Genomic DNA, 203263 nt, shown 5'->3' on the forward strand with positions numbered 1-203263 from the left:
GAAGCTCCAATACTTTGGCCACCTGATGCAAAGAACTGACTCATTTGAAAAGACCATGATGCTGGGAATGATTGAAGGCAGGAAGAGAAGGGGACGACAGAGGATGAGATGGTTGGATGGCATCACTGACTCAATGGACATGAGTTTGTGTAAGCTCCGGGAGTTGGTGATGGACAGGGAGGCCTGGCGGGCTGCAGTCCATGGGATCGCAAAGAGTCAGACACAACTGAGTGACTGAACTGAACCTTAGGTCAAAAAATGCCTTCAAAACATTTTCCAAAATATGATCTCTTGCCACAATAAAGAACGAGTGCAGTTACTCTACAGGGGAAAAAAAATTTCCTTTAAACATACATGCTAGAAGCCAGAATCTTTCACTTGATATTGTCAGTCTTTCTAATTTTAGCAATTCTGGTCTCCACAGAATGGTACGTCTCATTGCAGTTTTGGTGCTTACTTTAAAATCTTTTTTCCCAGCTTTATATTTCAAGCAATAAAATTAATTCAAAGACAATTTTATTTTTAGAGATTGCATACAGAATACAGAACACTCAAGGCACAGAACATAGCCATTCCCCCAAGAAGTTTCCTCATGTCTTCAGATTCCATCTCCTGACCACAGCTTCAAGGCAATCACTGATCTTCCTTCCCTCACTGCAGTTTTCTACTTATGGCTTTAATTTATTATTATTATTTATTTTTTGGTTTCACTGGGTCTTTTTTGCTGCATGTGGGCTTTCTCTAGTTGCAGAGAGTGGGGGCTACTCTCTAGTTGCAGTGCGTGTGAAGACTAAAATCTTCTATCTTTCTTAGATAACAGTGTTATTTTTTTGGCCTCTAAATGTTATCTCCCCTTCCCTTCTAACTTTCTGCTTCTAATCATCTGTGTCCTAAAAAAATCAGAAAGCCAACTCTATTCTATTATTTAAAAATAAAAGACATTCTAATTAAGAACCTGAGATCTTTTCTAAAATATGTGCACATTTTAGCAACCAGATGACCTATACACACTTACTTCCTGTACAAACAGATATGTAAAATCACCTGTATTTCCTAACAGATGCAATAAAAGCAAGTCCTGCAACAGTTAAATATAAGTAAACCAAAGATCTAACTTACAACATCTATCTACATAAACACAAACAAAAACCATAGCATCTTTCCTTGGCTCCTCACTGGGCCCATGCCTAGGATAAAAGAAGCTATTATTAAAAAGAAGCTACTATGAAAAGCAGCTATTATTTAAAAGCCTTAGAAAAGTAGGCAAGTAAACTTATTGTTGACATGTTTTCTTTATTGAATTAAAATTATACCAGTACAAAATAACAATGTATACACAAAGGGATTTGATGCAACACAGTATATACAATTATCTTTAAAATGTCACAATACAAGTTACAATGATTATGAATATAAAATTTATACTAAAATATTCTCCATAAGTGATTTATTTGACTGTTTTGGTTCGAAGTCGTCGTTTGAGAATCTGATGATCGCTTTCTTTCTCTTTATGGTCCATCAAAATCTGAAATGAACAATTTCATACATTTTTATAAGTGAAAATAAAAGCAAAAATGAAACCTTACTTACAATTAATAAGATATGTTCATATTTAAGTGTTTAATAAACTGAAATAATAAGTACATGACAGTAATTTTTGTCCTCCTGGACTGCAGTTACACTATCTTCTATAAAAAAGCATGCCTAAGGCAGTAGATTTTATAAAAAATTCTTACACCACCACCTCATTCTAAAATTAAAGAAACCCATACTTTTACTGAGTTCCGGACATACATAGTTTGAAATAATAACTAAAATATTTCGAGACAAGTATCTCAAGTAATTTTAAAGAAATTATTTTTTTGCAATAACAAGTACAGCATTATTTTGCAACTAAGAAAAGAAACAATTTCAGCTAAGGGAGAAAATCATGTACTCATCAGACAGATGGAAAAAAGTAACCAAGAGAACAGCACTTCGAAAAGCAAGTCCTAATGACCCTAATTCTTTACCCTAATTCTTTACTATTTGCTGCAAGTGTCTATCTTTTATCTGACAGCTACTGTTACAAAAAGGTCTCTCCTGATTTTCCTTGGCCACTTCCTGTTGAAGGCTTTTCCTTTAATTACTTTCCTATCTTCACTTTTATCCACTAGGTAAATGCAAGCACGATGGAAAATTAGAACCTTCCCTGTAATAGAACAGCATGTTCTGAGTAAGGAGAATGAGTCACAGAGTCAGGCTGACAAACTAGTCTTTTCTTAAGAGAACATGGAAGCCTTAGAGGGAAAGTGGGAGGAAATGACTGAATGTCAAGTCTATATTTTAACCAGGCAGACTTAGGCCCAGATTTGTACAACTTTTACGATAAAGATAACATGAAAAACAGATGTTAGAAGCCAATAGATTATTAAACAGTGATGATTCTATTGATGGAATTAAAATTCTAAAATTCTAATGAGTTTACAAATGCAGGTGCATGTGACACTTGTATACATTAATGCAGCATTTACATTCAATTACTATAACTTAACACATCCAGTACCAATAGTATAAATTTTAAAGCAAGTTTTACGAAACTTGGTGTACAGAATAAAAAGATTCAAACCACTATATAATTCAAATTGTAAGAGTACTTCAGAATTAAAAAGAACATAAAGAGTTTTACTTTTAAGAGAACTGAAATAGTAGCTTACCACTTGGCCAGATATATCAATAGGAGATGAAATTTCATTTGTGTATAATTTTCGTTTGGCCCGTTTTGGTCGAGACACATTTTCTTTACTTACTTCTACATTTGAGAACTTTGAAGAACTCATCGTTTCAATTATCTTCTTTGCTATGAAAAAAATTTATCAGTTAAATCCTGAAATAATTTCCTAATTGCAAATATTGTAAATGCTTAATAAAGAGCCATATTAAAAAGCACTACAATTTATAAATGGTGAAAGGACACAAATAGAAAACAAAGAAATGCCTAATAAATATATGACTTAATGATCAACAGCAAAAATAGAAAGGCAAATAAAATATCAGTTCACTAAAGTTCAACATATTGTAAAGGTTGAAATTTTGTAAATTTGGTAAATTTACATATGGGCAAAGTATACTACCACCAGTAAAACTCAGGCATCTTTAATGACTTGGAAGAGGTTTATACTACATTTACGGAAAAGATCAGTACACATACACAGTGGACTATGTAGCAGTAAGAATAATAAGGTGGCAGAGCTAGTTCAGTATTCACATGTAAAGATGTCCACATGAATATTAAGTAAAAGTAACTTGTAATCGTGAGCCATTTACTTCCAGTTAAAAAACACATGCACACAGATACATAGATTAAAAGATAGAAACCAAATTTGTAACAGTTGATCGTTTCTCGGAAGTTTAAAAAGAATTTTTCAATTTCTTACTTTGTACATCTGCCTTATTTATTTATTTAAACAGATACATACTGATTTCAGCAGAAAACATTTCCATTTGGGAAAACTTATGGATATAAAATCCATATATATATATATGATATAAAAAAAAATTTTTTTTTTAAAGAAAACATTTAAGGAAATACACAGAATTAAGTGTCTACCTGTCAAGGGCTAAGCTGAGCCTAAGAGCTGAGCTGCCAGATGTCAGAGTAGCTAATTAAGACAAGTCAACATGAAAATTAAAGCCTTTAACCTTCTACTGCAACTGAATAAGCAAGAGGCTAAACTGAGAACATACCAACTCCCACCCTGTTCCACACTCCCCCATGAATGCATGGTCTGGGTCAGGTGGATCAGCACAGAAGTGGTGGTTCTATCATTGTCAAAAGGCTCCTGCACTTGCAGTTTTACGGACCTTGGTGCTGGAGACCAGAGGGGAGGGCGAAGAGTAGACAAGTAGTCCTTCTCCTTCCCCATCATAAGGTCTTCAGCAGAGACGCCCGAGGACACTCTCTACTGAAGGCACTCAATTAGGAGCATCCAAATGAAGGCCCCTAGGCTAGGAATTTTGTGGTGGCTCAGTGGTAAAAGAATCTGCCTGCAAAGCAGGAGACCTAGGTTCAATCCCTGGGTCGGGAAGATCCCCTGGAGAAGGAAATGGCAACCCACTCACTATTCTTGCCTGGAGAATTCCATGGATGAGGAGCCTAGCAGGCTACAGTCCATGGGGGTCACAAAGAATTGGGCACGACTGAGTGACTAGTACACACACACACAGGCTAGAAATGCAGACGTGTGTAAGAGTACGGCCAAGAGGAGACCTGAGTCCTTGACTGACTAACTCCCTTCAAAGACTGGAATGCACTGGCTGTGTATCATGTTTGATGTGGGAAGGGCAGTTTTCCCTTATGAGGCCTAACAGGTTAAACCTTTGTAATCGCCCATGGTCAGCCTGAAACAAATCACACAGAGGATTTTGGGTTGGAGCCTCAAAACCCCTCACTACTATGTGCAAACCACTGTCCTGAGAGCCCAAGATGTAAACGAGACAGACGTGTTGCACCTGTAGAGCTTATATCCTACTGGAAAAGGTAGCCAGAAAACAAAAAATTACATGGCTTAAACAATTTGTACTTTGAAAAGATCACTCTGGCTGCTATGTACTGAATGGATAGGAGATAGGCGTAAGGGATAAATGGGGAGACCAGTGATACTGAGTAATGGATTAAGAGTAGTTATCAGAGCAACAGAATTTTAAGAATTAGCCTCTATTTTCTTCTTTTTTCCCTTTATTTCCAAGTGATCAACAACAGACTTGTACTGCAGTTACAATCCAAAACATGGAATCTTTATATTCCTAGAAAGGAGTTTTTTAAAAAAAAACACCCACACCAGGTATATAGTAGGGAAGCTGTTAAGCTAAATCAACCAACTCAGGAAGTCATTACCATCTGGGTACTTCCCTCTACTTGAAAACATGTTTCCTTTTAATACATAAACCATATATGCACTGCTTTTTATGGCAATATATTGTTTATATATCAAAAGGAAGTATGTTTTCAAGGAGAGGGGCTTCCCTCGTAGCTCAGTCAGGAAAGAATCTACCTGAAATGCAGGAGACTCAGGTTCAATTCTTGGGTCAGGAAGATACCCTGGAGAAGGAAATGGCAACCCACTCCAGTATTCTTGCCTGGGAAATCCCATGGACAGAGGAGCCTGGGTCACGAAGAGTGACCATTATATTTATAGTCCATGGGGTCGCAAAGGGTTGGACACAACTTAGCAACTAAATAAATATAAACAATGGTCAATATAATTAAATAGAATACCTAAGAATCTAAAATAACAAGTCTCATCTCTCCAAATTTAGACATTTAACAATTTGCTGTTTACCTCTCCAGATACTTTCTATGCTTATACAAACGATACCTTTCAAAGAATGTATACTTTTAAATATATATATATACACACTAATGGATCTAAGTCTGAAGTTCCCAAACTGTGCGCCAAGACATGCTGCAGCAAATTCACAAGAGCAACTTGGGATATTTCAAATTTCTAAGGAAAACAGTGACACTCAACTCAGGGTAGTTCAGAGCTTCAAAAAGGTATCAAATATCCTTCCTTTTGATGGTGACATATTTTAGCAATCTGAATTTTCAGAAGCTAAGTTTTCAGGGATTGTTTGGCCTTAAGTATTAATGGATGGGACTATTTAGGTGTTTCTTTGGGTGCATGGATGCACTGAAAAAAATTACTGACATATTAAGGGCACTGTGAACCAAGAGAGTTGGGGAAGCTCTGTGGTAAGTTTTTACACAAAGTATTTTTACACAACCAACGTGACTCAATTCAACTGTCCCCGTGCTTTTAGTCACTTTCCCTCCTCATTCTCCCCAACTCTAGTCTCCAATTTATCCCACCACCACCACTCAGGTAATTCCATGAAAACATGAAAACTCACTCCTTCCTGCCCTCTTCCTCCTAATAATCTCTCCACATTCTAGACGCCAGATGCATACTGCTACCTAGAACTGCCTGCACAAGTCCTACACTTTCCTGGTACTCTACTTATGTTAAAACTGTTCTTTCTGGTAGATGTGTATATAGAGAGAATATATATCTTAGCACATATTAATACCAGGGTATTAATACGTCTACATTATAAAGAAAAAAGCATTAAGCAACTAAACTTAATAGATACTTAAAGAAATATGTTTTTGATATAGTACATAAGATTAGGTAATATTTATCCATGCAGAGGAAAAAAGCACTAGAATATATAGCATAATACTAACAGTGGTTACGTCTAGGAGGTATAATCTTCCAGTATTTCAATACCTAAGTTAAATCCCATCTCGTCTATTAATATCAAATCTTCCCATAGTCCCCAACAGTTCTTTTCCTCCAATACTACCATAGCTCTTTCCTTCTATCTCTACAACGCATTAAGCAGTCTACATGCATGGGTGCTAAGTCGCTTCAGTTGTGTCTAACTCTGTGCGACCCCACAGACTGTAGTCCTCCAAGCTCCTCTGTCCATTGGTGTCTCCAGGCAAGAATAGTGGAGTGGGTTGCCATTCCCTTCTCCACAGAATCTTTCCATCTCAGGGATCGAACCCATGTCTCTTACATCTCTTGCACTGGCAGGCAGGTTCTTTACCACTAGCACCACCTGGGAAGCTACTCCGGATCAATTATTTAAATACAGATTGTTCTCTTCCACCACACAGTAAACACCAAGGCACATCACACTCTCATGTTTCCTCCCTCAATACTTAACAAAGAATAAAGTCTACTGGAGATGTAAGAGTCACTGTGGTTGAGTTTATACCAATCAGATATTAGCAAACACCATACATCTAACATAAAGGGTCATTTAATTAATAGTCTGCAAACCTTTTGATTGAAGAATAGTTGGAGAATGTTGTAAGAAGTCTCCAAATTTCTGCAGCGTTCCTTCTTTTTTCTTAGCAGACCCATTTACACCAATTGTGGATGCGTGACTCCGTAAAGAGTACGTTTTCTTAGATGATGGGCGTATAGAAACCTAATAAACAAACATTTTTTTTTGTTATTGGTAATGAGGCATGCTAGAAGAAACCATTATAGTCACAGTTGAATTACACAAGTTATAAATTCTCAGGCAGGGAACTTGAGGTTAATAATATAAGGAGAGGGATGAAAGGGCCAGAGAATGAGTGTGGTAAGAATGCTAAGACAGAGATGAATACATCAAGAAGTACCTGCTACTTGTCAGATGTTAAAGGTTGTGTATTCTAAGCTGAATTAGATGAATAGAAAATGGAATATAAATGAGTTATAATTGGACAAAACTCAACTTCTGAATAATTACTAATCAAATTTGACATTTTTATTTTCATCATCTACTTCACAAATTTAACTTATGAAAATGGTCAATTTTGGACAAATTAAAAGACAAACCTTTTGTTCCTTTTTGACAGAAGAATTTCTATGCTCAGAAACAGGGGACTTCAAATTAGTTCTTGGTGTAGCATTCTTCTTATTTTCAAGTTTCACAAAGTCCTAAAAATAATGAAGTTCAGCACTGATTAATTTCTTGACAACATATTCTTTCTCTCTCTAGACTCCAGAGGAAGAAAAAAAAGAAAACAAACAAACAAAAAACCAAGCAAACAGTTCTTAACCAGAAGCAATTCTGTCCCCAGGGGACACTGGCAATGTCTGAAGATATTTATGGTTGTCATTGCTGGGGATAAGAGGCAGGTTTAATGGCAACTAGTGGGTAGAGGCCAGGAATACTGTTAAAAAACCCTACAATGTACAGGACATTGAACTCTTCAAAACAAAGAAATATCTGGCCAAAAATGTCAATCATGCTGAAGCTGAGAAACCCTGACTGAAGGTACAACTTTTTTCTCACAATTTTTTCACCTTCAGTGAATATTACTGATATATAACATATGTAGGTTTAAGTGCACAGTGTGATGACATAATACATGTTATTATTACAAAATTATTGAAGGTATATTTTTTCACATGCATCATAATGAAATTACATGAGTTAAATGAAGGGATAACATCTTTTATTTGAGTCCCATCTTTAAAATACAACATAGTAATATATCTACCCTTTTCCCAACTCCCAAATCATGTTGAGCATGACCTCTATTTGGTACTTAGCAACACTGAAAACAAAACAAAAATCTTCAGTGTAAGCACAGGTAAAAAATGATAGTGAAGAAATAAAATCTGCCTTCAGTACTAAATAGGCATGACATCTTACTCTTTTCCCCCACATAACCTTACTTAAGACAAAATCTTTCGTAGTGTATTAACTGAATTGAACTTGTGAAAATCCTAACTGTGCTAAAGATGATAAGCATAAAAGGGGGGAAAAAGGCAAGAACAGAAAGAGAGAGAAGATCATGACTGAACCTCAGAATTCAAGTTACAAAGTAAAGTCATAAGGATGACAAGAAGCAGATTTTCTAAAGAGAGGAAAGACAGATAGACAGGGAAAGCAAAGGAAGAAAAGATTATAACCCCATCACACTTGCTGTTTTCAATAGAGCACTTCAAATTTGGAGTCTTCATGAGAGTAGAATATAGCATTGTATAAATTATTTTCCTGAAGACTTCACAACACTGTTTACTAGAGCAGTAAAGAGCCTAGCAAAATCAGTTAAAATTTTTAAGTTTCTACATGGTTTACTTACAACAATCTGTTGTTGTAATTCTGAAATGGGGAGTATATACCAGCAGTAAAGTGAATAAAATAACTGTCTCTTAACCCTCGGAGTACACAGTCAATTTTTCCTTTTCCCTTGAAAAAAATGAATCAAGTCAACATAGGTGTCAGCCACTATGTTAACAGATGATGATGAAATCAAACTACTTAGTAGAGTTGACCCTTGAACAACACAGGTTTGAAATGCATGAGTCCACTTATACACTGATATTTTTCCATAGTAAATACTATTCAAAGTATACTCTGTACTTTGTTTGAATCCACAGATGAGGAACCTCACACTCAAGAGAGCCAACTGTACGTTACACAAGATTTTTCTGCACAATGACTGGCACTGAGCCCTCATGTTGTCCAAGAGTCATCTGTATCTTAATGGTATCTAAGTGTATTAAATATAGAATAAAAGTTAACTAAGGCTCTCCAAAACAATCTTTTAAGGTGTTCTACATGTAGCAAGAAATATGCTAAATAATATTCATTCATCAAATGTATTACCTGACAGAGAGCCTCAGGAGTATGTTTAATATTATTTCTGTTCTTCCACCAGCTTGAAAATACACTACTCTTTAAAGAAGTGAAAAAGACAAGTTGGAGAAAAAGTTATTGTGCTAAAGAGTTTTAAACATACATATTGCTTTTAACATAAATACTGTCATTTATTATGTACCTATCACAGTTGGAACAAAAGCAAAACATTTTAAACATATTATATCTAATTCTTTATTTCAAAAGGAGGAAAGTGAGAATCAGAAAGTTTATGTGACTTGCTGAACCTAAATGACTAGAATATGATAGAAGGTTGGTAACCCCACAATCAGAAAGCAAGAAGTAAAGAAGTAAATCATTTTTGGGCTACCACTAAATAAGATCCAAATTTTCATACTGACTCACAGAAAAAGAATTTCTCTTCTGAAACCTACTATGATCATAGAGACCTAAGATTTTAACTAAATCACAAGGATTATATTCAAGCAAGTTAGTAATTTCAGTTTCTCTAATTCCTTTATCCTTAATCCCTTTTCTATTCCAAAGGAGGGAAAGTGACTAAGTATGAACGGAATTGGAATACTGAAATAGCTTTCTACTAAAATTCACCACCATTTGACCTATCACAGCCTCACTGAAACAAGGAAATCTACACATTTTAAAATCCTCAAGCTTTTTGTTTGAGGACTATTTACCACAACAACATTCTTAAGAGTATTAAATATTCTGTAAACTATGACTTTGGGTTCTAATACTAGTGCTTATGAACAGGAGGGCAATGTAACAGAGTTTAACTATATAGCTGAACTTAACAATAATAAAACTTACTTGTTTAGTTCACTTAATAGTTAAGTATTTACCTCTTCCATTTCATGACTCTTCCTCTTTCGGGTCTTCGGAATCTTAACCGTCACTGGTGAGGTACAACCTGGGTGTTTTACTGCCATTCTGTTTGGCTGTAAAGGTGTAAATTGAATCTCTAACTCAGGTTTTGGAAATCGAGTGCTTTGATTATTTTCTGTTGACACTTCACAAGAGTCAAGGACTATAGATCCACCCTACAACAGAATTTATAAGGAAAACAAATCTTATTTGCAGAACATGAATTTCTAAATTGCCAAAAATTACCTCTCTCAAATACCTATTAAAAACAATGAATTGGGAAAGATAAAACGTTTGGGTCAAACTCACAACAGGGATAAAAAGAGTTGTCATCTACTTTCTCCAGGTTAACACATGGTACTCAGTATTTCCCAAACCTGTATCATCATAAGAATCCTCTGGAGAAAGTTTAAAAAAATTCTTGAACTCTACCACAAATTTACTAAATCAGGAATCTCAAAGGAAAGAGTCTAGGATTTTTAATAAGCACCCTATCTATTCCATTATCTATAGTCTATTGAAAGTTGCTCAGTCATGTCCAACTCTTTGGGACCCCATGGACTATAGTCTGCCAGGCTCCTCTGTCCATTTGGTTTTCCAGGCAAGAATACCGGAATGGGTAGCCATTCCCTTCTCCAGGGGATCGTCCCAACCCAGGGATTGAGCCCAGGTCTCGCACAATGCAGGCGGATTTTTTTATCGTCTGAGCTACCAGGTAATAAGTACCCTCACTGTGGTAAACTACAGTTTGCTGCGAATACTAGTCTTCCTATTCAGAGAGTCTCATTCCCCCTCCCCTGAGTGGAGGCTGGCCTTAATGGCTTCTGTGACTAACAGCATGTGGTAGAAGTAACACGATTCTTCTGAAGTCTTGTAAGGAATGGCTTATGCTATTTTCCTGAATTAAAATGCCTTTCTCTTCCCATTTTCTGCTTGGTAAACTTCCATCAGCCTTCAAGACCCAGCATAATGTTACTTTTTCTACACAGCCACTCAAGCAAAATTCATCCTATCTTCCTCAGTGTCCCTTCCCAGCACTCTCTTCATAACACTCAGTCTGAATGGTCAAACAAGACAGTCATTAAATACCTGTCTTATTAAAATTCTTACTCCTCGAGGATGGTGATTTATGTGTTTATCCTCAGGGCTCAGCAAGGTTCCTAACAATGAATGCTCCCATTAAATGTTTTTGAAATAAATATTTTAAAAAGTAATTTTATTTTCAAAAAGTGACATATGATTTTTACCTATTTCATAGGCACTCTGATAAAGTCTATGCTATACAACATGAGTCACAGAACCCCAAGGCCGCTTCAAACCAAAGAAACTTCACTGTGAGGTTACTGGGATAGGTGATAAAGTTGTAAAGTGGGTAAAATTTCCAAAAAATACTGTTTACTAGAATGCTTATTAAATGGACTACTTTTGAGAGAAAACAGTCATCCAAATTTTATCTTTTGTGGGATTTCCTATTTCTGACCATCAAATTTATTTATAGTAAAAGATCTGTTGTTTGAGATCAGCATCACGTTGAGGAGATCAGTATCATTTCAGGATCAAATTTCCTCAGGAGAATTGCATCTCCCTTCAAAAGCCTTTAGTTCTCCTCCCCAAGAGCACTCATAGCTAACTGTACAGCAAGATATCTTCAACAGTTGATTAAATTATACTTTCAAGTGTTATTTAGCAATTAATGGTCACTGGCAAAGAGGGTTAAAGAACAGACTGTGTTATCAAATACCCACCTCGACTTCACCCCTGGAAATTTCAAAACTTGTTGACTGAGGTTCAGTTTCAACCCTGCCAGGATTTGTTGAACTCATTTGTGTGGGCTGGCTATCCATGGTCTGTTTTTCCTAAAGTAGGGAAATATTAAAGCAACAAGCCGCTGTAACCAAATATACATTAAAATAATTCACCTAAAGAATATAAAATCAAGGTTTGGATGAATTAAACACTGGAAGTAACTAAAGACTTCAATGACCAACTAACTCTCCTTCTTCCTCTTTTGCACGCTCAGAGACTCAGCAACTTTCCAGCCTCTTCTGAGTCTGACCTGAACAGAAATTTGAAAGATTACTTTCAAGTTCCAAGGTGTTTTACATATATTCTCTCATTTTACTTTCACTGCAACTCGGAGTTAGACTTGGCAAGAATAATTATTTCTACTTTCCATATAGGAAATAGAGACCTAGAGACATTAAATAACAAAACCACAGCCTGTACTGAGTTGGAGCTTAAACCTCCCAAATCCCTTTGATAATGTAATTCTGAAAAACTAGAGGTGTCTTAGGAATGCAATTACAGAATTAGAGTAGAAAAGACTATACTGATAACTAAACTTTTCCTTGCTGCACACTCTTCATCCCACTTTGTCACAGGACATGCTCTATTCCTAAACCCTATTTAAGGGTTATATAAAAAAATATCAGATTTACATTGCTCAACTTGATAAATTCCAACGTGGACCCTCTAATCACTACCACCAAAATCAAAAGTGAAATACATCTCTTATGTCACCAAAATAGCAAGTAAAAAAGATCCTATTTGCACTCATAATATGGAAAGCAACTAGCATGTACTGACTTCCACTATCGTAATGACTGTGTTAACTGTTTTACAAACACTCTCAATAAATTTTCACAATTCCATTAGAAAGACATCATCACCTCTGATTTAAAGTTCAGAAGTGTTAAGTAATTTTCCTAAAGGTCCCAAAACCACAGTGACAGCAGTTGATATCTCATTTTTCTAACTTTCTCTTCTGTACAATTTATACCACATGCTGATACCTGTTTTGAGCAGACAGTATTTCTCTGAGAATCACAAGGTCTTTTGATGTAAGAGAGAGATACACACATACACATTTATTTTACTATTTATCTGAAGGCTTTAGAATGGCATATTTTCAAATGCCAATCATTTACTCTGGAAAGACTAGCTTTAGATGTACCCTGATTCAATTTTCCTGGGAAACAGTTAACTGAGAAATGTAATGCTTTCTTCATCTAGGGTTCCTAACTCCAGTGCATATTACAAAAGTAACTCCTGGGAATTTGCTGGTAGTCCAGTGGTTAGAACTCAGAGCTCTCACTGCTGGGGCCTGGATTCAATCCCTGGTCGGGGAACTAAGATCTTGCAAGCTGAGTGGTGTGGCCAAGAAAAAAAAAAGTACCCGCTGAATGACTCACATCTCACCATTGTGCTTATTTTCAAAAACAGTGTGTATCTTTATCATAAATTTAGGATGGGCTCAAATATTTAAATATCAGCAAGAGTTCAGGCTGAGTCACACTGCCATATTTTAAAGACAGATGAGGGACTAAATCACCAGTTGTTTATTTTCTACATACTCTACCTGAAGATATGGCCAAAATATTAGACAAAGTACTATTCCTCAACCAGTCACTGATGAGTCAACTATAATGATAAACTCTGAAAACTCAAAATTCATGGCAAATATGCAAATAATTTTTTCAACCTATGATTCCCCACTGATCTACTAACGTTTTTATTCTTTAAAAGTTAATCAATTAAATAATTTTGAAAAACTCCTATGTTTAATCAAAAAAGGCATAGAATAACATTCTACTGACTGTCTTAGAAGCCTCTGATGTGATCTTTTTTAATTGTTCGATTTCATTATCTTTTTGTACATTACTGGAGATCAGTGCTTTCAGCTCTATTTCTAAAGCTGCAACCAGTTGATCGCGTTCTTCCCGCCACTGCTGGAGGTTACCATCTTTCTCAGCCAACTGTCCTTTAAGTATTTCCTAAACAGAATACAGACAAAATGTTAAAGTAAATGTTGTAACATTATGAATCTAAGAATTTTTGAAGTTATTATGAATAACACAATAAATACCACTGTGAACAGGATATACAACAAATTACATAGTCAACTCTAGATAAAATTTGTACTTAAAAAAACAAATACGTAATGCCTTTATATACCTTAACTATCCACATACTATATCCTATCCCACCTCATTCCAAAACAAAAAAAAGCTTACTGGGCACTTCCTTTAATAAACAATTACAGCTTTTAAATGAATTTTAGCATTCCCCCAATATTTGTAAAATGAGATGGTAAAATTACAAAAAAATTAATGACAAAACCAACAGCAACAAACAACAGAAAAAGGAAAATTAAAAATACCTTTTCACTGGGTTCAAAAATCATGAAATAGTGGCAAATTAGAGAAAATATGTGCAAGATCTAAACATAACTACAAGACACTGCTGAAAGAAATAAAGGAACACTTAAATAAACAAGGGGCTTCCCTGGTAGCTCAGACAGTAAAGAATCTGCCTACAATGCAGGAAACACAGGTTCGATCCCTGGGTTGGGAAGATTCCCTGGAGAAGAGAATGGCAACCCACTCCAGTATTCTTGCCTGGAGAATTCCATGGACAAAGGAGCCTGGCCAGCTACAGTCCATGGGGTTGCAAAGAGTCAAACAAGACTGAGCAACTAACACTTTCACTTTCTTTTTTAAATAAACAAAGAGAACCTGTGTTCAAAGATCAAAAGATTCAGTATTTTTAAAATGTCAGTGCTCCCTTAGAAGATCTAGAGTCAAGCAACTTCAATAAAAATCCAAGCAAGTATGTATCTGTGTGTCTGTGTGTGAGTCAAAGTGGAAAAGCTGACTCTAAAAATAATATGAAAATGCAAATAACATAGACTAGTTTTACTTTGAAAATGAAGTACAAAGTAGGAGCAATCATACCATGTCATTTTAAGCCTACTCTATATAATAATAATAATAGACAGTGTGATATTGTCTTAAGGATATACAGACATCAGAGGACAGAGGATACAGTCCACAAATATTATGGTCAATTGATAGTCCATAAAAATGTCAAAGAAACTCAATGGAGAAAAGAAGTCTTTTCTGTAAAGGGTGATGGAACAACTGAACAGCCAAATGGAAAAAAAGAAAGACTTATAATCTCACACCATATACAAAAGTTAACCACTGGACAACTGACCAACAACAAAAGTTGCATAGCAGTAGAAAAGTAACAGCTTTTTTAAAAAGTACTACCAGGTCAATTGGTAATTCAAATTTACAAGAACGATGACGACCTTTATCCCTATCTCACCCCAACACAAAAATTAATACTGGAATCAAAATATGAAAGGTAAAACCCCAAACTTTTCAGGAAATAATGTAAGAGAACATCTTCATGTCCTTGAAGTTCATAAAGGAAAAGACTGAGAAAATTAATTAGAATAATTCTTCATTTCTGTTCTAAAAAGGCAATGAGAGTACAAAGGTAACCCAGAGGTTGAAAGAAGGGAACTGCAACACACTCCTGTCCAGAAAGTATACGGAACTCCTGTATAAAAAAGATAGTCAAATAGAAAACAAACAAGGGGACTTGAGTAGGCAGAGTCGATAAACAAAACATCCGATCCAACAATACGAGTCGCAGTATAAATGGGTAAAAACTGCTTTGAAAATTAGTCTGGCATTCTACTAGAGTTCCACATATAATTACCATGCCTGCCTGCCTGCTAACTGCTTCATTCATGTCAGACTCTGTGTGACCCTATGGACTGCAGTCTGCCAGGCTCCTCTGTCCATGGGATTCTCCAAGGAAAAATACTGGAGTGGGTTGCCATCCCTTCCTCCAGGGATGCCCTATCCACTAGCAATTCTATTCTTGGCGATATACGCAATAGAAATGAATGCACACGTGCACTAAGAGAAATACATAAAAATGTTTACAGGATATCTTACTCATAACAGCCCCAAATACAGCTGATACAACCCCTGTATCTTCAACTTTAAATTGAACAGACTGTGGTATACTTATACAGTGAAATACTCAGCAATGAAAGGAAACTAACTCCAGCTACTTGCAACAAGTATAGATGATCCTCACAAACATAATACTGAGTTAAAGAAGCCAGGCCCAAGAAAATGCATTCTACATATTTTTATTTATATAAAGTTTTAAAAAATGAACAAAACTGAAGTTTAACATTAAAAGACAGAACAGTTATTATCACCGAGGAGACAGGGTCTCTCGGATGCTAATATTGTTTTATTTCTTAAACTCAATGGTAGTTAACTGGGGACTGGTTTTACAATAATTCATTGAACAACGTTTCTTTTACTTACTGTGTTGTGTGTATTCCAATTTAAAAGGCTTAAAAAAAAATCAACAATTTATTTCTTAAATATTGCAGACACACATCCTAGGTACGAGTGTAAAGAAAGAGATAGGAGAAAGGAGAAAGTTAGTTTGCTCTAGGACTAAAAATTCAAAGGAGGTTTACATGCTGGCATTGCTGCAGAGGGACCACTGATTAAGAAGTAGGTCCATTCCTGCTTTGGGGCTGGAGTGACTAACTATGAAAGTCAACTGTTCTGATTTCACTTCTTGCCTCTTGTTACTGTCCGGAAGGTTGAATGGGCTATGGACAGAAACAGAACCAGCAGCAGCATTTTCTGTTAAGATAGATGTAGCATTTCAATCTTGCTCAACACAACACTTCCTGAAGGTAACTCCAGTCAGGTGGCGTTGGTACATGAAGTGAAATATATTGCCACCTGAGTGCCATAGTAATAACAAGTATTAGTCTCACATACTTTGTCATGTGACAAAGAAAACAGAGTCAAGACTCTAAGGAAACCTGACAACGAAATGGAACACAGTATCCTAGATTTGATCTATATCCAGGAAAAAAAAAAAAACAGTAGGAAAGTTGGTGAAATTCTAGTAAGATCCATAATTTAGCAATCAGTATTGTAATAATAATCTTAATTTGTTGGTTTTGATCACTGCACTGTTGTTACATAAGCTCTAACATCAGAAGTTGGGTAATAGGTATACAGAAATTCTCTGTACTAGCTTTGCAACGTTTCTGGAAATAAAGTGATTTCAAAATAAAAAATATTTTTTAAAATCTGTGGGAAAATCTTCTTTAAGTTAGTGAAAATTAATGTTCCTGTTTGTACAGAAAAGTTCAGCTGATATAAGTAAAATTCTGTCATAAACAAAGGAAATGCCAACAGATGGCAATGTGATACTGCCATGTTACTATTACTGTAAATAGGGAACTAGGGTTAGGGTTAGGTTATCTTTTCATTTAAAGATAATATTACTCAATATTTAAAGATAATATTTAAATATTTAAAGATAATATTACTCAATAGTTTTGCCAGGTCAACGATGACTTTGAACTTTTTTCTGATTGAGTATCAAAGAGACTAAGTTGTAGATTAAAATAGGAGGAAAAAACACAAACTATTAATAAGATAGAATTACTTGAGAACTATAGCTAGTCAATGTAAAACAGAAAGTTATTTCTACCTAAAGTCTTCTAGAAACTATATAGTTGACATTTTTTAAAAAAATAAAAAAGATCTGACAAAATCAGCTTATGAGGTAAAATGCATACACCATGTTAGCAGAATCTACAGTTCAAAATGCAAATATTTTATATTATAGAACCCCACGGCAGTCAAAAGGAAAAGATTTTTAAGTTCTGAATCTAGATATTGAGAAATAATTATTTTCCCAAAAATAAGAACTTCAAGATAAACTGGGATAGAAAACTCATCTTACAAATAGACAAACTGCCTTGAAAACAAACAAAAAAACCAAACCCACACAACCATGTAGACACTGATAAGAATCTAAGAATCCCAGGCAAAAATTTAAGAAGCCAAAGAAAGCAGGCAAAATACACAGCAGATAAAGTATAACTATTACCAACCATTTCATTTTGTTGCTTCAAACAATGTTCTCTGTCTTCAGCATATTTTTTCATCTCTTTGTTTCGTAGATTCTCAGCTTCTTTTGCTTGAGTGATAAGCATCATTTTTTCTTCTAACCATTTTTTTCTTTCAGCTTCATGTTTTTGTTCAGATTCCTACATGTAGAAATAGCACAAGTAACTACCACATGTTTCAAAAGCAGTTAATAAATCTGCATTTATAAACATTTCCATATAATACATGGCTCTTCATTTCACCTTTTAGAAAACTTAAAAACAAGCATTTTTCTTTAAATAATGAAAAAGTTTGAGTATATTTCAGATTATAAAATGAACATTGTCAGTTGCTTTCCTAAATATTTCATTTATAAACTTAATTTTGCTATAAAGTCCATTTAAGAACTTTCCTTCATCAGTGAGCTTAAGAAATAACTGAAATTTCTGAAAGAATTACAGAGAATCAAGTCTTCCTAAATGCCAGATTAAAAAAAATTTTTGATTTATAGTGGTCATTTCTAGCTGTGATTCCTAAAATAAAATTTTCCCAGGTATACAGAATGTCAAAGAGTAACTTGTGTAACAGGACAAATATTTATTAGTTTAAAGAATACAGGGAATAGCTGGACAGAAAATACAGTTGATCAATAAATTTTAAAGAGGCTTCCATAGATCCTTCAAGTTCAAAAACATCTCATTTATACGTTCAAAACTCATGTAAAACTTCTTTTGGAGCAAAAATAATAATACTACACTAAAAGCTATGTATTTAAAAATCTACTGTTCTTAAAACTTGCAAAACCACTGTGCCAGATAAATTACCACAAGCCCATTACAGAATTACAAAGTTTATTATATAAGATACATGATCATATTATTTTAGAACGCAAAACACACCAGTATTCCTTAATATGAACATTCGCAAAGTAATCAGTGTATTTTTTCATAACTAATGGATTATCCACTCTGTTCTAGCTGCTTTTGGTTCTGACAATGAAAAGGATAAATTCTACAGTATGTAATTAATAGTTAAAAAAAAGAAAGGAACTGATTTATTTAATATCTGATTATATACAGCCTGAATTTAAGAAAATAATTTAGATGCAATCTTTTCAAAACTCATTACTATGCTTTCTTCAATGCCAAAACTGCAGTTGGATTGTAACTTCTAATAAATAAAATGTATAAAATTGTACATAATATTTGTTAAGTCCCATTAAAAAATCTTTGCCCTGTATGTTCTATTCTACACATGGCATGTGAAAGCTAAATAAGGAAAAATACATAAACAGGAAACGGTATCTTCTATGTAGTAATATAGTTTCAAATGTAGTAATATAGTTTCAAATGTATTCCAATGTTCAGACATACAATTCTATTCTTTTCCAGCTTAATAATTAAATTTACAATAATCAAAATAATTTTCCTAATAGTTTCTTCTCTATAGTGGTGTTTGAAGAGTTAGAAGTTTAAACAGTACAAAAATAGGTACAAAGACTTAAGACATGATGATACAGAAATTAAATATGTAAAACTGAAGACCCAACCACTGCATTTTCATTGGCACTTAGTAGCTTGTATTCTAGGGAATCTCTTCCCCATGTCATTTCAACATGTACTGAGAAATTATATACTAACATTTCCCAGCCATGAGTATATCCATATCTAAATTAATTATAAAATATTTACTAAACCATCTTCTTATGAGAAATATTAATAAATATATAGATACAATTACACATGTAGATAAAAATCATACCTGTAACTCATCTTGAAGCTTACTGAGTTTTGTATTAAGTACATCTGTGTTATCCTCAAATTCCTTATTTGAACTTTGACTGTGTTTGGCTTCCAAATCTTTGCATTTTTCCTTCCATTCTTCCAATTCTGATATGGAAATATAAATTTTTTTTAAAGTACATGCAAAAGTTATACTGCACAGAGATGTATGTGTCATGGGATACAGACAGGAATCAGCAGAGCCCAGAAGCAGAAGATCATAGGCCAAAATATTAAATAGAACTGAGACCATTCTGGGCTTCCCTTGTGGCTCAGCTGGTAAAGAATCCGCCTGAAGTGCGGGAGACCTAGGTTTGATCCCTAAGTTGGGAAGATCCCCTGGAGAAGGGAAAGGCTACCCACTACAGTATTCTGGCCTGGAGAATATACAGTCCATGGGGGTCACAAAGAGTCGGACACGACTGAGAGATTTTCACACACACACACACACGCAGAGAGACCATTCTACAAGCTTACCAAATTCTTAGACAAGAACTACAAAAACCTCTCAATAACTCATTGAATAGTGTTCTGAGTATACAGTTTAAATGAGTGCCAATATACAGGAAACTTCATGCTCTCAAAAATTTAAAAAAAAAAAAAATGGTATTCTGAACGACAGAATCAGAGTATTTATTGAGCTAAACATACAAGATGATACCAATTGCTGTAGCAAGGTGAAAAAGTTGAAAGTTTATTCTTAACATCTGGGGAACACTGCAAGCTATCATCCAGTTATTATGAAAGTGTACTGATTCCTTTTTTCAATGAGATACAACGATCTTCATCACAGTAAAACATAACAAGTGACAGGATATTCCAAAAAGACAATAAATACTTTTCTATCATCAATTTTTATAAATATTAAACCACATTAAAAAGGAAAGCAAACCAGTAAAAGAAAGAAAATGAAAAAGTATGCTTTGAAATATTTAAGCATCTTGTTTTACCTGTGGCCAGTCTTTTGGTTTCTTCTAATTTAGCCTCAAGCACTTGATCTTGTTCTACCTGAGTTTGCTCTTGTTCTTCCAGGGTCATTTGCATGTCTTTGATTATTTTTTCTTTAACACTCAGATCTAAAAATTTAGAAAGAACACTGTAGAAATTATTAACATCTACATCTAGATATCCATATTGAAAATTAAGTTAACTTAAATAGAATATGCGTTCCACATAGACAAAACTTTGTCTCGTTCACTGCTATATTTTCAATGCCTAGACCAGTACTGGCATATATGAAGGATCAAATAAGTAACTGATGTACAGATGAAAGCAAGAATAAACAGACAGAAAAGGAAGCCTTTCAAATAAAATTAATCATTTTCAATACAATTAAGCTATTAATAAAAATCATAAAACTATTATTTTACTGTTCTTCACTTAATTGTGCTTCAGATACACTATGTTTTTTAAAAATTCAAAGTCTGTGGCAATCCTGCATCAAGCAAGTCTATAAGCACCATTTTTCTAACAGCATTTGTTCACTTCTTGCCTCTGTATCACATTTTAATAATTCTATCATTATTGTTGTATTTGTTATGATGACCTATGATCACTGATCTCTGATGTTACTACTGTATTTCTAGGGGGGACGCTATGAACTACTACAATGTAAGACAGTAAGATTAACCCATTATGACTGTGCATGCTCTGATTGCTCCCATGACCAGCTATTTCCCTGTTTCTCCCTCTCCGTGGACCTCCCGATTCCCTAGGACATAACAATATTGAAATTAATCCAATTAATAACATTACAGAGGCCTTCAAGTGTTCAAGTGAAAGGAAGTGTTCAAGGAGAGTCACACAACTCTCACTTTAAATCAAAAGCTAGAAATGAAATGATTATGTAAGGAAGGCATATCAAAAGCTGAGACTAGCCAAAAGCTAGGCCTCTCGTTCCAAACACTCAAGTTGTGACTACAAACTAAAGTTCTTCAAAGTCCTACCCCGGTGAATATTCAAATGATAACAAAGCGAAACAGACTTACTGATGATATAGAGAAACTTTCAGTGGCCTGGATAGAGAAATCAAAAAAAACCACAACATTCGCTTAAGCCACAGCTTAATTTAGAGCAAAGCTCTAATTCTTTCCATTCAACGAATGCTGAGAAGTGAGGAAGTTGCAGAAGGAAAGTTTCAAGCTAGCAGAGGTTAGTTCTTGAGGTTCAAGGAAAGAAGCTGTCTCCAAAACATAAAAGTGCAAGGTGAAGCAGCCAAGTGCTGACGTAGAAGGTGCTGCCAGTTATCCGGAAAAATGACTAAACTGCTGAAATCTCATGATAAAACTTGAACAGACGACGAGTTGCTTCTTAAGGATGAGCAAAGAAAGTGGTTTCTTGAGATGGAATCTATTCTGAGTGAAAAATGTTGAAGTGACAACAAAGGATTCAGAATATTACATAACCTGAGTTTATGTAATGTAAAGCAGTGGCAGAGTCTAAGAGGCTTGACTCTAATTCTGAAAAAATTCTACTGTGGGTAAATAGGCATCAAACAGCAGAGCACGCTACAGAGAAATTGTTTATGAAAGGAAGAGTCAACTGATGCGGCAAATTTCCTCACTGTCTTACTTTAAGAAATTGCCACAGCCACCCCAATCTTCAGCAACCACTACTTTGTTCAGTCAGCAGTCTTCAGCATCAACATAAGGCCCTACTCTATCAGCAAAAAGATTACAGCTCCCTGAAAGCTCTGATGATGGTTAGCATTTCTTAGCAATAAAGTATTTTTTAATTAGGTGTGAGGACTGTTTTTTTAAACATAATACTATTATGTCTTAATCTGGAAAAGGTAAAGAAACAAGATTCTCCCCTAAAGCAACCAGAAGGAACACAGTTTTGCAGATATCTTGATTTTAGCCTTATTAGACCTTTTTCAGACCTCTGACCTCCAGAGTTGTAAGGTAATATATTTGCATTGTTTTAAGCCATTTAACTATGTGCATGGGTGCTAAGGGCTTCCCTGGTGGCTCAGACTGTAAAGAATCTGCCTGCAATGTGGGAGACCTGGTTCGATCCTTGGGTTGCGAAGATCCCCTGGAGGAGGGCATGGCAACCCACTCCAGTATTCTTGCCTGCAGAATGTCATGGAGAGGAGCCTGGTAGGCTCTACAGTCCACAAGGTCACGAAGAGTTAGACATGACTGAAGTGATTTAGCACACATGCACAGGACCAAATCTGAAACATCTCTGAGGTACACCAGTACTAATAAACACATATACTGGGGTTTAGAAAAAACCTTATTTGACAAATTTCACTGTTAATATTCTTAAACCAAAACTAAAACTGAAATTTTTACCTCCTTAAGACAATAAATTCTCAATCCCAAATTTACTATTTTGAAAATCTCAAGTAATTATTTTTTCTAGAAAAAATTTCAAAGCTAAATATTTATTTCTAGTGTTTTTTAAACCAGCTCCTCAGGAACAACTGTGCTATGATAACCTTACTAAAACTGTTTCTGGCCCTTGAAAAAATGACTAAAATAATGGATTATAAATAATTCGAATCCTACCTGAAAGAGATAAGGAGGAAAGACTGGCTTATTGTCTTTGGTGACACAGTACCAGGGCTCACTTCCCACACCTCTTACCAAGACTACTATTCATGTCAGAGGTGAGGAATCTATAAATGCATAGCTCAAACTCAGAGCACTAAAAGTAACACAAATATCTAAAGATGGCCCCCTTAAAATACTTACTATAAAGCAAGCTTAAAACAAAACAATGAGAAAATATCTTGAGTAATTTTCAGTATTTCTGTTCATTGATATAAGCCACCAGGAGAATTAATGAAACAGAATTCTTTCTTAGGATCAAAGAAGTACTGGTATTCTACCCCAAACTCTTCCTTTGAAAAAGCATGATATGCAAATATATTGACTATATAGTTAATCACAATTTTATTCAAATAATCTGTTCATGCATCCTATCATCTGCTCTAAATTAGAGGGTTCAAAAGAAGGAATTTAAGTATCTAGATAGCAATCAGTAAAGTCCCAAGACACCAATGATAACTTCACTAATGGCTATCCATCTATTGTGAAATGTAGAAACAGTAAAAGAAAAAAGATAATTATATTGATCATAGCCTCCAATAACTGAACTTTATTTCAAGAAAAGAATCCAGAAATACGCAACAAATAAAACACAAAATAAAACAAAAGGACAGGAACTAGATACTTCATCAAAGCTATCTAAAGACAGCTATCAACTAACATAACTAAATAAATGACTGGCAGACAATCAATCAATCAAGTGTTTAACATTCAGGGGAGAGGATCACTGAAAGCTATATAATGTCCTAGCAAGGCTTCAAGGAGGAAAAGCTTAAGTATAATGTTCGAGAACAGCTTGGTTGTGGAAAGAAGGGACATAGCACCAACTTGTGAAAGAAACGACATACAAATGTCATGTAAAACTCTGGATTAGAAATACTCAGTGATTGGTAATTTCACAGCAGTTCAGTGGTTAAGATATGGCGCTCTCACTGCCAGGGCCCCGGGTTCGATCCCTAGTCAGGGAACTAGATACCACATTCCACAACTAAGAGTAGGCATGTCACAACTAAAGATCCCAAGTGCCACAACTAAGACCCAGGGCAGCCAAATAAATTATTATTTTTTTACTAAAGTGAGAGAATTCACACTTCTCAATATCAAAACTCACTAAAAGGTAAGTAACAATACTGTATGGTACTAGCATTAAGGACTGACACATAGAACAATGAAAGAGTTAAGAGTTAGGAGATAAATCCTTACATTTATGGTCAACTGATTTTCAACAACGATGCAAAACAATGCAACAGGAGAAAGAATAGTCTTTTCAACAAATGGTGCTGTGACAACTGGATCTCCAAATGAAAGAGAATTAAGTTCGACATCTACCTTACATAATATACAAAATTATACTCAGATTAACTCAAAAGTGAATCAAAGACCTAAATACAATAGCCAAAAACTATAAAACCCTTAGAAGAAAACCTAGGTAACTTCAGGTTAGGCTACAGGTTTTTTAGACATGATACCTAAAGCATAAGCAATCAAACCAAGACAGGTAACATCAAAATGAAAAACTTTCACTTTGTAAACACTGTAAAGCAACTATACTCCAATAAAAATTAACTTAAAAAATTAAAAACTTTTATCTATCAAAGGACACTATCCAGGAAGTGAAAAACCACCCACAGAATAGGGGAAAACATTTACCTGATAAGGGTCTAGAATCCAGAAAATATAAAAATCACAACTCCACACCCACACACAAAAAACAAGTGGGGTTAGGGGGCAAACAACCCAACTGAATTGTCTGAGGGAACAAGAGGGGGCAACCTTTGCCCAAAATAGGCAAAGCACATTAAGGACATTAACAGACATTTCTGCAAAGAAGATATATTAATGTCCAATAGCAGAAGACAAGATGCTCAATATTACTAGGAAATGCAAATCAAAACAACAAATAGGACTTACCGGGTCGTCCAATGGTTAAGAATCTGCCTTGCAATTCCGGGGATATGGTTTCAATCCCTGGTCAGGAAACTAAGATCCTACATGCTGTGGACCAACTAAGTCCACGTGTCTAAACTACGAAGCCTGTTCTGTGGAGCCTGTGCCCACAACTAGAGAAGCTGTGCGTCAGAACAAAAGATCTCAAAGACACAATGAAGATCCCACGGACCACAACTAAGACTTGCTGCAGCTGAATAAATAAGTGAACCAAAATGACATACTCCTTTATACCCACCACGATGTCAGGGGAAAAAATTATGTCTACTCCGTGTGAATATGACCTTACTAGGAAAAAGAGGCTTTGCAGAGGTAATCAAGTTCAGAATAAGGTCATACTGGATTAGCGTGCCTGAATGCAAAAGTTGCTTCAGTCGTGTCCAACTCTTTGCGACCCTGTGAACTGCAGTCCACCAGGCTCCTCTGTCCATGAGATTCTCCAGGCAAGAATACTGGAGCAGGTTGCTCCAGTGGGAAGTCTCAGGGGATCTTCCCAACCCACAGGTGGAGCCCACGTCTCCTGCATTGCAGGTGGATTCTTAATAGCTGAGCCACTGGGGAACTCCTGCTACTGGATTACAGTGGGCCCTAAATTCAACATAATTGGTGTCCTTGTAAGAAAAGGGAAGCTTGTATGGCAACAGATAGGGAGAAGAAACACACTCAGAGGGAAGATGTCTATGTTAAGACAGAAGCAGAAGCTGGAGTTCTGGTGGAAGCATGAATGGAGAGTGATTGCTAATCAGTACAGCATTTCTTTCTAGGGTGATGAAAACGCTCTGGAGTTACACAGTGGTAGTGGCTGTACAAGTTTGTGAATATACTAAAAGCTACCAATACTATACACTTTTAAAGGGTAAATTTTATGCTTTGTGTATCTCAATTGAAAAACTCAGTAAGATACCTAGGTAAATGGCATTCAGTATTTAAATAGAACTTTAGAAGCCAGGGAAACCCTCAAGAGCTAAAAATGTACTTTTCTGCTTGTCAGAGAATGTCTAACACAAAGTTAAAATCACAAAGGTGAAGGAACTCAACAGTGAAAACTAAAAGAAAAAGATAATGATGCCTTATTCAAGAAATCTGTCACAGTGGCTAAGGTCCATTCTGAGAGAAAGGCAGTAACCAGAAGAATAGATCACAAAAGCCAAGGTAAAAGAGTTTCAAAAAGGGGGAAGCTACACATAACCTTTATACTAGAAAAAATACTCTTACACAATTAATACTACTTAAAAAAAGAAAATGAGAGAAAGTGAATTGACAAACAATTAAAAAATAAAGGAAAGGACAGATTGCAAAAACCAAAAAGATCTGAAACTATGCAGGTTACAAGTGGCCTGGATTAAAGTTTAGAGAGACTGGAGAAGATGGAAGATTAAGAGTACTCAAAATGGGCCTACACCACACATCTCAATATGTGGCCAAGAAATAAAATAGTAAAATATGAAAGAAACTATATTCTGGTTCAAAGAATGTTTTATAGAATAGCCAAGATCTATTCACACCTGCCAACAATGACAAAGGAGCCAAAGTAAAGGAAAATTCCAAAACTATTACAGAAATATGAGATGGTTATGGGACAATGGCCTAAAAGGGTGGGAGAAAATAAGATTCTGTAGGGACATGTATTTTCACATCCAAGTTACTGATCCAAGTTAATTCCTCTTCACTGATAAACTTCAGGGTGGTTAATTACTCTTGAGAATCAATGCTTTTCTCTTGTGATAAAGTTACATTTTATGTTGCCCTTATTTCACTTCAGAATTTTCAAAGGAAAATGATGAACCAATTGTTATTCTAGCTACTTATTTTGCAGTCTTTTTAGTACTGGAAGAAGAGGTTTGTTTCTGACCTTTGCACACTCTCTCATACTGTTGTATAGCTTCTTCCACTTTTTGATTATTTAACTGCTCCTGCAAATGAAAGAATATGAAATGCAAATGAAACTTAATCATACGCCAATATTTAACAGTGGGACTTGAACAGGGTTTATTATTAACTTTGAAATCTATCTCCTAGAAGGCTAAGAGTCTTAAGCTCCTAAGTTTGTTTCACCTCAGAGTAAAGGGTAGGGTGAGAGTGATAATAGGAAAAAACAAAACAAAAACACCCCCCCCCAACTTTATACCTTTAATCTACCTCAAAAATGCCAAATCATTTTCTTCACTCAACATTTTAAGCTAGCATGTATGTCCTCTTACACAACACAAAAAGCATAAAGGGTAAGAAATATATTTAATATGGGAACAACAAAGTAAACCATAAATAAATTCCTTATCAAGTAAACTCAAGATGCAGAAAAAATTGAGCCCCCACATCCCCTACATGTAGAAAGTAGCTGGAAGGTTTGAAAAAGACGCAACATTAGTTTATGGACACTGGAAATCCTTCAATTTTAGTTTTAACCCGTCTGGTAATCTAACCTTCTATCTAGAGCTGGAAGGATGGTGAAGAGACAATGAAAGAAAACGAGGGAGGAACTATGGAGGTGGATGGACAGAGATGGATGGAAACACAGAACTGCAAAGGTTGACGGACAGGGACAAAACAGATGGGAAACAGCACTACAGACATGGACCCACAGAAGGGAAACAGAGAACCAAGGAGGTGGACGGGTAGGACGGAACCAGGCGGAGAATGACAGAGGTAGACAGAGAATGACAGAAGCAGACAGATGGAAAGCGACTAAGGTGGATGCAGAATGATGCAGGTAGCACTGACACGACTGAAACAGAGAACAAGGACAGTGGACAGAAACAGACAGAGAATGGCGGAAGTGGGTGACCAGAGACCGAAACGCTGAGGACAACACAGGCTAACAGAGAACGATGGAGGTGGTCAGGCAGGACAGAAGCAGATGGAGACGGAAATAGATGGAAAATGACAGCGGCGGTCCAAGGTGGTCCGACAGTGAGGGAAAGAACCTAGTCAGTGTCTGGCTACATAAGGGCACACTATAAACAAAATTTCCATCTGTCTTGACACCTCACCATTCCTTTGGATTGATGCTCAAATCATTTATCACCAAATACTCATAGCTGTTCCTCAAAGTCCCCTAAAGATCCCTAGGGTGTTGGAATCATGAAATAATTGTCTTCTTCAAAGTAGGATTTTAACAGCTTTTTTCTTCCTAAAGGCCTCCAAACATCTCCTAAAAACATGACTCTTGTTCTGCAGGTGTCAGGGAACATGAAGGCGGACTAAGAGATCCCCCTGAAATGGGGCTCCCAACGCCTGGGAATCTCCCCTAAACCTGGGGCTGCGATGCCCTTCCCTGACAGCAAATGCAAACAAATCTCTGGAGCAATCCCAGCTGTTACAGGCACCTTGACCAGACACTGGGCTGGGTTTACCACCTAAGACTCCTGAGTTGTGATAAACATTTTAAGGCAGGATAAGGAAAAAAAAAAAAATTTTTTTTTACAAGCATAAAATTCTCTGTGCCCGCCTCCTACCCTATTTTAACTGTGCATTATGCACTGGCATTAACCCCTCCTTAGAAGACACAGGAATGCCTGCTGGATGGTAAAAAGCTATTTTCTCCTGGTGCCAGCAAGGTAACTCCTTAGGAGATACCTTCCTTCTTATCGTGAAAGGGGCCATGATTACCCCCTACTCATATCTGAGTACTGTAAATTGTCAACAATATATCATTGGATGTATAACCCTTTGCCTCAAAATGTATGCAACTTTGCTTTGACCTCTAATGGGAACAGTCCTAAGAGCTTTCTGAAAGACTGTCTCCCAGGTTATAATCCTCAGATTATCCATTTTTTACTCTAAAAAAACATATATACATTTAACTAAACACTAAAATATACCAGCAGAGTCTATTTAAATCATCTTTAAAAATAAAACTGTTACCTGAAGTTGCTGAATGGTTCGCTGTTTCATATCTATTTCCTGAGAACACTGGTTTTTCTTTTTCTCCAGTTCATTAATTTTAATCCTCAACAATTTCTCCTCATCACGCATTACAGAGACCTACAAAGTAATAAATCAAATTAAGTATTTCTAAAAATACTAATTGCTTTTGTTGTTTAAAATTCAAGGCCACTGTTTCAAAGATTAATGTCCTTTTTAAGAGCATTAGAAAAATTACAGATTCTAACATACATGATGTAGCTCAAATTATCAGAATCTCAAACTCTGCAAATGCTCCCAAAAAAGACTCAGAATAGTCCCATGCATGCAAGAGGGAAATCATTATCATGGAAAAATCAATAGAGATACTCTAGGGGAAAAATACTGACTCTGATTTCCAAGATTTATTAAGTAATATGATCCAGTAACACAAGAAATAACTTAACAGCTAATAATGGCATGTAGAGGATGAAAACAGAACAATTACAAGATCAAAAGGTACCCATGCAAGGGAAGGTCAATTGATTTTTGGTGTTACGGGTAACTTAATCCTACAAATCTATTAAAGAAATCAAAAAGCACTTTGAGTTAGTATGCAAATCTTAAAAGAAAAGAGGGGAGAAGGAGGGAGGGGAGAGAAGGGAAAGGGATAAGTAGAGAAAACATGTAATCAAAGTATACCTTTAGGCCAATTTTCAAGATACCTAGGGATCTCATAAACCGAAGGAAATTAACTGAACAAAATTCCCCTTCATAAAAATTATGGAGATACCATAATAATAGTAGTTCTTTGGTTTCAGGTGATTTTTACATTTCTTTTTAGGCTTCCTGTATGTTCCAAAATTACTACAATAAACATATATTCCTTTTATAATCATACATTAATAAGATTAATTTTATGTTATCTTATTTTGTTCAAAAACAAGGGACTTCCACTAATAAACACCATCTTCATCAGTTTTACAGACATAAACCGTCTGCCAATAATACAGAGACTATGTATTGCACCAAGGTGCACATAGGACTGCTTCAGCTTCCATCCTGGCTCTCACACTGGACAAGTTCTCTCTCTCAGTGCCTGTCTCCCTAGTCAGGAAATGGAAGCTAAAACTAGCCCCTATGCCTAACGTTTGTATGAAAACTAAATGAGATGATACATGTAAACTCAGAACAACCAATCCAGAGTAAGCTTCTATTATTATTAGCATTAACATTATACATTGTTTATTTTGAAAGAGAGAAAACACTCTTAATTCTCGCCCTTAGAGTAATGTTAGTCATCTGCACAATAAAACATTACTCAAAAAGAGATACCACCTAAAGCTATGAAAAAAAATATCTTAAAATTAGAACAAATTTTAAAAGCAGTATTTATATATTGCTGATCCCATTTATAAAAATAAAAACACACAAGCACATAGAGTAACTATTTTACATATATGGATACGGAGGGTATCTACCAAGTCATAGCGGGAGCTTCTCTTTACCAGTACAGGCCTAATAGTCATGAAAATTATAATTTATTTGATCAAAAAGTTTATACCCATTCTTTTCATTCATTTTTAATTTACATTAATGCTATATTATTGTGAGCTTTATTATGCTACATTAAAAATTATTCAAGGACTTCAAATGCTGGATAAAAAAGTTTTAAATCTTTTTAAAAGTACTGAGAAACTAACAAAAACATAAATAAATATCAAGATAACAAAAAAATTAAGTGAAAAAATAATCACAAAAATAAGTGTAACATTGACTGGCTTTTGAGGACATTCACAGAAAAAGAAGGCCTGACTTTCAACAAGTAAGCTAGAAAGTATTTGCAATATATTTTATAAGAATTAGAACCAAGGACTTCCCTGGTGGGAAGTGGTAAACAATTACTGGTGGAAATTAGAGAAAGCTCGTGCAGCAATGAAGACTCTGCACAGCCAAAAATAAATAAATAAACAAAAATTTAAAAACAAAGAATCAGACATAAGAATAAAGAAATCCAACACAATAATTTTTAAAAGGATAGCAAAATTAAAAGAAAATATGAATGAATGTATTTCAGAGTGAAAACTAGAATAGACATTTAGTGAATAAAAACAGACACTGAGAGGAATACAACTGAAAACCATAAGATATCCCTTTACCTCCTGACCCAACAATTCTACCCCATGCTCTACAAATTCTTGTACATGCATACCTAGGGCGTGTTTAAAATAGGATCACTCTTTCTTCTAAGAGCAAAGAACAAAAACAATGTAAATGGTCAAAAGAATAGATAACTAAATTGTACAGTTACACACACTTTGGAATATTACACAGCAGTGAAAGTGATTAACTATAACCATACATAAATGACTCTCAGAAATATGATGTGGATAATGTCTCAGAACACAATTAATGTGTAGAAATAAAAAAATATATATATATAGCTTAACTTACATTTTTAACAGATCTAAAAAAAGACAAATATAAAACATTCATTATAGTAACTTCATTGGAGATAGGAAACAAAAAATGGATGAGACCCACAAACATCTGCTGTGTGAATATTCTTCAGACATTAGAATTTAAGTATTCTTTTGTAACTAACTCTAAGGAATGAAAAATATTTCAAATTATTTCAACTTTTTTAAAAAGTCTAATTATGATACAAAATACAGCAGTCATAAAAGAAAAATACATTGCTCCAAGGGAAAAAAGCACCATAATCAAAATCAAGAAAAATGGCAACATAGGGGTCAGGTGCAGGGGTTATCCACAATTAATATCCTTAAAAAGTTACTTTCCTAAATATATAGTAAGCTCCCATAAAGCAATAACAATAAAAAAAAAATAACATAAACTAAAACAAAGAATATGAATACTCAGACCACAGGAGAAAAAAAAAAAATAAATTGTAAACCAAAAAATGTTCATTCTAATTAAAGATATGCAAGTTAGAATTATAGTTGAGATATACTATTTACATGTCAAGTTAGCAGATATCAAAGAAATAATGATAAAATACTACTTTGTGGATAAGAGTATAGAGAAAAATACTTTCTTATACATTAGTTCTGGTGAGTAAATTGGCATAATCTCTAAAAAGCATAATAAATATCAAAATGTACAAACCAATGACTCATAAATTCCACTTTTAGGAATTTATTTCACAGGAAGACCTATAAAAGTTCAAAATGACATCACTGCATCAGTAACTGGAAATTACTTTAATTGTTCAATGATAGGAGACTCATTAACCATAAATACATGTTCCTAGTCATTAAAAAAGTCATCTGGAAACTCTTTGTATCTTGGAATGGAGAGACAGTCAAGATACACTATGTGAAGAAAAACAAGGTTCACATAGTATTTATTGGAGGTTTCCATTTTTTCACAGGAAGAGAAGAAAGGAACAACAGAGGAAGAGGGAGAAGTGAAGAAAAAAAATTACTGGTAACATTTGATTCCTTGGTGGGAAGCTTGATGGCAGTTTTTCCCCTCACTATATATACTTTCATCTGTTTTAAATTTGGAACCATGTGAACATATTTCCTATTTTTAAAATCAAATTATAACAAAAACTTGTGACAACTGCACTACATACTCTCCTACATACAATCTGTAAACAAAAGTTTACTTTTTACTTTTTGGGGGGACTTGAGCTTAGTCCTTAAAAGAAAAAAAAGGTTCTAGTCTTATATAAGGCATATATTTTTCTTACTATTAGACATTCTTCGGTTTGTTTAAGCTGACTAAATTTTCTGTGAAATAACAGTTCTCATCATTTAAAAAAAAATTACAGAGTTGACAAATGTTCCGGTCAATACCAGAATTAGTGTCTAAACATGATATATAAGGAAAACAATCATTATCGTTTAAATTGGCCACACTTTTCAAATAACTAACCTCTTTCTGTACTTGCTCAATCTGCTTTTTGGCATCAGCCAGTTTCTCTTTCAGCTCAGCATAATCCTCTTCCTTCCTCTGAAGATCAGCTTTCAGATTCTGAGTAAGAGTAGTGCTTGCAGAGAGCTCCTCTTTCAACCTAAAAATCACAAATCACTTTCCTATAGTGATATATCACTAATCACTTAGGATCATATGTGTGACTAGTAATCTACAAAATTAGATCTCTTCACAAATTTGGAATGTCCACAGCATGAATGAGTACTTCAAGGAGGATTTCAGGAGATTTTATAAACAGAATTCTGCATGTAAATAACATTCAGTCCCAAAGGTTTATACAAAGTTCAAGTTCTTCTCTCAACATACATGCTATATTTAACCAGATTAAGTTATGCCCACCTAAATGCTTTAAAAGCTATGTAGAAAAATCAATAAAAGAAATGCAAATTTTTAAAACCTTTTAATAACTTTTAGCTTACTTTTCTGTTTCTTGCCAGCTTGTTTCCTTTTCTTCTTCCTTTAATTGAAGTGAATGCTTAGCATCTTGCAAATTTTTTGTTAATTGCGTGATTTCTTCTTTCAATTTGACTTCCCTTTCACTTAAATCTCTGGCATTTTGGATAGAATCTCTAAGATTTGCTTGACATTCATTCAGATCTCTTTCTTGCTTTAAAATGATAGATTCCTTTTCCATAATTTCTTGTTCTAACTTGGCTAAATGGCTACATTCATCTTTCTGAGTTTCTAACACTGCTTCAAGTTCCTTTATTTTCACCTTATAGCAAGTAACATCTTGCATAAGTTCTGAAAGTGCTCTCTTTCCTTCCACTACATGCTGTACTTCAATATCAAGACTAACGGTTTTTTCTTGCAATTCTTCCTTCAGCTGCTGTATAAGACTATCTTTTTCTTTTAGTAAATCATCTTGATTTTTTTTCTCCCTCTCCTCTATTTTTAGTCTATTGTTTTCATTTGTATAGTCTTTTACTTCTGCCTGTAATTTTTCAATTTGTTGTTCTAGTTCCTCAATCTGATGGGTTTTTTTGGAGGAAGTCTTTACAATCTCCTTACATTCTTCCCAAATGGCTTCAACAGTAGAGTGGAAAGACCTTTCCCTACTAAGTTCCTGAATACCATGCTCTTTAACCTGCTTACTTATCAAACAATCATTATCCAAATGATGTAAGTGTGTATTCGGCAGATTATCTTCTTGAGAACAATTGGACAGATCCCTGAGATTGAGTAAATCTATGCTTGCGATCTGAGAAATTGAATCAAGTCTACGCAGTTCATCTATTTTTGCTTGCATTAATTTTATTTGGGAAACATTATTTGTGATGTTTCTTCTAGCAGTTTCTATCTCTTCTGACAATTTCATGATCCTTTCCTTCTGTTCTTGATTTATACTTTTCTGCACATGTAATTCAGAAATCACATTGTCATAACTCAACTGAATTTGTTGGACCTCTATACTAAAACCTAAACTTTTTTTTTCAGAAGAAGAAAGTTCCTGCTGCAAACTAACAATCTGTTTATTTAATTCTGTTTTTTCTTCCTTTTCATTTTTAAGTTCATTCTCAATGGTGAGCAAACGTGTTTTTAACTCTTCATTATTTTCTTGTAGAACTCTAATGTTTTCCTCATCTGAAATGCTCTCTTGCATTTCTTCACTTTTCTTTTGGTCTTCAGTGATAGTTGGACTAGCATGTGTAAGTCCTTTAAAAATTAAAAAAAAATATATTATTAATCTGGCAAACCTCAATACAATCAAAAAGTTACCATATAAGCCAGTATTTCAAACATATGAAACATATGAAAACAAACAATGAAAAACAGAGATAAGCTATTGAGTTAAAAAAGAAAAATCAGGTTGCAAAACATACACAGTATAAACCCAATTATGTAAAAATCATAGTTCCATTAAGTCACAGCAGAGTTATTAGCAAAGGATGTACAAGAAAATACTGGCAGCTACTTCTGAGTGTGATTACCAGTTACTTCTACTTTCTTTTTACAGTTTTTAATGCTATCTGAATTGTTTACCACAAATCTTTATTATTACTATGAGATAGAGGGTAGGGAATCACACCCTAAGGCCAACTAAAGAACAGTTTTAAAGTACAATTATACTATAGGCCTAGTAAATCAGTGATTTACAAACTGAGTGCCTTACACTTTCAGAGCGGAAATTAGGAGAAAAATGGTTAAACTTCTGCTAAGTCTAATGGAGTCTTACCTTTACTAGTTGCATAACTGTCAATAAACTGATCCCATGGCTGTTTCCTCAAATGTAAAATGGAAATAATGGATCACCTATCTCAGAATTATTGTGAAGATCAAGAAAATAAATGAACTTGGAACACTGTGTTTGGGGTATAGTTAGATTATTGTTAGAAACTGAAAATCTGTACAGAAGAGCTCAGCTAGTTAAAAATTAATAAATGTTTCTTTTTCAGGCTTAATCTCTACATTTCAAAAAATAGGATATTTCTCTCTGCCCTACTTTCTACAGGATAGTGTTAAGAGGGCCAAATAAATTAATATATAATGTATGTTAAAGCATTTCCTAAATGTTATGTAAGTACAAGAACTTACACAAATACAGTTGATATACATTAAATTAAACTGTGTCCAGAGGATGCACTATTAGCTAAAAGTTAATTCTTAATATTTATGTTGACAAAATAAATCATCTCACACAACTGTCCAATATAAATTATGTTCAAATTTTTCTCACAGATTGCATGATTAATTCTTGAAACATAATTCTCAATTCTCCAGATATACAAATTTATCTTTTTATATTTTCATACAATTTCCATTACGATAATAACTGATCTGATGAGTGTCTCATATCCTAGGAAAATTAATTCAAAACCTAAGAATCTGAACCTTTGGTTTTTAAATTTTTTTCCTATTCTATTTCACTTCATGGTTTGATGTTTGTATGTGTGAGTTTTATATACAACATGACTATAATACAATTTATATGTATTTTTTACACAATACTGTACTGATCAACTCAACATGTCCTTTTGACCTTCATGCATTCCCCCCAACTGGCCATTTATCTGTCAATTTCACCTATATTTTTATTTGGCAGTCTCACTAAGCACATTAAGAATCAAATTCCTGCTTAGAGGTGCCAGGTACAATATGAAATCCATAAATGCAGAAGGTAGTCATAAGGAAGAAGTGGACTGAAATTCTCCAAAAAATCTATTACTTTCAGTTGGTAACTGTCCAAAGAATCTTTAAAAGGTATATTTTATAGTTGTCTTTTTAGTAAGTGCCACCATATTATCCTATGAATCTGAGTACATCATATTATATTGAAATACTATATATACTTGTTGCTCTCATCTATTATATTCCAAATTTCCTGACAGAAGACTCTCTGTGTCTAATGCATCTTTACATACTTGAACAATAATCCTAAATGAATTATTTTTGACATTTAGCTATGTTGCTTATGTTCTCCTTTTCTATCTCTAAGACATATCACTGGATCAAAAAACACAATTTTTGTAATCAATCACCTACTCCGGTTCTAGATACATGCAAATTTATAATCTAACATGCCCCAGTTATATTAACTCAGTTACTGTGGTGTAATTTTATGTTTTAAATTTTAAGGTTTTATCTTTACGGTATCTTTTTTACAATAGTGATTCTCTAGTTTTAGAGAGTGAGCAAGAGAGCTCAGAATGTAGATTCCAAGCAAATATCAAACATACTGATTTGGTAAATCTGGAATGTAGTGTACATGCAAACACTTTGAGCGTACATACACAATGATCCAGGCACTTATCTGTCACCCCTGTAATACATTTGGGATCTAAACATAGTTTGCTTCATTACAAAGCCCCTATCTGGCAGCCCGGCTACATGTAATTGTTCCGTAAGAGATAAATATCAAATCTCACACAGCAATGAGATTCAAGCCCTTAAATTTTTCCCCCTGCTGTGGCAGGCTCTTGGGCATCTAGATGAGAGACATTAGTACCCAATCTAACGAATCTGTTCAATTAAGAAGGCATCTTTAATATCATAAAAAGTCCTTTAAAATTAATACAATCCTACATACAAACAGTATGCACAGCACAAGAATCAGTCAACAAAATGAAAAGGCAACCTGTGGAATAGAAGAAAATATCTGCAAACCATTTGTCCGGTAGGACAAGGAATTAATGTCCAAAATATATAGGAAACTCACCCAACTCAACAGCCAAAAACTCAAGCAATTCAATTAAAAAATTGGCAGAGAAGCCAAACAGATATTTTTCCAAAAAGACATACAAATAATCAATAGGTACGGGAAAAGGTGTTCAATATCACTAATTATCAGGGAAAAGGAAATCCAAAGTACAGTAAGATTATCACCTAACACTTGTTAGGATGTCTATCATCAAAAAGATAAGAGATAACAAATGTTGAGAAGAATGAGAACAAAGAGGAAATCTGCTCACTGTTGATGGGGATATTAAGTAGTATAGGCAGTAGAAAACCAGTACGGAGGTTTCCCAAAAAATTAAAAATCGAACTATCATATGATCTAACAACCCCATTTCTGAGTATACATCGAAAGGAAATGAAATCACTATTCAAAGTTCATGCAAGTTCATGCCCTATGTTCACTGCAACATTTTTTACAATAGCCAGGACATTGGAAAAAAACCCAAGTGTCAACGGATGGGTGAATGGATTTTTTAAAAAGGGGTATAAGTATGTATACAATGGAATATAATTACTCAACCTAAAGAAGAATGAAATCTTGCCATCTCCAACATAGGTGAACCTGGAGGGTTCATTTTGTGAAATAAACTACACATAGGAAGACAAATACTGTACGGTATCAATACAAGGGAAAAAAAAAGATCTAACTCATAGAAACAAAGAGTAGAATGGTGGTTGATGTAAACAGGGAGAGGCTTGTAAAACGGTATAATTTTTCAGTTGAAGATGAATAGGTCATAGGATCTAACTATAACATGGTGACTATACTTGATAAGAATGTACTGTATAACTGAAATTTGCTTGGGGTGTATAACTTGAGTGTTCTCACCAAAAAAGAAAAAGAGGGGGAAAGTAGGTGAATACACGAGATGATGGATGTATTAATTCATTAACATGGTGGGAAACTTTTCACAATGTATATCAAATCATGTTAAACATTTTAAATATATTACAATATTATTTCTCAATTATACCTCAATAGGACTGGGGGGGGGGAAATCCCAGTCCTCTCAATATACTTATGTCCCCAGTTAGAGTATCCCCTCACCCCAAAACTCACTATATAATGTGGGAACATCATCTTGCCACTCCAAGAATTTATCCATTTTTACATTCAGTAGTATACTTGTGAAAACAAGTTTTATTTGTTAAGTTTTCATTTTTTAAATACAATCCATATTCTTTTCCTTCATGCAATAGTTTAAATGCTCTTGGGCAGCAGTAATTATGTAATCCCATAAAAGGATTCCAAGATTTCTTTAATATACTAACTAAAAGCACACTGGATAACGTTTTAATACCTATAATTACATTGTCTCTTCTGCCTCAAAAAGGAGAGGAAAATCATGGCATTATTCCTGCTCTATAGCCTGGTTTCTGAAAAGCTAATGAGTTGATTTTTGAAGATTTTCCTATGTTTGTAGTTACATTTTCATAATTTAGCTCCTTCAAATTCTCAGTTTATTCTAAGGATTCTAGCTACTTTGGAAACTTAGAGATTCAGTCTTATTTACTTTTATAACAAACTTGCCCATTTATTCTAACGAATTTCTAAAAATAATCTTCAACCAATGCATTATTTTTTATCAGACTGTCTCCTAACATTTTACAAAACTGTAGCCAAGTCATCCCAAAGTGGAATAACTTTCTTTCCCACTGATTCACACTTCTGTTCTACTTCCCCTTTAAGTAATTTTGTACTTATGACACAGTTTTCACACCTATGACTTCATCGGTGGAACTTCACCAGCGGAAATGACTAATCCTTCTTCCCTTTAAGAAGACAAGTTATAAAAATGTCTGAACCCTTTATCAGGAGAGATGGGATGTAAGCAAGTTGAAAATGATAATAAGAAATTGAGAGCTCACAAATAAATCCTGAATATCCTGAGAGAAGAGACTTGAGTCACGCATACTATATAGACATATCCCTAAACCTTGAGGTAAATTAAAGCAAGTGCAATATAGCTTTTGTGATCAAAAACAGCATTTTGTCATGTTGTTCTCTGACTATACTTTAATAAACTAGATAATTACATAAGATACTTCAAGAAATTAGATTTGTATCTGATATTCAGATATACACATTACCCTTTTAGAAAATTTTATGTTTCATAACAAAAGATTCATAGAACATATTCAGAACTGCCTTGTCAGGGAGAAATTAAATTAGTAGTCTAGCAATAAAGATGAAGTAGGTTTTACACTATGTGAGCCTAATATAGGTTAACTTACAAAAAGTAAACATAGCAATAAGAAAGATAGTTACTTTAATTCAATGTTTCCACCACATCCAACCTGTACATATACTGCTTTACCTATATTTTGCTACAAAAATTAGTTTTGGTTGAAAAGTCACAGGTGAGCAGACTGTAGCATATTTTTGGTTTGTCTCCTTTATCACTATTCTGAAGGCTGATTTCTTGAAAAGTTTACATGGTTAATCAGCTTACCCAAAGTACAGATACAGTGAAGCAAAGAAGTAAATTCACTTTCATAGGGAAATAGCTTTACATTTCCTTTTAAGAGTAGAAAACATCAATCCTGTGTAACTATCAATCCCCTAGTCCTATCCTAGTAAGTACAGAAATCACATATTTTGTTCTGGAGATTTTTTAGTAGTAGGTAGAGGGGGGAAAATGGTTATATTATAGCTACAATTTTCATATGATCTCTTATGTAGTCCTTATAGTCTCTTAACAACAAATAATTAAGAAATAGCCACAGTGGTTATGAATTTTGTTACCTAAACTTATAAACCTACTCACATCTGAATTATTTATTGCTAACAACTCACATTATTATATAACCATCTCTTTCATGAATGGGTCACCCTTAGGATGAGCCGCACCATGTGGGTCACTCGCTCCTCACACTCCCACTTCCTAGTGATCTTACAGATCCTACATTCTCAACTGCCCTGAACTCTCAACTACTCCACGGCCCCAAACAAGGTGAAAAAACAGAGGAACAGTGCTATGGGAATCATAAAGAGGTTATACTCCCTGCAGCTAGGCACCACTCATTCAGTGGGTAAGAGAAAGTGACCATGCATATTAGTTTGCCATTTCATACTGTTCATGGGGTTCTCAAGGCAAGAATGCTGAAGGGGTTTGCCATTCCCTTCTCCAGTGCCTAAAGAACTAAGGACAGAGGTTAATACACTGTACAGGAGGCAGTGATCAAAACCATCCCCAAGAAAAAGAAATGCAAAAGGCAAAATGTCTGAGGAGGCCTTACAAATAGCTAAGAAGAGAAGCGAAAGGCAGAGGAGAAAAGGAAAGATACACCTATCTTGAATGCACAGTTCCAAAGAATAGCAAGGAGAAATAAGAAAACCTTCCAAAGTGAACAATGCAAAGAAATAGAGGAAAACAAGAGAGTGGGAAAGACTAGAAATCTCTTCAAGAAAGTTAGATACCAAGGGAACATTTCATGCAAAGATGGGCACAACAAAGGACGGAAATGGTATGGACCTAACAGAGACAGAAGATATTAAGAAGAGGTGGCAAGAATATATAGAAGAACTACACAAAAAAGATCTTCATGACCCAGATAACCACGATGGTGTGATTACTCACCTAGAGCCAGACACCCTGGAGTGCGAAGTCAAGTGGGCCTTAGGAAGCATCACTACAAACAAAGCTAGTGGAAGTAATGGAAGTCCAGCAGAGCTATTTCAAATCCTAAAAGATGATGCTATTAAAGTGCTGAACTCAATATGCCAGCAAATTTGGAAAACTCAGCAATAGCCACAGGGCTAGAAAAGGTCAGTTTTCATTCCAATCCCAAAGAAGGGCAGTGCCAAAGAATGTTCAAACTACCGCACAATTGCACTCATTTCACACACTAGCAAAGTAATGCTCAAAATTCTCCAAGCTAGGCTTCAACAATAAGTGAACTGAGAATTTCCAGATGTTCATGCCGCGTTTAGAAAACACAGAAAATTACAGAAAAAGCAAGGGAATTCCAGAAAAACATCTACTTCTGCTTCGTTGCCTATGCTAAAGCCTTTGACAGTGTGGATCACAACAAATTGTGGAAAATTCTTAAAGAGATGGGAATACCAGACCATCTGACTTGCCTCCTGAGAAACTTGTAAGAAGGTGAAGAAGCAACAGTTAGAACTAGACATGGAACAACAGACTGGTTCCAAATTGAAAAAGGAGTAAGTCAAGGCTGTATATTGTCACTCTGCTTATTTAACTTATATGCAGAGTAAATCACGCAAAATGCCAGACTGGATGAATCACAAGATGAAATTAAGATTGCTGGGAGAAATATCAACAACTTCAGATATGCAGATGATACCACTCTAATGGCAGAAATGAAAAGGAACTTTAGAGCCTCCTGATGAAGGTGAAAGAGGATAGTGAAAAGGCTGGCTTAAAACTCAACTTTCAAAAAATTAGGATCATGGCATCCAGTTCCATCACTTCATGGCAAATAAATAGGGAAAAAGTGGAAACAGTGACAGATTTTATTTTCTTGGGCTCCAGAATCACTGTGGACAGTAACTAAAGCCACTGAATTAAGAGACGCTTGTTCCTTAGAAAAAAAGCTATGACTAACCTAGACAGCATATTAAAAAGCAGACATCATTTTGCAGACAAAGGTCCATCTAGTCAAAGCTATGATTTTTTCCAGTAGTCATGTATAGATGTGAGTATTGGACCATAGGGAAGGCTAACTGCCGAATAATTGATGCTTTTGAACTGTGGTGCTGGAGAAAACTCTCACTGAGTCCCTTGGACAGCGAGATCAAGCCAGTCAATCATAAAGGAAATCAACCCTGAATATTCATGGAAAGAACTAATGTTGAAGCTCCAATACTTTAGCCACCTGATGCGAAGAACCAACTCACTGGAAAAGACCCTGATGCTGGGAAAGATCGAAGGCAGGAAGAGAAGTGGGCAATAGAGGATAAAATGGTTGGACGGCATCACCAATTCAGTGGACATGAGCTTGAGCAAACTGCAGTAGAGAGTTAAGGACAGGGAAGCCTGGCATGCTGCAGTGCATGGGGTTGCAAAGAGTCAGACACAAATGAGTGACTGAACGATGACAAATGCATATTACTTTCAACCTATTAGCTCATAAATTATTACATTAATATAGCTAATGCTATATTATCCTTTAAGTCAACTACTTTTGAACACATTACTTTTACTGAGGTTCTATGAAGTTTTTATTATATTGGTGTATTATCCAATTGTTTTTATTCTTAACAACCTTGGGAGGCAGGTATATTTATTTTACTAATAAACAAAGCAAGACTTAATTTATCCATTTTTCTCAAGGTGAAGCAGCTAATTAGGTTTCTGAAGTAATGTATGTTCTCTTAGAAAGCCTTCCTTCTCTGTATTATATTATAAAAGTTTTCCTAAAGACAGAATAGTTTAGAGGCAAAGTGAAAGCTGCTATGTTCTTCTACATAGCCAGGAAGGTACAGCATAAAGTGAGTAAGCTTAGCACACACTTTTTTTCTAGTAGTTTCATAGAAAACACAACTTGACCACATTTGCCTTTTGTAATGTTTAGCTCAAAGTCTTCCTGTCAAATGGCCTTTTCTTCAAATGAAAAAAGAATAAAGAGGAAAAAAAGTGTGGAGAAATTTTGGCAGAAAAGGTGACTTTCAATTATGACAGGCACAGGAATAAAGAGAATTATCGTGATGATCAATTGATAAAAGCATAACATCTAAAAACATTAAAATAAAGGCAGCTTTAAATACCTGCATCCTCTAGATAGTTTATAACATGTTAGTGTAAAAATCAGTGACATTTAGATTTTTTCAGGTTTTTTCCTTAGATAAGTAAATTTCCTTCTATTTGCAACTTTTGCGTTTACTGGTTTAGGAGTTAGCTTTCTCAATGGCCTCCTGTTAGCAGCTGAAGAAGTACCTTTCTTTGCTGGTGGTTCATCTTGTTGAAGTTCAATTTCATTTAATCTTTTTCTTCCTGAATACGTTTTAGTTTTGCTGTTCTTAGACATTTCAGTTGTTTCATTACAAACCAATTTATTGTTTATTATTAAAGAAGAATTACCAACATTGTCCTAAAGTAAAATAAATTAAAATTAGTTCACATATAGAAAGCTATAAGAACTATATAAATTAAAATTCAATACTGCATCATAAAAATTGTATTTTCAAGTTTTTTGAGACATTTTCTAGGTTATTTCCTAAGTCTCACCCTACACTAAAATAACTGATGACTCTATGAAATAAGTAATATTAACTAACTTGTAAAATCACTAAGGAGGACCCCAAAAAAACAAAAAGGAAGTGTGTAGTTTCATCCTGATAGCAAAACTAAAAACAAATTCATCTTTATATTTTCTAAGAAGATCAGGTGGGTTAGAGACTTATTTGCAGATAACCAAGTCCTAAAACACTGACCTCTAAATCATAAACAAAATGAGCTTTGAAAAAGAGAAATAGGAAAACACTATGACATAATTGCTCCTTATACTGTCACTTAAAATTTTGAGTAATCATGAATAACTAGAAAACATCAATCATTTTGTTTTGCAACCAAAGCTCAAAGTAACCATGTCCTACACGTTAACAAATCCCAGAAAAAGTTCTAATCTTAGCTTCTAGCCTTTGTATATTCAAAGATACACAATCTACATACTGCTTTAAAACTGAGCTCCTAGTTTATCTAGATGAAAAAGACCATTCATTTAGATTTTCATTTTTTAAGGCAAAGACTACACCTCCCTAATAGGACAGCAGAAAGGTACCCAGAAAGAAGGGTGAAACCTTAGCAATTAAGTGCATGTTTATAAAGTAATTAAAGGTTTGGGAAAGGCAGAGATTAATTAAATCCCTACATACTGGTAGCAATCCATTTGTGGGGGACAGGTAGGTGGCGGGTAAAACTATATGAGAAAATAAAACATCATTTTATATTAGAAAATCATCACTTTGAGATATAGATTAAAATGATTTTAAGTCATAAAGTAATGATTAAAAAAAAAAGCAGTCTTTTTAGATAGCCCTAAACAAAGAATATCATGAAGAACAACCTTCATGCTTTTTCACAATTAGTCCCTTGGTGTCACTGATAAGTGACAATGTCCTGGGATGGAGGAATCAGACCTCTGACAAAGTCTGAGTTTTCAAACAGTCCATGACAATTTTAAGTTGTCCCCCCTTCCACATTCAGACGTATTATAATCACCTAATCATTTTTCTCCTCTTCAAATTATACCAAGATAATTTCAAATCTTCACCAAGAAAAAAATCTATCCTCCACAAGTGTCAGTTACCGAAAGGAATATTTTCTGCCTGGAGTATTCTTGGTAGGAAGGATGCTAAAGAACCATTCAAAACAAACTTTTAATCATAAAAAGAGTCTGCTCTGGACTCTTTGGAACAGTGACCCTAGATCAACAGTTGATCAACACAGTCAGGTTAAGTTCTAATTTACTTTGCATTTGTTTATTTATGTGAACAATTTAACACACTGTTTTAAGTTAGTTGATAAACCAGTCTAGAGCCTATCTAAAAAATTTACTCAAAGGCAAGGATTATTAAATTAGGAATATTGCTTATATTTCTTTTTTACTATTATTTACATAAACATTATTAACATTATGTGATATGCAAACATACTACAGAAATAGATATAATCCCCTGCTAAAATTCCAACAATCTTCTTCAAAGTTGTAGGCACTAGGAGTGATCTATCTCTGGCTTCTCTTTTTATAGTTTGTTTTCTGTTTTTCTCTTAACCTTTAACAAATCTAAGGCTGGACTTAGAATTCAGATCAAGTCCTAGGAGCTCAGCTGGTAAAGAATTCTCAGGCAATGCAGGAGACCCCAGTTCGATTCCTGGGTCAGAAAATGCCCTGGAGAAGGGGCAGGCTATCCACTCCAGGATTCCTGGGCTTCCCTGCTGGCTCAGCTGGTAAACAATCCACCTGCAATGCAGAAGACCTGGGTTCGATCCCTGAGTGGGAAGAGCCCCTGGAGAGGGGAACGGCTACCCACTCCAGTGTTCTGACGTGGAGAATTCCATGGACTATATAGTCCATGAGGTCGCAAAGTAAGATAGACTGAGCAACTTTCACTCACTCACTCAGAACAAAAACAGGTGGCAAATAATCATCTCAAAGTGCTAAGAGCCTGGAGGTCCAGCAATTCATTTACTTGAAAAAGTCAAAAGCCCTAAGTTGTAAAAAGTTTTATCTCCTTTTATTTCACAAATCAATTTCCACTTCTTAATCCATACCACCACTACCCAACTACCTTAAATCAAAGTCCTCATCAACTATCACCTGAACTTTTCCAAGAGTTTTCTAGTTGGTCTCCCAGCCTTCATTCTAATTCCACCTCAATCCCATCTTCCAAGTTTCTAAAAATATCAACTCAAAATAAAAAATCAACTTTGCCATTCTTCTCCTTAAAATTAATGAGTCCTTGCTGCCTACAGAATACAACCCAAATGCTTTAATGAAGTATTCAAGGCCTTCTGCTTCCCTGGTGGCTCAGATGGTAAAGAATCTGCCTACAATGCAGGAGATCTGGGTTTGATCCCTGGGTCACTGGAGAAAGAAATGTCAAACCCACTCCAGTACTCCTGAGTGGAGAATCAATCCCATGGACAGAGAAGCCTGGAGGGCTGTGGTCCATGGGGTCGCAGAGTCAGACACAACTAAGCGACTAACACATATGCTATCTCACCCCAGTCTACTGCTCCTAGCATCATTATTCACCTCTCCTGCTTCAAACTTTCTTCTTGAGCAAATTATTAAAACTTACACTTTCTTACACTGACTGAAAGGCTTCTCATATGTCCATGACTGTGCATTCTGATTCTTTTATCTAGAAAGCCAGTGTATCTTCTTGCAACTGCTCCTACTTTGGACTAGAAAAATTTCACTTGCCATTTAAGATTCAACTTAATCATTTTCATCTGCACAAAATATTCTCTCAAACCCTATCTATTCTCAGCTTCCTGTACACACTAACTACCACTGCACATTTCATTATAAATACATTTATGTTGGTTTTCTCTTACTGGGGAGTTGTTAAGGGGAGTAGTTTTTATTAATCTGTGTAATGCCTAGAATCTAGCAGAGCACCTGGCACACAGAATCTCAGTTTTTCTTGACAAAATAAATCATTCTGCGCTTCTCCTCCTAACTCTCTACCTTACTCTACAGGGGTATTTCTCCCAGTTCAGAAAAGTTAAACAGTAATACATATAACAGATCTGAAAAAAATCCAACAATATATAATTATAAATTATAATTATTAATTATATTACCAATTTAATTTGTTGATAACTATATTAACATAAATTTTAAACTGTTAATATAATTATTAATTAATTTACAATAACATATTCAACAGAAGTGACTAAAAGTCAGATGGAGTGAATAATGCATCTAATAAATGCCAAAAGAGAGGTCTGCTACAAGAAATTAGACAGAGGATGAGCTATGTTTCTCCAGAGAATGTTCCTTATTTACCCTTGTAGAATCAAAAACCTATCTGATGTTGAGATGATACAGAGAAAGTTGTGGGTACTGGTGTTCAACTCTCAAGACACAAAGAAGGGTCAAATGTAACATTTTATAATACAGTAGTCCCTGCTTACCTGTAGAGAATACATTCTGAGACCTAGCAGTTGCCTGAAACCATGGAAATATTGAATCCTATACACACTACGCTTTTTCCTGTACACGCCTACAAAGTTTAGTACATGCTTAAAGGTTAATTTAAAAATGAAGCACAGGGACCTCCTGGTGGCCCAGTGGCTAAGACTTCCTGCTCCCAGTGCTGGGGACTCAGGTTTGATCCCTGGTCAGGAAACTAGATCCTACATGCTGCAACTAAAGATCCCTCATGCCACAACTAAGATGTGGCAGAGCCAAATAATTTTTTTTTTTAATTAAGCACAGAATGAAATTAAACATAATAAAATAGAACAATGATAAAAATATACCATAATAAGTTATGTGAATTTAGCCTCTGTTGCTCTCAAAATTATCTTGTACAAAATTTAATGCTTTTTACATCTTAAGCACTTATGCTCTATAGCCATAACTTTTGCAGTTTGAGGTGTAACAGCAAAACTAGCACAAATTTTCTTTTTCCTTCTTCACAATTTCACAAATAGAAGATTCATTCTTACCACAGATCTTAGCAACCTCAGCATACAATTTTTTTCTTTCCTTATTGAGAATTTTCACCTCTACTTTTAAACAAAGCACTTTATAGCTTCTCTATGACACATCCAAATTGTCAGCATCACTACTCTTCTGCTTTGGGGGCATTATTAAGCAAAATCAGCGTTACTTGAACACAGCACTATAATACCAACAACAGACAATCTGATAAACAAGACTAACAGGAGGGATATGCTAGACAAAGGGATGAGTCGGGTCAGGAAGGATGGAGCAATATGGCATAAGATTTCATCATACTACTCAGAACAGCACACAATGTAAAACTCATGAATTATTTCAGGCATTTTTCATTTAATCCTTCTGACCATGGTTAACCCACAGAAACTGAAGTTGCAGATAAAGGGGAACTACTGTATACCACACTTGCCTCTGTTAGAGAAAAGACATACAAAAGCAGAGAATTTTAGCTATTAATTTACTCAGCCTATTGTGTTATTAACATTATGTCAAAAAATAATTTTAAGGTATCTGCAATAAAAAATGAATATAAAAGAAAGCCAAAAACCACTGTTTAATTAAAAAAATGACTAAAAGGGTGATCATCCAATCCTAAACTACCTAAATATAAAATTACCTAAATTTCTATTTATGAAAGGCTACTTAAAAACCCTTAAAATGTTGTAGTTTGTTTTTTAGTCACTGAGTTGTGTCCAACTCTTTTGCAACAGTATGGAGTGTAGCCCACAAGGCTCCTCTGTCCATGGGATTCATCAGGCAAGACACCCTGGACTGGGTTGCCATTTCCTTCTGCAGGGGATCTTCCCAACCCAGGGATAGAATCCATACCTCCTGCATGGCAAGCGGATTCTTCACTGCTGAGCCCTGACAAGCCCATAAAGGCTTTATATGCTATAGTTAATAATGTAATTTTTAAAAGAAAATATCCCTGCTATTAAACATAGGAACTTTGGCAAAACTGTATAAAATAGAAGCAAGCTTCTAAAACCTGATGTCATTTATAGTTCCATAGAGATGGATGTACAGATATAGACAGATATATCAATAGATTAGGGCTACACAGAGACAGAGATCTTTATGGTCTGTGGGTATCAAAGCACATCTAAGTTTCTTTCACCCCAGAGCTCCCCATCCAGTTCACTGAGGCTTAAACTTCTAAGGGCTACACAGTCTTGTCCCTCTTATGCACAAAGCATTCCCAGCTTAGTTTGTGGAGATCAAACCTTCTAAGTTCTCAAAAATTCATATTGGCATGATAGTGAATTGAATTCAGTGCCAAGATAAGCAAGTCAACATTCTTAGTGAATTAGTCTCAGTTGTATAAGCTATTTTAAACTATTTTAAACCAAACCAAACATACTCTTTATTTAATTTATAACACAAATAAAGTTAGATTCTTACACTGCCTTTAAATGTGTTTTCCATATGAAATTTTAGGTTCTGAAACTTGTTAATAGTATCCTCTTTTTGGTCAATTTTATCCATCAACTCTTGAATTCTTTGATTCTGCATAATTATTTTCTTTGGGAAGGGAAAAAACAAAGTTTAGTGAATGTACTTTGGGGATAACTAGAATGCAAATATGATACATTTTAGAATTCCTTCAAATTTTAAGGTTAGGCAAAAAAAAAAAAAAAATAGCAATACACTATGCATAGCATGACTTTATTTTCATTTAAAAAATCAACATGCCTAAATACAAAAGGAAAGAGAAGCAATATTTCATAATGGGTAAGAGGAATCAGAAGTCACATGATCTGGGTTTGAATCTTAGCTTCTCTACTTTCTAGTTGTGAACCCCAAGCAAGTTATTTAATGCCTACATAAAAAAAAATAACAGTATCTACATCATAAGGTTGTTCTGAGACTTAAACAACTAAAGAACTTAAAAGAATTCATAGAAAATGTTCTATAAAAAATATGTATGTGTGTGTATGTGTATATACATAAAATAATCTCAAAGAGCTATCAACCAAGTTGGTTTGGATTTGTTTTCAATGTAAGAGAGACATTATGAGGGACTACTGTACCTTCTATTTTATAGTTTAATATAACAGTATGTTTACAAGCAGCAGCTATTTTTATAAATAGGAAAAAAATAAAAGAAAAGGAGGAGAATAGGAACTGTCTAAACAACAGCTAAAATGTCTTGTATTGAGTACATTATTTTGGTTATCTTTTTAAGTACTGGGTATTAGATGCCAAGATTTTGAATTATTTATATCTGATCATATGTTAAAATATTCAGCTCTTTAGAAGAACAAATGTAAGTTCAGAGAAGGTCAGGAAAAATATTAAGTTTAGAGTTTTAAACTCACTTCACCTCTATGTATACCTGCAATTTCATACTTAGATCTAACAAGGCCAAATCCATCTACAACACCTTAGAGTAATTATCTGATCTGAACGTATAAAGTGCTAGAGATTTTCAGATTCTGATGCTGCACACTGATCAGGCCATATCCTAAATTTTAAAACAGTAACTTCAGACAAGATAAACACTATTTAAATAATCTACTCAACACAATGCACCTGGTAAAAGAATGACAGAGATGATTCTCTGGCAGCACATACAGATCTAAGATGCCTTCTAAGGGAAGAAAGCAAGACACAGAACTACAATCCTATTCGTATAAATTTTTTAATAGATGTATGTTACACACATACATACACATATATCTACACATATACAAATAAAATCTTTTCTGGAAAGACCAAAGAAACTTTCCAGAAACCATATGTGGAAAGAGGTATGAGAGTGAAGGCACTTACATACTCATCAATTATTCATGCTGTCTATTTTACTTATTAATTTCCTTATCAAGATAAAATAAAGCTTAAAAGCAGTACCTTATTAGACTTCTCAAGCTCTTGAACCAATGAATTTAAATTAATTTCTGATTCTGAAAAAGAATATTAAAAATAAACATCTAAGTACCTAAAGAAATAAATCGATAAATAAACATGAAACTTAAGCTGCTACAGTAGACACCTCATTGTTATACTCAGGAAAAAGAATTTTCACAGCACTAGAAGCACACAAACAGCTACAAATTCTACCACCAGAGAGTAATGTTTCTGAAAGAGCCACTTTCAAAACCCAGGGAAAAAATGAATGCTGTCTGCTCAATAGTAGAAAATTTCTGGAATAATGTCAGAGAAATAGCTTATACCTTTCTGACCCACTTCATAATGAGGCATCACTTATCTGCTATTTTCCACCCATCTTGTTTCACACAGAAAAGGGCAGAGTATTTCATCTAATACTTGAAACTCAGATGTGACAACCCCTCCCAGTTCCCCACCACCACACACACACACATATAAATGAACAAACTTTACAGCTTTACAATTTCCTATGAGATTTCTTAATTTGCTGATAAAGCTATACTTAGGTTTTGGTTTTTCCTGAAAGTCTATTTTCTAGTAATATTAGTCTTAAAGTAAAGAAAAGCAAAAATATATTTTTACTAATAAATTACTGTAAACTCATACAAATGGTAAAATATTAAATGTCACCTCCATCATTTTCTGACCACTTGGTAAATAAGCTGCATAAATCTCATACTTACCAACCGTCTTTTTAAGAATTTATAACATCTACATAGGGATATAATACAACCACTTACCACTTTCTCTCTTTTTTAACTCTTCTTGGGTTTTGATTAATTCTTCTTTGGTTTTAGCTAATTCAGCTTTAACTTGATTAAACTTTATTTCTAAACAAGCAATAGCTTCCTGGGGGTCAGCAAGAGATGCAATATATAAGTGAGCAATTTCAGCCTGTTTCTTAATACCAGTGACATCATCTTGAAGAGAATCAATAATATCTTCAATTCCTACATAATTATGTCCTTCCTAAAAATAGCAAAAACCACATGCCTAATGTTAACAGTGGCTTTCACTACTTCAGTGTGGTACCATCTAGCGTGTTTTAAAAATAAATAGGAAAACAAATGCACAACTTAAAATTTTTTAAACATATTATTTATGTTTTTCTATTAGGTGACTATAGACATGTTTATGTTTTCTTACATAGAAGTAGCTCCAATTATGAAAAAGATGTGCTCCATTAGTCATTGTTTATTTTACGGAACATGAGACATTATTTCTCCATAAGAACAATGTCTTATGGAGTTTACAGAACAATTATAATTATCTAGTTCAGGTATACTCTTAGTCATATAATGAGTCTTTAAAAGATTTTTTGGTTGAGCTGAAGAAACAAATCCTCATTTTCACAATTCAGACTAAATCCCAAACTATGTCAGGGACACAGAATGATGGTTTGACGGCAAGAGCCTAGACATTATCATCCTGCACCTCTGAACTGAGTAATTAAAAAACAAAGCAAAACAAAAACAGCCAACCATTCCAGAAAGATGTGATTAATTTCTGCTTCCGTAGAAGCAGCAGAAGAGAAAAACGTTTCCTCAACAGTAGAGAATGGTTATTCAGCCAAGCAAGAGTGATTTTTCTATATATAAATATTTTTGTTTTAATCAGAACAGAATTAAATGACCCTACAGGTCTGTCAGCCAACATGTAAAATTCTTAAGTTTAAAACAAATCTGAGTGGGTATCCCATAATCAGACAAAAAGCAATCTACCTACAAACAACACAATGACTCAAGCCACATCAAACTGAGATATAAATGTAAAAGGTATTTTTTTCTAAGTTCAATAGCTATACTTAAACTATTTGTGTTTACAGTCCTAACAAAGCACACTTACTCATAATAAAGTCACGTTGTTTTTTAAATTCTCAAGTATATTAAATTATCATTGATGTCATATACTAAATCTGGTACCTATAGTTCATGTATTTAATATTTCAGTTAACATACTTCAGTTTCATCTTTCATGGCGTGATCTTCATTCTTTGGTTCCTCCTGAGTATCACATTTACCAATCAAATCCTTGAAAATAGCCAAACGACATTCAGCATTTTCTTCTAAAATTTCTCGTTCCTGAAGGAGAGTTTCCCTTCATAACAGAAGTTAATCCCATTAAGAAACAGAAAAACCACTACTTTACATTTTTATTTTAAATTTCTAAGATTAAGCACATTATAAATTAAAGTGAAAGTGTGAAAATGTTAGTTGCTGAGTCGTGTCAGACTCTCTGCGACCCCACTGACTAGCCCACCAAGCTCATTTGTCCATGGGATTTTCCAGGCAAAAATACTGAAGTGTCTTGCCATTTCCTTCTCCAGGGGATCTTTCCGACCCAGGAATCAAGCCCAGCTCTCTTGCACTGAAGGCAGATTCTTTACCATCAGACAGTAAATAAAAAGACTTATAAATTAAAAGTCAATTTAAATAATCACTCATATATAATTCACAATCACCATGGGATTAGTAATAGCTATTTTCAAGCTTGCATAAAGGTTAGAGTTTAGAAGTCATCTAATATAAAAAAGCAAAAAAATATTTTTTTCACAAGTAAATAAAATTTTCAATTTTTACCTGGACACGAACAAAACAACTTACTTAAAGTCAGCTTCTCGTTGGGCCAAATACTGAGTAAACTCCTGTGTAACTTCTTCACGAATTTTAAATTCCAATGTTAACTTTTCTTTTCTTTCATTTATTAGTTTTTTTTTCAAATCTTCTATTAAATCCAAAAGTTTCTAAAATATAAATATTAAAATTCTAATTAAAAAGCAAATAAATTCCAAGAGAAAGATATTCCACGTGTTTAAAAATAAAACTTTTTCATTTCTTTACTAAATTACTATGTTTCCTTTTAATACAGATAGTATTTTCACTGGAAACTATGTATATGCAGAGATTCATTAATGTGAAAAATCAAGTTCATCTCACCACATTTTAGAAACAGACATAGTTCAAATGCGTATCTGGTTACACAGAGAATGAAGAGAAAAGAAAATTTGAGCATCTATTATCTACTAGGAACTACCTTGGGGAGTTCATATTTTATTTCATTTAATCCACACAATCTTTTTTACACTTAGTAGGAACACTCAAATTTCCTAGGTAGGGAAAGTAAGGACCAAGCTGTGGTAAATGCGTAAGTTTGAGTTTAAAGTTAGTCCGTCAAAATATAAAGTTGACATGTTACACAGAGCAGTTACTGCGAATCCCCAGTTTTCAAAATGGCAAAGGGAGATATTACATATTTTATTGGGTTTCTATAACTATCCAAATGTAAGCAACAACTCTTTGAAAGCACACATAATTAATCATGTAATATGGACAATAAACAATAAAACAATTAAAATTTGACATTATAGCCAGTATAGGTATGTAAATTGTAGCAGTCAAGAAAAGAGCCTGATAGCATTTTTTAAGGTTTCTAATTAAAGTTTCTCAATAATAAACTAATAAACTCTCAAAGCTACAGATCTTTCACTTTATCAATTTTATACTTGAAAATATTTTACAGATATCTTGACTTTGAAATTCTAAGAACTTCTACTGAGGAAATAATTTTATATTTTGGCTATAAAATAGTCACTGTGTTTTTTGCAATGAGTTGTTGTATGTAAACAAAAAAGTAAAATGCAACTCAACAGTCAAACTTAAGAAATGGGTTCAACTATGGTACCATCATACAGTAAAACTACTGTAATGGATTATGATGACATATTTACTATTCATAATTTCCACAATTTATTTTTAAATGAAGAAAATCAGTTAAAAATATTGTAACAAACAGTAAAAATCTATTAACATGACCAGTAGATTAGACACATTTATATTTCCCTTTTTCTTTTTTCCTAGATTCTATCATGACTATATAATACTTTTATAATTTTAAATAACCACAGACTTTTCCCACTGTTTAAAACAATAAATATTTAATAGTAACTAGTAGTAACTATTGAAGAAGAGGGGCTTCTCTAATGGCCCAGATGGTAAAGAATCCATCTGTAATGTAGGAGACCCAAGTTCAATTCCTGGGTGGGAAAGATCCTCTGCAGAAGGGAATGGCAAGCCACTCCAGAATTTTTGCCTGGGAAATCCCATGGACAGAGGAGCCTGGCAGGAACAGTCCATGGGGTCACAAAGAGTCAGACAGGACTTACTAACACTTTCACTTTTCACAATGAAGAAGAAATGTGGGAGACTCAAGAGAAATCTGTATGAATGTGGGAATATCTTGGGAAATTGGTTTCTTTCAGTAATTCTCAACAACAACTAGTTTTCTATCACCGTTAGTATCTGATAAAGTATTGAGTGAAAAAAATTCTGGTTATTCAAGTTAAATGAATTTTAAGCATAAACATGTTACTATCAATATATTTTATAATGATTTTTAATACATTTCATAATGATCTTTAATACTGACGACCCTCTAATTAATAAAATGCTAACAATGTAAAGCATGAGAAGCCTAATCATTTTCATTTTGAGAAGTATTACAAAAAACTTGGATGAAAATTTTAATTTTGAAGTACCTAGTCAATATTATCAGAGAAGGCAATGGCACCCCACTCCAGTACTCTTGCCTGGAAAATCCCATGGATGGAGGAGCCTGGTGGGCTGCAGTCCATGGGGTCGTACAGAGTTGGACACGACTGAAGTGACTTAGCAGCAGTCAATACTAAAAGATACGCACTTACACTATATAATCCTACATAAATGGCATTAATTTTTCCTATATAAATTCATAAACTACTAACATAATAAGTTTAATGAACATCATATTGATATATAAACTTCAGTTTTGAGATAAAAAAATTAAATTACGACTATCAACGACTTAGCCTAGTTTTCCACTGAGTGAAGTACTACATTACAGAGATCCAGGGTAAACCAGGTTCAATCACACAGTGACCAGATATACTAGGACTAATGGCATCTGAAGCTTTCATCTTCATTTCTAAGCAACAAAGGCACAAGAATGGCTTTCAGGGACACTGGAATAAACTATTAAGATGAGAGTATTTAACTCAATACATCATTGATCTACTTAAATTTCTACAGTCCAAAAGAGTACTATGATGTCAGATGCGTCAATACCACTGAAGCCACTTAATGAGGGGAACCAGTAATGTGGACAGGATCTATATTTCAGAACTGTGTGCATGTGTGCTCACTCAGTCGTGTCTGCCTCTTTACAACCCCATGGACTGTAGCTCGCCAGGTTCCTCTGTCCATGGGATTCTCCAGGCAAGAATATTAGAGCAAGTTGCCATTTCTTTCCCCAGGAGATCTTTCTGACCCAGGGATCAAACCTGCATCTCCTACCCTGGCAGGTGAATTCTTTACCACTGAGCCACCTGGGAAGCCATATTTCAGGATTAATGAAACTTAAATATATGTATGAATTTTATTTGGACAGAAATTATAAGAAACACCATTAAATCTTATTTGTTTTCATAAATGTAAGACGATCAAGCGATTTTTGTTTTGAATAAATAGAATAATCGGTACTAGGCACACATTTTGCACTCTTGTACTTAAGACTGCAAGGTAAAATTTTGGAGGAGTATGCTAAAATCACAGGGTGAAAGGATACTGGGGAACAATGAAAAGAGATCCGAAACACAACACCGAGTTAACCAAAACTCTGCTTCACCAAAAATGGAGAAATCAGACATTGTCTGCCTCCTAATGTAACTCAATGGGAAATTCACAACTTCACATATGTAACAGGCTTGCCTAAAGTGTTAAACCTTCTTAAAGTGTTAAATCATCTTATTTAAGATGATCCGGACTGGCGGTTTTCTACAGGACAACTAATCACAAAGTTTCAAAAATATCTATGATAGATTAGAGATTAACTAAAGAAACATGATAATCAGAAGCAATGTATTGAGTTGTATCAAAAACAAAGTGGTTATGAAAGGAAATACTGGGACCACTAGAGAAATCTTGATATGGACAATACAACACTATGTTACTGTATTAATGTGAAAGTGCTTAGGTATGAAAATGGCCTTTTGATTGTGAGGAACACGTCCATGTTCTTGAGAAACATGATGAAGTAGTTAGTCGTAAGGTATCATTATGTATGCATCTTGTTTTCAAATGGTACAGGCAGAAAAGATGTGTATTCACACTCACAAAAAGAGAATATAAAAATGGCAAAATGTTAACAACTGGCAAATCCAGATGAAGTGCAAATGACTATTCATTATATTATTCTTTCTATGGGTGTGAAAATTTTCAAAACATGCAAATGAGAGATAAACTTAGTGTATTGTTGGAAAAAAATGGGAGAAAGAGCCTTAAGAATTACTAACCATAACTTCAGAATAATAAATAAGCCAATTTTAGAAGTATGAGTTAATACATACTCTCTTCCCCTCACGGCTACTGAAAGCCTTATCATCCTCTAATGTATTATCTAGATCTTCATCAGTAAATTCAGTTTCCACATTCTGCTTTTCTTCAGCTTTTTCTAGATCCTCAACCAAATCTTCATCTTCCACCACATCTTCTAGACTGCTTTCCCATGAAATCGTGGATCTTTTTTCATTTAGTATTTTATTATCTGAATCATTAATTTCTAATGATTCATCTTGAGAAGATTTGACAGGCCCAAATGATCTCTCTTGAGAGCAATTTAAAATATCTGGAACACAAACCTGGTAAAATATACAATGTAACTTTTAAAACAAAGGCAAAAACTGTCGACAAAGAAAAAACAATTATAAATTTAAGTCAAATGACAACTTGAGAATTAAAAAGAAAAATCTATACAAATAGACAAGAAGGAATTAGCACACTCAAATACATATTTGATAAGAAAAAAGCTAATTACACATGTATACTACAGATAAATCTACTTTCCTGGGTTAAGTTCTTTTCCTAGTACTATTCCCCAGCAGGGGGTTTCCTGATTAGCCACTAAATAAGCCAGATGGACAGCAGAGCATATAATTCGCTGCATACTTGCAATTTGTAACGGGTAAGTTATTTATTACTGAGCTCATTTTACTCTTAAGCAGGGGTAACTTTCAATTTTTTTCCTATGCCTACTACTCAAATATTACATTGTTAATTTTCAATTATTTTCTAGGTTTACAGCTGTTAAGTGCAAAATGTATTATCTACTCTAAGAAAAAAAATCATTACTATTCTAATACGAAGCTTAACAAATTCTGAAATTTAGCTATATTTACTTTTTGTGCAATGGCTGAGAACTTCAACACATTGAGTGTCTCATCATAGGCAAAAGAACATTGGCTGATGTTGACAATCATACATATCTTCCCTTTACCATTAAAAAAACTTTGAAAATAGTGGGTCAATTTACTTTCCCGGAAAGGCACATGCTGTTGAAACCTATGAAAAAAATTTTCAAAAAATTAAAAGTTAAAACAAATCTCGTAAAGTCAGGATACTGATAAATTTTACAAAGAAATAACATAACAACCATTGACTTAAATTCTAGATTAGTGATTAGTTTCATTTGTACTAGTCATTTTCTGTTTATTCATGTTGTTTTCTCTAAACACTGCTACTATTATTATTAATACTGATAGTAATAACCAACTAGGGCAAAATGTAAAGGAAGTCACAATGAAGTGGGTTGTGTTCTCTCAGTTCAGTCGCTCATTCGTGTCCAACTCTTTGCGACCCCATGAATCGCAGCACGCCAGGCCTCCTTGTCCATCAACAGCTCCCGGAATTTACTCAAACTCATGTCCATCGAGTTGGTGATGCCATCCAGCCATCTCATCCTCTGTCTTCCCCTTCTCCTCCTGCCCCCAATCCCTCCCAACATCAGGGTCTTTTCCAATGAGTCAGTTCTTCACATCAGGTGGCCAAAGTATTGGAGTTTCAGCTTCAGCATCAGTCCCTCCAATGAACACCCAGGACTGATCTCCTTCACGATGAACTGGTTGGATCTCCTCGCAGTCCAAGGGACTCTCAAGAGGCTTCTCCAACACCACAGTTCAAAAGCATCAATTTTTCAGCGCTCAGCTTTCTTCACAGTCCAACTCTCACATCCATACATGACCACTGGAAAATCCACAGCCTTGACTAGACGGACCTTTGTTGGCAAAGTAATGTCTCTGCTTTTTAATATGCTATCTAGGTTGGTCATAACTTTCCTTCCAAGGAGTAAGCGTGTTCTCTAGTGTATAGCAATTATGCAATATATACACCATAACTAGAAAATGATAAAGGCTGGATTTATTATTTACTTAGCCTAAAATGCTAGTTAATACAGAAATCTATCACATCTAGAAAACCACAATGCATTAATAAGAATAATACGGTTTCAAAGTCTGTCAATAAACCAGCATTAGAAGCTTATTATCTAAGTTGTCAGTTGATACATATTTGCTATAGAAAATACTGTGTTTACCTGAGTCACTGGCATTCACTGATAATGCTTTTCATTTCTATCATGTTTTAAATCCAAGATCTCTAAGAAATTTTAATTATAATCCATTCCTAGTCATTACGTAAGAAGCAAGTTAAAAACAAAAAGAACTTTCTTAAACTAGCAAAGCTGAAAGTTTAATATTATTAACATAATCCTTGATATGCTGATAACATATTCAGCAACTCTTACTTTGACTTTTCGCTGTTCTTCAAAACACTGATACACTTTCCCAGAGTCAGTAAAGAAGTGTTGATGTTCCCAGTCTCTCTTAACCTTTCACCTTCATTCTGGGTCCTCATGCTTCGTTCTGAGCCAGCAAGATCACATAAAGACAATCTAAATTAACCAGAGGAAAAAAACTTTAAAAAATTCTTCAAAACAAAAAAGTTCAAAATAATAATTACAATTTAAAAAATGCTCAACTTACTCACTGACTCGTATTACATGTGGTATTTCCGAATCTTCAATCTGTAATATTCTAATGGTAAATATGCTGTGACTAAAAGAAATAAACAAAGATTAAATATTATCACTCATTCTTTATTTCTGCATCCTAAATAGGAGAGGCAAGCATCTAAATCAGTATCTATTTTTCATCCTAATACCAGCCATCATTATAGTACTACGTTCTCCAACGACCTATCAGGTATCGCAATTCAGTGTTTCACTGTCACCTACGTAACACTCGACTACTAAAACCACTTAGCCCCAAATCCTTCAAATTTTCAACATTCCAACTTCTATTAATGAAGTCACTCATAATAAACTCTCAATTTGCTTGCAAAGATGTTATTACTTATTAAAATGGTGTAATGTATAGCTAATCACTTGAATCAAGCAAAGTATACATTTGGCTTAGATGCCTAAATATTGGCTTATCTGGATTACATGTTGTCCTTAAGCCATACATGGGAAACGGGTCTTTCCCCTTTAAGAGAAAATCTGTTTTAAGTATCTCACTGTTTAAACTTACTCCCTTTTGTCTCTCATTCTCCAATCCCTTCCATTAAAAACATCCTTCCTTAGCCCTTTGAAATACTGGCCTAACTCGTATAGAGTGTCTATGTTCATGGAGTAAGTAAAAAAAAAACAGAGAAATGTCCTATATTACAGGCAATTAAAACATTGAGCTTAGATATTCACATATAGAAAGAACAAAAATACTTCACATTGAGTGCAAATTAGTAAACTGTATGTTAGAACAAGAAATTAGTCCTGATAATCTTATGTGTTTAGTGCTCTTCAGTTTACAGAATGTTTTTATGTCTACAAATTAATTTAACATATCAGAAAACCTACTGTCTGATTTAATCTTAAATTAGTTGTATTTAAATGAGCACAGGTACTAGGGCTTCCCTAGAAGCTCAGTTGGTAAAGAATCCGCCTGCAATGCAGGAGACCCAGGCTCAATCCATGGGTCAGGGAGATCCCCTAGAGAAAGAAATGACAATCCACTCCAGTATTCTTGCCTGTAGAATTCTATGGACAAAGGAGCCTGGCGGGCTACAGTCCATGGGATCGCAGAGTCTGACAGGACTATGTGACTTTCACTTTCAAATGAGCACAGAACACCTGGGTGCCTCAGGTCAGGTTTAGACCACAAGATTTACTCCTTACCTTCTGCTAGAAGCATTGTTCAGTTTTGTGAAAGCAACACTCTGGTGCTTTGTTCCTAGCTTTAAAAGTCTATACGCTTCTTTGGCATCAGATACTTGAATCCACTGTAGATCTTTAAAAAATAAAGAGGGCACATATCAATTTACAAATGCATAGTGTAATCTCTTTGAAGATTTGTAATCTCTTTCCTAGACATATAATGAAATCTTTCTTTTAATAACACATCCTAGGTATAGCCAACTCAGCTATCTCATATTCCACTAGAAAATAAGTACACAAGATGAGGATATTATAATGATTTTGTAGCATAAACACAAAAAGTAGATGTTCTTCAACAGGATTTGCCAAAGGGAAAATTAAAAATAGGTTAAGATTCCTCAGAATTAGACATCCGGAAAAAAAAAAAAAAGAAAAAGAAAAAGTACATTACAGAGTAAACCTAGAAAATTAACTAGCTATGAGATTTTAGATAGATTGCAATTCATTTGTGAGTCATGAAATCAAATTTATTGAGCCATAACTAGCATTTTGTAAAAATGAAGTAGAATGTACAAAACACCAAAGTGTAAAAAAAAAAAAAAACACCAAAGTGTATTGTGACGGTAAATATAATTAATGTTAATTTTCAATTGTAAATATGCATACACACACACACACATATACATGTGCAGGTGGAGAATTATGATGTCATTATTAAGTATTTCCTACTGTAGGGTAGTGATTTTTAAAAGGTTGCAAAAATACCATTGTGGTACACCAAATAATTCCAAGGTCTGAATACTGTTACAAAGCAGCAGAACAATGTGAATATACACACACAGCTTTTCCTATCCCCCAATATTCAATCAATAATACTCAAGAAACAAAACACTAAACCCTTTTACCTTCAGGTTTAGTGAACATTTTCAAAGCACAAAGTACTGTTACTATCTTGATATTAATAAATAGTATAAAAACTTTCAATTTCCAGTCTGCTTTCCTATAACAAAGCCTAGAAAGAAACTTCAAAGCAAAAAAGTAAAAAATACTCATCAGTATACCTTTTATGAAAGAATAGCCCTTTACATCTTGGGAAAGGCGCAGTGTCTTTCTCTTTTGGAACTTAGATGATACAGGAACAAACAAATCATAAATACATTCGTTGTAAATCTCAAAGAAAGATACCCACACAGAAAATTTTCTATTAATATCCATATTCAAGTTCGAGCGTTCACAATCTTTCATGGATTCTTCAAACTCTGGGATACTCAAAGAGTTTGTTAGACTTCCTACAGAAAATTTAAAAAAAGATAATCACAAAATTAAATAAGATAATAGGCTATTACCTTATTATCTTCCAAGACTCCCCAGCTTGAGAAACTAAGTATCCGAATCTTCTGAGTAGCAGTGTTAAAAATTTTTTGGACCAAAGCAGATAAAAATATTTGTGTTAACCAAAATTTGGCTTTTTTGTTTTGCAAATATGTTAATAAACCAAAATGAAATTAAATGTAAAGGACAAAGAAAAAAATAGTGCCACTCTTGAATTCAACATAAAAGTTAACAATCAGTAGAAGTTAACAATCAGTAACAGTTATTAAATCCAAATAAAACCTTACAGTGATTGGCATTTCATATAGTTATGTACCATTTTCGAAGTATTATTGACTGTGTCATTAAAGAAATTAAATCACCAGAAGTGATTCAAAAATTAAAAGCCCTTTAAATAATTAACTTCTTAAAAATATATGAGAAAGGAAACCTTACCATAAAGAGCACCATAACTGTCATTATGCATAACAACCTAAAAAAGATTTAAGTTAAAAAATATTTTTAGTTAATATTAAATAACCAGTAAATTCATTCCCTATCCAAATAAGTCACCAGCCTTTCATCTACTCAACTCAACAAACTAATAGGAAATTTGGGGAAACTACAGAAAATATTCAAAGGAATACCATCATATATAATCCCTGCCACTCAGAGGCAATTACTATTAATATCTCAATATATTCCTGTCTATTCTTTTCCCTACACTGATTGCATTGTAAGCTTTCTCTCTATAAAATTAAAAATTATTAACAAACATTTGGTGCCTGCATAACTGACTAGATGTGATGTGAAATTACTTAATTAAATAATACTAAGATAAACAGCATATTTTTTCTTTCTGTAATTTAATTGTTCCCTTAGACTATATACCTTAATCTGAATTGGTAGATGAAAAGATATGAACTTTTTTTCAAGTTCTCACTCATAATATAGTATTGCTAAATTGCTTTGGAGAAATACATTTTACAATCAATATATGGAAGTGAAAGTGTGTATCTCATGTCATATATCTGAAACATATAATATTGTACAGCAAACTCAATAAAAAGAGATTTTAAAAAAAGAAAGTATGATCTCATGTTTTTACTATCTTAATAATTTCATAGGCAAAATAATATTTTAACTAGATAAACTGTTAGAGAAAATTTTTTTCAATATTAATGACTTGAATTTCCTCTATGAATTACCTATACAAATATCCACCAATCTCCACAAATCTTGTTAAAATACTATTTTACTTTCAGAGAGCATAATCATGGACTTTGAACTTTACTCTCCACCGAGCAACACTACTTTGAAACCCTGATTTCTAAATTATTAAAAACAAATCCTCATCAGTGTTTTCAATATATCCAAAAGGACTGTTAATAGTTTTTAACAATCTTAGAATATAACATGTAAAAACATAACACAAAATCCAGAAGGACTAAATAGACAAGTATAACTTTATTAAAACATGTTTTAATAAAAAATTATTAAAAAGAAGAAAAAGGAAAAAACAGATGAGACACATGAGTTAATGTAGTAACAGATTTATAATATGTTAAATGAAACAGCAAGTTATAGAATGTCTGTATAATAAAATCTTATTTTTGTTAAATAAAAGACCATTATCCCACATACAAAGAAAAAGGAATAAAGATATATGCGACTATTTATATATGACTATATTTGCATGTGTATATGAACTTCCCAGTGGCTCAGTGGTAAAGAACCCACCCGCCTGCCAAGGTGGAGACACAGGTTCAATCCTTGGGTCCAGAAGATTCCATGGAGAAGGAAATGGCAACCCACTCCAGTATTCTTGTCTGAGAAATCCCATGGACAGAGGAGCCTGGTGGGCTACAATCCATGGGGTCACAAACAATCAGACATGACTCAGCGACTAAACAACATATAGACATACACAGAAACCTCAGTACATAGATTTTATTTTTTTTTGGTATACTGAGAAAAAGATCAAAAAGGACATGCTCATATCTGTTAATATCAGTTTTTCTCTTTAGAAATGAAATTATAGGAAATTTTTTTTTATTTTTCATATCCTCTTGTTTAGATTTTGTATATACACATTACTCCTACAAATAGAAAAAGGAATTTTTAAAAATTCTATAGAAAGTTGCTGTTTCTACAACAACCTAAAATGATTAAAGAACATTTACATTTGTTTTGTTTAAACATTTCAGCTGTTTGTACAATACAAAATGAAGAAATTTCTTCAAAAAAGCTTTTAATCATAAAGAAAAGACAACAACCACAACAAGATATTTCAATATAGGCTGAAACAAACTGAAGAGCTAATAAAAGGTCACAATTATGTGTATTTTACCGGCTAAAATACTCCCATACCTCTTTAATTTGCCGAAGTAATGCACTTTTGCTAGCAGCTTCTTCTTTCTCTTGGTCGGGTGATAACCGTAAGTATTCTCTGGACCTATGTGGTTTAAGGTTCATCTTTGCATACAGTCTTTCCTGAAGACTATCAAATAACACATTCAAAGTTCGAGGAAGAATGCCAGTATTTTCTTCTGTGCCTATGACAAGAATTTGTGTTTTACAGTCTCTCAAAGTACTAAGAAAGAGTAAAGAAACATTGTTGAACTACCAAGACTCCTTTTATACCACCAATAGGCAAGAGTAAAAAGCTAAGACAAAAAGTGAGAAAACCTGCAGATTACTCAGTGTTCCATCACTTTAGTTTTCATTGTATAACTGACATTTACCAACTATTAGCCTGGCGTAAAACCTGAAATTTTACATTCAAATCAGGTTTTAAGACTGACTATCATTCATTATCATAAAGTATAAAAGTAAAATAAAATATAGTGTTTCCCTGGTTTTCTATGCTTAATTCTTTATGTTACATCAGTCCTTTTTCCAAGTTTTCATCACCATGTAATTCTCTATCATATGGGTAAAGTAGTTTCACAAATTAAGTCAATCTGATTCAAAAGCCATGGGCAATACACATTCAATATGCTATTACTATTAAAAACAGAGCAAATTTGCAAGGCAATGGAAACATAACTATAAGTATTATGAAAATGAGCAAATATTAGGGCTTCCTTTTTTCTTTCTAGCAAAAATAAAACCATTTACCTTGAAACGTGTAAGTTTTTCCGGAATTGGTTAGCCCATAAGTAAAAATCAGTCGACTCTGTCCTTTCAAGAGGTCTTTAACTGGCTGCAGAATGCAACCCTGGAAGAATTCCTTCTGTGTAGTTTCTGGGCCAAAAACCTAAACAACCATTTTTTAAAACAAGTCTTTTTAGAAAATTCAAGTTAATAGTCACGAGTTCTACCCTTTAATATTTTTAATATTTCAAAGATCTGTCTTACAAGACTCATTCTTAAAATAGCTGACATATTCCCAATCCCCACAGATACAATTGCTAGTTTAACTACAGCCAAAAGTTTTCACGACAGAAATCTGATCCAGCCAATAACCTTTCATCTAAATTTTTAAAAGAACATTTCCACCAACCACGAAGAGATTGTACAATTTTTACAATGATTTATTCACTTCCAATTACATATTTACACACCTAAAATTTGAGCCCTACCATTGAGAAAAAAATACCAGAACCTAAGATCTAAGTTTCATAAGCACAAGGTGTACAGAGTTCATTATATAAAATTAGATAGCAATTTAGCTTAAGAAAAGAAAAACCTTCAGTTTCATATGGGTACTTACCTTGGAAAAACTGAATTTCTGTGCCATCTGCCCTGAGCTTTTCTCACTTAAACGACCAAGGGTACACTGAGGCTCCTTCAGCACAACAGTCTGTGAATCCAGAATATACACACAGCCCTAGAACACAAATAATTAAAAACCCACAACAAGTAAATTAAAATGATGATATTGTGCCCACTTAATGGAAATAAATTATCAAATTAAATTCAGCACAAACCTCAGACTCACGTTCTTTTTCTGGCTGTGTGAATGGTCTTACTCGAAGACAAACTTGGAGATAATCTTTAGATTCAGAACTGTTTGCCTTAAAAAGGAGAAAATATTTTAAAGATATAAAATGTAGATTTTCAGGTATCACCTTTCTTTAAAGTGGCTGATTGTCATAGAATAATCTGAGATTATACAAAACCTCTAAGCAAACAGTGACTCTTCTGTTCTCATCCATTTTATATTTGTTTAAAGAAAAACAAATCTGTTTTAAAAAAACAAAAATGCCAGAAAAGATTCAATTTCTCCTGCCTTCTATATTTATATTTAAAGTTTACAATATGCTTCTTTGGCATAAAATCGTAACTTTTATAACCAATACAAATAACAGGGCTGAAAGTCACTAAAACACAGAAGAATAGAGTAAATCACAAGTAACCAGAATACTCAATTAACCCAAATGCTCAATACCATCATGCACTTTTATTTACTTATTTATTTTGGTGTATTATATTCTCCTTACTGCTTCTTTGAGAAAGGAATTAGCTTAATTCATTTTTTAAAAAATAATTTTAAAGAAATGCTTTATATTAAAAAGTAAAAAGAAAACAATTACATGAAAAACACAATTCACCAAACAAGACACAAGAAGAAAATTTGAATAACTCTATACCTATTAAAGAAATTCAACTTATATTCAAACAAAATAATCCTATATAGAAACTCCAAACCCTCCAAAAAGCAATACCATTTGCAATAACCTGGCAGTTCACTGGTAAATTCTCTCAAACATTTAAGGTTATAATCACACAAATTAAAGACAAACTCTAACAAAATGGAGAGAGAACACCTTTCAATTAATTTTGAGTTTGACATAACCTGAATACCACAACCTGACAAAGATATCCTCAGAAAAAAATTACAGAACAATATCCCTAATAATTATAAGATAAAGGCAAAATGTTCTCCAAAGTGTTATACTATCTTCTATTCCCACAAACAGTGGATAAACATGTCAGTTGCTCTGTAAACTCACCAGTGGATGGTGTGGCCAGTCTAGTTCATTATCGCCCTTCTACTGGGTGTGAGGGTGGTATCTGATTGTGGTTTTAATTTATGCATTTCCCTTATAGTGAAGAAGAACTAAAAGAGCCTCTTAATGAAAGTGAAAGAGGAGAGTGAAAAAGTGGGCTTAAAGCTCAACATTCAGAAAACTAAGATCATGGCATCCCGTCCAATCACTTCATGGCAAATAGATAGGGAAACAATGGAAACAGTGAGAGACTTTATTTTTGGGGGGCTCCAAAATCACTGCAGATGTTGATTGCAGCCATGAAGTTAAAAGACGCTTACTCCTTGGAAGGAAAGTTATGACCAACCTAGATAGCATATTCAAAAGCAGAGACATTACTTTGCCAACAAAGGTCCGTCTAGTCAAGGCTATGGTTTTTCCAGTAGTCATGTATGGATGTGAGAGCTGGAATATAAAGAGAGCTGAGCACCGAAGAATTGATGCTTTTGAACTGGGTGTTGGAGAAGCCTCTTGAGAGTCCCTTGGACTGCAAAGAGATCCAACCAGTCCGTCCTAAAGGAGATCAGTCCTGGGTGTTCATTTGGAAAGACTGATGTTGAAGCTGAAACTCCAATATTTTGACCACCTGATGCAAAGAGCTGACTCATTTGAAAAGACCCTGATGTTGGGAAAGACTGAAGGTAGGAGAAGGGGACGACAGAGGATGAGATGGTTAAATGGCATCACCGACTCAATGGACAGAAGTTTGGGTAAACTCCGGGAGTTGGTGATGGACAGGGAGGCCTGGCGTGCTGCAGTTCATGGGGTCGCAAAGAGTAGGACACGACTAAGCGACTGAACTGACTATGACTAATGATGTTGAGCACCTTTTCATGTCCATATTAACCCTATGTATAGCTTCTTTTGTGAAGTATCTGTACAAATCTTTTGTCCATTTTTATTAGATTGTTTTCTTATTATTGACATGTAATTGTTTTAAAATATTCTGAAAAAAGTTTCCTATCAGGAAAAAAAGAGGCAAAAATTCCGTAACAAAATATTAGCTAATATATAAAATAGGAAAGTATATCCTAACAAAAAATAGCTTATCCTGGTGCAAGGTTAAGTTGGCATTCAAAAATCAATTAGTACATTAAAAGAATAAATGAGGGGGTGGGGCCTGGGCCATCAGCTCCAAAGGCCGAGATTTCACATCGGAAACAAAACAGCGGGTGCTCGGGAAGGAACCTGGGCTGCTAGAGGCCGGTGGTGGCGGCGGCGAGGAAAGGATAGTAAGCGCCTTAAGTGACCAGAAGCATCATCGGATGCACTAGCACCCCTCGTACCTGCCACAGTGTGTGGTTGTGTAGAAGAATCCCAACAAGTGTTTGTTGATTAAAGGGTATTAATGTTTGACTAAAAAAAAAAAAAAAAAGAATGAGAAACTTTCATCACTACTAGATGCAAAAAAAGTGCATATGAATGACTTGAATTTGATATACGTATTCAACATCCATTCGTAATAAGAATTACAAGCAGACTGGAATAGAAGGGAACTTCCTTAACCTGATAAAGAGCACCTATAAGAACCTATACTCAACATCATATTTGATGACAAAAGACTGAATCAAAGAAGAGTTGCAAGATAAGTAACAACAAAGGGATTTCTGCTTTCACCACCTTTATTCAACACTATATTAGAGGTTCTAGATGTTTTAGCCAAAGTCATCAGGTGAAAGGAGGGGGAGAGGAGGAAAGAAGTGAAGGAAAGGGAAGAGGAAGAAGAGAAGAAAAAGGAAGAGGAAAAGGATGGGAAGGTAGAAATAAAATTGTCTTTATTCACAGACATCATGAACATCTCCATTTTTAGATGTTACAAATCTGACAACACCTTCAAAAAAGTTACCAGAACTATTAAATGAGTTTAGCAATGTAGTATGATAGAAGACCAATATGCAAAAAGTCATGTTTCTGTATATGCTTAGAAGAAACAGAATTTGATTTAAAAAAAAAAAACCATTTGCAATAACCTCAAAAAATTATGAACCAATTAAAGAAAAATCTTAACAAAAGATTGGGAACACCATACACTGAAAATTAAAAAACATTGCTCAGAGAAATTAGAAGGGACCAAAATAAATGGAGATATGCCTCATTCATTATTTGGTAGACTCAGTATTGTTAAGATATCCATTCTTCCAAAACTGATCTACAGATTCAATGCAATTGCAACAAAAAATCGCAGGAAGGTTTTTGGGGGATTAACTGACAAATTCATTTAAAAACTCACAGATAAATGCAAAGTTCCTAGAACAGTCAAAACAATTCTGATAAAGAAGAAATTTGATGGGCTAACACTACCACATGAGTTCAACACATTTTAAAGCTACAGTGATCAAAACAGTGGACAGCCAGAGAGATAAAGGAAACAGAATATATAGAGTATTCAAAAACAAACCTTCACATACAAGAATATTTGATTTATGACAAAGCTGTAAAGGAAATGCAGTACAGAAATGATAGCTCTTTCAACAAACTGTGCTAGAACAACTGGACATCTATATACAATTTAAAAAATAGCAATTTGAATACCTACCTCACATTGTATAGAAAAATTAATTTCAAATGGGTCACAGATCACAGACTTAAATATAAAACTAAAAACTTCTAAAAAAAACCATAGAAGAAAACCTTTGTGGCCTTGAATTAAGCAAAGATTTCTTAGATATGCCACAAACAGCACAATACCTAATAGAATAAACCGGTAAAATGGACTTTGTCAAAATTTAAAACTTCTCTTCCAAAACACCTGCAGGATGAAAAAACAAGCCATAGAGGAAATACTTGCAAAGGATATATCTGACAGACAGATGTATCCAGAGAACATAAAGAACACTTAAAATTCAATTAAAAAATTCTTTTAATGGGCAAAAGATTTAAATTGACATTTCTCTGAAGACACACAAAGGGCAAATAAGCACATGAAAACATATTTAACATCTTTGGTCATTAGGTAAATGTAAATAACAATTAGATTATCCATACATACCTATTAGAATGACTAAAAATAAAAAGACTACTAAGGATAGCCAACATGAAATTGAAAGAGAGGAACAAAGATGAAGGACTCACAATACCCAACTTTAAGACATACAATAAAGCTACAGTAATCAAGAGAGTGTAGTGGTGGCAAAAGAACAGAATCAATGGAACAGAAGAGAGCCCTGGACTAGATCAACATGAATATAGTCAATTGATCTTTGACAAAAAGCAAAGGCTACACAAGTGAGCAGACAGTCTGTTCAACAAATGGGGCTGGAGCAACTGGACATCCAGATGCAAAAAAATTAACCTAGAGGTAGACTTTACACCCATCAAAGAAAGTAACTTAAAAAGAATACAAACCTAAATGTAAAACGCAAAACGATTAAAATCCTAGAAAATCTGGATGATCCTGTTTGGCAATGACTTTTTTGATTCAACGCCAAAGGCATGATCTATGAAAGAAATAACACATAAGCTGGGCTTCATTAAAACTAATTTTACGCTTTGTAAAAGACATAATCAAGAGAATGATAAGACAAGCCACAGATTGGGAGAAAATATGTGCAAAAAAGATACCAAATAAAGGACTATTAACCAAGATATATAAAGAATTCTCAAAATATAATAAGAACACAAACTGATTAAAATGGGCCAAAGACCTTATCAGATATCTTATCAAATAAGATATACAGATGACAAATAAGCATATAAAAAGATGCTCCACACTGTAAGTCACCAGGGAAATGCAAATTAAAATGAGCTATCACTACACATCTATTAGAATAGCCAGTATCTGAACAACGACAACCAAATGCTGGTGAGGATGTGGATCAACAGGAACTCTCATTCACTGCTAGTGGGAATGCAAAATGTTTCAGCCATTTTGGAAGATAGTTTAACAGTTTCTTACAAAATTAACCATATTTTTGTTCCATATAATCTAGCAATCATGTTCATTGGTAATTATCCAAAGAAACTGAAAACTTATGTCCACAGAAAACTTGCAAACGAATGCTCATAAAATTTTTTTTCATAGTTCCCCAAAAGGAAGCAACTAAAATGCCTTTCAATAGGTGAATGAATAAACCACAGTACATCCATATAATGGAATATAATTCAGAACCAACTATAATTCATAACTAAATTTATAATTATAAATTATAAACATAAATTAAAATTTTAAACTAAATATATATTTATATAAATAAATATGTATTTATATATATAACACCAAATATATATAAGTATACATTTAGTTTAAATTATAAACTAAACTAAAATTAGAACTAAATATAATTCAGAACAATGGAAACAGTGAGAGACTTTATTTTTTGGGGTTCCAAAATCACTGTGAACAGAGACTGCAGCCATAAAATTAAAAAACGCTTGCTGCTTGGAAGAAAAACCACGACCAACCTTGAAAGCATGTTAAAAAGCAGAGACATCACTTTGCTAACAAAGGTCCGTCTAGTCAAATCTATGGTTTTTCCAGTAGTCATGTATGGATGCAGAGAGTTGGGGACTATAAAGAAAGTTGAGCGCTGAAGAATTGAGGCTTTTGAACTGTGGTGTTGGAGAAGACTCTTGAGAGTCCCTTGGACTGCAAGGAGATCAAACCAGTCCATCCTAAAGGAAATCAGTCCTGAATATTCATTGGAAGGACTGATGTTGAAGCTGAAACTCCAATACTTTGGCCACCTGATGCAAAGAACTGACTCACTGGAAAAGACCCTGATGCTGGGAAAGACTGAAGGCAGGAGGAGAAGGGGATGACAGAGAATGAGATGGTTGGATGGCATCACCAACTCAATGGACATGAGTTTGAGTAAGCTCCGGGAGTTGGTGATGGACAGGGAAGCCTGGTGTGCTGCAGTCCATGGGGTCGCAAATAGTCAGACACAACTGAGCAACTGAACTGAACTGAACATCCATATAACGGAATATAATTCAGAACTAAAAACAACTTAACTATCAAGCCATGGCAAGACATGGAACAATCTTAGATGTCTACTACTAGGTGAAAGATGCCAATCTGAAATGGCTACAGACAGTATAATCCTAACTATTAAAATATAATATTCTGAAAAAGGCAAAATATTGGAGATAGTTAAAAGATCAATGGTTGGTGGGGCTGAGAAACAGATGAACAGGTGAAACAGAGATGAATTTCAAGGTAGTGAAAATACACTGTATGATACCATAATGATGGATACATGTTATAACACATTTGTTCAATAGAATGTACAACACCAGGAGTAAACCATAATGTAACTATATTGTAAGGAATCTAAGTGATTATGTGTCAAAGTACATCCATGAATTGTAACAAATGTACCTCTGTGGTTGGAGATGTTAATAATGAAGGAAGCTATGTGGGGGCAGAGAGAATATGGGAAATCATTGTATCTTCTGTTCATTTTAGCTGTGAATATAAATAAAACTCCTCTAAAAAATGAAGTCTATTTAAAAACAAACAGATTAACCACACCAAGGGTTGGTGAGGATGTGGAAGACCTTAACTCTCACACACTGTTACTGGGAATATAAAACGCTATTATCACTTTGAAAAAGTTTGGTAGTTTCCTAAAAATGATCCAGTCATTCCAATCCTAGGTATTCATCCAAGGGGGGGGGAAAAAAAAGGAAACATATATCCATACAAAGATTTGTATACAAAATTTCATAAAAGCTTTGTTTGTAATAGCCAGACACTATAAACACATGTGTCCATCAGCAAGCAAATGCCACTGTGATATAAAAGCAGACCTAGAAGACCTAGAAAATAAGTAAACCAATCAATACTTGAATTTCATATAATTTTCATGTCATGAAATAGGATTTTTCTTCTTCAACCATCTAGATATGCAAAAACCAGTGACAGCTTGTGAGCAGTACAAAAACAGGCCATCCCTTTCTCTCTTTTATGATTAAATAAGCTAAAGAGCCTGCCACATGAAATGGGTATTAAATAATTGCTATTCTTTTATCTATGTTCCCTATACTCCCTCTTCCCCTTCCATCATTTTTTTTAACCATTTCACAGCTTTTTTTTTTTTAATTGGGTATTTACATGATTGCTGTGCATTTTTGCTTTTCAGAGCTCTCACAAAGGTATTTTAGTCAGTCTCTAGTTACTGTTGTTGTTTTAATGTTTCATGGGGGAAATGAGGGCTTGGAGCATTCTAGTCTGCCTTTTTGCTAGTGTCAGTTCCTAGACCACTTACTTACAAAACACACACACACACACACACACAAAACAAAGTCACTCTGAGTGGTTTTAAATTCACAGCAAAACTGAGGACAGAGAAAGTGCATGAGGAAGTACAAAGTTCTCATGTACTTTCTGTCCCCACAAGCAGCTTCCCCCACTATCACCCCGGAACCAGAGTGGTAACTTTGTTACATGTCATTATCACCCAAAGTACACAGTTTCCATTAACTGGAGTTCAGTCTTTTTTTTATTAGACTGTAGTTGATTTACAGTGTTGTTAGTTTCTACTATACAGCAAAGTCAATCAGTTATACCTATGCATATATCCACTCCATCTGTCTTTATAAAATGGGTTAGTATATCTCTAAGGCATCAAAATTAATCTAATCTGTAGTAAAGAGAATATAAATAAATTGAATGTAAATTTGTAAGAAAAAGTCTATAAACACAGCAAACATAGTAATAGGTAGGGTGGTAGAAACTTAGTAGTGTTTATTTCTTAAACACTACTAAGTTAATTTTTTTAAAATCTGCATTATTTTTTAAACTAAGGCCTGCAGTTCCCAGGGGAATAGTGGAATATTTGACATTTTTGAGAGAATCATAGCAATACTTGACACAAGTGGAAAACCATGAAGTAATTTGGTTTCAACACTGGATCACACTACTTCTTTTGATAATGTCATGTTAGTGAAGCTGGATTTCTTACTGGTTGTGATGAAAAGCAAGTACAACTCCAAAACAATGAAGAAAAGGAAACGAAGGTGGCAGTGTCTAATCTGATTCCAAAGTTTGAGAAGTTGTGCAGCACCCAAAAGGCACACATAACCCATTACTAAGTAACCTTTAGTTGGTGAAGAAGGATGTTAAAATTCTTTTTTCATTTAATTTTTTCTCAAATGGCTACTAGGTCAGGCATAAATAGTTATTAAGTTGTCTGCACCTACTATTTGGAAAGGAACTGTTATATATTTAGGGCATCATGAGAAAGTTACTGAGATAAAACTTTGTCTTAAACCTACAAAGTTTGGAAAGCTCATCTTTAGTCATACCAGTCAACAAGTATATGTGTGCATGTGTGAACATGTCCATTTTCACTGAATCACGACAATCAACATAATTCTTGTACTTACCTCAGTGCTTGAAGCAACTAAGGAAAATTCACGAGAGAGGTCAAGCTTAATGCCATCAAAATTTATTTCTGAAGGTCTTGCAAGTGGGTCAGCACTGAAAACATAAGATGGTCTAGACATGCCATCTTGATTTAAATTAGATTCCATTCTGCAAGAGTAACAGTAACATCTTTAGAAAATCTCAATAAATCAGCATATAAACCATCCATAGTTTAAAAAGTCTATGAGTCCAGCCCGCTACTTCTTGCCATATAACTATATTTCCAAAAGAAAGATATTACTATTTCATCTATAACATGATGAGCCATGGAAAAGACAAAAGAACAGATTATTTACAGATTCTAAATCAACTAATATTGGACATTGCCTGCTACTACTGTTCATGTGATCCAAACTATAGGTAGACTCATCCAAAGAGATTTCATGAGTGAAGATAATCCACAAAGTAAGATAGTATGAAACATTCAGTCTCTGTCTGAAATGCTCTCAGAAGTCAAATAGGTGGAATAAGTATAACCTTGTGCTTAGTTATTTAGTGTCTTCTGAAGAATATTACAGACTTTGTAATATTTTACCATTTATGAGTTAAATTCAGTTATCTGGACAATTACTTTCAACTGAATTCTTTCAAATAATACAAGCAAGAAGTGAAGTACTGGGCATTCCCTGGTGGTTCAGTGGTTAGGACTCAGCATTTTCACTGTAAGGGCTAGGGTTCAATTCCGGGCTGGGAAAATGAGATTCTGCAAGCCATGCGGCATGACCAAAAAAAAAAAAAAGTGATGTGAACGTATTTAAAGCGGTACCTAATATGTCACAGGTGAATATGGAATAATTTACCTGTAAACTACTACACCCAAAAAAGATGCCATTTTCATTATAGGGGACTAGAACGCAAAAGTAGGAAGTCAAGAAATACCTGAAGTAACAGGCAAATTTGGCCTCGGAGTACAGAATGAAGCAGAGAGCAGCAGAGTTTTGCCAAGAGAACGCACTGGTCATTACAAACAACCTCTTCCAACAACACAAGACACTATACATGGACATCACCAGATGGTCAATACCGAAATCAAACTGATTATATTCTTTGCAGCCAAAGATGGAGAAGCTCTATACAGTCAGCACAAACAAGACGGGAACAGACCCTGAACTCCTTATTGCCAAATTCAGACTTAAACTGAAAAAAGTAGGGAAAACCACTAGACCATTCAGGTTATGACCTAAATCAAATCCCTTACAATTATACAGTGGAAGTGACAGATAGATTCAAGGGATTAGATCTGATAGAGTGACTGAAGAACTATGGACAGAGGTTCGTGACACTGTACAGGAGACAGGGATCAAGACCAACCCCAAGAAAAAAAAAATGCAAAAGGCCAAAATGGTTGTCTGAGAAGGCCTTACAAATAGCTGAGAAAAGAAGAGAAGCTAAAGGCAAAGGAGAAAAGGAAAGATATACCCATTTGAATGCAGAGTTCCAAAGAACAGCAAGGAGATAAGAAAGCCTTCCTGAGCGATCAATGTAAACAAATAGAGGAACATAATAGAGTGGGAAGACTAGAGATCTCTTCAAGAAAATTAGAGATACCAAGGCAACATTTCATGCAAAGATGGGCACAATAAAGGACAGAAATGGTATGGACCTACCAGAAGCAGAAGATATTAATTAAGAAGAGGTGGCAAGAATATACAGAAGAACTATACAAAAAAGATCTTCACGACCCAGATAATCACAATGGTATGATAACTCACCTAGAACCAGACATCCTGGAATGTGAAGTCAAGTGGGCCTTTAGAAGCATCACTATGAACAAAGCTAGTGGAGGTGATGGAATTCCAGTTGAGCTATTTCAAATCCTAAAACATGATGCTGTGAAAGTGCTGCACTCAATATGCCAGCAAATTTGGAAAACCCAGCAATGGCCACAGGACTGGAAAAGGTCAGTTTTCACTCCAATCCCAAAGAAAGGCAATGCCAAAGAATGCTCAAACTACTGCACAACTGCACTACTGCACAACTGCACTCATCTCACACGCTAGTCAAGTAACGCTCAAAATTCTCCAAGCCAGGCTTCAACAGTATGTGAACTGTGAACTTCCAGATGTTCAAGCTGGACTTAGAAAAGGCAGAGGAACCAGGGATCAAATTGCCAACATCTGCTGGATCATCAAAACAGCAAGAGAGTTCCAAAAAAACATCTATTTCTGCTTCATTGACTATGCCAAAGCCTTTGACTGTGTTGATCACAACAAACAGTGGAAAATTCTTAAAAAGCTGTAATACCAGACCACCTGACCTGCCTCTTGAGAAATCTGTATGCAGGTCAGGAAAGCAACATGGAAAGAGGACATGGAACAGACTGGTTTCATATCAGGAAAGCAGTACGTCAAGGCTGTATATTGTCACCCTGCTTATTTAACTTACACGCAGTGTACATCATGAGAAATGCTGGGCTAGATGAAGCACAAGCTGGAATCAAGATTGCTGGGAGAAATATCAATAACCTCAGATATGCAGATGACACCACCCTTATGGCAGAACGCAAAAAAGAACTAAAGAGCCTCATGATGAAAGTGAAAGAGGAGAGTGGAAAAAGTTGGCTTAAAACTCAACATTCAAAAACTAAGATCATGGCATCTGGTCCCCATTGCTTCATGGCAAATATACGGGGAAACAATGGAAACAGTGGCTGACTTTATTTTGGGGGGCTCCAAAAATCACTGCAGATGGCGACTGCAGCCATGAAATTAAGACGCTAGACCCCTGGAAGAAAAGTTATGACCAACCTAGACAGCATATTAAAAAGCAGAGACATTACTTTGCTGACAAAGGTCTGTCTAGTCAAAGCTATGGTTTTTCTAGTAGTTATGTATGGATGTGAGAGTTGGAGTATAAAGAAAGTTGAGCGCCAAAGAATTGATGCTTTTGAACTGTGGTGTTGGAGAAGACTCTTGAGAGCCCCTTCAACTCCAAGGAGATCAAACCAGTCCATCCTAAAGGAAATCAATCCTGAATATTCATTGGAAGGATGGATGCTGAAGCTGAAGCGCTAATACTTTGGCCACCTGATGCAAAGAACTGGCTCATTTGAAAAGATCCTGATGCTGGGAAAGATTGAAGGCAGAAGAAGGGGATGACAGAGGATGAGATGGTTCGACGGCATCACTGACTCAATGGACATGAGTTTGAGTAAACTCCAGGAGTTGGCAATGGACTGGGAGGCCTGGCGTGCTGCAATCCATGGGGTGCCAAGAGTCGGACATGACTGAAGGACTGAACTGAACTGAAACTACTACAACTAAATTAGGCATCAAGTCACTAAATTTAAAGACAAATGTAGAGGTAAGCTTCACTGATAAGATATTAACATTCAAATATTTACTGAGAATCCACTAGGTGCACAGTATCAGGGAGAAATGGAGAGGGCACTATACTCTTTGAATATTATGATATATTCAGAACAGTTACTGCCAATAGGGTTCCTGGCTCAAGAAGGTACTTGTAATGGGCATCCACAGGCGTTAAGTAAATGAGCCAAAGATGGCCCCTGTATACTGGCCCTGCATTGTTTACTTCTTCACAGCAGGCTGGCAACATTAGTTTAAAAACCCCCTGAGGTGTCAAACTCAAATTTTTATACATCTGTTTGCTTTATATATAGCCAAAATAATCTTAGTTTTAGCCATTTAGAGCCCATCTGGTTTGCACATTCCATGAAACTGCACTCAACCATTGGCTAGCCGCAGACAAAATCCAAGACTATAAAGACCCCAAGCCACTGCTGCCCTTTGAAGTTCTCAGACATGCAGACTCCCTACTGCGTTGCTGAGCAAGGACTTATACTAAGCTCCCTTTGCTGTTATTCCCACTTCTCCCCAGTTCCTTACCCTCCCCTTCTAGGTGACAGCCCTTCACTCTAGCCTCCTGAGAAGTCTCAGGCTTCGGGCAGCTTTAAAGCGCGCAGTCCTGTCCGAGTGCTCACCTGCTAAAGATCCTTGTGTGTTACTGCCACCGTGTGGTGGTATCTTTTTCCTTGATCAGCGTTGAAACCCCCAAACTCAATACAAGGCTGTTTCTCTTTTTTCCCTAAACTTCAAAGATTTAAAGAAACTATACATTTACACTTCAACAAAACCCAGCAAACTACAAGATCAACCAACCATACAATTAAGCACGTTTAATCTTTATTGCTTTTTGCTGTCATTGTATCATCAATGATGTAATCAAAATGAGAAAAGTTATTTAAATGTAGTTTGATAGAATATTTCAAATATTCAACTTATGGGTGAAAATTAGAAAGAAAAAGTATCTGATAGAATAAAAACCACTGATCTAGAACACAGAAGAAAAGTTTACAGAAACATGAATGCAATGGCTTGACATTTCATAACTGAAATTTCATGGAAATGCCCAGGAAACTGGAAAGTAACCTTCATTCTTTGCCTTCAATTAATTTTTGGCTTAAAAAAATGTTGACACATCTTTTATGAAATTACTAAGTTAAAAAGATTATTGTACCTCCTTTAAAAAAAATATGGTTACAGTTGTTTGTGCTTGATTCTATGATCAGTTTTCAATGAATAAACTGCCCCTTAACAATCATAAAATTGAGAGATACATTGTCATTTCCTGTACTTTTAGTTAACTTCTATGGATGTGTGGCCTCCCTAACTAGACGAGAAACAAGAGCAAGGACCTTGTCTTATACTACTCTGTACCCCTACAACAAATTCAGAGATTTAGGCAGTGACAAAGACTCCCTGTGTAGTGGGTTAAATAATAATAAATAAAATCCTCTATGAGCAAAAAAGAATTTTTTTGGTCCTATATTATCTCTAGCCAACAGCAGGGTTCAAGACCTCAGTGCGAAAGGCTGTTCCCACGTCTGAGAGATGGTATCCTTTATCTTCTCTCCAGTGAGATTTCATGGTTGAAGAATGATTGCTACTGAGGTTGCTGAATGTCATCCACAAAATACAAAGTCTTCACAATTAACTTATGAGTCTTTTACATTATTTTGCAACCTGAAGTCTCAGGTCTTGGACATTTAATAAAACGTACACAGTTACGGCTGTTTCGGAGTAATGCTACCTTGTTTCAAGAACGGATTCAAACCTGAATTTGATCAGCTTGGGGATTAAAAACAAGCTAACCCATAAGGCTCGAACTTCTGTCAATTAGCCCTTCAGTAAGGAATATTAGAGAGCGGCACTACGCAGGAATCACTGAACCAAAAAGTATAATGAGATGGGGGAAACCTTCCAAACGGGGGGGTGGGGGGTGGGTGGTTGGAGATGACTACAGTCATCGCACTCGCCACACACACCCGCTTTCGCTCCGCACTGCAAAGACCAAGAAGGGAGCGCCCCGGCACCGGCGGTAGCAGTCTGGAAATAACTGCACAGACATCGAGCCCCCAACTGCCCTAAAAACAGACCAAGCCACTTGCCGAGCAAACTGCTCACCTTGGGGATACAGGACACCAGATTCGGCAAAGGAGGCCTGATCCTCACAGCAGCAGCAACAATAATAAAAATACTAAGGACTGCAAATACATAGTGCTTACTATACCAATGGCACTATTTCTAACAGTTTTACCTTATCGTCGTAAGAGCCGGAAAGGTGGGTTCTAAAATTAACCCCTTTTAACAGCTGAAGAAACTGAGGCCCAGAGAGACCGAAGTCGTTGCCTTGCCTCAGAGCTAATAAGCGGCGGTTGTTGTTGTTCAGTCGGTTGTGTCTGACTCTTTGCAACCTCATGGACTGAAACGGCGGAGACCAGATTTAAACCCTAACGCTAGTAAAACGGTTCAGCCCTCCACTGGCTCCACCCGGAGCTCCAGGTATCGACAGTAACCTGAGGGACGTCTCGAGCCCCGTCGGAAGGTACTCACGCCGTCTGAGACCTTTCTTCACCTCACCTGGTATGTACGCAGTCCCCCATTTCCTTCCTCGCACCCTCACCTGCAAACGTTACCCTGCCAGCCCGACCCGCGACCAGAACCGAGTTATTACCCTTTTCAAATTCAAACAATGGCGGCCAGGGTCCCGCATTGAACGCTGGGAGTGGGCGGAGCTTCCGGGAAGACGCGTCGGAGCGCCGCGGTCTCTTTATGTAGACTCTCCACTCCCGGGAGAAGCTTTCAAATTTGGGGGCGGGTCTCGGTATGCCGAGCGACCAATGGGCGGAAGCAGACTGGAGAGCGGATAGTGGGCGGAGCTTCCCGCGGGTATCCGCGTGCCAAGTTGGGTAGGGTGCTGCTTCCCGGCTGAGGTGGGTACCACCCTCTCTTGGCAGCGTTGCGGATCTCGGATTCCAATCTGGAGACAATAAAGACGTAGCTGAAGCCCCGAAGTGAGGCCGCTGCCACTACACTTAGCTCCGCCACTCCCCTAGGGACCAGGTAAGAAATGACAGGCCTTTTCACTGTGGGCCGGGACAGGCTCTGCTTCGAAAGAGTAACTTAGAATGAGCGCTGCCCGCACCCAGAAGGTCACTTCACTTCCTTCGCTTCTTGATCCTACCTGTTGTCCATAGGCGCCCTCATGGACAAGGTACATTTTTCTCAGAAAAGATTTTCAAAAGCATTCTTCTCTTTTTGTGGGTTTTGTTGTTGTTGTTGTTGTTGTTTGCCATTCTGAAAATATAAAGCAGCTACCTATCTTCCACGCACAGGCAAGGTCTTTGCAGTGCTCAAAATGTAAGTGCCAGTACATCTTCTCTGATTATTTTAAAGTGATCCTTTTCTTTTGATACAGTGTTACTACAGTCATATGACAAGTTATTTACTACTTGGGCCATCTCTACGTGCTGTGCTTCATTTTAAAGAAAAGTAACTGCTAACGTTAACTGAGCATTTACCTTGTGCCAGCCGTGGTCCTAAGCACTTTAAAACTGGTTATGGTACTGATCCTGAGAACAACCCAATGAGGAAGATACTGTTAATATGCACTTTTCATAGATTTTGAACAACCTGTGAGGTAGGTACTGTTACTATGCTCTTTTTGTAGATTTTGAGGAAACTGAATTCAAGATTAAATAATTTGCTCAAAGGCATACAGCTATTAATGGTGGAACTGGGAATTTAAACTCAGCTGGATGACTTCAAGGCCTGCCGTCTCACATGTGATCTTATTTTCCACTGTTTTACTTGGTTAGTAGCATTTGTAGCATAGTAACTGTTCCGTTGAGCTTACTGTCTTTCTTTTTCTTATTCTATGTTTATGTTCCCTGTAACTTACCCCCCTTCCCTTTCTAACTTCCCACTGTCTCATTCAGTTTGCTTTCTTTCCCCACAAAATCATCATATTTGTGGTGAGCCAGTTTGGAGTAAAGAAGGGATGCAAGGCCAGGAGTAAAAATGAACAGAGAAAGTAGGTGTGAAAGGGAAGAAAGGAGAGATGATAAAATAAAACTGTAATTTACTGCTTGGGCTGTAACTTAAGTCTTTAGGGGCCTCTGTGTCAAACTCATTACCCTTTCAGGCAAGTCTACCCAAAAATCTACCCTTCCAGTCTGCACCTCATAATGCCTGTTTTGCTTTTTACTAGCTGTTACTGATTCCAACTCTTGGGCCCTCCAGGTGCTACATTTATTTATTGTTCAACAAATATTTACAGAAAACCTGCTAAGTGCCAAACACTAGACTAGGAGGTATTGAGACAGTGGAGGAAAGCTATCAAAACAGACCCTAACCCTTGAGGAGCTTTGTTGTTGTTCAGTTGTGTCTGACTGTTTGCAACCCAATGAAGTACAGCGTGCTAGGCTTCCCTGTCCATCACTGTCTCCAGGAGTTTGCTCAGACTCATGTCCACTGAGTTGGTGATGCCATCCAACCATCTCATCCTCTGTTGCTCCCTTCTCTTGCCCTCAGTCTTTCCCAGAGTTGGGGCCTTTTCCAATGAGTTGGCTCTTCGCATCAGGTGGACAAAGTATTGGAGCTTCAGCTTCAGCATCAGTCCTTCCAATGAAAATTCACAGTTGATTTCCTTTAGGTTTGACTGGTTGGATCTCCTTGCTGTCCAAGGGACTCTCAAGAGTCTTCTCCAGCATCACAGTTCGAACGGATCAGTTCTTTGATGCTCAGCCTTCTTTATGGTCCAACTCTCCCATCTGTCCATGACTGCTGGAAAAACCATAGCTTTATATGGACCTTTGTCAACAAAGTGATGTCCCTGCTTCTTAGTGCACTGTCTAGATTTGTCATAGCTTTTCTTCCAAGTATCTTTTAATTTTGTGACTGCAGTCACCGTCTGCAGTGATTTTGGAGCCCAAGAAAATAAAAACCTGTCACTGTTATATTCAAATAATTGACAAAAAATTGCAAATACAAATAAAAAGACATAAATAATTGAGAAATTACAACTGTACTGAGCGGTTTGAAGAAAATGTTTAGAGCTGTAAGAGAATGTCACCAGAACCTGAGCAAGTAGTGTTTGATCTGGATCTCCAAGGGTTACTAGGTGTTAAATAAGTTTAAAAAAAAAAAAGAGAGGAGTAAGCACCCAGGTATAGGGGCAGGATAAATATAAGAATCAGTGGTTTTTCTGCCTTATTTTATTCTAGCTCTCAGAAGCATTCCTCACAGTTTGTTTCATCCACACAGTTAAATGTTTCAGCCTTGAAACATTCTTCCTTTGGCTTCTGAGCCAGCAAAAGGTCACCCTCTCCTTGTTTACTGTTAATCTCTGATTTAGCATATTCAATATGGTACCAAGATTTTTCATTGCAAAACAGGAAGCCTCTCCTCCCTAATCTGTGCCTCAGTAAATGATACCACCACGCATCTACCTAGTTATTCATGAGGAAGAACCATCTCTGAGTTCTCCTTTTCCCTCACCACTCTCATCCAGTTAGTAAACAAATGTATCTGTTCTACTTTTTTGTTAGAAGTGAAATAAATGCTTGCTTCTCTTTTCATTGCCCAGACCCCTACAGCCTCCAGCTGGCCGCCTGCTTCACATCCTGTTCTCCGTTATTTATAGGGCAGCAAAACCAGCTTCACGTGGGAATGATCATGTCAGCCTCTGGCTTAAAGCACTTCAATGACGTTTTAGAATAAAATGATATTTATATTGTTCAGTGAAGAAAAAAGATGCAAAAGTATATAAAAACTGTACTATTATGTAAGCAAGAAGAAGAAATTGAGAGTTTACATACATATGTATTCCACACACATTTTTGGTATATTTTTGAAGATAGAAATACAAAAACTATAAAACAGAAAATTAGTTGTAAACGGCTATCTATTGGGGATGGGAATGTGACTTCTGTAACTTTAAAAAAAAACAAACAGAATTTTGCCTTTTCAAAAAATTAAACCTAAAAATAAAAGCAAGCCCTAAAATGTAATGCAAAGAAAGAGATGAATATACCTGTATATCAAATTGTCAGCATAGCTACACAGAGATAAAGAGCTTGTTCAATTAACTTGGGCACAGTATTCTATGTACAGGAGTTAGGAGTTGTGGGATATGATGAAGAGCAAAAAGAAATGCAAAAAAATTAATAACTTGGCCTAGTAGGCTTGATGTTGAAACGGGTCTTGGCATAAATTTGAAACTATTAAGTATGTGTTATAGGAAAAAGCAAATCAGTCAATATATTCATATTTGGTTCCAGGGTTCTCACTGTGGGAGAAGAGAAATAAATATGGTATGATAGAAAGTAAAGAAGAATCCCATGATGTTAGATTTGAATTGGTAGTAGAATGACCTGGATTGTTTGGTTTTTTATCTTTTTTTATCTTAATTGGGTCCACTGATAAGGCCTGGAGGCCTAGAAGCCCTGGCACCCCAGTAACAATGAATACCTCAGGACCAAGCCACCAAAATGGTTTCTAAATACCATTTATCACTAAAAGAAACCAGTGCCTCTTGGAGAAAACACTGCTTCCAAGTCTGGGGCAAGGAAATTATAAAGTGAACCTAGAACATTCTTGTCAGAAAAAGCAAAGAAGTTTTCAGAGATGAATAGTCATTTAACGAAGGACACTGGATCTGGCCTAAAGGGTTTTACACTGACCATGTTTGGAACAATTTGTGCATCAAAAGAATAATGATGGTAATAGTTTAAAAACACGTTTAATGTTTTAAGTCCTCTTTGTAGGAGGGTGGATGAGGGAGAAGAGGACTAAAAATGGAAAGCTCTTCACACGAGAATGACAGTTAATGCAAAAACAATAGTAAAATATCCCCACTTTGCAGCTCCCAGTGTAAAAATTGACATCCCTGCTAAGTCACTTCAGTCATGTTGGACTCTTTGGGACTCTGTAGACTGTAGTCTGCCAGACTCCTCTATCCATGGGATTCTCCAGGCAAGAACCCTAGAGTGGGTTGTGATGCCCTCCTCCAGGGGATCTTCCTGACCCAGCAATTGAACCTGTGTTTTCTTCTGTCTCCTGCTTTGACAGGCAGGTTCCTTAACCACTAGCACCACCTGGGGAGCCCAAAAATCAACATAGATAAAGCTTATCAGCGAATGCTAAAACAATGGATTGTGTGTGTGTGTGGTCACTCAAGACTGACTCTTTGTGACCCCATGGACTGCGGCCCACCAGGCTTCTCTCTCCATGGCACTTTCCAGGCAAGAATACTGGAGTGGATTGCTAGTTCCTACTCCAGGGGATCTTCCTGACCCAGGGATCGAACCTGCATCTCCGGCATTGGCAGGCAGATTCCTGCCAGTGCACCACCTGGGAAGCCTGCCAGAAATGTTTAACCTGAATCTAATCATGAGGACCATTTTACAGGTCAACAGACCTAGAATGTCAGTGTTAGGGAAAGAGAAAGTCAAAGGTCGTGGTGCTTGTTGCTAAATGAAATTCATGAATCTTCATTGGTTATAGATTTTTTAAAAAGTAACTGCAAAAAGAAAAACATTTTGTGGACAATTGGGGAAATTTAAGTGTGGATTATATAGTAGATTATACTGAATCAGTATTAATTTGGGAGCATGTGATAATTTGTGACCATGTAGAAGCATGTCTTTATTTTGGAAAGATGTTTGCTTCAGTATTTAGCAGCAAAGTGTGTCAGTGTCTGCAACTACTTACCTTCAGAAGATTTGAGGTGGGAAATAGAATGTTAGGGAGAACAAAAGAAGAGAGAACAAAGAAAATAGAACCAAAACAGTTATGTGACAAACAGTTCATAGTTCTTATAGCTTTGAGCTTTTCTAAAATGAAAAGGGAAAATAAATCCTGATTGTTTTGGTGTTTTTTTTTTGACCACACTGCCCTGCATGTGGGATCATAGCTCCCTAACCAGGGATCAAACCCACACCCCCCCTACATTGGAGGGTAGAGTCTTGACCCACACCCCCTCCACTGGAAGACAGAATCTTAACCACTGGACCACCAGAAGTCCCCCAAATTCCTAATTCTTATGATGACCTACTAAGCCCTACAAGATCAGGTATCAGCCAATCTCACTCCCCACTTTCTTACCTCTGTGCAATGAGTTCTACTCTGGGTACTTCAAACACACCAGCCTCTTCTAGCATATGTGAACCTTTGCATAGATTCCCTCCACCTGAGTTCTCTCCTCTCCATTTATCATGTGACTCACTTCTCTTCCTCCTTTAGATCTCCTCTATCATATTACCTACTTAGAAAAGACTTTCTGTCCGTCTTATCTCAAATGCTCCTCTTTTTTATTTGCAGGCTAGATTTCATTTTCCTACGTATTACAACCAGCAATTATTATCTTTTTTACAGTAATTATTACATGTCTGGTTTTTGTTGCCATTGTTCTCCCACCTCCTTAAAGGTAAATTCTGTAAGAGCCGTGTTTATCTTGGTCATTGCTGTATCCTCAGTGATTCCGTAAACACGTGGTAATCAAACAAATACTTGCTGAACAATGAATGAAAGCTGATGTGGCTGAGGTGGGTGGAGAGGGATGGACTAAGGCCAGATCCTACAAGGCTTAGTCAGCTAAGTTACGGATTTGGATTCTTAAGAACAATGAGAAAGGACTGTTGTAAGTGTGCGTATCATACAATACCTTTTGCCTTTGTGTTTTAAAAAGGTTAATCTCCTGGAGCAGAGGATAGAGGCATCCGAGGAGAATGCGGTTGAACCAGCTAGGAGGCTATTACAGCCATCCCAGCAAGAGGTGGTGATAACGTGGAACTAGGAGATGGCAGAGCAGATGCAGAAAACTGAACAGATTTCAGAGGTATTTTTCCATCTCAGCACCAGCCACTAGTTTTCCCTTAGAAACACAGAGCCAACTTGATTGGGAGATGCTTAAGATTTAGGCCCATTCCAAATAATTCCCATTAGTCCCCTTGAAGTGAACAATAGCATAAGATGAAAATATTAAGTTGCATCAAGCTGATTTCTTGCTCTGATCACAGCCTGTACAAGTAGTAATAGCTAAGTTTCTCTGTGCTGGATACTATTCTAAGCACTTTATACTCATTCAATCCTAGATACCATGTGAAGTGTTCTGTTATCAGTACCCTGCCTTTAGTTGTTGTTCAGTTGCTAAGTCATGTCCGACTCTCTGCCTTTAGTAGACAAGAAAACTGAGACATGTCCCTGTTGAGGAATAGTAGAGGTGTTTACTACATAGAGGTGTTAGGTTTAGTCAGGTAATGTCTGTAAAGTACTTTTAAAAGTGCCTGGCACATGTTAACTAATAACTTATTGTACAAATAGTAAATGATAGAATTGGAATCTGGGTAGATGGCTATAGAGTCTGCACAGTTAACCACTGCTTCCTACTGCTTCTTAAAGTTTGGACTGAACACCCCTGAAACCCCATTGAAAGAAGACTGAGTGACTAGCTCCTGCTGCAAAGTCATCTCCAAACACAGAACTAATGTAGACAGTTTCTCAATCCAAAAACTGAGTAGGTATTTTTGCAAAGGTTTGAATAACAGGTTCAACAAACATTTATCTAGTACCCATTATGCAGTAGGTATCTCTGTCTTTAAGAAGGCTTCACCCTAAAGCAAGTCTTTCTCAATATCTCTGTCTTTAAGAAGGCTTCACCCTAAAGCAAGTCTTTCTCAATCTGAGATTTCAAGCAAGAATATAATCCCTGTTCCCTACAGCACCCATTGTATGTAATGCAATCATTTCTCTCTTGTGCCTTTAGAATGGTATTACTTCTGTGGCCATCCTGAGAAAACTGAGAGAATAGTCACACGAATAATTTTTTTTTATATCCTGTGGTTTATTTGGGGAATCCTTGCACAATTTCAAAACAGTATGACAAATGTTATGATAAAAGTGTACAAAGAGTAATAGGAGCAGAATGAGAATAATTTAGAGTGACAACTTCTGATGATAGACAGATTTGAGTTTGAATATAAGCTCAGTCACTTACAGGAAGTGACCTCAGGAAGGATATAAAAGTCTCCCTAAAGTTGTGAGGATTAAAATAGCATTCGTTCGTTATTTAGTAAAGCCTAACACATAATATGTTTCATCATGGTATTTGTTTTTATTCAGTCTGCGTAAGTCACTGGTATGCAAGCTCATGAGTGTCTGTCTAGAACCTCTGTAACCCTGACACTTATAATAGTGCCTTGCATTATAACAGCCACTGAACAAATATTTTTTGTATTTATAAATTACATCCACCAAGGAAGGTTTTGTAAAGTGGCATGTAAACTGGAATGAATGAATGGGGTTTGCCAGTGAATTGTAGAAGGAGGCCATTCCAGACAATGAAAAGAAAGACATGAGCACACAAAAGTCATTACAAAAACTGTAAGTACCTAGTTCAATAAGACTTTGAGTATAGCTACCGTGGACAATGCCAGGAGATGAAAAAAGCAGGCGGGACCTACATATGTACGGTCCTGTATGTATGACATGCTTAAAAAAGAGTTAGAATTACTGTATTCGATAGTGCATAGGAGGTTGTGCACAGCAGAGACATGCAAGGGGGAAATGGAGGAAGAGAAGCAACAGAAAGGTTTAAGTCTGTAATATCCCAGTCTTACAATGTGGGAGTCAAGAGATGAAGGAACAGGACATAGTACATAGAAGTTAATCATTTATAGGTGTGAAGGTTACCAGTAGAGGCAGAAAAATAACCATAACTCTCTTGGCTAAGTGCTTATCTGTCATTGTAGGAAGTAAGTTGGTAGTGCTTATAATTAATACATGAAGAAATAACATTAGGAGTGTTTTATTCAAAAATATGTTAAAAGAACTAAAAGTAGATTGTAAGGGTGATTGCTTCAGAGAAGCAAGACAGGAGGGGGACTGGGGAAGCTTTTTGTTACAAACTCTTCTTAAATTGGTAACAAGAATTTTCTTGTGTTACGATGTGTCAAAGAAATGACACGCTATTCACTTACTGTGTGTCAAGCTATAAGACCCCATCATCTGCTCACTGAAGGAGGCTCCCCACTCCTGAGCTTGCAGAGGTTGCATCCTTGGCCATCTTTCTAAAACATGGTCGACTAATACTTGCCTGAGAGCTTCTGCACTCTCTCTTCCCTCTGTTCCCTCCAGATGTCTCTCCATGACTAACTTGTCATTATTTAGTGTTATCATCCCAAAGAGGTGATCTTTACCCACCCTCCCTGAGGTTGCTCCCTTCACCAACACCTCCCCCAGCCAGCCACCTCCCCAATCCAACTGACCTCATTTACTTTCTTCATAACGTTCTTACAATGACTGAAATTACCTTCTTTGTTTGTTTACACTACGTCTTCCCCCACCATAGGGCAGACCTATGAGACAGTAGACTTCCCTGGTGCCTTAGAGTGTAAAGCGCCTGCCCACAATGCGGGAGACGCAGGTTCATTTCCTGGGTCGGGAAGATCCCCTGGAGAAGGAAATGGCAACCCACTCCAGTACCCTTGCCTGGAAAATCCCATGAATGGAGGAGCCTAGTAGGCTACAGTCCATGGGGTCGCAAAGAGTCGGACACGACTGAGCAACTTCACTTTCTTTCACTTTGATGAGACAGAGACCTCATCGATCTTGTTCACCACTGTATCCCTAGTACTTAGGACAGTGCCTGGCACATAGAAAGTGCCTAATAAATCCTCATTAGGTATTCAATAAAACTTTATTAATAGGATGTATAGAGGAATTAATACTGTGTACTTTCTTATATGCCATCTCATTTAGTCTTAAGACCCTAATATTTCTCCAGTATAAATATATACATGTAACTGCACACACACGTGCACACACACACATACTCCACAGATGGATTTCCCAGTCCAGACTCTTTCAAGTCCTAAAGCTGGGGTTTCTGTTTTCTACTTCATCTTCAGTGTCCTCTGGTGGTGAAGGATCTCACATGATTTTGAAAAGATAAACATCTTTTTAAATATATATCTTTTCAAATATATCCTGTTGACAAGGTTGAAATTCACAGCGGTTCATTTGGGAGCCTAGCAAGGTCTTAGGACACAGGCATTCTTTGGGCTTCCCAGGTAGCTCAGTGGTAAAGAATCCGCCTGCCAAGAGCCAGGTTCTATCACCCGGTTAAGAAGATCCTATGGAGAAGGAAATGGCAACCCACTCCAGTATTCTTGCCTGAGAAATCCCATGGACCGAGGAGCCTGGTGGTCTGTAGTCCATGGGATTGCAAAGATTCAGGCACAGCCAAGCAGCAGCAGATGTCTTTCAGCTGGATGAGCTAAGAGGCCCAGCGCAGGTGCGGCAATGACCCGGCAGTGATGACGGTAGCACCTGTGGTTCTCCTAATACACGAAGAGGCATGCTCACTCGAATGGTGGGGATGAACTGCAGTCCCTGGCCTCCTTTCCACATAGCTCCCCATGGTTGGTCAGCAACTATCTCCTCACATGGGCTCCCTCCCCTACTCTGCTGTTTTTTGGAAGTCTGTCAATTGAGTTATTAACTCTCTCTCTTTGAATCCCTGATCTAAAAATCTCAATTGTCCCCAAGTCAACATGGATAGATCTAACTACATGGAAGTATGGAACAAGAAAGAAGAACACAGCACTAGCATTTCAAGACCTTTTCTCACTGCAAATGTGAAAAATCAGACCATTCTATTACCAAAATGAAAATACTTAAAACCAAAACAGTACTATTTATGCATTATATCTTGCATTGTTTTGAAAATAGCACAAGGCGGTGCTAGTGGACCTCACATATTTTTCAACCGCAATTATAGACTTTCTGGTGAACTTTTCTAAAGAGTTCTCTTTCTGATGAGCTATTTCAAGATTCTGGCTTCCTCAAAAGGAGGAAGAAGGGTCATGCCAATGTGATCTTTTTATTTCAGAAAATATTACCTTTATTATATGCATTTCAGATTTTCATTACTGGGGAAAATAATGATGTCATGAGTAGTTTGACTATTTTTGGTTGAGGGAAGCCAGTGAATTCACTGTAATTAATTGGAACATAATGAGACCAATTTTAGTAACTCCCTCAAAACAAACAATCTTTGTTCTATGCCAACAGGGCCTTAGTGATGGGAGGGAGAAAGGAAAATGAGAAAGAGGGAAAAAGAAAATACCTGTTTGGGCAGTTTTTGTTTTCAATCATCTAAAGGAATATTTCTGAGTCTTTAGTCACAGAGTTATAGAATATTAGAAACATAATGGGACATGCAAGTGATCTGGTTCAACTTTCTCATTTTATAGGGAAGAAAACCAAGGCTCTGAGAAGTTAAGTAGCATGCCCAAGCACTCATCATGGGCAGTGGCAGAGCCAGAATATGAATACATAAATTATAAGAACCTAGCCAATTTTTAAAAAGTTGATATACAAGGAAAACTATCAGGCTACAAGTAGTTAGAATAGTATGATCTCATGTTAGCAACTCTGAGACTAGCACACATTTTTAAAAAATACATGAACTCTTCTTTAGCAGTCAGAAAATTAGCATTGTTCTTTTTACTTCCTGAGCTCCTTTTCATTCCATTTCCCCCAGTTTTTCACCCTAGTGCAAGTTTTTTTTACCCTAATAGAGAGTGTTTATGCTCCAAAGACTTTCATTGATCACCTTATCATGTGTTTCAAACAAAAACAGATACAGATTTTAATTTTTTTAGTTCCCTCTAAGTTAAAAAAAATACTCTGTAATTAAGATTATTATTGTTATACAAGTAGTTAAAACCATATAAATATATTAAATATTTTTTATAATTGCCAAACACCTAAGTAGAAATTTGCAGGCGTGTACATTTTATTGAAGTTAGTGGGGCAACTTTCCTGGTGGTCCAGTGGGTTAAGACTCTGTTTTCAATATAGAGTTCAAGGGTTCAATTCCTGGTCAGGGAACTAAGATCCTGCATACCATGCAGTGTGGCAAAAAAAAAAAAAATTTTTAATTAATGGGGATTTATTTTATCATTAATTCAGGTACTCTTGGAAGAACATTATTTCTAAAAATAGGACAGAGTACCACTTCTATTCTCTTACTGTTTTTCACAATAATAATATAATAATAGAAATTATGGCAGTGTCACCCAATTCTTTTAACTTCTTTCAAATTAGATGTCAAGAATAAGTGATTTATTATCCAAAATTACTTAAAAGTTTTATCAGCTAATAATTGAATTAGGTTCTCTTTTTAGTTTTATTGAAAGCTATAAATTAGAAACCATCTGACTTATAAAAGGTTTTATTTGCATGTCATCCTTGTGCAGGGGCCATGTTAATCTTCTCTGTATCGTTCCAATTTTAGTATATGTGCTGCCGAAGCGAGCACTAAAAGGTTTTATTAGACAGATTATTAGAGTCTCAGTCTCTGTACCAAAAATGCTATTATCACGGATTATCAAGTAAATGTTAATTATACCTTTTATTCTTTCACTCAGCAGTGTTTCATTTAAACCAGTATACTCAGTCAAAATTGGAGATACTAATTTCAGTTATCTATGATAGTAAAGTGTTTTTTATAAACTTCTTTTATCATATTTTAAATATAGTTATGTCAAAACTTAAAGATTTCATTCACTGAATATATGGAAAGTACCCCTCTCTTGTGGTCAACCAGATCACAGATGACAAAGCCATATGACCCAATTAACAAAGCCAGTCCTCATTTGGAAACTAATCACTAAAATATGACTTATTTTCTGTCAGAAAAAGTCAGATTTTATTTTTCAGTTCAGATATGCTAATATTTCTTTTAAGGAGCAGTATCAAAATCACTAAGAAGTTACAGAATCCATGTTGTACAGTGTATTTCTATGAGCTATCAAAATTACAATGATATAGCTCTCATATAAGTAACTTTACATTACTTAACTGAAACAAAGCAATACATTTTCATTTCTTAATTTGCAATAATGCAATGTAGTATCCAGCTAAGAGTAGAAGTTACATGTAAATCAAGACCTATGAGAACAGGTATGATATTCTTTAGGAATCTTGATTCGAAATCTGGTACACTTAATAAAAGTAAGTAGTTGAGTCGCTAAGTTGTGTCCAACCTTCGGCATTCCCATGGTCTGTAACCTGCCGGGCTCCTCTGTCCACAGGATTTCCCAGGCAACAATATTGGAGTGGGTTGCCATTTACTTCTCCATAATAAAAGTATACATTGTTTGTATTAATCAGGGTAGTTAAAGCTAGATGCTATTTAAAAAATTACAACTCCACACTATTTGTCATTCATATCATAGCCCCAGGGACAGTAGGGTGACTCCCGTGCAGTGGCTTGGTTCCTTTCGTCTGGTGATCTGCAGTTTTGACCTCCGTGGGCCCAGCGAAGGGGAAGAGAGAGCTTGAAGAATGGTGCCCGGAGAGTCTATAACTAGGCCTGCAAAGTGGTGTCGATTACTTCTGCTCACGTTCCTGGGACAGGAACCCAGGCATGTGGTCCCAGTCTAACTGCAGGGGAGAGTGGGAAGTGTGGTTTTCCTACACACCCAGGAAGCAGCTCAGTTGGTGAGCACACAACCAGCCTCTGCCACACAGCTAGTAACTAATTGGCCCAGCAGCTAGCAAATTCACTTGTTGTTATTAGGAGATGTTGTTATTAGGGTTGCTGTTTCCTACTCCAGGGGATCGTAATTACCGACCCAGGGCTCAAACCCACATCTCCTGTGTCTCCTGCATTAGCAGGTAGATTCTTTACCACTGAGCCACCTGGGAAGCTATTAGGAGATAGTAAACAGTAAATAACTCAAAAGATGAAATCAAATGGGAATGGGGGACTTCCCTGGTTGTCCTGTGCAGTGGCTAAGACCCTGCATTCCTAATGCAGGAGGCCCAGGTTCAATCCCTGATCACGGAACTAGGTCCCAAAAGCCACAACTAAAGCTCCTGTAAGCCACACCTAAGACCTGGCACAATCAAATAAATGTTAAAAATGGGAATGGACTTTAATCAGGATAAGTTATCTCATAATCTGATTTGATAAAATAGGGTTTAGCTCCCTTATTGGATGATAGACAACTAACCTGAGAAAAATCTTATAATTTTTTCTAGCTAATGACAACTGCCAAGATGAGTATTCTTTCAATAGCTGAAAAGAATTGCTTTCCTTAAAAAAAAAAATCTAAGCTGTCTTTGCTTTACTATCATGGAACTTTCAAGGGCACTGCATTCTTTGATTCTAGTCCATAAAGGTCAGAGGCACAGTCACACCCAATACCTATTCTGTTTTAATTCAGAGTATCCCAACATTGGCCAAAATATGCTGGTTCTGAAGCAACGTTTTTCTCTTAACAAAAATATGTATAAGAAAGACCAATGTTAGGCAGGATTTTATGTGCCTTGATTAAAATTCAAGGAGGCTTCCCCAATCATTTTTTTAAGATTTTTTTCTAATATGGACCATTTTTAAAGTATTTATTGAATTTTTTACAATACTGCTTCTGTTTTATGTTTCAGTCTTTTGGCCACAAAGTGTATGGGATCTTAGTTCCCTGATCAAACCCGCACCATTTGCATTGAAAGACAAAGTCTTAACCATTGGATCTCCAATGAAGTCTCCCAGTCGTTTGAATTGTCCTTTTGTTGGGCAACCAGGAGATTTTTACTTATTGAGATAATACACTATAAGATTTCAGATAAGTTAGGATATGCCTTTCTACTCTAAAGTAGGAGAATGGACTATACTGAAGAGACAGGTGGGAACACAGAATATATGCTGAAGGCAAAGGAAAGAGTGTTGTTTAAATTAGAGTGAAAAATAAATAGAGCTTTATAGTCAAGTAGTAGGGTCAATTCCAGACTGTCATTTAGAAGTTTGTGACACTGAGCAAGGTCAATGGACATTTCTGAGTCTGGTGCTTTTTAAATGCCAGCTTCTGTTGGGTACAGAAGGGACCAATAAAGGGTAGTTGTTATTGCAATCTTACAGGGGAGACCAATGTAAAAAGATAACATAAGTGTGGTTAGATTGTAACAAATGTGATCCCTTCCTCTCCTGAGGAAGAGAATTTTCACTGGATTTTATACATTTCTCATATTTTATTTACTAGATTTTAAACTTCTGGGATTACAGGAACTGTGCTTTACACAGTTTTATAAACCCCTCAGTCCTAGTGACTGCTCTTGCACATAATGGAAAAAGACTTAGGCCTGAATCAACAACCTCCAGTTCATTATAGATGTTCCATGAAGATCTACACAAATATGGGGATGATGAGACTAAGGGAGAAAGGCTGGTCCTCCAAAACGAACTCATAAAATAATATTTGATGTAGGACCCTAACCACAGACTCTTAAAAGGCATTCAAAAGTCTAATGAATTCTTTCTAAGTTAAAGGAAATATTTTAGCAGAATGTCTAAAATGCGTTTTTAATTCTGAAACTTGATGAACAATAATTCTGAGTCACAGTTGGGATGTATAATTTAGGGAATCATTAAAAAAAACAAACAAAACCTTTCAGATGAGTGGATATTTATGGGAAACTTGTAGGAGTGTTTGAAAAAGATCTGAAATGAGCTGTTTTCTCTCAATTGTCCTGATTACTCATTGTGGGGCAATAAGTATCTAGACAGATTAAGTACCAAACAGATAATTTGGAACAAAAAGAAATATCTAAATTCAATGACTATAAATTTAGCACATCCAGCCTCTTCTTGCCTAGGCATCTTCACACTGCCCAGCACAGGCCTCAACTATTGGCTATGTCAGTCAAACAGCCAAGAGTATTAGGTTCCTTTGCTAAAAATATTCCAACTCGAATCATCTTGGCAGACAATACCCAAAAAAAAAAAAAATTTCTTTGTCCTATAAAGTGGCCAAAGTTTAGGAGACTGAAAAGAAATAGAAAAGCAAGTGACTAATTGATCCTCAGTCTTGTCACCATTAAAATAATATTTTTAATACAGGTCCACAGTCTCTACTCCACAATACCAAAATAGACGAAACACAAAACCAAAAAAATACTGTCTGAGACCCAAAAACGTTTTTATAAGTGTGGCACCAGGATTATTTGGCAGCAAAACCTCAGCTGTGCAGCCTTAGTTATATCTCAGCACTCATATCCATCATATCCATCACCACTCATGTCTGCTTTCTGCTGACATTTGGTGGCTTGAGGATTAATTGCACTGTGAAAATGACCCAAAGAGTTAAAGATGTGCCTCTGGGTAACAGAAGAAAAGGAAGCATCTGCCTTTGTCAATAGCTCAGAAAGTGGAGTTACCGCAGACGTTTGGTGGTGGTGTGTCTGTGAGATGCCTTACTGAAGAATATGGCATGGGGACCACCACCATTTATGACTTGTACAGACAGAAAGATAAGTTCTTAAAATTTTATGGTGACAGTGATAACCAAGTGCTGGTGAAAAACAGAAAAACATTTCATAGGACCAAAAACAAGGATCTTGACTGTGTGTTAACTGAATGGATTCAACAACAAAGAAGTCAAGATATGCCACTGACTGCCTTGTAGGTCATAAAACAAGCTAGGCTATACCATGAAGAACTGAACATTGAGAGTGAGTGTGAATATTCAGAAGACTGGCTGTAAAAATTTTTAAAGTATTGTGGTATCAAGTATCTTAAATTCTGTGGTGAAGCTGTTGATGATTACGAGACCACTGAAAATTACATTGATGAATTCGCCAAGATCATATCTAATGAAAACCATAGCCCTGGACACATTTACAGCTCTGTACTCGTACTACATTCCTAGACAAACTGTAACAGTGACAGACAAAAAGACACCAACAGATGTCTAGGATGCCAGGCAAAGTTTGACTCTTCTTGGGTGTGCATAGGCTTCAGACACACACAAGATAAAATTGACAGTGATTGGGAAAAGTCCGTATCCGAGATGTTTAAAAGGTGTGCTCAGGGTCTCCCCTGGTGGCCCAGTGGCTATGACTTCCAGTGTAAGGGGTCCGGGTTTGATCCCTGGTCAAGGAACTAGATCCCACATGCTAAAACTAAGATCTAGTGCAGCCAAATGAATACATTAAAAAAAAAAAAAAATGGTGTACACAATTTACCTTTGCGGTATTATGCAAACAGGAAAGCACCAGTAACAAGAGAAATCTTTTTGGATTGGTTCCATTAGCACCTTGTGCCAGCAACATGAACTCATTGCAAGCAAGCTGGACTGGAAGACAATTGCAAAACTTTACTGTGCCTAGACAACTGTTCTGCACATCCCCCTCCTGAACTTCTTATGAAAAATAATGTTTATGGTGCTTACTTTCCCCCCAGTGTGACATCCATAATATAACCCTGTGACCAAGGAATTCTGTGCTCCCTGAAGAACAAATATAAATGCTTCTTTCCTTTTTTTGAGTAGCATTCTTGCTTTGGTCAACAGAAGCCTGAAAATCCAAGATTTCCTTAAGAATTTAGTCTTGAGAACACCCTCTGTGTTAGTCACTCAGTAATGTCCGACTCTGCGATCCCATAGACTGTAGCCTACGTCGGTGGGATTCTCTGGGCAAGAATACTGGAGCAGGTTGCCATTTTCTTCTCCAGGGGATCTTCCCAACCCAGGGATTGAACTCAGGTCTCCTGCATTGCAGGCAGTTCTTTACCCTCTGAGCCACCAACCCAACTGCTAATGCTTAAAATGATGTCAGTAAATCAACACTAATACTTGGTACAGACTTTGGGCCACAATGACATTTGAAAATTACCTGACCGATAAAAATTTTGAAGTATTTAGAGACTCTGGTTAGAAGATGATAGCAAAGCTCATTACTTTTGCCAAAAACTGGAAGTGTAAATATAACTGAAAGAAGCAGACTTCGAAGAGATGCTGAACACATAATGATGCCCCCATGTGCTTTCTTTGAGTGATGGAGAAATTGCTGAGAGGGTGTTAGGTACAGATCAGTACAAAGATAGTAGTAGTACTGACAGTGGCATCACAGGCACAAGTGAAAAAAATCTCCAAAGACCAAATGGTGAAAATGTGTGACCAATTAATTGCTAGACTTGAACAGTGTATGTTTATCAGTGAGCCTGTTCACTGACAATTTACTCATTTAAATAGAAACTGCTGGAGTTCCCCTGTGGTCCAGTGGTTAAGAATCCACCTGCTGGTGCAAGGGACATGAATTTGATCCCTAGTCCAGGAAGATTCCACATCCTTTGGGGCAACTAAGTTCATGTGGCCACAACTACTGAAGCCCGCTTGCCTAGAACCCATGCTCCACAAGAGGACCCACCACAATGAGGGGCCTGCACACCGCACCTGGAGAGTAGCCCCTGCTCGCCACAGCTAGAGAAAGTTCTTGTGCAGCACCAAAGACTCAGCACAGCCAACAATAAAACTAAGAATAAATAAAATTTTTTAAAAACAGAAACTGCCTAAACACAAGCGTGTGTTTAGGGAGACCAGTAACACGGAGGAGAGTCTTTAAAAAGGAAAGTCTGTGTTTGGTAACACTTCATCACTTGAGGATTCTGTTTCTGGCTCCTCATCAGATGTTCAGCTCCAACCTGGTTTTACAGGCAACGGTAACACCAGCATCATCTCTTCAAGAAGTGATATTTGTTGCATGTGTTACAGGTTTGTTTTCATCAGTATCAGTTTTAAATATGGCTAAGACCTTTCCTAGAAATAAGTTTTATCATAAGCAAGGAAAGAAAGAAACTTGGGACTTCCTTGGCAGTCTGGTGGTTTAGAGTCTCCCACTGCAGGAGTGCATGATTTCAATCCCTGGTTGGGGAACTAAGATCCCACATGCCCAAATTTGGTCATTTATTTACATAAATAAGGTATATTTTTTATGGTCTTTTTTTTTCACTTTGAATTTTCATAGATTTCTTTGCAGAAATATTAATGCATTACACACCCATTAGTAGTGTTATAAAATCTGTAGTTTAAGTACCATATTCCACAGAATTCCAGTTTCTTTTTAGATTGAAACAAAAATCTAATTTCCAAAACACCTTCTTCCCCAGGCTTTTGGATAAGAGATTGTAGACCTGTAATACTTACCTTAGAGATGTGTTGTAAAGACCCCATGAAATGCCTAGCACATAGTAAGCACTCATTTAATGTAACTACTATTATTATTTCATTCCCCTGCTCTTAAGAGTAAAATGTTGGATAAGGTCTTTTTGGCATTGAAGTTAATAAGTTGACAGCAAAGGTAATAATAAGCATTCTTCAAATTTTATGACCCTGATAGAGCCTTTGGAAATGTACGGCTGATAATATGTACTAGGAGTTATCTCCCTAATTTTCATCTAAGAAGCATTTCCTAAATCAGAGAATAGAGAATGTTATATACTACAGTAGGCTACATTGCACGTTTATAATATACATACACCTCTAGTTAGCCCTTATTTTATTCATCAAGGAAATACAATTATTAATACATGCCTATCTGTTAACCATTCTTTCAGCTCCCTCTTCCATAAGTACCACATAAGCCATAATTTAATCTTCCTTGTGAGCAAGGATTTATCCTAACCCTCTGTATAACCTTGGCCGCTATCGTAAGATCTTGGACATGGCTGAATAAATAAAATTGGCATTGTGTTTTATAAATAAAGCTGTTGTTAGCCTGATGAGTGTGAATCAATTCTCTATAGCCTAGTCTCCTTTGTTTTCATTTTTCTGTAGTGTTTGTGTATTTAAAATATAAGATTCATTGCTTTTCTCTCTTAAAAGGCATACATAGCTATTGTAGAAAGCATGACTTATAAGGAAGAAAATTAACTCACTCCCAGTTTTACAACCGCTTCCCAGGTGGCTTAGCAGTAAATAATCCGTCTGCCAGTGCAGGAGATGCAGATTCAATCACTGGGTCAGAATTATCCCCGGAAAAAGGAACTGGTAACCTACTCTAATGTTCTTGCTGAGGAAATCCCATGGACAGAGGAGCCTAGAGGGCTACAGTCTGTGGGGTTGCAGAAGAGTTGAACATGACTTAGCGACACTAAAAGAACAATATTACAGCCAGTGATAATCACTCTCAACCTTTGTTTACTTTGGAAGCTATATATGATGCTGATCTATAAGCCCTACAGGGGTACAAATGGCAGGCTTTCCATTCAGCATATACAGTAGCAGGCATACAACAGATTTAAAGAAAACACACCCTCACACCTTCAGGGATCAAACTGTGTTCACAGTTCTTTTATCCAGATTAGTTAACACTATCTTATATTTTCCCATATCAATCCTATTTGATCTGACAAAATCTGATTTTCTACACTGCATTCCGCTTATCCTCTTTACTTCAGGACTTCTACTCCCTGCTGCTGCTGCTGCTGAGTCGCTTCAGTCATATCCGACTCTGCGACCCCATGGACTGCAGCCTACCAGACTCCTCCGTCCATGGGATTTTCCGGGCAAGAGTACTGGAGTGGAGTGCCATTACCTTCTCCGCTCTACTCCCTAGCCCTGGGGAAACACTACCCTGCAGCCCCTCTGCCAGACCAGCCTTCATTTCTCTGTGTCCTCACCACTTCCCCATCAGAATGGTCCCCTCATTTCCCATTATCGCATGCCCTGCCTCTCTGCAAGCTGCTCTTATAAGGTATAATAACCTTCACCTTCACGTGGACTCACAGGTAACCTGACTGGAGACTGGTTCCCATTCTCCACTCAGCACTGTTCTTGGATTGGGACGAGCTGACACTGTGCAGGAAAGGCATGGCATGGAAGAGAGAGAGAGTCTCCACGGAGAGAAAAACAGCAGCAACTCCATTTTGGTAAGTAGGGATGTGAGGGGTGGGCCCTTTGTCCTCAGTGGTACCCATGTCAGTCTCAAAATTAGTCACTGAAATAGGTGTGAGCTAATGGGAAGAGGCCTGGAGTTAACTGTGCTATTATGGAAATCTCAGCCCGGCTCATGCTTAAAAGTGCACCCCACTGGAATGTAAGCCAGATGAACAACTAGCTCTAGATGACTAGAGGTGGTATTGTGAGCCAGACCTTGGGAACTGGCTTTGTGTGATTTTGTTTTTGGACTTTATTCCCATGTTACGCCAGGGTTTTCTACAATTTTTATAAAATTATAATAATAGATGATGTTCTCCTCCCAAGTAATATGCTTTACTTTAGCTGTTAATTTCCTTACCTAGGGATAATTTTTAAATTGTCATCTATCCTTAGTTTTCTGAAATGTTACCATCAAGTGTCTGGATGTGATCTGGGTTTTGCTTTGTTTGGTTTTTCTATTCATTTTAAGCAGCACTCAGGGGCTCTTTCGTTGGAGGTGTCATGTCTTTCATTGACAAGGAGCTATTTTATTCTGTTGGTTTTTTAATATTTCTTTCCCTTCATTCCCTCCATTCTTCCCTTCTGGGACACCTCTTTGTTTTTCTTCAAATATTTGGTGATTCTCAGTTGTTCGTCTGTTTGCATTTTCAGTTGTCTCTTAGCCTATCTGTTCATTGTTTCTGCTTCCTGTGGTTATAGGGAGAGGAAGGATATACCACCAGACCAAGTGGATCAGTAGCTAGTCTTCTGAGCATGGGAACTCCCACTTTCTTCTGGGGTACACACGTCTCTTGGTTATTACCCTGCTTATAATCCCCAGGAGGTCCCATTGGAATTACTTTGGCTGTTTGCTGTGTGGCACAGATGGAAGGAAGAAAAGAGGAGCTGCCTGATGGTTCCTGCTGCTGGAATGCTACCAGAATCACCCTAAATGTTGCTTTGGGACTGCCTCCTGACGCTGTGTCTCCTTTCCCTAAGCTTGGAGCAGTACTGAAGCCTGACTCACAATTTATAGGTGCCCTCTTCTTTAATGGTGGGCAGTGGGTCCCTTTTCAGTGTTATCCCAGTTCTGTTTTCTGTGTTTCAGCAGTTCTTGCAGAATGTTTGATCCATTTAGAGAAATTCTTCTTGCAAGTCAACATGATCTTCAAATATCTATATATCTAAAGACATATAGAATGTATATATTTATAGGTATCTGTAGATATATATCCTTTAGGTTAGTTTTAGGGTTTAGATCAGGCGAGGAAGGCTGGATGAGCATGTTTTTGTTTGGATTGCCATCTTGATCCAATATTTCTGTAGAAGTTTTCCAACATTTTAAAAAGACATACTATTTTTCAAACAAAATCTCATGTAGAGGATCAGTGTATTAATCAGGTAAATGCAAAACTGATCTAGTTGAAGCCAAGGAAGCAGCCCTGTATGTGAACTCATTGGTCTCCTTTTGACCCTTCACTGCAGCTTCTGAGACCCTCCATGGAATCTTAGAACTCCGCAGAACAGGTGAAAAACCTCTGACAAGATTTATAGTCCAGGAATGTCTGATCCATAACAGGTTCTTAATAAATACTGTCCATCATTATGAATAAAAGGATACAGTATGTGGATGGAATGGAATACTACTCAACCATAAAAAAGAATGAAGTTTTGCCATTTGCAACCATGCAGATGGGCCTGAATGGCATTAGGCTTAGTGAAATAAGTCAGACAGAGAAAGACAGGTATTTTATATTATTACTTATATATGGAATCTGAAAAATGAGATTAGTGAATATAACAACAACGAAAAAAAAGACTCACAGTTATAGAGAACAGGGTTAGGGTACTAAGAGATACTAAGAGATATAAACTCCTATACATAAAAGAAGCTCCTAGGGCATATTATACAGCACAGGGAATATAGCCAATATTTTATAATAAGTATAAATGGATTATGATCTTTTAAAATTATGAATTTTTAATTGTAAACTTAAAATTGTTAATTCAGGTACTGTATACCTAAAAGAAAATATTGTAAATCAACTTAATGTGCGTGCATGTGTGCTGACTCTGTGACCCTATGAATTGTAGCCTGCCAAGCTCCTCTGTCCATGGGATTTCCTAGGCAAGGACACTAGAGTGGGTTGCCATTTCCTTCTCCAGGGAATCTTCCTGCTCCAGGGATCAAACTTGAGTCTCCTGCATCTCCTGCATTGGCAGGCAGATTCTTTACAACTGAGCCACCTGGAAAGCCCAAATCAACTTAAAAGCTCAATATTAAAAAGCCCCCAATTAATAGACCCCCCAAAAAAGTAGCAATAATTATTATTACTGCTAAAATCACTGCCCCTCTGCCTTCCCTAACCCAAAGCCTTCCATAGGTCCTGATACCAGCTTCTGCCATTCATTCTGGCAGTCCCATCTTGAAGAGAAGGGAAAAAAATTTTTTTTAGAGAATCAACAGCAACCAACCACCTAGTGAGTATGACCAACTGCCTTCCCAGGTCCTCCCATCTTAACCTAACTTAATCCTTATAGTGATGCTATGAGGCAAGTGTTTGATCCCCAGGATATAATGAAGAAATAGAGGTTCAAACAGCCAAAGTAGAAATACATACAAATTCAAATGAGTAAGAAATGTCCAGTTATTTTATTCTCTAAAATTTAATTAAATCTAACTCCTAACATGGTTCCACTGGAATGGCAAGAAATGACATCCCAGCCATTTGAAGGCTTCCTTCATGGGACCTGACTCAGGATTCCAGTTCTTGCCCAGTGTGCTAAAGCATGGAGGATGCCAGCCCCTGCCCTTTCTTAGCCAGCTGCATGATTGCTTGCTGGATGCCCATTTTCTGTACTAGGAAATTTCCTCTGAAATGAGACATGCCATGTCTTCTGTGTGACCTGTGATGGCCAGGATCTTTGAGGGGCTGGGGTAGGTCAATGTACACCTCACCACATACCTTTCCTCTCTGGGCACTAGCATCCTCCTCTAGCTACTCAAATCTCTGGGCTCCTCTCCCTCCTCTTTTAGTGACAGGTATATTTGTCTCTTCCTTCTTGCTTCCCTCAAAGAGCCCCTTTCTCCTCTCTTTCTAAGAATGCATAGAAGAAGCTAGCTGAGTTTGAACTTTAACAAAGCAAAAAGTGGTCCATGGCAATGTCTTTCCTTGTGCAAAAAGCCCCCAAGGCAGGAAAATACCACGAGTCTTCTGCTGAGAAAGGGGATGGTGAGCACGGGGTCTGGAGAATATAAAAAAAAACTGATTCTCAATGAGTTTTCCTGCCACAAAAAGTAAGTCACCGATTAATCCAAAGCCCCGCAGCAGTAAGATGCAGACCAACACCAGCTGACTAGAACATGCCTGGATGGACCAAGTCCCAGTCTCTGCAGGGCAGGTGCTCAGGGCAGGGGAGAGCAGCAGCTGCAAATGCCAGCTCAGAGCGGCCCTGTGACCTCACTGATAGAGATCATGACTGGACCACATCCAGGGACTTGAGTCTTAGCAGAGTCTGCAGTCCGAACCCATCTCACTACAGGGACATTCCGTCATCTTACACGAGATAAACAGTGTGTCCCCAGGAGAGAATCTAAATTATTCTGACCTTGGAATTTCCACATGGGGATGCTTATGTAAAGCTGTACTTAGAAGAAACAGAATGACGATACTATTAAAGAGCACTTACATGGAACAAGCTCAGCCTCCTCTCAAATTTTAGTATGTGGTAAGGGAGAGTTAAAATGACCTTTTTACACATAAATGTGCTGCTTTCAGACTTTCAAATTATATCCCTTTGAACAATTTTATATTTTTGTATGGAAGACTTTTAAACCTTTTTCAGACAACCAAGAATTGCATTTTGTTCTTTCAATGCTAATAATGCTAATTTACTTTTAATGCTAATAGGAATAGTTTGTTGTTACTCAGAGATAAAACTTTAAATGGCCAAGAAGTTAAATCACAGAGAAAGCTGAGCCACCTAATTTTGGACCTTTCGTTATTTTTATGTTTACAGGAGTAATTTTATGTTGACCTGAACTGTCAAAAACACATGAAAAATAACAAAGTGGGGGTGTGGGTGGTAGTGTAATTTCTCTGAACAGCCAGAATAGTGGTCATAATGTTTATATTTTTATAAGTGAGTCCCTTAGAGACACAATTTTTATGTTTACCCCAGTTCACTTTTTCCTTACTAAACATTCTACACCCAAAATAAATTATAAATTATTTATAATTTATAAATAATTATAAATTAGGGGGGAAAAAAAAACAAGAAAATTAAAAGTTCAAAGGAAAACTTTCCTGGAAATCTACCACCCAAAGACTACCACTGTTAACATTTCCATCAGTTTCTTTTGGGGTATTTTCCTGTACATCTGTTTCAAATTCCCAATATTGTTCCTGTTACTTCTTTCTTTTATAGTCATGGTCAGCGTTGACTTCTCTTTTGTCTTTTTTACATATTATTGTAAAATATGAATTTCCCCCATTTAAAAATTATACTCTTCATAAGCCTTTTTAATGGCTAATAGTCTATCATGTATATGACTGCGTTACAATTCACTTAACTAGAGAAATTGACTTCCAGAAAACCCATTCCTCTGGGTTCCATACCTTTCCTCTCAAATGTGGCTAAGGGTTTCTGGATGCCACAGGATAAATATCTGCATATACATTACCATATGTAAAATAGATAGCTAGTGGGAGTTCCATGTATGATGCAGGGAACCCAAAGCTAGTGTTCTGTAACAACCTAAGGGGTGGGAGGGAGGTTCAGGAGGGAGAGGATATATGTATACCTAATGCCAATTCTTGCTGATGTATGGCAAAAACCATCACAATATTATAAAGTAATTATCCTCTAAATAAAAAAATATATATATGTAAAATAAAGTAACCAATTTTCCACAAAATTGGAAGATTCATTCTAAGATGAACCCAGCTCAGACATTATGAAATAGAGCAAGAAATGTAAATAAATTTTTAGAATAAAGCAGGAAAAGGATTTTTAAAATTAGATGAAATGTGATAGAAGAGAAAATTATTAACATTTATGAAATGCCATCACAACCCGCAGTATAATGGTCATTTGTGATTCATACAACATTTGTCTTTTTGTGACTGGTTTATTTCACTTAGCATAATGTTCTCAAGGTTCATCCATGTTGTAGCTTGTGATAGAATTTCCTTCTTTTTTAAGGATGGATAATAATATTCCTGTAAACCAGATTTTGTTTAGCCATTCATCTGGGGGTGGATATTTGTGTTCCTTCTACCTCTTGGTTATTGTAAACAGTGGTGTCAGGAACATGGATGTGAAAATATCTCTTTGAGATCCTGCATTCCACTTCTTTGGATATACACCCAGCAGTGGGATTGCTGGATCATGTGATGGTTCTGTTTTTAATATTTTGAGGAACCTCCATATTATTTTCCATAGCAGTATAATCCATTTAAAAAGGAAGAAGGTATGCAAAGAAACACCCTATTTGTAGAGGGTCAGGCTGGGCCAACACTTTTGATTCACAGGGGGTAGGAATTCACTTAACGTCAATTGTTCCCATTCCTTTCCCTGACAAAGCCCTGATTTTTATTCGAGTATCCACTTTTTCTTCAGGAGGCACAGTACTCAAAGGAACTGAACCTCATTCCCAGCTTTGGGATGTGTCTTGCTTACTCTGAACCACTCGTGGTAATCCCACCACCTTGCCATTGAATGGTTTAGGAACTCAGGCTTCAGTCATTCATGGCGCAGCTCCCTTGGGGAGTGTTAATTGGCAGAGGAGTGGAACCTGTGACCTTAGTTGACCCCTCAGTCAGCCTGAAGGGAAAGGTTTCTGTGGTACAGTGGGTGAAAGGTGGTCTTTTTCTCCTGTAGAACATGAACAAAGAAATGTGTGTCCCATTTGCTCTTGTAAGCCATTTATTCACAGTGAGGACTCTAATCTAGAGACAAAGCTGATACACAAAGGAAGACTGAACCTGGAGAGTATCAAAGAAATGGAGGGAAGCCCTTATGGCAGAGGACCTGCAGCCCCTTTGAGCTCTGGACTGCCTGTTAATAAATTTCTTCGTGTGTAAGCTAGCCTCAACTGGATTTTCAGTTATTTGCAGCCCTAAGCATCCTAACTGATACAACTCTCCTCTACTGTTGGGGAACCTTTGGGGGGAAGTTTGAGAATCAGCTCTTCATCTTACAGCCCTGAGCGCTGCAGCTCCTCCTTGCATTGGCTGGTCAGTGTAGCCCACCCGCTGCCAGCTGAGGGTGTCGCGCCTCGGGATATTTGAAAATCTGAGAGAAGGTTCTGCTTTGCAGCTGAAGGAGAGATAAGGAAAGGGGATATCCCTCCACCAGGAGATGGCCTATGACTAGATCTAATCTGGACAAGAAGAGGCTGTACCCTGGTGGTGACTTTGAAGGAAACAGACAGCAGGACCACTGCTAACCCACACTGTGAATTAGAACAAAAAAATACCCTTCCCAAGACACTTTACCTCCATATCATGATAAACTCACAGTACTTCGTTTTTGTTAGCACAAAACATTTTCCTTTCATTTGCCAGAAATTTGTCATAATGAATATACAAATGTATGCTATCTAGGGTGTGAATAGTTCTCAGATCTGGCGCCGCTGAGCCTGGCACCATCTGGACAAAGAACAGGGCAGCCTCTTAGAGACAGAACACAGAGCAGAGGAGAAAGCTGGTGGAGACGTACTTGCAGTTCAGACATAATTTTGATAAGTAAACACCTTTAACAGGTGAACTGGGTAGGTCAGGTTTTTCTTAATTTCCAATTTTAAAATAATTTAAAACTTATAAAAAATGGTGCAAGAAAAAGTCACCAAGAACCAAAAATAAGTTCTCATATATCCTTCACCCAGTTTCCAAATGTTCACAATGCATAATGATAGTACAATTATGACAATAGAAACTTTTCTTAACCATACTATTAACAGATACACAGATATTATTCAAATTTCCCTAATTGTCACACTGATTTTTTTTTTTCTGGTCCTGGATCCAATCCAGGATCATACATTACATTTAGTTGTCATATTTTTCTGTCTTCTTCAGGCTAAGACACTTCCTCAATTTTTTTTTTTTTGTCTTTCATGACATTGATACTTTTGGGCAATACTAGCCAGTTACTTTGTAGAATGTCCTTCAAGTTGGGTCTGATGTCCTTATGATTAAATTTAGCTTGTGCATTTTTGGCAGGAACACTGTAATGCTGTGCACCTCTCAGGGCATCATTTCAGGCGTCACATGATACTGCTCTGTCTCATTACTAGTGATGTCAACTTTGATTACTTGGTTACGGTGATGTGAGCCTGCTTTCTGCACTGTGAAGTTACTATTTTTATAATTGAGTTTCTCATGTGGAGATACTTTTGAAATATGCATCTATCCTGTTTTTCATCGAACTTTACCTCACTAATTCTACAATCCATTGATGGATTTTACTTAAACATCAGTTATTATTGTGGCATTGGCCAAATGGTGAGACCAAGATTTGGGCTTTAGAATAAAGTTGGACAAGAGTTTCCAAATGTAGGTGAGGAACATCTCACAACCTGCCAGTATAATCGGTACTCTAAAATGAGAACAGGAATTTTGCAATCAGACAGATCCACCTTCAAATAGTGGCTCCAGTGTGTATTAGCTGTGTGATCTTAAGCCAACTAAACGCTCTGAGCATCAGTTCCCTTACTGGTAAAGTAGGGATGATGGAGTCCACTTGATAGAGTTTTTATGATGGTTATAATGAATAGAAAAACTTTGCACAGTCTCTGTCATACCATAAATGCTCAGTAAATTTTAGCTATTATCATAATGATAATGGTTCATCTTCAGAAAAAAAAAAAAAACCAACAAAGGTACTTCCTTGGCATAGACACTTATGGAAGAAGTGCCTTTTTTTCTTTTTAATTTTTAGCCTTTTGTTAAGTCTAACTGGGAAGAATGTACTTCGGATGTACCAGTTAGATGGGCAAGAAGCAAGATTGAATATACACACACACACACACACTATATGCCCAGTCCTTTGGATATGATGACAAAGGAAATATACTAGCTGAGATTAAGACTAATATAAACATAATATCCAGGATTATTGAGCACTTTGGCAGATATCACTGGGTTGTTTGGTTTTTTTTTTTAACCCAATAGCCAATCTCCCATTCACAGGAGAATTCTGCTTTATGAGTAAGTGGAAATGTGCTCAGCTAAAAAAAAATTTATTTCCCAAGTTCCTTTGCAACCAGAGGTGGCTAATATGACCAGTAACAAAAGTCTGCTAGATATGACTTCTAGGAAGCTACTGAATTTTTATAAAAGAGACAGAGCTGACATGTGCCTTTTAACCTTCACTCTCCATTTTCCTGCCTGGAACTCAGAAGCAATGCTTGTTTGGCTTGTTTGGCAACAGCCACGTTGCAACCTAGGGGCAGAAAGACACACACTGAAGATGGCAGAAAAGTCAGACTGAAGGAGCCTTGTTCTGTATGCAGCTTTTATTCTCTTATTATAAGTGAGGAAACCCAAGGCTCAGCAGTGTTAAGTAAAGTATCCATGGTCAGTTAGCTCTTAAGCACTGCAGCTGGGACTCAAATCTGTGTCTATATGACTCCAGAGTTGTCTGTTTTCTACTACAATACAAGCTTCCTGCACTACCCTGGTGGTTCAGATGGTAAAGAATCTGCCTGCAGCGCAGGAGATGTGGGTTCGATCCCTGAGTCAGGAAGATCCCATGGAGAAGGGAATGGCTACAGCACTCCAGTATTCTTGCCTGGAGAATTTCATGGAAAGAGGAGCCTGATGGACTACAGTCCATGGAGTCTCAAAGAGTCGGGCTCTACTGAGTGACTAACACTTTCACTTTTTCACAAGCTTCCTGAAAGGATGAACATACTTAGAACCCTTTCTCCCCACGTTTACATATTATGATGAACAAAGCGAAGTGCAATGGCAAAATAAAGCATCCAGTGGTTGACAGCAGAGCCACAGATATTACTTACTCTTTCTCTTCGTTGACGACCAGCAACCCCAGTCCGATAAGCAAACATGATCAGCAGTTCTCTGGCATTTCATCTCCTACTCATGCCAGAAAATAAGACTTCAAACCAGGATAAGAAGCTTCTGATGAGTGTCACCAACAAGTGGTTGCCACCTAGAGAGCACATCCAGAACATCATGGCCTAAGTCAGAGGTCACAAAGAAATGGTAGATGTGTCTTGATTGCCTGATTTGGGTGCTTAGTTAATTGCTTGAGCTAAGAAATGTCCCATAATAACTGAGATTCTTATTGCTCTTACAAAACCAAGGCCTGAATTCCTGGGTGGCAACATTTGACTGGAGTGGCCCCCCACTTCCAGTTCACTATTCCATTTCATATTGCTTCTCTGATGCTAAGCCAGAGTATTTGTTTCCAATTATCATCAGATTTGTTCACTTCCTAGTGTCGACTGAAAAAAATGCACAAGGGGAGTGTTGTGAAGTTAAGTTTTTGGGGGGGCAAATTGAAGACTATAACCTGGGAGACAGTCTCTCGGGTAACTTTAAGGAACTGCTCTGAAGAGGTAAAGGGGGAGGTCTGTATATATGTGATTTGGGAGGTGGGGGTGATATGTGCAACAAGCACACATTTTGGCAGAAGGTTACTGCTGGTCACAAGAAGGTTAGTGCTCGTCAAGAGGAGCAGATGTCTCCATTAATTATTTTAGTGCTTTTCTAGATATGAACAGATGCAAGCAATTGGGCTCATAAAATCTTCTGAAAATATCTAATTGTCAGGCGAGTGTATGCTCCTCGGTTCTTTGTCTCGTCACAACAAAAATTTGGAGTGACGGACATTAAAGCCCCCTCGGCGGGTCACAGCTCTTGGGTCTTGGACAGACCAGTGTTATAGCTCTTAAATAAATCAGTGTTACAACTCAGTGTTACAGCTCTATTTTATTTAGATGATAGCAGGAAAATCCGTCTTCGAGGTGTGAGGGCACGTCAATCCAAAGACGGGAAGAGAAGAGCACCCTATCGTGCAGGAGAGAGAGAGAAGAGAGCTTTGGCTCCTCTTTTTATATGTTTCTCTGTCCCTGGGGCTGTCTTATGTAAATTGGGCCAGCCAGCATCTGCCACGTCGATCCAAAGACGGGAAGAGAAGAGTGCCCCATCATGCAGGAGAGAGCGAAGAGGGCTTTGGCTCCTCTTTTTATATGATTTTGTTCCCCCTGGGCCTGTCCTGTGCAAATTGGGCCTAGGCAGGAGCGTTGTTTGTTTTACCTGAGGTTCTCACTCAGGTCTTCAGACCTTCCTTTGTTCTATTTTTGAGGGCTTTTCCCTTCCTTGTCTTTTAGCCACCGCCATTTTGGACTCCTTTTCCCTATTCTAACTACCTAACGTAACTATCTGAAGGCCTATTCTGCAAGTTTTTCCCCAGAGCACAGAGTGCCTCATTCCTGATTTCTTCCCTGAACTCTTTCCAGGGGGTGTAGGTCAGCAACTGTGGTGGCTAGTGACCTAATCTTTGCAGAGGCAGATGGCAAGTGACAAATTTCAGTTGGCAGTGTAGGAAAATGTGTTTTCTCTTTATTAAATATCTGAAACAAAAATTGATAGAGCTATTTCTTATACCTGGCCCACTTAAGGCATTTCAGTTACTTACCAGGAGGCAGAATTGAAAGAACTCTCAGAAGTGTGCTTTCTAAATCTGTTCTCAGATTAACACCCTTTCTGGCTCATTCACAGTCCCCTCCATGTATATTACTTTCACGAGCCTTCTCAACAACTGTTGAAGTTGGTATTGTATTATCTTTCTCACTGGGATAGGATAGGTGAGATAAGTGTTTGGAAATCTTGTGTAATTACTGTGTTGGTTCGGAGAAGGCAGTAGCACCCCACTCCAGTACTCTTGCCTGGAAAATCCCACAGACGGAGGAGCCTGGTGGGCTGCAGTCCATGGGATCCCTAAGAGTTGGACACGACTGAGTGACTACACTTTCACTTTTCACTTTCATGCATTGGAGAAGGAAATGGCAACCCACCCCAGTGTTCTTGCCTGGAAAATCCCAGGGACGGGGGAGCCTGGTGGGCTGCTGTCTATGGGGTCACACAGAGCTGGACACGACTGAATCGACTTAGCAGCAGCAACTGTGTTGGTTATCATTTTGACTGCCATTTTGTTGATTTGCAAAGTTATTTTCTCTGATTATTCTTTTTAGAAATCAGGGATGGAAGAGTCTTTCCTGGTAATCCAGTAGAGAAGACTTCTCACTCCCAATGCAGGAGGGTCAGGTTCAGTCCCTGGTCAGGGAGCTGAATCCCACATGCTGCAACTAAGAGACTTGGCACAGCCAAATAAATAAATAGTAAATTTTAAAAAAAGAAAAAGGAATCTGTAGAGAAGGTAGACTAACAGAACTTTGTCTCACCTAAATTGGTGACCTCACATCTTTGCATCTTCACTACCCTCTTCCTTAGCATTATAAGTTCTATGCCAGTCATGGTGCCAAGGGCTTTACATGCATTAATTAATTTATTCATCGTAATAACACTCTGAAATTTGTTGAAGGATAAGTTTTTTTAAGCTGAGTCATGACTCACAAATATAAATGTGTCTCTGGTTTTATTAATTTAATTAATGATATAATAACTAAGATGTTGCAGCCAGTCCAAATGAGAATCCAAAGAGCAAATACATTAAGCCATCAGGAATGCTTAAATGCACTTACTTTATTGGTGTAAAACTGATCTTTATCCATGGGACAGTAAGGGGTGGCATACCCCTGGACACAATGTGCATTTCTATGTGTAAGAACATTTGCATTACTCTGTTTTCTACAAATTGTAGAGTTGTAAAATAACTCAAAGCCAATGAAATGCAGAGAGTAAACTTTTAATAGATTAACAGATAGGACACCCACTAATTTTTTCTTATTTCAAAGTATTTCACAATTTTCTCCCCTGCCCTGAGAAGTACTTCTGTTGTTATTCCTTTCTTCCAGTTAAGGGAATTGTAGTCAAAAGAGGTTAAGTAAATTTTCCAAGGTCTCATAACCAGTAAATAGTGGAATAGCTTCAGTCTTACTGAATCTGGCAAAAGTAATTCAGTTAATTAAATCATTTTCCCTCTTAGATTTATCATGCTTGAAAAGTTCAAAGCAAGCAAGAATCACAAAAAGGGAGCCCCCTGTTTCTTGCATACCCTATAGATGTTATAAATTGGTAACCTGAATTCAGTAGAAGGAATTTTTTAATATGCAATGTTTAAATTTTTTTAAAAAATTTTTAAATGGGGCTTCCCTGGTAGCTCAGTGGTAAAGAATCCACCTGCTATGCAGGAGACATGGGTTTGATTCCTGATCCAGGAAGATCCCACATGCTGGGGAGCAACTAAGCCCATGCGCCACAATTAGTGAATCTGTGGTCTAGAGGCTGGGAGACACCACACCACAGCTAGGGAAAAGTCCATGTAGCAACAAAGACCCGGCACAGCCAAATAAATAAAAGTATTAAAAAAATGTAAAATATGACTTATGACCATTATTAGTGATCCATTGCTGAGCAGCAAAATGCCAAAAAATTAGTGGCTTAAAACAACAGTAAGGAAAATAGAAATAAGAATCTATTAACTCAGAGTCTTTGCTGGGTGGTCCTAGCTCACAGTCTCCCATGAGGTTGCAGATGTAATATTGGCAGCAGCTGTATCATCTGAAGGCTCGATTGGAGACAGATGATTGATCAAGGTGGCACCCTCGCATGGTGGGCAAAATGGTACGACTCTTGATGGGAGCTATCAGTAAACCCATGTAGGCTTCTTCACAGACTGCCTGAGTGTCCTCATTCCACAGTGGCTGACCTCCCCCAGGGTGTGTAATTCCAGAGAAAGCAAGATAGTCTTTCATATGTCTTATGACCTTGTCTTAGAAGTAGGTCACATATAATCAATCACTTCATATTTTATTGGGTCACTCAGACCAGCTGTGACACAATGGCACACTTGATGTAAGTGACTACACAAGCACATAACTATTATGGTCAGAAGATCATTGGAGACCATCTCAGGGAATGTCTGCCACATGAACATTTAAACATCACAGTTCAGTTCAGTCACTCAGTTGTGTCCAACTCTTTGTGACCACATGGACTGCAGAATGCCACGCCTGCCTGTCCATCACCAACTCCCAGAGTTTACTCAAACTCATGTCCATCGTGTCAGTGATGCCATCCAACCATCTCATCCTCTGTCATCCCATTCTCCTCACGCCTTCAATCTTTGACAGCATCAAGGTCTTTTTCAATGAGTCAGTTCTTCGCATCAGGTGGCCAAAGTATTGGAGTTTCAGCTTCAACATCAGTCCTTCCAGTGAATCTTCAGGACTGATTTCCTTTTGGATGGACTAGTTGGATCTCCTTGCAGTCCGAGGGACTCTCAAGAGTCTTCTCCAACACCACAGTTCAAAAGCATCAATTCTTCAGTGCTCAGTCTTCTTGATAGTCTAACTATCACATCCATACATGACTACTGGAAAAACCATAGCCTTGACTATGTACTTTATTGGCAAAGTAATGCCTCTGCTTTTTAATGTGCTGTCTAGGTTGGTCATAGCTTTTCTTCCAAGGAGTAAGTGTCTTTTAATTTCATGGCTGCAGTCACTATTTGCAGTGATTTTGGAGCCCCGAAAAATAAAGTCTGTCACTGTTTTCACTGTTTCCCCATCTATATGCCATGAAGTAATGGGACCAGATGCCATGATCTTAGTTTAAAGCTTTAGGCCAACTTTTTCACTCTCCTGTTTCACGTTGAACAGGAGGCTCTTTAGTTCTTCTTTGCTTTCAGCCATAAGAGTGGTGTCATATGCATATCTGAGGTTACTGATATTTCTCCCGGCGATCTTGATTCCAGCTTGTGCTTCATCCAGCCCAGCATTTCTCATGATGTACTCTGCATATAAGTTAAATAAGCAGGGTGACAATATATAGTCTTGACATACTCCTTTCCCTGTTTGGAACCAGTCTGTTGTTTCTTGTCCAAATCTAACTGTTCCTTCCTGATCTGCATACAGATTTGTGGTATGATCCACACAGTCAAAGGCTTTGGCATAGTCAGTAAAGCAGAAGTAGATGTTTTTCTGGAACTCTCTTGCTTTTTTGATGATCCAACAGATGATGGCAATTTGATCTCTGGTTCCTCTGCCTTTTCTAAATCCAGCTTGAACATCTGGAAGTTCACAGTTCACGTACTGTTGAAGGCTGGCTTGGAGAATTTTGAGCATTACTTTACTAGCGTGTGAGATGAGTGCAATTGTGTGGTAGTTTAAGCATTCTTTAGCATTGCCTTTTGCCTTTCTTTGGGATTGGAATGAACATTGACCTTTTCCAGTCCTGTGGCCACTGGTGAATTTTCCAAATTTGCTGACATACTGAGTGCAGCACTTTCACAGCGTCATCTTTTAGGATTTGAAATAGCTCAACTGGAATTCCATCACCTTCACTAGCTTTGTTCATAGTGATGCCTCCTGTGGCCCACTTGACTTCACATTCCAGGATGTCTGGCTCTAGGTGAGTGATCATACCATAGTGATTATCTGGGTCATGAAGATCTTCTTTGTATAGTTCTTCTATGTATTCTTGCCACCTCTTCTTAATATCTTCTGCTTATGTTAGGTCCATACCATTTCTGTCCTTTATTGTGCCCATCTTTGCATGAAATGTTCCCTTGGTATCTCTTATTTTCTTGAAGAGATCGCTAGTCTTTCCCATTCTGTTGTTTTCCTCTATTTCTTTGCACTGATCACTCAGGAAGGCTTTCTTATCTCTCCTTGCTGTTCTTTGGAACTCTGCATTCATATGGGTATATCTTTCCTTTTCTCCTTTGCTTTTCACTACTCTTCTTTTCACAGCTATTTGTAAGGCCTCCTCAGACAGCCATTTTGCTTTTCTGCATTTCTTTCTCTTGGGGATGGTCTTGATCCCTGTCTCCTGTACAGTGTCACGAACCTACGTCCACAGTTCATCAGGCACTCTGTCTATCGGATCTAGTCCCTTAAATCTATTTCCCACTTCCACTATATAATCATAAGGGATTTGATTTAGGTCATACGTGAATGGTCTAGTGGTTTTCCCTACTTTCTTCAATTTAAATCTGAATTTGGCAATAAGGAGTTCATGATCTGAGCCACAGTCAGCTCCTGGTCTTGTTTTTGCTGACTGTATTGAGCTTCTCCATCTTTGGCTGCAAAGAATATAATCAGTCTGATTTTGGTGTTGACCATCTGGTGATGTCCATGTGTAGATTCTTCTCTTGTGTTGTTGGAAGACACCACCACAAGACTTCACATAAAAATCTGGATTTCTGGCTACTTCAGAAAAATCATATCTGGCAACCCTGCATTCCCACATAACAATAATCAGTTGGAGTTGAGTGGCTGCTGCTCACTTTAGAAAGAATATGCAGTTTCTGAATTCATCCTGGTTCCTATTCAACTCACTTATGTAACCTACTGAGCCTTTGTGCCATATTGGTGATTTCTGACAAATGAAATGTATGCAGAGTGAGACACCACCACTCACAGACCCAACTGCTAAAATAGCCCGTATGATCATCTGTGATCTCTCTCCTCTTCCAGCTGCTGGCTGGATATCTATGCTCAGAGCACCCTTGGGAGTCATGCATTGAAGATGGTAGAGCCTCTGTGAGCCTCCTCTGACTGCACAGCTCAGAGTTGCCTCCCCACACTCACCCTTACGCCTACATAGGACTGTGGAGTGAAACATGAACTTGACTGTGTTTGTTGTCTTAAAGTATTGAGGCTCGGAGGTTCTTTTTATGCAGCTGGCATTAATACTATAACAAACACCACAAATGGGACCTTGATGTGGGGGTTGCTGTTGTTCAGTCACCGCGTCGTGTCCGACTCCTTGTGACCCCACGGACTGCAGCACCCCAGGCTCCCCTGTCCTTCACTATCTCTCAATGTCTGCTCAGACTCATGTCCATTGAGTCTGTGATGCTATCTAACCATCTCATCTTCTGCCACCCTCTACTCCTTTTGCCTTCAATCTTTCCCAGCATCAGGGTCTTTTCCAGTGAATCGGCTCTTTGCATCAGGTCGCCAGAGTACTGAAGCTTCAGCGTCCGACCTTCCATTGAATATTCAGGGTTGATTTTCTTTAGGATTGACTGGTTTGATCTCCTTGCAGTCCCAGGGGCTCTCAAGAGTCTTCTCCAGTATCACAATTCAAAGGCAGGAACTCCTAAAATAAAAAATCCAGAAAACCTAAAATAAGTGGCACTGGCTTAGCATGCCAGTTGTGGGAAGAAAGGAAAGTGATCCCTGAGGCAGAAAAGGTGGCAATGCATGCTGTGCATGGCAAAAACTTGGCGAGAATTCTCAGTTGAGAGGCCAACCATATGCTTCCTGACTGTCAGCTCCAAGAGAAGCAGTTGGAAGGAATCAAACTGTTAGTGCGTTTTGGCCACAAGTGGCTGGCACATTTGGGCAGTTTGCAGGAGGAAGTGAAAGAAAATAGAAAAACTACATAAATTGGAAGTCTTGAAGTAGACTATATCTAGACCTCAAATGGTAGGAAATAAGAGTGAGAAAATTGTGAGCAACAGAGAACTGCTAGGTCACCACCACCTCGCGGCACAGGTCACCTCCCAGGTGTGACTTTCCATTTCAATCCTGACATCGTCCAGGTGGCTGCCATTAAGATGAGGAAGGCATGAGGATAAGGGGAAAAATATATGAAGGATGTTGAGAACACTACCTGGGACAGTGTTTGGTCTGCAGTTTGTGGCATAGGAACTGTCTAGAAGGAAATCAATGGGAAGTCTGTTAGGTTTTTGCAGAAATGATTTCCAAAGAAAACAGAAGTCTGGGACAAAGACAAGTCAAGGCACAAAACAGGACTTCCCTGGTGGTACAGGGAATAAGAATCTACCGCCAGTGCAGGGGACATGGGTTCCATCCCTGGTTCGGGAAGACTCCACATGGCTGCAGGGCAACTAAGCCTGTGCACCACAACTGCTGAGCCCTCGGTCTAGAAATCCTGCTCTGTAACAAGAGAAGGCGCCGCACTTTGATGAAGAGTAGCCTCTGCTTGCTGCAACTAGAGAAAGCTTGTGAGTAGCAATGAAGACCCAAAGCAACCAAAAATAAATAAATTTTAGAAAAAGGTACAAAGCAACAACCAGCCTTGGACTTACAGGTTTCCATCAGAGGGAGGCAGACTACAAAATCTGCCTAGTGTCAGAGATAATTTACTCCCCGTCACCCACTTCAGATATTGCCACAGAGGATAGATAATGAACAATGAAGAGAATCTCAGAAGAGTGGAACCAGGGGTCACAGAGAAATATGGACAAGATAATGCCTCTCATAGAGGAGAAAGAGAGTTCAATCAAAAGACATTTTCCAGTGCTTTCTGGTGAGGGAAATGTCACAATGCCTGACCAACCACTTTGGACTACTGTCAGCTTTCTTTCACTTCTTCCTTTTCCAGATGGGACCCTGAAGTTCTTTGTCTCTGCTCGCCAGTGTATATTTGGGGACAAGAAAGGAGCAGGGGCAGACAACTCCTCTTTTTAGTTTGTAAAGTACTCAACCAAAAAGAACATGTGAACCAAATAGAGCTGGCTGAGCATCACCCAGGTCTGCTGCTGCTGCTAAGTTGGTTGGTCACTTCAGTTGTGTCCGACTCTGTGCGACCCCATAGACGGCAGCCCACCAGGCTCCCCCATCCCTGGGATTCTCCAGGCAAGAACACTGGAGTGGGTTGCCATTTCCTTCTCCAGTGCGTGAAAGTGAAAAGTGAAAGTGAAGTCGCTCAGTCGTGTCCGACTCTTAGCGACCCCATGCACTGAAGCCTACCAGGCTCCTTCATCCATGGGATTTTCCAGGCAAGAGTACTGGAGTGGGGTGCCATCGCCTTCTCCAACACCCAGGTTTAGAGCTTTGGATAACGTTCTAGGAAGTGAGTGGGGAAGAGTTTATGCTACAAGTGGGAAGAAGAATGAAATGTAGTTATTGACCATGTATTTTCCACAGTCATTTCTCTTTCTTCCTAGGCATTAAGTTAAACTACACTTCTCAGGCTCTCCTGCAACTGGGGTGGGTGTACAGAGGGAACACGTGACTGAGTTCTGCCCAGTGAGATGTGGCCAAAGTTGATGTATGCTGTTTCCAGTTTTGGTCCCTAAAACACCACCACCATCCTTTTCACTCTCTTTTGTCCCTCATCTGCTACCTGATGTCAACATCTAGGGCAACACTAGTTTCCAAATGAACTACACAGACCAGGTAACCCCCAGCTGACAACATTGAACTCTTTGAGAACAGCAAATATACTTTGATTGCATTAAGTCACTGAGTTTTGGATTTATTTATTTACACAGAAACTAGTATAAAGTATGCTAATAAAATTTCCAGTTTACTAATTTAACATGCTACATGTTATATGACCAGTGGACTGTTTAATGTTTACTCAGAAATTCCAGACCTTTTAAATACATTTTTTCAGCTGTTAAATGATTGCAGCCCAGCTGACTTGATAAATAAATTTTAATTTTCTGAAGGTTGCATTGCTGACACAAATATGCCCACCCATAATGGAATAATGAATATCATACCTCAACAGGCCTGAGGGGTGGGCCAAAAGGGGATGCCATGGGAAGTAGTTAAAACCTTAAAACTGTTTTCAGGTATGGTCCTAGGTCCAATCCTGAGTCAACATCATAGATGGTCTGTCATCTAACATCCAACCAGGATGTTCAGAAGAGAGGGAAGAAGAAGCAGAGAAGCTAATCAGAGGACAGTGAGGCAACACAGACATTAGCAATGGCATGAAGCCATCACCACCTTAGGCTGGCAAGAAGCAGGGAGAAAGTGATAGAATCAGATCCCAGAAGTTGAGGTCACCAAGCAGAAGACAGAGTTAAGGCAGGCATATCCGTAGGTGATGGAGACCCCAGAAGAGGGTCAGCAACTTTGGGGAGATGTCTGCCTAGACAGCGAGGGAAGGCAGAGAAGATTCTGCCATTCTCACCAGCATCTCCCACTGACTAAGCCTGCTGGAAGACAACTGACCCTGGACCCTAAGAGAGTTGGCTTTCCAGAGCCAGCCCCCTGCCTCACTTGGCAGGGCAGGGGCATGGCAGGCAACAGATCTGAGCACATAAGCCTAAGACCCACAGAAAATGGTTTTAAAAAAAAAAAAAAACAGATATAGAACATTCTATTCTCAATAAAAGCTCAAGTGTCAGGGCAACTTAAAAGAGTGTTGCGATCAAAGGTGGGATATTTTTAAATTTCTTGCTTTTGAGAGGTCCTGTTCCAGTTGTTGTGACTTAAGTCATCACTTTTTTTCATGTTTTATGTTAGGTCGTGGAGAAGCCAGCATGTGGGTGAACTCCTTTATCCTATGTCCCCTCACCCCCTTTTATTCTGCAAAGCTCCACTCTGTTACTTCCTTTATACTCCTGACTATAAACTGTAGCTCTTTTTATTTGTTCCCTTGTTAAATGGGTCTGATTGCCTTACTGGTTGTAGGCTTCAGGATGTTTTTCCCTAGCACAACACCTGTAGATGCTCATAGAAGATATTGTATAAGTATTCATTGAATAAATGAATGAGGTAGATACCACTGTTATCCCCATTGTATACAGTGCTATCCAATACAGTAGCTACTGGTCCCATATTACTATTTGAGTTTAAATGGTTCAGCTACTATGGGAAACAATATGGCTATACTTTAGTGTATATTTACAAAGTTGCTAAGAAGGTAGGCGTTATATTGTTTTTATCATCATCATGTAATAAGAGGGAAAGGGCAGGAGGAGACTTTTGGAGGTGATGGATAAATTTATGCCAAATTGTGATGGTTTGACCGGTATATACTACTTATCTATAAACTCATCAAATGGTATACATTAAACATGTACAGTTTTTATATGTCAATCATAGCTCAGTAAAGTGGTTTTTAAAATAAGCTAACTTTTTAAATGTCAATTAATTAAAACATAAATACAATTTAAAATCCAGTTCTTTTGTCACATTATCAAGTACTCAGAAATGATGCATGGCCAGTGACCACCACTCAAAAGTAGACATAAGTGCATTTACCTCATCACAAAATTCTTGGAAAGTGCTGGATAATAGAGGAAGCTGGCTAAGGGGAGGAGCTGGGATTCAAGCCTATGTCTGAGTGACTTCAGAGATGGAACTCTTAATCATGTAAGGTAGTAAGTATCATTATTATTATTAGTTGCTTAGTCCTGTTTTCAATTTCAGCCCCTTTGAAGGATTTATAGGGAGCTTCAAGCCTGGGCACCTCCTAGGGTAAACAATTGTCCCATGGGGTTTTCAGGAAACAGAAAAGTCTGAGGCAAACAGTGCTACTTCATATCAAGATTCTCAATTGAGGTTATTGCAGGTAAATAGATGGGCTCACTCAGCTCCATTACAGCTCCCTGTAACAAAAGATCTTAATGACCCAGATAATCACAATGGTGTGATCACTCACCTAGAGCCAGACATCCTGGAATGCGAAGTCCAAGTGGGCCTTAGGAAGCATCACTAAAAACAAAGCTACTGGAGGTGATGGAATTCCAATTGAGCTATTTCCTAATAGCTCAAATCCTAAAAGATGATGCTGTGAAAGTGCTGCACTCAATATGCCAGCAAATTTGGAAAACTTGGCAGTGGCCACAGGACTAGAAAAGGTCAATTTTCATTCTCATCCCAAAGAAAGGCAATGCCAAAGAATGTTCAAACTACCACACAATTGCACTCATCTCACATGCTAGCAAAGTAATGCTCAAAATTCTCCAGGCTAGGCTTCAGCAGTACATGAATTGAGAACTTCCGGATGTTCAAGCCGGATTTAGAAAAGGCAAAGGAACCAGAGATCAATTTCCAGTATCCGTTGGATCCTAGAAAAAACAAGAGAATTGCACTCCTGCTTCACTGATTATGCCAAAGCCTTTGACTGTGTGGATCACAACAAACTGCAGAAAATTCTTAAAGAGATGGGAATACTAGACCACTTCACCTGTCTCCTGAGAAATCTGTATGCAGGTCAAGAAGCAACAGTTAGAACCGGACATAGAACAACAGATCAGTTCCAAATTGGGAAAGGAGTACATCAAGGCTGTATTTTGTCACCCTGCTTATTTAACTTACATGCAGAGTACATTGTGCGAAATGCCAGGTTGGATGAAGCACAAGCTCGAATCAAGATTGCGGGGAGAAATATCAATAACCTCAGATATGCAGATGACACCACCCTTATGGCAGAAAGCGAAGAGGAACTAAAGAGCCTCTTGATGAAAGGGAAAGAGGAAAGTAAAAAAGCTGGCTTAAAACTCAGCATTCAAAAACTAAGATCATGGCATCTGATCCATCACTTCATGGCAAGTAGGTGGGGAAACAATAGAAACAGTAACAGACTTTATTTTCTTGGGCTCCAAAATCACTGTGAACAGTGACTGCAGCCATGAAATTAAAAGACACTTGCTCCTTGAAAGAAAAGCTATGACCAACCTAGACAGCATATTAAAAAGCAAAGACATTACTTTGCTGTCAAAGGTCCATCTAGTCAAAGCTATGGTTTTTCCAATAGTCATGAATGTATTTGAGAGTTGGACCATAAAGAAACTGAGTGCCAAAGAAGTGATGTTTTTGAAATGTGGTGTTGGAGAAGACTCTTGAGAGTCCCTCGGACTGCAAGGAGATCAAACCAGTCAATCCCAAGGGAGATCAGTCCTGAATATTCACTGGAAGGACTGATGCTGAAGCTCAAATTCCAATACTTTGGCCACCTGATGAGAAGAGCTGACTCATTGGGAAGCCCCTGATGCTGAGAAAGATAGTAGGCAGGAGGAAAAGGGGAAAACAGAGGATGAGATGATTGGATGGCATCACCGACTCAATGGACATGAATTTGAGTAAGCTCCAGGAGTTGGTGATTGACAGGGAAGCCTGGTGTGCTGCAGTTCATGGGGGTCACAAAAAGTCAGCCATGACTGAGCGACTGAACTGAACTAAACATGCCGTATCACTTGCTACACATTAGGAAATTGAAGATGTTGGTTTCCCAGGCCCTGTTACAGCCTGGGTCCTGTACACTGCTTAGCTCTGCCAAGCAGATGCAGCTGGCCAGCATGTGGAAGTCCAGATGGAGGAGGAGGCCCAACTTCTGCCGTTTGGTCTGGTGGACAGTGCCATGGTAGCAGGGGTCCTGGTGTCTTGTCCTGGACACCATGGATTTGGAGAGACAGAATATAGGGCATGAATTCCGTAAGTTTCCATTCACCCTGAGACAGTCAGTCCTGGACCCAGGGGGTGCAGTGACTCCCTGGTATCTTGGTTTACTATTGTACCAGAAGTAGCAGCTCCCTTACAGCAGTTCCCTTAAGAAGCTGATCCTGTGGTGGGATTCATTGCTGGGAGCTCAGCCTAGAGGCCGTTCCTTCAGCCTTTCAGAGATTTTTATTCACCCAGTTCCCTGTACTGATTCACTTTATGTGGGAATGAGTTAAAGCAGCTTTTATTATTTGCAGCTGAAGAAACTTCAGGATTCAGAGGGGACTTCACCCAGAAAACAGAAAAACTGTAAGACAAATTTGAATGTCCTGAATGCTGGGACCCTAATCAAAGACTGTTCCTTCCACTGCTGTCATTCTCAAAGGAAAATGCTTACCCCTTATTCATCAGCTTCCCCCCAGATATTGGAACTTTGGTGATGAAGAGATGAATATATATATGTGTGTGTGTGTGTATGCACACACACACACATATGGATATAGATATAGAAGTGGGCTTCCCAGGTAGCACAGTGGTAAGAGTCCACCTGTCAATGCAGGAGACGCAAGAGACCAGGTTCCGTGCCTGAGTCAGAAGATCCCTTAGAGTAGGAAATGGCAACCTGCTCCCGTACTCTTGCCTGGAAAATTCCTGTGACAGAGGAGGGAGTCTGGCGGGCTACAGTCCATGGGGTCCCAAAGAGTCAAACAGACACACACATAGATATAGATACAGATACTCATTTTCTTTCCTCTTCCATGTGCTGGAATGCGCTTCTAAACCTCTCTTCACAATGCTTCACACCTCAGTCTCTCAACCCTCAGAAACCAGTATCAGTGTGGCTTCCTCAACTACCTGCATGTAAACTGGTTCCTTTCTTCCAATAATTCTCTTTCATGCCATTTTGTTTAATTTTTATGTTACTTAACACAGACTGTATTTATTGTTTATTTTCTGACTCTCCTTGTCCCCCTCCCCAAAGGAATGTGTGTTCCGGAATGGGAGGGACTTTTCTGCCTTGCTCATCACTGTAACTGGAACAGTGGTTTGCACATCTTTTTAAAATATTTGTTGGATAGATATACAAAATAGAAAATGGCAATAGCTGGCACATTTTTTAAAAGGGGGGGGAAAGCTCTTTTGGAAACAAAAGTCTAAGACACTGGACAGCAAAAACATTTCAGTGAGAAGTAAAGGGACTCGAGAAGTTTAAAAGGCAATGTTGTGTGGGCAGTGGCATACTGTATCAGTTGTTTGCAACCGTGGTGTAAAATCTGCAGGTGACAGCAGGCACACCATCTTTTGGGAGGGAGGCATGGTGGTTGAGTTACAAAATGTGAGGTTCTAGGGCCACCCAGACCTGACTCAAATGTCTGTTAGATTTTCTGCTTGTGTGAACTTGGACCCATTAGCCTCTCTAAGCTCTAGTTTCCTCATACAAAATATGAGCTAATAATAGTATCCAACTCACATGACTACCTTGCTAATTAAGAAAGATGACACTTACAGTGTGCTTAGGACAGTGTATGGCATGTAAGAACTCAATAAATGTTAGATAATAAGCCTACTGTCAATTTGCTAAAGTCAGATACATTCCTAAACTTATGCCCAGTACTTGGGGTCACTCTGATTATAGCTTATCAAATTTCTAGTCAGTCACACTCCCATCTCCCTTCACCAAATCATCATTGGTAGGTGCTCAAAAAATATTAGTGACTAACAGGAAATTAGTTCATGTAGGGTGTGTTTCAATCCTGTACACACAGTTATTACTGTCGTGGCAGCTGCTGATGTTACATTTTTCCACTTCTCCTGACCAAAAAAAAAAGAAAAAACAAAAAAAACCCAACGACAAAAAACTAAAATCCTCCATCAAGCCATATAGAAAAAACAGTAAAGAGAACAGGATTGACCTAAACCCTCTCCAGTGGTTTATTTCGGGAAAAATCTTCCTGACATTCGATTTGCCCTATTGAGAGGAACAGGGTCAATTCATCTTTTCAGTCAGCAAGTATTTATGAAGTGCCTACCATATTTATGACATAAGAGAGCCTAAGAATACCTCCTCCACTTCCACCCCCACCTTAGTTAACTTCTGTTCAACATTCAGAATTCAGCAAATGTCATTTCATCTACTAAAGTTTAAGACGAGTCCAGGTCACCCTGATATGTGCCCTCATGGCACTGAGAGCCTTTCCATTTTTTGCATTTCTTGGAATGATAGTTACACTTTTGCTGTTGTGGTGATTACGTGCTTAAGGCCTGTCCATTCTGTAATCTGGATAAGGATGGAAACTTTGTTTTTGCTTAAGAGTGTATCCTTGGTACTTAGTATGGTACCTGCTGTGTAGTAGTTGCTCAATTCTGAAGAAGAGGGAGGCTCTGATGAAGGGGTCCTCAGAATCTCTCCATAACACTGTTATTCACAGGGCAGTTTTTGTTGGTTTTTGGTGGCCTTTGGCTCCCTGAAGAAGTCATCTTGGGTCAATATTATTCTGACATCTTGGGTCAATATTATTCTGACAGTTAAAATTCTAGTAATTCTTTTTAAACTATGTCTTGAAGAGGATCCTTTCCCAAGCTCACACTGTGTCATCGGTGTGGTTATTAAGTGGTAGAAAGCTTGGGCACATTGGACTTTATTTCCATTTTAGCAAGGAACTAGAATTTCTACAGTGATCATGTGTAATGATGGCATGGTGGACAGGTTTTAATCTGTGTCTTCAAAAAAATTAAAAGTAAATTAAAAGTCCAATGTATAGTAGTTAAAAACTAGTGCTGACCTCCCTCTTTTTATGGGGGGAGGGGAAGAGAGGGATGGAGGGAGGAAAGAAGGAAAGTGGTAAGTGTCGAGTTAGACTGAAACAGACAAATACTGATATGGCTTACATATCAGTGTAAGTACAAGAATGTCATGATCATATCTACATTTTTAAAGGATCACCCTTCTTAAATATAAATCCCAGAGAGAATATAAGTAGTAGGTCTTGCTCCTTTTCTGCATATTTTATCTTGCATGCTGAAACCACCACATTCCCAGTGGCCCAGACTGGAAACATAAAAATTATCCTAGCCTTACCTCTTCCTCGTTCTGCAGTTGGTTACTAAGTCCTATAAATTCTTTAAATAGTTTTTGAGTCCACCTGGTGATCTCATTCTGAGTGGTATGTCCTTCACTCAGCCCCATCTCACTTCTTTCCTGGTTGTTTCCAGTAGTCTTCTATCTGGTCCCTCCAACTAGGAACCTCCTCCCCTATTTTATTCTCCAGACTGCTGCCAGAGATCCTTCCAGAATGCAAATCTAGGAGTTTTTCCACAATCTAAAACTCTGCAGTGGTTTCTCGTGGCTTTCAGGGAAAAAGTCTGAATTGTTTCCTATGGTGCAGAAAGCCATCTGAGATTTGGACCCCATCTCACCTTTTTGGCCATCACTCACCTCCTCCCTTGGTAGGTTGTCTTTCAGCCTTGTTGATCTCCTGGCAGGTCCCCAAGCATGCCAGATGGTTTCAAACCACCTGCAGGGTCTCCACTCCCTCAGTTCTGAATGGATTTCCTTCAACCTTCCATGATGAAATTCCATCATTGGTCAAACTTCAGTTTAAGGGTCATTTCCTCCCTGAAGCGTATTTTAACATCCATCTCAGCCCCATCTTCCTCTTCTCTTCTCTGTTCCATCATTGCTCACTCTCTGGAGTCCTTTGGAGTTCTTTTCCATGGCATAGGTGACACAGTTTGTTTCATTCACTGCAAAATTCACCGTGAAGACAAGTGGGCCTTAGGAAGCGAGCTCTACCCTTAGGATATGTGTATATTTCTGTATGTATGTTATTTTCAACAAGAAGTTTAAAAGGAAAAACTCCCTAGGTTATTCGTATGTACCCAGATGATGGAGAATCATTGACTTATCTCTCTGTCTCTGTCTGTCTCTATGAATTGTAAGCCCTTGGAGGGCAATGAAGCCATTTGTTTTGACGTTGTACTTACTCCCAGCATTTATTTTACTGCCTACAACATAGCGCACTCATAATAAATGACTGGTAAATAAATGAATGAACAGAGGGAGAGAGTGCCTTGTGGGTTCTTCCTCCCTCTCTTACAAACATTATTTGTTCCACTCCCCTGCTGCAGCACATGACAGTTCATACCTCAAAATTACACCTCCGAACCACAGTTTCCCCAAGCCCCCCCCACTCCCGTGCACCCCATAAACCTGTGATATGCCACCTGGCTTCCTCTCTATCACATGCAAGGTATAACTGATTCAAGGCACCCAGAGCAAAGATGAGAGAGGATGTTCTGTCCCCAGTACCAGTGCTCCTGCCCTACCTGGGTCTGAGCCACCTGGCTCAGGCCTTCCTCACCATGCCCGGGAATCATGCTGGAGAGGATATGTCCTTGGATACACTGCATTGCTAAATCTACTCTCTGCATTTCTGCTGTAAAGTGCTTCCTAAACTACTGAGCTTAAATTATGTCAGAATTTGAAAGCTTTATATTTGAATATTTAGGAGTAACAATCCAGGCGTTTTGTTTTTAGCAAATTTACAATAGAAAGTGAGAGACACCCTGGGGAAATATCACCCAAGTCATTTATTCAGTCACAAATAATTACCAAGAGCTTCCTAGGGATACAGTTATGAAAGAGAGTCATCTGCCTTAATGGAGATTACAGTGTAGTAGGGGGAGATGCACAATCAAATAATATTGAACTTTTTCTATAGCACTTATGATGGGCTGGACACTTTACATATATATTCGTTTTATCACTGTAACAACTCAGTGATGTCCTATTATACCCCCACAGTGGTGTTACAAACTGATAGAGTCATGAAGGTCAAGCGTAGGGGGAGGGAGCTCTAATCTTGTTCTAAGGGTCAGGGAAGGCTACTTTAAGAGGTTGAAGCAGAGATCTGAAGACTGAGTTGGAATCTAGTAAACAAAGACATCTGGGAACACGCAAGGGAACACAGCAGATGATAAGGGATGTTCGTGTGTTTGAGGAACTGAAAGGCCGCTCTGTAGAGGGAGAATCAGGAGCTCAAGGTGAGGTAGGGGCCAGGTCACCTAGGTTTTTCCTTCATATTTTCAAATAATATGATAGGGTCAGGGAAGCAAAGGTAGGAGAATTAAGGTTTATTCTTTAATGTGCATGCAAGCTCAGTCGTGTCCAACTCTGTGCAACCCTGTGGACTGTAGCCCGCCAGGCTCCTCTGTCCATGGGATTCTCCAGGCAAGAATACTGGAGTGGGTTGCCGTGCCCTCCTCCAGGGGGCCTTCCTCACCCAGGGATTGAACCCGAGTCTCCTGTGTTTCCTGCATTGGCAGGTGGATTCTTTATCATTTAACCACCTGGTTTATTCTTTGCTTTGTTCTTAATAACCTCAGCCATCCCTCTGTGGCTCAGTTTTCTTATCTGAAAAAAAGGAGTCAAGGGACCTGTGCACTCGAGTGGTCATGGGTTCTAAAGCTGATTCCAGATCAAACTCTGCTGGAAGGAATTCCCATTCAGGTGCAGGCCTCTGGCTGCTACTGAGTGCTCTGAGGCCTCTGACTCCTCTGTAGATTAAATAAATGCAGATGATGGAGAACATCACACACAGTAAGTTACACAATAAACATGACTGCGAGTAAGGTTTATTCCCCTTGTTGGAAATGAAGGGTGATCTGCTAATAATAACAGTGTAATAAGGATAACCAGCTCTTTGGGGCATTTACTGTGCATCAGGACTGTAGCAGATAGATTCCTCAAGACAGTTTCTAGTTAGAGTCAAGAGCTGAGGCCTCAAGGATTGCACAACTTTGGGAAGGTCCTCAGCACCCAAGTTTGTCCTGCCTACTGAGCATGCCCAGTCCTGTTTCCTGTCACCAGGTGTGTTAACTTGAGCAATGAGTTTCTCATGGTTTGTTGGGTGCCGGAGTTGGAGTTTGAATCCCGCTCTGACTCCAGGGTTATGGTGCCGTCTCCCCTGCGATGCGGCCTGCCCTTCTGAAAACACAGGCAACTCCTTACTCTATAAATAGGGTGACATTGTCTCTTCAGCGTCCTTTCTGGGTGAGGAAAGTGCTTTTTATAGCTTGGGACTGCTTCTGTTTACTTGGTCTCTTCCAGCACCGGTTAATCCCGCCTACATCTCTGTCCTTCACTGTCCTTACACTGTATTCCTAGGTTCCTCCCTGTAAAAGACAACTCCACGAGGCCACATGGTGTCTGTGAGTGCCAGCAAAGAAATTACACTCCCCTCCCTCTCCAAATCCGCCCACCTGTCTATAAATAATCGTTCTCCTCCTTCCCCTCGTGCCTGTGAGTAGTTTGGTCACTTAACTAAACCCAGAGTAACACACAGACGCTCACAAAGCTTTCAGGGAGGAGGGGACAACGTGAATGACCTTGCAAAGCTATCTAGCTCAGTGCGGACAGGATTAGCAAACCCAAACCTCTACAAATATTTATTGTCTCCCCCCCCCCCCGCCCCCCGCCCGCATTCCTCCCGAAGCTGCTCGTTCTGCTCACGCCGGCCTCGCCCAGTCCCTTCTCGGCTTGCTCCGCCATACAAAGCCCAACCCGCCCATCTCTTCTTTGCGAAGCCGGAGAACTTCAGTCCCCATGTTGAAGCTCGGCGGTGGCGGGCAGGACTGGGCATGCTCAGTAGCGGGGACAGGTCTGGGAGGCGAGGAAGCCTCGTTTGAAGTCGCGCGACTGGGGCAGCGGGGGAAGGCGGGCTCTGGGGGCCCCGGCTGGGGGTGCGCGGGGATCCCCGATTCCGCGCCGGGAGCGGGCATGCTCCAGGCGGGCGCCGGGGGGCCGGCGCGCGGGGGGCAGGGCGTGGAGGAGGTGGGAACGCCGGCGGGAGGAGGGGAGGAGCGCCCGACTCGCCATCCCCCGGCGCCGGCTCTGCGGCTGCTGAATCGGAAGCCGCAAGGAGGATCCGGGGAAATAAAGACGCCCGAGAATGACCTCCAGCGAGGCCGCCTGAGCCGGGGCCCGCGCGCCGCCCCACCAGCCTCTGGCATGGGCGACCACGGCGGGCAGCCTGAGCGCTCGGCCCCGCACGCCCCGGGGACTCCCGCCGGCGTCGGCGCTGCAGCCGTGAACGGGCTGCTGCACAACGGGTTCCACCCGTCGCGCCTCTGCAGCCGGGGCCCCCCGGGCGACAGCGACGCGGCACCCCCGCGCCTGCCGCTCCAGCCAGAGCTCCAGCCACAGCCGCCGCCCCCTCAGCACGACTCCCCCGCCAAGAAATGCCGGCTGCGGAGGAGGATGGACTCCGGGAGGAAGAACAGGCCGCGTAAGTCTCTCAGGGAGGGGAGCGGGACGCGACCCCCGGGAGCGGCAGGACAGGCACCTAAGCGCGCCCGGGGCATCCCAGCCCCGGCTGTCGGGGGACGGCTTTGAGGGGGCGCACGGGACTGATTCTTTCCCCAGGGGCGCCAGGCGCTACAGATCCCTTTCCTTCTTCCATCTGTAGAATGGGCCGATTGAACTCGGCTCCTGTGCTGCTCCTCGGTAACGGCTCTATGGACGGCAAACAAGCTGGCCGCCTTACTAATTTGTCGGTGGGAAAATGCACGTGTGTCAACATTTGGTGGGGTCCGGGAGTAGGAGTCGGGCAGCGGTGGGGGGAGAGCCTGAGCTGCCGTCGCCCTTATCCTCGTCCTTTTCTCTTCTGAAAGCTCATCTTTCTGGGGTTGGCGCTCAGGCAGTCAGCCTGCCCTTTGAATCGCAGAGGAGCCGCCAGCTCCCTGGGTCTATTGGCGAGCGCTAGGTCTGGAGGCGTGGAGTTTGACAGCCCCCCAAATCACAGCCTATTAGAGGCTGTTTCCTCGCAACCAATGAGAGGACTTGTTGGCAGGGACACACCCACTGATACCATGTGGGCCGGAACTATGTGGACCAATGAAGATTGGAGGTGGAATTTTTTTTTTTTTAATTCGGAGAATGGGGAGGTAGAGTTGAGGTTTCCAATAGTAATATACAGTGCAGAAAGCTGAAATGCGTTATTTCACAATCTAAAGCTTGTATATATCTTAGTTCGTCAAGAGTCTCTCCCCCGCTGGATGTTCTGAGATGCAAATTTGTAGATCAATTTTACAGCTGTTTCTTATCTGAGCCGAACTTCATTCAACTTGTTACCTCTTTCTGGGTCTCCCTAATGAAGCTTATAAATGGCAAAAAGCAAAGTAAGTAGAATGCATGCTAGTAACGTGATTGCATTCAAACATGCATATTTGCGTATAGGTTATTTATTCTGTTTCATACAGGGAAATTGCTAGATATGCTTTAGATTCGTCTGTAAAACCTTGATATTTGGCAGCTTCACTTTTTGCTGTTTCTGTTTATTATCTTAGACTCTTAGCTTTTCTGCATTCAGTTAAAGTCTCTGAGACTTTGGGAAGCTTTTTAACCCAACTGTGGGACGCAGTAACTCTGATACTTGTGGTTTGTAAGTCTGAAATGTTCAGGTTCAAAGTTAACTTCTTGTCGGGAACTTTGAACCCATACAGCGGATAGGTAGGGTTGTAAGGAAGGCATCTAAAACCTGAATTTCTGTTTTGTTTCGTTTTGGGACCTTGTTAGAAAATGACTTTATTTATGCATTAGTATTGATTATTTATGATTGATTAACTTGTTTTACTTCTTTTGAAGCCACATTTCAGTTATTTCTCTGATTTACTTTAACAAACTACATTAGAATTTTAAATGTAAATAGCTAAAATACAACAAAAGAGAACTGCTTTGAGTTTTTATTTAGTCTATGTTTGAGTGTATCATACCTCTTGAAATAATTTTCAAGGAGTGTGAACAAAAACAACAAAAGAGAACTGCTTTGAGTTTTTATTTGGTCTATGTTTGAGTGTATCATACCTCTTGAAATAATTTTCAAGGAATTGAAAATATACTCTCTTAACAATTTTTTCTGCAGGAAGGCAGAGAAATAACCTTGAGCCTTAACTTTTGCTTGAAAATCCACTGGAAGCATTATTTAGAATATAAGAAAGTATAACTTTATGCCTGTGTATTTTGTCAGGTGTTGAAGTAGGTTTTGTATTTTTTTTTTTTAATGAAAGCCATAGGTATTTTAAGTTTAGTGATCATACTTATTTATCAACTTTTAAAAAGAATTCATCAAAATTGGTGTTTCATTAGCCTATTTTTTTTCTCAAATTTGAACAAACATTTCTGAAATAAATTTTACATTTTCTAAGCCACATCTGCTGTGTTCACTACCAAAATTTCTTAGTTGAAGTTAGGTTTAATTTAGGATCCTTATACCTTGTGTATTAATATTCAAGTATCTTTTTACAAAAAAAAAAAAAATTGCCCAATCAGTTGATTTTTAGGTAATCTAAAACAAATCTACTTAGACTTAAGTATATCTCTATTTTCTGATGACTGATAAATTTTACATAAGCAATTATTACAGGGTATTTACATGCTTTAAATGAAATTTGAGTGTGTTGTTGATAAAATCATCAAAGTTGGGCAAATAACTATTTCCTACTTAGAGTCTGCAACTTCAGATTCCTGCTTCTATCTGAACCAGAAGTGTTTTAGGACAGCCAGGTATCACTTCTCTCAGATAGGCACCTGGAATGCATATGTGGGTAGATGTGTTTCTATTTGGTAATATATTGGGTAGAGTGCAATACACTTTGAAATACTGCATGTCTGAAAACAATGCATGCAATGAAACGGGCAATTCAGTAGTTTTTGATTATTTAAAAAAATTAAATCTAATCCCTCAGTACAAGGACTATTCACAATCTTGTAATCTAAAAATCAGAGTAGTGGCAGGTTGACTTTGTTAAACCAGGAAATCTTGTCCACTCTTTTCATCAAAAGTACCATCACCTCACTCACTGTGCTTTTCCTTGAAAAGCTTTTCCAAGACTTAACTGCTTCATTAAGCTTCCTTGGTTACTTTACCTGTCTCTGCTACTGAGCAACTATGTAGCCTCAACCAAGTTAGATCTCTTGGAATGCTGGAGTCCACAAAATGATCTTCAAGGATTGTTTCTTGTGCTTTCAAAGTGCTAAGATACTAAAGAGCTGACAATTCTTTCTACATAACTTCTACACTAGTCATCCAGTCTACCATATGGCTTAGCATTTTATTATCATTTTAAAAGTTTTGATTTTTGCCTTGTGCTGATTGTTCCCTGCATGTTATTGGTCTTATCTCCCCAATTAAGTTGGAAGTCTTATTATAGATGATAGTTTCTTTCATATGCTTTGCAACTTGGATGCATGAATACTTGATTAATGTTGACGAAAAAGGTACAAGTGACATCATCACCCCCTCATCGAAGTAGCCATTTCCATCTGCGGGACAGACTAGGGGAAAGCCCTTCAATGGAGTCTCGCTAAGGTCTCTATAGGGAGAGTCCTTTTGAATGCTCCTTCGTGTTCTGATTCTTTGAAGCATACGTAAGTAGCACCTTATGAAGTCAGATCATTTCCCAAATATTTTGAAACTAATGTTATAGTCCTAATAAAATGCCAAGCCAATGTTTGTAAATGGTGGAGTTGGAGGGCTTGAGTTTAAATTGCATCTGGGTGACCTGGGGCTACTTATTTAACCTCTGTGCTTCAGTTTCAGTATTGATAAGATGGAACTGATCATACTATGTGATCAGGTTGATGTGAGGATTAAATAAGATTATATATATATATAAAAACGTGAATTCCTGCTTGGCACATAGCAGTTATTTGACAAATGCCAGTCGTTATCACACCGTGCAGAACACTGTCCACCACTAACACACAGGACAAGAGACTGAGCTGACAGAGACACCTCAGATTGACTTTCTTGTTTAAAAAAAGGTGGGAGTTGGCTAATATAAGAAAGCCAAAAGTTTTATTTGATTATCTGTGATACTCCTAGTCCCATAGTTACTTCCAACACCCTTTTTCCAATAAAAATATTGCATAATATGAAATGGAGGAAACAAAGCAGGAAGAAGTACTCACAAATACCATCACTCAGAGAAGATGGCTGTTTAAATTTGCCATGTGCTGAAGGTAATTTTGGATCACACTAAGATAAGATTTTAAAAAATTTTTATTTTATGGTGGACCATAGTTGATTTACAATGTTGTACTAGTTTCAGATATACAGCAAAGCGATTCAGTTTTACATATACATATATCTATTCCTTTTCATTTTCTTTTCCATTATTAATTATTACAAAGTATCAAATACAGTTCCCTATGCTATACAGTGGGCTTCCATGTGAGTCAATGATAAAGAACCTGCCTGCCAACACGGGAGACACAGGTTTGGTCCCTGGGTCAGGAAGATCCCCTGGAGAAGAAAATGGGAACCCACTCCAGTATTCTTGCCTGAAAAAAAATTCCATGGAAAGAGGAACCTGGAGGGCTATAGTCCACGGGGTCACAAAAGAATCAGATACAACTTAGCAACTAAACAACACCAGAAATGCTATACAGTAGGTCTTTGTTGATTTTCTGTTTTAAATGTAGTACTGTATATATCAACGCCAAACTCCCAACTTACCCTTTTTTATTTGAAAATCTTAGTGAAAGCATTTTCTTACAGCATTAAAGCATCATTTGTAGTGGTTGTATTACATTCCCAATATTCCATTATATAGATATACCATAATTTATTTAACCTGTCTCTAATAGCTTTAGGCTGCAGCTTGAGTCTCTAAACATCATAAACACTGCAGCAGCAACAATTTTGTATATAGCTCTTTATTTTTGATGAAATTGATGAATATATACTTTTTAAAGAAGGAACATAAATGGCACAAAAAAGTATACAGCTGTTGCCTTGAAATCCTGGATATTTTAGATTCTAAGGATACTTGTAGATGAGCCACACTAGTGAAGAGAGGAGAAAAATGCAAAGGAGATGACTGTTTGAGCTGCCAAACACTAGGCTGTAGAAAGGCAAATATTTGAGTGTCATCAGAAGACTCGAGGATGTGAGCTGCCCTCTTCAACAAGCAGGAATAAGGGCTGGAGCAGTGCCTGCAGCCTCCCAGTAGAAGTTCCGGATTCTGAGATCAACAAGATAGAACGTGAACAGAAAATGGGTGAGAGTTCATTATGCACATAATACATTTGTGGGGTATAAACTGAAGAAACACAAATCTATTACCAGTTTTCGCTAGCCACCATTGACAAAGTGTAAGTCTTCACTTTTCTAAATATTAGGATATTTAGCTTTGGCACCTAGAATTGCCGCAACTTCTGAATTGGGCTAATGGAAAAACCAAGATATAAAGATAAATAGGTAGAATCTTCTGGTTGGAACTGTGTGACGATATATGCATTTTTATTAAAACATAGTCAGAACTTGTAGATGGTGGAGAAGCTTTGCAAATCAAGAACAAAAGACTAGGATGGAAAGCAGGGGAACACTCTAGAATTGCTACCTCTGGGATGTGGTCTTATTTCTAAGTTTGTCAATGAAGTTATGAATTGTACAATGCACATTTGGACTAAAGATTTATGAATTTAAGGGCCCAAGTGTTCAGTGTCTTAAGTGGTTAAATCAGGTGTCAGGATTCATTAGGGACCTGAACACCACTTTTTCCCAAAAGGCCAGTAAGTGAATTTCAACGTTAATACAAAACATATTTTGTTTGGCACAGTAACCAAAACTTTTGACGGAAAGAGTGCTGTTAATTTTTAACATGTGGGACATTCAACAAGGGTATAAAACAAAATCCAGCATGGTTTTTGGAGACATAATTAGTCAGGAAACAAGAGTACTGGTTTTAATCAACAGGTTTGGGGTTGGTTTTTTGTTTTTTGTTTTTTTTTTAATGTGTGTGATAGCCTGACTTTTAATAGTGTGTGTGTATATGTTTTAATACAAACCAATTACCATGAAAAGCAATCAAGGTTTGACTTCCATTACATTTAATTACATTTAATTATATGCTTTAGCTTCCCTGTGTAGGTCAGTGTTCACCTTGAGATGACAATATTCTGAATCAGATAGGGTGCTCAGAATTTCTAAGTAGACCTTTCCTCTAGATAGTGCAGTTGTCAAGCTTGGTACCTCATTACTTAATTTATGAGATCTTTTAGATGCTTAGAGTTGGCTAGTTGTATGTGTGTATGTATGACTATGTTTTCTCCTTGGGAATGTATTTGAAAGCAGCCAATGATTCCAAGGGGTAAGGGAGTGTTATTTTTAGAGGCAGTTACATCAAAATAATGATCTGTGCCTCTAACAGATTCTGTATAGTTTAGAAAGAAGGTGAAAAGATTTATGACAATAGTGGGTACTTCCAGCGGTCACTTTGATTGACCAAGTAACTAACTTAGCCAGTATTGAAACAGCTGTGTGTCCCATTGCTCTCTATGTGTCTTTACAAGAGTATGTGGTCACCACTCCCACACTCGATTTTTACAATGGGGAAAGAAAGGCCTGAAGAATTGAAGCAACCTACCTGAAGTCAGTGAATGGCAGAACCAGAATTCAAAGCCAAGTTCACCTCCATTTTCAGCTAGCTGCCTTTCTTTTCTGCTACATTAAGCCTACTATTTTGGGAAAAGGAAGTGTGTTCTGTAAAACTTGAAGAAGAGATCGGTGTGTACAGTTGGTACACCTTTGGCAAAAAACTCATTCATGTGTGTGTGGAGGTAACAGCCGATATTAAGGGACACTTACCCTGTGCCAGGAACCGAAACATTTTACATGGATTATCTCATGCAGCACTCCCAGCTTCCTATGAGTTAGGTCCTACTCTAGATTTATTTCTTGTGTCCGCCCAAAATTCAGATATCAAAATCCTAACCCTCAAGATAATGGTATTAAGAGGTGGGGCCTTTGGGAGGTGATTAGGTCATGAGGACGAGCCCAGAGAATTCTCTAGAGGTTAAAAGCAAAAAGACAGCTATCTATGGATAACCAGCAAGGAACTACTGTATGGCCCATGGAACTCCACTCAATGTTCTGTGGCAGCCTGGAGGGGAGGGGAGTTTGGGGGAGAATCAATACATGTATATGTATGGCTGAGTCCCTTCACTGGTCACCTGGAACTATCACAGCGTTGTTGATTGGCTATACCCCAATACAAAATAAAAAGCTTAAAAAAATAAAAAGACAGCTTTCTAGGAATTGAGCTCACCAGACCCTGAATCTGCCAGTGTCTTAATCTTGGATTCCAGGACTGTGAGGAATAAATTTCTGTTTATCCTTCTCCAAGAAACGGAGCGAGGACTCCAGGACTCGGGAAAATTGAGCTTAGATTTGGACTCTGCTGGGCCAGGAGACCAGACTCAGGACCCCCTTGGATTCTCAGGATGAATGGGTAGTGTTCTAGAGTGGAAGGAGCTTTGGAGTCACCAGACCTGGATTCAGAGCCTCATTCTACTACTTGTTCACAGCGCAGTCTCAGTTGAGTTGCTTAGGTTCTCAGAGGCTCACTTTGTTGATTACAAATAACTGGCCTCTGTCTTACCAGTGGTAAGGACCAAATGTGGAAAATGAGGCTTCCCAGGTGGCGTTAATGATAAAGAACCCACCTGCCAATGCAGGAGACAGAAGGGATGTGAGTTCCATCCCTGGGTCAGGAAGATCCCCTGGAGAAGGAAATAGCTACCCACTCCAGTATTCTTGCCTGGAGAATCCCGTGGACAGAGGAGCCTGGCAGGCTACAGTCCACAGGGTCACAAAGGATCGGACACAAGTGAACGGACTTAGCACACACACACACATCTTACTGGTTTCGAGTACCAAATGTGGGAAATGTAGGTGAGGTCTCGTATAGTAGAATGCCTGTATCCTGATAACGTGCAGAGTTAAAGATATTTTACTATTCATACTAGCTACTATTTATAAAAGGTATTCAATATTAATTTTCTTGCTATTATTGAGTCACAGAGGCTTTCGAATCTTTCTGAAATCTCAGGATTCTCATCAACCCATCTTGCTCTGACTGAGTACTTTTGTGGACAGGGTTTCAGGGTATCCTCCAACCTGATCTGACATCATCTCCTAAATGGAAGCTTCCTTAATTCCTTCTTAGGTTTCTGGAAGCAGGACGCATGGCTGTGTCGTGTCTTTATCTCACTGTCACTTTCACAGATGGCTCCATGGCAACTCTTGAGACCAAGTAGGAGCGGGCCCTGCCTGAGAATGATGTTGGCAAGTCTGTGAATAAGAAAGCTGTGTAATTTATGTTACTGCTAATCTAGTGTCAGGACAAAGTTATTTTTAAAACAGGAAGTATCTTCCTTTGATCTTTTACCATTTGATATCTCAGCCCTTGAGTGAGGCAAATAGGGACCATGGAGAGGAGAAAGATTAGGAAAGGGAGCACTTTTCCTTTATAAAAGCTGCACAAATTGAAGAAGGCTTCAGAATTCAGAACAGCCGTATCCAGTGCTTAGGTGTTGTTTTTTAACCCTCTGCCTAGCAAACTTTGTTCTGGCAGAAGATGAGATGGATACTTCTGGGCACTTGTTGCCTGCAAGGCCAGAATATAAACCTTCTGGTGTTGTCTGACCTTGACTCTATGTTGAATCTGAGGCCACAGGACTTTAGATAGAGGCTTGGAACACTCTGGACCTGCATGGACCTCTCTGTAAGCTGAGGCCAGCTGAGGTGATGCCAGTTACTGGGAATCCTGGGGCTTACAGAAAAACAACTGCTTTAAAGCGTGAAGTAGGCAGTCCAGGAGTGAAAGAGACAGGGATGGACTTAGTTGACTTGAAGCTCAGTCTCAGTTGACTTGAGATTCAGCAGTATGGTGAGTCTTCCATCAAAACATTGGCACTCAATAGAAATTATGGGGGTTGATGTTAGATATCCTTCCTTACACTAGTCAGAATGCATCTCACATTTTCTACCCTGTGTTCCTTGACAACACAGCACATCTAATTTATCTTATATAGATATTTAAAGATAGCTATTTTATTTTGACTTTTGCTTGGGGTCCCACCCTTTGAAGAACCAAGAGCCACACTCTCACCTGACAGATTCCTTCACCCACGTGATTCAGTACAGGTTGTATTGAGTTACCAGAAAGTATTAAAGTTTAGACTATAGGATGACTTCTTTTGGATTGTCATAAAGGAGATCCAACCAGTCCATCCTAAAGGAGATCAGTCCTGGGTGTTCATTGGAAGGACTGATGCTGAAGCTGACACTCCAATACGTTGGCCACCTCATGCGAAGAGTTGACTCATTGGAAAAGACCCTGATGCTGGGAGGGATTGGAGGCAGGAGGAGAAGGGGATGACAGAGGATAAGATGGCTGGATGGCATCACCGACTCGATGGACATGAGTTTGAGTAAACTCCAGGAGTTTATGATGGACAGGGAGGCCTGGTGTGCTGCGATTCATGGGGTCGCAAAGAGTAAGACATGACTGAGTGACTGAACTGAACTGAAAGGAGATTAGATAAGTATTGACCTGGGTGACCTTGAAAACTCAGATTTAATACTCCCCATGGGTCGCACAGGGGTCAGTCAGTTTTTATTCCTTTGGGCCAAGGCACCGTGCTAGACTCTGGGTGTGGTATTTGGTTTCATGTGATTCCAAGCTATAGTGTAGCCTTTTACATGACTTTATTCTACTCCTATGCTATGGCAGTACCTTAAGTCCTGAAATTGTATGTATGAGTCAGAAGGCTTGAACATAGTTAAAACTGTTCACCATTCCTATTTCCCCAGCTACCTTTATTTGATGAGAAACATCTAAAGAGATACTATGTATTTAGAAGGAAGATAGCATGAGTTTGGTCAGGGAGATATCACATCTTCTTTCATGGAAGCTTTCTACCGTGAAGAAGTAGCCGAAATGTGATTTATTCTTTGCAGTGACCACATAATATTTCATCAGCAGTCTTTTAAAATTTATTTTATATTTTTCTTAATTAGAGGATAATTACTTTACAATATTGTGATGGTTTTTGCCATACAGCAACATGAATCAGCACTAGGTATACATCTGTCCCCTCCCTCTTGAACCCCTCTCCCACCTCCTTCCCATCCCACCCCTCTAGGTTGTCACAGAGCACTGGCTTAGGGTTCCGTCCATCATACATTGAACTCGCACTGGTTATCTATTTTACCTGTTGGTAATGTATATCAGTTCAGTGAAGTCGCTCAGTCATGTCCGACTCTGCAACCCCGTGAATCGCAGCACGCCAGGCCTCCCTGTCCATCACCAACTCCCAGAGTTTACCCAAAAGCATGTCCATTGAGTCGGTGATGCCATCCAGCCATCTCATCCTCTGTCGTCCCCATCTCCTGCCCCCAGTCCCTCCCAGCATCAGGGTCTTTTCCAGTGAGTCAACTCTTCGCATGAGGTGGCCAACGTATTGGAGTTTCAGCTTCAGCATCAGTCCTTCCAATGAACACCCAGGACTGATCTCCTTTAGGATGGATTGGTTGGATCTCCTTGCAGTCCAAGGGACTCTCAAGAGTCTTCTCCAACACCACAGTTCAAAAGCATCAATTCTTCGGTGCTCAGCTTTCCTCACAGTCCAACTCTCACATCCATACATGACTATTGGAAAAACCATAGCCTTGACTAGACGGACCTTTGTTGGCAAAGTAATGTCTCTGCTTTTTAATATGCTGTCTAGGTTGGTCATAACTTTCCTTCCAAGGAGCAAGCGTCTTTTAATTTCATGGCTGCAGTCACCATCTGCAGTGATTTTGGAGCCTAAACAAAGCCTGACACTGTTTCCACTGTTTCCTCATCTGTTTCCCATGAAGTGATGGGACCAGTTGCCATGATCTTAGTTTTCTGAATGTTGAGCTTTAAGCCACTTTTTCACTCTCCTCTTTCACTTTAATCAAGAGGCTTTTTAGTTCCTCTTCACTTTCTGCCATAAGAGTGTGTCGTCTGCATATCTGAGGTTATTGATATTTCTCCCGGCAATCTTGATTCCAGCTTGTGCTTCTTCCAGCCCAGCCGTTTCTCATGATGTACTCTGCATATAAGTTAAATAAGCAGGGTGAACAATATACAAGCCTTGACGTACTCCTTTTCCTATTTGGAACCAGTCTGTTGTTCCATGTCCAGTTCTAACTGTTCTTCCTGACCTGCATTCAGGTTTCTCAAGAGACAGTGGTGTTCCCATCTCTTTCAGAATTTGCCACAGTTTATTGTGATCCACACAGTCAAAGGCTTTGGCATAGTCAGTAAAGCAGAAATAGATGTTTTTCTGGAACTCTCTTGCTTTTTTGATGATCCAGTGGATGTTGGCAATTTGATCTCTGGTTCCTCTGCCTTTCCTAAAACCAGCTTGAACATCTGGAAGTTCACGGTTCACGTATTGCTGAAGCCTGGCTTGGAGAATTTTGAGCATTACTTTTCAATGCTATTCTCTCATATCATTCCACTCTCTCCTTCCCCTACTATGTGCAAAATGTCCATGTCTCCTTTGCATCAGCAGTCTTACAGAGTGGTAGAGGGTACCATTAATAAAGATGCCAGAACCATCTTGGGCAAACCAGGAGTTCGAGTGGTGTGCTGGAACTGGCTACTACAGGCTCTGGGAGCTAGCTGTGTACATTACATCCCAACTCTGCAGTCAGTGTCCTTGTATTGACAGCTTGAAATTGGCTACAATGGGTGTATTTGCACAATGGAAATTGGCAAATGTTGAAAATCAGGGCTTTATTTTCAGAGATCCAGTTGTTAAATATTTACCACTGACTGTAATACGGGTCACATGTCACTAAGAAAAAAGTCCCAGAGGGCAGCAGTAATACAAACTGAATTATCACAGCTTTGGGGGCAGAGAATGGAAGAAAAAGCTCAATATATCCTCTGATACTTAGGACAGTATCAGAAGATGAGACATTAGATGATGGAGCCTCATTCTTAGGAAATAAAGTATTCTACAAATGTTTGAAAACCCACTGTAATATAAGGGTAGAATTTAGACTCACATACAGTCAACCCTCTGTACCTGCATATTCTGTATCGGCAGATTCAACCAACTGCAGATTCTATTAAAATATTTGAAAAGGATTGCAGAAAGTTCCAAAAGGCAAAACTTGAATTTGCCATGCACTGGCAACTATTTACATAGTATTTACATTGTATTATGTATTATAAGTAGTCTAGAGATCATTCCAGTGAGGGGGGTGCAGGTTCTATCCCCAGAATACAGGAGGATGCATGTAGGTTGTATACAAATACTATGCCACTTTATATAAGGGACTTGAGCATCTGAAGATTTTGGTATCCACTTGGTGGGGAGGGGTTGATGTTCTGGAGCAAATCCCCCTTGGATTTTAGATGAACAACTATTATCTGCTTTCCTTTTTCCCTCTGAAATTTCTACATCAAAAATAGTTAGGCTTGGGACTTCCCTGACAGAAGTAGGAAATGGCAACCCCCTTCAGTATTCTTGCCTGGAAAATTCGATGGACAGAGGAGCCTGGTGGGCCCCACTCCTTGGGATCACAAAGAGTCAAACATGGCTGAGCAAGCGTGCACACATGCTTCCCTGGTGGTCCAGTGGTTAAGACTTTTGCCTTCCAATGAGGGGGGTGCAGGTTCTATCCCCAGTCAGGAAGCTAAGATCTCACATGCCTCATGGCCAAAAACCAAAGCATAAAACAGAAGCAATGTTGTAACAAATTCAAAAAGACTTTAAAAATGGTCCCCACAGAAAAAAAACTAAAAAATAGAATAGTTGCGCTCAGGTAGCTCAGATGGTAAAGAATCTGCCTGCAACATAGGAGACCTGGGTTTGCTCTCTGTTTGGGAAGATCCCCTGGAGCAGGGAATGGTAACCTACTGCAGTATTCTTGCCTGCAGAGAATTCCGTAGGAGACTGGAAGGCTATAGTCCAGGGGTCGCAAAGAGTCCGACACGACTGAGTGACTAACGCTTTTGGGCTCAGTGTTGCGATGACCCCGCAGGCATAGAACAACGTGGACGGTAGTGCTCTAGTGGCCAGCAGTGCAGCATGGGAATCAAGGAACAGGAGACGAGTACATACGTGTCTTTGTGACGCTGATGTAAGTGATTATACACAGTATGTTTGCACCCAGTATTACGTCATAGGAAATTCATAACCTGTGGACTTCTTTATACTACTTTCATCATTCACCATTTGCCTTTTATCTTGAACATAACAGAATTTTGAGTTACACTCTTCATCTTGCTATGTGGAATTGTCTGAGAACCACATATAATTTTTTCTTTCAGTTCAGTTGATCCAGTCACTTCAGTCGTTGTCCGACTCTTTGTGACCCCATGAATGGCAACCACACCAGGCCTCCCCTGTCCATCATAAAACTCCTGGAGTTTTACTCAAACCCATGTCCATTCGAGTCGGTAGATGCCATCCAGCCATTCTCATTCCTCTGTCATTCCCATCTCCTCCTGCCTCCAATCCCTTCCAGCATCAGGTCTTCTTCCAGGAGTCAACTCTTCGGCATCAGCGTGAGCCAAAGTATTGGAGCTTCAGCTTCAAGCATCAGTCCTTCCAATGAACACCCAGGACTGATCTCCTTTAGGATGGACTGGTTGGATCTCCTTGCAGTCCAAGGGACTCTCAAGAGTCTTCTCCAACACCACAGTTCAAAAGCATCAATTTTTCGGTGCTCAGCTTTCCTTACAGTCCAACTTCTCAATTCCTATACCCTGACCACTGGAAAACCATAGCCTTGACTAGACGGACCTTTGTTGGCAAAGTAATGTCTCTGCTTTTTAATATGCTGTCTAGGTTGGTCATAACTTTCCTTCCAAGGAGCAAGTGTCTTTTAATTTCATGGCTGCAGTCACCATCTGCAGTCTTTTTGGAGCCCAGAAAAATAAAGTCTGACACTGTTTCCACTGTTTCCCCATCTATTTGCCATGAAGTGATGGGACCAGATGCCATGATCTTAGTTTTCTGAATGTTGAACTTTAAGCCAACTTCTTTAAATAGGTATAAATCCAGCCCCAGTTGAGCCTTGCTGATTTAGAATTTCTAAGTTGATTTAGAATTTACTGGTGCTGAAACAGCAGGGTGGAGTTGCCAGACTATCTTCATTTCATGTTTCTGGTTAGAGTGGGCAGGTTGAAATTTGTCCCAGCCAGGAGGAGAAAGAACTTGGTATGTAAGTTTGCTTCCAAAACAGGATCTCTCAGGCAAAAAAGGGACTTCTCCATTTCATCCCCATTTGCATTTTACTCCAAAGGCAACTCATTGTGCCATTTATTCTCTCACTGTCCTGAAGAAGTATTTGGAGTGTTGGGATTTTTGTTTTTAAATTTTTTTATTTAGGAAGATTTCAAACACTATACAAAACTAGAGTGTATGGTGTAACTAACTGCTAAGTACTCATCACTCAGTTCAGTTATCAACTCATGTCCAATCTTATTTTATTTTGGCTATTACATGCAAATCTTCCCCTCCCAAACTCAGCTCAGTTATCAACTCATGTCCAATCTTATTTTATTTTGGCTATTACATGCAAATGTTCCCCTCCCAAACTCAGCTCAGTTATCAACTCATGTCCAATTTTATTTTATTTTGGCTATTACATGCAAATATTCCCTTCCCAAACTGGATGATATTGAAGCAAATCTCAGATATCATATCATTTCAATGGTAGATATTTTCATATATATGTTTAAAGGATAAGAATGCTTTAAAAAAAAATAGCCATAATCTGTTATTTGCTAAAAACATTAACGATGTATTATATCCAATTGAGAAAATAGTATTTTATGATGCACAATGAGATGAATAAATTCAGTTATCTAACCATGATTAAAATTGTTACATCCCATTTTTTGATAGATGAAAATCTGATATGGTGTTGTCCTGAAGGATTCCTTCTTTTTTTTTTTTTTTTTTGGCCAGTACCTTTTATTATTTGTTTATCATTATTTTTTAACCATATCTTCATGGTCTGAGATTTTGAAACCTTTCTTGGGATAAAATAGTCCTGGGCCCCAAAACAGAAGCTTTGGGATCACTCCAAAATCACTGAGATAGAAGCATCTGGTATCTCCTATGTAGTTTTTGTCTTGAGCTTGAGAGGTTTGTTGTCGTTTAGTTGCTCAGTTGTGTCTTACTCTGCGACCCCATGGGCTGTAGCCTGTCAGGCTCCTCTGTCCATGGGATTTCCCAGGAAAGAATGCTGGAGCAGGTTGTCATTTCCTTCTCCAGGGGATCCTCCCAACCCAAGGATTGAACTTGTGTCTCCCGCACTGGCGAGTAGATTCTTCACCACCAAACCACCAGGGAAGCCCTGATTGAGAGATTAGGAACAGTCTTAAAAGAATTCCACCCTTCTTTCTTCTGAAGTCAGTAGGGTGGGAACAGGCAAGCTAGCACTCACATTGGAGATATAGACAAGTAGGATGTAGGTCTGAGCTCAGGCCTGGCAATCTGGAGGTGCTAGGTTCAGGGTTGAGCCAAGAAGGATATTGCTGAAATTTGTGAGAGATTTGTGATTCCAGGCAATCTCTCCACCGATGACCCTGTATTTCAAGTTAGCCACGAAAGAGAAAAAAAAGATCCTGAATCTATCTAGTATCACTCTTGTTTGTCAGGCATTCCTAGGGATCAGATCAGTTAAACATCGTTGAATTCTTATTGATAGAAGTGCACTCATGTGGTTAAGACTGTGCTTCCAATGCAGGGAGCACGGATTCAAGCCTTGGTCGGGAACTAAGATTCCACATACTGCATGGCATGGCCAAAAAAAATAAAGGATGTGTGTGTGTGTGTGTGTGTGTGTGTATAAACACCTGAAACTAACACAACATTGTACAATCAACTATACTTCAATAAAAAATGCTTTTATTTATTTAAAAGCTGTAATTAAAAAGCTAAAGATCACTTCACTAATGTTTGGGTGGGCTCATTAACCTCTCTGAGCCTCAGTTTTGTCATCTGTAAATTGATCATAATAACAATGCCTACCTCATTCGGTTATGAGAATTAAATACTGCCTGTGAAGCTCCTAGCACAGCACCTGGCACATAGTATGCCCTTAACATTCGTTGTTACAATCCTGCTGCATTTTTTATAGACCCTAGAATAAACTTCAGAATTTCTAAAAAGAGACCTTTGATTGGCACGTGTGCAGCCCTGAAGTATTTTTTGAAATTTGGCCTGTGTGTCTATGCCCACATATTCACATAAACTTGCATAAGCTGGTACTTCAGCACACGTTTACCACACTCCATTAAATTTTGGGGCAAGGCTCAGGCATATTTGGTTGGCAAATGCTCTCACACGTAAATGGATAACCTGTTGCGTCCTGATTATGTTGTCTTAGAGTTTTAGCATGTATAAGATTTAGAGGCTTTTTGTTTGATTTTTTTTTTAATGTTTATTACAAGTAAACTGAGGAGCTGTTAGATATTTTATTACTCAGCTTTTTGTGATACATTTCCAGTAAATCTTTTCAAGCTACTGCATCAGTTTTGATTCAAGAAATCTCTGAGATTGTAGGGAGAACTGCTGCAAAACCAGTTAGGATTCACTCACGCCTACTGTCTGACTCAAATTTGTCTCCATATTGTGTAATCTAAAGAAAGTGCAAAGATAAGCTGGATGCTGAGGTTCCCGTGCAGCTGTTATCCAGAAATGACAGTTTTCCGGTCTTTATGTTCGTCAAAATAGCATCGTTCTTATTGGTTAACTTAACGTTAAATACATGATATGTTTTGTAAAATAAACCAACTTAAGTAAGATATTGTTTTTACCTGATCCAGAGTTAAGATATTTAAAAAAAAAAAAAAAAAGAAAAGCTCCCATGCTCAAGAGTTTGACAGTCTCTCCTTAGTGATAGAGAAGGGCACCATGCCCCCAAACTAAGTGGCACCAGACAGATAAAATATTTTGAATACTCATATATTTGTGAAGTTTGAATCTCTTTTCCTGATTAGATATTACATCTGGCTGTTCCTGCTGATCACAGCGATCATCACTTCAGGCATCTTGGCAGCCATAACCCAGAAGACAAATGAGAATCTGGAAGGAAACAAACACTTCTGAGCCACCAAAAATCAGTGTTGGAAAGTAGATCAAGTTAGAAATGCTCGTGCATTTTACACTTGGAGTACTTCCTGGACTCTCTCGAGTCTATTTACTTACACCCAAGTCACAGCTTTAACAGACTTGATTTTCTGGTTTCTCTGCAATCATACATAGCAGGTTAGAGATAGACATTACAGTACACTGACAGCAGCCAAGAAATTAACAGCATTAGCCGAAAAGAAAGACATAGAAAGCTATGACAGAGACAGATGAATACTCAAACCACAGCGGCCTGGGAAGCATAAGTTTATGTGGTACTTGAGTGCATCAGTATCTAGCAGGTACAGTAATTGATTCTCACATGACCCCGAGTCATCAAAAGCGCTAAGATTTTCTGCATATTTCTTTAAGAATATGAGAAGTGAGTCATGCATTTTAGAAAGATTTCCTTCAAAAATTATTTATAACTTGGCATTTATATCTTAAAAGTCATTGGTAAAATGCATGGATTGGGTCAGAGCTTTATATATGTTATGAAATCTGATTTATTGAGATATATACATATATAATTCACCCATTTAAAGTGCCCAGTTCAGTGGTTTTCAGCATATTCACAGTGAAACCATTAACACAATTTAGACTACATCATCACTCCCCATAAAAAACCTGAATAGCAATCACTCCCCTTTTCCCCCACAACTCCTAATCCTAGACAACTACTGATCTTTTTGTCTCTATAGACTTGCCTATTGTGGATGTTTCATGTATATGGAATCATATAATATCTGGTCTTTTGCGATTGGCTCTTTTCACTTAGCATAGTGTTTTCAACGGAGAAGGCGATGGCACCCCACTCCAGTACTCTTGCCTGGAAAATCCCATGGACCCTGAGGAGCCTGATGGGCTGCAGTCGATGGGGTTGCTACAAGTGGGACACGACTGAGTGACTTCACTTTCACTTTTCACTTTCACGCATTGAAGGCAATGGCAACCCACTCCAGTGTTCTTGCCTGGAGAATCCCAGGGACGGGGAAGCCTGGTGGGCTGCCGTCCATGGGGTCGCACAGAGTCGGACATGACTGAAGCGACTTAGCAGCAGCAGCAGCAGTGTTTTCAAACTTCCCTTGTGTCTTAGTATGTATCAGTATTTCCTTCCTTTTTATTGCCAAATGATATTTCATTGTATGGACATGTCCTATGTTATTTATCCATTCATCAATTGATGTACATTTCTGTTGTTTCCACTTTTTGACTATTTTATGTAATACTGCTCTGATCATTTACATACAAATTTTTGTGTGGGCATATGCTTTCATTTCTCTTGGGTATATACCCAAGACTGCAATTGCTAGATTATAGACAAGCTTATGTCTAACCTTTTACGGAACTGCCAGACTATTTTCCAAAGTGACTGCACTGTTTTATATTCTGACCATTGGTGTAGGAGGGTTCCAGTTACTCCATCTCCCCATCAACACTTGTTATTTTCCATTTTTTAAATAATAGCCATTCTAGTGGGTTTGAAGAAATACCTCACTGTGATTTTGATGCGCATTTCCCTAAAAAAGTGCCCTTACATCCCTCCAACACTAACATCCTGTGATTTTGAAACATTTTGTAGGTTCAAAATTTATCTGCAGTTTAATTAGAAGGTTCCTGAATGGCTGGAAAGTGTCAGACTTTACTGTGCTAAAAAGAGAAACCTGCATAGAACTGCTGCCCTTTGTAAATATTAAAGGATTGTTTTAATTAAGTAATGGCTGGTACAAGGACAATGTAAATTTCACTCATAGCAGAATTTTCACTTCTTCTTTCCAGACTGTTCTTGATTAATGATCAGTCCATGCAGAGGAGAATCTAAGTGCCAGGAGACCAGGTCCATTTCTGCATCCTCACTCTGCCATAGTGCCTCCCAGTCTACAGAACAAAGTATCTGTTCACTGAATCGGTGGGGGCATAAGCATATAACTTGGTCTCAGATCGTTGAAGGAGGGCCCTTGTGACCTCCTCGACTTCAGCTTGTATTGCCATGTGAGCAGTTAGCACGTCTCTTCTCAGTCCCCGCCCAGCTAGACCTGAAAGGTTTGCCAGGCTTTCACAGCTAAAATTAATGAACAAAGCTCATTTCTGGTAACCCTGTTGTTCTCTGCAGTGCCATCTGGCAATGCTGTTCTCCCCGAAGCCTCTTTAATTAACCACTCCCTGGTATTAAATTGTCAATAGCATCCCTAGAGTAAATAAGCATGCTCTGGTGGCTTGTCAAGACACAAAGCTAAACCTCTTGGAGATTTAAACTGGGAATTGTTTAAGGAGATAAAGAGATTACCATCTTGAGCTTCACCGCAGGGTATTAGGAAGCTGGAAGAACCATTCTTAGGTGGACACTGGGATCAGCTCTGGTGGCTGAAACGATCACACTGGAGACAGTCACACAGGTGCACTGCCTTCAGGTCCTCTTGGCACATCTCTGCATGGTCAGAACTGTGGCATCTTCTTTTTAATTCATGGACTGTATTTCTGATGAATTGTTGTTGTTTAGTCACTAAGTCATGTCTGACTCTTTGTGACCCCATGGACTGTAGCTCATCAGTCTCCTCTGTCCACCGAATTCTCCAGGCAAGAATACTGGAGTGGGTTGCCATTTCCTTCTCCAGGGGCCATTTTCCCAACCCAGGGACCAAGTCCCTGTCTCCTGCCTTGCAGGTGGATTCTTTACGGCTAAGCCACCAGCAAATCCATTTCTGATGAGTAGAGTGGTGTAATTAAAGGTGAAGGCCACATGGAAGGTTGATACTGACCCTCCTCTGCCTGCAGATTGAGCAAGACAGACCGTCTGGATGAGACATAGAGACTGTGACCGTAAAGATCTGTAATTGTATCCATCTCCTGCCACCCCAGGCGGTGCAGTGATAAAGAATGTTTCCTGCCAAGGCAGGAGACTCTGGTTCAATCCCTGGGTCAGGAAGATCCTCTGGAGGAGGAAATGGCAACCCACTCCAGTATTCCCGCCTGGAAAATTCCATGGACAGAGGAGTCTGGTAGTCTACAGTCCATAGGGTCCCAAAGAGTAGGACAGAACTGAGCATGCACACACACACACCCTGCCACCACCGCCCCCAACACACACACACACACACACTCAGCCTGAGAATATTGCAATGGGATGGGAAACAAATTTCATCTGTCTCTCATTTCTCCTCCTTAAGACCTGTTGCAGGAAAGCAGGGCTGGACTTCAGGGGTGAGGGCAAGAAGATGAGTTCGATGGCATTGGAATGACAGCCCTTGCTGTTCTAACTTCTTGTAAGAAGGTGGAATGGAGAGAGAGATTCCAGGACCTTGGAAGAGAGATTGCACCTCACTGAGCCTCTCAGCAACTCGTGGAAGAGACTTGAGGAAAAGTTTGTTTTAGCCTCAGGGGTTTGACATTTTGTGTCCCCTCATGTCTGGCTCCAACTTGGCCCCACTTCCTCCTGGCCCAGATCCAGGCTAAGAACACATTTGCTGGTGCCACCACAGTGGTGCCCTGCAAAGCCTTTTTTCCCCTCCCAAATCTTAACCTTAAAAAAAAAAAAAGACATAACTTTCATGTCAGTATACCTGTTTGTTCTGATTTCTTGTGGTTGTCTGTGCCATGGGTTGCAAATCAGAGAATATCTGCCTGCCCAACCTAAATACATGAGTGCTGTTGCCAGAGCTTACTTCTTTATGGAAGAATGCCTGGTTACCTTTCAGATGGGAGTCATTGGGAGAGAGGAGCACATGATGAAATTTAATTATATGTGGAACATTTCTAGACCCATGTCCGCTGGGTTCAGGCCCGGTTGAATGATAACTGGAAACTTGAGAAGCTGTATTTAAAATGTGAAAATCACCCGCGGCACTCATGTTATAAATTGTCCAGAAATAATTTCATTAGCAAGCGATAAGATGTTTCCAAGTCCCTCCTGGGAATGGGGACGTCAGCCAGGTCATTACCGTGCATTGCCCTCAGTTGGCAGCCTGAACTCCCTAGCAGTTATGAGCAAAGACAGCTCATTCAGACTCTGACTCTCACTTTCAAATTGTGGTCCAATACTGAAGAGCGTTCAAGAGCGTTCATTTTGATTCAGCTAGAACTCTGGTTTTGAACTTGACCCATGAGAATTCCAGGGGCCCCTCCTTGAAAACATTGTCTCTAGTCCTCCTGCTTGGGGCTCTCTTTGCTCATAACTGCTAGGGAGCTCAGGCTGCCAACTGAGGGAGTTGCTTTCAGGAAATACAGTTGTAAGAAAATCATAGAGCTCCAGTTCAAATTGCATGTGCAAAGTAGACCCTGATTGGGTATCACATCATTTCTAACCTGGGGTTGGGCACAGAGCAGAATATAAACACAGTCTCACTCTCATGGATCTCAGGCACTCTTGACTTTGTGGGCCTCTTGCTCCATTTTTAAAAAAACATGAATTTTACGACTGTTGCTATAACGTTGGATGTGTTGTTATGTATGACAGCATTTTCTTTGACCTGAAAATTCATGTTTTCTTCTGATTTTTTTGTGATTGCTTAAAATATGGTAGGCATGTAACCTGTGGTGCCTAACAGTTAACTGGAGCCTGTATGGCAGAGGTGGTGAAATCCAGAAGTTAGTTCTGGTGACTGTAGTGGTAATACTTCTACTTGCCTCGGGAGTTCTGAAAGGATTATTCTTTGAAAGGACTCTTCTCACTATTCTGTTCCCCTTTTGCATATGAGAATATGATCGGCCCTTTGGTTCCTTCCCACCTGTCTGGGAGAGAAGGAGAAAACTGATGGGCATCTGAGGCTTGTTGTCACACAGGGATGTGGGCCCTTTGCTGTGGTGATCCATCCCCACACACACACCTGTGCTCTCTTAAGTGTGTTCTGAATTCCAAGTTTAACATTCAGGGTGTCAGGGGTGTGCCTTGCCACACTGGGGGAAATCAGGTCTCTTCCTACCTGAAAGAGCCCTGGTGATGTCAAGCATCTAACTAGCTAAACAACTCTGTTCTTGAGTGTCAGGCTTTCCCTGTCATTCCTTTTCTTTAAAAAAAAAAAAAAAAAAATTTTTTTTTAATGTGGACCATTTTTAAAGTCTTTATTGATTTTGTTACAACATTGCTTCTGTTGTTTATGTTTTGGTTTTTTGACCGCAAATTAGGTGGGATTTTAGCTGCCCAACCAGGGATGGAACCTGCACACCCTGTGTTGGAATGGAAAGTTTTAGCCACTGGACAGCCAAGGAAGTCCCTCTTTTTTTTTGTTTCCAACCTTTTAAATTGAAATATAGTTTCTGTACAATATTATGTAAGTTAAAGGTGTACAGTATAGTGGTTCACAATTTTTAAAGGTTAAGGTCCATTTATAGTTATTACAAAATATTGGTTATGTTCCATGTGTTGTATATATATCCTTGCAACTTACTATACCTAATAGTTTGTACCTGTCACTCTCCTACCCCTCTCTCCCCACTGGTAACCACTAGTTTGTGCTCTATTATCTGTGAGTCTGTTTCTATTTTGTTATATGCACTAGTTTGTTTTATTTTTCAGATTCCCCATATAAGGGGTAGCATACAGTATTTATCTTTCTCTGGTTTACTTATTTCACCAAGCATAATACCTTCCAAGTCCATCCATGTTGTTGCAAATGGCAACATTTAATTCTTTTATGTTGACTCAGTAGTATTCCATTGTGTGTGTATATATATCACATCTTCTTTATAGTGCCGTCTTAGATTTTGGTAACAGGCTTGATGTGAGCAGAATATTGCTTGAGGAAGCAATTGTTGAGATGAGTAATCCAAATTATTGAGATGAGGAAATGCAGGCACACTTTTTCATGAGCAAGACCACAGATCTGCTCTCTGTTCATTGAAGTGAAATTAAAACTTTTTTTTTTTGCTCTTGCATCATTACAGAGAAGTTTTTGATTGAGAATTGTAAAATAACTCTGCTTATGAAAATTAAACATATTGATTGTAAAAATTGGAAAACATCCTATCAGCAAAGCCAGAAGAAGAAAAAAACCACAAGCCCACTATAATGGGCTTCCCACATGGTGCTGGTGGTAAAGAACCTGCCTGCCAGTACAGGTAGACGTAAGAGACGTGGGTTCGATCCCTGGGTCAGGAAGATCCCCTGGAGGAGGGCAGAGCAACCCACTCTAGTATTCGGGCAGAGGAGCCTGGTGGGCTATGGTCCATAGGGTTGCAGAGGTGGAAAGGACTGAAGTGACTTAGCACACACTGTCCATAAAGCCTGTTAACATTTTGGCCTGAAGTTTCTAGTCTTATTTTCTGGGAACAAATAACTGTTTAATTTTTACACAAAACTGTAATCATACAAAATGTACCACTTAATCACCTGCACTTTTCACCTAATACTATATAATGAACATTCTCCTCACGTCATTAAGTGCTATCTTGCAAAATGATTTTGATGGTGATACATTGTTCCTTTGTGTTAATGGATAATCATCTATAACCAACCTTTTATTTTTGGACATTAAATTCATTTCCTCAGTAGTAGTAGTAAAACTTTAATGATTTTTAAGATAAATTTTTGAATGCATGCATAATTATTTGTGTAGGGTAAAGCGGAACCAGTGTATCAAAGGGCATAGGAATCTGGTGCTTTTTAATATGTATTTCCAAATAGCCCGGAGGAACGATTGCAACCGTTTCTATTCCCATGCCTACTCTGGAAATGCTTGTGTTCCAATACCTTTGTGCTGTGCTGTGCTTAATTGTCAGTCATGTCCGACTCTTTGCAACCCCATGGACTGTAGCTTGCCAGGTTCCTCTGTCCATGGGGATTCTCCAGGCAAGAATCCTGGAGTGGGCTGCAATGTGACTAAAATTTCAAGAAACCTGGTATGCATTAATTTAAAAGAAACCATGACTCAAGTTTCTTTGCGTAGAGTGTTTAATGTTTAGCAGACTGCTCTGTGTACAATAATTATGGGTTTCTTCACAATGTTATGGAAACCCTTTTATTAAATTTTACATTTACCATTTTCTTCAAGGTCCTTAAATAGTTCTTAGGTTTTCAACTCTTATATTTTATGCTGTTAAAAGTATGCTTTTGGAGGACTTTGTATATGTGTAATTGGGATGAGGAAATGTAAGAGTTTAACAGGACCTTAGTTAGTTGGGTTAGTCTATTCATCTTACAGATTAGTAAATGGCTCAAGAAAAAAACTTGCCTACAATCATTCTGTCTGTGACTAACAACTCAACTCAGACCAGCCTGGCGAAATGGGGAGTATGTGGGCTCATGAAACTGAAAATAGGTTCTGTTACCTACTGTGATCAACCTTGGATAATTCCTTGATCGTTCTAAACCTCGATTTTGTTATCTGTAAACAAAGTGTTGAATTTGACCAAAGACCCCTTCCACCTCTTAAAGTTCAATGCTTCCATGAATACATTAGCAGAGAATTTCATTATGCTGTCAATCAAATTTAGACACAGTGAGGGGGGTGGCTAGCACTGAGGAAATTTTTAAAGAAATACAGTTTGTATTACACACTTGGATCTAAATTAAAGTTGTTATTGGTGGTGTTTTTAACTTGCAGAGGTCCTTAGGCAACTTGAACATAATCAGTATTCACATAGTATAAAAATATCTTCCAAAGTACTTGAAAAGTCTCTTTTTTCTGTTGATTACACAATCCCCAAACTTCTTTCCCACCTACTTATTAGTTTGCTTGACAATCTATTAACAAAGAGTGGAGAAAGAAACTCAGTCCTTTTGTTCCCTATTCACAATCATTACAACAAATTTCAGCTTGGTGAACCTAGGGAAAACTGTGAAACTGTCATGACAGCATCAGGTTGCTAAGTCAGACCTGTGCACAGAGGAACTAATCTTGAATACTGAGCACCTACTTTACACACGTGAAGAAATAATGATGGTAGGAAACTCGCCTCACCAGAAACACCTTAAAGCTCTGTAGGTTGTTCGAAAGGAGGTGGATTTTCTCGTGCCAGGCTCCCTTAGCTTTTTATTACTGTTTCTTTGGTAGGAAACCTCTCTCTGTGTGTCTGTGTTTGTTTTTGATTTTGGATTCTTCTCAGTCTTTACTCATTTATACTATTAGAAACTCACTGTGTAACCCTTGCAATTTACTGCAGGAAGCATAAGTACCCCCTCAGAGACAATTCTAGTGTTCTGAAAAGGTCTTTAAGAAATAGGCTTTGTCTTAAAGCCATTGACCACCAATAAAATTTTAAAAATATTTTCACCACACCATGTAAAATATAGATTCATTTTAGGGTTTTCACTACTATCAGATGACCAATTCAAGTTTGTGCTTGGAGAAGTTTTCAGGCAAATAAATGCAATAGAGCCTACATACCATTTTATTAACACTCAGTGACCACATGTTTATCAACAATATTGACAGTCCCTGGATCTGGCTCTACAGGAGAGAGGGAGGGTTCCAGGGGAAAAACCAGCCAAAGATTTTGATGGAAAGTTTTAATAGTCAGGACGGGGAAGATCATCCTGCAGTGGTGATAAGCCGCTTCAGTCGTGTCCTACTCTTTGTGACCCCGTGGATTGTAGCCTCCAGGCTCCTATGTCCATGGGATTCTCCAGGCAAGAATACTGGAGTGGGTTACCATTTCATCATCCTGCAGTAACAACCCCCAAATCTCAGTACCTTAAAACAACAAAGGTTTATTTCTCCTTCACACTGTAAATCCATTGATGGTGACTGGGGCTCCAATCCGCCTCATCTTCACTCTACATCCGGGCTGATGGAACAAACATTATCTTGAATTCTGCTGGTTATGGAAGCAGAGAAGGAGTTTTGCAGACTCTGACACTCGCCGTAAGTGCTCTTGCCTGAAAGTAACACACACCATTTCCATTCCCAACTCATTAGCTAGATTAGGTACGTTGCCCAGCTCCATTAGAAAATGGCCAGGACCGGCAGTGTGATGCCACAGGCCAGGAGGGAAGGGAATCAGCAGCGCTAGTGATGACCACAAGGTGCTCTTCTGATTCCCAGGTATTTGGCTCACTCCCCTTCCTCCACGTGAAATACTCATTTCCTCCCCAAAGGAGAGAACCCCACAGTCCCACCCAGTCAAAGAACCTAGCTGATGCACAGTTGGCACTAAATTAGGAGGTGAAACAAAGTCATTTCAACGTCAACTCTAGATGTGGGTCCTCTTGATCTAGAGGCTTCTGAACTAAAAAAAAAAAAAGGCATCTGGGTTTAAAAGGGAGGAGTAAAGAGTGAGTGCAGATATTCTGTATCTAGAAGGAGCAACACTTCTGGAAAACACAGAAGAGATTCTTATCAGTGGTTCAGCTGAATTTATCAAAGCATCTGCATACCCTGGATTAAAGAAAGCATGAGTCATGGATGGTGGCTGCATTCAGATTTCTTTTTTCCCTTTCTCTTCTGTCTCCAACCACAGCTTATATATGGGGACTATCATTTAGGTAGCCCTTGATATCAGGAAGATAAATAAAACTGAACATTTAAAATATGATAGTATCCTATAAAAGCATTAAAATGTGAATAGAAGAGCATTTAATTTTTTATGAAGGTAAGGAATGAATATAGTAAATGAAAGCAACTTCTACTGCCATTTAAACTATAGTTTTCCAATCCTTATTCCCTTTTACCTTAACTCAAACTGCTGATATGACATTTAACTGAATTTTCAAAACTCTACACTTTCCCCCACTGTTTTGCTGAGTTGCCAACAAAAGCTTTGAAATGGAGGAGGTGATGCAGGAAGAAGAAACTGGAATTATAAATAATTTATAAAATGCTTAGCTGTCCCTAGACACATTTTAAAAAGGGAGACCTCTTTTCAGTTGCCTGTACTTAAATTAACAACAGCCAACCACATAAAGGCCACAGGGCCTTTTCTGGGTTACATACAACTTGTTCTGTCCATTCTGCACTAAGATGTCTTATTTTTCATTATCACTGAATTCTTATTTTACTTCATGTACTGAAAGTTCTAAGTATAGAATTTTCTCATGCTTTTCTCTGACTTCTAGCCTCTACCTATACAATCTACTTATCCCACCATCCTCCGACAATATTAACAACCTGAAGGGGTGGCCTTCTATACCTTCTTGTGGGCTCATATAATCATAAACACTTGGAGTCTGCCTTCCATCCGCCTGCCCACTGTCCTTCATTCCTCTTTCCTGTTTTCCTTTCTCCCTTCCTTTTTTTCCCAAACCAGATGGAGTTAAGTTATTTACACTGCTAAGTATCTCTTTTTTATTTTTTTCTCATTCTCAGAAGATTGGTGATATCTCTAGTATAGATCTCATTCATTCTTTCTAATGTCTGCCTAATATCCCATGGTTTGGAAAGTCATACTTTATTGAAGTTTCTCTGTTAAAGGGCATGTATGTTGTTTCCAATTTGTTTTGATCTTGCTTTTTTGTTTTCCTTACATTTGGCCACTGTAAGGGGTGCAGTGGGCTTCGCAGGTAGTGGGAAGTTAGCTCACTGTTAAAGAATCTGCCTGCAGTATAGGAGACATGGGTTCGATCACTGGGTCAGAAAGATCTCCTGGAGAAGGAAATGGCAATCCACTCCAGTATTCTTGCCTGCAGAATCCCATAGACAGAGGAGCCTGGCTAGCTACAGTCCATGGGGTCATGAAAGAGTTGGACACAACTTGGTGACTAGTCAACAAGAAGGGGTGCAGTAAACTTCTTTATACCCATCCTCAAATACTGGTCCTTTAAAAAACATGGTCCAAGAGAGGAATCAACTGCATTTTAAAATGTATGTGTGCTTTTAATAGATGTTGGCAGAGTCTTTCAAAAATGATTATCCTAGCAGTGTTCCAGAATATACTTCTCCCATCCTATTCAGTAGTAGGTGTCTTTCCTACTTGGATAAGAATGGATTATACCTGCAACCTTGATTGCATAACCTGGCACCTGTTGACATACTACAGTATATTTCAGTGGGGTTTAAAACTAGGGCTCTGGTTTGCCTATTTGATTGTGGGTGGTTGTGATTTTTGAGTATGTATTTCTTAAAAAAAAAAAAAGTCCTCGGGAAGTTTATGGGAGGGAGGGAACTGGAGGTCATTCTTATACAGGCCACTCCTTTCACAGATAAGGAAATTGAGATCCAGAGAGGTGAAGGGAGTTCATGTGAGCTAGTTACTGGCTGCTGCTTCTGGGAAGCAGTTGTTTGGAATCTTGAATTGGGACTTTGCCTATTACACTGTGGGTTGGGCTTCCCAGGTGGCGCTAGTGGTAAAGAACCCTCGTGCCAGTTCAGGTAGACATAAGAGACATGGGTTCAATTCCTGGGTAGGGAAGATCTCCTGGAGGACGGTATGGCAACCCACTCCAGTATTCTTGCCTGGAGAATCCCATGGACAGAGGAGCCTGGTGGGCTGCAGTCCATGGATTGCAAAGAGTTGGACACAACTGAAGTGACTGAGTGCTCACACATGCACACTGTGGGCCATGCTGACAGTGATTTTTAGAGAATGGACCAAGAAATGTCATCTGTGAGCTAGGGATGAACTGTTCCCAGGTTTCTGTTCTCTCCTGCTAGGATAGGCAAGCTTCCCAGTCTACACTGAGCTGTGTGGGATTTGCTTTGCAAACGTCTGCAAAGATAAGAGGACATTTGTTAACAGTCTTGTTACCAGAATTTGCTTCTCTTAATACATTTTTGGGGGAAAAAAAAATTATTTATATAACTGCACCAGGTCTTAGCTGTGGCACGAGGGATCTTTGATCTGCACTGAGGCACACAGGATCTTTAGTTATGGCATATGAGAACTCAATAGTTGGAGCATGTGGGATCTAGTTCCCTGACCTGGGATTGAACCCGGGCCCCCTGCATTGGGAGCACAGTCTTAGCCACTGAACCAACCAGGGAAGTCCCTGCTGTTCTTAATCTTTTCGGGAGTTTGGGATTTATCATTGGAGTTACTGCTTACCAAGTGTGGAGTAGCTGGCTTGGATCAGAACTAAAATGACAATAGGGAAGCACAGGAGAGAAGATTCTAGGCAGGAATGGCTTCCTCCTATGTACTCCTTCCTCCTCCCTTCCCAATGTATCGACGGAGAGGGCTAAATAGTGGGGCTGCCTAGAAAGAAGACTTCCTCTAAGTCCTAGTTCTGTTCCTGGCCATGTAATCTCTAGGTATAATGTGCCCAATTTGACCAGGGCTCAAATGGCTGTTCTCTAGGGCTGAATAAAATAAGCTTTTTGAAAGAAGCCATTTTAACTTCTTAAGTCTTTAAACTCAGTTTTTGTGTTTTTTTAGTTTAGATCTGAGTATAGTTGATTTAGAATGTAAACTCAGTTTTACTGTAAGGTTCAGATTTAGCCCATACAGTCTACTGAGGAAGATGAAAAGGGATCTCCAAATTTCAGATTCCCATTTGTGTTTGCCCTGTGTTTACTGCAAAGCATGTGACAGCCCAGTATTAATTTTCCAGGTTGCCTCTAAATAAAGTCAGCCTGTTCAGGGAGCTCAGCCCATTACTCACAATAACAATAAAAATAATTACTATGGGAATTCATTTTGCCATAGGTAAGCCTCTCCAGCAGATTAAATATAAATATATATTTATATATAGAAATATTACACAGAACATGCCTCTGTGTTGTATACCTGGTCAGGAGCTGTGCTTATTTGTAGGCTTGACCATCAGTGGTCATGGTTCTTGTGGTTTAGCAGTTTACACAAGCGTGCAAACTGGAACGTCTGGGGAACTTCGAAAAATACTCATGCCTAGGTCCTCCCCAAGAATAAAATCAGAATCGATGGGAGAGAAGACACAGGGCTGAGGTGAGGACTTCTGGGTGGGCAACTGGAGATGGAGAGAGAATCTCTTCCTTAGTAAAGAAAGGAATGAGTTGTAATTTGATCTGTTCTTTTGAGAAGAACAGATTCCTGTTGCCACTGGAATCATCATGTCTGCCCCTCAGCTCTTATAACCCACTGTCTCTCCTTTCTCCTTCCTATTTATTCTGTTGAGTGAAGCAGTGGAGTCACATTGTATAAAAGTCAGCTCATGAAGGCAAAAATTGTATACGGTGAAAATTATCATCCAAGAGTGCTCTGGGAAGAGAGCATGAGGCTTAGGAGTCAACATACCATCTCTTGGTACATACAGATAGCATAGCAGCATTTCCTCTGGTGTCAGATCATTGTTTCTTTCGCTGAAATTCTGACAAAATAGCTTTTGGGAGCCAGAGTGTATGCAAAACATGTATATTTAAGTATTGAAGTTGCACTCCATCTGGTGACATTCTGGAGCCCTGAGAGGCAAGCAGCAATTGAGACTGCCTTAGAGAATCCTATTCTCATCTCATAGTCAATTCTGAGGTTGACTCCTGAGTGGGATGAAAGCAGAATCATGGGCACCATTTTAAAGTGTGTATTTCACCTCGCCTGTCTCTTCTTTTAGGCACCTATAGTAGAATTCTGGTAAATTGAATGGTAAATGTGCATACATATACGACACCATGACATTTCATTATTGACTATTTCTTGAATGTACAGAATTCATGGTCACTCTGTCTTTCTGTCCCCTTAGCGTTCCCGTGGTTCGGCATGGACATCGGTGGGACGCTGGTTAAATTGGTCTACTTTGAGCCGAAGGATATTACAGCTGAAGAAGAGCAGGAGGAGGTGGAGAACCTGAAGAGCATCAGGAAGTATTTGACTTCTAACACGGCTTATGGGAAAACCGGGATCCGAGATGTCCACCTGGAACTGAAAAACTTGACCATGTGCGGGCGGAAGGGGAACCTGCACTTCATCCGCTTCCCCAGCTGCGCAATGCACAAGTTCATCCAAATGGGCAGCGAGAAGAACTTCTCCAGCCTGCACACCACGCTCTGCGCCACGGGAGGTGGGGCTTTCAAGTTCGAAGAGGATTTCAGAACGGTATGTCCGCTTTAGCCCTGTGCAAACCACAAAACCACCTCTTAGAGAAACAAAGGAAACCTCTCCCATGCCCATGGGCATGGCGTCGCCTATGGAAGAACTAGGCTACTAGGCTTGGTAACATTGGACAAATTTACCTCACCTCTCACTGCTTCAGCTTCCTCATCTTTATGAGAATAAAAATAGTTCCTACTTCATGGGGCTGGGGGAGATAATATGTACCTGGCACTTATAAGGCTCAATAAATATTAGCTGCCCTCTTCATCATTTTTGTTTCAATTACCTCTGCACAATGTGCTAAAGACAAGGTGATATAAATCACCTTCTGAAGTATGTTAGTTTTCCACAGACAAGAAATCTTGAGTCTTGTGAAAAACATAATTATTGTGCCAATTTCATAGATATATAGACTGAGGCCTGCAGGAAAGACTTTTTATACATCTTACTAAAAATGATTACTTCTTTCTTCCCATTTGCTCTGTGTCTTTTCTGTTTTATGAATGCCCTTTAGAAGTTTTGCTCACAAACAAAAATGAAATCTTTGATATTATTTACAGGTGAATTCCTTTATAAATAAATAAGATTTAGGCAGTATGGTTCTACATAATAAGAATAGTACCTTATCCTGGGGACATCCTTGGCAGTCCAGTGGTTAAGACTCTGTGATTCTAGTGCAGAGGGTGCGGGTTCAATCCCTGGACAGGGAACTAGGATCCCATATACCACATGGTGCAGCCAAATAAATAAATAATACCTTATCCTGATCGGCAGCATATTCTGCCTCTGTGTTGCTTATTTAGATTTGACAGAGTTGGCTAAATGGAAGATATGGATGAGTGACATAGAGTCCTAACTTTCTCTTTATTAAGCAATCCCTAACACCTATGTGTTCCAATTTCCCCATTTCTATAGTCAAGATAATCTCTTTCCTGTCTAGGTTCATCTCACAGGAAATACAATGAGAAGAAAGAAAAATAATAGAGATAATAGAGAAATTTAAATGAACAGAAGTGTTTGAACATAAAAGAAGGAAGGGTTGAAAGATTCTGGGATTAGTCTTGCCAGAAATTTTATCATTAATGAATAAATTAATAAATCAATGCCTTATTCATTGTATTTAATAAAGCTCTAATACAAATTTATTTGCACAATCAGAAGGAGCATCATTTATCTCATTGATAAGTAGTTTCCACAAGAGCTAGCAATAGAGCCCTGGAACATTCTCTTCAATCAGATTGATTGTATTCAGGTGTTGACTTTTCCTTTTGTGTCCATGTTCCCTACCCAGCAGTAGAATTTGATGCTGCCACTTACTTAAATGATCCATGGAATCTTTTCTCCACCAAATTCAGTTCAGTTCAGTCACTCAGTTGTGTCCGACTCCATGGACTGCAGCACGCAGGCCTCCCAGTCCATCACCAACTCCCAGAGTTTACCCAGACTCATGTCCATTGAGTGGGTGATGCCATCCAACCATCTCATCCTCTGTCGTCGTCCTCTTCTCCTCCTGCCTTCAATCTTTCACAGCATCAGTGTCTTTTCAAATGAGTCAGCTCTTCACATCAGATGACCAAAGTACTGGAGTTTCAGCTTCAATATCAGTCCTTCCAATGAACACTCAGGACTGATCTCCTTTAGGATGGACTGGTTGGATCTCCTTGCAGTCCAAGGGACTCTTAAGATTCTTCTCCAACACCATAGTTCAAAAGCATCAATTCTTCGCTGCTCAGCTTTCTTTATAGTCCAACTCTCACATCCATACATGACTACTGGAAAAACCATAGCCTTGACAAGATGGACCTTTGTTGGCAAAGTAATGTCTCCACTTTTTAATATACTGTCTAGCTTGGTCATAGCTTTTCTTCCAAGGAGTAAGTGTCTTTTAATTTCATGGCTACAGTTACCATCTGCAGTGATTTTGGAGCCCAAAAAGATAAAGTCAGCCACTGTTTCCCCATCTATTTGCCATGAAGTGATGGGACCAGATGCCATGATCTTAGTTTTCTGAATGTTGAGCTGTAAGCCAGCTGTTTCACTCTCTTCTTTGGGGCCCAACAATTGAAGAGTTTTGAAACTGAGAAGGTTGAGATCTAGGAGCATGAAAATTAAGTGCAAATTCATAAATGAAAAAGCACTGGTCCTGAATTCTAATGCTGTTTCTGCATTTAACTAGCTGGGTGCCTTTGGATAAATCATGTCCCTCCTATGGGACTCAGTTTCATCATCATCAGAAGGCAGCAGAAGGTGGCTATAAGGATAAGGAAACTAAAGCTAAAGAGTCATGAAGAGGCATCCATAGTGCCCCCTTAGGTGAGAGCTGAGTGTTAGCTCAATTCTGATTCAGGAGATGCTGACCTGCTGCTAGTGCTATGAGCTCCCCAGGTCCCTCAAGGTTGCCTGTGTCCATCTCTTCTAGGGAGCCTGAAGTGAACCAAGGTGACCTAGAGCATTTAAGCAAGCTCTGTCAAAGGCTCTATCCCTCCTCTGGAGTAATGCCCCAGGAGAGTTACTCAATTTCTGTTGGCCATGAGCAAGTGTGTTTCTCAAGGTTCTGACCTGAGAGAGGTCATGTCTTATATAACCAAAATAAGCCTCTAATCCTTCAGACTGCTGGAGCCTAATAAAGAGATTGGTGCAGGGAGCAAGTCTGGAGTACTTGCCTAACAGTCCAGCCATCTATAAAAGAAAGTATCAATATATGGGCTGGCTTCTGTTTGCATACTCAGTCTTGGCCAAAGTGAAGACAGAATTGAAGAAGACAGATCTCTTCCTATAGCCTGTTTGTCAGTACACTAAGTGATACACCCTGATCCTTCCAGAGTTTGTGAGGAAGAATAGGTTTTATCATCTTCTTTCCTAATAAGTGTTTATTCTATCACACAACACGTATTTACCATGCTCTTTCTGTGCAACAAGTACTATTATGAACAAAACAAAGCTCGTGCCCCACTGGAGCTTATATTCTAGAGCAGGGGAATGGTCAATAATCAAATAAATGAATATAGAGCATATCAAATGGCGATAAGTTGGGGTGAAAGAAATGGGTAAAGGGGATAGGGAGTACTGGGAGGGTCTTTGTGGGATGAGGTAACATTGGGCCCAAGGCTGTAATAGGGCCAACCAGAGCCTGGTGTGAGGACTTAAGAATTGGCCTTTATTAAGGCAGAAATCTCCAATGACACAACCTAAAAAAGTTAATTAGAGAAAAAATCATCGGGAGGGGATAAGATAATTGTGGATATGTAAAATTCTAAATCTAAGTGGACCATTCATTATTAGCTGGGTTCCTATTATTAATCCAGGAACAGATTTGTGATATTATAGGAGCATAAGCTTTGGTAGACACCCCCCCTTCATTCTGGCTCAATCCTTTCTGTCATTCATGTACACCTTTTATCATTGGGTATCAGGAGGAAGAAGCCATCTTTGAGGTTTTATTATTTTTCTCACTCACAAAACATATTTGAAATTCAACTCTCTTTCGGGTCTCTTAGCTCTCCTGTGTGTAAGGAGCAAAGAGCTCCGAGTGTAATCTGTAGTTCAGAGTCAACTATTTTATATGCAGATTGTTCTTGAGCTTAGTAAGATAACCTTTTCTGCCATTTCCAGTATGACTTATGGAGCCAGTGTCAGCAAAAGCACATTGGGAAGTGTGGGATATCATACAGATGGGTCTTTATTCATTTTGTGAAAAACAATTTAGTGACTCATTTCTCAAGGGCAGAAGAGGGATGTAATAGAGTAGGTCCATAGCATACTCCCATAGAGAGCAGGCATGAAACCTCCTGGGATGGGTTTTTTCAGATTTATGAACATACATATGTATGTATGAATGCATTTATTTATTTATTCATTCAGCTATTTATTTAGTTACTTTGAAAGTTTATTGTGTTGAAGTCTAGTTGATTTCCTAGTTGAATCTAATTGAATCCACCTGTAATACAGGAGCTGCTGCTGCTAAGTCGCTTCAGTCGTGTCCGACTCTGTGCGACCCCATAGACGGCAGCCCACCAGGCTCCCCCGTCCCTGGGATTCTCCAGGCAAGAACACTGGAGTGGGTTGCCATTTCCTTCTCCATTGCGTGAAAGTGAAGTCGCTGTCGTATCTGACTCTTAGCGACTCCATGGACTGCAACCTACGAGGCTCCTCAGTCCATGGGATTTTCCAGGCAAGAGTACTGGAGTGGGTTGCCATTGCCTTCTCTGGCAATACAGGAGACCCTGGTTCAATTCCTGGGTTGGGAAGATCCCCTGGAGAAGGGATAAGCTACCCACTCCAGTATTCTTCGGCCGCCCTTGGGCCTCAGCTGGTAGAGAATCCACCTGCAGTGCTGGAGACCTGAGCTCGGTCCCTGGGTTGGGAAGATCCCCTGGAGAAGGGAAAGGCTACCCACTCCATTATTCTGGGCTGGAGAATTCCATAGACTGTATAGTCCATGGGGTCGCAAAGACTAGGACATGACTGAGCGACTTTCACTAGTTGATTTACTATTGTGCGTTAATTTCTGCTATACAGCAGAAAGAGTCTCTGTATAGACACATATACACCTTCTTTTTCATATTCTTTCCCATTATGTTTTGTCACAGAATACTGACTGTAGTTCCCTGTGTTATACAGTGAAAGTGAAAGTGAAGTCGCTCAGTCGTGTCTGACTCTTTGCGACCCCATGGACTCTAGCCTACCAGGCTCCTCGGTCCATGGGATTCTCCAGGCAAGAATACTGGAGTGGGTTGCCATTTCCTTCTCCAGGGGATCTTCTGGACCCAGGGATCGAACCCGGGTCTCCCGCATTGGAGGCAGACGCTTTAACCTCTGAGCCACCAGGGAAGCCCGTAGGACCTTCTTATTTGGCCTGTCTTATATATAATAATTTTTGCTACTTAGTTATTTTTGACAGAGGGAAGCACATAAGGAGAACCTCTTAAAATTGTATCGTCAACATGTCTTGTCTTTAGAATCCATATTTTTTTTCTAATTTCATCATACAGGGAATCACTGAATTCCTTTGAGAAATTGGAGCCTTCAGTTTGGAAATGGGTTTCCAAATGTATTTCAACTTAAGAAGATTGAATTATTTTACCTCTTGTGTAAGTTATATAACTCATGTCTAACTCATGTTTCCAAGGCATTTTCACACAGCCATCTCATCGGGTTCTTGAAAAGAGCCCTGAAAGTTAACTAGGGCAGCTGTTACTGGGGAGAGTATGTGATTTTATTGAAGGCCTGTTGTCACTGTACTGTGGTGTGGTCATGCATTCATACCAGCTCTTCAGCTCCAAAGACTGTGTGGTTGCAGCACCAGCAGCATCTGGATCACTTGGGATATTGTTAGACAGGCAGTCAGAAACTCTGGGGGTGGGGGCCCAGCAGTCTGATTTAACAAAGCCTCCAGGTGTTCTGATGGTGCCTAAAATTTGAGAATCCTCACTGCACCCATGCTTGCTTGGGCGACTTTGGGAATGGGCGAAGCAAAATTAGTTTATCATAGTAATAATTTGAAAAAAGGGTTTTTTGTTTTTTGTTTGTTTTTTACTTTATTCTTTCCCCTATCCCCATTATTTACAGAGTTTGAGTCTTAGGGCTAATTTTGATTTCTTGTTTTTAAGTTTGGGGAATAGTTTAAACTTAATGATTTAAGAACTGGCAGAACTCATACTTTCTTTTCTTTTTGGCCGCACTGTGCGGCATGTGGGATCACAGTTTCCCATCAGGGATTGAGCCTGGTGCCCACTGCAGTGGAAGCGAAGGGCTTAACCATTGGACTGCCAGGCAGTCCTACAAATCATATTTTCTGAAAGTGCCAAGGAGAGTTACACACAGTGGTGTGCTGGAGTTGGCTCCTGTTGGCTCATGAAAACCCATTGTGTCTTCCCAACTTTGTGCTTAGTGACATTGTGTTGGCAGCTTGAAGCTGGCCATGGTGGGAGTGATGATACAACTGAAATTGGTAAATGCTATAAACCAGGGCTTTTGCTTCCAGAGAGCTCATTCTAAAACATTTACCAACACACCTTGGTGACAAGGTTATGTTCACATTAACGGAGCTTCATTTGCATATTCGCTGCATCTAGTATTTCAGATCTACCATCATCTAAGACCCATTATAGAGATCACCATTAAGAATACATATAAAATTCATAGGAATTTGCTGCCTATTAGTGGGAAGTGAGATGTAGCCCACAGCTGTTATGGTGCCCTTCTATATATATATATATATATATTTATAAAATATATATATATATTTCAGAGAAGGCAGTGGCACCCCACTCCAGTACTCTTGCCTGGAAAATCCCATGCACGGAGGAGCCTGGTAAGCTGCAGTCCATGGGGTCACTAAGAGTCAGACACGACTGAGTAACTTCACTTTCACTTTCACTTTCACGCATTAGAGAAGGAAACGGCAACCCACTCCAGTGTTCTTGCCTGGAGAATCCCAGGGACGGTGAAGCCTGATAGGCCGCCGTCTGTGGGGTCTCACAGAGTCGGACACGACTGAAGTAACTTAGCAGTAGCAATATTTATTTATTTATTTAATTTAAACTAGCTGCCACCATTTAAAAATTGGAAGTTTTCACATAAAAAATCTAGATTTCTGACTCTTGAGAAATGTGATCACTTGGCAACATTGAGCCCCCATTATCATATGGGCTGCAATGAATTTTAAACACATGTGGGTTGCCTTGTGTGCCACAGTCCCCATCCTTCTGTTACTTGAACGTTTAAAGGAGTAAAGGAACTTTACTCCTTTACTGGCTCCTGCAGCATTTGTTTTTGTTTACCCCCAGTATAAAGAAAACTAAGTCCCGAGAAAGAGCGTTTCTCTGTAGCTGGGATCTGAACATGCTGTCCAAGTAATGATTTGACTCATGGCTTATACCTGGGAGCCGGTCCTATTTCCTGGATGAGAAAGACCTTCGAGGGAAGTCTCCACAGGTCTCAATGAAAGTGACTAATCTTTCTGTTTCTCAGTGTGGGGGGTGTATGACCTCAGACTTCAGAAATATCCATTGGTACTGATGAACCTATTTGCAGGGCAGGAATAGAGAAGAAGACATAGAGAAGGGACTTGTGGACACAGAAGAGGAAGGCGAGGGCGGGACAAATTGGGAGAGTAGCGTTGACATAAATACACTACCATGTGTAAAACAGCTAGCTGGTGAGAAGCAGCTTTGTGGCACAGGGACCGCAGCTCAGTACTCTGATGACCTGGAGGGGTGGGATGGACGGGGGAAGGAGACTGTAGGGGAAGGGGATATATGTGCACAGAGAGCTGATTCACGTTGTACAGCAGAAACCAACACAACATTGCCAAGCAATTATACTCCAGTTAAAAAATAAATAAAAACAAATACCCATCCCTCAGTAAAATGCTGTAGAAGAGATGTCTGTTTGCAGCTAGCACATTATTTGAAAGTGATTTTGAGGGGAAAGTTGAGATTGTTCCTTTCAGAGCAAAGTCGCATGCTTGATATGCCTTGACAGGTTTTCTTTCTCCTTGAGCAGTGTCAGGACGTCTCCTGGACAGACTTTGTTCACGTTTTTGATGTTAGTTCTGAGCATGGCTGTCGATATTGTTGACGGACCTCTGATTAATTTTTAAGCAGGTTAACCTATGGCCCCAAGACTGGCTAATGAAACTGCTACTTTTTCAGCATGGGGTGATTGAAGAGGGGACAACTTTCCCTGTTCTATTTAGGAAATGTTTATTAAGCCATTATAAGGGACAGGCCTTTGAGCGTGGTGCACAGGGGCACCCAGTGAACCAAAAAGCAAGCCAGAATGTGACCCTTGCTGTGAGTGTGATGGAAGATATGGATAGAGCCGAGGAATCCAGGAGGAAGAGAAGACAGGGTTTACACAGCTATGTGTCACTATAGCGTTTAGATCTCCAGATCTCTTACACCTATAGTATTACCCCTGAACACGTGAATCGTGACGTGCGTCTCACCTAGAGTTTCACTTGGTGGAAAATGAAATGTTCAGGATCATTTGATAGATTTGCTTGATCACCATGTGTCATTTAGAATGCTTTTTCCTGTATATCAATAAAATGTCCACCATCTTGCTAGTAACCTGTTCTAACTCTGCTTTGCAGATAAAGCTTCAGTAGATTTTGTTGACTGGGACCGTGAGATGACAAAAAGTTCAAAATTTCCTTCTAACTATTAACTTTCATAATGAAGATGATGCTTTGGGGGTAATATATCTAAGTATAGTACTTGTGTAGGTGGTTTCCAGATCCCAGAAGCAGGACTTATTATGAATGAAGACAGGAGAAGAACAGCAAGGCATTTGCTAGTTGTATCACTTAGGGAAAGTTACTTCAGGTCTATGAGCCTCAAATATAGCATTAGGATAATGATACCTCTTCATAAGATTTTTGTGAGAACTAAATGATCTAGTATAAGGGTTGGGCATATAGTAAACAATAAATACTAGTTATTATTTTCTTAAAGAGATTTTTAAAAATTTAGGTTAGACTATAAATTATCTTCCACTGTTGATTCAGTTTCATGTTAGTGAATATTAGATTTTTTTTTTTTTTTTTTTTGGACCAGCAGTAATATCACTCTTGAGGACCATGAATAAACATTTGAGGATGCAAAGTACCCATTGCCTGCTAAGTAAGGCTAGCCCTCAGTTAATTCATTCCCCTTTTCTTTTTCCCCCCACACCTAGAAGAAAAGGAGTTTTTGTTTCTTAGGAGCATGAAAGGACACTCTGGGACTACCTAAGCTATTAGTAAAAGAGCCACTATTTTTCGAGTCCTTTGTACTTGCCAAGCCGTGTGTAAGCATTTTGTTTTATTTTATTTTTTAAAAGATTTATTTGTTTGGCTGCTCCGGGCCTTAGTTGTAGCACATGGGACCTTTAGTTATGGCATTTGTACTCTTAGTTGCAGCATTTGGGATGTAGTTCCCTGACCAGGGATCAAACCTGGGGCCCCTCTGCACAGAGAGGGTAGAGTTTCAGCCACTGGACCACCAGAGAAGTCCCAGCATTTTGTATATTATTATCATGTAGTCTTCACAACACTATGCTGTGGGTATATCCCCATTTTACAGAGGAGGAAACTGAGGCTTGAGAAGTTAAGTACTTGCCCCACATCCCTCAATTAGCTAAGTGTTAGAGCTAGCTTTCAAAGTCAGGCCCCTCTAACTCCAAAGCCTGGGGCCTGGGCAAAGGAGAGCTGGGCTATTTGGGCTCAAAGGAGATTGTCCCCATCCCCCAGGCTCACATGCCTCCCTCAAAACTGTGTATCTTTTCAAGGAAGTGTAGAAGTCTTTCTGCTTCCAGAACATTCTCACTCTCTTCACCCCATGGTATGCTGCATTAGTTTCCTGTGGCTGCTATAACAAATGACCACCCTCCTAGCGGCTTAAAGCCACAGAAATGTATTCAGTCATGGTTCTGGAGGCCAGAAGGACGAAATCAAGGTGTTGCTAGGACCACACTTCCTTCAGAGACTCTTGGGCAGAACCCATGTTTTGCCTCTTCTGGTGTCCGGTGGCTGCCGGCATTCCTGGCCAGTCGTGCAGCCCCCCAGTCAGTCTCTGCCTTCTGTCTTCATGCAGCCTTCTCCCCTGTGTCCGTCCAGTCTTCCCGTCTTATCAGGAAATTGTCCGTGGACTTGGGGCTAGCCAGATAACCCAGGATGCTCTCTTCATCTCAGGATCCTTAATTTAATTACATATGCAAAGACCTTGTTTCCGAATAAGGTTACAGTCACAGATTCTGAAAACTAAGATTTGGGCATATCTCTCAGGGGCAAGCATTTAACCCACCCCACAGACTAGTGGCTGGTTTTCCAGTGGAATGTCTGAGTCTCAACAAGATTTCACCATGCAGTGCTAGAAGAATGTTTCCATGTTCATGACACATTAAGACCAAAGAAAAGCCCCCAGGGCATCCCTAAGGTGGTGACTGTCTCCCTCCCACGGGCTTATTCTCTTTCAGATTGCTGACCTGCAGCTGCACAAACTGGATGAACTGGACTGTCTGATTCAGGGCCTGCTTTACGTCGACTCCATTGGCTTCAATGGCAAGCCGGAATGTTACTACTTTGAAAATCCCACAAATCCCGAGTTGTGTCAGAAAAAGCCGTACTGCCTGGATAACCCGTACCCTATGTTGCTGGTGAACATGGGCTCAGGTGTCAGCATCCTAGCAGTGTACTCCAAGGACAACTATAAAAGAGTTACAGGGACCAGGTAAATGCGGTTTCCACTAGGAGAACCTTTCTGTGCTACTTAAACCCCGGCCTCTTCCTTAAAAGACAGTTTCTGAAAAGGTTACTTATGTTGAATACACTTTTAAAAGAAAGATCTTACCTCCTCAACCTACCAAAAAGGATTTATTGGATGTGTTATAAAGGGTGATTGATAGAAAGGTTAATAAAACACAGCTCCTGCTCTGGTGGGAAACTGGTCCGGTGCGGGAGAAGGGTCACACACCCCAGAAGCTTTCCCAGAGGCAGTCTGTGTTAAGTGCCAGGTGAATGGCAGGGACCCCAATCACAGAAGCCAGGTGGAAGGATGCTTGGGATGGTCAGAGGGCTTCAGAGAAAACCGTGCTTTGGAACTGCCTTGGTGCCTAGCACAGGAGGAATTGCTTGAAATAATGGCATTCCAATCAGTGAGCCAGACTGTGTTCACAGTGTTTTTTACCCTCAGGTAAATGCTCCCGCTGCAAACTGAAATAGTCAGCATACCCCACAGGGAATTTGGAAGTGCAGTGGATAGGCAAACAGCCCTGTGACGGCAGTGAGGCGGAGTGTTTCTTGGTGTACACACACCCCGTGGGCACAGGGGCTCAGCTTCCTGTTAGTGGGGATTCAACCTGGAACAAAGAAACAGGGTCAGAAGTCTTTGAGAGATCGTAGTGTAAACAAAATTACAGAGGATTAGAATGAAGTTTCTTTAACTTATTGGACCACAAGAACCTGTTTTTGGAGGAACGATTTAAGGAACTAGCGCTGTGTGACATGTGCTTTGAGACGTGATATTGAAAGTGTTGTTTTTGATAGACAAAGATATCATGTAACTCCCCGGAGCCTCAGTATCCTTGTTTGTGCCATGAAGTGAGTTGTTTCTTAATTTGTACCTGCCTCTCCAGTACCAACATTCTGTAATTCTACTCACGCATGAGGAGGCGAGCACTGCTTTTCTCCTTTATTAACATGACTTGTGATGGGTCTGCATAAATCAGTGGTTCACCACTGGGGAAGGGAAGATTAAGCCCCTCAGGGGAGGGAGGTTTGACAATGTCTGGAGACAGTGTTTTTTGGTGGTCACAACCGGAGATTCAGTGATACCGGCATCTAGTGACCAAGAGTGTTGCTAAATATCCTACAATAGCCCCCTACAGCAAAAAAGTGTCAGGTCCCAAATGTTAACAGTTAGTGGTATAAGGAAACCCTGGCACACACATCCTGACTGACCCTGCTTGTGTGTGTGTAAATTGCCTCCAGGCAACACACTTTCTTACTAAGAATACAGCACTAAGCTGAAGAATCACAACTGGCCCCACAGCCTCATTAGGACTGTCAGAAGTATCAGAGACAAGTAAATATTTTGGCTAGATTGGGTTTACCTGAAGAGAGTGATCTCCTGAGAAAGGTATAATCTTCAACTGCAGACTTCCTCCCAAAAGGAGCCATCGAATTGGTAGAGGTAGTCCTAAGGTAACAACAAGCTAACCATTGTCCACAATTAGAGATATTTATAGTTTTGTTGATTAAGACTAAACAAAGTCATGATTTATATCACAGGTACATGCTCTCAACCTTGGAGGCCCCAAGGATCTGGTTATCTTTGAATAATGAGCCAAACTGTGATGTTTGGTATCTGATACATGTGCAGTAATGCCTATAAATTCCAGTGACTGGTAAATGCTGGTTAATGACCAGTGCTTTGCAGTCGGCGAATACTGTTTGCATGTCCAAGCTTTCTGACAAGCTCTCTTTAACCAGTAGTTTTGGAAAGGTGTTGCTAGGAGACTGAAGGTTATGAGAGAGCCCTTCCAGGGCTGCCACAGTTTGGGGAGGGGAACGAAATATCAAGTGTCTGGACCCCAGGTCTTCCTTGTCCAACCAGTTATTCTGCGAAAGGTTTTTTGTTTTGTTTTTGATCCAAGTTAGAAAACCACTGATCTATAAACTATAGGCATACCTCAGAGAAATTGCAGGATCAGTTCCAGACTGCTGCAATAAAGCCAATATCACAATAAAGCAAATCACATAAATCTTTTAGTTTCCCAGCGCATTTAAAAGTTGTGTTTACACTATATTGTAGTCTGTTAATTGTGCAATAACATTATGTTTAAAAATACATATATATATACCTTGATTAAAAAATTTTATTCCTAAAAAATGCTAACCATAATCTGAGCCTGCAGCAAGTCATAATCCTTTTGTAATAGTAACTCCAAAGATCACAGATCACTGTGACACATATAATCATAATGTTAAAATTTGGAATATTGTGAGAATTACCCAAAATGTGATACAGAGACACAAAGTGAACAAGTGTCGTTGGAAAATTGGCACTGATAGGCTTGGGGATCCAGGATTGCCGCAAACCTTCAATTTATAAAAACGCAGTATCTGTAAAGTACCATAAAGTGAAGCACAGGACAAACGAGGTGTGCCTGTATTTTGGTCAGCCGTGAACATCAGTGTGTGGAACACACTTTGGAAATCGCTGATTGAAGCAATTGGCTTGATCTTTAAGTTTTGCTACTCCTACTATGATGGCTGTAACTCTAAGCTTTTTGTTATTCTCGTATACCCTATTTTCCTATTAAGCATTTTTATTTGGGGGAAGCCACATTATTACAGGATATCAGTTTTCTTTTAGACATATGATTTTAAATGATTTGTTTCAGTGTTATATGTAATTTTACTGCATCCTAGATTCGTAGCAACATTTCATTTCTGTTGACACAACTCCAATTTTATTATAGCAGTCAATGAAAAATAAAAGCAGAACTTCACACCTTACATTGTTAGAATGTGTAATCAATGAAAAGAGGAATGTAAAGACTTTTCAAATTTCAATGAAATGAGCAGTGCAGCTTATTTCATTCTTTTGGAATCTATTTTAACGGCATGAGCATTCATGTAATTGGATTCTTTTACTTTCTTCCTGAAATTCCTCACTACAAGTTTGTTGGGTTTTTTAAAAAAAGAATGATGTTTTGGTCTCCGATTTGCTGAGAGTTTTGCTATGTGTCTGCTGAAACAAACATGCATCTGATGATAAGCGAGAGAATCGCTAGACTAGATAACGGGGGGCAGGTTGAGGATGTTAATGAAGTGCTCTTCTGCAACTGTACATTCTTTCCTCCAACCTGCAGTGTCCCAGCTGTGTCAGTGCATGCTTGCTTTCTCCATTCAGCACCGATTCTTTGTCTGGAGTCACCTGTCATTTTCCAGTCATACAAAACCTTCGTCCCTTCTCACTCATACCAACGCATCAGATGATGAGTTGCCTTCTTTCTAAGTCAGCCAGTGCCTTTAAGTGCTTATATGTTTGGAGTCAGTTGCTGAACACCTTGAGGAATACACATAACCTGATTTCAAAGACAGGATATTAGTGTGGATGAAAGGTAGAAACTAGCAATGGGAGACAGGCTTTTTAAAAAAATATATACGTATATGTGTGTGTGTGTGTGTATATATATATATATACACACATATACAGAGAGAAAACAAGACAAATTCACGTGTCACACAGCCAAAAAGTGTTCCCATTAAACCATGCTAGCTACGTGGGGCAGACTGAAAACTAGCATCTCATGATGCACCATGTTAAATGTAAATAAACACAGACTTTCTTGGAGGAAATCCAAAATTTCTGCTGTGACTGAGTTGTCAAGGTAGTAATGCCCATGGAGCTCTTTTTGTCCTCATGGTACTGCACCTACAATGTGGATAGCTGTGACTGGTGCCTAACTACCTAATTTTCTACCAAGACACATCATTTCAATCAAGTATATATATTTTTGTAAGAATCACTATTTAAGAAATATTACAGTTGCACCTTAGATGTAAATTCTAAGGAACTGTGTGTCTATAATCTGGTACCTTTTTGGTAACAATTTTTTGACAATAAATATATTTTACCCTACATTTTCTCTCTTTTTTTAGATTTAAGTTTTAAAAATAACCTCAATCTCAATTTTAATTTTCTCTTAAAAGCCAGTATCCAAACACATATGGAATCCCCAGGGCTGGCAGTTCTTGGAATTTCAGAACAAATTGATATGTATTTACTCTTCTGTGTGGTAAATAGAGAGTAAGGCCCATTCATGGCCATATCAGTACTCTTCTCTGCCAGAAGCTCACTGCTGACAGTTTTATTCTGAATCTGCTTTTCTTCCCCTCAAATAACTTTGATGTTAATACACAATTGTGTTCTCCCTCTCAACTATCATGATTGGTTTCAAATTTTGTCTCAAAAGACTATTGTAGATGAATTCCCTGCGCCCGCCATCCCCCCTGCCACCAAAAAAAAAACTGAAAGCTTTTAAGACATAATTCAAGTACTGAAATCATTTTAAGATCTCTGTTACTACTTTTTGACTATCGGATGGTAAGTAAAATACTAATAATCTTTTCCAAAGTTTACTAGAAAAAAAATCAAATATGAGATCTATCAGTTGTTTCCTTTTTGAAATTTCTGAGAATCTTCAATGAAATTATTTCTGCTGGAGAAGCAAGGTCAGATGAAAGATAAAGCTTTGGGACTGGCTATTCCTGGCAGAGTCCCAGCTCAGTTTTGTCATCATAGTCTGTCTCTCTAGATATGAACTGTGCTTCATGTATACACAGTTTCTAAGTATTTGTATTTAGCTACATATGTTTGTATTTTTTTTTAATAGCAGTCATTTCTCCAGTTATTTGCTGCTTTCACACCACCCAGATTAAGGGAGCTAGCTCATGATTTGGCCCCATTTTCTAGGTGGGAAGATTACATGAAGCACTTAGGTCAGCGGCTGGTTGAAGGTCTCACAACGGAAATCAGTGAGAGTCTTTCTCTGGGTTTTGTTCTTAAAATTCAGGGCAAGTTTTCCTTGATGTTTCTTTTAGTCTCTGCCCTCTTTTTTTTTTTTTCTTTTTTTTAAATCCGATCTACCCTCAAGCTCTTTTTCACCCAGCACTTTAATTCAAGTGCCCCTTAGTTTTTCTTCTGTTTTTATTCACCCGTATTAGCGGTCTTGATGTAGTTGGGGACTTGGACGGGCAAAGTCTTCAAGTGAAACTTAAAAAATAAACCTTATTGTTCCTTTAGTCTTGGAGGTGGAACATTCCTAGGCCTTTGTTGCTTGCTGACTGGTTGTGAGACCTTTGAAGAAGCTCTGGAAATGGCAGCTAAAGGCGACAGCACCAATGTTGATAAGCTGGTGAAGGACATTTACGGAGGAGACTATGAACGATTTGGCCTTCAAGGATCTGCGGTAGCATCAAGGTAGAGACTAAGTAGCTAGGAGCAGTCGTGATTAAACACAAGGCAGTCTCTCCACCCTGGCTGTTCATTTAGTTTATTTGTTTTTTTTTTAATGTCAACCCACCAGCCTGGTGCAAGGATCTATGGTATTGGAGCTCAGACTTGATCTCCTGCCCTTGATGAAGCACTGAGACGTTTAGCTTTGGATACCTGTGCTTAAAATAAGGCAGCTTTGAAAGAAGGTTCTGGAAAACTGCAACAGTTTCCCCTGTTCCATTCTTGTCCAGATATCTAGAGGCATTAAAAAAATTTTTTTTTCCCCATTAATAGCCATGCTACTTTGTCCCTATTAAGAAAAGGGCGGCCAATCATCCATATGGTAATCCTGTCAGCTTGTAAACCATGGTAGCTAAACCAGGTTACTTGAGCTTGATCAGAGTTATTCATAAAACTCTCCGCTGTACTTTGGTGGAAGCATGGGGCCTGCCTGGAGGATGATTTTGAACACTCGCTAATATTTCCAACATAGCTTTGGCAACATGATGAGTAAGGAAAAGCGAGATTCCATCAGCAAGGAAGACCTCGCCCGAGCCACCCTCGTCACCATCACCAACAACATTGGCTCCATCGCTCGGATGTGTGCGCTGAATGAGGTAAGGCCTTAACCCCGGGACAGCCGTGTGTCATTCATAAATCTCAATTTTGACAGTGCAGTAACTGTTGACCCTCACAGCACTCCAGATCCTTGGAAAACCTGCTGTTTCTCATAATCATACCTTGTAGACCATGAGGGATGTGTGTTGGGGGAGGGTGAGGAGTATGTGTTTTATTTTTAAGGAGGCAGTGGGTGATGCCAAATAAAACCATCTAACCGGGGAAACACAGTAAAAAGGACAGTCCATACTATAACCTCTCCAACCTCATGGACACACACCTGTTGAACTGTGAGGACAATCTCACGCATCCTTGTGAACAATTGCAGGTAAAACATTCCACTTGCAATATTCGATATTCTCTCTGCTTTCAGCTTCTTTACAGTGTTGCCTTGTGGCATGGAGTTCAAGCAGCATTGTACAGGGCTATCAAAGCACAGAGAGCTTGCTACAGCTGAGGCCAGCCAGAGCCCCAGGCACAAGAAAGGGCAGAGCTGGTGACTGACCAAGCTTTGGTAACGTGTTTTAAAACACTGCAAAATTCCTTTGAGAAGAATAGAACCCTTTTCCGAAATACAAGATGTGTCAAGTAGAACAGTTCTCACCGAGTTGTATTAGGAAGACAAGAAAGAGGCATTGGGATGTGGAATAAGCAATAGTAAAAGTATTAAAGAATCACTGTAGCATCAGTAGTGGGGCTTCCCTGGTGGCGCTCGTGGTAAAGAACCTGCTTGCCAATATTCTTGCCTGGAGAATCCCACGGACAGAGGAGCCTGGTGGGCTACAGTCCATGGGGTCACAAAGAGTCAGATACAACTAAAGCGACTTAGCACTGGAGCATCAGTAATAAGAGTTTTTAAAATATGAATTTTTCAAAAATAAAATAAAATATGAATTTTTCATAGAAATGTGACATACATACAGAAGAGGGCTCAGATCACAAGGGTATAGCTGACAAATTGTCAGATACGTGTGCATGTATGCACACACACACCTGTATAGCCACCACTCAGATCAAGAATTAGAACACTAGAGGTAACTGCAGAAACCCTCTCCGGCCCCCTTCTAGTTGAACAGTGGAATATTAAACAGGGTATGAGGCAGCCTTTATGACAGGTGGGTGGCAGCCCTGCCTTTGAACTCTAGGGTTACGAAAGAGACACACTCCTTTTATAGTATTGAACAGAATTTGTCACTGGCCTATGGATCAGTGTCATGCTTTCTGTAAGCCCCCATTTTGACTGGAGTTTAAGTGAGGGTGGTAAAAAAATAAAAAATAAATGAGGGTGGTATTCAGATGAAAGTATTCCAGAGACATGCCTTTTCAAAGTCCACTGTGGTCATGGGATTCACTTTAACAGAGAATTTATTTTTTGACATTAACCTTTGAGGAACGTTTTCCCAAGTAGCCAAGCAAGCCCCAGGACTCGTATGTGTATAGTTGGCTGTGCCCGTAAACTCTCAAAGGTCGCTTGGGTGGAATGTCTCCCATCCAATAGAGCAAATAGGTGCCGTTTCCCCTACTTTCCAGAGAGCTGCAGTGAGTGAGCCAGTGGATCTTTTCACAGGTATCATAATCACTTTCCGAGTAGAGTAACTGATTTTATTTTTTACTTTTATTTCAGTGTCAATACCATTTATTGTTGGAGTATAGTGTAGCCACGGTACATACTGTGAATAGTTGGAATAACTCTTTTGAATGTTTCTGTGGTGGCGAATGAATGAGAGGACTCACGGATCACTTGGGGCCAGGGTTCTGATAGCCAGCGTCCTGCCAGCCATTGCTTTGCTCCCTAGAGTCACTGATTGGAGGATCTTTGATTCCAGCCATTTCATGGAGGGACACCACATTTACTGACTCTAAAATATTTTTCTGTGATTATTGGAATGCTATCAAATAGTTCTCTACCAGCTTTTAAAGTTTGTATTTTTTTTTTTTTTTTTGGAATAGAGAGTACAAACACATAATACAGAGCTCTGAAGACACCACAAGTAGAGTATACATGGAAATAAGTCACCGCTGCCATCCCATCCCTCAATTTTAACCTCACTAGAGATAGCCATTGTTTTTAGTTTTTCTGTTTTGTTTTGACTCTATATATTATCTGCATTATAGGATAAACATACTGACTAAATACTTGATTTTTGAATTAAATATGTCAGACTTTTCTTTAATGGAGTCTGAGTGTTATACCTTTTCTACTTCGACATTTTTCAAAAGAATTCTTCCATGTTTTCTTTGTCTCCCTTTTTTTTTTTTTAAAAACATTTATATCTTTGACCCACCTGAAATTTATTTGAAATAGGAGTATCTATCACATTCTAATGCCATTTCCATTTCTTCTGGCTTCCTGCCAGAGCAATGCAGGACTGAAAGTTTAAGCAAGTCCTATGTGGGCAGTTTGTGGCTACAATTCTTATTTGTGGAAACATTAAAGTTACCTCCCACACCTCTACCCAGGGAAAGTTTTCACTGTGGTTAATAGGTTTGTTAACATGTATTGTTAAAATCTGAGACAGTTAGAAAGTGATGTTCCCACACTCTGGTTGCTCTTGATAGATTGAACAGAAAATAATGCCAGATCCCAAGACTCTGTTCCCTTTTATGTGAGTGACCATAGCAACTGGCTCTGTGAGTGAGTGATGGTGAGCAGCGTCTGTGTGGCAGACAGGCTGAGTTCAGTGTGAGGTGTGTGTTCAGAATGCAAATCTGTATCCATGACGACAAAAATATAAATGTATTTTTTGTTATCTTATTGTAACCCACATATTGATCAAACAGGATATTTCATTATATATCCTAAAGGGCGAAACTAAGTATCATTTCTTTTTTTGTATTGCCAGTGTTTGCAACAGAGCAACCTGACCAGACTTGTTAGATGAATAACTCACACCATAACCATTTAATTTATGAGTTGGTTGGGAGTTCTCTGATAGCCTAGTGGTTGGGATTTGGTGCTGCCATCGCAATGTCTCAGGTTTGATTCCTGGTCAGGGAACTGAGGTCCCACAAGTCACATTGCACAGCCAAAATATAGTTTTTAATTTTTTTTTAATAGATAAAATTCATAAAAAAATAATTTATGAGTTGATAATATTTTAGAGTTGGAAGTTTGGGGGATTGAAGAAATGCACAAGCAATTTAGATGAGCTTGAACTCCAGTTTTAATTTCATATATGAAATGTTGGGAAGTGAATTTTATATTAGACCCAAGGCAACCTAACATAATACCTGTAAACAAGTCCAATATCAGTCTCTGCCTCAACCATGCAAATTGTGGAATGAACTCTGAGGTTGATTTGGCTTCATCTTGGAAATCCTGAAATAATTCTGCTTAACAACAACAACAAATTCACTCTGCAAGGTCCTGGAACACAGTGATACACGAAGCATTGGGTCTGTTAAATGCTATTTTTATGCCATGGTTCAATTGTTTCTCTTTCGTTTTTTCTTTTCCCAGAATATTGATAGGGTTGTGTTCGTTGGGAATTTTCTCAGAATCAATATGGTCTCCATGAAGCTGCTAGCATACGCCATGGATTTTTGGTCCAAAGGACAGCTAAAAGCTCTGTTTTTGGAACATGAGGTAAGTTGAGTTCACATGGACTTAATTTCCTCCGTGGTTGCCTAACATGTGAGCGATTTCCTTAGTTTGTATTTATGCAAAAGATAAGGAAGAACAGTATATAAAATGGAAGCTCTCTCATCCAACAATCAAGACTAATAGATGATTAATTTTTTTAAAAGTTAAAAAATGAGTGATCATGGGAAAATACCTTCCTACTTTCAATATTCTGTTTTAATATAAAATGTGTAAATGTTCATTTGCTCACCAATTTTTTGAGGTAGGTCCAAGACCTAATTTTGAGCTGGGGTTCTGCTGATGGGAGCTTTGTAATTGTCTTTTTTTTTCATAATCCACAGTATTTTGTACCTTTTTTGATTTTTGGTTTGTTTCTTTAAAGTAGATCAAGAAATTAAAGATACTTTAATTTGGTTGAAGTAATTTGGTTGCAAAATCATTCTAAATTATCCCAATCTTTCATATGTAGAATCTACCTAAAGAGCGGGCAACGGTTGTGACTACCTTTTTCAATCTTTGTTTCACTTTGTTTTCATTATTGAGACAGAGTTAGCACATAACACTGTATAAGTTTAAAGTATATAATAATGATTCAATATATGTATATATTATAAAATGGTTATTATTAATAGCATAAGTTTAGTTATCATCCACCACCACACATTATTACAAAGATTTTTTCCTTGTAATGAGAACTTTCAACAATTTACTCTCCCAGCAACTTCCACTATTATTAACTAGCTTTTTCATCTTTTTTAAGAATTTAAGTGGATTTTCATAGAGGTGACCATTCATCTTGTACTCTTTTTACTGGCTTTGGTGGTATATAATTACATTAGATTGTTACATTAACAATGAAATTGTCATAAACAAATTTGAGGATAAACACAACTGACTCTTGGCAAATAAACAACTCAGTCGGTGAGAACGGAAGTGTTCAACCTACAAGAGTAACCTGGGGCCTTGAGAGACTAGTGTGCTAGACATCAGGCAGCCTGTTTACAGAAGTAGAGAGTGCTGATTAATTCAGAATCCCTTATATCCAGTTTCTGCACTAATAGAAATTGGAGGTTTCTAAGAGTGAGTAGGGGGGCCCTCTTTTCTTCCCACCTTCTCTATCCTCCTTTAAAATCAATACTGTAGGGTTTCCCTGGTGGCTCAGTGGTGAAGAATTCGCCTACCAGTGCAGGAGACACAGGTTCAATCCCTGTTCCGGGAGGACCCCACATGCCGTGGAGCAAACGCTGAGCCAGCGCTCTCGGGCCCACAAGCTACAACTATTGAGCCCGAATGCCACAACTACTGAAACTTGTTTGCCCGTGCTCTGCAACAAGAGAAGCCTGAGCACTGCAGCTAGAGAGGAGCCCTGGCTTACCACGAGAGAAAAGCCCACACAGCAACGAAGACCCAGCATAGCCAAAAAGAAATTAATTAATTTTAAAATGGAAGAAAATAAAATCAATACTGTGGAAAGCAGCTCTTTATCATAGCAGGTACCCAGTGCCTTGGCTCTAATGCAGCAGGAAGAACAGGAAGTGTCATAAATTTCCATTGTAATGAATACTGGGCATTTTTCTCATTTCCAAATTGAATTATTTATTTGAAAAGTTGCTGATGCATTTGTAAGTTATTTAGGGCTCTCTAAGCCTATGTTCTGTTCTATTAAAGCATATAAAGCAATAGGACGTTAAATACGAAAGAGTTAAAGGCCAATGATAGACATTAATACTAAAGAAAGTTTTTGTTTTCGTGTTTTTATGCAGGCTGAGAAATGAAGTGATGTTAACTTTTTTGTGGGGAGGATGAGGCCTCAGAATTTTCACTTTCCTTCCCCCCGACCAGAGCATCTTTTTTTCTATCTACTTAGTTAATCGATTTTCCTTGTAAAGTTTTGTTTAAAAAAATAAAATGAAAAAGAAAGACACTCTTCTGGATATCTGTGCTAAATCGCTTCAGTTGTATCCAACTCTTTGCGACCCTGTGGACTGTAGCCCACCAGGCTCTTCTGTTCATGGGATTCCCCAGGGAAGAATACTGGAGTGGGTTGCCATGCCCTTCTCCAGGGGATCTTCCTGACCCAGGGATTGAACCTGCATCTTCTGCAGCTCCTCCACTGCAGGTGGATTCTTTACCACTGAGCCGCTGGGGAAACCCTAGTGTTACTATATTTAGCAATCAAAAATACAGGACACAGTTATTTTATCTAGCACTTATCTGTTTTATCTGGCAACCTTAAGTTATGATCCTCTTGGACTAAGGGAGAAAACAAATGCTGGAAGCCATCAGAGATTAAAAGCCATCTACAGGGGCACACAGGTAGTTAGTTGATGATAAGATAGGGAGTAAGACCCAATGTTTTGGGAAAACCCACTTCTCTGGGTATAAAGGCATATCCTTCATACAGTCTTAGGCCTCTGGATGACAGCTACGGTTTGTTAATAAGTGTTAAACTCAGTCTCTATGGCCAGTGAAAATAGAGCATTTTTATAACTCCTTGTAGGTACTTCTCAGAAAATTTTCTACCTCCTTGGGTTCACTCTGTTAGGCAGGTCTTTCTGGAGGAAGGTATAGAGAGATAACTTTTGGCAGGTCTGGTAAGGTGGCTTTCCTGCCCTGCCTAGAGTCCTCACTCAGTCTCATTCGTTTCACTTATATGAGTGAGCATCTCCTAAGAGAAGTGGACTCCCCAGGTGGCTCAGTTGTAAAAGAATCTGCCTACCAATGCAGGAGACACAGGAGACTCTGGTTTGATCCCTGGGTCGGGAAGATTCCCTGGAGGAGGAAATGGCAACCCACTTCAATATTCTTGAAAGAGGAGCCTGGTGGGCTACAGTCCATAGGGTTGCAAAGAGTCGGACATGACTGAGCATGCACACGCATGTATCTTGGAACCCAAAAGAAATAGTCTAGTAAAGCAGTTGAGAACACAGGCTCTCACTGACTTGGAGACCTTAGTCAATGACTACTTCTCCATTCTGTTTTAGCTTTTGTAAAATGAAGTGATAATAGTATTTGTCTCATAAAATTATTGTGAAAATTAAGTGAAAAAATTCATGTAAACTTCTTAGAACATTTCTAGCTTATAGCAAGCCCTCAATAAATGTTAGCAGTTGGCAATGGAGGCAGAGATCCCTGCTGTGTAGTGTTCTGACATCTGTCACCCATTTCTGCAGGAAGTAACCATTGAGCCAGGCAAATACCAGAGAAGAGGCGTCTCCTGCATTTTGGAAACCAACTTCCCTAAAAATTTCTGTTTTTCAGGGTCTTTCATTTTTACAGATGAGAGAAGCTTAGAGTTCCTTCCTACGAAACATTACAACTTCAGAGTCAGATAGATTTTGGGATTAAGCCCCGGGACAAGGCATGTGACCCTGAAAGGGTAATTTACTTTATTACCTTCCATTTCTCATCTGTGGAATGGGGGTAATAATGTGAATTTTGCCATGACAAGGATTAAAATGAAATAATTATAATCTGAAAAATCCTAAAAATACTCAACAGCAAGGCAGTAGTGTATACTGTGGTGCCAGAGATTTTTCTAAGCACTTTACATCTGTTAGTTTATTTAGTGTATATAAGCAAATAGATATGCAGTGCATTTATTATTATTCTATCATGTTTCATACCAGAGTTCAGGTTTTAAATTTCTCATTATCTACAGCTTCCCAGGTGGTGCTAGTGGTAAAGAACCCGCCTGCCAATGCAGGAGACAAAGAGCCGCAGATTTAATCCCTGGGTCAGAAAGATCCCCTGGAGGAGGGCATGGCAACCCACTCCAGTATTTTTTCCTGGAGAATCCTATGGATAGAGGAGCCTGGCGGGCTACAGTCCATAGGGCCTCAAAGAGCCAGACATGAATGAGTGACTGAGCACGCAGCATTAGTAGGCAGCATTCCTCAAATTATGAAAAGCAGTTGGTATTGGGCCAAGATTCAGAGATAATCATCCAGAAGTTTTCCCGTTGTTGTTGCAGGGTTACTTTGGAGCTGTCGGGGCACTGTTGGAACTGTTCAAAATGCCTGATGACCAGTAGAGACGAGCCATAGACATGGAGCCAGCCCTCTGTGAGGACAGGGACGCAAGCTCTGCTGCTGGAGAGGGTGAGAGCCACTGGGACGGAAGCCAAGCCATTATGGCAGATGAACCTGCTGGATTTGTACATAATTTAAAATCCTTCTTGCTGATCTTCTACTCTTGGGTTTTGAGCTTATGATTCAAAATGGGGAATACAAGAGTTTTTTCTGTATACTGTATTTTTAAAAAAAAGAAAAACATTTGTGCAGCGTGGCCAAACCTACCAATTTTATGCATTGACTTTGAAAAATTGAATGATGTTTAAAGAAGGACCTGAACTGTAAGTGCTGGTTATTTTTCTTCTGGGGTTTACTGATCAGTGTGATAATTTTTAATTTCATTTAGTAATGACTCTAGAAGATTTTACCTTGACATATTTTTCATGACGTTTCATGATTTGCTGTTGGTTTCAAATGAAACTACAAATCGGGCATGTTTTACTGTGAACACTATTTTGTTTGTTTGTTTACCTTTTTTTGGTCTTGTTTTTTCTGTTTGAATGTCTTATGGGAAAAGAGACTCCTTCCCTGTTTCTGTCCTCCAGTGACTCCCCTCCCCCCACCTCCGCAACACATTCGTTCTTTAAAGTCCTTGTTCATATTAATCAAGGTGCTGACCAACTCAATACAAAGTTAAGCATGAGATCTAAAGCTCTCAAAAGTGCCCTTGAAGAGAAAACTCTGAAGAAGTGTTCATGAATTTAGTGTGTCTGGCAAAAGTTGAAAATTATTAATATATGCAATTTTGTCATCACCCTTATGAATATAAAGTGTTGCATTGAATTTCTTTTATGTTAGGTTATAATATTACATTGAAATGTCTCTGACTAAATGTCCTCATCCATGCAGAGCATGTGAGTGGCAGCAAATCCTGTGCAAGATGCTGGAATTTACAGAGAAAGTCTCCTGGTAGATAACTATTCACACTGGGATGTTTAGGAGAAGTCATGGGTTGAGGTGTCATGTAGTAATATCTGTGTTTTGTACATGTATGTACCTAGGAGCTTTGTAACAATGCATCTTAATTAATAACAAACTTTTTATTTGAAATATTTTAGACTGAAAATTGTATTTCAATCTCACTTTCTAAAATTTAAAAAAAAAAATGATACTGATCCATATATATTTTTTTCTGTTTGAAAGATATCATTGGGACCGATGGGTAACTTTAAAATGAGAGCTTTGTACAAATATTGAAACACATGAGATCTAATGATTTAGAACTAATTAATCTTTCGAATTGAGCATATTGTTGAAAGGGATTTTTGAAGGGCAGTACCACTGTTCCATGATGAAACTTTCCTTCTTTGCCTTCTGGGCACCATCTTTAATTTCCATGTCTTCAAGTCTTGAAGAAGTTGATGTTAATGGAAGTATTCACTTGTCTGGTTGAAATAAAGCCTGTTTCTGTTGTGATTTGTTTTAGTGTCTATGTCATTTTCATATCTTAACCTTTATGTCCATATTATCTGCTTTTGTATCATAAAATGAATATGTGTTATACTTTAGCTACTCTACATTTCATGATTTGAAACGTTCATATGAGCTTCGTAAAGGTCCATCGCTTCTCAGCCTTTGGGCTAAGATCAAGTGAAGCTTGGTAAGGTCCAAAACACTATGTCTTCAGTTAAAGCTGTGGTGTAGCCCTATGCAAGGATTTATTTTTTTAATGTAGCTTTATTGTTCTTACACAACTAACTCCTTATTCCCAAAAGATCACTACTATATTTGATAGTTCTGAAAGAGTTTCAAATTCTGGTCATCACAAAAACATTTGATCAACTTCCACTTGGCTTAAAAAAAATTCCAGCAACTAAGATGTTTTTGAAAAAGGTAAGTGTGAAAACCCACATATCGTCTATGAGAGTACCTTTGTCAGATTGTTCTCTTCTGCCATTCCTACTCTCATCTGTCAGGGAATAACACCCCTTGGATCATGGTTCTTCAAAAGAAATCAAGGCATGTTAGTGCAACTACATAATTTTTAAATTATCTGGAATCACTTGATCTTTCATTACAAATGTATATAACATTGGTTTAGCTGAGGAAATAAATTACTCCATTATACAAATATCAGTTATATGTTGGCTACTTATAGCCAGGCTTTTTTTTTTTTTTTTTTTTAAACAATGAGGGAGTAGTACCCAGAGGAATTTTTTACATTCGCTTGAATAGCAGACACTTTACTTTGGCTCAACATCATGAAGAAATTTGGCAAGACTAAGAATGCTTATCTTGAACTCCATGAAGTCAGGGTGACCAGAAGGTCCACGGCAGGGCATCTGGTTGTAAGACAGCTTCTGTTTGGATCCAGCGTATCCACTGATGAGCTGTGTGGGCAAGTAGTTAACCCTCTCTTTAAACCCATTTTCTAACTCATGTGTGCATATGCGTGCTAAGTCGCTTCAGTTGTGTCCGACTCTTTGTGACACTATGGACCATAACCCACCAGGCCCCTCTGTCCATGGGATTCTCATGGACAGAGAATTAAGTCCCTAATTAAGTAGGTAAGCATTCTGAATTTTGAAACACATCTGGTGCCAAGAGTTTCAGATAAAGGAATTGTGGAAATATTTACTTGTATTCTTCAGTTTATGCATTCTTCATCCATCTTTACATGGATTCAGAGTCCCTTTGTTGAGAACCATTGTTACAGGTAATTTATCCTTCACATCATTCAGTTGTACAAGGAACATTAAGAAGTTACTTTGTGCCAGGAAGGGGCACTGAGTAGACTAGAAGGAATAGGTTACAACCACTGCTTGTCAAGTGCGGGAAAGATAGGCATCTTCAACCAACCATATAATTTCCGATGTCATTCATTCTTTCACAAATATGCACAGCAGTAAACAAAACACAGACCCATCCTCAGAGAGCTTACATTCTGGAAGGGAAGACAGATAACATTACTAATCACATAATATTATATCAGTACTACAAAGAGGAAAAAGTAAGATAGAGGGGCCAGAGAGCGAGGTAATTCTATTTAGAAAATGAAAAGGAGAAATTTCTTTGGTTAGAGTGCTCAAAGACAACCTCTCTTAGGAGGTGATGCTGGAGCAGAGTTGAAGAAAGTTGAGGACACACCATGGAAATACCTGGGAGAAATTCTTTTACTCCTGGAAAATGTCAGTGGAAGTGGTAAAGAACTGTAAGGAGGCTGGTGTGCCTGGAGTCAACAATGGGCAGAGTGGTGGGAAATGTAGTTCTACCAGTAGCCATGAACTGGGTCCTGTTTGAAGTCCTCCAAGTGAGGGTAGAAAGCTGCACTTGAAGGAGACATTGGTCCTCTCTCCTGGAGGAGGGTGCAAGAAAAAGTGTTTTTTGTTTTTTTTTTAATAAATTTATTCATTTTAATTGGAGACTAATTACTTTACAATATTGTAGTGGTTTTGCCATACATTGCCATGAATCAGCCACGGGTGTACATGTGTTCCCCATCCTGACCCCCCCTCCCACCTCCCTCCCCATCCCATCCCTCTGGGTCATCCCAGTGCAAGAAAAGTTTTCATAGAGTCTTAACCAACAAGCCAAGGGTTCCACGCGGACCAGGAGGGGAGGGCTGCCCAAGCAGAGAGCAGGGTGAGAGAAGCATTGAGGAAAGAAGCAGCCTTGCTTATTCAGGAAACTGGATGCTGTCTGCTTCAGCCGGGCTGTGGTTAGTGAGAGAGAAACCAGATATAGGAGAGAGGGAAACAGCCAGATTCTGAAAGGACTCAAATTCTGCACTAAGGATGTTGGTCTTTTCTGTAGTCAGTGTGGAGCTGTCAGAGAGTTTCAAGTAAAGTGAAACTAGAATTAATCTGGCTTCAAAGTGACAGTAGAGCAGAATGTCCTATTAAAGTGAGTAAACCGGTTATTGTGCTTTTGAATCCATACTAATCCATTATCATGTTTATTTCCTCTGTTGTGCCAAACCTCGAGCAGGAGCTGCTTAGCAGACCACATTTCTCTGTAACTAAGATGGTTATATAAACTCTTGAGCATTTTCCCACAGGACAAAGGCTACGACTAGTAGCCACAATTCTGTTGTGATTCTGTTTAATGAGTGGGAAGGTTTCGCCATCAGAGATTACCATAAACTCCATTACTGGTAAGAACTGTTTAGAGAGAAGGCACTTTTCCCCCCAGTGATCAGAAGACGATCCTTCCAAATTTGTTGAAGAAGATTTAATGAATGCACATTTCCTACAGGGTCTTCCAGGTATTCACTCATTCTCTCTTCATCTATTTAATTTTGACTGAATGCCTATGATCTGGAAGGCACTGGGTAACATTTAGAATACATTCTTTTGTGAATAAGAAAACAAGATCCCTTCTTTCATTTGGCTTCCATTCTGGTAAGGAAAAATTGACTTTAAGCGGAGACCAATAAATAAATGAGAAAATAATCATATAGTCATAACGCTGCAAAAGAAACAGGGTGATGTGATAGGAAAGAAAAAGACTTCCTTCAGTCAGATGGGTGTAGGGGTATGCTCAGTTGTTTCGGTCATGTCTGACTCTTTGCGACCCTGCAGATGTAGCCCACCAGGCTCCTCTGTCCTCAGGATTGCCCAGGAAAGAATACTAGAGTGGGTTGTCATGCCCTCCTCCAGAGGATCTTCCCAACCCAGGGATCAAACCCACATTTCCTGTGTCTCCTGCACTGCAGGCAGATTCTTTACCCACTGAGTTGCCTGGGAAATCAGATGGGCATGAAATACAAATATGATTAAGTTATGGCCTCAGCTTCTGAGGAATACCAGTGAGTTCATCTTGCTTTCATTCATTACCACCACCTCCATGAAAATGAGAGATATTTTGCGGAAGCAATTTGATGGCTAACCCATTTTGTAAGCTTTCAGTATTTAATTTAGTTCACACATGTGTGATCTTAGTTCTCTGACCAGGGCTTGAACTCACAATTCATGGAAGCACGGAGTCTTAAGTACTGGACTACCGTAGAATTGCCTCATCTCAGGGTCTCTTATAAAGTTTCTTGAAAATTCAGGAATAAAAATTTAAGCAAGGATGTATTATCAAATTTGAGAATGCTAATTAATTTGGGACATTCACAAATATTTGAAAATTAAACAATACACTTCTAAGTAATCAATAGGTCAAATAAGAATCACAAAGAAAACAGAAAATACACTGAAATCAATGAAAATGACAACACAACATGCCAAAACTTTGTTGCATGCAGTTAAAGCAATGCTTAGGGAGAAATGTATAGCTATAAATATTCAGTTCAGTTCAGTCGCTCAGTCGTGTCCAACTCTTTGCAACCCCATGAATCGCAGCACGCCAGGTCTCCCTGTCCATCACCAACTCCCGGAGTTTACTCAAACTCATGCGCATCAAGTCGGTGATGCCATCCAGCCATCTCATCCTCTGTCGTCCCCTTCTCCTTCTGCCCTCAATCCCTCCCAGCATCAGGGTCTTTTCCAATGAGTCAACTCTTCGCATGAGGTGGCCAAAGTACTGGAGTTTCAGCTTCAGCATCTTTTTTGACCATAAAAAGGAATGAAGTACTGGTATCTATTACAATATGGATTAACCTTGAAACTACTATGCCAAGTGAAAGGGGCTAGTTTCAAAAGGCAATCTGGCTTCAATGCAGGAGACCCAGTTTTGATCCCTGGGTCAGGAAGATCCCCTGGAGGAGGGCATGGTAACCCATTCCAGTAGTCTCGCCTGGGAAATCCCATGGACAGAGGAGCTTGATGGGCTACAGTCCATGGGGTCACAAAGAGTTGGACACGACTGAGAGATTAAACCACCACACAACATAGAGACAGAAAGTTAACTAGTGGTTTCCTAAGTCTAAGGATTTGGGAGAAATGAGTTACTGGTCATTGTTATGAGGTTTCTTTTTTGGTGATGAAAATGTTCTAAAATTGATTGAAGTGATGCTTGTACAACTCAGAAATCACTGAGTTATATACTTTAAATGAATTAATTATATGATATGTGAATTATATGTCAGTACAGCTATTTTTCACAAATAAGTTACATTTGAAAGTTCAAAAAAATCCTTTATATATAGCACAAAAGTGAAATTACATACGTTAATTGGATATTCTTTATTTTAACCTATGGTGTCATTTCAACTTCATAAAATAGTCTACTCATTATATTTGGGAGTGCGAAATTAAGTGGACCTTAGGAAGCATCACTACGAACAAAGCTAGTGGATATGATGGAATTTCAGTTGAACTATTTCAAATCCTAAAAGATGATTCTGTGAAAGTGCTGCACTCAGTATGCCAGCAAATTTGGAAAACTCAGCAGTGGCCACAGGACTGGAAAGGGTCAGTTTTCATTCCAATCTCAACAAAAGGCAATGCCAAAGAATGTTCAAACTACTGCACAATTGCACTCATCTCACACACTAGCAAAGTAGTGCTCAAAATTCTCCAAGCTAGGCTTCAACAGTACGTGAACTGAGAAATTCCAAGTCTTCAGGCTGAATTTAGAAAAGGCAGAAGGACCAGAGATCAAATTGCCAACATCCGTTGGATCCTAGAAAAAGCAAGAGAGTTGCAGAAAAACATCTACTTCTGCTTCACTGACTACACTAAAGCCTCTGACTGTGTGGATCACAACAAGCTGTGAAAAATTCTTAAAGAGATGGGAATACTAGACCACCTTACCTGCCTCCTGAGAAATCTGTATGCAGGTCAAGAAGCAACAGTTAGAACTGGACATGGAACAATGGCTGGCTCCAAATTGGGAAAGGAGTACATCAAGGCTATATATTTCACCCTGTTTATTTAACTTATATACAGAGTACATCATGCAAAATGCCAGACTGGATGATGCACAAGCTGAAATCAAGATTGCCTGGAGAAATATCAATAACCTCAGATATGCAGATGACACCACCCTTATGGCAGAAAGTGAAGAGGAACTGAAGAGCCTCTTGATGAAAGTGAAAGAGGAGAGTGAAAAAGCTGGCTTAAAACTCAACATTCAAAAAATGAAGATTATGGCATCCGGTCCCATCACTTCCTGGCAAATAGATGGGGAAACAATGAAAACAGTGACAGACTTTATTTTCTTGGGCTCCGAAATCACTGAAGATGGCGACTGTAGCCATGAAATTAAAAGATGCTTGTTCCTTGGAAGAAAAGCTGTGACCAACCTAAACAGTATATTTAAAAGCAGAGACATTACTTTGCCAACAAAGGTCTGTCTAGTCAAAGCTATGGTTTTTCCAGTAATTATGTATGGATGTGAGAGTTGGACCATAAAGAAAGCTGAGTGCCAAAGAATTGATACTTTTGAACTGTGGTGCTGAAGAAGACTCTTGAGAGTCCCCTGGACTGCAAGGAGATCAAACCAGTTAATCCTAAAGGAAATCAGTCCTGAATATTCATTGGAAGGACTGCTGCTGAAGCTGAAGCTCCAATACTTTGGCCACCTGATGCAAAGAACCGACTCACTGGAAAAGACTGTGATGCTGGAAAAGAGTGAAGGCAGGATGAGAAGGGGACGACAGAGGATGAGATGGTTGGATGGCATCACCAACTCAATAGACATGAGTTTGAGCAAGCTCTGGGAGTGGGTGATGGACAGGCAGGCCTAGCATGGGGTCGCAAAGAGTTGGACTTAACTGAGCAACTGAATTGAATTCTCATGTACATTCCTTGAATCATCACATTTTCGGACACAACAACAAAGTGCATTTAGTCAAATATGTATCGCAGAGTTGATGTAGTAACAAATAATAAATAATAAATGCCAGCAGCCTCAGTCCCAGTTTTCTCCATTTTCTTTTAATAAATGAATATTTCTTTTAATTTTTGCTCTTACAGCTTAAGAAGAGTTTTAATTTTCCCCTTTGGTTGTAAAGCAACTAGAAAGAATTGGATCTTTTTAATATTAGACTTTTTCTTCTCTCTTTTCTTCCTTCCGCCTCCCCTCTGTTCTATTCTAACCAGGTTTAGCATCTAAAAACTTCTTGCCATTTGACTGCCATAATGTGTCTAATGAATTATGTCTATTTTAGCATGTTCCATAGTGAGGCAGGTGGTATATGTCTTCTTCTGTATCTTTAAGAGATATGTAAATTGTAATTTTAAAAGAAAGCTTAAATTTTGAAATAACTGCTTTTTCATTAACTACTCAAGTTAACTTACCCTGACTGGTTAATATTTTTTCACAGAATGTTCTCAGACTACATTTTCTAGCATTTATGTTGTGTGTACGTGCGTGTGTGTGTGTGTGTGTGTGTGTGTGTAGACATGGTGCACTGGGGAAGAGATAAAGCCCAGTGTTAATCCTGCCACTAATGCATCTGGAATTTATATTAGAACTATAATTTACACAGAGTGTATTTTTAAATTCAATACTTGAACAGTTTGTCAAATGTCACATTATTTTAAAAATAGGCCAAGAGTATTTTTGTATTAAGTTCCACAAGTGTGTGGGTTGAAATTAGGCAAGTTAAATAGGATCGTGAATGTTAAACAGGAATATTTTTAAGCAGTCTCCTTTGGTGTTTGATTACTATTTATGTTGGAATTATAAATTTTGAAACAAGCAGTCACTCTTGTCTGTCTGTTCATGTGCCAACATCAACATTGAATTTATGAAGTAGTTATTTATGCAATGTTTAGACAAGCAAAATGAAATGGAGAAGGGAGGCAATTATCTGTAGATCCTACCCACACAGCTTTCAGTGGCGGCAGAGAAAATGGCTTGGTTGTTGAGAACAATTGAGTTTTGTTGACTGTACCCTGAATATTCAGTTAATTACACAATTCTTCCTGTCCTTTAGCCTGTGTTTCTACAGCCAATGCCTGACCTCAGCTGTCCTGACCTCACAGCCTCGACCATGGTCATTAATTAACCATGACGACTAATCAGCAAAATCAGGCTGAAGGAATATCTGTGTATCACAAAGTTGATCTCAGAGAACCTTAAGGACCATTTCATCTGTGGCTTAATCTGTTTTTGTGGCCATAGAGAAAGACATTGAATATGACCAGGATATAACCACCCTTTGATATAAAAAAAAAAAAAATCAACCTTTCTAAAGGGGTATATGACATTAAGATTTGCTTTAAAAAGAAAACACCAAATTTTGTCTAGTTTTTGGATGCCAAGCAAATTCCAAATATATTTGCATACAAACTTTAAGATTTATCAAGTCATTATATAATGCTAACTATTGATTAATTATTGCTCAAGTTTTTTTTTCATGATATAGTTTAATTACAGAACAAAGTATGAAATACCAGTCAGTAACAGTCTTTAAAAAGCACCAAAAGTAGGCAACATAAAAGCCAGAGAATCTGAAAGGCATCTTTTTGGAGATAGCAGGGAAAACATAATTTATATATTCATTAATGACCAATTTCATTGAAAAATGAATTGGACATTATAGCCCTTATAAACAAAGCATAATTATTATGTGTTATTCTAACTGTTAATTAGGTTTATTTACACTCTAGATTAGTTTTTAATTTATTTTTAATTGGAGGATAATTGCTTTACAATGCTGTGTTGGATTCTGCCACACAGCAACATGAATCAGCCACAGGTATACATATGTCCCTTACCTCCTGAACCTCCCTCCCACCCCCCATCCCATCCCACCCTCCCAGGTTGTCACAGGGCACCAGGTTGAGCTTCCTGTGTCATACAGCTGCTAATGTGTTCATGTCAGCTTGTTGATTCAGTACTGCAAAGGAGAATCTGGAAGCAATAATGAAGTCTTACACTTCAACTCAGGGGACATTAGTTTTGATCGTTCAAGTGGTAAAGTTGCAAAACTATGCTAAAAGCTTCACCCAAAGCAAGTATGAGAAGTGGAAATTACACTTTATGCTTTTATTCTCATTTTTAATTCCTAAATAAATGTTGAACAACTGTTTAGGGAATATCAGTTAGGAAGGAGTCAATTTATTAGCCTGCTATGAACTCTTTTGAACTCTCACAGTTTCTGACCTGGCACTGGATGAAGAGGGAGAGATTGGGACAGAGATGACCTTTAACATTCTTCCAAACCTGCGTTTCTAAGAATCAGACACTGAGCATGCCCTTTATAAAGTTACCACTTTTGTGAGCAAAAAAAGTGTTGACACAGAAAAGAGTTCCTAACAAGGACAGCTCTGAGGATTAAGCCTTTCACATGTCTAGCATTCCATGTACGTAACCTCCTTTAATGTACCCAGCATGTGAACACAGTGGGGATTCCTGTCTCCACTTCACAGAAAAGATCGACGCTTGGAGAGGTAAAGGAGCATACCCATGGTCATGTACCAGGCATCAAGAATCTTGAAATGGCCTTCTGGGGAAAATCAAGGTTTCTCTGAGTTCAAATAATCCAGATATTTGCTTCCATTTTCCGAAAGGGATTGTATATAGACACAATATCTGATTGTGTAACTGTCACTGCTATCATTCATCTTATTGAAATTTCCTCATGCCCAGGCTCAGAATTTCACATTGGCTGATCTGAGGTCTCAGTTCAAGGACTTTCCTTCTTTGTTATTCAGTTAATATTAACATTCCGCCACTTGGCCTTCTCTTTTTCTTTTTGTCGTACTTCCACCACACTTCACACAAACATTGATGCTAGACTTGCGCATCTAGAGTTCTTACAAAACAGAAAACAAGAAACTCACTGACTAAACTTTTATGAGGTTAAAATAATTTGTATTTCATCTGGTCCAAGAAGAAATACTTGGGTCTACAAAACATTGACTTGTCATTGTGAAGACTCATGCCAAAATTATTTTTGCAAAATTGAACAATTATTGATTTCTATATCAATTTCCTCTATTATGATTTGAAATAAATTCTATTCTAGTCAATCACTTACACTTCTTAGCTCTGATATGACCTAGAAAACTTATATTTCTCATGAAACAGCTCATCTTGAGGTGATTTTTTAACCAGTTGTTCAATTATTTTGAAAGAGAGGTATATAGAAATTTTGATATTTGGCTTTTAGCATTTCTCATTAGATTTAAAATATTTCGTTTCAGCAAATAAACCTTTTTTCAATAGCTAATATTTAAATGACATATTATTTTTGTCTTGATTATGATTTATATTAGGAAGACCTTGTCTTCTAAATTCACTACCATCCTTAAAGATAGTTAGAAGAGGAGTTCTTTACTGAGTTATTTTTATTCCTATTCAACATTTTTGTCCTTAGAAATGATGTAGGTCAAAGACAGTTTTCTTTTTTTAAATGAAATCCTACATTCTCAATAACTTCAGTTCAGTTCAGTTCAGCCGCTCAGTCGTGTCCAACCCTTTGAGACCCCATGAATCGCCAGGCCTCCCTGTCCATCACCAGCTCCCAGAGTTTACTCAAACCCATGCCCATTGAGTCGGTGATGCCATCCAGCCATCTCATCCTCTGTTGTCCCTTCTCCTCCTGCCCCCACTCCCTCTTAGCATCAGGGTCTTTTCCAATGAGTCAACTTCACATGAGGTGGCCAAAGTACTGGAGTTTCAGCTTCAGCATCAGTCCTTCCAATGACCAACCAGGACTGATCTCCTTTAAGATGGACTGGTTGGATCTCCTTGCAGTCCAAGGGACTCTCAAGAGTCGGAGTTCTCCAACACCACAGTTCAAAAGCATCAATTCTTCGGCGCTCAGCTCTTCACAGTCCAGCTCTCACATCCATACATGACCACTGGGAAAACCATAGCCTTGACCAGACGGACCATTGTTGGCAAAGTAATATCTCTGCTTTTTAATATACTATCCAGGTTGGTCATAACTTTCCTTCCAAGGAGTAAGCATCTTTAAATTTCATGGCTGCAGTCACCACCTGCAGTGATTTTGGAGCCCAAAAAAATAAAGTCAGTCACTGTTTCCACTGTCTCCCCATCTATTTCCCATGAGGTGATGGGACCAGATGCCATGATCTTAGTTTTCTGAATGTTAAGCTTTAAGCCAACTTTTTCACTCTCCTCTTTCACTTTCATCAAGAGGCTTTTTAGTTCCTCTTCACTCTCTGCCATAAGGGTGGTATCATCTGCATATCTGAGGTTATTGATATTTATCCCGGCAATCTTGATTCCAGCTTGTGCTTCTTCCAGCCCAGTGTTTCTCATGATGTACTCTGCATATAAGTTAAATAAGCAGGGTGACAATATACAACCTTGGCATACTCCTTTTCCTATTTGGAACCAGTCTGTCGTTCCATGTCCAGTTCTAACTGTGGTTTCTTGACCTGCATACAAGTTTCTCAAGAGGCAGGTCAGGTGGTCTGGTATTCCCATCTCTTTCAGAATTTGCCACAGTTTATTGTGATCCACACAGTTGAAGGCTTCGGCGTAGTCAATAAAGCCGAAATAGATGTTTTCCTGGAACTCTCTTACTTTTTCGATGATCCAGCAGATATTGGCAATTTGATCGCTGGTTCCTCTGCTTTTTCTAAAACCAGCTTGAACATCTGGAAGTTCTCGGTTCACATATTGCTGAAACCTGGCTTGGAGGCTTTTGAACATTACTTTACTAGCATGTGAGATGAGTGCAATTGTGTGGTAGTGTGAGCACTCTTTTGGATTGCCTTTCTTAGGGATTGGAATGAAAACTGACCTTTTCCAGTCCTGTGGCCACTGCTGAGTTTTCCAAATTCGCTGGCATACTGAGTGCAGCACTTTCACAGCATCATCTTTCAGGATTTGAAATAGTTCAACTGGAATTCCATCACATCCACTAGCTTTGTTCGTAGTGATGCTTTCTAAGGCCCACTTGACTTCACATTCCAGGATGTCTGGCTCTAGGTGAGTGATCACACCATTGTGATTATCTGGGTCGTGAAGATCTTTTTTGTACAGTTCTGTGTATTCTTGCCACCTCTTCTTAATATCTTCTGATTCTGTTAGGTCCATACCATTTCTGTCCTTTATCGAACCCACTTTTGCCTGAAATTTTCCCTTGATATCTCTAATTTTCTTGAAGAGATCTCTAGTCTTTCCCATTCTGTTGTTTTCCTGTATTTCTTTGCATTGATCACTGAGGAAGGCTTTCTTATCTCTCCTGGCTATTCTTTGGAACTCTGCATTCAAATGGGAATATCTTTCCTTTCCTCCTTTACTTTTTGCTTCTCTTCTTTTCACAGCTATTGTAAGGCCTCCTCAGACAACCATTTTCTATGGGGATGGTCTTGATCCCTGTCTCCTGTACAGTGTCATGAACCTCCGTCCATAGTTCATCAGGCTCTCTGTCTATCAGATCTAGTCCCTTATATCTATTTCTCACTTCCACTGTATAGTCATAAGGGATTTGATTTAGGTCATACCTGAATGGTCTAGTGGTTTTCCCTACTTTCTTCAGTTTAAGTCTGAATTTGGCAATAAGGAGTTCATGGTCTGAGCCACAGTCAGCTCCCGGTCTTGTTTTTGCTGACTGTATAGAGCCTCTCCATCTTTGGCTGCAAAGAATATAATCAATCTGATTTCGGTGTTGACCATCTGGTGATGTCCATGTGTAGAGTGTTCTCTTGTGTTGTTGGAAGAGGGTGTTTGCTATGACCAGTGCGTTCTCTTGGCAAAACTCTATTAGCTTTTGTCCTGCTTCATTCTATACTCCAAGGCCAAATTTGCCTGTTACTCCAGGTGTTTCTTGACTTCCTACTTTTGCATTCCAGTCCCCTATAATGAAAAGGACATCTTTTTTGGGTGTTAGTTCTAAAAGGTCTTGTAGGTCTTCATAGAACCGTTCAACTTCAGTTTCTTCAGCGTTACTGGTTGGGGCATAGGCTTGGATTAGTGTGATATTGAATGGTTTGCTTTGGAAACGAACAGAGATCATTCTGTCGTTTTTGAGATTGCATCCAAGTACTGCATTTCAGACTCTTGTTGACCATGATGGCTACTCCATTTCTTCTAAGGGATTCCTGCCCACGGTAGTAGATATAATGGTCATCTGAGTTAAATTCACCCATTCCAGTCCATTTTAGTTCACTGATTCCTGTTCTGCCCGTAGTCCAAGTCCCCGGTCGGGAAAGAAGACTCCTCGAAACAATGCAACTTGCAATAGGGGAATTTATTACTGACTCGAGCCAGGGCCTCCCGCCCTCACCAAGGGTGTGAGGACGAAAAGGCCCCGAGCCCCAGTTCTCTCGGGTATTTATTAGGTCAAAAAAAGCAGCAGGTAGTTGGCGCAAGCGGATTGGTTACACAGTAGGTAGTTGGCGCAAGCGGATTGGTTACACAGTAGGTAGTTGGCGCAAGCGGATTGGTTACACAGTTGCAAGGTAATTTTTGTTGGCCCAACGTGGGGCTTTCAGCTTTCCCCTGATAGGTTCCCTTTTTCTTGCTAGGCATATGTTGATTGGCTGGCTCCAGGAGGCCTGATAATTATGTTACCCCGGGAAACCAGGCCTACTCCTAATCTAGGCTGCCTGTCATGGCGTTAATGTGACAGCCTCACATTTCCCCCCTGTCTTTGTACTTTTGTAGAGGAATCTTTCTCTTCACCCTGTGAAATTGACTGATATTGTTGTCTCAATACCATAATTTGGATGGTATTTAGGTGCTCCCTAATATATGAGACCAGACAGTTTAAAATGCATGGACCAAAGATCAGTAACAATATTAATACTATGAGTGGACCCAGGAGGGTGGAAATCAAAGTGGTCAACCAGGGGGAGTGCTGAAACCAAGATTCAAACCAGCCTTGTTGGGCTTCTCATTCTCTCTTCCGCTGGGCTAGTCCCTCTCTTACTTTCTGGAGAGATTTTTGTACCACCCCTGAATGGTCGATATAGAAACAGCATTCTTCTCCCAGTGCTGCACATAATCCTCCTTGTTGCAGAAACAACAAATCTAAACCTCTCCTATTTTGTAACACTACTTCAGCCAAGGAGCTCAAGGATTCTTGGAGGTGTGAAATGGACTTCTCGAGTTGCTCAATATCTTCATCTATTGCAGCCCTTAGTTGATTATACTGTTTATCTTGCAACGTTAAGGCTGCAATCCCACTTCCCTTTCCTATAGCACCCAATAGGACTGCCAAAGTCAGGGCAGTGATTGGTTCTTGTGGTTTCGCAACCCCAAGCGGCGCAATAAAAAGAGTCAACTCCCCCGCATTTTTCAGTTTGGTTCCGATCCCTTCTTCCCCCCGGGCAGACATAGACAGGCACCTGTTCGTAGTACTGTGGGCCTTTTCGCTCACAGTTACGGGTGAACAGACCGAAAGAGCCGTGGGCAAAGAACTTGGTCAGTTGGTGGGGACCAAACCCACTACCGTCAGCCGCCAGCACGCACAAATCAAAGGTCAGTACTGGCCACATGTCCCTTTGGGGCCACGTTGGAGCTCGAATTAAGCACTTCTCCAGTCTCAGGATTGTAGATCACCCAAGTCAGGTTAGCCGGCTGATGGGGGTTGTGGCTGGTTGCTCCTGGGCCGATGAAAACTGTTATCAGCAGGAGAGTTAAGAGGGCTCCTGTCATACGAGTTTCAGTTTCAAAGGATTTGACGGATGAGGTCTTGCCTCCCATTCTGCTTGCGCCTTCTCCTGTTCTTCCGGGGTGTCTTGCCGCACGTGATTGCAGTGAACCCAGGCCCCGATCCCGTCGACCTTAACAGCAGTAGGAGTGGTAAGGAGAACAACATAAGGGCCTTTCCATCTAGGTTCTAATGCTTTAGATTGGTGTCGTTTTACCCAAACCCAATCACCCGGGCCAATATTATGTGAGGGGATGGTCCCCTTGCTTGTTCCCTCTTGTATCTCTCGAATTAATTTCCAAACATGGCTATGCACCTTAGTTAATGCCATCAGTGTTTGCTGGAATTGTCCCAAGGTAGGGGGTGGTAGGCATTTTTCCTCGAATATAGGACACACAGGAGGGGGTCTTCCATACAGAATCTCAAAAGGGGTAAGATTCAGCTTATAAGGGGTGTTACGTGCTTGAAAGAGCGCGAAGGGAAGGAGGGTCACCCAGTCCCCGCCTGTTTCTATTGCCAACTTTGTCAAAGTTTCTTTTAGGGTCCGATTCATTCTTTCAACCTGTCCTGAGCTCTGGGGATTTTATTCACAATGTAACTTCCATTTTGTCCCCAGAGCTTGGGCCAGCCCTTGTACAATCTGGCTCACAAAGGCAGGTCCATTATCAGAGCCCATAGTCACTGGCAGCCTGTACCTAGGCACTATCTCCTCTAAGATCTTTTTAGCAACCACTGTTGCTGTCTCTCCCTTAGTGGGGAAGGCTTCTACCCATCCCGAGAAGGTATCTACCAGAACCAACAGATAGCGATACCCGTACTGGCCTGGTCTTACCTCAGTGAAATCTATCTCCCAGTGTTGCCCTGGCTCTTCCCCTCGGTACCTCGTTCCAGTGTGCTGCCTTTTCCCTGTCCTCATCAGCTGGCACGCTTTGCAAGCCTAGAGTATCTCTCGTACAGTTGCATTTTGTCGAGGGAACCTCAGGCAGGCCATCTGGAGAAGTGTCAAGGTCTTTTTCTCCCCCAAGTGTGTAGTTGTGTGCAGGTGTTCACATAGGTGACAACCCAGGATGGCAGGCAATATCAGGTTGTTGTTTTGATCTCGGTACCATCCATCTTTGTCATCTTTCTGGAGGGTGGTATCCTCGTTGATCCAAACGAGGTCAGGGAGGGAATAGTCGGGGACTGGCGGCAGAGTCCCCATACCAGAAGGTGGAAGTCCCACGGCTAATATGGGGGCGGCGTAGTCCCGGCTGGCCGCTTCTCGAGCGGCCGCATCAGCAGCCCGATTGCCCCGTGCCCTAGGGTCTTCTCCTTTCTGGTGACCGGGGACATGTACAATTGCTACTGCCCGGGGCAGTTGAACAGCTTTCAGGAGCCTGCGGATCTCGGGCAAATTCTTGACTTCTTTTGCCTCCACTGTTCTAAATCCCCTTTCCTGGTATATCGGACCTTGAACATGGACAGTGCTAAAAGCATATCGGCTGTCCATAAAAATGGTGACTCTCTTCCCTTTTGCTTGTTCCAGAGCCTGTATTAGGGCAATCAATTCTGCTTTTTGCGCAGACGTGTTTGGGGGAAGTGTCTCAGCCCATATTGTCTTGAATCATCAACTACAGCGGCTCCCGCCTTCCTTTGTCTATCTTTTACATAGCTGCTCCCATTAGTGAGGGGAGTTTTTGAACCCTTGTGGGAGGCGGGTCCAAGTTAGTTGTACTACCGGTTGGCCTTCCCCCTCAGTCTACTTAAAGGCAAATATCTCCTGGCTCTGGGGGTAGGCTAAAAAAAAGCATCTTTTAAGTCTAACACAGTGTACCAAGTGTACTCAGGCAGCAGACTGCTCAGGAGGGTATACGGGTTGGGGACAGTAGGGTGTATGTCACTCACCCACTTGTTGACTTCTCGTAGGTCCTGGTCAGGTCTGTAATCCGTACTCCCTGGCTTCTTCACCGGTAGTAAGGGGGTGTTCCAAGGGGATTGGCACCGCTTGAGAATTCCGGCATCCATGAGCCGTCGAATGTGGGGAGCGATCCCCCGCCGCGCCTCCTGGCTCATAGGGTATTGCCTCACCCTCACAGGAGTCGCCTCGGCTTTTAGTTCAATGACGACCGGATGTCTCTGTTTAGCCAGTCCCATTCCTGCTGTTTCTGCCCATGCCAATGGGTATTTGTGGACCCACGGTTGTATATCTGGTACTATAACCTCTGAGGGCTTAGGCACAAAAAGTCTGTATTCATCTCTTAAAGCTAGAGACAAGACATATATCGGCTGTCCAAGTCCATCCATGACTGACATTCCCCCGGGGTCAAAATGGATCTGAGCATTAACTTTAGTCAACAAGTCCCGTCCAAGTAGAGGGGCTGGGCATTCTGGTATCACCAAAAACAAATGGGACAGCTGATGGGTCCCCAGATTTACTTTCCATTCTGTGGTCCAACAATATCTTTTTGTCCCCGTGGCTCCCTGCACCAAGCTGGTTTTCTTAGACATTGGTCCCAGTTTTTGATTTAAAACAGAGTGTTGGGCACCAGTGTCCACCATGAAGCCAACGGGTTTCCCCTCCACATGTATGGTTACCCAGGACTCGGGGAGGGGTGCCGAGTCTTGACTCCCCTAGTCACTGTCTTTCCCCGCATATAGAACTCGAGTTCCAGGGGAAATTCTCTCTCTCTGGGTTGTTCCTCTCTTTGGGTCCCTCTTAGGGCACTCATTTTTCTAGTGCCCCCATTCTTTGCAGTAAGCACACTGATCTTTCTTTAGGGCCTGCCTTTTTGGTCTCTCTTTTTCTCCCGTCTGGGGGCCTCGAGGCTCCCTCAATTCTGTTCCGGCCTTCATCCCCGCAAAAAGAATCTTGGCTAGCTCTCTCTGGTTCTTCTGGTTTTCCTTCGCCCTATGTTCCCTATCTTCTTTCCTGATCTTCTCAGCTAGTTCCCTTTCCTCCCGACGAAGTCATTCCTCCCTTTCTTCTGGGGTCTCCCTATTATTAAATACCTTTTCAGCTGCTTTCAGTAAGTCTTGTATTATCTGTTCTCCTAACCCCTCTATCTTTTGTAATTTCCTCCTATTATCTGGGGCTGCCTGATTCACAAACGCTAGTAGAACTGCAGCGCGTGATTCCTCAGCCTGGGGGTCCATGGGTGTATATTGCCTAAAGGCTTCCATTAGCCTCTCTAGGAAGGCTGATGGGCTCTCAGTGGGCTCTTGCCTTACTAAATTTACCGTCACCAAATTTGTCGGCTTCCTAGCTGCGGCCCGCAGGCCAGCCATTAGAGTCTGGCGGTACACTCGGAGACGCTCCCTACCTTCCACTCGCTCAAAATCCCAGTTAGGCGAAGTCAGAGGAACCTCTCCCATGAGATGAGGCTGGGCTGGTTGGGTACTCCGTCGATCCCGGGCCTGTTTCACGCACTCCTGCAGGATTCGCTCAAACCGTTCTTGGCCGTGGTGAAGAGCACCTGCAAAGCTGCTGGAAATATACCAGGTGGGGTTATGAGTGACAAAATGGAATTAAGAGGTCAAGGGGGCCTTTGGGGTTTTGCTCTCCGAAAAAGGAGGATCTTTGGGTTTTCAATTTATAACGAGTATCGTGGAACGGCCAGTCTGATAGGTTGCTCTCCGTCTGGGCTAGCTGGTCCCACCCGGGCGGGGAGTGCCTGTACAGTAGATGAAGGTAACTCTGGGTCCCCATGATCTTGCTCACCCCTATTTTTTCTATTTTTTCTCCGGGGTTGGGATTCCCTTGTCCCTTCTGATTCATCGGGGTGGGGGGGGGGGGCTCTTCCCCCCGGGGGGCTCCTGCAATGGAGGAGGGGCATATGGTGGGGGCCTAATTTCCGTCTCCAAGTCAATCAGGTTCCGGTCCGAGGATTCCTGCAAGACCGGTTTTGGGCCCTTATTCTTGGCTTCCTCTGGGGGAGTGGGAGTTTTTATAACCAGGGCCTGTACATTAGGAGAATCAGGGAGTTTGTGAACAAAAAGTTTTAACCATTCGGGCGGATCTTTTGCTAGATCTTGCCAGACCATAACATATGGGACTTGGCTCGGGTGGCCCCAGGGATCAGGAGCCATAACTTTTTTTTTTCACCGCCCGAATAATAGAAGGTTGAAAAGTTCCCTCTGGAGGCCATCTAACTTGGAAGGTGGGCCACTCTGCAGAGCAAAAGGTTAT

The 203263-nt window shown here is 38.8% G+C and overlaps 2 protein-coding genes and 1 pseudogene across 17 annotated transcripts; 1 reads left to right on the plus strand and 2 right to left on the minus strand.

Annotated features, from left to right (window-relative positions):
• Positions 1-1273: 1273 nt before the first annotated feature.
• On the minus strand, positions 1274-79841 carry KIF20B (kinesin family member 20B). Of its 11 annotated transcripts, XM_043476041.1 has the most exons (35): positions 79327-79737; positions 77711-77819; positions 73728-73875; positions 65337-65423; positions 65120-65236; positions 64525-64663; positions 63775-63959; positions 61861-61897; positions 61155-61382; positions 60115-60226; positions 58925-58996; positions 58687-58833; positions 57284-57446; positions 56456-56746; positions 52680-52819; positions 52035-52173; positions 50817-51045; positions 50038-50090; positions 48589-48708; positions 42930-43083; positions 33270-34506; positions 32791-32929; positions 28909-29028; positions 26897-26957; positions 20491-20616; positions 19521-19648; positions 17765-17920; positions 13626-13802; positions 11775-11885; positions 10008-10205; positions 9157-9225; positions 7374-7475; positions 6828-6978; positions 2697-2839; positions 1274-1525 (listed from the first exon to the last, which is right to left on the minus strand). In XM_043476041.1, exons 3-35 carry the CDS (start codon positions 73872-73874, stop codon positions 1448-1450), a joined length of 5556 nt encoding a protein of 1851 aa, XP_043331976.1. In that variant the 5' UTR covers position 73875; positions 77711-77819; positions 79327-79737; the 3' UTR covers positions 1274-1447. The 11 variants fall into 11 exon arrangements, with proteins under 11 accessions (XP_043331976.1, XP_043331977.1, XP_043331974.1 ...); XM_043476042.1 differs by lacking the exons at positions 77711-77819; positions 79327-79737 and adding an exon at positions 79744-79841; XM_043476039.1 differs by lacking the exon at positions 77711-77819 and having other exon boundaries at positions 79650-79766.
• Positions 79842-79946: 105 nt separating this feature from the next.
• On the plus strand, positions 79947-185105 carry PANK1 (pantothenate kinase 1). Of its 6 annotated transcripts, none has more exons than XM_043476056.1 (9): positions 79947-80132; positions 80740-80882; positions 99643-99783; positions 159578-159930; positions 169888-170141; positions 175224-175400; positions 175909-176032; positions 179494-179619; positions 183590-185105. In XM_043476056.1, the coding sequence occupies exons 4-9, from the start codon at positions 159595-159597 to the stop codon at positions 183647-183649; spliced, it is 1077 nt and encodes a 358-aa protein (XP_043331991.1). In that variant the 5' UTR covers positions 79947-80132; positions 80740-80882; positions 99643-99783; positions 159578-159594; the 3' UTR covers positions 183650-185105. The 6 variants fall into 6 exon arrangements, with proteins under 6 accessions (XP_043331991.1, XP_043331989.1, XP_043331990.1 ...); XM_043476054.1 differs by lacking the exon at positions 80740-80882 and adding an exon at positions 85759-85908; XM_043476055.1 differs by lacking the exon at positions 80740-80882.
• On the minus strand, positions 91299-91395 carry LOC122446879 (annotated as a pseudogene).
• Positions 185106-203263: the final 18158 nt, after the last annotated feature.

Source organism: Cervus canadensis, chromosome 8, assembly GCF_019320065.1.
Source record: "Cervus canadensis isolate Bull #8, Minnesota chromosome 8, ASM1932006v1, whole genome shotgun sequence".
In the NCBI taxonomy this organism is placed as follows: domain Eukaryota; kingdom Metazoa; phylum Chordata; class Mammalia; order Artiodactyla; family Cervidae; genus Cervus; species Cervus canadensis.

Excerpts from the sequence above, each read along its gene's own strand:
- PANK1 (XM_043476051.1), top strand. The coding sequence starts at position 128,686 with ATGTTGAAGCTCGGCGGTGGCGGGCAGGACTGGGCATGCTCAGTAGCG. Across the intron at positions 129,368-159,577 it reads CGGGAGGAAGAACAGGCCGC|CGTTCCCGTGGTTCGGCATG; the intron begins GTAAGTCTCTCA and ends CTGTCCCCTTAG. Across the intron at positions 179,620-183,589 it reads CTCTGTTTTTGGAACATGAG|GGTTACTTTGGAGCTGTCGG; the intron begins GTAAGTTGAGTT and ends TTGTTGTTGCAG.
- KIF20B (XM_043476039.1), bottom strand. The coding sequence starts at position 79,672 with ATGGGGGACTGCGTACATACCAG. Across the intron at positions 52,174-52,679 it reads CAACGAGAAGCTGACTTTAA|GGAAACTCTCCTTCAGGAAC; the intron begins GTAAGTTGTTTT and ends TCTGTTATGAAG. Across the intron at positions 32,930-33,269 it reads AGCTGGCAAGAAACAGAAAA|GTTGAAAGAGGAGCTCTCTG; the intron begins GTAAGCTAAAAG and ends TGTGATTTTTAG.